The sequence below is a fragment of the Tinamus guttatus genome, unplaced genomic scaffold, assembly GCF_059628265.1.
Source record: "Tinamus guttatus ecotype Peru unplaced genomic scaffold, ASM5962826v1 Tinamus_guttatus_pri_ptg000048l, whole genome shotgun sequence".
Taxonomy (NCBI): domain Eukaryota; kingdom Metazoa; phylum Chordata; class Aves; order Tinamiformes; family Tinamidae; genus Tinamus; species Tinamus guttatus.
This window is the reverse complement of record NW_028288582.1, coordinates 8685875-8917522: the sequence shown is the minus strand read 5'-3', so window position 1 is coordinate 8917522 and position 231648 is coordinate 8685875. Positions and strand designations below refer to the sequence as shown.

The 231648-nt window shown below is 44.0% G+C and overlaps 5 protein-coding genes across 5 annotated transcripts; 3 read left to right on the top strand and 2 right to left on the bottom strand.

Annotated features, from left to right (window-relative positions):
• Positions 1 to 68233: 68233 nt before the first annotated feature.
• On the top strand, positions 68234 to 138162 carry EVL (Enah/Vasp-like). The gene is made up of 14 exons (XM_088539665.1): positions 68234 to 68356; positions 75984 to 76152; positions 80106 to 80283; positions 118161 to 118224; positions 122325 to 122386; positions 126470 to 126699; positions 127087 to 127208; positions 130090 to 130150; positions 132137 to 132203; positions 133578 to 133644; positions 133733 to 133795; positions 135988 to 136054; positions 136434 to 136491; positions 137555 to 138162. The coding sequence occupies exons 1-14, from the start codon at positions 68346 to 68348 to the stop codon at positions 137590 to 137592; spliced, it is 1257 nt and encodes a 418-aa protein (XP_088395791.1). The 5' UTR covers positions 68234 to 68345; the 3' UTR covers positions 137593 to 138162.
• A 4190-nt stretch (positions 138163 to 142352) lies between these two features.
• DEGS2 (delta 4-desaturase, sphingolipid 2) lies at positions 142353 to 148843 on the bottom strand. Its single transcript, XM_010212971.2, has 2 exons — positions 148107 to 148843; positions 142353 to 142496 (listed from the first exon to the last, which is right to left on the bottom strand). The coding sequence occupies exons 1-2, from the start codon at positions 148821 to 148823 to the stop codon at positions 142353 to 142355; spliced, it is 861 nt and encodes a 286-aa protein (XP_010211273.1). The 5' UTR covers positions 148824 to 148843.
• A 15426-nt stretch (positions 148844 to 164269) lies between these two features.
• YY1 (YY1 transcription factor) lies at positions 164270 to 187945 on the top strand. Its single transcript, XM_088539664.1, has 5 exons — positions 164270 to 165173; positions 174149 to 174311; positions 183041 to 183101; positions 185513 to 185671; positions 186759 to 187945. Exons 1-5 carry the CDS (start codon positions 164477 to 164479, stop codon positions 186939 to 186941), a joined length of 1263 nt encoding a protein of 420 aa, XP_088395790.1. The 5' UTR covers positions 164270 to 164476; the 3' UTR covers positions 186942 to 187945.
• Positions 187946 to 198167: 10222 nt separating this feature from the next.
• On the bottom strand, positions 198168 to 205862 carry SLC25A29 (solute carrier family 25 member 29). The gene is made up of 4 exons (XM_088539647.1): positions 205803 to 205862; positions 204463 to 204506; positions 199884 to 199967; positions 198168 to 199223 (listed from the first exon to the last, which is right to left on the bottom strand). The coding sequence occupies exons 1-4, from the start codon at positions 205834 to 205836 to the stop codon at positions 198480 to 198482; spliced, it is 906 nt and encodes a 301-aa protein (XP_088395773.1). The 5' UTR covers positions 205837 to 205862; the 3' UTR covers positions 198168 to 198479.
• Positions 205863 to 216036: 10174 nt separating this feature from the next.
• On the top strand, positions 216037 to 224921 carry SLC25A47 (solute carrier family 25 member 47). Its single transcript, XM_010218084.2, has 6 exons — positions 216037 to 216231; positions 221826 to 221869; positions 222172 to 222243; positions 222557 to 222739; positions 222914 to 223187; positions 224617 to 224921. The coding sequence occupies exons 1-6, from the start codon at positions 216204 to 216206 to the stop codon at positions 224901 to 224903; spliced, it is 888 nt and encodes a 295-aa protein (XP_010216386.2). The 5' UTR covers positions 216037 to 216203; the 3' UTR covers positions 224904 to 224921.
• The last annotated feature ends 6727 nt before the right edge of the window (positions 224922 to 231648 follow it).

The following is a 231648-nucleotide window of genomic DNA, read 5'->3' as shown; positions in this document are numbered from 1 at the left end:
AAACCTGACAGATATTAATAATTTCCACCTGATGAGCTCCACAAAAATCAGCCACTGTATTAAAAGAGAGTCAAGAAAGGGGATATATGGAAGAGAAAATAACTTCCAATTCTAGCAAATAAAAAAGTACATTTCAGACAAAAAAAAAACCCCTCTCATCTAGGAATTCTTTTTTATAAAATGGATTTTTTACTATTCTAAATAATAGTGGATCATATTTCCTACATGAAAAGCTTGCGTGAAATGTGTTCTTCCTTCAAAAGAACTAATTTTAGAAAATATTATTTCCCTTCAAAATTATTCATGTGACAAGAATTTGTAAAGCAAAACAGCAACTTTTTTTTTTGCAAGGCTTGGCACTTTTGATTCCTTTGGTTTCTGTTCAGAGTAGCAGGCAGTCTTTTTGTTGTGTTTTTCCTCCATCCCTGGAACTAGAACTGTTGACAGATCATAGACTGCATCCTCAGAGATTCCACAGATGGCAGGAAAATGTCACTTTAATTACTGCTGTAAGGAACAGATACTTATGAGAAGCCTAAATTGAAGTCTTTTTCTTCTGTTGCTGGCCTGAACGCATGGCTCTGCATTTCATGTCTTGCATGGGAACTGCAGGGGGCCGCACTTCAGGAGAAGACGCCCCAAGCCAGCAAATTCCATAGCCAAAGGAAACAGGGACAGGACTGAATCAAGACCTGGCCTCTTCTGGGTCAGTGCTACTTGTTACTGTAGGACTCAGTACATCAGAGCTCTGTGCTCTTGCTGACAGTGATTTATGTTTCTCCTTAGGCAGTTCTGCTGAAATTCCATTTTCCTTAGGGAGTAACTTTGGCCCTGAACTTATTAAATAAATACAGACGTATAAGAGATATTGTACATTAGGGTAAAGCTCTGCTCTAGTGCTAAATGTGGTAGAACTGGTATCATTTCATATCAGTCCAGCTACAGTTGGACTTCATGATCTTGAAGGTCTGCTCCAACTATTAATGATTCAACAATTCTGTGATCTGCATCCTTGCTGATACCAAAAGGCTAATCTGAGGAAAACACTTGCAGGAATCTTTGTCAATCATCAGGATGCTTCACGTGATGTGTGTCCTGCTCGGTATCTTGCCAACCATGGGAGTGCAGAAGTGGGTCTCCTTTCGCAGAGCACAAGTTGCAGTGAGTTGTCAGTGAGTTGCAGAGGCTGCTGGAGCTTCGCTTTCATCTTGTGCCTATGGACTTATGAAAGCAGAGCCTGCGGTCTGGTACTCTTGTGCAAAATGGTACTTCCCAACCAGTTCCACAGTCCTGCTTTAGCATAGATTCATTTCCACCACCTTTTGGCTATGTACAAGCTGTGCTAAATTAATTTACTGTTTCCATTCATTGGTGGTGGCCACGTGCCCCTTACAGGCTGCCTCTCCAGCCTTGCTCTGAGGTGCAGAGGGCGACTGGTTTTCTAGGCTTCCTGCAAGTGAGTGGGTTTATAGCAGAAGCCTTCAGGACAGGAGCATTTGGAAAACCTGGGATTACCGAGAATAAACATGCAGCCAGAAGGAGACAAATTCAGCCGCTCTGCGGAGCACAGCTATCCGGACTACGTGAGCGGCGCTGGCTCGACGGAGATTGCAGCCTGAAGAAATCCCCTTCGGGCTGTTCCATCATTATGGTTGGGCAGCAAAAATTAGCAGGATGGATCTACGTGCCAGACACGTTGGATTATTGTGATCTGTCAGTGCTCTGAATTGCCCTTGTACTGCTGGGATGTGTTGAACAGGGAACTGTGAGCTCGAGGCAGCCTGAGGAAGACACTTTTCTTTGCAGAATCAATTGCTTTGGCTGCTCATTCTCAATTCATTTTCTCCTTAAGAAGATGTCAACATTTTAGGGCTCCTTCAGTCCTGCCCAGCTGCTTCTTTTCAGCAGCTTTTGTTGACATCATAATTTTGGATTTATTATACCTGTACGTAACCACAGTGGAGGCTGTTGTGCCAGAGGGTCAAGTGCTCTGGCCTCACTACAGCCCTTGAACGAGCAGGAGCTGAGCTCTGGGAGCCCCTGTCTGCGCTCCAAGCTGGCCGCAGGCTCCGCTCCAGGGAGAACCTCCCAGCATTTCCCACACACCCGGCTCTGTTCCGCACAAACGCTGGCCATGCGCAGCCAGGCAGAGCCCAACAGTCTCCGACTGTGTGAGCAGAGCACGGGTCCGTGCTGAGGCCTTGCGCACTCGCTTCTGGTGGGGAAGTGTTTTGTTATCTCCCTATGAAAAGTCTGGTCTCTTTTAAAAGTTCGACTCCAGACAATTTTGACCTTCTGGTGCTGCTCCCAGTGGGACTTTAATAACTGTGCCACAAATGAGATGAAATGGGTCTCTGCCTGGCTCCAGATAGCCTTTGGGATAGACAGGTTGTCTGAGGGCACCGCACTGACCCCTCACATGGAATACGCCTAATAAGAAACACAGACTCAAGGAAGTCTCCAGAGGGGCTACATGGTAAGTGGGGTATTTCCTCAGAGAAAATGTATTTGTTAAAAGGAAAATTGGAATTGTCAGAGGCGCTTATGTTTGCCATGCCTTCCCTGCGGCCATTGACTTCGTATGAAAACTCCCTCTGGAAATGCTGCTGGAGCACCCGTTCCTCGGAGCCCAGCCAGAAGCCATTAACGGTTTGGTTTCCCGCACGCGTCTGTGGTTGACTGGTGTCTCCCCTCATGTCCCACGTACAGCTCCTGAAGGAAGGTCCCTGATGGCCTCGAACAGGCAATGCAGGAACAGATCCCCAGAGGCTGTGTGTGGTCTGGAGAGCTCAGGGATCCTTCCTTATCTCCCATTTTTCTCTGAGGAAGTATAATAAAAACATACAATTGAGGCACATTAAAGATGCATTTTTCTTACCTTCTCTCTGCCTTTCCCTACTCCATTCCCTCTGTCTTCTTTCCTTTTCTCCTCTCCTCACTTTTGTCCTTTTCACCTGTTTCCTTCTCTCTCCTTTTCATGTTCAGAAAAAACGCACAAGCCTCTTTATTTTCCTCATTTTTTCCTTAGTCTTTGCTCTCTTGTTCCCTTTCGTTCTTGCCAGACTCTTCCGCCATTTTGGACTCAGTTGTTCCAGTCTCCTCTTGTTCTTTCCTCTTTCTTTCTCCCCCAAGACCAAATGAAAAACAAACGTTTTCTGGGGCTCTCCTGTACCCCCCTGCTCCAGCCTCAGCCCAGTATTTGCCTGTGCAAGCCAGGGCCATCTGTGCTCTTCCACTAGCTTCTTTCTCACCAAAAGCATCTTTTGGGGTGCAGTAACAAATCAGAGTCAAGACCATTGCCACGAAATAAAACTGAAGGTAACAGTGAGCGGCCTAGCGCATGTGGGTAGTGATGGGCAGAAACCAAACATCCACGTTCTGAACTTTTTGGAGTTTTGGGAAAATCTGGATCTCACACTGTTCCTGGACTTGGTGATCATACACCCTCCGCCCCAGCAAGGTGGCTGTGAAACTCCACAGCTGAAACCCAAGCTCAGCGCTGGCAAAGCTGTGAGTCCTATTGCCTTCTCCTATCGTCATTTGTTTTTAGGAACAAATACACATGCATATTACTGGCATTTGGTATAATCTTCTAGCTTTTTGCTTGGTATAAGGGATTCTCCCAAAAGGTGGCTTTCATGAGCTTAAATCTTCCGTACTTTAACCAAGTCCTTCAAAAAACAACAAAAACAACAAAGCAGGTGAATTGAGCTGACCTGAGATATGTGCTCTCTTTGAAAAGAAGAGCTGGGGGGTTTTGTGGAGTTTCAGGAACCCAAGAATTTCAGGAGTGAGTTCTGAGACAGACAAATCCAGGGAGGACAAAGGTCACCAAGAGGCTGCTATGACACAGAGTGGCTCTGAAAGGGCCATTGGCTCAGAGAGAAAAACAGCTCCATGAGCCTGTAACATGAGGGCCTCTCCACGCTTGGAAGTACACGTGCCCAAAGCCTTAGCAGAAGATGCTTTGGCTTACTCTGGTTTTACATCTTAACCACAGCATTGATCTTCATCTACTTGATTTCTAATTGTTATAAAACTAGCTTTAGGCAATTACATAAAAAATGAAGGAGTATCAATGCATTCACATATGGATCTGCTCTTTTAATCATGATTTAAGTTCTAGTAGAATCATAATGAAACTTTCTTGTTTAATAAGCATCCTCATTGCCTTCTGTTATCTCCCATATGTTGCACTGGCTGGTCAGTGACCCACACTCTAACGGATTAGTCAGATGACTAATAAGAAGGTAGGTTTTATTCTTCCTCATTTCTACATCAGCTTGCTACCTTTCGCAGCCCCTCACAAACCATTTGGGTGAGGTTATAGAAGCAGCTGTGGCTCAGAGCGGGCTGCGGACCAGACCCACAGGCTGACACAGTTGTCTCTATGCACACAGCACATTTGGGTCTTCGAGGAAATTTAGGATAATTGCTTATGAGAAAGGACTGAAACTTTCCCACAGATGAGGAGGCCTCTTGGTAACACAGGGAGCTGCTTCTTTAGGCAAGGGCTGCACCATCAGAGGTGAGCGTATATTAAAGGCTGGGCAACTTCTGACCATAGGGTCACGAATCAGGATGTGGATACATGGAGAAGGGGGGCCTACAAGGAAGCGCTGTCCTCCGCGGAAACACCCCGAGTGGCTGGGTCAGCATGGGGAGCTGCCAGGGGTGCCTCACCGGAGAGAAGCAGAAGGACACGGAGGGGACCAGGACCATGGAGGGGGAAGGAGAGCTGGAAGGGATGAAGCGGGCAGGCCAGAGCAAGCCCAGGGCGCTGGTGGTTGGTGGGGAACCTAAGGGTGGCAGGAGGACACGGCTGACCGTTCGGATGGATGAACTTGGAGACACCTGTCTGGAGACAAGTAGGAAGGTCCGGAAACACCCCTTCCCTGCATTTTAACTGCAAACACAATTTCTGCCCTTCCATCCAGACACAAAATCTGGGTTAAGAAACCATTTCTAATGGAGCTATTTATGTTCCTTAAGCTCAGCCTGCAGAAGAGACGTCTGGAACAGCAATTCCCTGCTCCCGCTGGGAATCATCTAGGGACGCAGCACTTCCCGGGGCGAATGCCACTGCGCCTGCCAGCCCAGCCGCTTGTGGGGCGCCCGGGGGCTACCTGGCGTGGGGCTGGGGCCGGCGCGTGGCCCCCGTGCTGCCCTGTGCCCCCCTGCCCCGCGCGCTACTGAGCGCTATCCCCATTCCCTGCGCTATTCCGGCCGGGAGCGGGGGGCCGCGGGGGGGCCGGGCCGGCAGCCCCGCTCTCCGCGGTCGCGCGCGGGGCGGGGCGCGGCGGGGCGGGGGCCGCGCGTGGGAGCGGCGGCGCTTTGTCCTGCCCCCCCGCGCGCGCGGACACGCGGCCGCAGGCGGCAACATGGCCGGGCGGGCCGAGGCGCTGCCGCCCGCGCCGCTGCCCGGCTAGAGCCGCGGGGCGCTGCGAGCGGGAGGCGCCGCCGCCGCGGACAGACCCCCCGCCCCGCGCCGCCGCCCATGCCGGGCCCGCAGGGAAGATGAGGTGAGGAGGAGGTGCGGGAGGGAGGCGGCTCTGCGCGGGCGTCGGGCTGGTGACATTTGGGGCATGTTGGACCGCCGCGGCTCAGCCCCCCGCACGCACGGGTTATCCCGCGGTCGGGAGGCGGCGGGCGCTCCGCGGCGGCTTCTGTCGCGACGCTGCGCGAGTCGCGAGAGCGCCGCGAGGCTGCCGGGGCCGCCGGCGGGCGGCGCGGGGGAGCGGGAGCGCCGCGGGGCCCCCCGCGCCTGCCCGCTCGCAGGGGACACTTGGACCGGGCACTGCTGCAGGGCGGTTGGGCTGCTGTGAGTATCAGGAGCAAAAATCCCCACGGTTTCCTCTGGACAAGTGCCAGGTGGAAGGACGGGGTTTTGTTTGGGTTCGTGTTCTCCCAGGGAAAACGGCTTTCCTTGTTAATTCCAGGTTTTGGTGGAGCTGTAGATATCTCTGGGCAACACAAGCTTCTGATTCATCTTAACACTAGTGATTCTTTTCACTTTCCACCTTTCTTTAACCGTTATCTTCAGAAGGCACTTTGGGAAACCTCCAAAATGGAAATAATTTAAAGTCCAAAACCTTGCTGTTGTGTGTGTTGCATGAATGGCTGGCTCTGCGTTCCTCCTAGGTGGTGCAGAGGAATCCTAAAAACCTCTGCCTGTATTTACAGTTATACTTTCTTCTATCATGTGTGTCTAGGGCTTGAAGGTGAAGTGATTTTTAGACTAAATTTTGTCATTTGCCTAAAAACATGTTCTTGGGGGAGGCCAGAAGCACAGAAGCCTGGTGTCCTACCATGCAATTGGTATCCTATCCCTCTGGTTCCCACGTGGAAAAATACCTTTACCTGCCTCACCTGACCTCTTAGGGATGTTGCTGAGAGCCCTCCAAGGATGGAGGGCCCCGTCGATGGAGCCAGTGCCTCGTGAAGCAGGAAAGGTGACTTCTTGTCAGCCAGCGGTGGCTCCTCACAGCATTTGCCACCCCAGGGAGGCACCACTGGCCTGGCTGGAAGGTTGGGACAATTCTGAGCTATCCCTGCTTCAGGTTCCCTGCATGGCACTAGCTTCTTCAGCAGGTGGTTATGCTTTTGGTTGGAAAAGGGAGCGGGAATGGGAGAGACCCGGAGAGACGGTGAATGAGGTGCCTTCACCGTATGCACCCAGACTAATCCCCGCTGGAGGGTTCGGGCACCCTCAGAGGTGTGAGCATTGGGACAATGGGAAGGAAAAGGCTTAGGAGCCAAGCGCCCGGGCCGCCCCCATTTCCTTGTTTCGTGGCTGTGCTGGCTCGGGAGCTGCTGGGCTGGATGCTAGTGCTGGGCTAAGGCAGCAGATGGAAGTTGGGCTGTGGGTTGGTAGAGCTGCCCTGGGCTGTTTTCTCCTTTTGGACCATCAGCACCTGCAAATATAGTGTGTTTTAGAAAACTCGCTTTTACATTTATCGCTTTCACATTTTCGGGTACATGCCTGTTTTGTATTTTTAAATGCATAAATGAGTTCCTATTTTTATTACAGATTTTTCTTTCTCTTGCTTATACAGCAAGGGAAACTATAAAGGGAGAGGAATTCATTATTGAGTGCTATAGTATACTTCAATAAATATACATTTACAGAGCACCCAAAACCTGCTTCAGAAATAATTCCTGTATAATCAATATAGGTTTTGTAATTCCAAAGACCCCGGTAGGCTATAAAATCATTTAATAAAAACCTTCTTAAAACATTTGCTTAGCTCTGTGTATTTTATTTATATTGCTTTTTGTGGTGGATAGATTACAGTGCTATTCTTGTGCAATTGCTATTGTGTGATGCCTGCCATTTAGAAATAGATATTTGCATTTATATTTTGATAATTTCTTTATGTCCTCTCTTCAAAGGTATAAAACGTGTGTAGCGTGGACGTGCCACAGGTTTTAGTGATTATATTAGGTGTTCTGTCTCAAAAGTGGGTTAAGGTTCCTGGGTGGAAAATACTAGTGCAAAAGTTATTACTTCTAGTTATAAAAATATTGCTCTAATACCATAAATATTGAGGCAATAGGTATTTATTTTTGCAAGAAACAGAATTAATTCATATTTGAGAAAATGTCTCTATTACTGTAGAGAAGAGTTAAGATTTTTCTGTCAATCTAGATGTAACCTCTTGCGTTTGTTAGTCATAAATATAGTTTATGTGGCATCTGAGTGGTCTCTCCTATAAAAATGAAAACAAGGTGTAGCATTTGTGCATTCACCCCTGGGAAAGTCTTCCCTCTTTCCCAGGGTTGTGTTCCTTACAATACTTACTGCAAATGTCCTGAGAGGGAAACAAGCTAGAAAAGGGAGCATATTGGTTAAAACTATTACACTTCCCTTGCATGTAATCTTTAAAAAGATCCTAAGTTAAGGGGTTAGGCACAGAAGTTACAGGAGGAACGGGTGTAATGTTGATTAATGGTGTAATGGTGATTAATGATTAATCATCCTTATCAGCTTAATATTTGTTGAGTTTTCTAGCTTTCTTTTTCTAGAGTCAACCTCTCGTTTTGAAATTTCTGCTTAGCTGCCAATTCAAAATGCAAAAAGATGTTGTATTTAGCCATACTTTAACGGGATAAAACAAAAGCAGAAGTGAATATTCATAGTATAAGTGTGTTATAGCTACAGGAAGGGCATACATCTCTTGCTACTTAAACCTTTATTCAGACATAAACAGCAAAATCTTATACATTTGTTCCAGCAAATACAATGTAATGAAGCCTTTCTTTTATGAGATCTCAAGAGTTTTGCCACCATTCTTGATTTGCTAAGAGGATAGCGGGAGCTGTACCTACGCAGCATTACTCTGTGTCTGCTTTTCCACCCTTACTGCAAGTTTCTGTTTGCCTCTGCAGCAGGTCAGCCTCACCAGACAGCGAGTGTGTTATTTTCACGTCATTGGAGGGGTTGTCCGTGTAGCCCTGTGCACTGTCCCCTGCAGCAGATACTGTGCCACCCTCCCGTGAGGGACAGCAAGCAAAACCAAGTTGTACAGAGAGAAAGTTGCTTTACCCAAGCCACTCCATAACTGCTTTCTGAGCTGCAGCAGCGTTTGTAACCCGGCCGCTTCGTGTCTGCTCTGTGCTGTTTTGCTGCACGTGCTGTCGTTCTCCCACGGCCGCGTTTGCCCTGGCCGCAGGTACCGTGCGCCGCGTCCCCCGCAGGGCTTTTCGCCTGTGTCCTTGTTCAGACCATGCAGACGTGTTAAGTACGAGGCACCCCAATGCAGAACAGCTCCCAGTTGGAAGTACGTCGTGCTCAAGGGTGCCTGCTCGCAGCTCCTCGTGGCTGTACGATACTTCTTCCATTCCAAGTATTTAAGTCTCTGTGATAAATCATCAAAATCTTCCTAATAGCACAAAGTCAGCTTAAGATCAAATAACTTCTCGCTTCTCACAGGGCAGCAATTTTGTGATTTCTTTCCTTTTTTCTCGATGTCTGCTGTAGTTTCTGTGGACTCCGGGTGCTGTATTAGATGTGCAATAGTGAATCTCCTCTGCTTTGGCTCTAGGGTCAGTGGTGGAGAGCATTTCTAAAGCTGCTACCAAATTAAAATGAATCCTGATTAATGTTTTGTCCCAATAACCGCAGAATTAAAAGAAGATAAATTGTATGACCTATAGATTTCTTTCATATCTGAGAAGTTTACTGTAGACATTTCATGTTTCTTTGCTGAATCTGCATAAGAATCTTCATATTTTCTCCTTAATATTTTCTTCCTGTTTACATTTTTTTTTTCAGTTTTAGGCCGTGTCCCAGTATTAACACTTATCATAGCAGATAGGCAATGAAAGCTCTCTACTCCATTACACATTGGTGGCGTTCCCACAAGACGATGAGGAATTTCAGGATGCGTTTTCCTTTTACGTTGCAATCCTGTCAGAGCTTGTCATCCTCAATGCCCCCTCCTCCTTCATGTTTTTCTTCCACCCCGTGGCTAGTTCCAGTCTCTCAGGAGTGTGGAGGAGAGGGATCATATCTGTGCCACCTCCCTCCATCCTTCCGCCTCGGATAAAGATGCATTTGAACCATTCCTTGTCCCTACAGGAATACAGATCTCCCCGTCAAGGTGCAGCTCTGGCCAAGGAGGCCTCTGCGTGGGCTGTCCTGCATGTCCCACGGCAGCACGTCAAGTGTGTCATGGTCTGAGCAGAGACATCCGAAATATGAAAACAAACCATATTTGAAGACTTCTTTTTTTCACTCTGATTTTCGAAATATTTACTGGTGCAGAACTTTCCTTTGTGTGAGACTTTGCTTTTTTGCCCTGAGGCAAGTGCTCAGGGCTGTACTGACAGCACCTCCGAAACTATTCTTGACTTGAGGGATTGAAAAGCATTAAGAGCTTCTCCTTTTTTTTAATTGGAGGAGACAGGATGGGCAAATCCTTACCAAAAACTTGAGCCAGGAAAACTCTTTGACATGTCTGTCTGTTAGAAGTGTCACTCTGTACCATCACAGTGACTAATGAAGCATCACATTTCCCTGGGTGTCTGGGTGTCCTGGAGATGTGGGGTCCAGAAAGCTTTGATTTTTTTTTTTCCTCTCTTGGTACATACATTCAAGCCACACATTTGTTTCTAGTCCAGCGTTAGGCTATACGTTTCATCTGAGTTCTCACTGCTGCTTTCCTAGGCTGTACCAAGTTAGCTATTGGTGGTTTGATGGGATGAACCATATTGTGGAGTCCTTATGTGTAAAGCCAGAAGAAGAGAAAAATCTCACCTACCATCAGTGAAGGGTGTACGTAGGGTAAGAACAAGATGGCAGAAAGACATGGGGGCAACACCAGAAATGTACATGGAGCCATTTTTTCCGGGGAGCTTTATTACTGCAAATTGAAATGAGTTTCCTACTGAGATGCTAGTCCTGCTGTTCCTCCTGTCCACCACAAACCCTTCTACCTGGGCTCCACAGCCTTTGAATTACAAGCCACGTAGTCTAGCTGGCAGTATGGGTGAACATTTTCTAAATACTAACCTTGTGCCCAGTCCAAACAACATATTCTTCAACTGGGCTCGTGGTTATCTTTGGAGGCTTTGAGCAGACTGCTCTTCAGGTTAGTAATTCATTCCCCGGGCAGTAGGTGTCATTCCTGCAACTTGAGATCTCATAATTGTCTTCTTTCTTCAGTTTCACGTGGGTGCCAAGGGTAGACATGTTTTCCTGTGATTTACTGACAAAACAGCCGAGCACCTCCATGTACCATAGCTCAGGGAAAGGCAGCGTGGTCATGAGTGCCTTGTGCGAGTGCACGTGGGCACCTGGTAGGGTGAAGGTGGCTGGCGGGGTCTAGCTTTACGGTGAGGGTGCATGGAGCTGAGCGCTGGGCATCGCTGGCCGTTACCCGCACGGTGTCCATGGAGCTCCGTGGTCCGCCGGTTCACAGGCTGGTCTGTGGCTGTTGCATCTTATTCTTTTTGGTTTCCTTTCTCTATCTGCTGGAGAATAGCAATAGTTACCTGAGGGGCGGTTAAGAAGATTAAGTGGCTAGGTCTCAGTCTTGCACAGGATTTAAGAATATGCATAAGCTCGGTCCTGTTCAGCTCCTTGCATTGCTGAAATGGGGACCCCTGTTCAAAGAGCATTTTTTAAGGATGAACAGCTTATTTATACTGAGCGCTATTATAATGCTAAGCACTATTATAATGTCCCTTGTGTTCTCCATACTGCTCGCTTTCCCTTTCCTCCCTTTCCTGTCATTCCTTTCTTTTTCTTGGTCAGAGTGTGCTCTGCTTCCTTCCTGCAGTGCTTCATTTCTTTATCCCTCATCATGCATCTCTCAGTAAGCCATTCCCTCTGCAATGAGGAGATCTAGAAAATACACTGAAATGGTATTAGCAAGAAGTAGGTCTGTGGTCACTGTAATCCTTTTAATTGCATGTTATATCCTTCTTTTTCCTGTAGCTTACATCTGACCAGGATGTTGGCTGTAATAATGTTCCCTGTGTGCCCTTACACATATATTTGCATGCATTTCTCCACGTGCAGCAGCCAGAAACATTAAACAGAATTGGAACCAGTGCGACCTGATAGATAGGTTAAATCATTAAATAAAAGTGAAAAAGCTGTAACTGGAATGAAGTCTTTTCTGTTGGCATGTATTTTGAATGAGTAGGATTATGACTTCAGTGCTGAATAGACCAGAGTTACTCAGCTTGTGGTTTGTGGTCCATAGAACATCAAAAGATAGGTCAAAAATGCCTGCAAAAACAGAAATAAAGAAGTTAAAATAATCCACATATGCATATATTTTCATGCAGTTGATAGACGTGTAACCATGCACATTAACTCTTTACTGTTATTGCCTAGTTAAAATGTTTTTAAAGCCAAGAAACATCTAAGTTATACAGAGAACTATTTTGCCCATCACCCTCATTCCCTCCTGCCAAACAGCACTGGGATGTGACATAATCTATGAATTACTTTCTGAAAAGGATTTGTGATTTAATAGAGAGCTACTGGAGTAGCTTATTTTCACAGAATGAGGTAACTTTAATATTCTGACTTTATCATGTATTAGTGTGCAGTGCTGCAATGCATTTGCATGCTAATCTTTTCATTAAATAACTAAGTCATCTAGGTGGGTCCCAGTCAGTTTTTGATCCCGCAGTTGTTTTAAGAAATAAGGGTTTGAGTAATCAAAATAAAACTGTCTTGCTTCTCTCATGCAATCAATTTTTTTGACTAATCAGGTTTTAAAAAAAATGGAGCATGAAGTTATTTTTCACCTGTAGGTTTAATGAAAAGTCTTATTTTTTCTTGTTTGTTGTTTTTTCTCTGTTATTAACCATCTGTGAATAAATGGATTGAAGGTTCATGCTGTTTCATTTAGCTGCAGTGAGTCCAGTGTTTTCCATTAGAGGAGTTAACTGAAGTGCTGTTTTGTCAGCTGCTGCCAAAGTAATCAGTAACTTGCAGCACACAGTGTTTTGCGTCCGCGCGTAACCCGGCATTACGATCGCTGATCTCTCTTCGGTGTCGAGTGGCTTTTGTGAAAGAATATTATCAGCTGGGGAACTGGCTATTTTTAGCGTGATGGGCTTTTCATTTACACTAAGTGGAGGAAATGAGGGAAGTACAGTGGACTTGATTGTATCTGTCTGTGGACGCAAGGACATCAAGCATACTAAATTTTACTTTTTTGGCAAGCGCTGCTGTTTCAACTCCAAATTTCTGTTGGCAAAGAGGTGCAGGGCTGTGATGATGTAGGTGTCGTGTCAGATGTGGACTCTGCCTTTGGTAAAGCGGTCAACCTTGGTGAATTCCGGGGGGATTAAGGTAGTGAATTCAGTGGTGATGTATTGAGCTGAGAAGCCACATGGAAGAGCTTCCCGGAGCCTGACCTGTTGACTCTTGATGTTGTATTGACCAGGTTTGACCGGTGGTGTTTTCCTTGAGACACTAGTTTATGGTGTATGAAAAACACATATCTGTAACAAACATGATGGATGGTGATCCCTGAGGCTTTCTAACTCATCCCATACCTAGCACCAGTCCAAAAGCAAGCCTTGCTCTACCTGCAGTTCAGCTTGGAGACAGTCATTCCTCTCCATCCTTAGCGATTCAGCTGTCCTGGCCATGTTTAGTACTGGAGAGTGGAGAACAGCCGGCTGATGCCGTGCCATTAAGTCTTGAAAAGACTGGTATGCATTCTTGACCTCATTACTGTGACTAGCATCCTTGATGCTTGTGAACCTAATGACTGTTGTGATGTGACTACTGACTGTAATAAATTTAAGCGTGTGTGCAAGGCTTGACAGAATTGGGGTCTCACCAAGTCTGAGGTTGTCATTTGAGGACACAGCTCAGTGGAGGAAGTCTTGTAGCTTTTGGGAATAAAGTCAAAAACTGCCCTATTGCTTTCTTGTGTATGGAAGTCCTCACTCCTAACATACAAAGATAGAAACATTAACATTTCTTGCTTGAAATACTTTCCCCCAAATGAACAATTATTTTGTCTGAAGTCTCTGCAGCAGATGTAAACTTACCCCTGTCCTCCAAAAGATAATCTCTCCTCTCATTCAATCCTCTCTGCTTCTGTGCATCATCTGTTACCATACTATTGAACTTCTTTACATTCTTACACTTCTTTACAGGAACCAAATACTTTACTTTCTGGGGTTCCCTGTCTGGTGTAAAATATAACCTTCACATTTAATTTGTTCACTTGAAAAATGGAGAGAGGAAAGAGAAAAGTGAGTAGGGGAGAAGCAGTGATTTGTCACAGGAGGAGACCGCAGTTTTACATATGGCCCCTCAGGATATGTCAAGGTGAGACTGGAAAGGGGCAGCAGCAGCAGCGGAAGGCATGTGGTCCCGGAGCAGGTTAAAGTGAAGCGATGCCTGTGGCTGGTGAAGGAAGCCAAGGACAGATGTGAAGTCCTGGTGGCTGCAGGGATGGATGGCTCCTTGGTGGGCAGCCTCCTTGGTGGGGGCTGCTTGAAAGTCGCCTGTCAGATGCATTTGTCTTTTTGTCCTGTTTTGCCCTAAGCAAAAACGCTGCCAGGAGCATGTGTCTGCAACACCTCACTGGATCTCAAAAAACCTAAAGCAAGTCTGATATGAAATTTCATGGTGAGAAATCTGAGAGCATTGCAGAAGTAGCAGAGGGGAGTTGGAACCCGGCACCAAACTAGGGAAGGTGGGAGCAATTTTGTGAAAGCAATTTTCCTTTTCCGTGTCCTTTTTCCTTATCGAGGATGCTCCCCATAGTCCATCCAAAATATCCATTTTGGGTACTGTTCCCCAGGCTTTGATCTCTTTGCCCTTTGGGTCAGAGTCTATTGCTGCAGACTTGATTACCCTGAGTGCTATTTGTTCATCACTTTTGTGCTTTGGAGGTTCAGCACATTTGGTGACCCTTAAAGATGATGGTCCTGAGTAGACACAGCAAAACATCCAAAACAACTAGTGGTTCCCTTAGCAAACCTTTAGAGGTATGTTCGTGTATTAGTGGCTATAGTTAGGCCTAGTCTTGCTGATGTCCTTGTCTTCTGTCCAGATACAGTAGGTTTATAATCTAATATCAATTTCTAACTGTGATTCCTCCAACCCGTGTCTGATAGGCCTGAATCAGGCCTGAATTGCAGTTCCGCCTCACAGATGGTTCCTACATCGTAGAGAATATTACATGGCTAGTGCCCTAAATATGACAGAGTACATTTATCTGCACATCCGTGTATAAGGAAAAAAACACAGGCCTATAATAAGAGAGGGAATTTATGGGAAGACTCTGTGGTGACTCTGCAATGGTTAGATCAGGGTAATCAAAATTAGAATAAGACCTTAGTACCGTGAATTGATTTGACAAATAGCTTTAACATCTGCCTGAAGATGTTGCCTTTTATAAATCTTATTATCCTCTGCAAAGAACAACTTTGACAACTGCTTTATTCTTCTAACGTTTCAAATATTTTGGTGACCTGCTATTTAAAAAATAACCATATCAAACACCTCAGCTTCCTGAGGATTGTCTCATTTTCCTTTAGGACATGCATTTGTAATGAACCATTAAAATCTATTCAAATACTGCAATTGCAGGATGACTGAGAGGTGAAGACTTGCAGAGCCTGGTTCTCTCACTCTGTTTTCTGGATTCCAGATGAATATTTCCAAAGATGAAAAGGCAGGGAAAAGCATTCATGGCAAGGGAGCGTGTTGTCTTCTAGCATGTCCTCAACAGGATATTCAGCCTCTTGTTGCCCATTCCTTGGGAATGAATTCATTGATGGCTCAAAACTGTTGAATTTGGGAGAAGTTTTCCAATATCTCTTGTCTTTCTGTTCTAAACATGTCTGCATAAGGGGGCGAAGGAAAATGAATCCCAAACTCCTCAAATACTTATGTAAAGTGAATTATGTAAACTAAATTAAGCCATTGTATACATTGTCTAGTTCAGCATTCAAGTGACCTTAATTTGATTGAGTTTAATTCACATCAAAGTAAATCATGCTAAATATGAAAAAAGGTTGATTTAATTAATAATGAGAGTGTCTGCAGGGATCTAATGTGTTTTGATTCATTACAGAAATGTTAATTCAGATTACCTTTCTAAAGTTTCCTTGTCTAGATAAACCTACAGGGTGTTTGAGGAGTTATGCTTAATCTGCTCTATTTTTGGGTCAACCCTCTCTGGCTCTTAGAAGGACACTCCGACCCTTCCCTTTTGTGGGACTTCATAGATGTTTCCTTCAGAGATGTCTTGTTGATTTGTTAATCCTTTGACCCGGCTTGTGGCTGTGCGGTGCTCCGCAGGGTAGAGGATGGAGTGTGAATGTGCCACGGAGATGGAGCAGCAGCTTCCAGCTGAATGGGACTTGGGGCCAGAGGGGCAGAGCTTAGTACTGGGAAAAGGAGGAATATCGGCTCCTCGGGCAGCGTGGCCCATCCAGAAGCCTAAGAGCATGCAGTCCTTGGCGACTCTCGCTTTGCCCACTGCCTCAGGTCAGCTTGTTCTGCAGGAGATGTCCTGCTTCAGGCAGTATTTATAAGCTGGAACATCACTCCCCGTCATGTTACATAGCACTTGAACTAGACGAAGTCACAGGGCTTGCTGGAGTTCCCCTTGAGTGTGACTTGCTCAACATCTAGATGCAGTTTTGCTGTATTATTTGGCTCTGGCTTGCAATATTCTCCCTTGACCTTTTCTCTCCCTCTTCCTTGTGTCCAGCTATCTTTTGAGTAGCTTTTCCCAGTAGCTTGTTCTTTTAATATAAACACAAGCTCTACTGATGTACTTTGCTTTTCTTCCTTTCTGTGGCTTTTTTGTTTTATGGTTATATTTTTGGCCCTATGATTACTGCAGGAATGGACACATAATTACAAAGAGAGGACATCTGGAAGGGCTGAGACTTATGTATTTCCATACTGAAAAACTGTTTGCAAATGTTTGAGGGTTTATCCAAAAGCTTTATTCTGCTCTCCTTGCAGCATACTTGGGAATAAAATAAGTAGGAGAGCTGCTTATCATCAACAGTAAAAATGGAACTATTAGAGTGGCTCGAGGAGAAAGATGATTTATGAACATGAACTAGTTTTAGTTGGTTGAGATCCATAGCTTTTTTCTCTGAAGAGATGCAAACTATTTGAAAAATGGAAAAATATTCCCCAAACTGGTGTGAACTTTAACATGAACTGGTTTTTGATGCTGAAGCCTTTGGACCTTGGGAGACTGGAAGAGAGAAAATTTTGTGCTTCACATCTCGCTTGAAATCTATTCCCAGAGTACCAGGAAGTGGTGGTTGTCCCTGTTAGTATCTTTGTACCTTCAAGTTTCAGCTTACACAGCAGTGCCAAAGAGATGCTGTCACGCTCGAGAGCGTTCTTGGGGTTTGATTCATTCTATCTTGAAACCAGTGCTTGAGCTTTGAAACCGCTGAGTTGTGCCCATCGCACCCTATTTTAATATCAGCACACTCAGACACTTACAAACAATGTGCTGCTTCATGAGGCGACGAGAATCGGTGAGGCTTTGAAAAGACATGCTCTTTAAAGTCATGGCCTTATTTGGGAAGTTGCTAGAAGCTTGGCTGTCGCAAGAGAATATTTTGGCTCCGTGACAGTTTTCTTTATACAGTCCTCCAGTGAGGAATCCTCTGTGTCTGTGCAGTGATGACTAGTGAGTGTTGCATGCCTTTTTTTTCTCCTTCTCAGGAATATTTGCTGAAGGAGAGTCCAATACATTGATCAAAAGAGATCAAACATCCCTCCCTTTGGATCTCTGTTTGGGCCAGAATATGTCAGGAAACAGGGTTTACTAAGATAGACTAAAAAATGCCATGGTAATTTGATTCTTGAGCAGATTTTTTTTTTAATTACCTTTCTGTACCTGTTTTTCTATGTATTTATCTGTTGATTGCTACCTTCTGTTCATGTATACAGAATGTTTTAGGAATAGTTCTTCCATCATTCTCATTTTCTTTTTGCTTCTTTGGATCGTTTTCTTTACATTCTTGGTACTTTGGGAACGGTGTGGGGATAAAACAGTCTATTATGATAGAGGTAAATGACAAACTGAAGGGAAAGGTGTCAGGAAGAAGTATTTTACACACAGAGTTGCATCAGTAGGATAAGAGAAGAGATTATCATAGCAGCTTTTTGAAATAACTTGAAAAGACATAGTTGAAAGAGAAAGAGGGATTAGAGAAGTCATCATTGTAGACCAAAAATCGCTGTGCCTCTTACTGAATCACTATGAAAAACTGGTGGAATATAAAAACACTGCAGAGAATGAATCAGCATCCTTTGGGGAAGTCCTGAGGGAAGAGACCTCCAGGACACTGTGATGTTGGAGACCTGAGGCACAGCAATGAGTGATGACGTGTGGATCTATCATGGCACTTGTGGGTAGCAAGAGCGGTGCTGATACCTGTGGTTGAAAGAAACTAGATGCTTGTAAGACGATTTGAGCTATTGGCAGCAGATGCACAAAATGCAGCGAGCAATATGAGGCTGGAAACAGCAGGTATCAGGTTAGAGGCCAATCTGCAGTGCTCAGAAAGAAAGGCTGGTTCAAAATTCCTATTAGTGGCTGGTTGCGTTTTTCTCTACCTCCAGAGATGAGGGAAGTAGGATTTGGCTCAAGAAAAAATATTTAATTCTTGAAGATGTGAGTCTCTTGGCTCTGCTGAGCTCATGCCTAGCTCAGTCTCAAGGGCTCCGGAGTATCCAAATGATCCGTATATGGCTGACAGCCGGTGGGAGAGCAGAGCTTGGCTGGATGCCAGGAACTGCACCCTGGAGCATCTCGAACGGTGCTGGGCACCTGTGTTCAGACAACTGGTTCGAACCCCAGGCAGAGCACACCAGCACGTCAGGAAGGCTACGCAGCGTTCAGCATGAGCGGGGAGGAAAGCGGGCTTATCTGCTGCAGCTTGCTCTGGGTATTGCTCTGCTGAATGCAGTCAGTGGATCTATATAGCCCACACTGGTTTGAACCTGACTGCAAAACTTGCTCCTTATTTCTTCACCATCTTCCTCCCCCGCCCCCCCTTCCTGTTCATGGGAGGAATGTTTTGCCTTTTTCGTGGTATTTTAGGATGAAAATGAGTGGATCCCATTCCTTTACATCAGTGGGGAACCCAGCTGTGAGTTTGGCTAGATGTGTTAGATGTCTTCTTGCTGTTGCATTTTGAGTGATGCAAATTCCCCAGTTAGCATAGTGAGGGAGGCAGCAGGTATTGCACTGAGCTTGATTCATGGTAGCATCGCAGAAGATGAGCTGCTCCTCCTGACTTGGCTGTGAAATTGCTACTAGCAGCACCAAGGATAGCTAATCACCTTTGTATAGCCTAAGCAGGCTTTTTTAAAGATAGAGTGAGAAAATGGGATCATTCAGTTGAGAAATGCAACCTTGCAATTAGAGCTGCACTGTGATCTCAGACTCCACTCTCCCTCCTGAGCTGCTGCAGCAAACATCGCTGCCTCATGGGCAGTGCTCCTGCATGGACAGGGGCTGGGCCTGCCTCGGCAGCCTGGAATGATCTTTTGATTTGTCCAAAATCTCTCAAATTTGGACTTAAAAGTGAACACCAGTCTGGGAGCCGGTGGTGCCAAAATGAGAAATCAGGCTTTGGTAAGTTAACTTTGTTACCTGATCCTAAACCAGAGCGCATGACCTACCTGGCTTGTGCGTTTTCCTCCTGTGAAATACAGACTATATTATATAACTCACAGGAAAACTGAGAGGATAATTTTGAATGTTGGAAGCCAAGGAGGGTGCCCAAGAGGTGAAGTTCATGTTATATTTATGCTTTTTTTGAGTGTGAGTGAGTGTTTGTCCTTTTATTGGGAAACCGAATACCCTGACTATCTGGAAACTGGAGAATTGGCCACACTCAGGTGATTGGAGGTCCTGAAAGCAGGCCAGGTTGGACTGTCCAAGGCCTTTTGCTGTGAGATTTTGGAATTTACATGCATTTAACTCAAAGGTGCAACATGTAGCTTGTGTAAAAATGACATTTTTCTCTTAGTTTTGACACCTTTAATTTAACCGTCAGACCTAATAACATTTTCCTGGAGACCTCCTATTTCTGTTTTCAAGAAGTCCTACAGCAGGAACTGTTATATTTTCCAGGTTCACCAAGGCATTAAGGTGGGGGAAAAGGAAAGAAAAAAAAATTCAAACTTCAGTCCTTTGTTACGTAAAGAACAAATAAGAGATACAAGTGTGATATTTAAAACAATACTTTGCAACTTAAACTGTCTGCTCTGCTTGTGATTTGTCATGGAATATCATGCCATGTACCAACTTACTGTGTGTCTTAGAACCATGGGGTCTTGCTGATACTCTGCAAAGAAATTGGTAAAGACTGACAGAAACTCCACTCTTGGCCATGCCAACCCTTTGCAGAGTTCACCAAACCATGCGCATTTCTGAGAAGGACGTTCTGGTGTTTTAGTAAGAGTCATAGCCATCTCCTTCAGCATTACAGGGAGAAAGCCTAAAGTCTCAGATTTGTTGTCAAGACGCGTTGACACTTTGTGGCTGCTGCAGAAGGCCCTGTGCTTTGGTACTTACGGCTAAACTGTCCAAGTCTTGCCAAAGTGCTTAGGAGAGGCAAGGGCTAGTTATAGCCTTCCTCTGCTATGTGTATTTTACTTGGGCAGAATCTGTCCTCAGTAAATAGAGTTCACCTGAGATGTGTTATCATAATGGGGAGCATTGAACAGGGCCTGTAGTGCTCCACAGGGTTATTACTCCCTGGGGCAGGACTCTGTGTTTCTCTTTTGTTGTGCTTGCACCTGGTTTCTCCAGCCTATTGAGGACCCTCCAAACGGCAGCACAGCCATTTGGTATATTAACCCCATCTTATGTGATCTGAAAACTTTCTGTGGGTGCACTCCATCATCCACGTCATTAATGTATTTGTTAAGTACATTAGTACCCAGTACGGGTTGCCCGCAGTTGCCAACTGGCCTCCAGCTGGACTTTGCCACCGATCACAACGCTGTGAGCTCCGAAGTGCAGCCAACTTTAAGTCTACCTTACCACCCACTTATGTAGCCTGTACTTCATCAGCTTGTTTACAAGGATGTGATGGGAGACAGTATTGAAAGCCTTACTAAAGTCAAGATTCATCTACACAGGGTAGGCCAGAGCCTAAATAGTGTGGTGTTGCCCCAACTTTTCCTTGGATGGAAGCTCAGCTCTAGTGGTGTAACATCACTAACATCTCCCACCTGTGAGCAAGGTAACATGGGCTGCTGTGTGAAACCGCAGGTGCGAGACTATTCCAGCACCTTGGGGGAATCAAAACTTGTGCGTTTTTGGGGGAACAAATAAAATTATGAAATCGCCAAGGCTTAAACTTGATGCTGCTGTCAGAAGCTGTTTCTGAACAAAGAATTTCATGAATAATTCCTTCACACATTTACTCTAACATCTTTTGCACAGGTTATCGGGAAAAGAAAAAAAAAATTCCTGTTCCTGTTTGCTGTCTGCTCTTGCAGGCTTATTTCCAGGAATGTGCAAGTATTAGCTAAAGCGATAGAAGTTTACGGTTTTTTGGTTGAAATTTGTTGAAGCAGAGGCAATAGAGATGTGAAGGTGATAGCAATGCAGTTAAGTTTTGAAAAAGTCTGTGCTGTTAGTACCTCAGGATGGGTTATATATTCTGGGTGAAATTCTGGGCCTTGATCAGGTCGAGCTCTGTGTCTATGTAAAATATCCATGAGCTAATAGTTCCTTAGACCTTAGTGCTGTGATCTTGCATTGGAGTCTTATCGACAGCAGTGAGACTACATCTGGAAAACAGAGGCAGAAGTAAGGAGGGAGGTCATAAAAGTTGGCCTTCGTTTTCCTATTATCTAGTTCCTGTCATTTAAGTAGAGAGTGCAGTGTTACGGGAAGATGCAGTTGTTAATAGATATACTCTTCTAATCTTCACTAAAGAGGATGTCGAGCACGCTCTGTTTTCCATAGCCTGACAGTACACTTGATAATGAGCCCCAAATTTAATAGGCATTAATGTGTTCATATATGTGTGGGAAGCTGCTTAGTTCATAGTGGCTGCAAACTTCTGACTGCAAACATGTCAATATGTGATTCAAATGCTTAGATATCTGCCATCTCATTCCTTGAAAACTGCAAGAATTTCTGGTGGTACGTGATTACCTTTATTTATAGTAATGACTAAGGTACACACTTTTTTTTTGTCCATTCACCCTATTCCAAATGATGATAAAGATCCTTCCTAGTCCTTTCTTCTCCCATTTATTTCTCCCACCTCTTGGAATAAAAAGCCCATTTATCTAATTATGGCTAGCTTGAAAGAAGTTTCCTAATTGAAATTGATAGTTTTGGTTTGTTTTTTCTCAAAGGTATTATCCATGTTTTCTGCTGAAGCTTCGTACAGATTAAAATACTAATCAGCAAAGATGTAGATATAAGATGCTATAGCTGTTATGTGCATATTGAAGTAGCATAATTTTTTCTTATTGAAGCAACCCTTGTTTGCAGTATAATTCAAATTAAACTGCGCTGTATTGAAAAAGCTCTGTTTGACAATTGTTTATCTAGGAATAAAAATACATTACTACCTTTGACTTCAAATTTATGTAGCCTCATGCTTTCCCTGGAAGAGATTTTTGTATGGTGCAAATCATTTCTCAAAAGCAAGCAAAACCCAGGGCAAGGATACCCTCACCTTCCATAATCACGAGATTCAGGCAGACGGGGCTGTATTTGGGAAAATTTTCATTTCAGTACCATGAGATGCTGTATGCTTGCCTGCACCTGGTATAGAGTATCTATTAATAGAAATGGTATGTGATACTCCCAGCATGATAACAGTAAAGTCGTGGGAGCAAAACATGGGCAAGCCCCCACATGAGCCAAACTGCGGTCAGGCTGGGCCTCCGGGTTTGCAAAGCATGAAGGCCAAAATTGTGAGGGAGAAAACTGATTCTTGCTGGGAATATGTTCACGTGCTGTCACATTTAAAACCATATAAATGAGAAGGGGACATTGATAGGATTTCTTTTTTCTTTTTCTGATGAGGCTTAGTTTCCTCTTCTCCTCCCACTGCCTTTAACAGCAGAAGGTTTGAGTCCATGGTGTTATCTCCAACACTGCACATACCATTGCTCAGTAAACTATAGGGCAGCTATTTCCACCTTGTTTATTCTATATCTGAACAAACTAACGTAGACCTTCCTTTTTCTATTTCAATAAATGTCCTTAAATCTATTTTCCTAAACCCAAGAAAGACTTTTGAACTCAGTGAAAATCCTACTGAAAGGAGATTTTTTCAGCATATTCTGGAACACAGACTAGGATTGTCCCATTGTCCGCAGACTAGCATTGCTGTCCAGAAATGTTAGAGCTGCTCCGGATCTGTTGTGATCATATAGGTTCCTGTTGACTCAGGATGATAACACAGCCTTAATGACAGATGTTTGCTGCATTAGTAGCTTCTCTCTTGCTTCAGCAAAGGAATAAATGAAATATTTCATTAAAATATTTCAGTCTGTTTGTGGTCGGATAATGTCACCTAGCATCTGCTAGAGCTTTGCTGGAATCTCAGGTCAGCAGAACCAAAACCAATACACTGAGTGTCAGTAATACAAGCCATTTTTCTTGGTGAAGTTAAATTCTTGCACAACAGATCAACATAAAGCTTTTTAAACATGCTATTTAAATATTACCTAAATCTAGAAATTGCACCATTACCCTCAGCCTTGTCCTGGACTGTCATTTAAAAAATCTTTTTGTATCCTTTGCTCCTTTACCAAAACTTTTAGCAAGAGTTACCATTTCTTTTGCACAGTCTCACTTTTCAGACATGTTTGTTAGTTAAACTTAAATCTGAGAACTATTAATCAAAAGTAATCTATTGAACAGCTTCTGTGGGAGCGCTCATTGCTGCATCTATTTGACATTAGATCAGAAAGGGGGGATGTGGGTCCTTTGGTTCTCATTACCTTATGTGACCTAAGTTCATCTATGTTTAGTCATTTTTTGTTTCTATGACATAATTCTGTTCTGTGGTACGGTACAGCCCATTGTCCTCTGGCTATAAAATCAGCACAGGCTTTGATTGGGAAAAAATATTCTTTTTGTGTTGAATTTCTGTTGCCTGTTGTGGTTTCTGAAATACTTTCGGCCTGCTTTTAGATGCTGTAAATCGTTCTCAGGGCATGAGAAGTTGCAGCCTTTGCTAAAAAGTCATAAGGAGATACTTCAGTCTTGTGACCTGAATAATAACCCTCTGAGGTTACATACAGAGATGAAATTGCATCCAGTGTCAGTACTGTGTGAAAATGATCAGTAAAGTTTGGGCATTTGCTTATGTATTTTGTCATTGCGTGTGTTCATTAGACTTTTAAAAGTTTCTGCAAGGTCAGCTGGGTAATCGTATGCTGATCCTCCTGAGGAGAATATAGAGTGATGTTCTCAGATCTTGTGGTCTAATATGGGAGCCTTCACAATTAATCAACCAGAAATGATGCTGTTATCTTGTAGAATAGATGAAGTTTGATTCCACTGTCTGAAATGCTACAAACAGCTGTGAAAGTGCTGGCTAAAAAATTAAGTTAAAGTTATTCTACTAAGACGTTTTGGCAATTGACCTTTACTGAACTTGAAAGCTTTCTGGAGGTTGTTTGCCTTTCAAGTCCTTCTGCGGCCTGCACAGTGAACTATTGAGGAGGGAAGCCTTGACTTGAACAGTTGACTTTTTATTTGCATTTGGCTTTTAAGGATTTGCAGAAATTGGAACACCAGACAGTGGTTTGGGGAAGTCTGTTTCAAGGAGAATGAATACTTAGAGGAAACAGTGTGTTATAACAGCAAATAGTTGTGTAGAAGGATTTTTATTTTAGCCAGAGTAAAAATAAACACTAAGACTTCAAATAAAAAACCAGCCTCTTCCACTTGAATTCAAATTAGATTAAGATTGGGGTTAACAAGGAAACAGAAGTTCAATCTTTCTTCACTTGCCTTTAGGGGATCTTCGCTAGCTCTGACTTTGAAGGTGAAATCCTGTTTTCCCACAAAGTCAGTGGCAAAGCACTTAGCTTCCATGGGGCTGCATCATCTGTGTCTAGCTCTTTGGATGCTATATATAGTTAACATACTTCTGGCAAAGCACATGCTAAAGATGGAAGTTGACTTTTCCTGCTGATTGCATTCCTCTCCTCTCTGGTAGTTTTGATCCTCTATCAGACTGTAATCAAAAGCTTCTTATTTTCAGTCCATCTCTTTTTAAGTGCTGATGAAATATTTAATTAACATCAGATTTTATGACTGTGGATGGAACTTGTGTTCCTGCAGTACATTTATTGTCACACTATGAGATTTGTTTAAAAGGAAATAATGTGAAACCCAAAGTCATTAGTGAATTAAAAAAACACCATGGCTGAGGTAAATTAAGATTTTTCTTTGTTTCCAGTGCTAATTATTTCTCTTGAATGTTTAGCTTTTCACCCCAGCCCCTTCTGTCTCTACTTTCCAGAGCCGTGAGTTCAAATCCTGTGGCTACCACGGCCTACCACCAATCACGGTGTCCAGGACGTCCTGCTGCCTGATGTTTGACTGCTTTGCTGGTAGCAGACATGGTGGTGTTGTGGTTATGGTTGGACTTGATGATCTTGAAGGTCTTTTCCAACCATAATGACTCTACAATACCTCTGTGGGGCAGCCATAATCTTCAGAAAATGGACCTCAGTTCTTCAGGAGCTGCATGTTGGATCTGGATGATTTAGTCTCCAACTAAAATCTTCCATGTGAGAACTTTGTTTCTTTTACTGGAAAATAGCTTTAGCAATAAAAGTAGGAGATCAGCCCAGGTGAGGAACAAGCCCAGAGGTGACTTTGAATTTGCTGTTGCTCTAGAGCTATGTGCTCCCTCTGTGTCCTCATCTTATCCTCCTGGATAAGGTGTCTAAGAGGTGATTTCCCAGGATTTGAACCTCCATTATTTCTAGCAGTCCTCTCCCTTAATCCATTCACTAGCTAACAATCAAGTGCCTGGGTCCCTTCTCCTTCTGCCTGCCCTGATCTGGTATCTGTGATCCTCTCCCCTGTTAGGTGACTGTGTGCAGTTATGCCAAGACTAATTGAGTGAATATAAAATTATATGGAAAAAAAAAGTTCTTCTGTTCCTCCTGAGCATGTTGTTGAGTTCAGCTGGAGCTGTCAAGAGGCTTGGTGAGGTCTTCTGGTGGGTCAGGTGGTCCTGGTGCACAAAGTTCATGCTCCTCGCAGCAAACATCATCAAGCCTCAGGTAGCCGTTAGCTCCCATTTCTTCCCATTTTGCCCCCTGTGCTTTGGCAGTGCCCATCCGGGTGCATTTTGGTCGGCCAGGTCATTGTGACGGGGAGCTTTCCCCAGGGCTGCGGGAGCCTCCCGCCCTTTGGAAGCTGCCGGCTCCATCCTGGGCCTTTGGAAGCTGCCGTTGCCATGGAGATTGTGTGTCCCTGTTGCTAGGCAGCTGCAGCATCTTCAGTTGCAGGCTGCAATTCCCTGACATCCTCAACTTTCCTCCTTCCCGTTTTTCCTCCTTTCCTTTGGCAATGGGGCTGGTTTGGCTCCTGGCCTGCTTCATTGAGCCGCTCTGATGCGATTTGTCAGCGTTAACCCTGGGAAGCCCGGGAAACGCCCGTGGGGCTGCAAAGAGGATTTGTGGCAGCCCGTCCGGGGCTGAAGGAGTTAAGCTGGTTGGGAGCAGACTACAGAAGGGATGATTTCTAGTAGATAAACTACTTAAAATGGTCTGTCATTCATGGCAGGGGAGGTTTGTGGCTCTAATCTTTTGTTGCATCATTGACGGGTTTATATGAATAAAAACACAGGCTATAATATCACTGCAAGGTAAGAAAATTGGCCTGAATGGGCCTAATTAATCTCCTCGGTTATGATCCGTGCTTGCTTTCTTTTTGTCCTCTGCTTGTGTTTTCTGACTGCGATGCAGCATGCGAACAATAATTTACCCACTGAGCCTGTCTGGGGCTGTATTTGACTTATTTGGCTTGAATAATAAAGATATCAGCCTGTATTCTTGGAGTATACTGCATTAATCAGACTTGCTGGAGTGATCACATGGTCCTCTATCGCCTTTCCCCGGTAGCTGCTGCTTGTCAGCAGCTGGCTGAGCTGTAGGCTGCAGGCCAGTATCTGCATACCCTTTCTCTTCAGAATATTTCCAATATACTCTCTCTCCAGTATGCATTTTGCTGCAGTGTGACAAACTAAATGGTCCTCCTGCACATTAAGAAGACTATTTTAAATTTCAGAGCATTTGTCTAGTTACTAGGCCATGTATGCATTTGAAGAATTCAGGTAGGCTCTCCGTTTTATACATCAGTGTGTTCGGGTTTTGTTCTTGCAGGGTTTTTTGCTGTGTAATGTCAGTAAGCTCTACAGTTAGCTCTTCGGTGTGCTAATATTTCTTGCCTTTTAAAACCTCTACCCTGTGCATGGGGAGGGAGAAGTGCTTGAAGGATAAGATGCAGGTAGACGGCAGCTAACCGCATGATGAAGTGCAAAGCTGGGTAATTGATTATATCTCGCACAAATTTCATAGCCTTGCAGCCGGCAGCAGCAAGTACAGTGTAGTTATAAATATAAACCAGAAACCGTTCTGTTCAAAGGGGCATCTGCTATTTTTGGTTCCTGAAAATGTGACAGATGCTCTTTTAGATGGAATACCGATTATGACAGAGAAGGAAAAAAAATGATGCTTAGATATAGAATTAGATTTTCTGCTGCTGCAGAGCATACATGCCTGTTTTTCATAATCTTGTAACTGCAGGATTCCATATGAATTATTTAAAATGCCAGTATGGTTAAGTTGGTTGCCTTTGGTTTGCTGTTTGCAAACATTTGAACTCCTGAGATTGTTAGATATAAATAAAAGGTGCTAATTTTAATATTGGTTCTGCTCAGCAGTGCCTCTGCCCCTTCTCTTCCTCCACCCTCACCCCCAATATAACCCCTGCGCTCGGGCAACTGCTGAGGTCTCTTAAAACTGCAGCAGATTTTGGAAGGCATGAAACAGAATTCTGCCCTCACTAACATAGCCGATTATTTTATCTGCAATGAAACAGTGTTTGACTTTAAAATTTTCCAACCAGTACTTGGGCGGGGAGGAGAGGGAAGGGGGTGGTACCACTTTTTTTGGTGGTTGTTGTTCTGTTTAATATACTCAGTTTCTCATAACCCATGTTTTAAAATTGTCCAAATAAAATGGTGACAATGTTGTAACGAGATCACATCATCATATGATTGCCTGCTGCATATGTCTATATAAGCATTTTAAAATATCTTAAAAATACCCTTTCATTTTCTGATTCAAAAAGAGATTGCTTGAACAAGTATGCAACTACATGAGAGCGTGAATTGGTTTTGTATGCACCGTAAGCATTTTCAAATTAAACTTCAGAGCATCCGATAAAGCACCAATAACATTATTTTGGTGTTGGCTCAGAAGAGTGAATCTGTTTGCGGTTTGCTTTATGTTTTGCGGATCGATCCTATGTGGAAGTGAGCAGCTGTGTTGGAGGCAGTAGCAGCACCAGCAGAAACCCCCCCCCGGTGTCCTGATTCCAGCCTGAGCCGATGGAGAGATAGAGGCTCCGCGCGAACACTTCTCCTGCTGTGAAATGCAGTGTGCTGCTGTCTCCGGGAAAAGATTTTACTGGAGGAGCAGATAACGCTGTGTAACTGCACTTGTCGGGGGGACTGTCAGGAGATGCTCCAAATCTTGACATAGGTGATTGTTGGCAGTAAATTGAGCTGCAAATGGGCCCAAAACTTACTGTGCCACTTGCCATGCCCACACAGTGAGGTGTGTTTCACCAAGGGAGGGCGGGTGGTGTTATTAATGGAAAGAAATTCTCAGTAAATCTGCACTAGAAATAAATATGTTTTAAAAATTCTATTTTAAAAGCTTTGGCTGTCGTTCAGTGGCATTACTAGATGCCTTGGACCAGGAATACCTACGTACCTACTTTTACAGCAAGAGTGGGTGAAATGCCGATTACACCCCCATTATGCTTATTAAATTACTTGTCTTCATCTCTTAGACTTGCTTTGAAGGTAATAGTAACACTCTGTGTGCAGATGGCTAGACCTTTTGGGTTTTTTTTGAAGTCTTCCACACGGCTAGGATTGTGGTTTCCATGCAGCAGCACGGAAATGGCATTTATTTTATTAGGCATTTCCGTAGTGTTTTGTTAAGGTTGCATCTGCATGTAGATGAGTTTTTTTATGGTAGGATTATTGTGTTGCCTGTGGCTGTATTACATTTTGATGGGATCAACACATATCTTGAAAGATTGAAACAAAAAGCCACGCTCTGCCTGTGCAGCCAGGTGGGAGGCGCCGGGAGCCCGGGAAGCCTCCAGGGCCGAATGGATAATGCGCGGCTGGATCTCCTGGCCACCAACAGCCCAGCGTGCCAATAGGCTCCAGGCTTTGCATGGTGCCATCTGTACGTGCGTGTAAAATGTCATCACCCAAGTGCGACCGCAGGTGGCTGCTCTTGGTGAGGGAGCCGAGGCGCTGGCGCACGTGCACCCGAGTTGTCTTTTATGTACGTGCTGTCCTGGGATGCTCGGGACTCGGCAGGAGCCGTCCTCGTGCTCCATCCGCGCGCGTTGCCCGGATGGGTTTGAAGCCGCCGTCGTTTCCCCAGCTGAGCAGCTGGGGGTGTCTTGGTGACCTCTTGAGCAGCCGTTGGGTCTCCCTGCAGCAGCATCTCGCTTTGTGGTGGCATTTCTGAAATGCTGTTTGGCAAGGAGGCAGGATGGAAAATACACGCTGGGGTTCTGGGATGAATGAGCAGCAACTTAAGCACTGGAAGAATTCAGGGGCTGATCCTGCATCGGGCTCAGAGCACCTTGTGCTGGCCAAGCTTGGTTTATGGTCCTGTTGGGAAGAAGCTAATGTGCCTCAAACAGCTTTGGTTGCTTATAAAGTGTGGTTAAAGGAGTGAATCCCATCCTGTTTATATAAGCTGCTGGTTTATGCAAGATGTCCACTCGATCCATTTTCCTAGCAATGTTCTCTGCTGTCTTCATGAGATCCCCAGCCTTGTGTGTGTTTTGCTTCTACCTGGAGGTACGTGTTGGACAGGTACATTTTTGGGACCTCATGTTCACCCTGCTGTCACAGAGCAACCCAGCATCTTCAGGGCACCTGAAGCTACCAGGAGGGATTGTACTTTTGGCCACGAATGGTACTTCTACATTTCCTATGTTCAGTCTCAATTTTGCTCCCTAGCAGCAGAACAAAAATGCGTTTTTTTTTTTTTTTTTTTTGCTTTTCATGCCATGTTTTTTTCTTTGTGGGATATTACTTAGTCTTCTTTGCAGTGAACTAGTGTCTATTTCTGATACACCGCCCACCATGGTGTCTCAGTATTTTTAACTGCATCTTCTATCCCACATCCACTGAGCAAAACTGCGAACACTATAAAGAGGAAAATAAATCTCTCGAAGTAGCTGGTTAAGAATGGAGGAAGCAAAATCCACTGATGAAGAGAAAGTGAAGTGCCAAATGCTTTCTGGTACAGAAATCCTGGCTTGCTGTTGTGCACAGAGAACCTCTTGTATGATGGTCTCAAAACCAGCAGCAGTGGCAGCAAGGACTAGCCGTTGCCTTGCATCTCGGTGCAAGTGGAGGCACGAAGTTTACCTGATTTATGAACATTTCAAAATCGAGTTCAACTGCAGAATTGGAACCGAACCCAGGAATCCTGACTCCTGAGCCTCTCCGTTCGCTGCTGTCAAATTAAAAAGTAAATCTCATAAGGTAAAGGAGAGTTCAGTTTGCCGTGTTGTTCTGCAAAGCCGGATTCCAGCAGCAGGTACCCTGGAATGCTGCCTCCGACTGCTGCCGCAGTATTCACCACGCTTCTGCCAACAACTCGAATACATACCTCGGGGGTAGGTGGCAAGTTTATTAAAAAATAATAATAAAGGATGAGCAACATTGTTTCGTAAAGGTGGATATGATATTGGAATCTGAAGCCAAGGCAGATGACTTTTCCTCCCCCCTTCCCCAAAGAAAAAGCATCGTCTATGGAAAGGTCAACAGGCTGGTGCCCTGGAGGGATGCGTGCCAAGCTCTTGTGGCTCGTCCTGCCGGGAATTCGTAAGAAGGAGGCCTCTTAAATGGTCTTGATTTTCAAAAGTGCAACCACTGTTTAAAACTTCAGGCAGCCCTAGGTGAGGCCTTTGAAGTGATTTTGCTTGTGTTGTGAATTGCCCTGTTTAAAAAAGAAAAAAAAGTTTACTTTTTTAATACTATGAAAAATATGATCATATTGATGAGCAAGAATCATCAGAAGAGCAGCCAAAGGAGTATTTTGGCTGCCACAAGAGTGTAGAGTGTAGCTTTTGTGCAGAGAAGTAATAGGATTGCAGCACTACTGAAAAGTGGAAGTCTCTGTTGTAAATCTGAGACTTTCCACCTTCCAGGTTAGATGTGGCAGCCAGCAAAAAAAACCACACCAAATAGGATAATTAGTCTTTTCTGACAAGAGTGAGAGTCAAAAAGGAAGTGTTGCTGAAGTGAAAAAGGTGTTAAAAGGAGCAAACAAGTTTAAACTGCAGAATAACCCAACAGTAACAGGTTTGGGTTGTGTTTTGTCCAAACGTAATTGCTGGCAGCGTCTCAGCCCCTTCTCACCTGCACTGCTGAGCTGACTGCTGTCTCATGTTCAAAATATCCTCCAGCTGCAGAACGGCCAACACCAGCAGTAATTTGTGGCCCTACAAGTGTCAAGTTCAGCTCCAGCGGGCGAGTGAAGTTGCAGAGAGCCGAGTCCCTGCTTGCCTAACACTTGCTCCTCCTTGGACTATTTCTTCCAGCAAACCAGTTACATTCCTTTCTTCTGTCCTTATGTGGATACAAGGAAATTGAATGCAAATTTCGATAAAAATACATTGTCGAGACAGAAGCTTTTGATTACACTCCGGAATTGGCAATTGTCTCGTGGTTTGAGCTGCAAATGTGAATGGTCCATATGATGCATCTCATCAGAGAAGAAACATGCGCCTGGGGGGCCGAGTCGCAGTTCTTGCAAGATCCATGATACCTTTTTCGTGTTTATTCACTTAAGAGCTCACCCTTAATTTTGGACCTTAATTCTAGGGTTCACTCGTTGTGAACCAAATCTGTACTAAATCAAAAAGAAAAAAGGAGCTAGTTAGCTTTTCTTGAATGTAGTTTCCTGAAATCTGACCCTTTGCTATTTGAAATAGAGTTTTAAATAGATGATTTTTGGACAGTTGTTACTTATCCATACAAAGCATAAACCCTGAGAAACTGTTCCTTCTTTATACAGCAGATTGAATCAAATGTTTTTGCTGGCATATTTTTTCCCTGCAAGAACTGACACTGCAGTTGCTACACATTTCCTTGGTTCAGCCCTGATGTGTTTGAAGAGGAGAGCCATGCTTCCTCAGAAGTAATGCGAGCATAGAGTTGCTGGGAATGAAGATAAGCGCATACTATTCTCATAATTGCTGTGTTGTAATATTTCTCCTGGAGAGAGAAATAGCTAGAGAGTCTGCGTTAAAGATTGTGGGGTTATGTTTGGCCAGATTTAAGAGGAAAATATGCTGGCGCCCGAGGGGGATAGCTTTATCCTAGATATAAATGTGAAAGTAAATTTATCCCAGGATATTTGTTGGATTAGAAGAGCTTCAGTGTATATGTTAGGAGGTAAATTCCAGTCACATTAAAATCAATGTAAATTGTGTGTCTGTGTATTTAGTGCCTGAGATATGGAGCTGCCTATGGAAGTCTGCTGTACTTTTCCCTGCTCCAGCCGTAGGCCCTGCAGAGCAGCCGCCTCACTCGTGCCAAAGACCAGAGCTGCAACCTGCTGTGGTGCAGTTATCTATTCAAAAACAAGACTTTTCCCCTCTATCCCACTTGCCTTTTAGGTTTGGCAGGCTGATTTTTTGCATTCTTTTTCTCTCTCATCTCGTATGCCTTTTTTAAAGCCACCCTTGTAGCAATATTCGCAAATAAGAAGTACCTGCTGCTGTTTAACTAGGATCCAGACACACTTTTCAGAACTGAGGCTGGTTTTGCGTGGAAATTGATGTCAATCTTTAAAATGAAAACAAATGAACAAGTATGAATGGCATCTTTAATTAACAGAATTACCTCAATGATAATTTTTAAATATACCTATGGAGATCCTTAGAGAAAGTATCTCTGTCTAGCCTGCTTCTGCCCGGTCTTGAAGGTACAGGCTACGATGAATCCTTGATTCCTGCAGATACTTCCCTGGATGTGGGGACAGGGATGTAGGCATGGAGCTGGACAGCATGACCTAAGCCCTCTCTTTTTACACAGGAGAAAATTTAGGACCTTGCAAAACCTGCTACCACATCCTCATAAGCACGGTATTAATCAACCAGAGGTGAAGAGAAATATGATGTCTGTACTTCAGAAACAATTTTCATCCTCAAAGTACTTTTAAAGAATGAGCCTTTCATTCTCCTGTTGAAATTTTGTGTGGAAACAGGCAGAAACTTGGGGAAGTTGCTGCTTCCTGTCATTGCTATGTAGGAAACTGTGTCCAGGCATCTACCCCAACCTCTCCTTTAATTGAAAAAGTTTTTGTGAACCTGGTATCTTGTGTCTTCGGAAACTTTCTAGGCAGGTTGTGTGTTCATGCAGCTTGGGAACATAGAATCTTCTGTGTTTTAGATCACCTGTCTTTAAAATGAGGCTGAGGAAAACACACTTTAACTGTTTCGTGCAAGGCTTTTTGTTAAAGCACACCAAAACAAGGTACAAGTTGTTGATATCAGTTGAAAAATCAAAGTTTAAAACAAAATGATGAAACTTTTTCGTGTTAATATGCTGCAGAGTTCACTCACAACAGAGCACAAAATAAAATGTTTAGGGTTTCTTGCGTACGGTTTTATCCGTACTTGTAGATTGCTAGTGAGCAGCAACCCCTTTGCACCAACAGGGGACAACTTGTGTACAGAGGGACACAGGTTCTGCCAGGGACCCATCTCCCTCAAGTAATGTTGTCAGAAGAAAATTTTGTGTGTTGGGTATTTCCAGTGCTACTTCTCAAAACATCAGGAAATAGATAACAGCCCCTCAAAGCAGTTCGATAAAGTGGACATTTCATTTCTCTTTGTAGCAGCTGGTGTAGAGAAAATGAAGGTAAAGAGATTAGGAAGGCTGTGAAATACCAAATTTCTTCCCATCTAGGTGCAATGAGAGCAAAATTGTAATGTGAAGAAGAAATGGTCTTGGTGAGGGGAGCACAGAGGAAACCTTCCCGGGGAGAGCTGCGAGTAGCAAATAGTGTTTAAAAACCCAAAGTTCCATGAGGTTGGGAGTTAATGGGAGGTGATGGTTACACCTGACCTGAGGATGATGGTTCTGCTCCATGAAAGCAGACTTTAGAGTCTGAGTCTGAGAGGGGATGAGAATAACACTTTTCCGACTTTTTCTTTCATAAAAATACTTGGATACTTCTCCAGTGTTAGGAACTGCAGTATGTTTTGATTTGTTTTGGCCCTGGAGTTTGGTGTCTTGATATTGGCTCAGGGAATGAGACTTAAATTAAAATTCTGCTTTGTCAGATTCTGGATGACTTGGGAGGAAACACTATTCTTAAAATCACACAGACATGGTTTTAAGTCTGGGTCTTACCACATCTTAGCCAAGTGTCTTAGGCATTTTGCTGCAGAGCATGAGGGATTGTGCGGTCTTAACTGAAAACCACTGTATTTCCATAAAACATGCTATTGTAATACTGTTGTAACAGTCACGGTCTAAGGATATGAGAGAGGCAGTATTTGAAGGAAGAGGGAGTATCTTTTATTAAACTGGCTAGTATAATTGGAGAATACAGACAACTTCTGCTTACACAAGTCGTCTTCAGGATCTGAAGCAGGCAATCCCAACAAAGCAGCTAAGAAAAACCCAAACCACCCAGAAGAAGGATAATTTTTTGAAGTAAAAATTCTGCTTTTCTTTTAATTAAAGCAGCAGTTCTTCGCAAAGTCTTAAGGCCCAGGACTAATTTCCCATTAAATTTGTGGGAGAGAAGGACAAAGAGGAAAAAATTATGCTTGAAGGGAGTAAAAGAAAATGGCAGATAAAAGACAAACTGTTGTTTCAGACCTGAAAAGGGTCTTTATGTTTAGAAATTCATCCATGTATGAGTTGATGTGATAAAAGAAATATTCGTGCAAACCTTGCCTCTGCAGGACATCTTTGTTTGATGAGACAGCACTTTCTGCTGTTGTTTCATGCTAACTGCATTTTGTGTAGTTAAGGCTGTTCTGCCCAGCTATCACATTTTTGCTGCTGTTTGGCCAGGGGCTGTTTCTTACAAATTTGGGTCAAAATGCCAGTTGACAGATGAAGTTTCTTTTTGATATCCATTGCAAATCATTTGAGATCAGAGTCACATTATTCTTTTAATTGGGGAGGGAAGATCTAAGGATCATGTCTCAAAAATACAAGAAAATACAAACATTCATTTTACATGAATCAGATTTTCTCAAGCATTCAGTATATTTCTATTCTGCTTATGCTAGGAAGGAGGGCCTGGAAGATGCTGTTACCAAGGAACTTGGCCTTTTTATTTAAAGAGGTGAAATGTTTGAATACTTTGAAAATTTTCTCTGTTTTGAGAGCTAAACCATGTGGAAAATTTCCTTCTAAAATGAAATTTTATAATGTGGACTGCAGAATGAAGTAGACATTTCGACCCTAATATTGTAGAAGCTGCTATTTTGTTGCATCTATGATTTGTTTCAGTGTGCCAGGTTACTGGCAGAACAGTAAGCTGATGAAGGTTTCTTCCATGAGAACACACTGAAATTGGGACATGATGGCTACAACATGACTTATGTCATTTTTTTTGCATGATCAGTAAGATGTCTCAATAAATATTTGCAAATGCTGAAATGGTATAGGTAGGCAATGGTGGTCGAAAGCTGTTTCAGAGATGAGCAAACATCAGGGACAAAGTCAGTGTCATGTGTAGCCCTAGAAAAATGCTGTTAAAGCAAATGAAATATAGTTTATCTGTGACCTTGTCACCACAGAAAGAGGCTATTGCCTAGAGCCCGTGCCTTAGGTCACATGCAGACAGTTACAATACCACTTGGGCATAAATAAATGCATGTCCCAGTTACGCCAAATGATTGCAGCGTCGCTATATGTGCTTTGAAAACAGAGAATACAGCCCAAGCGTACGTGGTTTAAAGCAAGTAAAGCTGTCTGCTGAGTCAAATCTAGGACTCAGGCTTTTAGGTATTGGGACACTTTTGCTGCAAGACAAAAAATCCAATAGTTTAGGAAGGACTAGGGGAAAAACACCCCAAAAAATCTTTGGAAAAGGATCTCCCTCAAAGCATATAGATCACACTTCAAAGACTTGTTAGATGACATTACTGGCACTAGTGAGAGGCATTATACTCGTATCAGTAGTTCCATTATAGTTGTTTTTAGCTACACCAAATAACTGATGTTAATTTGAAATTCACTCCAGCAGTTTGTTCATAAAACAAAGGTACACATTTATTTAAGCTACTATAAAGCCCAGCATGAAGAGGAGGAGAAAGAAAATGCTTACAAAAAAAAAAAAGGTCACAGACAACTCATGGGGTACAGCACATGTAATATATCTAAATAACTTCACAGAAAACAGAATGCCTGATTTAGTGTTGAAATCTTGACATTGCTGACAAAGAGGAAACAATATCCTGGATTTGATCGATTTTTCTCTTGCTTTAGCCTTCTTGAAATAAGATGTGATTTCCCAGCACTGAAAGTTATTAGATGATGAGATTGTTTGGAAGGGGAAGCAGTGAACTTGTCATCGCCGCAACACTGAGTTGCTATTGCATGTCTTTATCAGATAGATTTGATCCTGTTTGCGGAGGAAATGTGATGATGGTGTGGAAGGGCTGTGGTGGCGGCCCTGCGCTCCGAGTAGCTCCATCCCTCGATCCCCACGTCCGCCTACGTCCCGTCTGAGCTGCAGACGGGCTCACGTCACCGCGGCTCTACGTCAGCATATGCTTGACCGCCAAATCCTCAATTGGCTGCTGCTGTGTATGTAGGTGAACGGAGAACGAGGGGTCAAAAAAAGATTATTTTTTTTCCCTCCATGTAGACATGTAATTTGGCTTCCAAGGTTTGGAATTTGTTGTGTTTTGCTTTTTTAGTTTCCTCACTGAGAAACATCTGAGGTTGTTCTTGCCGACCAGTATTTTTATTACTTGTTTTCTGCCATGAACAGAAACTGGATTGTCAAGAATGCATTTTGAGTAGAAAAGCTGTTAAGAAAAAAGAGTGCAAGGAGCTTAAAACCTTGCCCCTACTATAGTTAAAATGTACAGTGTACCTGCAGTCTTGGTTAAAAATTGTGATGCAGAGCTGTTTGTGCTGAGCAGATTGCTTGAACCAGAGATTCCTTCAGATGTTTGAGTTCAGCCATGGATGCCTAAGTAAAAAATTAGAAACTTGACGAAGACTGCTCAGTGAAACCACTATTAAACTTTAAAGGAGGCAGTGAAGCAAAGATGAGATGTAGCTGGGTGTGGAAAATAGCTGTGGAAACAGGTGTTACTGTCACTTTGAGTTTTACTTCTGCATTGGAGTGAACTTGCATAGGGGACACTGCCACAGAGAGAGCTCTGGGTCTGTGCTAGAAATTGTGCATCCAGGAAGGCAGGGTGAATAGTCACCTCTTTGCATTTGGTGGTTAGACTCTAGTCTTCAGTGCAAAATCTCTGTAACCTTGAGAGAGGATCAAATCTGACAGGGATGGCTGAGCCACAGAACCGAGGATTTGTTTCTAATGCTGAGATTTAAGGCAGATGCTGCCAGAAATGATGCGTGTGTGACTCTGTGGACACAAGGGACTCTGTGTGTCAAACAAGAAGCAGCACAGCACGGTACCTGCCCCTTTCTTGTTGCTGTTATTAGAAGGTGACTGCAGTGGCGTGCTCAGTCCCACCACAGGTGAAGCCTTGCGAGGCATCAGGGTCCTACTTAAACAAAAAGGGGAGCAGCGACACAGTGTGATTACAGCTTTGTGGGGACATGAGAGCGTTCAGGTCTAACAGCTGGTGAGTAAATGCCTTGAAATTGGCCAAATAGAGTGAAAGCTGCACGTATTAAAGCTGGAGAAGCGGAGGGACTGGGTGTCCTAAATCTCTGTCAGAGCTGGGAGTAGGACTGATGATCCTGACTCCAGCAGCCCTTGTTATCCTGCACTGCTCCGGGTCAAGGATGGCTTCCCTCTAAACTGTGGCTCTGTGTATGTGTATGCATTCACACGCATACGCGCACATATGTTTATTTGCGTGTATGTGTGTTTCTGCATCATACTGTAAATGCAAGCCATTTTTATGAATTAAAATATCTTCCCTTGTATCATGGGAGCATTTTCCTTGAGATTTTCTTGTGAGATTTTAAGAATGGAAGATGGAGACAGTGGCGCTTTGCTTTTTTTAACCTTTTTTCAGTCCAACTTGTTGTGTACAGCGATTCAAGTGTTTCTAGGCAGGAATTATTCATTTTTGTCCATTAAACTGGGCAAAAGCCTGAAGATGTGCTTGCATTGCTGAAATCCTTATCTATTTGTCTTGTACGCTCCATGGCAGGGTGGGTTTATATGTGTACATGTAAAAGTATATGTATAGTTATATAGACAGAAAATAAAAGTGATTGTTCTGTATTAGTCCATAATTCAGACAGGTGAGTGACAAGGGAGCAGTTTGATAAATTTGCAAAGTGTCAGAACAGAAGATATAAATCCCAGGAAAAAAGGGATATGAATACCACTCAGAAGGGCTATCCAAAAAAATGCCATGTGCATGTTTGTTTAATCTATTTTAAAGATAAGTATCTGATAAATACTGTCTTTGCAATGATAATTAAGATGGTCTACAGGTAACAGATATTAGTACCTTTGTTTTGATGAGGACCACTGGAATCCCAAACCACTCTAAAGTTGTTAATGGATTAAGACTCTTAACATTCCTGTGAGATTCTTAAAATTATTCTTGCTTTGCAGTTGGTAGAAGAAGTGAGGTTAAATGACGTGCCAAAGGTCAGATTGCAGATTAGCTGCAGTCCTGCAAATAGAAATCATGACTCAGAGTCCTGCAATCCCTGGTCTTAATTCAAATGTTAAAAAGAGTTGGTGGGAATTCAAATTTGAGGTCAGTATCTGGAAAGCTTGGTTGCCTTGTACTTCTAGCCTCTTTCTACAGTGGATTTTATCCCCAGTCTTAACCATGAGAGAATTAGCAATGCTGTGGATGCACACGTGCAGGTGTCCGAGATGGGCTTCATTCCACCTACTCAGGATGACTACATTGGCCCAGGTCCCTGTTGACTTTTGTGTAATCACTGTGGAGAAAAAGCCGCTGCTGAAGTGATTCATCTGACCTGTTTTAGCTGGCTGCTTTGCAAGCAGATAAACTTCTATTTCTCACAGTTTTAAGAGAGTTAAGATGAAGAACTGAAAAGTAGAGGTTGTCTGTGGTGGGTGAGAAGCAGAACTCTAAACAAGAAAACAACAAGAAACTCCTCTCAGCTGGTCTTGGTACTGGCTTGCAGCAGTCTACCATGTCTGCAGCAGGGTTTTAGCATTGGGCTGACTCCCAGCACTTGCTACCTGGCCTGGGGCAATTAGCGTTTATTGTATCCTTGCAGGTTGCAGAGTAGAAGGGAGCAGGTTATCAAAAGAAGAAAGCAGGTGCAAAAAGCCATGCATATCCCCCCGCTGCTGACAGGTGAAGGCTGGTATCGCTATTGCCAAGTAGACCTAGATGTGTTGTTCTAGGTTTGATGGGTTTTATACATAGCCACGCTAGAGCATCTCAGTCTGTGAACTTTAAAAAAAGGGAACATTTAAGTTGAGATCTTCAGTTAAATCAACTATTGATGGATGGTTGGGTGCGCGTATAATCTGGTATCACTGCCTGTACACTGCTTGTATCACTTCCACTTTCTGATTTTGTCCTCTTTACTCCAGTTTTAGCCTTTGTATTTTAACATTTTTAAGATTTAATTTCAGTCCTGGAATACAGACATTAGTGGCCACAGTCCTGTCTGACCGAATTGGGTGAGATCACAGATTTTAAATTTGGTTTATTGCTTGACGTCTTTATTTTTAGTTCCGGAAATGGAGTAAATAAGCTCCTTTGTAAAACGTGGTGTTAGTCAAGACTAACTTGTGACTGTCAAGAAAAATATTGAATGTCCTCAGTGTTACATGGGATGCTTCACACAGTGCTGACTGTACCTCACCAGAAAACATAAATATTACATGTTCCTGTGTATTCCTATGTTTATAAAAGCCCTGACTGTGTGCTGAGCTGCATGACGTGCCTTGTGGTTTGCCAGCAGTCTTTGTACTTAGCTGAACTCTCTATTCTGGACACGTAATACCGGCTGAACTCTAAAATCCCTGTACTGCAGTGTCACGAAGCTGGTTCCAAGGGAAAGGGGTATTAAAAAAGAACTGCTTGTGCATGACTAGAAAACTATCCAAACCAGGAAGACTCTGAGAATGCCTTCATCATTATCTACCTTCCTACCACTTGGGATGCCAAATAAGTCATTGGAGAAACTTCCAGAGGAAATCCAGTAAATTCCAGATGTTGTGACACATAAATATGGACCTGCCAAGACGTATTCTGTGCTTCTCCTCTGTGCTTTATATTAATAATTTGTACCTGTTGTCATCTTGATTGTTTGTGGTGTGTATGGTTTGAATCAACTTACTAATGAAGCTGGGATAGCTGATGTTGTCTGAAACAACAGAGTTTTCACAAGCACTTTATTTTGATTGCTGTTGTAGACCAGCCTCATTTCCCTTGTGCAGTAGTTCCTAAACACTAAAAAGTGAAGTTGCTTTAAGAAAATAATCCCCTGTGCTCCTTGTGTTCCTTGAAAGCCTACCAATAGTTGTGGTTTGTTTAGAGTAGCTGGATCTTCTCAGCGTGGTGTTGCTTTCTTAAATGTTTCAAAAAGCAGTGAGATAACTGGTGACAGTGAAAGCAAACAGCTTAGCATGGAGCTTGAGTACCGTTCGTTCTTCCTGAAAACTTGGGCAGATGGTGCCCATACAATTTACATTTTAAGTCTCTGCTCACTCGGATCAGATAGATGTAATAACTTTTTGTTTTGAAAGTTAAACGTGGGGAAGAGAATTCCCTTTTTATACCTGCTTAAGCTTTTTTATCTCACTGCTGAGAGATGGCACCATGCTTTGGAAAGGGTACACTAAACCAATAGTTAAAACAACGAAACCTACATTGAACTGAAGGCTCAGATTCCCTCTAGGACCGTGATCAGGTCTCCTCTTCCCTTGCTCTTGCCAGTTGCCACATAACAGAACTTGGCTGTTTATGAGGGCATGTTTCCAATTCCGTTATCAAATATTAAGTGGATGAGTATGTAAATAATTTTAATGTTATGGTGCTAACATCTTTACCACAGTAATAAAACACTATTTGCTGTTTCTTTAGAGAGAGTTTTTTTTTAAAAAAATTTGGAAAATGAATTGATAGTTCACTTCTTGCCAACTAAGGCAAGAGAGAGAATGAATTTCACAGGGAAATTTGGCTATAATAAAGCACATCATCTGTTTGACTTGGTTTTAAAGGAGGCAGTTGTTTAAAGCAGCTGGTTAAGTACACAGATGTTCTGATTGAGGGCAATCCAATGTTAAAATGGCATAATGTCGCAACAAATTCTCATTTAAAATGAATAGCTGACAAAAGAAATATTTAGTTAAGCAATATATCCTTAATTTCTGTAGCTGATATTTTGCTTCTAGAAGCAGTATTCAAAAGGTGCTGAACAACAAAGCCTTCTTTCTAGCAGGAAACTCTATGTTGTGCTTCCTTATGAGAGAAGGATGCATTTACTGACCTGCTGGACTCTGTCCCTGTTGCAGACTTCTGCAGCACTCTTGCAAGAGAAATGATGGAGGTTGTGCAGAGTAGTTCAATTTCTCTACAGAAATAAGAACGGTGGTGAAATGATGTAAGAAAATAAAGATGAAGGTAACGTGTGATGTGGTCCTGCTCTTAGGGCTTACCTACCTGGGGTAGGTCCTACGGCTTGTACAGTTGAATCCTTAAGCTAGGATGGAGGCCAGCTGGCCTCGCTGAACTTCCTGGTGAAGAGTGGGATTTTTTGACTATAGGTTTTTAGCCATCTCCATATCTGTCTGCCTTGTGAGGCACAGAAATGTTGGACTTTCCATCCCCACTACAGAAGTTGACTTGGACTCATGGAATTTCCGTGCACTTCATTTCTTTGTAGTGACATGGTTGCCCCCTTGGGGCTGCAAAGCCCTTGGCTGTAGGTAGGGCCTGCTGACTTTGTGAGCTTCTTAATGTCAAATCTAATCTCAACTTTCATTTTTTTAAAATAGGAAGTCCCTTGACTGTTTGCTTGTAGAGAAAATGGAGTTGTTCCAGGAAATGAAATGTTGGTGCTGCCATGATTCTGGCATGAAGGCAAGGCAGTGCATGGCATGGTGTGTCTACAGTTGCACCAGCTGAACAGTAGCTTTCCTTCTTCTTACCATAGTTCCTTTGCTTTATACAGGCCAGTTCTTGCTGCAGCCTCCAGTATTATAGCACTTTATAGCCTAGGAGGAGCCCTCATGCTGTGTGTCCCCAAGGCCAGGGCTCCTCACAGGAGGAGTTTGAGGACCAGCAGGAAGAGGGCGATCAACTAGGGACACCTGAGCAGTCAAAGCTGCAGTAGGAGAATAAGGAGTGTATGGCAGTATAATGAGGAACTACAGGAAATTTCTCATCTCTGTTTTGGCTGTCCAGCCATCTACCATGACCAATTTTGCAGCCGTTGCTGGAAAAAAAACACAAGAGCAGGAGAGAGATGGGTGAAATGGCATAAAAAGTTTAGCCTAGTACATCCAAATATTTCTGAGAGGAGGAAAAAAAACTCCGTCTTCTTCCATGGCCTCCCCTATCTCTATTTTTCCTTGCCAGGGATCACTTCTACTTCTCCCAGAAATATGTCAGCTCTTTCTTCAATACTCCAAGCCCCAGGGCTCCTTTTTTGCCTCCTTTCCTTTAGCAGGACAGCTAAGCTGAATGCAGTGGCTGCACTGGCATCATCACAGCTTTATTGGGGTGACTAATCTTAGTGAGGTGTATTGCATACAGCTTGAAGTTGCATTTCTTGCTTGCAGAGGAGTTGCAACGCTAATTTTTCTGACTCCCTTGTCTGTAGAACAATTGTCTTTTCTACCGAGATGGGGAATCTCTCAAGGTGGTTGTTTTGATTAGTTGGTCAAATCTTCTAAAATGTATCATCAGAAAAAGAAAAAATCCCTGTTTTTGAGATTCTTCTCTTATTTTTCCCTGCTGATATGATCCTGGAGGCACTGACAGGAAAAAGCCTTGTTCTAGTGGTGCTGTGTCTTGGCCCAGACTTTGGAGAGTGTGAACCAGGTACGGCTTGTAGGAACAACTGGTAAAAACATGCTTAGGTTGAGACATTATTCTTTAGAAAACAGCTTCTATTTGGACATCTTTCTTCTGGATTGCACCTCCTGGACCAAGTTAACATGTCATAATTCTTCATACTGTGACTTTCCAGCAAAGTCCACCTGTGGCAGGCAGTGAGGATATATGGAGTTTAACACATTCATTTGGGTTTAACTACCTTTCCAGGAAAATATTTAAAAGTACTTTCCCCACATAAAAGGTTTTCTATTGCTAGATGTCTTGAAAATGAATGTGCTACCTCAGGGCAAACGCAATATCTCTTTATTCCTCGTAGCACAGTTGCTTTAAATCTTCTGCCTTTATTGAGAAAATGATTATCCTTGTTGAGGATTCCATTAGTCTATCAGGGAGGCTCTTAGCGAAGTACATGAGTCATGTAAAGCCTTGTGTCTCTTAGTGCATGTTTGCAAACCTAATTTTAGTCAGTCTACTGTATTCTGCACTGCCAGAATTAGATAACATTGTTAAAGCTATATGACTGCTTAAATAATAATAATAAAAAAGATTTCCCAGATAAATATAATTAGGAAAGCCAGTTCCCTCTATCCCTACTCAGTCATGGATCACAAATTCACCCATCTATTTTAATTATTTATTTGTGACAAGGTACCTTAAATTGTGTTTCTAAGACCCACTGACATCTGCAGGCCTTGTATCCAGTCCTTAACTGTGCACACATCTGAATGAGTGGCTGACATTTCCTGGGGCTGTTGCTTCTGGATTCCAACTGCGAATGTCCTTATGAGAGCCAGCACATAGTTTTGCTAACGATTTCTTGACTTGCCAGAAAATCGTGTTTACTGTTTATTTGTGAGGTTTCATATTGCCTGCAAATAGGTACTGTTTGTATTTGAGCACCTCCTGTGCTGATGACTTTATCCACTGTGTCTTTATGAAGCAGGGGAGCTCCCTCGGCGTGCAGAGCGTGCTTGCCTTGCTGCTCTCCAGCTGATTGGGTTGAGCATGATGAACTCAAAGGTTTGGGACAGGCTGGACATGAAACACATCTTCAGCGTTCTATCAAATGGGGTTTAGCGAGTGCCTAAAGTTTGGCTGTGTTAGACAGTTTTGTTAACAGAGGGTCCTGCACCACGAAGCAGGTTTGAATTTTGATTGTGCAACCCGGAAGATTTGTGAAGCTCAGTGTGATTGAGATGAGGTACTAGGTGTTGGATATCACATTTGACTGTGCAGAGGCTAGTGGTATTTTGCGTTTACTGTCACTGCTGTGTGTCTGGCAGTCCAACATGGAGTAAAGAAACACCCTGGAGACTTTGCTGCTGTGGAGTCAAAGGGCTAGGGTGGTGGGAGGCAGAAAGGTGTCTGATCAGAAGCTGAGGTGGACGTCCGTGTCTTGGGACAGGAATAGGGCCTGAGTACAGTTTCAGCTGAACACATCCAAAAAGGAAGGAAGAAACTGATACTCCTTGCAAATTGACTATTAAATGCTACCCCTGATGCATTTGCAAGCTTTTTGCAGTATTAGTTCTGATTGGATTTGTGAGATGTACTGGATGACAACAGTTTATTTAAACGTCTCTTGATATTGCTCTAAAGTATCTTAGAGCTCTGTGCAGATTATAGAGTACTTGAGGACACACTCGCACGGTCTCCCTTACTGTTCCTTCTTCTGGATTTCGTCACCTTCGTGGACGTTTCAAGCAGCATTTGCACTTGGCCAGCATCGTGTGCTCTTACTCTTTGTAAATAATTTGCCAGCTGCAGCATTCTGCTCCCAGGACCTTTCCGTCTTTGTGTGGGAGTTGGACCATACTTGGAGCCTCTGGACCCGCCTCCCTCCAGATGCTCATGGTGGAGCTGTGAACTTAACCTGCAATATCTCCTCTTCAGGATGAGTTTTCTCACCTTTTGTTTTCTCCTGAATGAATCATCTGCCTGGGCTGCTCTCGCAAGGTGTACAGTGGAGGAGGTAGATGACTCCAAATAATGGGGTGAGCACAGCAGTCAAAAGACTGGAGTCAGAAGGCCCCAGCCAGGCTGGAGCGTTGCCCGTGTTTGCTGGCTGTACGTGCCTGTGGAATCTCATCGCTGGGACAGCAGGGAGCTGGGGCAGGGTGGTTCAGATCGCTTTACTCCCTCACGGCCACCTTGCTGGTCTCATCTTGGGCACCTTTTCCCTGTCCTTCTTCTAAACAGCCTGTCACAGGGCCGTTGCATTCATTGCACCCATTCTGTGAAGACCGAGTCTGGCTGTTGTTGATACCGGTGCTGCACCCAAGCCTCGCAGCCTCTGCAAACTTTCCTTTACATAAACAAAGCATATTTGGAGCTGTGCGCAATGCTTGGCCGTGCTAGCAGAGGGCTTTAGCAGGTGTCTTCAAGGCCTCCAGAAATGCAGCAGCAATCCCCAGGCAGGATGCGCAGCGGCCTCGAGGCTGAGCTCATGGAAGCTGGCCAGTCTCCACCGGGTCTGACCCGAGGCAGCCTGATTCAAAACACAGCGCAAAGCAACGCTTGTTTTCTAGTGTTTTCAACACAAGCAGTGCTAGCAGGACTTCTTTTCCTTGCCTCAGCAAGCTGCGCTGCACCTTCATGCTGCATCTCTGCCTGCTTCTCATCTTCCCCCGTCTTACATGGTTTAAACATTTTATATATTTGTGCAGTTTATATAGCAGCAAGAGTATCCCTTGGGTGACAGGGCATCTTGTGAGAGCCAGGAGAGAAGACTCAGATGGGACAGCGTCAACAATCTGATATCATCAGAAGTAAGAAATGAAAGTAAATATTCACGTGTTTTATTTTCTGGAATTTTCAAATTGGATTAAAAGGGAAAGAAAATGGATGCAAATCTCAGCTTCAATTCACAGCATCTAAAAGTGAGCTTACAAAACTACCTGAAGTTAACTTCAAAAATATTATAAAATGGAGATTAAGCATAATCTATTAGCACATAGGACAGACTCTGAGCACAGTCTCTTCCACAACTTTAGGACTAGCAGATCTCCTTGATTACACTTTTATTCATTAAAAAAAAACTTTCTGCTTTTTCTATTACATTTCCAATGTTATGCTTTTGACTTATCACAAAAAAACTAAGCTAAATCCATCCAAAAGGCTGCCTACTTCTACTATAATTCCACCCTAGATGAATTTTCATATTATATAATTTTAACGCTCTCACTTCTTTCAGAATGGGAACTACACGCTCATTGCCTTTCCATAATTCACATTTACAGAGTTACTGCTTTCCACTTTCGCTCATGATTTACCACCCGATGCTGCTGCTAACCAAGTACCAAGAAAAGAACCTTTCCCCAGTCTCTGAAGCTGCTCAGCCATGTACTGACTTGTGGATGAAGAATTATTTCAGCGTCCATAGCAAGACTTCAAGGAGAAAGTGAACGTCTTACATCTCCCACCTTTTCCAAGCAGCATCCAGAATAATGACCAGGTAAAGCAAGGACAGGAAGCAAGTCAAGGATCTTGGCAACCACAGGCAACCACTGCTAGCAGTTTCTTTTTTCATATGGAGGCATTGCAGGTGCTCAGCCGCCTTCTGGGTCTTCCCCTCTGCCGCTGAGTGGAGCAAGAACAACCTACTTCTGGCATACACAGCCTCAATGTTTCTATGTTATTTAACTGTCTGTGTCAGTATGACAGTCCCATAGCATCTTCCAGAAGCAGAGGAAGGAACAGAGCAGAGTTTCTCACACGCTCCACCAACATCAATCAAATAGGATTCTGCTCCACTGTCGTCTTCAGCAGACATGCTATGGCAGTGCTTTGAGTTATTTGTTTCTTGGCTGATACAGACTTTGCTAGGGAAAAGCAGGTCAAAGAAGCATGGGAGGACACGTGTGGTTTGTGGTAGGTCTTAGCACATCGGTTTTGCTCTTCTGTTTATATGAGTCTCCCTTGCTCTGCAGCAAGTCTTCCTGCACAAGAAGCCTGAACTTTCCATTGCGCAGAGATGCTACGTTGCAGCACCCAGCACTATGTGGAGTCATTTCCTATTAGTGACTCCTAATTTAAGACCTCTAAGCAATAGTCAATACAATTCCTTACTAAAAGAAGGCTACTTTAAATAATATTACTTTGTTTTTTTAGGTAGCGTTTGCAGCACAAAAGTGTTCAGATACCCTGTTCTACATAGTGTATAAACAGATAACAAGCAACATCCCTTTCCTTAAAGATTTAACAGCATCTACATGGAACACCCAGTAGGACCTGAAAGGAAACAGGAGGCAACCTCAGGTGAAATAACTCCCCAGAGCCACCACGGAGGTGAGCAGCAAAGCCAGGAGCTCCCCGGACAACCCTTAAACCCAGCTACAGCCCTGGTCCTTCTTCCAGAGAAGCCACAGAGCTTATATGAGACACTTGAGTAGCCAGCTGTTCAAACTACACAGGGCAAAAAGAGAAGGAGAAAGACCAGTAATAAATAAATAAATTAAAACACATAAATAAATAAAAAGACAACTACGATCTGGAAGTTACTCAGAGTGCAAATTTTCTGCATCTATACAGTGTACTTCCAAACAGTACAACCCACAAACAGAAAAAAGGAAACTTTAAAACAAGGCCGAGGGTTAAGCTCCACTCAAATCTGACAAATAAAAACTAATTCAGGAGCTCCAATTTATTTGTCAAGGATTGACAATACTTGAATGTGAAGCAAACCAGCAAACTACACTAAATAACTCTACGGATAAACGGATGCATGACAGTGATTTACCTCTCTGGCTGAAGAACAACAGAAAAATTGTACCGTTTTGGATCAACACAACCAAACCCATCACTTTGGGCTATAACAAACATTTCTTTGGAATCAAAATAAAAATTAAATGTGATAATTTAAAACTCGTTTTCTAATAAAAGCAGACTAATTTCCTAAGGGGACTTTCACAACTGCTGTGAAAGCTGTCTGGAGCTCACCGTGCAAACCTCTATCCTGGCGCTGCATCCCAGCCAGCGCTGCTCTGCAGTGAGTGCAAAATATACATGAATTGATTTGTACCCTGATTTTAATTATGATTTTAATCTATAAGATTAATTAAAACAGGATTTCCTGCTCTTTCAATTTCATTTTGCATTTGTGTTTTTTTAAGGTATTTTCCCAAAGGAAAATTCTCTGCTGAGAAGAAATTTGGTGCTTTCTTAGGAAAATATGCTATTCCCTATTTCTTAGGGAATTATGCTATTCAGTATGTGCACATACTCAGCCATTACAGAGATTAAACATACCTTTATCCCGAATTTTATCTCTGCATTAATTCAGACAATAGTGGGTGATGGCGTGTTAACCTAGATGATTCTTTTTCTACCTTTATTTACCTGGCTGATTTCATCACAAGCAACAAAAAGCAAAATATTTTATTCTCTGGAATTTTCTAATTGGATTTTTTTTAAAAAAAGTATATTTTAACATTAAAAAGTAAAGAAAAAAGGTAATCTAGTTAACTGAGAATTGAAACTGATACTGAATAATGGTTGTGATTATTTGTATTTATCCTGGTGTCGCTGTCAGCTTGGCTTTATCAGTGACATACTCAGCAGGCTCAGTTAAAAGGAGAACTTTAAGCAAATACTACTGTTATCTTTTATTTAAAAAGGGCTTTGAAATATGAAACACAGCAGGAAATGCAGGTGCTAGCATAACTGTAGGCAGAGAAAGCCACTATTAGATTATTTTCTCCTTTTAATGGATCCACAAGTAGAGTCTCTGCCCCTTAGGTATTCCAGGGATTGTTTCCAATGGAATTAGTATTGAAATATGAGGGAGTTTTCTGTATAGGAAATTGCTCTTGATACAAAAATGGATGGCACAAAGAGCTGACAGTTCGCAGCTGCTCTTATCTAGCACAGAGAAACTTCCTTGCTTGTAATCATCTCTCAGAGCATCCTTGTGAGCAACCATCTCATTGCAGAGACCATGAGACTGCCGGGATCAAAGGCAGAAACAGCAGTCTTCTGCCTGCAGCTCTGAAGACACAACTTTCAGTGTGTCTACAGTCTTGTTACTCCTTTTTTTTTTTTTAAATAAAACGATTATATGCTGTTTATACTGTGGTTGCCCGTGTCTGAGGTGGGGGTAAAGCCCCCAACAAAGCTGCCCGTGGAGGCAGGGAGGGCAGCAAACTTCTACAATAACCTGACTCCCTGAAGAGAAAATAAGATTTCGCAGGGAAGTGATTCTCTGTGGAGCAGTAAAATTTTACTTTCTTTTTTTCTGCACACCTTACAGTGATGCCTCACTGTTGTGTTTTTCTTTCTTGCCTTCATAATTAAAATTTCTACTTAAATTTAGATGGATTAAAACTGTCAACATCCATTGGTTTAGGGAGAGGTGAAGAGCTTTTTTGTTGACTTTAAGTGGGGTGCACACTCAGGCACTGGATTTGGCATGGGTGTATGATGTGGCTGCAAAACTGAATGCTTGAGATGAGCGAAAGGGTCTCTGTTTGCATACCAGAGAAGTGAGTATAGAAAAGACATAGCTAGGGAAACTGTCCAGAATCCACAGAGATGCCTCAGAAAGGTTGTTGTTGCTAGAGAGTTTGCCATCGTATTTGAAGAACGGCTATTTGCTCTTTGAGATATCTACTAGAGATCAAAAACCATGCACCTGCTTTTGTGCAAAAAGAGAAGAAAAAGTAAAAAGCGGATCCCAGGGTCCCTGCCTCTGGCTAAGCTTATCATTTTACTGGAAAATCAGGGGCCAGGGCTGCTGCAGAAAGAGCACCCGGCGGCGCATCCTCTGGGTGCTGGCTGGGAGGGCAGAGCAGCCAAGCGCCCTGCGGAGGCCGTGGGAGCCGGCAACGTGCCCAGGGCTGCGGGCGCAGAGCTGCTACGGAGCAGGGAGCCAAACGTACAGGAGGGCATCCGAGCCCGATACGGGGAGTGCTTGTGTGTGCGTACATGGGTGTGCATGTCCCACCGCCCACCCATCACTGCTGTGTTCCTAAAAACAGGAAAATGCAGCACTGCGAATTTCAGTGTTTTGTACTTTGGTAGAATTCCCCAGTGGTGCAGTCATATGTCTTCAAAGTAGGTATAAAATTATCGTCTACATGCTGTATTTTTCAGATTGTGTTGAATGTTTTATTATAGTCTCTACTGTGCTTAAAATACGGCTTAAAAACTGCAGAAAATGTGCTATAAATAGACATATGATTCCTAAGCAATAATGTGTGCTGCACAACCTTTGTACTTTAGTAAACTGCCAAAGCTGCAGTGAAACCTGGTAACTGAATCCTGTATTGGGGTTGACATTGCAGCTGCTGTAAAAATGGAAAGCAAAACCCTGCAACCCGGTCATGGGGAATGCTCTGGGCATAAAGAAAGGGGGACGTTGAGGGGATCTGACCTCTGCATCTTGCTGGAATTGGAGGGTGGATTTTCTCTATAAAGCAGTGCTCGTGACAAGCCAGTTTGGCCTTTTCTAGTCCCTTCATATTTCTTTTTAAGTCAAAGCAACCTTTCAGGACGATCTATTAAAGGCATAACGTGCCACCGCTGCTGGGCTGGGTGGAAGACACAAAATAAGCCCTATCACGGAAGGAGCAAAGCACTGTAGCTACTGCAGCCAGTGCCAAGACGAAAGAACACAAACATAACTGTGTGTCTTATTATGTGCTTCTGAGTGGGTTTGTTTCCCCTTCTGATTTAAAAATTGCATATTACAGCTATGGCATGAATGTGTGTTGCAAAAGTAGCTCATACTCTAATAAGAGTGTCATATAAATCTCATTCTAAGTGGTTTAGTACATACATGTGCCATTTTGATATCACTTTGAATATCATCCCAGCTGTTTTCAGATCATTTTTTTTTCAGCTATATCTGCCACAATGGATATTAAAAATAAAAAACCTTTCTTATTATACTATGTTGTATGTAAACTATGTTATACTCTGTTGCTCAAACAAGGAAAATTATAAGGCTAGCTTTCAAACTGATGCATGCTTTATCTGCCTCAAGGAAATCAATATGCAAGTCCCCATCTGCCCTGGCCTGGGGTTGTCTTTGTGAAATACATAAGAAAAGAACAGTTTTATCTTTTAGCATTTGGAAAATTATTTTCTAAAATCAATATTCTGTTTTTTCTTAAATTTGAATTTACTGAATTATTTTCAGTATTTCCTTGCTCTGAGAGAATCAGTAGTTCCTAATTGAGAGAATTGCATCTGGAATATCTTTCCCTAATGACGACACAGTTTGCGTTCCAGCATGTCTGTTCCTGCCACCGTGACATTCCCGATGTTACGCTAAAGGTAGGTTTACCTTGATGCGTGCCAGCTTACTTATCCATGGAAACAGAGAGGGGCAAAATGCGACTTCTGCAGTGACTGGTCACATGCTAGAAAATCTGCTGGCAGCGAACGCGGCACATGGCGACGAGTTGCTTGCCCCGATTCTGTCCTTTCTGGAAAGTCAGAGCGGGCCGCGCAGCCCCTGAAAGCGGCGGTGCCGGGCGCGGGGCACGCGGCTGCGTCGTGCCCGCTCGTGCGGCTGCATGAGACACGCAGCGATCCCTGCGGAGCGCCGGGCCCAGCGCGCCTGCAGCGTCACCGAGTTTCCATTGAGCCAAACAGGATTTCTGTGAAAATGTCGCTCTTCAAAATACGCCCTTGATTCTCCATATGTCCTCTCTGCTATAGTAATTCCTCCTTTATGTAGCGCAGCTACAAGAATTGAGCTACGTTGATGCTGAGACCTGCCAAGCAGAGCGCCAAACCTGTGTGCAGGTAGACACAGAAATGCAAACGTGCCCCTTCAGTAACCAGGCATTGACTTCAGAGCCACTCAAGGGTCATTCCTTCATCTCACAAGCTGTCAAAAATTGCCGTCTTCTCTCTGCACTTGCTCGCTGTGGATTGTTTTTTTTCTCCAGCAATGGTCTGCAACCTTGAGTCGGTCTAATAACCTGTGTGAGATTGATGACGCGCAGCCGGCATCCTGCTCGTGGAGATTGCAGCCATCAGTCCCCGTCTGCTGGGAGCACCTACAATGTGATTCCTAGGGATGGGCTTATTAGGTGGTTCCTGTTGTTGCCCGAGTTTGATCGGGCAACTTTCCCCCCCACCCCAAGCATCAGTACTGTAAAGGGGTTATCAGTAGGAAACTTGATTAGGCACCATATATTTAAGCCTAAAATTATATATTCTGTTTTACAGCATTAGGTCAGTACCCATCCAGACATGGTAGCTCTTGAGCATAGATGTTTTATTTTTTCAGTCTAAAAGCTTAGTCTTCTCTTTTGTTGGCTAATTAGAAGTATTATAATTCTGTATTGCTTTTCGGAAACAAAACAAATGAAAAAACACCCTTGAATCTTAATTAAACTTGGTTTGAGCCAAGCCTGGGATTTGGGGAGGACACTGCAAGAAGAAGAGCCATTTGCAGAATAGCAGACCTGCAGCCTCAGCGGCTGTGAAGCAACATCCTTTCTTGGCATGGGAGGCTCAACACATGCAAAATTATTGTCTGACTTTGGAGGCCTCTTGAACACTTAGGCTGTACATTTTTTCTCACCCTTCTCCTCCCAGCCCACTGCCCTGTGTCCTGTTCTGCAGTCCTAGTCCTTTCCCCCAGCCCCGTTTGCTCATGGTTCTGCTCAGGCAGACAGCGTACTGGCCTTACCCTGGTACTGGGTTATCGTTGTGTGATTCTGCCAAAAGGCTGCTTTCCGGTTATGCTTTTTTGTAACCCCATTTACACAGCAGCCCTCGTCTCTGCTGGGACAGTTTCCTTATGAACATTTACAGTCTCTCAGCTCATAGTTTTTCGAGTGGAAATCCTGACACATGTGAATGCTACTGCCTCGTACATGTGCCTGCTGTTAGGAGGGTGGCTGAGGTCTGCTCTGTCTTCCCTAGACAAAAATTTTCAGCAGAAACGCTGAAAGTAGGTTCTCCTGCATCCTTCAGCTATTTCCACCTCCAGTGTAGGTCCGTGCACATGTGGTCCCTTATTTCATAGTTGATCCAGCCTGAAGATAATTACAGTAGGGATTGCTAACCTGATATAGCAAGTGGAATTTTAATGTTAAACTTTATTAAAGAGGACCTATTGCCTAGAGAAAGCAGGAGGCTGGGGAACTTGCAGGGAAAGAAGATGCTTTGGATGAAGCCACTGGGCGCTGCGGAGTTGAGCGCGATTCGTCTGCCAAGCGCTGGGCACAGTGGGCTGCGTGTTTATCCTGGTGCAGCTGGTAAACCCCTCTGCTCAGCAGCTTTGAGGTTGAACCTTGCAAGGGTTTTTCAAGCACTCATTCCCAGGGTGTTTCTAAACAGTGCCTGTGATTGCTCCAGAAACCGCAACTGTAACACTTGGAGGAAATAAAAAAGGCTTAATAAAAGCAAATGTGTTTGTTAACATTAATTCACAGCAGTCTTTGTGGCTGAGAGCGCCAGCTGCCATCGTCGTCAGCCGCTGCATTTAGCCAAGCTTAAAAGCAGCAGTAGTGTTGACTCTGGAGGAAGCTACTGCTCTACCCTGTTGTCTGGAGAAAAAAAATGCTTTACAGTAATGCCTGGAGAGGATGTGCCAGTAAAATGCTGAGCGGATAGAAAGGACACAGGATACAAATGCACGCAATGAATTTGCAAGACATTTTGGCTCTGATGTTGCATTCTTATGGGCCCAATTCCTCCCTGATCTTCACCCAATGGTGGTTTATCTACACGGGGATGATGTAAAGCACCATTACATCAGTTGCTGTCTTATAATACCTAGCTTGTGCAAGTGCCAGCAGAAATACAAGCTGGAAAATAGCTTTTTTTTTTCTTTTTTTTACCATGAGATGTTATAGATTCATCAGGAGATGCAAACGTTCAAGGATAAATATGAGTAGTTCTGAGGCTGGCTCTAAGCCGACTGCTGCTCTCCTCCTGATGCTTTCACTGCAGGATGTGAAGGAGAGGAAGAGGCATCCCATGTGGTAGGATAAATCCAAGCAGTGAAGTACACGGGGTGGGTCTTGGCTTCTGGAGGCCATAATAACACAGTCTAAATGTCCTAACCAAACTGTGTGTGATTCGTTCTGCATGGGCCGATCCTGTGTGCTCATGTCACCAAAACAGTCTCTCATTGGAGCCATAATGCTTGTTGCTTTGGGCTCTGTTGGCAAAGGCATGTTGCCAGCTCCTTTCTCCAAGGAAAGCAGTATGACCTTCGTAATTCTGAGCAAGGGCACTCATCCTTCTTGTGTTATTTCTTATGCAGGACAAGTTTGCCTTGACTGCGCTTCTAAGTGCCCCACTGTCCTTTCTGGAAGCCCTTCTCTTGCATGTGCTAACTGGAAGCTATCTGCTGTGATCACGAGTCCTTTGGGGGTTTGTTGCATCTGTTGTGCCCCCAGTTCATACATAAACTCTAATTTTGGGCATGGGAAGTTTCAAGGACTGGAAGGGTCTGTCCTTGCAACGTCCTGATGGAGATGAGGAAAATAAGTCCTCCAAGATCAATGGATTTCTGTCAATATAAAACGATTTGAGGGAGAAGAACCACCTTCCTTCCTCCCTACTTCTCCAGCGGTTTTTCTCTTAGGTATTGTAACCATCATAACTGTTTCTGGAAAGCACTGTTCTGATCATGGAAATAGCTTTCTGTGGCTACTTACAATTATTTTGGAGATCAATGGGAAATAACAGCACATAGGAAATAACAGCACCTGTGCAGCCAAGAGTGAATGGCATGAACTGACTTCCCCTCCCCTGCCATGATGTGTGCTGTACTGTGGCCCTGTTTTCTTATCTTCTTTATGTGAAAGTGTAATTTCAGGCTTGATTTCTCTTGGTTATAAATGAACAATCTACAGATCTTACTGTACTGAAGCAACCTAAACCTCTGCCTCCGTTCTCATGAGCTGCCTCCTCGTGCTTTGCTGTACCGGCATGTTTAGCAGGTGCACAGATCTCTTCCTCATGCGTGTCATAAAATCATCTTGTTGCGTCTTGTGTTTATACATTTGCTGGTTTTGGAGCTGCATGTGGATGGCAGATGACCTTCCAGTTTCTTCCCTTAGCAGTCTTAGCAGGGCAGTACTGGCCATGTGGGATGGTATATGCATGTGGAAGTAAAGGAGTGTGAGGAGCTTGGTGCTGAGTGTCAACAAAGTCCAGGTCCCCATAAAGGTCCTTACAACTGCACTGTGATTATTTATTTTGAAGGCTGGACTAAGCAGTGAGTAGTAAGAGTCACATTTCTGGTCTGTGCTTTGCTCTAATTCAACTTAATAATTCAATTATCTTGTTAAAGAAACTAAGACTAAAAATGTCAGGGATGGCTTGTGCTGAGCAGAAGTATGTCATGGTGTGTGGCGAGAGGGACAGTGCCTCCCTTTAGTCTTATAGGACCCTTGTTTGCTGTGGATGCAAGGAGTGAGAATGGAGAACTCTGGTCTTGGACCACAGCACAAGACCTGCCCTGGGTCTGTCATCCTGAGCATTCAGCTTCACCTTAGGGAGGAGCGGGCTTGAGAAAATCATATTTGGGAGAAAAAAGATCTGAGAGCGGAGCTAATTGAAGTGCTGAAGGCTCTCAGCAGTTCTTGCGTGCTTTACAGCCGGAAGAGAGGAGACACGGCAGCAGTTTTGGTCTGAAAAATGTGAGGTGCCCAACAGTGCAGCTCTCGTCCAGGAAACGCAATGAAATGTATCAGAGTAAAATTAAAACCCGCCTCTTGCATTTCGAAATGAGGAGAGGTATCTGCTTTCATGCTTAGGTGAACTTGACACATACAAATATGTGAACCACAGTCTCTGGTGATGATAATTATTCTAATAGTAAACAAAAACCCAGGGAGAGTATAAATAGCTCGTGTTTCGTCATGGCCAGACTGGATTACACACAATCCAGCAGGCAGCCTAGAACCAGTCCACACGCTGCCGGTCAGTCTGTCAGCATCGGCACTGACGGAAGCTGGGAGGGCAAGTTATTTGTTTGCTGGTCTGGAGGTTGTTTCTGGTTATCAGTAAAATAAATTAAGCCTTGAATTGATTGACTATTTGAATATCTAAGGGCTGCAGTGTGTAATGCCATGAACGCTGTGATCTTTAGAGGCACTGACAGCTTTCCCTCCGGCTATTAACATGTCTGCTTTGTGCAGCACAAATGTCAGCATCGCTGCTGCGCTAATTAGAGCAGTGGGTCAAACAGTGTCTTTGTAGCGGAGCCTGAGCCATTGGCCACGTGAAGAAGCAGTCCCTTTGTTAAACCTAATTTATTTCTTTAAGATTTGTTTTGTCTGGTGACAGCCTACAAATGCTATATTTCAGAGTGGGCCTTTTTTGTTTACTGTAAAAAGGGAAGAGATTTCTCCCCATTTCACTGACCTGTTGGAGCTATGAATACAGCTCTACTCAGCACTTGCAGGCTGTTGGTCTGAGGATCTGACTTACCTGAGGGGTGCGCTTGTCCTGTTTGTTTTTCTTTCGATTGCTTCTCTTTTAATGCAGTGTGCATCTTGCTAGCTGAAATTGCATGTAACGTTATGGAAATAGATGGAAAAATATTTTAAACTAGACATTTCAGCATGTGGATATCCTCGATTTCTGTGGGATTTTTTTAAGGGATAGGTAAGTGGTGAATCTCAAGTGGGAATTCTCAGATTTAAGAATTGCAGGATTATCTCTCGAAGTAAGTAATAGCCAGATGGACTAATGCTGCCATGGTGTGCTGTATACTCTTTATTCCTACTAAATGTTTCTCATTTAATGACACTCTCAGGAGTGTCAGGTATAGCCTGGAGATCACCACTATTTTTTTTATCCTTAAAGGAAAACATGTTGAAGAATCGTGTCTGGGACTGTCTTGACAATGGATGGTGCTTCCTAGAGCTCACAGTGGTTTTATCTTCTCATTATCATGTAGCACTCCCACTTTCTCCTGGCCTTTTGCCCCTTCCCTAGGATGATATGTGGCCTGAAATGGATCAGGTTGTGCTCTTGGATCTTCTTGCAGGTCATATGCCACTTTGCCTGTCAAATCAAGCAAACCTGAAGTAAGGTAATAAAGGTAATCTTAAGGTAATAATCCGTCACCCGGCCCTATGCTGTGCCACACAACTCAGGGACTTTACCTCTTCAGGTTTGTCCTGGGAAAGAAACAAGGTCCTGAACCTTCTTGCAAGGTGTTGAAACACACTTTTTACTGGTGAGGGAAAAGCTCATCACATCTTAACTTAGTAGATGAAAACCTGAAATAGTTAAAATTGCTGGCAGTGTCATGGTGCAAAAAAAGTCTAGCTTTTCAACCCTGGCACTTTGCTAGATGGCTCTTTAGGAACTGAAAACCCTCCATCAGGTGGAAGGTTACTACCGTGTTTTGCTGTTTGGCTTGTTTTGTTCAGTGACTGTCATTCTACAGAAAATTAAAGCTGTTTATTTGCCCAGACAGAGCTGTATTTGTAGATTTATGCTGCCCTTTGCTAAAGAGGCAGTGTTGTTCCTGCCAAATTAGCTGCAGCAGATCTTTGACTTGGAGGGTGCTCTTCAGCAAGCCTGGAATTAAACCATCATTGGATTTTTCCAAGTGATTTTCCATCATTTCCAAGGAGAACTGCTGCTAAATGTTGCTTCTGCAAAAATAGCTCAGACTTCAGAGAATATCGGATGCCAGGTCTCCCTTGAATTTCACTGGGAATGGATGTCTCACTGCCTTACGTATCTTTTAAAGTTCCAGCAAGAACCAGATGGAACTGGAATAACTGAATTGGGTCTATTTCATTTTATTACTGCAGGACAAGCCTATCAATTGATGTTTTTCATTTTTTTTACTTCTTATTGAATATTAAGTTGAAGAACTAAGTGATACTATTTTCGTTTATTCAGAATAAGAATATCCTTGCATAGACACCAAAATACTATAACTGGAAATGATATAAGAACTTTTTGGCTGTTGTTCATCTGTGAAACAGCCTTTACATGGAGCATACACAAGAGTATAAGCAGTTTCTTAGGTTGTATGGTTAGCTGAGCTCTTCTTGGCACTGTGTGGGTGTGAAGATCTCGCCCAACTTGCAGAGGGTGTTTGTATCATAACCCCTGGAGTTCCTTGACAGGGGAAATTTGTTCCCCTTTACCCAATGGGCTTCTGGGCTACTCTGCTTGCTGGTCAAGTGATGCTCTCTGAGCCCCTACCTAGGTGAGACCCAAGAAAACGGGACAAGAATGGCTCCCACGTTGCCCTCTGCGCGTGGGAATGAACTGGGGAGCTCTGCGGTTTTAGAAACATGAGGCTCTGCTGCTCATGCCAAAAATACAGGTATTGCACATACCCCCTCCCTCTGCTATTTGCCCCATGCCTGGGTATCCCTGCTGTGCAGGAGGTATTTCCTTCTCCTTTCTCGCACTGATTGCTCAAGCTGATCCATGCAGCTTCTCAAAGATGCACTTCATTATACATGGTGTTACCCTTTATCATAGTGAGCTGGGTGCTCATTAGAGCATCACAGTTACAGGCAGAGCCACAGTTTTGCTATAATACTTGCCTAAGTACCTGGAAATTAATCTTATCTCTACTTGGGCTGTGGCAGAGTGCAGATTGTAGTACTTGTTTGTAACATCTAAAGAGGATGGTAAAATTGGAAATGTGTTATGTGTACAGATGGGGAAAAAATGAAGAAAAATTAAATCTAAAAAGTCCTGCTTTACTGTCTTAATATTCAGACAGTCCTGTGTGTTATGACTGTCTGGTGTCTTCATCCATCTGAGATGGGCTTCTTTGCCCTCCCAGCATTGTTTTGGAGAGCCCTTGCTGGCAATACACTCGCATCCCTCCAAGGGTTTCCCTCAGACCCCTTTTTTTTCTCTCCTAAAGTTTATACAATTAATGAGTTGTATAAACAAAAGGACGAGGTCAAAGCTGTGGGGTCCCTCCCTGCTGTAGGAACGTGAGAGCGGATGCAGAGACTCCTGCTGAATGATGTGTTGCCTGGAAATCTCTCATCTCATACAGACACAGGAGGGAAAGATGACGTGCAAGTCTTGGTTTTGGTATGTGATGGAGTTTGACACTTGGATCATCGCTTTGGAGTGATACAAGGTTTGAAGAGACTGATCCCAACAGGTTGTCTTGAAGAGATCCTAGAAACACCAGGTCAATGGATTTTTTGGATTTCTATCTTTTGGGGAAATTATGCTTATCCAAGGGTTTTTATTTCACCCAGTACCAGCCAGCCAAGCAAGCCTGGTGCTGATGTAGGAGGGGAGCAGTAGCTCCTGCAGGTGCCATGGACCTAAAGCCACCGAGCGGCTGAGTTGGCAGCGTGTCCCCGTATGGAGTGCTGAGCATGCGGTATTCCTGTGCGTCCTTGGGGGTTCCTATGAAATGCTTCAGCGTCTCGAGACTGCAGAATCAGGTGTGCAGTGTGCAGGTGTGCAGTGGGCATGATGCAGCACAGACTACAGCACAGGTAATGGCTGATGCTGCCTGCCTGAGACATGGTGCAGACCCACAAAGAGCTCAACACGCTAGGACAAGGCATTACACACCTTGTGTATCGGCAGGTTTTGTTCTTATTGTCGTTTTTAAAACAGTGTGAACTTAACTCCAAGTGGCAATGACAGTGCGAGGTTGGGAGCAATGAGACACACGGCACACCGATTAATAGCTTTCTATTTTTTACATTTTTCTTTTCTTCTGGAAAGAGGTGGAGAATGAAGGAGGAACGGGGTTTGTGAAGAGGTCTCGGAACGGGGTTTGTCAGAGGTCTCGGAGGTTTTACTTGTTCAGTAGTAACTGCGCAAAGCAAGTGTGCTGCCCAGGAGATGCGGGTTGGTCTGCTGGGTGCTCTGCATGCAGTTGGTTTGAACAGACCAAACAATGCTGAAAAGCTACTTGGCTGATACCAGAGCAGTTGGAAAGTTCACTGTGTGCCATTCTGCTGGGAGCTGGCTCACATTTTCCACCAAGCTCTTGGGGGTGTCGAGAGAACTCACCTTGGAGCTAGGGGCAAGGGTTGGGGGTTATGTCAATTTATTAAATACTACAGAAGTCCATTTGAATTTTTTTTTTTGGTTAACAGATTAATGTTAATACAACTTTGGATGCTGGTTTCCATATTTCATTGAGGTCTGAGAAATAATGGTGGCAGCACCTGAAAGAGGAATTTGCCTGTGATCTCACCTGGAGTGGAGGTGTGTGTTAGCCTTAGGTTAAAAGCATCTGGGCTGCCTGAGTGTGGCAGAAATGGCAGATGTGCTACCAGTGACATCTTGCTCCCTCCTCAGGTCTCTGAGCCCTCCTGAACCCAGGATGGGAGGAGATGGTGAGTTCTGGAAAGCAGTCGCTCTGGAAAAGTCATTTGCAGCAAAGAAAGGTCGAGGTACTTGTAAAACTTAACCCGTTCTCTGCATTCACTGCTCCTTTCAGTAGTTTCTTAAACTACTGAGTGATTTTCAGTTCTCTTTTTTTCCCAAAAACATCTGCTATGCAGGGCAACAGTACTAAATATTTCAGTGCTGTTGCACTAAAACCAGGGTGCTGTTATGAAAAGCAGATCTTAACATCGTGAGCTGATAATGCTCTGGCTTTGTATAATTGCTTAAGGGCTAAACTTTTATGTTAAACTTTGGATGGGAGAGGTTATCTTTGGGCTGTCCGAAGTTTGGCAAGAAAGCTACATGTACCATATACCTATAAAGAAGTTATATTAAAAAAAAATGTAACTTCTGACGCAGAAGACCGAACAAGACAGGAATTGCTGCTTCACAAAATCTCAACGTTTCAGTAGACCCGGGTGCTTTTGGAGCTCAGAGAAAGGATCTGTGTTATCAATCAGTTGTTTCCTAAAGTCTTTTTAGCACATCTGGAGGAACTGCGGAAGAATCTTTGACAGATTTGTCAAAATCTTCACAAACCACAGGGACTTTCTGCTCCATGTTGAGGGCACAGGTGAACAGAGGTTGTGAACATGGCAATTCACCAGGCCTGGAAGCAGTCTTGGTTGTCTTCTCCAGTGTCTTGTACTCTACAAGCAGTGCATGGCTTTGATTTAGAAAAAAAAAAGGTAGTCATCTTGAAAATCCCAAACACTGCATGCAAACAAGCCTGGTGCACACGTGTTTCCATTCTGGCATTTGCTGATTTTTTTTTCCTGCCAAGCAATGGAGATAAATCTTTGCCAAGAAGGCCTGGAGAGAGGGAAGGAGGGGCAGCGAGGCCACCAGGATCATTTTTGTTTTGTCAAGCATTGGCAATAGTTTTGGACCATCAAAGTTCTTCTCTGCTAGCTTTACTAATCATCTAAATGAATCTCCATTCCCTAGCTCTCTGTACTTGCACTGATAGAATCTAGAAGTGAAATGATTCTTCTTGTGAAATTCAGGAAAAGCACATGATTACAGCATAGAATATATTTCTTTTAGCACAGTTAATTAAGTATAAATATTCCATGCTTTGACTCACTGAATTTATTTATACTGGATATTGTTTTATGTCCACCTTGAAAAAGGCTGTACCATTTCCAGTATGGAAGAAAGCAAACAATCACGCCTGCAATGCTCACTTTTATCAGAATGAAGTTACTTCACTAAATGCATAGCATGGCTGAGTTTCACAGACTGTTGTTTGTGCCAGGAGTAATTTCTTATTCTTCCTTTTTGCAAACACTGAGGCTGCAATTGTAGCCCATCACTATCAGTGTATAGACTGGATTTAAGATAAGGCTCCAGTAATACAGTATTGTTTATCGGGTGCCACCATGCGACCCATGATACACATAATATAAAAGATACGCTCTGCTGCAGCTGAAATTGCTAATGGAAGGTTTTTTGTCAACTTCAGCAAGAATGGGAGCAGATATCAAGTCATATAAAGTTCGTCCAGCATCCTGTTAAGTGTTATGAGGGATTATTTTAAAAGTTGTTATAAGAAAAAGGTTAAATGAAAATGGATGCGCTGCCAGCAGAGTTACAATGAAGAGTTTTGCGGTGTGTCTGCTCTGCAATGAAAGATGTGGTGAGTTGACATGAACACCTGCCCAGTGCAGCCCTTTCTGCCTTCAGAGCTGCTTCAGCAAGGTGAAGTTTCCTTGCCTCCAGAAGCAAACTATTATTTCTAACCTGCCCTATTCTGAAAGTGTAAATATTAGGAACAAGAGTGGAAACAGATAATGCACTAATGGCACTGTTTAGCTTTCCAAGGCTAGATGTTGTTCAGTGTGGCATTAGCCTCATTGGTATCCCTTTTAAAACCATGGCAAATTCCTGTCTATACACTAGAGATTGCCAGCTTTTGCAGCCTGCCTGCCATACGTGGCATTCATTTAATGCTAATGCTTAGCACCCTGATTTTTGAGGGATGGTGCTGCTGTTTGAAAAGTGCTTTCTCAATGAATATCAAACGTTCTTAGCCTGGCAACCTGAGCGTTGGGCATGGCCCATGCCTTTAGAGGAAGGAGAACAAGGACTGCAAGCAATAAAAATCCAGTTAAATGTTATTTCTTCCAGTTTCTTCCAGCGCAGTCTCTTAACTGGAAGTCTGCTGGTTTTTCCCATGCCTGCTCTTTGTTCCAATTTCCCTTATACCGGAAAACCTCTCCTTATCTTCACACCTGCTAAGCTGTACCTCACCCATCCATATATTCCTAAAACAGTTATGATAGAAGCACTTCATTGTGTTGTGGTGCCCCTAGCATACTAACTACAGAGGTGTTTTACTGGGCAGATATTTGTGTCATAAAACACATTGTTCAAATACCTTACTTGGAGGTGGATAGCAGTAAATAGTACAAGAGGCGAGTAATGGGCATGAGTAGATGCAGCCTTCGTGTGAGAAGCTCCTTGCCCCTTTTTTTAGGCTACTGTAAAGCTGGCAATTGCATTTCAAATCCCAAACCCAGAAATTGTTACACCTTTGCCATCAGTTAGGAGATAACCTGAAATAATTCATGCAGTTTGCATGGCCACAGCCTGCAGCTGTTGAAACTGCTTGTGATAACCTGTTTACATAAGTAAAAAGAAATAGGCAAAATGAAAGTGAAAACACATCTGCTGTGCAAGTTCTCGCTGATGCTCAGACCATTGCAAATGGCTCTTCAGATCAAGGTTATTGCTTTGCTTTAACATGAAAGTGTTATATGGAGAAATTCAGGATGCCTTTTAAAAAGCGCAGAGCCGAACTGGGTTTAAAGGAGTCTCCAATCTTTAATTCTTGGTCCCTGGAACGGCACGCAGCCGCCGATGGGAGCGGGTCCCTGTGGGCTGGGCACATGCAGGCGGTGGCACCGCTAGCCCGGGGCAGGAGGACGCCCGGGCTGGGCTGCGGGCGGCGGAATTTGGCACCCGGCTCCTTTCGCCTCCGACTGCCGCGAACAACAGGGAAGTGTCTGTGCAATAGGGGCTGCAAAATGTCCCCGGCACTCAAAACGCTTAAGTACTTTCCTATTTAAGGGGAACTTTTTTTCTGGCAAACGTTCATATTGAATTTCCCATGATATCATAACGCTCCATTTGTTATAAATGTGCTGATTTGCGGGTGTGCAATTAGCTGACTCGAGCAAAATAGCATTATAGATGTCCCATGTATGAAGTGGCAGTTTATTTCTCCCCATATGGTCTATAACTTGTTCCATGGCTGCTTAACGTGGGGTCTGGGCTTACTGCCCATTGCACATCGCAGCCTATAGAGAATAAAATTGAAAATTAAAGGCAGCCATAATTGTATTGTGTTGTATTGCAGCCTGCTCTCGTGGGGAGCAAGGGGGGAAGACAAAATCATCTTGGCACTGTGTGAATGAAAGAACGGCAAGGTCTTCCCAGGAAAAAAATCTCCCCAAATCTTGCCCAACTCAGATCCTTTGAAAGACTGGTTATGTTTGGCCATCTTGCATCTTAAATTAATAGCCTGAAGAAGACTCTCATTTGTAAAAGATCTTCAGTGCAGAGTGCTCAGTTGTTTTGCTGTCACAATGTTAGCATCTTAACTCACATGTTTTTAATCACCCTTAAATGCTAAATATATATTACCTTCTGCTCTCTCGCATCTCTCCTTCTTGCTTAAAATGAATGAAACGCACTAGAAGAAATAGAGATTTAGGAGAGCCATAGTGCATTTTAACATATAGGGTTAAACTTTTGAAGGACAAGGAAATTTTTTTTGGTCTCCTCAGCATGTTTAGTGGCTGCAAATCTCAACGTATGAGGAAATGTCTTACATAGAAAGACTATTAACAGCTGTGAAATTAGTTTTGCAAATCTGGTTATATATCTGTGCATATTTATACATGCTGTTATGTAGCATTTGTGCATATTTATTCATGCAATTTTCCTGCAGTTCTAAAATTTGTGTGGCTTGTGTGCACTATCAGATTTCTTAAGGATGAACTCATAAAATGAAAGATCCTGCCACATGCAAATTTTGTATATTATACATTGTAATAAGCTGCCTTTTTAGAGTAACAGTGAACTGAAAACAGTAGATACACACTTATTTGGAAGGTGTGAAATAAATGTTTATTCAGAAAAAAATATTGTGTCTGCATTCAAATAGCTCTTAGACAGCTGTAGTTTTATTTTGGGGTTATCTGCTGTAATAGTCATTTTAATTTAAACCCAAGCACAATTTTAAACTGCATCAGCTTTTAATTCTTTTTATTTTAATTTTTTTTGTATGTTGTTTGATGGTCACCTCTGGGTTCAATCCATAGCTCCAAGAACTGGAAATACACACTGTCATTGCCCTTGTGCTTCGTGTGCTGGTGCAGCTGTCTCCAAAGGGAGGTGAATACGGTGCTTGGAGTATCGCAGCGCAGCGTATACGGTCATCAGGCGCATTGCCAGGAAAGTAGGGGGACTATTTATGTGACTGCAGCTAAACCTCCCGTCCATGCTCAGGAATTCTGATCTTGCACAGATCTCGACACATGACCGAAATAATCTTCTTATCCGGCATCCAGTCCTTTGCAAGGACCGAAGAGAAACCAGCCGCCGGGTCTTATTTGTAATTTGTCCCCGGGTGCTTTTTCCTTCTAAGCACTCCCTTTCTAGCGCAGGCCCGCTGAGGCATTTTAGCAATGCAAATGAGTGATTAGAGGCACTTGTGCTGGCACGGATGCTGCGGTGCTTAATGAAGTTAATTTGGCTGCTGGCAGGGCTCTGGGCTTCGTCCCGCTCGCCAGCCCCGTTCCGCAGCGTGACTTGGGACGTGCCAGAGGGGACCAGCACTTGGGGCTGCTCGGGTCTAGCCCAAGCTGCTGGGAGGACAGAGGGGTTGCAGATGTCCTCAGTGGCGCTTGTGATCAGGAGAACCACATTTACAAGAGCAAATCGTGCTAGCTCGGATAATTTTAGTTGATCTTCATGTGTAAGGAGAATCATACCTGCTTGGTTTGGCAGGAAGACAGTGTGGTAACTAAGTACTGTCATCTTGCCCCCACATCATGCCTATCCAAGACACTTCAAATCAAGGAAATTTAAAGGCTGCTCAGAGCTCTCCCAGCCCCATCATCCGTCACCCTTATGCCAACAGCAGTGGAGCCAGTGTGGCCAACGTGAGCAACTGCATTAGTGATTTGAGGACATAATTGCTTGGAGATGCGTGTTCCAGCTTATGCTATTCTTTGCTAATACACACAGTAAAGTAGTGTTTACACAGGCGACTGTCTAATGATAGGGTAAGCACTGTGTGAACTATAGAGAAGAGCTCCCATTTAACTCCAAATGAAGCCAAATTTTAAATTTATGAGAATCAGGAATTTCGATGTAGACAGAGTAGCTCTCATAAACCAGCCAGCTCTCAGAGCAGCAAGGAATAGTACCAGGTAAATGGCAGCCAAATTTAAACCTCGATATAAGTCTCGGTGCTAGGAAAAAGGAATATGACCACAAAGAGAGTTTTGTTTAGATGCCAGTGAAAGCATTTTTGGGAAGCAGCATCCCCCCCATCCTGACACCACAGCTGGCCTGTGAGTGTCTGGCATCTGCCTGTGCCATGTGCAGCAGACGGGCAACAAGCGATCAAAATAGGCGAGAGAGAGAGATCTTATCTGTGGTTTCGAGAAGGGAGATGGTTCATTGGAGCTGTAGGGAACTGGGTTCTGGTTGGTTATGCAATCTGTGCGTGGTTTGTGTAATGCTGGGGGAGGTTCAATGTAGTTCAGCAAATGCTAGTGACCCACAGCCGGGTGAGACCCTTCCTTCCCTCTTCCCACGCACTCTGCATATATAGTCTGCCTTAATTTACTGTGGTCACATCATGGGGCAGTTCAGATGTTGTCATGGGCAAATGTCATTTTAAGCAATGTAGGTTTAAAAAGTGATACTAAAGGACAATGTTAGTTCCCATATAAGCTTTAATCAATCAGATTTTATTATAGCGAAGAATCATTCTTGTATTTTGGCCCCTTTGCATTTTCTTTCTCTGCTTTTCTGTCTAAATCCTGAGGGAGGGAGAGCTTCTGATGACCTGGACTAAGGAAAGGCAGTTAGGAGCTCTGCAAAAACAGTTTTATTCTGTGGTCGTTTTCATTTTATATTTGCACTGTACATCACACATAACAGGTGACGCATTTAGATACATAAAGAGAACTGGTAAACACCCATAGAAAAATACAGATATAATTTCAAGTGGAAATGGCAAGAAAATCCCAACCCTTTCTACTTAAAATCACAACACATATGAGTCTTTTGAGTTTTCTCTATCATCTTAACCTTGCATTAGGTTTTCCCTCTGCTATTAATCTGTTCATACCACGATGAACCCTTAGGCTAAGCTAAAGTTGGCCAGACTGTGCTAACTTTGCCATGTGTCTGCATTTACAAGTTTAGCAAGCCAAGGAATGGGGAGAAAAAGGAACCCAAGAAAAATGAACGTCAGAAAGGCTCACCGCTCACACTTAGCCCGTCAAAAGTGCTGTTTTACCCTAGGAGAGGTAGCACTGAAATATTAAATTGGTATTCTGCACTCCATAACCTCTGCTGTGTTGCTTTTGCTGCATGTTTTTTTCAGTTATTTTTCATAAGTTTTCAAAATTCCAATTGCTGTTAATAGACCGCCTAGCTGTCATGCCCAAATGTCATTGCCCAGTTTGCAGAGCAGCCGTGCAGGTAAACCAGAGACTGGAGGTGGCCAGAAGGGGAGAGCATTGCTGCAGGGCAGACCCGACCTTCTCCCCACTACCAGCACGTGCCTGCAGCTCGCGGCGGGATGGAGATGAAGCCTTGGAGCCTCAGAGGTCTCCTGCAGGCAGGGCATGGTCAAGGAGGCTTAGTTTTAGTAAACGTGCTAATTAACAAATAGACAAGAGAGTATATAGAACAAAGTGTATGAAAGCAATAGCAGGTGGCAAATTTTCTACAGCAGAAGCTGTGAAATAAGGTTATCCCGGTGCTTCTGACTGAGATCTCGACTGCATTTGCTGCAAGCCAAATCCTGCGCTGCAGTTTTTGGGAGATTTAGCGCAGGGCATGCAGGAACCCAGGGAACAAGTGCCTGCATCTCATCTCTGCACTCTCCACGTTGCTGCCTGGCTGTTTACCCAGGCTAGAGCTCGCTCACGTTGCCCATGGCACTGCTTACGTACAACCCACAGAGCAAATAGTTTGTAAAATGCCCCTCTCTAGGCCTGACCTGATTGATCACCTCCTTTGGAGCAAATGAGGATTTCTCAGTTACTGTATTGCTAGTGATGCCCTGAATAGGACTAAAGGGTCAGAAACAGACTGGAAAAAGATATACACATGTATTTGCTCTGTCTGGACCCTGAGTTAAGCGGGTACCAGCTGGAGCCCCAAGCTCTATTGCCACGTTAGCCGAGGGGCAGCGTGTAGCAGTTTGGCCACGGGGCCGCTCTCGTTCAGCTTCTGGGGGTGCAAGACCTGCCACGAGGCGGGAGAGGAGCCCTCGGGGTGCACGGGGCCTCTGGGCTTGGTTATGCACCGTGCTCACTTGTTTCCCTGCAGTGAATGACTAATGGTGATTTTTCTGGGTCTTAGGTTTGTTTGCTTTTGCTTTTTCTTGGAGAGTGAGCCTGTGCCTTGGAAAAATAAGTGAGAGGATTTTAATATCCACACTGCCAATGAGGAAAAGGCCACCCATCTAATCTTAATCCATATCGTTTGGACTTTTGTTCAGTAAATCAGCTGAAAGAAATAATACATTACTTCTTCACAGTCCCTTTCCCTGCCCCTCCCATGCAAGTGTTGCTTCCTGCCCTTTTGCTCTCTTCATAAAGCTTCCTTTTCCTGTTTTGGTTATAAGCCTTCGTATAGACTCCAGTTGTCTCGCTGCCAAATTTGTGTTCTTCTCTGTAATCTGGTGAAATAGGCTATTCATCTTCCAGCGCATGTGCCGGATTTGAACCTAAGCTATTCTGGGATTACCTGACCAGCTATTCCTCAATGGCAGGCGTGTAAGTACCTGAGGACTTAATGTCAGTAATCTGGTTGAACGGAGTTTATGGGAGAGAACAGAAAGGAAATGTCATGCACATCATACAATAATGTATAATTTTATAAAATGTTAGTTAAGTTTTTATGTCAATAATATATTAATATGCTGCTTCTGATAGTGAGGGAACAACTGACTTGATTCTTTGAGCTGCGTTTATTCCCAGTGTGACTCCAGTGAAACCCGAGGAATTGTCCCACATTTGTTTGCATTTCTTTGGTCTCTAGTAAAAGATCTTCATGTTGATTTGTTGTAACCTCTCTGGTTATTAGTTATGACTATGACCTTTACAACTGTTGTTTAAAATTGTTCTATTGAAGTGTGCTTCTGACTGGTTCATGACTGAGAGCACTCCGTCATGTATCATTTGACACTTCTGTGTCAGGTTTTGCATGCAGTGTTTTTTACAAGAGGAGTTACTTCTTGTTTTTATTTCTGTAATTTAATGGTGAAGAGAAATAGTTTATATTAATAGCAGCTTGGTTGAGTAAAGTTGATTTTTACTGTTTTGTCTTAATGTGTGTTTATACACTAACTGAGTTCACAGTGTCTCCCCAGGGCACTTAATGTTTACTTTTAGGAACTTGTGAATATTTATATTTGTTTTGATGAACTTCTGAAGAGTATCTTGAAGACAGTGGGCAAACCCAACCTCTCTTCACTGTAGAAAGAAACGTTGCATAATTTAGAGCATTGAGGGAGCAGCAGAGCTTCTCCGTTAGGAGACAGGAGGCACCATGCCTTGTTAGAACAGGTCCAAGTTCAAGGGAAAGTTTCTTTCTTCTCCTGCCCTGTTTCTGATAGTGGGGCTCCGTGGCCCTGATGGTGTTTCTCACTATGAATCACTGTACTTGCACTGCAAAGCAGTTCTGCTAAAGTGTTTTAAAGGTGTTGAGTTGAGATAATGATGAGTGGTGTTTCCCTGAGGACAGTTTAGCTACTTTTGCTTTAATTTGCAAAACATACCAGACAGTGGTGAGTTAAAATTAACTCCACCAAGTAGTATGGAATTCTCAGGAATATAAGTTTAACAGATGTGCTGGCTTACAAAGGCGTAAATCTGCGGCAGCTCTGCAGCTCTAGATGTGCACCAACAGGCAGATGGGGTATTTTGGTGTCACATTGGACGTGGAGAAGGCCGGACTCTCCGCTGGCTTTTGCCGGGGGCACTGCAGGACTGAACGACTCTGCAGTGACAATCGGGGTGATGTGAAACTGCGCTTTTCCTGCACTGGGTTTTTGTATGCGTTATTTATTCTTTGTATTTCTGCCTACTTGCATCTCCCCTGCTCAAGAGCACTGAGGTGTGACAGAAAGATATATAAGTTTCTTTGATTGTGCCAGGCCTGCATGATTTTCCCCACATTTAGCAGCTAATCTCCCAGAGTCCTGGCTCTGTGTGAGCTGGGTGCCTCTTGGGGTGTCTCTTTTTTGGTTTCCATCTGAAATATCTGAAATGGATGTCTGCAACGAGCAGCTACTGGATGTGGCACTTCCCAGTGGGTAGGCCAGTAAAATAGGGATATCTCAAATGAATGTCTCATTGCTAGCAGAAAGAAGAATAATCCTTAAATACTCCTTCTTATGGAGGGGAACTGCTGCTTGTCTTATGCTCATTCCTGCTGTAGGTACCTGGTATTTCCATTTGCCATTCTGTAGAATATGCCTTTGTTTTGCAGGCGTGTCTTGGCTTTTGATTTATTTAACACTGCCCATCTTTCTGAGAGCTACTTATGAAGGAGGAATTGTAGATGAACTATTTTCTTGTAATTATTAATATCAAACTGTTTAGATGCTGGAGTTCAGCAGTGGAGAAGATGCCCGGGCCAGGTGCCTGCAGGCAGATGCTCAGTACCAAGGGCTCCGCTCCCAGTGGTGACATGTCCGGAGCCGTGCTCCGATGGCATCTCTCCATACGCATCCTGGCGAGGAGCACAGGAGACCGAGTATAGCAGCTCTCCTGCAAACCGGTCTCCTTGTGGGGACAACAGAGGCATCATGGGTGGTGGTGCAAACCCATGTAGGTTTGCACTGTCCCAGTGCTGTAGTTTGAGGATGCAGTTTTGTGGCTTTGTTGAGCTTGGCACTGCCCAGGGAAGGACTGTGGCATGGGCACTCCTGACTGCTGGCAGCACAGGGAGCTGGGTTCGAAGCAGCCGGGGTCACAAGGCTGATGTGGTGTTGCAGAAATGGGGCTCCCAGCCAGCAGCGGGTCCTGAGCAGAGCCGGCAGCGAATCTCGGGTGCAGAGGCTTGTGGAGCATGGCAAGAGGTCACTGCTTGCGCAAGTTGTATCAGTAATGAGCTAAGATTTCAGATATATGAGCCTGAATGGCCTGTTTCCTCTCCAGAGGGCCCCCGGGATTTTTCTTCTGTAGATTCAGTATCCAGATGGAAACAAACATCGCTGCTTCTCAAAGGGGGCAATTGAAATTCTTTCCCTGCACCCCAGTTTGTGGTAATGAAACCACATAAATTCTGATCAGCCTATCAGTCCTTCAGAGCTTGCAGGTCGCTTTAAATGCTGCAGGAGGATGACCGCTGGCTTGCTGGTTTTGAGGTTAACTCTGATGCACGTCACACAGACCACACATCTCAGTATACAGGATTCTGTATTTATGCTGGCTATTTCAGAGCCAACGGGGAGAATTCTGTCAGCTTCTTAGTTCAGCATCAACATATAAGTTTTGCATGTCAGGTTTAACCACACGACTGTGACTTTTTGCAGTCAGGCTCAGTGGACAGTTATAGAGTGAGCTGCACTAAATGGCTGCAGAGTTATCTCGCCCATCTCTGACTGTATCCAAATGCAGTAGTCTCTGTGCTTTTAAATGTATGTTCAGGAATGTACCTCTAAGCTTGAAGTGAGTCACTTGGGGATGGAAATGCTGTTGGTACTGGAGCTAGCAATATAAGGATGCAGCAAGTGTTTATTGCTGGACCAAGCATCCCATATAGCCCAAGTTCCCTTTTGCCCTCCTGCTCTCCCTGAAGTGAGGCCACTTCAGGAAGGGTTGACTGCAAGTTCGGTAACTCACACTGCAGTAAAGACAAATGCAAAAAAAGGCAAGTCAAAACAGAGTTGGTAGAAATGGGCCACACAAAGTAAAGCAAGCAGTATCAGCAACAAGTTTGTTTGTTTCTTTGTTTTTAACAAAAAGTATTACAAGGCTAAGAACTTCATCGGATTTGGAGACCAACTTAAGACAGAACTGCTCAGATTTTTAGGATAAGCATCGAATTTGCTGGACTGAAGCAGTCTAAATCTCAATGATGGATGCTGGATATTAGGAACCAGCTGTCAAGGATTTCCTAGTCTTCTTCTGTCTATGCAGATATGTGCTTATCTATGCAGTTAAGCACAATTGTTCTACCCTCAAAGTCCTGTTGCGGAGGTTCACCATCCCACAGATGAGGAGCACTCAGGAGAAAATGCTTTCAGATGGGATAAAGAAGGGCATTAGGATTCAGATGTCCAGGGGTACCTAAGCAGATTCCTGCTTTCCCCCGCAATGTAAATAAGATGCCTCAAATCATCCTTACAGCATGTTGCAGCTCATTGGTTTTAATCTTAAGGGTGTATGCATGGCAGTGCTCTTGTGGAGCCTGAACTACTTTGTAATAAGACCTGTCCATGATGGAATTTTTATCTTTCCTATAGTGGTCTATGGTGGAAACCCAGTCAGATAAAAGAAGTCTGACAGCTTGCATGTTAACGTAACTTAAAATATGAGTGGGGAAATTACTAATGTTTGGAATGATGTGTGAAACTTGATGAATCTACTCCAACATATATCTATTTTCAATAACTTATGTATATTCTTAGGAAAACAGACAAGTTCTTGAAGCTACAATCCTACAATCTTGACTTGGGTATAAATAATACTTACCAGACATTTATTATGAAAAAGGAATACTGAGTATGCACAACAGTGTGACTAAAACCTCTTTTATTGCCTGATATGTGTAGTTGACATAAGTATCAATGATGCATGTTCTACAAAAAAAGAGAAAAATTTGCTGGAGCTTTCTGAAACCAATTTTATTTGATTTATATTTAAAACAATGTAATCCACAGAGTGTAGCAGAAAGATCCTCATTGACCTCTATAAGAGCTGGATCAAATGTTTTCTGAACCATTTGCAGGGAAGGCCCATAATGTGGTGCTGAGATAGTTGTCGTTTTTGGGGGGAGGATGAGGACAGAATCTTCAGGCATAAAGAGCTGCACCTCCGTGTAGGGTGAGATAGTCAGCGAGAAAAGGGTCCCTGGAGGCCTTTTAGGCTTTGAAAGATTGATGAAGTGCTTTGCAGGAAAGGATACCCCTTGTGCTTGGTTTATGTTCCTTTCTGTTGTTTCACTGGAGGCCAGATAACAGGCTTAATCCTGTTTCCATTTAAATGAATGATGAAAAACTTCCATTGACTGCAGGGAGGGCAGGAATTGAGCTTGATGTGTTGCTTTATGTTACGGTGACAATTGGATGTCATGCATTAAATATTGCTCCGGGGACCTACATCTATATTTCCATCAAGGGATTGTAGTGTTTTATTTTTTCCTCCCTGTGGCTCTTGACAGCCAAGTTGTCATATACATTGGAATCCAGATGTGGTATTAAAAATAATGCCAAGATTTGACCCTTATTCGATACAGTTAGGTGCACTGTCTTTGTTGTAAGTAAAGATAACTGAATTACTTTTAACTAACTAAGGAGCCCTGCATAACCGTGGGTTCCCGGGCTCAGCAGGGTAGGGGCTGCTGTGGCCCTGGGCAGCCTTTCACTTTCCAGCAGCTCTAGACCTGCAGCTGGGACTAGATGCAGGTAGGTGAGCAGCACCCAGCTACACAACTGTAGACTGTTTTCAGCCTTTCCACATCCACATGCCAAAGAAAATCCAGTGTTAATTTTTTTTTCTGGTGTATTTTTTTTCCCTTTCTCCCTGTTCTTAAAACCAGGTAGGATGAGTGTTGTCCCCATCATCTGGAGAACTTACTCCGGCCTGTCTGGTGTGGCTCTTGCTCTCACAAGTGGTTTAGGCACAGGCACGATGGAGGGAATTCAAATCTCAGACTACAGACATAGGAGATATGCCACAAGATACCAGTTTGCTTCAGAATCAGTAATGCACAGGTATTTCCTGGGTAAATATGTCAGTAAAAGTGCATACCCTCATCTGGTACCTTGGAGAAGTTATTAACGCTTGTCTGCTGGGAACAGATGCATTGTGCTTTGGTGTCTGTTCTTGACGTGCTGGTGCTGAGTTGCTACAGAACAAACCCCAGGTGTTTGCAGGCTCTGAGCTTTTGCCTGGTTTGGCCAGATATGGGTATCCACTGGTGCTTCTACATGCAATCATATGCTGGAAAACAGAAGGAAAGGGAGGAGAGGAGGTGGAGAGCAAAAGGAGAACGGAGAAGGGAAAAAGAGGGAGACCATCTCCCTGTCTCCAGTCTTTGTTCTACTTTGTCAGGAATGAAGATCTTACCAGGGATGAGATTTTCAGAAGAAATTCTTCAGCAGTGGAAGTTTTATGGTTGCTTCATATGCGCCCAATGGTTTAACAAGCTGCTAAACAACAAGAATGTCATTCTTAAATGCGCTGACTGAAGATTTCTAACTCTTTGTGGTACAACAAAAAAATCATAAGACAGTCTCTGTCTTGCAGAACAAAACAACAGCAACTGGCAGAAGACTTGTTTTTATAAATCCTGAAATATATAAATAAAATGATGTTTAGTCTTTCAGGCTGCTCCAAATATATTTCCCATATGCTCTAGTAATGGTTTCCATGATATGTAATAAAAATATAGCTTGTTCTGAATTTTCTTGCTTTGTTCTTACAGAAATGTATGCTAAGTGTCACTGTTCCCTCTGCAAACCCTAGCGCCTTCAGGCTGTTGCCTGAGGCCTAGAGCAAGTCTGTAGACTCTTGGAGGGCTCTGTGCAGTGACTGATGAAGCACGCCAAGCATCAGTAGGCTTTAATTTAAAATGTGGTATGCGTCTGCCTCGGAAATCATCTTTTTGAGATCCAAGAATCGGGAAAGATTGAAAATTTCTGCTGTAAGCTATCAGGATCCTCTCAATACTTGCAGTAATGTGCTGCCTTTTCATTAAAAGGATGACAATGATGGGATTGAGCAGCTTTAGTTTCTCAACAGTTTGTATAATTTACAAGTGGTGCAATTTGGCTGCGGTGGCAATGCAGTGATATGGTTTAGCTCCACTGAGGAGCTTCTCATGTATTGGTGTGAAAGTGAGGCATTACTGAGACAAAACCAAAGCACAGGACTTGATGCGACAAGGAGGAGAAAAGGAGCAGTTTTGCTTGATACTGCACTTTTGAAAATTATTTAATATAGTGTAGACTAAGAAAAAGAGGTATGCATAAAAGCATATGAGCTTATGAGCATATGAGCATATGAGCATATGATAACAGGATGGTCATGAATTTAAGGTTTATGGAACATGCAAACCATAACAGTTTTATTTAGCTGTGGCCTGGACGATTTTGTTCGCAGGAAGTCACTAATATGTTCAAAGATCAAATCTCTGAAGTTTGAAAGATCTATTTTTCCTCCTAGAAGAGTTCTTATCTCCTTTAGTATAAGTTCTTATTTCCTTTAGTATAAGAATGCTGCTGTGAATTTAGAATAGAAAGGATTAAAATCCTGACAGGCATTCTAAAAATACCAAAGGGTGTCAGAACCATGATCTATATTGACCTGTAATGTATTTGCCTTTTTTTTCTGCACATAAAAGGTGCCAATTAGTGTGAATCCGAATGTGCACAATTTGTCTAGTATACTAATACAGTGGTCACTAACATGCAAACAAGATGTAAAGAAATCACAAATTTCTGTGGCTCTGCACGATAAAAAATAGTTATATATGAATACTATATAAAAAATGGCTAATATAACAGAACTTGAAAATACAGAAACGAATGAATTTATGGTTTTCCATTTTCTTTGCTCTGAAGATGTAAGAAAAAAGAGTTCTTGTGTGTTTTGTATGAGTATTCTTGGACTTCTAAGTGCGTCACCAGGTCTGGGTATTAGACGTTAGTTGGATTAGTGTAATTGATTTCTTCAGTTTACCCAGCATGGCTTTTGGTTCAAGGTCTGCTTGCCTCCAGTTTTAAATGTGTGACTGAACTTTTTGTGTCATGTTTATTTTGTGAGTAAGCTATAAAGTATTACTAAGTTTTCATACAAGTGTGAAAGGCTTTTCTTGCCAATAGATACATAAAATAAATGGAGCATTCATACTGTTGGACAGTTCTCATAAAATGTGTGTGATACAAGTTATTCCTTGGGGCCTAATAATATTCATATATAAAATAGATTATCGACTCAAAACAACAGCATGATGGAGATTATTTAAGTGTATGAACACGTAAGTACCGGCTTTAATTTAACAAGCAGACTGTTAAGTGTCTTGTGTTGAAAGGATTAGTAGACGTTTTATAAGATACACATTTTAGATGGCTTTGACAATTTCTGCTGTTGCCTTTTCCTGTTTTTGCCTTGTCTGGCAGCAGACAGCAAATTCAATGTTTCTTCTGCTTGTGTTGTGTTTGTTTTCCAGTGAACAGAGTATTTGCCAAGCCCGGGCTTCAGTCATGGTCTATGACGATACCAGTAAGAAATGGGTGCCAATCAAACCTGGACAGCAGGGATTCAGCAGAATCAACATATACCACAATATTGCCACTAACACCTTCAGAGTAGTTGGAGTTAAACTGCAAGATCAACAAGTGAGTAACCGTGTTAAGTTTCCCGTGAATTAACCTTTGATCTCTTTGATACCATCAGTTATATCGTTAAGGTAGTCTAGCAACATTTCCTGTTCTCTGCAACCTGCCTGTTAGTTTCTGTTTACTCCATTCATTCTGATTTTGTATGTTCTTTTGGGCACAGATTGTAGCACCATTTCTTAATGTTTCTTTGTTCTTTAGTTGCATAAAGAATTTTTGGTAATTACCAAGGGTGAATTTAATACAGTCTTTTCCCCCCTTTTTCGCTTGTGAAATGAATCTTCCTTTGTACTGCAGATTTACTCTTAGCTTTCCTTAATCTACCTCTTGTTCATTTTTACTATTATATGGAATAAAAAAAACCCTCCCTCTCCATTTCCCATCCCATGAAGTGTGATAGTCACCTTGCAGTGATAAGTAACTAGTTCCTCATAATGCATTTTAAAACCCTAGGTGCATGCTCTGATCTGATTTATTCTGGCCTAAGTCCATGGGCCCTCTGGCATTAGCAGAGCTAGGTGGGGATTTGTGTAATCGGGGCCAGGATCTGGCTCAACCGTGCGGCTGCTCCCGCCAGCGACGAGTTCTGGGCGTCTGTGCGCAGAGCCTTGTGGAGCCACTTTCAAAACTGTGGAGATTTTAATGTGCCTTTTATGCACTGTCCACGTGGCTGTTACGAGTTTGAAAAAAAGGAAAATCCAAATAGAGAAAGGTTTCTTTAGCACATTGGCTTTCAGCTGTGTGCAGTGCACTTCTGAACCACCTGCATTATCTTTTGCCTTTCTTTTTATCTTTCTCAGTAGAGAGCAGAGGCAATATATGAATTAATTTAGTGCTTTTTAAAATTACAAGATATTAGTAAAGTAATTAAAGTACAGTAGGTGCTTAGCTAGCTGTTGAAATCACAGAGAAAATTTCTAGAGTCTTAAGACTAAAAATCCTCCCATAAAAAGAAATTGCAAATTACCTTAGTTGCTTAGAACTGTCTAAAAGAAAATACTGTTTTTAAATATGATTACAAAAAAAATCTCATATTATGAATGAAGCAAATTCAAGACAGTAGAGTATTTTAGTATATCTAAAAAAATGTTCTGAAAGTTGCAGATTTGGTTTTTAGTATACCTTTTATCATTCTCATGTGGAGTCTTAAACTTTTTAGACTTGCTGAGTATTTGCATTTAACAAGAACAAAGATAAATTTCAGTAAAAATGCCTTTTTTTACTAAAAAGGACTGATTTTCAGCTAGTATGTGATATTAGTATATAATGAGGTAGATAATACTACACAAATTTCGAGGGGCTGAGAAACTAGCTGAAAATATGTAACCTGACAATACCGCATAGAAATGTTTTAACTTTTATTACATGCTTTTTGGCAAGATGCAGGCTAGAGTAATCTTCATGACTTCACCCTTGTGGCCTTTTATGTTTTCCTTTCAATTTTTGTTGCTTTGTATGACAGCTCTAATCTCTACTGCTTTCATTTTTTCTTTTTTTCTTGTGTCTCCTTCTGTAGGCTCCTTGCATTGTCTTTTTCTCCCTACTTTTCTGTTTTCTAGCCCGTTATTGCTGCATGCATTTCAGTTTTATGGTAATGTCTTCCTAGGCCTCTTAACTCATCGATGTTTATTTTGCAGTCAACTGACTGAAACTAAAAAGAGAGGAATGGGGTTTGTGGGAGGGCTTCGCCACCACACTCAGCACTGGAGCGTGGTCCTCAGACTCCGGTCCCCTTCGTGAGCCTAGGGGACATGCTCTTCATGTGCAGCAGGGTTAAGTGAAAGGCTGGCGCTGAATAAACAGCTCTGCAGAGACGTGCACGTTAGCCTGGACTTGTGCTGGCTTGATCAGTAATCCTCAGACGCACTCGAGTCGCTTTTTGCAGCTTTGAAGTAGCCACAGAGGCCAGGGTGGTTTTAGAGCTCTGCCCCAGATCAGTGTTTAATCACTTGACGTCATTAGTGTTAATGTTTCCGTGCAGCCTTCCTTTTCTTTTAGTGCCTTGCCAGCGAGTGGCAAGCAGGTACTTTTACTCCCCGTGGCAAGCAGGTACTTTTACTCGCTGTTGCAGCTTGTCAGCTCAGCTGCAGCCCAGCCTCTCACGAAGGTGAACGTGTGAAGCCTGCTGCAAAGGTGAAGCAAAACGTGTTAGTTCAGACCGCACGCGAGAGGTTCACAGAGGCAGAAAGGGGCCTTGGATCAGCCTCTGCGGTGGCTCAGCTGGCAGGGAGCAGCTTCCCCACTTCCCCATCAGCAGCTTCCCCGCTGATGGTCATCATCAGCTGAGGGCTTAAAGTGATGATTTTGAGTGATTTCACTCTGCATGATCTCAGACATGCATGCGTGGAGCAGATTTGTGTGTCCCTGTGGTGACAACCCAGTCTGGGAAGAGGGAACTTTGCAAGTCTAAGCCCAAGCCAGAAGTGAAAATAGCTACAACACCCCTGTGACGCAAACCCAACGTTTCTTTTAAAGTCAGAGGACTGTAATTTATTACTGCTGTAACATACTCAGTTCATTCAGGTTTGGGTCCTAAGGGAACGGAAAATCTGGCCTGAAATGTGGCAGTTTAGGGCAGCTGCGCCATAACCACCATGTTTTGGAGGAGTGCCGGCCACTAGCAGTGCTGAGGCCTTGGCGCTGGCAGGCCCAAGTCATTTTCTCTCAGCTCTGCTGGGACTGGTGGAGATAAGCAACATCTCAGCTCTCTGTTCCCTTCCTGTTGTCGCTGCTGCCATCCCTCCAAGGCCAAGCAAGGGCCTCTCAGGTTTCCGAGTGCTGGTGGCCATCAGGCTGCTCTCATGAAGGACTTGAGCAAGCTGCTATGGTGGAAGGTTGCCCTCAGTGGGCTCACAGACTGAAAACAGAGCAGTGGTTCCTGCTCTTGGTAAAACTATGGCCAAAATAACTCTGTAAGTCAAGGAGACTCGGAACCTTGCTGTACCTGTCTGGTGAATTTCAGTCTTACCCTGCTCATAATATTGGGCTTCTCTCTCCCGGTTCCCTCCTGCCGCCGGCTCTGCCAGCTGATGGCAAGGGCACCTCCACTTCCTAGTCTCCCTCTTCTTTCAGCTGCACTATGCCTCTTTATGAGGAAAGAGGATTTTGTTTTGCCTCTTAAATTTACATCGCAACTCCCTACCATGGTCACCCCAAAGCTGGATATCTTGGGGTGCACTCCCTGTGACCTGCCCATCCAACTTGCCAGTGCTGTGGCCAACAGGTCCTGCCTCTCCGGTTCGGGCTAGAGACGCTTACACTTCAGCGTTGGAGGTTTCTGGTTTGCTCCCAGGTGTACTGTGTGCTTTGGTATGCAGCGTGCCCTGCCAAGGGTAAACACTGTGCTTAGCAGATTAAATCAAATTGCATAGAAACACCCTTCTGCTACAGACACCCATTGACTGGAAATTATAACATGTACAGCAAGGGAGGTGGTGGGAGAGGAAGCGCTTTGTCGTCCCTGTCTGATTTTAGATGAGAACTTTCTCAGCAGGTAAAGATGATGGTGATCAGGTGCAAGGAAAGAGGAAAAAGGAAAAGCCGATGCAATGAGTCACACATTTATCTCCTCGAGGGGAAGGGCAGTGCCAACAACTCTGTCTTTTCTGACAACTGTGTGTGATCCTCCATCGAAAGATGGCAACAGCTGCTGGCACCGACTCATGACATCTGCCCGCAATATGTGCGCAGCTGTATCGTGCAGAGGTACTGTGGAAAACGTGGGCAGGTCATAGATTTTGCAAAACTAGCTTGCAAGTTCCCGAGGCTGAATTTGAACTGTTGTAAATCCCCCCATCCCGATCGGTGTCTTCCGTCATCAAAACTCAAATTGCTTCACGGTGCAACCGTCTATGGATTCACGGTGTGAACTGCATTGCCAGATTAATTGGGCTTCTTTTCCCAATGAAGAGAGAGCTATTTTTAACCTTCTCTCTCTGTCTTTCAAATCACAGGTAGTGATTAATTATTCAATTGTGAAAGGACTGAAATACAATCAAGCAACACCTACCTTTCATCAATGGCGCGATGCACGGCAGGTCTACGGCTTGAATTTTGCAAGCAAAGAAGAGGCTACCACATTCTCCAATGCAATGCTGTTTGCACTGAATATCATGAATTCCCAGGATGGAGGTAATCTAGAAGCCACTGTGCTCTATGTTAATCCCTACCGTTTTATGATGTTTGTATCACCAGGTGCAGTTGTGCTGGATCATACATCTGTCTAAAACACATTATGATAAAGAAAAGTTGGTCTCTGGTAGACAATCTTCTGATCAAAGTCTGTAGTGATAAGAAGCATCCATGTTTTCAGGCTTTATTTTCCTTCCTTCCAATTTTTCATGGTGTCTTAGATCATGATAGAAAATCAATATTTACATATTAGAGAATGCCCAGGCAGGCAGGTGGCCCCAGTGATTTATGTGGATGTACCTATGTGCTTTATTGCATGTAAAATGATAGTTTATAGCCTTAAATAAACAGAAGAAAGCAACATTTCATAGAAATTCTGGAGGTGGAATTCAGATCTCGTTTTTCCATCACATTAGATCTCAGCTATGACCATAGAAAGCTTCGAGCTTTCTAAAAGAAAAGTGTGTGGCTTCTTGGTTGTAAGATGCAAAGGCTTAAATTCTGGACATTAGTAGTACTGGTAAGTGTTGTTTGTAAATACTATGGTGAGTGCAGTTGAAGTTGGTGGTAAAAGCTACTGTTTTGTGAAAGTGTGTTGCAATAGCTCGACAGAGGCCAAAATAAAGTTTCTGATCTACGATGTCTGGATTAAGCACTGCCCTCAGTTACATGTCTCTGGGCTCTCTGCAGCTGTTGGGCAGGGGGAACAGAAAGCAAGACTCACATTCTGTGGTGTGTTTTCTTTTCCCGATAAAAATAACCCACAGCCTGATTTTCCTCTGAAAACAGTGATTCAAGATTTACATCACTTGCTGCCCTCCAAGTTTCAGCACAGTGCTCACTGATATTTTACAGCAGCCCTCTAAAGGATAGCTCTAGGTGTCCATACGATAACGGCTTGGAAACGCACAAATATCCTTTAAATGGCTATCAGATATATCTCCTTCAAAACACAAACGTGTCTTATTAAAATGTTTGTAGTATAATTTTTTTTCTTTTGAAATTTCCATTCATGCTACTAAGTTAATAAAAGTAAAAGTCATCAAAGAGCAAGAGCTGCCCTGCGTTCTTTGCTGCGTGCAGAAATACTGAGGCCTGAATCCTGGCTTTTTCAGCCTGAACCTTTTCAGCCGCAGTTGTGCTACAGCAGGAGACTTCCGGAGGGAATCAGGCCGATGGTCCCCATTCCTGCCCATACCTGAAGGGTGCAGAGCTCTGTGGCAGCTGAAGATCTCTAATAGTTGCTCGGCCCTTTTAGGCAACCTAGTGAGACCTCAAAATTCAATTGCAGGGAGTATAACTATAGGCCTGATGTAGTAGCTTAACCTCTGTGATGAGTTGGGCTTTCTTCCAAAAATCCCCGAGCGTTTTGCCTTACAAGATCAGGCCCATGCTGAAGAGCTTCCTTTTTAAGTTTATAACTGTCACGTAAACAGGCATGATCTGAGTCATTCAAATGCCAAAATTTCTTTCATTTTTAGGAAAAAAAAGTCGTCTTCTGGCATACTGTCAATTTTCAGCAACCCATTTTCTCTTATACATGAAGAGTTAAAAGAAGTTTGAAAGATTGCCAGCTTTGCCATCTCTGTGAAGGGGTTATCAGAAGTTGAAATCTAGTTTTAAGAGTATTTCAACTTACTTTTTTTTTTTTTCTCTTGGATTTCCTGAAGCAAACTCCCAAATTAATCATTTTTGCAAAATTCAGTTTCGGGAATTTTTTGCCTTTATATTTATGCTCAAAATTATGGATCTGATAGTAGATTGCAAGAAGGCATTTGGCAAGAGTAGTCATGTTTAACACTGCTTATGTTTTAATAGAATAATATGATAATTGAAATAGATTTTTTTTCTTAATTGTTCTGGATGGGGACAATTTAGAAGTGACTGACAGTAATTATATTTATTAGTAATAAAAAATAATATTAAAAGCAAAATTACATTTCACAGTTTTCTCAATTCTAAATGTCAAGAATTTCATCTCAAAGCTTCTTTTTGCAGGAAATTTAACTGAAGTTTAATAAGCTGATTTTAACATGTTAAATATTTTGACAATTAATTTTGACCTGCTAAATTCACAGCTTCTGTTTATGTGGGCTGCTTGCCCTCGCCCCCCTTTTCACCGCATAGTGCACGCGGCAGGTAAGCAAAGTCAGCAGATGCGGAGCAAAAACGAGGGAGGCAGGAGGTGCAAACATCAGAATGGATGGACAGCGCTCGTCCCCGAACCGTTGTCGTGCCAGTGCTTCCGTGCGATGGTAGCGCATGACAGATATGTGTTCTCCCTCAGGGCTTTTTTGTCATCATAAGATTCCCAGGCATTGCTGTGCTCTCACCATGAAAGTTGACAGCAAAAGTGCATAGCGAGCATAAGGCAGAAAACATTTGCTGAAATCTGTCCCTGAACTTGCTCTTCTGGGCTCAGACTGTACAAATGCTTTTGTGAGCATGACTTAATGCAGATAGAAATTCACCCAAACACACATTTCTGTGTATTTTTTTTCAAGCACAGCCTCTGCTTGCACACTCCGTTCATTCTGATGTCTGCATGTTGCGCTAGGATTTGATTTTGCTTGTGCAGAAGCCATCAGAAAAAAAAAAGCATTAATGTCTATTCCTTGATGTATTGAAGTTGCTCTGCTGCTTTTGCAGGAGGAGGCTGGCTTTAAGGACTGAATTTCTACACACAGTTGTTCTCATGGTAAATAAATTCTCAGCTCAAAATTAGGAGTTAAATAAATGGTTCCCTCTGGAACATTCATCCATAGTACAACATATCATAGATATCTAACTCTACAATTCAGGATATGCTATTTCTTGGGATGTGCAATTTCTGCTGCTTACTTGCTTCATATATCCCTGTTATGCCACTATCGTGTTTAGCTACTGTTAATCTCCCAGTAGTTGCATAAAGTTTCTGGCTTTCCTGACTGCTTCTCCCTTCATGGTACCTCCTACTTGCACAGACTAAAATTAATCATGTTAGACTGGAACAGAAAATCTGCGAATGCCTCATGTCTTCAGCAGACGCAGAGTCAGTGGCTCTGCCTAGACTGACATTTGGGGAAATAACTCACTCTGCTCGCAAAGCCGTGCTGTGGGTTTTGAATGGTGCGTTAAACTGGGGAGTTAGAAAAGTGGCAGCAATCCATGTAATTTCTAGGCATTGCTGGCTTTCTGAATCACTGAGTCACACCAGCTTAATATACAGTTATGAAGCAGCATTGAGAAATATTCCTGTACTGCCCTGCTTCTTTACTGCGTTTCTTTGGGATTGCTGCATTCCGGGCAATGCCAGCCCATGCTTCAGGGCAGCCCTGCACGTCATGAGGTCCCTCTGCACTGGGGAGAGAGGCATTTGCAGAGCACATTTTGGACCCCCCTGCTATACTTGGTCATGTCTTGAGATCAGTCTTGGGTAGGGATCCTGTCCAGCGGTCTGGTATCGCAGAATTTGGGAAAGGTGAAATAAAAGCCATAGTCTGGACTTGCAGTGGTTGAATAGACTAGACTGAATTGGCCCAGTCTAGTGTTTTGGAAGGATGCTGATGATCATGTTGGGAACAAACTAACATCAGTTAAGATATGAATAAAAATAAAATAACAATCCAGATTAGTGCAATGCTTCCTTTAGAGTGTGACTCTTGTCTGACCGAATCACAGTTGTTTACCTGCCAGCTTGTTTATATGCCTCATTACTTTGATTTCCTTATATGTCTCTCTAATCTCTTCTCCTGTGTAATAGAAAATGAAGAGCGTGTTCTGCCCCAACCTGCAAAATGAGAGAAATAATAACACTGGCTTGCTCGTGACCAAAATCTTGCTTAGACTTGTTTAAGGTGTCCTTTAGCAAGACCATGAGTATGACAAATGATTTCGCGTTACGGTTGTTCCTTTGATGAGAGTGGAGTCCGTGAATCAAAGTCAGGCTTCATTGCTGGCATCAGTTACCTGGGGAAGGGGATGTCCCTGGCCAGTCCTGGCATTGCCAGGGGGTGGTTAGTGGCAGAGCAGCCCCCCTCCTTGCCATGCCAACTGCTGCAGGAACCACATTTTGTGCTGATCCTGTCCCCAGGCTGATCCATGTGCAAGGTGTCACGGGTCTGGCTGGGATGTGCACAAGGGTCGTGTCCCTTAGGGCTGCCATCCTCTTAGATTTAACAAACTCAGTGACTGGTGACAGGAAGGTGGGAATATCACTATGCTGAAATGGGCAGGTTCTTCCCTGGCATCATTTTGTAGGAACTTCAATGATGAAGGTAACTGTCGCTGCAGGGCTTAATAGAGCCAGTAAGTGGTTCCTCCAGGGAGTGGTTACCTTTCCTGAGAAAGGGAATCAGCCTGTTTTCCCTCCTGCCTTGCTCTGCAGAGCTAGCCGAATCTCTGGAGATAGGAGGAGGCAAAGGGGCACCTTGCTTGCAGGCTGTAGGCAATGTCTTTGCTTCCCTGTAGCAAGGGGCAGGAGCTGGGCTCTGGACATTGGCCTGACCAACTCTGAGGGTTTCTTGGACTTCCAGGGTGCAAAGATTTGGTACCGCTTGGATTAAAATGCAGAATCTGAAATATGCAGCCTGCTGGTAAATGTTGTCTTGTTGTTCAGTAAATTACAGGGCTCTCTTTTGCTTTCCTTTTGATGCCCTTGTCTTGGAAACTTGGTTAGCCAATGCTGACTTACAATGCAAGAAAATTGTTTATGTTCCTGAACGCATCACGTGCCAGACAGCTTGCACAGAGGGTTATGTTAAAGAGCTAGCTGTAGTTAGAGGGTAGGTGCCTTATCTGACTAAGCAGGTAGATAATATTGGAAAGCATTAAAAAGGCTTGGAGAGGAGTTTGAAGAAATGAAAGGAGCGGTATTTTTGCTTGCAAGAAAACCCTGGACTAGTTCTGAGTGTGTCTGGCTTGCTGAGCACACAGTGATGACCAGGGGACAGGGCAGAGCCCTCTGCCCTTTGCTGTGCGTCGGCACCTGCCCGACTTTGCCCTTGCAGGAGGGATGGGCGCTGGCAGCAAGGAGGCCTGCTCCTCCTGTCTTCTCTTCTGATGAGGATATTCAGCTTTGCTTTGCGGTCTTCTCTTTGACTTTTCATTGTGGGTTTTATTACACACATTTCTCCAGCCCCCTCACCCAAGGGTTTGATTTGGTAAAGGTTTTTAGAGTCAGAGATCTTTTTCTTTTCCTTCAGTTCCGCAGCTTTTGTCATAGTCTAGAAGTGACTGTTTTTCCATATTGCTAGAAGGAAGTTGCTTGCAAAGCACTTTGAGTTCTCGAAGATGAGGGGAGAAACAGAAGAAAGCATTGATTCATGAAACAGCAGGTACACTGACAAAAATTTTCTCTCCTAGTTTGATGCCTTAAGTATTTGCAGTATTTCTATTATAACAGGATATGTGTGAAGGTTACAGTGCATCAGGTTTCAGATCAAAAGCTATGCAGGTTTGGGGAGTATAATTTTGTAATGTGATATTCATTTTTCATTAGACTTCAAGTAGCTCCGCATCCTTCTTCATATTTTGGTAGCAGTAAAATCTAACTGGTGGGAGGGTCAGTCAGCTGCGTCCATCTTCTGCATTGCGATGATTGTGTTATTTGATGATATTGCCTCAAAACTTCACAGCACCACAGAGGACACAGTGTGGGAAGACAAAAGACAGCATCTTCATCACAGTACTGCATAACGCATAGAATAACTCCTCGGTTAAGGAGGGGACCTACCACAGGACACAGAGCAAGTCTGCTGCTGATTAGGTCCCAAGCTGGTCTGGTGTAAAGAGCCCCAAGCAAGGCAGGTCACATAGTGGTTTCTCACACTGTCAGGTGCAGCAGTGTAGGTGATAAACCCCTAAAATAGTATTTCCTGTGCATGTTGTACCTTTAAGTGGACTAATAACATCTAAAGACGGATGTAACATCTCGTTTAAGCATTGCTGAACTATAAACGTGCCATTATCCTGCAGGTCTTATAACGAAATAATCTCAGAAGTTGCTACTGCTTACAGTGCAAATACAAAGAACTTTTAACTAATAGTTTTTTAAGCTAACTACTGTAAATTTGATCCTTATAGTCAGAGACCTCATGATAGCCAAAATAATAAGCCACAGGCTTAATTGGGTATATGTTAAAAATACAAAAATCTTCTACTTCTTTATTGAAAAAGAAAGGCTTTCTCAATGGAATAAATCTTGGCTGACTGACATCTTCCAAAAACACTCAGAGAAGGGTCTGGAGAAACAGTTTATCCAGCCTCATGCTTAACTCTGGTTTCAGTTTAAACTTTAGTCTCCCAGAACTGAACTGCTGGTGATGCAATTTCTAATCTAGTTTGCTGTTCCTTTTAAGTCAATGAAGAGGGAGGGAAAAATTCAGGTAAGATAATGACCTTTTTCCTTTCATCTGCTGCAATGCTTCATCATTGGCACTCTTTCAGAAAAGGCCATTTGAGTGATCAATAAATAATCCTTTAGTAACTTGCTTACCATAGGAGTAAATTCCTTCAGATGTTCATTTGTTAAGTGGGCTGTAAGGCTGCTGCAGCAACGTGTGAATTCACAGGTACCCAATCCTGTGTACTCCCTCCCTGCAGGTCTAGGGAACAAAATGCTTCCTCCTGCACGTATCCAGATGTCTTAAATTGGCGCTTTCTCCTGAGGATCTGAATCTCAGTATGTGTATGCTTATCAACATGGAGCAGCTGATGCAAACCTGTAGTGATGTAACTTGCTGCTGCCTCCCTGGAGAGGGCTGGCTCTAGAGTGGTCTGCCATGTGTAGGGTGGTTCTTGCTTCTGCCTGACCATTTGAGTCTGCTTTGACCCCAGCTATGAGTCTGTGCTCAGGCTGCAGAAGCTCTAGCTGTGCCTTGCTTTGAAGGCTTTTCCTTACTCTACTGATGGATATGGACCTCATGTGAGCCCACTGCCCGTGTTTCCAAAATAGCCAATGCTGCTTCTCTTGGAACTATGGGCACTCACATTAAAAGCTTCTTCTGCCTGCAAATCTGCTGATGTGCCCTTATCCTCAGGTTAACATGAGTTTTCTAAGAGGAGTATATGGAATTTCTCAGAACCTTGGTACACTGCACAATCTAAGTTAAGGGAAGAAAAACACATTAAGAGAAGTGTGCTTAAAAGTTAATAAAACCAATTCAAGAAAAATGAAAAAGAAGTAGAGCCTCAAACACCCCCCACACACAGCCAGAAGTAAAACTGGCTGTATAGCAGAAGTAGCAGAGTAAAACTGGTTCATCTACCATATTAGCTTGGCTCGAGCTAAGTGGAGCACGGGAGGTGAACTGCCTCACTCGTGAGTAAATAAACTGAGCTTAGAGACTCCTTTCAGCATTGTAACTGTGAACATCACTGCTATTATTGATCTGTCAGTAAGTATCCAAATGTTCTTTGATTATTCTGCTGTTAAAAACATGTAGGCATCGTTTTTTCAATTCTTATCTTCAGTTCCCCCTGTTGAAGGAGTGCATGTCAGAAGTTCTTCCCCTGCATACTTGCCAGCTTCTCTTTCCAGGGCAATGACGTGCTTTCCCAGTGTTGTGCTCATGGAAACTCATGCATGTTCCTTGTGTCCATCCCTGCCAGGCTCTGCTGACCCCATGCAGAAGAGCGACAGAGCTGCTGTCGCGTGTCTGGAAGAATTCGGTGTTCGTTGAAGAACATAGTAAATCCAAATGCTCCTGAGTCTCTCGCTGATCTTTGTGCTAAATTCAAATCACTTCAGGAAGGAAAATGTGGGGGCAGAACATTGATGAAAGAGTTAAGAGAGACTTAGGTATGTTGAGATAAAAGAATCCTGCAAGTGGTAAAAAATGCTGTGTGGCTTTTTCGCTAAAATCTGCTAAATAGCAAGAGACTATATTAAGTTAGAAAAAAAGTTTTATCTGAATACAAGAAGTCCAGTAATTTATGTGTAAGCAATTTAGGCCTTAGAGAAGAAGGAGTGACTTTTGACTCCTCTCGTGTAGGCATGGAGGCTGAACGCAAGCTCCAGCCATCTTTGGTGATGGGATCTGTCACGTTTTGTTCAGAGTATCTGTATGTTCAGGTGTCACACGTGTGTGGTCTGACTCTGCCCCTCCGTCTCAGTGAGCTGAAGAGCCTCCAGGCTAACCTGCTCACTGGGCTTTCATACAAGGCCCAAAGAAGTTAAGTGCTGGGCACCAAGTTCATGTCGTTGTGAATCATAGTGGTTTTCTTGATATCTCCCATCTCCAGTCATTTCTAAATTGTTTTCAGGGTCCATAGCACTTTATACATGTGATGCTTATGAGCACTAGTGTTTTTGTGATGAGACTAGTACTTTTCTCTTTACCTTTTCCATTGCCATACTTTGGCATGTTGAATGTCAGTGGATCTTGTTTTGCTTGATAGTAATGGACTATGGAACATTCATCTATTTATTGGATATCTAATTTCTTTCAGTGAAATACAAATTGCTTACTGTAGATTTGACTTTTTTTTAGAAAATTCCTTTCAATTAGTGTTCATTTTCTGTCATCAGTATTGTAAATGCCTTGATATTTGGTATCCTGAAGTAGTCCCTAAAATAACATGACTGTCCGAACAAGAATTGGTTTTGTAGGGCAGTTTGTCATCTTCTTCAGACCAGAATGAAAGAGATGGGCTGTAGTTACAAGACTGCTGCTCTTTTTAACTCTGTACATGTACATCTCACTCCACTCTTTAGATTGATTTATGTTATCTTGAAATCAAAACGCTGACAACATCCTTGAAATTGCTCTCACTAGGAGGAGGGAGAAAACAATGTTGAAAGTAAATAAAATATTTTAGATACTGTAGGGAATGCCCTAATCCATAAAAGAAAAAAAAAATGTCTAGTCGGTGTGCCGTGCTGGTAGTTACACAGATCTAGATTTGCAAAGGCTGATAACTACTGATAGACATGCCTAGCTCTAATCACCAAAAATAAGATTGTGTTTAAGATTATCCTGTGCTCTGTCAAATGCTGTCTATGTTTGTAAAACCAGGCTGTATAAACTTCCAAGAGATCGTATAGGAAGTGGCATCGGCAGCTTTCTACATTGAAGAAATGGTGAGAAATGTGGCCAGTCTGGGCAGTAAATACATGCGTAGCACTGACTTTCATACATGAGCGAGGCAGTCTTTGCAGTCAGAAAAGAGAAACAGAAACTCTTAGGGCATTTGATTACCTCTTCTAGATGTGCCTATCAGGGATCTCCAGGCAAAATTCTGCCTATTTTTCCCTTTTTTTTTCAATGACAGTAAAGAATTGCTACTAAGCACCTTTGTACGACAATTTTACTACTGTCCTCTCCCAAACTTTCTAATGAATAATTATTTCTAATTATAACTATAATTAATTAGTAACTACAACAATTTATTATTATTAAGCCAGGGGTTTAATTATTGAGAACCAGAAGAATACTGCGTGTAAGCCCTGTGCTTAGCAATGCTGCACGGATTTCCCTGGAACAGTTAGTGGGAGCGCGCAGGAACACGTGTGTGTTGGGTGTGTTCGCACGAGCGGTGCCCGCCAGGCATCACCTCTGTGACTGCCACAGCTCTGCAAACAGATGGTCTTTGCACATGCAAATTTTTGGATTTTACACCAGAAATGAACCCAGGAAGAAATTCACAAGTATATAGACAGAAGCTAGGAATAAGTTGCTAGTTTGAAAGCGACTTTTTTTTTTTCTTTTTCACATATAATCAAGATAAAATTGATACTGTTTTGTTTTTCTGTCTCTGCTTTTGTTGTGTACTCTGGTTAGCTGCGTGCGGGATGTTTGCTGCTCCAAGGGGATAGCGCTTAGGACCGCAGCAGTGAGCAGGGACGCGCCACGGTGCGGGAAGGGGTTCAGGGCCAGCTCTGCAGCCCTCCCTGCAGTGGCCTCGGCAGAGAGGGGAGCCCTGTCCTGCATCGCAGCCACCGAGCAAAGTGCCATATGCTGCTTGTAGAGCAGCTTCTGCTCTGCCGGCTAATCCCTCGGGAGCTCACACCAATTCTATTAATTGCCTTCTTAAGTGACTCTGGGCAACATCTTGTTTTTGCACAAAGTCAGAGATGCAAAACTCATAAGTTGTCTGACATTCTGGAAACAGAATCTCAGATGTTTATGGGAACGATTTGTATTTTCCCCAGTTAATCCCAGTGAGGAAGTGCAACTGAAAGGCAAGTCATTTAAGCACACTTTAGCCTTGAAAGTGTTAAGCAGCTGCAGTAATTGAATAAGCTTCCTCTGTACCTCATGGAGAAAGGATGGCTCACCTGGGGGTGCCTGGTGTGCAATCACATGCTGCTCAATGAGGGCTCGACAGGCTCACACAGAGCTGGGGACACAGCAGGGAATGAACCACAACCATGATAAACTGAAACAGTCCCTGGCCCTCCCCTTAGCTCAGGAAGGAAGTAATCTACTGATAGGTGCTTTTAGTTCACAGAGTGCAGAGCCCTTGCATTTGTACGTGCTCTGCTGCACAGTCGAAGAGGGGAAGAGAAATCAATGTGCTACAAGCGTTGGAAATGGATTTAAAAATCTGCACCCTTTAGAATGGTGGAAAAGTTGAGCCCTGCGAAGCAGTCACCGTCAATCTGATTTACGCAAATCACTTTATCTATTGACCTTGACTGGGATTCCAGCGTGCTGCGTGTAAAGCATCAATTTTAATTCAGTTTCCTTCATTCTGATTTCCAGGTGCTCCCTCTGGTGGCTAGTGCAGCAGCTGGAAATTGCTGGGCACATGTCCCCGTCAGTGCAATACAGCATGGTGCTGGGGGAGGTAACGTGGGCACAGCAGTGAGGGAGAAACATAACCCGCTTCCTTCCCTGCGTGGGGAGGAAATAACAGTCGTTAATTATTGTGCTGTTTCTGCTCAATTTGGGTGCCAGCCTATTCTCTCTGCTAAGGGAGGGACTCAAGCGGTTAAGGGGCCTGGTGTTCCACTACTGGCCAAGTCTTACATGATGGCCCCCCCTTGTGCTCTTCCTAATCTCCTCAAGTGCTCACTGAGAGGACACTTTGGTGCCCAGGAAATGTGGGAATGGTCCCGTAGCCAGGATCCATCCTGGCTGAGGGTTGTAGGTGTGCGGCAAGTGCAGTCTGATGCCGGCCGAAAGCTCCCGAGTGCCCAAAGTGACTCCGCTTCAGCACTTGCTTTAGCAGAGAGGACACGTTCTGTGGGTGCAGGCAGAGCTCAGCCGCTGCACAAGCAAAAAGAGCAGCTAAACAGAAGGAGGCAAGTGGTGAAGCTTAACTGCACGTGGACACCGTGTGCTGCCGAGCAGGAGACGGGGCAACAGATGCAACCCGGGTGTGCTTTACACGAGTACCGGAATTGGTTAGTTGTAGTAGGTGACAATGAGCCACAGTTTATGAACTGAAAGCCTTTCAGTACAATGCTGAACATTAGTCAGTGCTGACTGAAGAATATCTTGTGGGGTTGTGCCTTTAAAATAACACACATGGCCACAGACATTGAGATCACCATCTCTGCTGATCGACTGAACTTGCTAGATGTGAATTCCTGGTTTCTGTGGAGTAATGCTGCGTGTTCAGCAGCAAGGCCAAGGGGAGCAGAAGGGCTGCACGTGCCAGGTCTCTTGCTCTATGGCTGCTGTACAGGAGGAGGATGTTGAGATTATCAAATATTGTCAGAAATGGGCCGATTGTGCATGGAAAGCCCTGAAATTTGGAGGACATTCTGCTCAGGGATTCCATTCAAAGATTTTTTTTTTTAAATGCTTGTCCTAAAAATGGATTTCAGAGTTCTGGATTTGGAGGAAGTATATTTATTTATTCATTCACTAAATTGTCTTCTTTCTCTTCTTTTTTTTTTTTTCTTTTTGCAATAATGGCCACAGCAAGTAGGCAATTTATCTTACAGTCTGTTTTTCTTGGTAGTGGTTTGCTGTTTGTTTTGTTGTGCTTTTTCTGCATACTGTAGGCAACCAGTATTGGCCTCGGCAGCAGGAATGGTTCTGGGCTTTTGGCTCCTGTAGCTTAGGAAGCTTCCCATGCATCATTTACAGCTACAAACATTTCCCTTCCAAGGGGCTCTGCCAGCAAATCCTATTGCAAAATAAAACAAGAAAACCACTTGACTCCACAATACGGTGAGACTAACTGGACTTTGAAGAAAAGAAATGAGGGGTTTTGTGCACTGGAGCCTCCCACATCACTGGTGATGATGATGAGTGAGATATGGTGGGCAGCACTCACGAACCACTTGCAAGGCCAAAGCACAGAGCAGATTTCCAGATCTGCATGGAGCAGCAGACACGACGTTAAATCTGGGTCCCCTTAAAGGCAGCTGCAAAACTCTGGGCCCCTGGAGATAAGGGAAGAGTTCTCTAGATATTGAAAGTAGGAAGACTTTCCAAAGGGTCTTTCAAAAATGGGTGAGGGTCTGAAGGAAAGACCCTTCAGACTTCAGGGGGAAAGACCCTTGTGCTTTCTGATGATGATTTCCTTCCTCGGCTTTCTGGCCTATCTCATCACTCTAAATTTAGCGTTTAGACTTCAGGGCTAAATATTGAGTAATAAATATAGATAAATCAACCTTTAGGCTATTTGGCCTTTGATTTCTTTCCTGCTATGTGCTGTTCCTGTAAGCCTGAAGGAGCTGCTTACTTTTGGCTCTTATTGCAGGATTTTCTTACTGACGAGCTTGCCCGTGGATTGGCTCCTCAGTATCTCATCAGGGCCCCCTCCTCGCCTGCCCGAGTTTGCTGGTATGCCCAGAGATTGCCCAGCTGGAGCTGCGCTGCGTACATTTCTTGCCTCAGATCACATTATTTTGCAGTTAAATCTTTCAACACTGCTCTGTTTTTAAATGATGCTTTCCCTAGCACTGCGAATTGTGCAGAACGGCCACATGGCCGCTGAACTGGGTTGTGGCGAGCTGGCCAGTGAGCTTTAATACTAATAATAAAGCTGGGTTTTCATGATGAAGTGTTGAGAAACCCTTGCAAAAACCTCAGCTGTGCTGAAATATGTCCTTGCTAATGCTGCAAAGGTCACTGTCAGCTCATCGGGCCACCCTGTGTATGCAGGGCCTGCTCAGGACTATCTGATATGTACAGGCAGCTTTTTCCCACATTGTGCGCAATGCGTGCTGCCTTTTGGGTTTCTCTTCAGCTTCTAAAATTAAGTGACAGATACAGCAGCAAACAAGTTGTGTGTCTCTTTCCACACATTTTGAGGTGCATCAGACCTGGGAAGCTGTCATGGGAGGTATGCGCATGTGGGACTGCTGATTGCTCTTTTATCAACCCCATACAAATGTTTTGAAGGTTCTTTTAACAAGAACTCAAACTTTTATTCATAGAAAGGCATTAATTCTGATAATACATTTGATTTTTTTAATGCAAATGTGTTTTGATGAAATAAAACTTGAACGTTGAATAGAATTCAGCCTCCAAATTTTACCTGCAAATTCTTTTTTCACCGCTGCGCTAGAAGCAGTGTAATGCAGGGATGATTGCTGGTCTGTAGTTTCTTCATTTATTGGATTTCATGTTGTTTTTATTATGGATTATTTTCAGCGCTACAATTCATTTAGGGCCATCACAAGGACAGTAAATATATAAACAAATTCTGCAAAACAGGCATATTGTCAACTTTCACACTACATAATTTAAAGCAGTGTTTACATTAAAAAGGGATGTAGCGGGGATTTTTTTGATCATATAAAATGAATCTGAGTGTGGCCTCTTTTTGCATTTGCCATGTTGTGCTTTTGGGGAGAAACATTTAAGATTTGGTGATGTAAATCTGTTGTTTAAGTAAAATCAGTAGGGATGTGAACAGGAAAAAGCCGTGGAAGGCGACAGCCCCTGCGGGTGCCTCGCGCCTCCGCAGGGCTCCTGGCCTCCGCGCTCGCAGGTGCAACCGCAGCCGCGCTGGGCGCTGCGCGTTGTTTTCCTCGCTGTCTTTGCAAGGGGTTGTGCTAATCCACTCATCTGGGTTTCGGTTTCCTCCTTCTGCAACCGTGTGAATGGGTGGCGATGCCTCTGTTCTCTCTGCTCTATGTGCTTTACAAATAGGGGATGTTTTTGCCAGTTTATTGTTGATTTGAGATTTGGAAAATGGCTTTTCCTGGGCTTTCCTCTCACCCCAGTCAAAACAATTAATTTTAGCCTTCCCACTAAACTCAATATATGTTTAACAGTTGTAATAAGACTTAATTTCCTTCTCGTTTTCCACTGAAGCTTATTTTATACTCTCATGCAAGCTCCTGTTAGTACTAGAGAGCTTCAGGAGTAACTGCAAGCTGTGACTCATGTCATGACGGGCCAGCTTATTCAAGTTTGTCAACAAAGCTGCTTGTCATGAGTAAATTAAATTTATTTATTTATTTATTAAAAGAGAAAACTCAAAATTCATTTCATTCCCCCTGGTACAGTCATGAGTCATCCTGTTGATAGGGAGAAGTTAGGGCAAAGTGCAGCATCTGAGCACTCACAGGCTTCAGTGCCTACCAGAATGGCTTCTTCCTGCACAGCATTACAAAAAAATGGAACTGTTGTGTTTGTGAGTGGTTGTTTTTATTTTTTATTTATTTACTTACTGACAGCATATACCATTTTCCTAAAAGGAGATGCTTCAGGAACCACTAGGAATCCAATCGCTTTTTTTACTGGGATCAGCCTATAGGGCTATGGGAAAAATGAAGTCCCCTAAGCCATAGTCATATGGTACCCTTCCTGGCTAGTGGACTTGAAACATCTTGTGTAGGTTAGGCAAAGAAGCCCCTTTGTCATGTGGTTGTTTTTCATTAAATTATTTCGTTATCTGACTTTCCAAAGTTACTGGCAGAGCTTTGTCTTGCCAGAATAGACCTTTATTTGGGAGTAATAGAGATGAACTACATGTGCAATGAAGAGTATGAAGAGGGAGTTATATTTGAGGATTTATATTCATTTGCATATCAGAGTAAGATCCTATGCTGTTCCCCATGTGAAATAGAAGCGGATAGCAGTTCTGATTGATAGTTGTGAGCTTTCCTAATGGATTTCTATGCTGAGTTTCAGTGAAATATTTTCATATGAAAGTACCCCTCCTATGCATTAATATTCTTTTGCATTTGGAACAGATATAAAAATAGATTTCACATTGTATGTGAAAAGCCATGTGCCATGTTCGTGCAGATTTCTGTTTCCAAAGAGCTAAAGGTCATGTTAGCTAAAAAGGAAATCAAGTTTGCAGTTGTTAAGCCCTGTCTCCCACAGGGAGAGTTTCCCGAGGAAGTATTTCAAAGGGAACTTTTAATGCATTCTTGTGCAAAGGTTCATTAAGGAAGCAAAATTTCAGTAGAGGAAGTGAATTTTCAGCTCTTGCATTTCACACTATAAAGAATGATTAAATCGTGACAATAACTTCCAGCTGGAAGGTAATGGAGTGTGCAGCTGATGATAGAAGAAAAAGGCTTCACATCATTTCAAGTTCAGCTTTCACTGGTAAAAAATTGCTAGTTAGAAAAGAAAACAAATATTCCCAGATCTCCAGATGCAAGTGACTGTGGAGGGCATAAACGTGGCCTTTTTTTTTTTTTTTTGATCATGAACTGATGATAGAGATTATTGTGACCCTGCTACTTAACAAGATCCAGATTTAAATCATCACTATATCACTTTCTCACAATATTACCAGTCTGTTCCTCAAAACTTCCTTGATGTGTTATTAATATCTGTTTTGACAGTTTTTCATCTCAGCTAAGGTTATTGATTAAAAGTAGAAGAAATGTCTTAAAGCTATCTCATGAGTCAATTATTTTTTCTGAATTGATCTTGCCTGGCTGGGTAACTTTTTGTTTCGATGCTATATATTATCTCAGGAGGAGGCATGCTAGAATGACTGCTTCGAAGAGGAGTGTGTCAAGTGAGCCGTCACCAAATATTGAGGCTAAATGAGTGCTGAGCTGGTAAATCCAAACATACCGAGCAGAAGCCTCACTGCAGTTACTGTCTACCAGTGTAGTAGAGCACATACCTAGGATGAAAAGGGATTTTTTGGGATTGTTCTTGCCAAGATAGCAAAAGATGGTTTATTTTTTAAATTCTCTGGGAGGACAGAGGAATTGAAAAGCAAGGGCGTTTTAACAAAAAATATTCAGCAGATGTTTATAAATTTCTGTTTTGGAAAAGTTGAAATTTTTATACTAATTAGAAAGCCTTCTCTCATCTCTAAGAGTGTGTTATAAAATTAGAGCATTTTATTACAGAAGATGTAAATATCTGGTGACCATGATCACCAGGGAACTAGGTATTGCTGGAGAGACCATCTGATTCCAACCAGAGATTTTGCTAAAGAGCTTCTCTCTGCTATTGGTCTTGTGATACTAAACACCTTCATAGCTATTCTATGCTCCTAAGTTTACTTACAGCCTAACAGATACTTTTTTAACTTTCAAAAGCTAATAACTCTTGCAAAGTAGTATTTAATGCGGTTTTGGTAATTGAAACTGATAAGCATTATCGATCATATTGCAGTTTTACATTTTGCTTAACAGATGCCAGATACCAAGTAGCTGCTCAGCGAGGGCTGACGGAGGCCACAGGATTTCAGGCAGACGAGTGCTGTGGGTGAGGGCTGGTGCCCATCTTGCCCCATCTCCTTGGGCAGCTTCTCCAGAGCCTCCTGATCCGATTCCTCCCTCTTTCCTCCCGGATCTCGCGTCCCATGGGGTGTCCCTGGTTGCACTGGTGTTCACCTGGCCGCTGCTTAGCTGCCGTCTTCTTCCCAGCGTCTGACCTGGATGCTGTGTCTCCTGCAGAAATCGAGCCACAGAATTGATCCTCTCTCTCCACACTGCTACTTGGAAGATGTTTTTCTTAAAACCAATTTGTCTTGCTCAGCAAGATCAAGACAGATAGGAAAATGTAGGTCTTTTAAATTTATTTTCCAGCTGTAAATTTTGATATTTTTGCTTGTTTCTTTTTTTCTGGAAAGTTCCGAACACGAGGAACAGCGTATTTCAGCAATGAGAATTGCGTGATAATTTGATGTGCCAGCTTAGAAGTGTGTATTCCAAGTTTAGCAGGATAAAGTTTTGCTTAATAACTGTATTTTTGTATTTTGATATTTTTGCAGCAACCACACAGCAGATCTCCTATAGGAGATCTCCTGTTTTCTCTCCTCATGTTTTCTTTAGACCTATGGAAGGATATGTTTGCTTCTGTGGGATCATTTAAAGTGAGTATGGCAGTGTATTGGTCATGTACTTGGGATGTGTTATGGGATGGGGCTGCCAGCAGCTCAGGGGGTGAGTGCCCTTCTTGTGTGCTCGATGTGGTACTCTGCTTGCTTGGATTTTTTTTATTATTTTTCTTCTCTTTATTTCCGCATGAAAATTTCGTTTCAGGCAAAAGTTCAGCTCAAGAATGAGCATGTTCCTCCTGCGGAGCTGGTTTCAGGAGCACTGAGCAGTTCAGCTCTTGATGCTACCTCCAGTAGTTAAAAGCACTTGGTTATTTTCAAAACCCAGCCCTGTCTGCCTTGCCAAGAGCCTACGAGTAACACTGCCCATCTCGTCTCACTGTACCTATGTGCAGGTCTCAAACGCTGTCTCTGATGGTCTAAGGAGAGGTGCCAAAGTCTGTCTGCCTTGTGGATGGTCTTAATTTCTCAATGTTCTACCTGTTGGTTTTATATATATACATATCTATTTACTTATTTATCTTTATGGAAAACATGGTTAAGGCACATTGGCCAGTCAGGGAATGAAAATGTTTGCAGCCTTTACAAACTCAAATTTTTCCAATGAGAAAGAATGGGCTTTGGTTTCCAGGCTGCCAGTTCAGTCGTCCTGCAAGAACTAGATGTTCTGGAGCAAAATAGAATATTTTAAAAGCCATATTAACCTGCCAATATTTATGTGAATGCAAATGCTCTATTTGAGGGAAAAGAAGTATGAGTTCATTTGTCGTGTACTTGATATGGAATGATCCCTGAACTGAAAGAAACCAAGGAACAGAAGAAAATCTTTTCATTTGCTCCCTCTTTAGGACAGTAAGGAACTGCAGATAGAAAATGTCTCACAAAACACTTCCTAAAGCTACACAGAAACAACAAAAAGTCTTTAAAACATCCATAATCTGAAAATTAAAAACTTTCATCTCTATGAAGAGGAAAAACAATATAACGATGCTTCCAGGTCACTGCAAAGGATTTCACCCCTGCCCAAGTTTGCCCTCCCTGTGTTGCCAGCTTCTTCACGAGTTTCCTGAAACCCAGGAGGCAGGAAGGACATGGCCTGGGAAGCCTCGTCTCCAGCAAGCCCATACAGCACCTTCTCACCACAGCTCAGTGCACAGTTCACACGGAAGTATTTTCCGTATTTTATGAAAGTGCTTCATTTAGGGGGAAATTGTAGGCTCAGCAGCAGACATGCAGCATTATTGAAGAGCGTGTGATCTGTGGCAGAGGGAGAACTTCATCATCAACCTTTCATTTGGTGTTTCCTTGACATTCATTATTTCTTGTCGGTCCCATCTTCAGAAGGATGTACAAAAAATAGGCTTTTTATTCTCCAAGACCACAAATGCCAGCTTGACAGCTGTGTGCAGAGTATTTATCCATCTGGCAGAAAGACAGCAAGGAAAGAGACCCTTTCGGTAACACGCCGAGATCCCTCTCCCCGAGTGCAATGTTTGTGTCCATTTCCCATCAGTTTTGTCTGGTGCGATCCCTGAAACGAGGATGGTGAGGGGAGAAGGAGCAGCCTGTGTTGTATCCACTCGTGCCTTTCACAGAGAGGAGTTTGCTGCACGGCGTTTGGACATAGAGCGGAGGTATGGAGCACCCAGCCCTCTGGCCATGCAGGATAAAGCTCCCCACTGAGCATCCTCGTCTAGGAACCGTTATTCAGCGCCGAGCCAGCCCCGGGGGAATTACACGTGGGAATAACGTCCATGTGAACAACCTCTCGCTGATACCCATGTGAGACTCTTGTTCCTACCCCATCCTATTCTTTCAGTTGGGAGTTAGCTGGGAAAGAGCTGCAAGATGTGTGTGATTTGTGACTGGATGTAAATCACCATGGTAACCACCACATTTCTCAGGCTCAGGGTTTTTCCATGAATTCCTCAAGAAGCTCTATCTGTGCTTGTGCAGTCCAAAGTGAAGTTCCGTTAAGCCAGTAGCTTTTTTGTCTTTTCATCATGTCATTTCTTTTTCTTTCCAATATCCATTTGAGGTCTGCATTTATTTTCCTTTCCAGATATGACTGTAGTTTTGCAGTGTGGGCCCTGTCAGTAACTAAAGCCCCTTTTTAATCACAACAGCAATCATACCCTTTCCATTACAATGACTCTTCCTTGACACAGAAAGAGTAAAGAAACACTAAAATAATTGTCATCCTTTAGCTTATTTCCTTGGATAATTCAGAAGTTTATAGTGTTCCACGTCCAAGTTCCCTCACTCTCATGAAATAATTTATTATTAAACGAATCTTTCTTTGGGCTTGGACCAACTAGCTGTAGTTTGCGGGGTAGCATTATGTCTTTTGGGGAGATGATGCTGCTGGGGATTTTTATGCTAAGTCAGCATCCTTCTACTCTTTAGTCCCTGACTTAGTTTCATCCATGATCAACCATAATGCTGGAGCTCAAACTACAGAATGCGTTTAGGAGAATATTAAGGATTCCTGCATATTAGATACTGAAGTATCTGAAGAGACTGTCTTAATTAAAATCCAGAAGCTGCTAAGTGGGCCTTAGGGAATCAGCAGCTAACATATTTTATTGTGAAAACTGTGGTCAGATAAATTTTCTTTATTTGCTCTCTAGATTTTTTTGGAGACCAGTAATGCTTGGTGCCTTAATGTCTGCAGTGTCTTCAGACAGAATTGCTCTGGGGCCCCTGGAGACCACCCAGTCCAGACACCTGCTTCAAGGAAGGCTTCCTTCAGAATACAGTCAGAGGGAGAATGGAAAAACATGAATGTTCCTACATTACGTTTCACCTTTTAAAAAGACGGGGGAAATCAAAGAAATATTTTGCAAGGACACGTCTGCCATTGTGCAAAAGTCTCTGTGGGAATCACAGTGCTCTTGGTGGGTTCGTGCTCTTGTTCTGCATTAGGGACTGAGCTGGTGTGCTTGGGGTGTCATCCCCGCACAGCCCTGGCTGTGTGCTGTAGGCAAGTCCTGAGGAGGAGGAAGGGAAATAAATAAGTGGCATTCCTGCCCCAGGAATGAGAAGTAGTTTTTTTAGACTATGCATAGCCGCTCCAAATCCCAGATGTGCTTCCTGGAAGTAGGAGTGAAAATTCCACTGTCTTTATTAAAGAACACTTTCCATGTTAGGAAAAGTACACTTATTTTTCAAGGAACCTAGAAAGTAAAGAGCCTTTAGTTTTCCCTAGCCTGTATGTTCAGTGGTCACTGTTGAAGTGTTGATAATTATTTGTTCAAAGTAATGAAATTCACAGTATTATGGGGACCACAGATTAAATTCAATGGCAAACTATTTTAGTGATGATGATCCTAGGTATTTTTCTAATTTCTCTGTAAGTCAAGAGAAGGATTTTCATTAACTTCCCTTGAGGGTTTTATGATGAGTGTCTTTTATTACTGTATTCACTTGACGGTTATTTTTTATGTATTAACAAAGTTTTAGCTAAGAAATGCCAGATGCCTTTTTATCCTTTCATCAGTGACACTTAGTGTGCATTAGTCATAAGTCTGAAGTAGAGAAATAGAAAAGAAAGCGAAAAGGATTGTTAAACAAAAGTTGTTTTAGCTGTTTTGTGCTATCAGAAGTATGCAGCCATGTCTGCGAAACTCCACTGAAATTCAACAAGTAATTAAGCTTATCTGCTCAGCTATAGGGTGCTATTATTAGCAAAGCATTTAATTAGCTGTCCATTGCAATAGAGCTGAAAAATAAGTACCTTGTCTAGCATTTCCCAAGCAGTCCGCCTGTAGTTCACAAAGCAACACTTCATCATGTGCCCCATAAACACTGAACAAGGTTTTGATGCAAAAAAAAGACTATGCTAAGTTTAACTGTTTATTATTATTATTATTGTTATTATTGACTTCTAATAGTGCAAGCTAAAAAAACACACAGCTTTTTAAAAAAGAGAGTCAAACAAACACCATGAGGAGATGCAAAAATAGTATAAACCAATCCATAATTCATGATGCTTTAAATTGTCCATGCGTAAATAGCAGTGTTGCTGCTCCTGCTCCAACACAGCCATTGTATCAAAGAAGAGCTTCATCGATGTCTGCTGTGCCACATCTCCAGGAGATTAGGACAATCCAGGATTGAAATACCACACGTGGCAAGGTTTGGTGGAGGGATTGGTGCAGCAGGTTGCTGCCCTCAGCCCCTCTCAGGGCTGTGCTCCTGCCCCGCGGCACGTGGAGATGTCCAGTTCCTCACACAGGCCTCGGTGCTGGGCACAACTGGGTCCTCACCCACCACCTGAAGCGTCTTGCCCCAGCTCAGGCAAGCACACGAGTTTAGAATAAGACATCCTCAGCATTGCCTTGGCAATGGGATTAAAAGATAGGAACCAACAGCTCTATCTGCTCCAGGCACCACGGCAGCAATCCCCGCTAAAGGAAGGATCCTTCCTGTGGGGTTTCACTGCACCAGCCACGGTATATCCAGTTTCACTACGTCCAGTTTCACCCTGTCTGCTTTGCCTATCGAGGGGGAGATCGCTGCTGATGAGTTGGGCTGCAGGGTGTCCCAGCCCAGCAGGCAGGAACCCCATTGTTAGGTGGTCAGAAATTACTGTCCTAGATTACGATCTCTCCAGGACAGGGAGTGTATGTTTGTATTTGTCAGCTTGCAAAAAGCAACCAAAAATAAAACCAAAGTATCAGCAGAACAGTATCCCTTTTAAATACGGATAAAAGCCCAAATAAATTACTTGATATAAATTACACATATATTAATAGTATTCTTTTATTCTGTAACATGCTAATATTATTTGCAGGAGAAAATATGAAAACCGAATCATTAGACAAAACATTTTGCAGTGCACTTGTTCCTGATGTTGCTTACTGTGGAGCTTAGATTTGTTTAATTCATGTAGATGTGTAGACAACTCACAAGAATACAAGAAAAAAATGTGAGTGTACATTAATATTAGTTGCACTGCTTGTTCATGCATACTTTCACCAACTCTTGATACCACAAGACTTCAGATTCTTTTTTGTGCGCCCGATCAAATAAATATTCATGGTTATATTCTCACATACCTTATGTTCCTCTGGAAAAGAAGTGATGCTAAACCTTGAGGTAAGCATGGAGAATAAGGCAATGTTCATCTCAAGCTTTGGTCTGTTTATGCCCAAATGGACCCTGTAGCAACAGCGACAACCAGATACATATATATATGAAAATCAAAGGACAGGTTCTGCTTAGGCAAAACATGAGCAAAGTATAGACTATATAGACTACTGACTTTCCAGTACTGAGGCACAAAATTAAGAACATGCATAATCCTCTCTTCTCATTTCAGATAGGGAAAGGGAAAACACCAGTTTTCAGTAGGGCAGCTAGAAGAAAACATGCCAGTTCAGCTGCGAGTTACGTGCATGGGGTTCAAAAGAGCAGCACTCAGTGCCCAGCTGAAGAGCTGACCTTAAGTAAGATGCGACCTAAGTGTCATTCCTCATCCTATTTGGGGCTGGCTGAAGTGCAATAGCAGCTGCCTCAAGACAAAATCCAAACTTTAGTTCTGCTTCTTTCATTATTAAGATGTAATAAATATCACTAATGTTACTAATACTTTTTGCAGTAAACTGTGCAAGGTTATGAACATATGCATATATATTTTTGAATGGAATAGGAAAGTATACTTTGGTGTACTTCAACTTCAGAAAGTATTTCTATGTTTGAGTGTCAGCCATTATTAGGAGAAAATTTCATAGAATCTGTCAACTTAATATAGTCCCCTAGCTTTGAGCGTGCTGGGTGCTTCACTCTTAAATCATTGCAGTGTTTCATACGGTGCTCGTATATAGGTTGCCTCTGTAAAAGACGGGGAATTTTTGACAGTTGCTCATTATTTATCCAAGAGCAGCAAGGAGCAAAACCGCCAGGAGTCAACCTCAACTTGCTTTTAATTTGTAGGGGAGGATGGTTCATTACGGCCCCCCGCCCCTTGGGAGCGTCAGGTTGCTGAAATCCCTTTTGAATGACGCAGGTGGGCAGAGAAGCAAGTGGCGGGCAGGGCTGCAGGGGAAGGGGAGCCGCTGGCCCGGGTCAGCAGCGGGGCAGCGGCCGCGCTCCTCGCCGGGGCGCCAGCTGCCGCGGCAGATGAGCGGGCTGCATTTCAGGTCATTTGATAACTAGGCCAGGCAGCCGCGCGGGGCGGTTCAGCCCGGGTGACGCGCGGCCCCGGCGCTTCGTCAGCACGGAGCCGCCGCGCTCGGTGCCCCGCGGCGCGGTGCCTGTTACGGCTGTGTGTTTAGGAGCAGCCCTTCCCGCTGGGAGAGGCTGCTGGTTGTCTGCAGGCCTGGCAGGATCTGCTTTGGCACACTGGCTGCTTCCCAAAGGAAGTGCTTCCCAAAGGTCTGCAGTGTCGCAGGGAAACGCGGCCTTGTTGGGCAGCAACAGCGAGTCTCATTCCATACCCAGGATTAGGGGAGAGGGGCCACAGCAGCAGCGGGAGCTCCCCTTGGCCTCCCTGTAAGCGTCGTGACAGAGAGGAGCAGCAGGACGTGCTCTTGGCCTGGGCTGTTCAGCAGCCTCACTGGGGCTCACGGGGAAGGAGGAGTCGACAGTTGTGGGGAAAGCAGCTGGGAATATCATGGTAATTTTCACAGGTGGGCAGGCTTGTTAGTTTTAGTGGATTCCCATAAGAGCCAAGCTTATCTTTGGAGTAAAAAAAAGTGACAACGAACCATGCTAGATTGATTCCTAGATTTTTGCAGCCAGAAGGGATCATCTCCTCTCACCTTTCCATGTAACACAGACCTAAGACATTTTGCCCGCAAATTCTTGGCTAAGTGCAAAATGCCTGTGCTAGATCCCACGCTTGAGAAAGCCATCTGTGGTCATGATTTAAAAACTGTGTGTGATAAAGAATATACCATTTCCCCAGCAAAGTTTTTCCAACATCTTACTGTCGCTGGTAAAACCTACTTGAAAGGTCAGGAACTCGCCCCGTCTCAGCTCCCGGCCCCTCGATCTAGCTGTGCCGGCAGCTGCAGCGTAAAATCCCCTTCATGCCCTTGCTGGTTGCCCGCCGTAATGCAGCCAGGCGAGGCCGTCTCTGCCCAGGCGCTGAGCTGGTGCCGCCTGGAACCAGGCTGGGCGATAGCTGTGATATCCCATCCAAAACGGTGCTCCTCGCCTCCGAGGGCAGCTGTCTGGCTGATGCTGATACACGGTCCCCAGACTGGGCTGTGTGGTTTTATCAAAGCAGGAAGCGGCCAATCCGCCCCCCTGGCACGCAGGTTTGCTCAGAGCAGGGCTAGAGGAGCAAACTTGGGAGCTGGAACAATGCTGGCACAAGAAAGGTTGGAATAAAGGCAGCACTGCAGTAGATTTCAGGAAATGGCCTTGAGGAGCCATTGTGGAGTGAATAAAGCTGGGTTTACTGTCTGTCCCTTCCCTTCGTAATGTGGTGAAACACATCCACAATTTCAAACAGTAAAATCCTAAGCAAAAGAAGAAAAAACAGGGCAGTAGTTATTTGCACAGAGAATAGCCTGCTAAAGATGCCCATCAAATGTGACATGACAGCTAAAGCCTGTTCGCTAAGTTTCAGAGTGAATACATCCTTTAAGGCTAAAGACCTTTTTTTAGCTCTTGTTCTGGGAAGGCCTTTTTGCCTGTACTGTTGGGGAAGATATGTACACTTTGTCACAGTTATGTTTCACAAGTGTTTACCTGACTGCTTCCCATAAGGAAAGCCAGGCAACAACAGGACGGGAAGTTGGTCCCCAAAGCCAAATGATTCTTAAGCCTCTGCTCATCCTTCCAGTGTGACTAATGGGGGCAGGGAGAGGGGGAAGCAGGACAATCATGCTTGATTCAGGAGAGGTCCTCCTTGCAGAAGGCAATGCAAAGCCAAAAGAGTACTTACCTTTTGTTTGAATTAATTGTTTGTTCATGGTGGGTCCTACAAGGCCACCCAAGCATGGCACAGCCAGTCGTGAGTCATGAGCAGGGAGAATGATAAGCCAAGATGCAGAAAATACTCAGGTTTCTAAACCCTCCCTGCATCTGTGCTCCTTCGGTAGAGCTTGTGGCATAATCTCCTAGGATAAGATTCAGCATAATTAAATGTACAGGACAAAAAGATAAGCTAGCATGTATCCAGGCCTCTCCTGCCAGCCAGGGAATGCAGCACCACCACAGAAAGAGTCACCTCCTTCATGAAAGCTGTTGTTCACTGAGCAAATTTCAGGAAACCAGTGACCAAGCCAGTAAGAACCAGGCAAAACTGAAGTGTTTTTGGATTGCGCTCGCTAGCTTCACTGCAGGAGTTAGGAACACTTGAGGTTTTCCCTTGTACCCAAACGGAGGTTCACGCTTTCTGTGTCATATGAAATATACATCAGTCTAGCGCAGAATGCCTGTTTTTATCTTGCAGTGCAGAACACGCTTTCTCAACATTTTCATATGAATCATGATCAGTTTAAAGGTTTAAATTAATTAAAGTTGGGCCCTCTGAGAAATAGCAAATTCATGCCAGCACTTCCTTTGTACCACTTTATCTTAATAGCTGTGTAGCATAGGCTTCAAATTTTTCAATCAGTTAAATTAATTGAAATTTTTGTGCAGAAGAAGCTTTAGAAAACAATACATCATAAGCAAGGTATGCTACTATTAACTCTTTTATTTAATGTTACTTTACTGTTGACTACAGACAGGTAGCAGCTTCCGTAACTTGTAAGTGGGGCCACTCTGTCTTCAGAAATGATTTGCCAAGCCTCATCTTTCCCATTCAGCTATTTCAACACTATCAGTGCCACACAAGGAAAAGAGAGTGGAGATCTTCACAGAATGCGGCTGGATAGCGACACTTCTAAAGTTATAAACCCAAGCACTCAGTTCATTTGAAAGTTTCATTTCAGTTTTGGCCTCTGTACTCTTAGCTAATTCACTTTTAAGTGACTCACAAAACATGGACATGGTTAAGACAAAACATGGTTAAGAATAAAATGGAAAGTAATGTTATAATTTGAGGGCAAAATATACAGAAATTTAAATGACACAAATTAGATCACCTGCATATTGGCTCCTATACACACAGTCTATAGATAAAATCGGTAGATGCACAGACAGATAATTGCAGTCTTCCTGCAATGGACTTCATGTAGGACAGCCACCTGCCCGCCTGCTACTGCTTGCAGGATCAGAGCTTCATTTCTTGAATTGTGGGAGTGCATTTTTCCAGCTTCTGTTCAAAATAGAGGGACTTTTCTAGAGTGTCTGCTTACAGAAGACTTCTGCATCAAGTAAGCAATGGGCATCATAAGTGATTTGTGAGCCTTTTTTTTTGTAGACTGACCAGTAATTTATATTTGTCAAAATGCAGTTTGCACAATTGATTCACTCTTGCAAGGATTACAAGACCAGTTAGCTGAGGGCAGGTTTACCTTCTGGCCAGCTTCCGTTGGTTCACTCTCTTCATATAGCAGCCAGAGATGGTCAATTGAATTGTTATTTAAAATCATTTTAGGTGCACTGCATCTGCAAGCAGTGCTGGTGTGGGAATCATCTTTCTGACCACAGGCAGAGCGGAGTGAGAGCTCTGTGGATACGTCTGTCAAGCAGCAGTAGTGAGAGAAGTGGTGAGGCCGCCCGTGCTTCCACGGCTAGTACTGCGTGCTGTGTGGCAGACCATGTCTTGCAAGTGGCTTGCATGCAGCTGGTGGCACATGCAGCTTAGGAACCCTTGCTGTAGATGTTATAAAAACATCTGGCCACTAGGTTTTTGGTCACACGTAAAAACTAAAGCTAGTTTTCTCCCCAGATTCAAACCAGTGCTGATAGTGTCTAGCATCATAGGAATTAAATGCATTCTTATAGCTGAATGCCTTTATACATCTCTGTATTTACAGATTGCCTCATTAGTTTGGTAAATTCTTTTCAATTGCCTCACTTGTATAGCAGTGTTTTCTTTTCAAAGGGCAGGTGGGTTCCAGTGGTGATGCAGAGTAAGTCAGGGCTTTCGAGATCAGAGCTGGTAGTTCACATCAGGTGGGTGCTAACCTTCAGTTTGATATTCAGGATATGGAAAGCCTTCAAAAAATTGGAAGGAGAATGCAATAGTTTGAATATACTTTGTTCCTTGGAAAAACACTTGGAGTCTTTGTGATAAAATGTAGTAGATGTAGATAAAATGTTGTTATTTTATGTTAATGTTATTATTTTACTAACATTATTTTAATAAGAATTTATTTAATAACAGTTTTGTAAATTTGTATGTATGACCTTGGCATTTAGGACTGTGGGAACCTAAATTTACAGCAGAGTTCCTGGGAGTAGTACTCCAGTTTGCTTATGTGCCTCTTAGGACTTCAGAAGCCAACAAGCAGAAAAGAAGGGACACATGCAGGTAGAATTCACACCATGTATTTGTTACAGTACAAACATAGTTTGCTGTTTAACAGAGTTTTGCTTTCTCAAATATTAACTAGACAATGCTTGTTTTGCTGTGTCTGATGGTGGAGCATACTTGAGAGGTATCAATACTGTACATTTAAAATGGGGCATAAATAATTCATAGCAACAAGCATTAGCAAATATATGATAAGCACCTTGGCTATTAGAATATCTACATATCACTCATGCTCTGAGAATACTTTAAAGATGTAGGAGGTAGGTACAGACAGAGTTCCTGCTCGATTATGCTGATCATGCACCATCTACAAAGAATAGGAGTGATTCTGTTTGCTATATTGCATGGTAGGTATGAACTTGCCTCCACCTGAGGTTTCGCTGCACTAGCCATACCAAGAGCCTTATGGTTTCTGTTCAGCAGCTTCCAAAAAATTAGATAAAAGTTATATATGCTAACTTCAGTAGATCCGAACATTAAGCAATCTAAATAAAAGGAGTTTCACTGAAGCTCTGGAGAAATATCCCTTGAACTAGCTATGAATTTGCTTAAGGAGTACAGGACTGGGCTGTGTGAGACAGACTAATGCAACATCAAGACAGGAAAGAAACAGATCAAAGAAAATTAAGGAAGAGATGACAGAGAATAAATATTCTACATCGTCTCCTCATACTAAGTGTCCATTAACTTCAACTGGATTTGCTTCTTGGAGATCTGACGTACTTAAATATAGAAAAAGCAGGTGATTAGCAGACAAAGTAGAGAGGTAGGAAAGTGTTGGGATCAGAGGAGATCGAGAATGATGGGATGATGAAAAGGACTGCGAGAAAGTAGGTGGGGATTTTAAACCATACATATTTAATTCTGAATCCAGCATGTTAGCGCTTATGTATTAAAACTAGTGCTCAAAAGTCATCCGTGGTGTAACCCCTTTGTCTTCAGCACCTACACCACCAGTAAATTTGATCCCACATGCTCATCTGTGGTCATTTTCCCCCTTTTCCCCAACAAAAAACAATTCTCTTTTTTCTCATTCACACATCTGCGTTCATTTTAATTACTTGCACGCAGGGAAATGTTTTGGGGTGGATTTGGCGGGGAGAGCAGGGCAGCGAGTGCAATTTCCTTCCATGGGGAAGGAGTGTTTCTCCTCATGCGGGCAGCGCTCGGCCGCGGCTCTGCCACGGGGGCACCCGCCGCGCTCCGGCCGGCGAGGAAGAGCTGGCGATTAAATATTGAAGCGCCGGGGCCGCCGCAGCGGGTGGATCGGTTACAGCCCGTGAAACCCAGCCCGCCGCGGGACGGCCGGCGAGCGCGGGGCATGCGAGAGGTGCTGCGCAGAGGGCTCCGGCGCGGGGGCTGCCCTACTATGGTCAGCAGGGAGTGGATCTGGCACTGCTTCTGCCTCTGCCACTGTGACTGCGTGGTCCTCTGCAGGATGTCCTGTAGGTGACGGGAGCGCCCCGCTGCCTCGCGCCGGCCCTCGCGGGCGGCCGGGGCGGCGTGTGGGGAGGAAACGTGCTCGGCCGGTGGTTTGGCTTGTTTTGGACTCCCGCAGGGGTGCTGGGTTGGTGATGTTTGAAGGAAATGGGCCAGGAGTTCAGGGGATGCTGGCATTAGGGCTGAATCGATGTGTCGGGTCCTTTCTGTCTTTGCTTGCTAATGGGTAACATTAATTCTTGGGCAGCAGCCGAGGGTGTTCAGAAAAATAGGTATGAACAAGAGCAGCTTTTTATACCTCCCATAGTCATATGGATATTTACCTGCTTTGTGCTCTGTGAAGACTTGCCTGAGCCTCTCAACTCCTGGTAGCTTTTCTTGTAATAGAAGGTGTTGGGCGTTAGGCTGTGGAGGATGAGGAATTTACTGTGAATATTCTTAGTAGTTAGTGGGATTGCGCTTTAGCAAGGAGGATGGCTTGTGGTGTTAAATGTGAACAGGATCAGATCCTGTATTTGAATCCCTTCACGTTTATTGGGAAGACTTGTGCATGTATTATGTAGGAATGCTACCCATTACTGTTGTTGCTTTTTTACATTTTCCATGAATCCCTAAATGTTTTGTCATTTCATTGCCTTTTTCCATACTGTGTTTTGTAGAAGAGACCTTTGCCGTCTAGTGCTCTGTCCCGGTTCTGATGTCTATATTAGCTGACTTTACAGCGGTGTTGGTGTTTCCATCTTGATGAAATACAGCTTGTCTGGATCTTACCTATTAATTACATGCAACGTGTATCCATATTATGGTATTTTCTGTTAACCTTGTTTACATGCTGTCTCAGTGTAAGCCTGGGGCTCTGTTTTTCTTCAAACAGTGAAACTGCAAGCTAAAAAGCTGTCTTGAGAAGCTTACTGTCTCACCAAGGAGGGAAGAAGGAGGGTGACACTTGGAAAAGAGAGAGACTTGCCTTGCATGGGTGTGCTAGGATTAGGCCCAGAATTCAGCCCTGGACTCCAGGCCTCTTGGGTGATGCCCACTCTGCTGGGCTACACTGAGGATATGTATTTTTCTAATTTAATGTGTCGTAAATCTTACTGTTAAACAAAACTTAAGATGATGTTTGAGAAGTTGGGTGTGTAAATACCAGTTGTGTGAATTCCCATACATGCTGGTAGCTGAATTATTTCTTCCTGTGGCTTCAGAGATTATCAGAAATTTATTTGGTCCAAAAAAAAAGATTGAATCTCTACTTTTAACTTAATGTGAGGAATTGTAAATGGGAAGTGCATGTAAAAATGTAAATGGTGAGCCAAGCACACACAGTTGCACTTGTGCAACTAAAGGAAGATTTTAGGGTTGTAATTTAAGAGATGGATGCATGAGGCTTGAGATGTTGCCTCTTGAAGTTGGTGGGAAGGTGCTTTGTGAGTCCAGTGATGCTCTTTCTGCAGATTCTTCTTTTCTTAACCACGCCAGGCTGCTCTGTGCCTGCTGCCCTTGCCTCTGACAGCGTCTGGCACATTCTTACTGGGGCAAAACAATTCACATCCCCATTAACATCAAATTCAGGAAAATACCTTTGAAACATAAGCTATATGCTTAGATGAAGGTTACTGATATACCCCCCTCAGCTTCTTTGGAGCATCTGCTGGCTGGGCTCTGCAGTGGCTGTGAGGCGGCAGCCTCTCGGTGATGTTCATATGTTACTTGGTGTTTTTATTACAATTCAGTTAGTACCTAGGGACATGAAACTGTGGTCTAATGAAATGGGTATAAAATACTTTCAAACCTGGGTGTGCAAGATAATAGGCTTGATACACATTCTAAAAACAAACCATAAAAAAAAAGGAAAATCAGGAAACAATTCAAGTGTTTGCAAGCTTGTTTAAATATGGTTTTAATTTCATACTATTTTGTGAGCTAGTCTTGTGGAACTTTACAGCTGGCTTTTTCAGTCCCAGCACTGACTGGCATCTTGTCCCATGATCATCATCCCCATGCGTGTTTACAAAGCCCTTTTCCTCCAGGAAAAAAAATCAAGTTATTCCCCACGGGCTCTGTGTGCACACCCTGCGTTTCACTGCCCACCCGTGTGTTTCCCGTGGCGGGCTGCATCCCAGCACAGCCGCTGGGAAGGAAGGGACCATGGCAGTGGTCGTGGCAGTGATGGTGGCATTGGTGGTGGCAGGTGGCAGGCTGGCTGGTCCCCATGGCATTAGCACGTAACTGAGCGGTCGCTGAATTATTTGTTTCTTGCTCAAGACAGTCACCGCGCCTCGAGCTGCTTCATTGTGGAATGTTTATCCCTGCCAATTCTGGAGGCACAGTCTCCTATTTGTATTCCAAACCTGCCTGGATGCCACCCTGTGCCACGTGCTCTAGGTGTCCCTGCTGGAGCAGAGTGGATTAGATGATCTCTAGAGGTCCCTTCCAGCCTCAACCATTCTGTGATTCTATGTGTGTGTGTGTGTGTGATTTTTACTATTTTAGTTGCTGTCTGACCCTTATGTGGGAGGCAGCCCAGGCTGCTGCTGGGCTACGACGCTGAGTAGTGACCCCTCCTGGTGCCGCGTGTCAGGGGCCATGTAGTCTCTGCAGGAGCTGCTTTTGCACAGGAGCATCTTTGCTGCATTCAGAACAATAGCAAAAAAAAAAAAAAAAAGAGGCAAAAAGAAAAAGAATGTTTTTTTTCACTATCTAGACCAAGCTAATAACATGAAAAAGCATGAAATAATGTGACAGTGCCGTGACTGACAGACCAGCAGGATCAAGCAATAATCAATCATAATTTATGTGAAACGGCTGAGTTAAGAGCCTTAGTGACTGAGTCTAAGACCACAGGTTATATGTTAGTATGTTCTCTGGTGGCATTCAAGGGCATCAAAAAGGGTTTTACTCTAATCATCTTGCAGTGCTGAATCTTTCCAAGGCCTTTTTTTCTTGTTACTGTCCTCTGAATTTCATCCCCTTTGTGCTTACCGAGCATGCACACCTGTAGGAATGGAGAGGCCATGAAATGCTATTCATCAGTCTTTACTGTATTTTATTTTTTAAGAGTTAATGCACACATGGGTTAGCGAGGCAGCTACATTTGTACTTGCAGGAGGTGTGAATTAATATTAGGGCTAGGGCACTCATTTAAATTCCAGGCTTGTTTTTCCAGCTCTGTCAATGTCCTTAAACTATATCTATATCAGAAGGTTTCCCCAGACGTTGTTAAATCGTTTTTTGTTCTAAATGATCAGACTTTATACAGGTCCCCTGTATTAACACTACTGCGTTGATTTAAGGACATCTGTTTCATGTTAGCATAAAGTGATATTAAAGGTACGACAAGTAAAGCAGCTTTCAACAGCTTCCAGGTTGGAGCTGCTACAGTTCAGCTGAGAGGTGGCAGCTGGAAACACACTGTCCCTTGTCCCGTTAAATTGGAGGTAAATGGAAGTTGTGTCAAGCATTGTCAAGGATGGTTTTGGGAGAACCTCTTCTACTTTTCACAGCCACAGACTTGCCACGGTCTCAGCAGCCAAGGGACAAGGGGATGTAGAGGAGGGACAGTTTCTGGCTCAAAATCAGAAAAGCTCCTTTCACTGCAATCTCACAGTGAAAACTCTGCCCTAACGTGAAAGCCCAAGTTAATTTGGTCTCCATCAGAGTAAGAGAGCTTTACATCATCTTTTGCATGGGTAGTAAATCTCACCTGTAGGTAAATTGATGCAAACAATTTTTACTTGTGCAGACATGGCCTGGGTATAATCAAGTCATTTAACAGCTGCCTCACAGGACTGGTGGAGCTTAATTACAGCTTGTGGAGTCCCTCGCAGTTCTCAGAGGAAACGTTCAGCAGATGCGTAAATTATATTACCAAAAGTGTTTAATGTGCTCAGTTAGAAATGCTGTGATGCAGCCAGCCTGTGAATAACCCTCCCTGAAACTGCTTCCGCTCCAGGTTAATGTTTAACAGGAATGAGGAAAGCACCACACAAACGCAGACTTTGTGGGGCTGCAGGGAAATGCTCTGTGGGTGCCCCTTCTCCTGCCCAGGCACTTCTGCTTACTGAGATTCGAATGACCAGACAGGGCCCTTACAGGGGATTGTCTGCTGCGTGTTTGCAACAAAACCCTTAAAAAAAAGGCACTAAAAAGTGTTTAACATGAGGCACCAAAATGCTCTCTTCCATGGGGCTGAATGCTCGTGGACACTCTTCACCGTGTACCTGGCGCTTGAGTGGTGTTGCCGCCGGTCGGGCCCAAGGCCCTGGCCCCTGTGGGGACCTTGTGGGTGCGTGGGGCAGCCAGGCCCGGCGAGCCCGGCCCTCCCTCTGCGCGCGGGAGACAGCACAGACACTTAGTGCCACCGTGTCATTCAACGCTGCGTGGCCCGGCTCGGCTCCTGCTAGCCATGTAGACACACTGCTTTATCGACACGCATTATCTAGGCTAATTAACTCGGCGCTTTGTCTGGGCTAATCATCTCTGCTAATGAGTTTGAGCGCAGCGTGGCAGCCCTGGGCTGGCTCTGCCATGGCAGGGCAGGTCGCCTCTGGCATCTCTGGGCCGTTTCCGGACTGCCCGGATGGGTCTCGCCTGGGCTCGTGGCTGGGTCGTGGATCCTGGCCCTGGTGTCACCCTGACACTGTGGGCTCCAGATGCGGGAAGTGCTGACAGACTCACAGCAGCAGCGATTGCCCAACAGTAGCTAAAATTACACCCAGGCCAGAGCACCAGGAACGAATGGCACAAGGAAAAGCAGAGATGTTCCTTGGTCCTGCTGTTGCGGAGCCACAGCCCCCTCACTTTCATGTCCATATGGGCACCCAGGGGCCATTCAAGCACGGCCTGCAGATATTACACAGAATCACAGAATGGTTGAGATTGAAAGGAACCTCTAGAGATCATCCCTCAAACAGAGACACCTAAAGCACTTAGCACAGAGTCCCATCCAGGCAGGTTTTGAAGATCTCCAGAGAAAGAGACTCCGCAGCCTGTCTGGGCAGCCTGTTCCAGTGCTCTGTCACCCCCACAGTAAAGAAGTTCTTCCTCATATGGAGATGGAACTTCCTCATGGAGAAGGAGTCACTCGTCTCAGATCTTGTATGGGTGAAGGGAGAGGTTATGGTGAAGAAAGCAGGGCTGACCGTAGGGTCCTGCCATATTTTACTGTGGGTTTTTCCCTCTTGCTCATGCCTTCCCAATGCCGCTAAGCCCAAGCAGGAGCAGGAGCCTGAGTTTTCCCTCAGTGACAGATAGGGTCTCGTTTACAGACTGGCAGTGAGGCCAAGGGAAGATATCTGCAGGAAGCAGCAACATGCAGTGGGGAAGGCACCACAGAGCGGGTGCTGGGACGTCGAGCACATGGAGGTGGCACTCAGCTTGCCCATGGCTGTGCTGCTGGCAGAGCTGCTGCTTCTCGGCCTCATCAAGGGCCGTGGCCACCGAGTGGGAGCAGCCAGCACAGGGAAGTGCTGAGAGGGCAGCAGATGATTTACTGATCTAGGCACCTCCCAACTGTATCCGGTAAGAGAGAGGAGGAAAAGCAAACATGAAAACCTCCATGTGGTCCCAAAATATGCCTCGAGCTGAATCACAAGATGCTTATATAAAATGCAATTAATTACTGCAAAGCAACACAGACATTCACAGTATATCTCTCGCATTAATTAGTTGCTAAAAATGTAGATTGCAACAGCCAAGAAATTGCAGGCAGGTCAGTGGTAAAGATGTCTCTGCTGGTTATTATATTCAGTAGCTCTGTTCTCTATATGTCTGTTCCCAAAAGCTGTCATGTTAGGAGGCAAGGCACAGTGCAACTTGAGAAGCATGTTTAAATGAGGATGCCATTACCAAGGGCACTTACTGTTCATGTCTGCTCATGTTTGAGAAATATCTAAAAATGCACAGAGAAGTTAAATCTAGAAAGCTCCAGTTTAATTTAGAAAAGCCTCAATCAAGCGGGTGTATGTCTGTCTGTAGTGCAGTATCTCTGTCTGTAGTGCAGTACGTGCACTACAGAACATACAGGTACGAAATCATGCTCAAAAGTAGTTCCTGCACTCAGTATTCATCTGAGCTTTTGCTGAGCATGCTAAAAGCAAGTTCAGAGGCAAGAGAAGCATGAAACTCCACAATTATGGAGCTTAAAGTTGTTTGTGGGCTTTTCATCAGATAGCTGTGGGCCTTGGTTTACAAATATGCCCTGTCTGAAAGGGAGGAAAGATCTAGGAGGATTTGTGCTTCATATAATAAACAAGCTGTACTCTCTGGAGGCTTGGACTGGGCTTCCAAGTTGGCCAGGCAATATCTTGGCTGACAAAACATGGTGCACCTAGCCTTCTTCCTTGGGGTGTGCAAAGAAAGATTTCATGTTATTGTAGGAAAAAAAAATGTTTTGAATAAAATTACAGGCAAAATGTAAGAAGGAATTATTTCTTATGGTCATGGGGAACTTAGGAAAAAAAAGTAGAAAAAGGAATTGGTGTTTTTCCCACTGTAGCCAAGAAAAGTGAAGGCATAGGTAAGGAAAAGCTGTTACTACCTAGAACAATCCGATTGTCTTATGCCAGCTCTACATATGACTCCCCTCAGACTCTGCAGTTGTCTATGTGTGTGGATTCGCTGCTTTTCCTCAGGCAACATTTTACTACACTACTACTGCGGTCGTCTCATTTTAGAGAGGAGAAAGGGCAAGGACCTATTCAACAATAAATGAACAATTTCATCCTCCTCTCCTCCTGTTCTCTTCATGCTTCCCTTTTTTTTTTTTTTTTTTTGTCTCCCAACTATATTTTTAGAGTAATTCACTTCTAAAGCACTTTGAAAAGGAAATTGTGCTGCACAAAGGAAATGCACGGAAGAGAAGCAACCGATAAATGGACTGAAGAAGAAATGTTTTGGAAAAGATTTAAAGGAATGAATGGTGATTTTCTGTCTGAAGTTTTGTGTGCATCCTGGTTGGTGATTTACATAAAAAATCTAAACATGTAAAAGAAAAGATCTAGGCATTGCACACAAAAGACTAATTGCCAAGATCTCCAAGAAAGTTAAGGATTTTGGAGGGCCATGCAATAATGTTCTTTGTGCATCCGAAAAATTGTCTGGCTTTTTAAATGAGTGTGAAAAAAGTTGCAAATTTGTCACTACTGCAAAGAGGTTTTGAATATGGAGTATTTACTCATTCAAGTCTAAGGTATTTTCTTTCCTTTTGATCTTATTTCTCTTGCTTTTCTGTGTCAAAAGAGAAAAGCATTTCTATAGAAACTATGGCAAATTTTGCAATTTCAAAACATAATTAGGAGTTTAATGTGCTTCATTTTAAGGATATTTCACACTATGAGCAAATAATAAGAACAACAAAATAACTGCAAACTAGAACAGTTGGCTAAAATTCTTAATGTGAAAAAAGGGGGACTATTAATGCATGGAGCTCATCACAGAATAAGGGAGTGAAATCAAGTTACTTGAATGCAGTGGGGGAAAAAAATTCAAGCAGCCTTGTCTGAATTGATTTGTGGCCTGCCCTAGGAATATATCGGATATTTGCTGAACCACAGGATTTTTTAAACCATATTTTGCAACCAAAAAAAAAAGAGTTATGCTTCAATGTGGTCTTATCCTGCCAGCATATACTTAACAGAAAATATAAGTAAATTCATTTACTTTATTGGGCATTCTTGGTACTGAAAATTTGCCTAGTATTGTTTAGGGATTAATATCCTTATTCTCATTACATGCCTGCTATGCAGGTGTGAGATCAACTTGAAAAGGCTCCAGATGATAAAAAGCAGCTTGCAGATATTCTGAAACCTTGCCCCAAAAAAGCATTTCTTCAGGCGGCTTTCCAAATTGATTGATTTTGATCTGCTTTATTTTAAACCTGTTACCAGCTCATAACAGTGTGTACAAGAAAACAGTCTGGTTTTAGTGTGGTGTTGGTAGTTGCTGATTCTAGCTTCCTTCTGCATTTCTAGCATCAGTCAGATTGACCCCACCACTGTGTTTTTCCAGGTGTTTCACCACAAGAAAAGGTTCACACCAAAGTACCAGGTGAAGATGGAGCCACTAGAGCCTCCATTAGACTTTGACATGAATTATTGTCAAAGGAGAATTGCTGTTTCTGTTGCCTCATCCTCTGGCTTTGTTGTGCTGGTGCACACTTTTATTTGTCTTTCCAAGGAGCATGCAGACTTCTGTAGGATATTCTGAAGCATTATACAAGGGAAGTTTTCATGTAGTCAAATCATAGGCAGGAGTGAATGTTGCTAAAGTTTATTATGATGACATTTGTTAGCGTAAGAGGGAAGAGTAAGTCCCTAATTCCTAAAATTATTTCATTCAGAAGACTGTTCACTGTGATATGTAACAAGTAGATGTAGAGACACAAGAGAACACGTGTTACTTGCAGATACGTCTGCAATATATGGCGGGGCTGGCAGGGCTTGACAGGGAGGCAGAGGGAGATGTGCTTCCTTCCTCGCCCCCTACATGGTTTTCCAGAACAGCCCCAGTGAGCTGTGGTTGTGTCCTAATGTGGCAGCCCCTTCTCCCACAGGACAGCCCTTGAGATGCTCCGGGATTGCACCCTTGCCAAGGGATGATTACATGGTCTATGGCTACCTCAGTGCCTCTGAGTTTCCTGGAGAGATCTGCTCTGCCATTGGTTTCTCTCAATGAGATTAAATGAGATTAAAAAATTTCCTGAGGTGGTAGGTTGACCAATAGGAAATAATAAATGGGAAAAAAAAAGCAAAATGAAAACAATAATGCTTCCGTTTTTTTTTTCTCATAGTAAACGGAGAAGCAATTAGTTTGAATGGGAGCAATTAGTTTGAATGAGAGTGTTTCTGGGAAAACTCAGCAATGCTGATGTTAGACTTGCTTTCCTAAATTGTGTTCTGTTGGTTTTCTCTAGGTCCAGCTGCCCAGCGCCAGGTTCAGAATGGTCCCTCCCCAGATGAGATGGAAGCACAGAGAAGGTAAGTGGAGTTAATGGGTTAGGGCACATTTCTGATTTCTAACTTGGGTGTACGTGCAGTCCTTGCTTGCTGATAAGAACTGTTCTTTTTAATCTTATCTATTTTATGCTGATACTGAGTTTTCTATAATTAGTTAATGATTCTGTAATGACTTTTCAAAAGGTGAAATGAACTGCAGCCCTAGGTAAACTCTTTCCTCAAAGGCAAGCGTGAGCTGTGCTGATGCTCAGAGATAAACGTAATAGTTGTTTAAAAGCAATTTGTAGAATGTGTTTCTCAAGCGTCTAAGGAAGCCCAATCTTATCTTATTCTGGATCACTTGCTAGCAGTTGACAGTCATGTTGTCCAGGAAGCATCCTAGGGACTACACTCCTGGTACTAACTCTGGCCCGTTTTGTGAATAGCAACCTCCTGCATTGTGCACATTTCCTTTTGTGAATGTTTTACACTAAACCAGGATAGTAAATGAAAACTGTAAATTTAAGTTGGATTTCAGGGAAGCATCCATCATACCCCCTTCATCTTCCCATGAATGTCTAGGCTTTTCTCTAGCCATATGGGTGGTTTCTTTGACATCAAAGAGCAGGTGGGCAGAGTTGTGAACAGCCTTCACTGTACACTTATCTCCATAATCAAACTACAATGCCCATCTTCTCATTTCAGCTTTGCTGATGCAGTCAATGCTCCTTTAACAGCTGTAGGAATTATTTTAGCAGCAGTAGAAATCCCTGTTGCAGCAGTATTTTTTGCCTTTCTTTGCCAACCGTAAGACCAATCTATCAAGTTCTGGACCAGGTCTTCTAGTCTGACCAGTCTGCCGACGCTGCATCAGCTGTCTCATGGCTAACACAGCCTAGCTATGCCTGTGCCTCCTCGTGGAGATTTAGACTAGTGCATGGAAAAGGGCCCTTGTTCCCCATCTTCCTGCTCTATACAAGTGCATTTCTCCAGCTGTACAAGAGATGCTGCAGAGTATTCTGCCACAAAATGTGCAGCCAAGACTTAGAGCATCTCACCTCCTCAGGAGGATGTTGGAGCAGAGTAGAGATAAGTAATGCAACATGTAATTTGGGTTGATGCTCCACAGCTACCAATCTGACCAGTCCTTATACAAAACCATATATAGGCCAGTTAAGACATGACCCTTATGTAAGCTGCGATAGATACTTTAACTGCTGTTAGAAATTGCCCTCTGTAAGATTCTGTCTTTCCTCTTCCAGAAAGTATGGGGAGGAATGTTGCCTCTGCTTTTATGAGTAATGGCCTGAGATTTAATGGGGATTTATATGAGGCTATTAAATGGGCCAGAGGATAAGAATATTTCACTCAGGATTTGTAAGGTTGGGTAGGTAAATTGTCATAAAGATCAGAAGAGAAATGCTGCTATGCACCTGTATGCTACATGGAGACATAAAGGGTGCAGTCTGTCCCTGCAGTGGGATTGAAAGTCCTGGTTCAGCTCTTGGTGTAGCCTGTGGACAGTAATGAATGTTAAAACCATCTGAACCTCAAACCTCAAATTTAGATACCTGCATCTTGTATTTAAAGTGCAACCAACCTAACTGTGTTAGAAAAAAAAAAAAAGAATGATTTTATTTATTCTTTTTCTTTAGTTACAGTAAAAGCCCTGCCAATGGGTAGGTATTAATTCCACAGCTATGAGGCACGTGGTCCTGGGAAAGCCTATTTTACTCCACTGGACTGGAATGAGCTATGCCAGTAGATGCACTTAGATGTTGCTGCATCTGCACTAAGGGATTTTCAGCCTTAATTATGCTAATGCAGTCTTTAAGCATATAGCAGACCTAATTTTAGGCCTAGCTTTTTTTGAATATATTAGATGCAGGCAAGGAAACCAAATTCTGACAACTGCCCTGAAAATCTGTCCTTTTAAAAGGCTTTTCTAAATACCTCTATACAAACGTGTGAGGATTATATGTTTGAAGTAAGAGGCTTCAGTTTGTCCCCTCTCCCACTTTACTCTTTGTATGCTCTTTAAGCAGTCTTGTGCAAATCTGGGTCTTTATTTAGTTCCACTGGAATAGATGTGACTTCCTAGGAGTGCAAGGACTTCTCGTTTTAGCGTGTGTGGGAGGCCGTGCTTGGCACATACAAACGGCATCTGCCAGGGGCAGGCAGGACGAGCATGACCCCAAAAGACTTCCCAGTGCCCGAGGTTAACCCTCCTTCCGAGGAGCAGCTGCTCCGCAGCGCCCTTGGCGGCCAGGGGACATCGATCCCATGTTGCTCTCCGGGTCTCTCAGGGCAGAGCTTTCCAAGTCTGTCCTCCAGATGGAACTAGGACTTTCCCCAGCTTTAAAGAGGAGAATGTGCGTGGCAGGGTGTTCTTCATCTGCACAGCTTGTTAATAAGGGCCAAGCTCGTGTAGAGGGCGGTGTGTTAAGGAATTTCTTGATGTGTGTTTGTACAATGGAAATCTTAGCAGGGTGGCTGATGCTGCTGTCTAGGTGAGCCAGGAGGTGTGTTCAAGGAAAGATTTCTTAGGTCGAAATGTTGTCACTCTAGGGCAGCCAGGGTAATCAGTACATCATAGTTTCAGCCTGCTAAAACTGTTCCTCAAAACTATTTCCCCTTTGCACATGTAGTAATCTTCTCACACACACACACACATATATATAATGTTTTTCCAGAAATTGCTGGTATTCTGTAGCTTGCATGTTTTGAACATTAAATCAGTTAGGATTGATCTCTTCATAATTATAATCATTGATTTTCCTGATTCTTCTATTGAATTAAGATTGAAATGTCGGAAATTTGTTTTGCAAACCAAGACATTGTTTTTTTCCTGCATAACATGGGATTTATTCTTTGGCCTTTTTTACATCAAAACATTTATTTATAAATAAACAAAATAAAATTATTTAAAATTTGTTCAAAAGTACAAGTAAACAAAAATGCAACAGGGAGACCTTTCTAAAATGCTGTATTACCTAGAGAATAATAGAAGTGTTGTCTGTAGTTAAGCTGGCTATAGTGTTCAGAATATGAAATAAGTTTTTTGCAGGAAAAAAAGAAGTCATTGTGAAGTCAGTTAAGGCTAGCCCGAAATCGTGGAAGAACATTAGAACAGATCTTATTACCAAGAGCTCCAGGAAGATAATTTCAGAATTGTGTATTAGTATCCTTGAAATCTGTAGTGCATATCCATGTGTGTGGCAAAAACTCTGGCAAGTAAGTGCACTGGTTTCAAGCTATCAATCTTTTTAACTAAGTGTCAGGGAGAGTTTATCATCGGGGTAGCAGGGAAAGCGATTCCTGCTGGAGCGCTACAGCGGGAGAGAGAAGACCTCTGGTGAGAGATACTGGAATTGCACATCTCAGGGAAGCAGAGCCTGAGAAAACGCCTTTCCGTGGTGGTTCAGTGCCTGGCAGAGCGTGTTTCCTGCACGAAGCCAGTCTGGTTAACCATGGCACTAGAACCCATGATGGGAAGGATGCAGCAAAGCAGCGAGGTAGTTTTGTGGTGAGCATTTATCAAGGAAACGCAGGAGCCCTGCTTCTCATGGCTCTGCTGCCCTTGAGCAGATACAGCTGGTTTGGGGTGTTACATGAGCAGGCTTCCAGCCAGGCTACCCAAGAATTTGCTCACCTGCAGAGTGTTGCTGAATGAACAAAGGGTTTTGTTGTGCAGCTCCGTGTTGTGGAGTGAGTAGCTAAGCACAGATCACACGTGCAGGGACAGGTCCTTTGGCTGCAGAGCAGTAAAAGCATCAGTAATGTGTTGTTTTGTGCAAGGCGTCCATTACTCTTCACTGGAAGTCCTTGCAGTTAACTCCCTGCCTAATTTCCATCCTCTTGGGACCTGAGATGCTTCAGTACTTTCTTAGTGACTATTCCACATGTAAATTATCTCACATGGATTAACCAGCCCTTACAACAAGCATTTGCTGTATCCTGCAGGTACAGGACCTTGTCCCAGTTTCATGGCTCCAGGTCCATCTTTCAGAAACGGGATTTCTGCAAGGGACTGACTCACACCACTCAAAACTTACAGCTTGAGGGCTTCCCAATGTATAAAGCTCCTACTAAAAAAATATAAAAAATACATAGTGATTGAGGGTTTTTCATTGTTGTTCCAGACAAGTGATGGAACAGCAGCAGCAGCGCCAAGAATCTCTGGAAAGAAGAACCTCTACCACAGGCAAGTATCAAATACATGGAAACAAGGCACATATGTTCCTTTCCCTGCCTGCATCCTCTAGCTGTGGTTGGAGAGGGGGGAGTTATAGAAGACGTGGTTATAGTTTAAGGCATTATCAGAAAGGGACTTAAATGTGTTTGGAGAGTGTGTTGTTTCCAGAGGCTTGAGTGCTGGGTGCACAGGTGGAGCTGGGCAGATTTTGCACCTAGCAAGACTGGTGTGGCCGAGGGGCATTTTTGGTGTGCAGTGGGAGCTGGAGGGGCTGCTTCCCCACCCCGAGGGAGAACAGGGAGCACAGCCCGTGGCACATCATTGACTGGGGCTGTCTGTGTGGGCCAGGGCTCTGCATCGCTCTGCAACATGAAGCCAAACACAGCACAGTAGAAAATCTAGCCCAGGATTTTCATCAGTTGGGATTTTGCAATAATGAAGTGAGGAGCCATGTATGAGCGTAATGGAAATATATATATATATTTAATGAGCTTACGAAAATCTTCTATGGCATATTAAGTTGCATGAAGCTGAGAGATGACAGGAGTAGTTCATAGCCACAAAGCGTGGCTTTGCCTGTGTGAAAGAAGGCAGAAGTCAAACCACGACAGTTTTCTTTGGACTTTTTTGGGGGCGTTAGAGTTTTTTTTTTTTTAAATCTGGCAAAACGCTTCAATTTTTTTCCCAGATGTTGTAATTTTTTAGTTGTTTTTGCCCTGAGTCCAGCTCAGAGTTACGCACGGATGGCCTAGTTACCTACATTGCTGCACTCCTTGGGCTGACCCTCGGGCGTCCGGTGCTGGGTGGGTGACACCGAGATGCCCCTGGGCTCCTGCCAGGCGAGCGGCTCCGCGTCGCGGGCGTCACGGTGCTCCACACTCGCTGCTGTTGGTGGAGCAGCAGGAGTGCCCGTTGTCCAGACTCAGCCTTGTGTAGGCCTCAGAAAAGTGTTAAAGCACAAAGTGTGGCTTTTGCTGCAAGGATTTGCACAGCTCTCGGTTTCTGGAGTTCATTGGAAACCGCTAGAACTGGTGGTTTTCTGCACCATCTTCTCCTTGCTTTGACTTTCTGTTTGCATTTACTTTGCAGTTCCGCAGTTCCTTTTTTTCTTTTTTTTTTCCATGCCACTTTGCCTTGTTTTCATTCCTTGCTGCATGTCCATTTGATTCTTTTCATTTTTCTGTTCTTTTAGTTTCTACCCTTCAGCTAAGCGAGTGCTCTCCCCCCTCTCACCACCAGTCTCCTCCTCCTGGCTACAGTAACTGCAGTGCTCCTGCCTCGGCCAGTGCTGCCCCTTCTCCACCACCCTATGCCAAAGTTGTCTCTTCAGCATCTGCTGCCCCCACTAGTAAAACCTCTTTCAGATGCCCCAGGGTAGCCAAAGAGCCCCCACAGCTTCTGCACAGACATTCAGCCTCTGAGCTGACTCCATCCCCAAGTTCCTCCTCTCCAGCCTGGCCGAACCATAGGACTGTAACGCAAAACATCAAGCAAATCTCGCTGTCTCCACCACCACCCCCTCCTTCCCACTTTCCCTTCATCTCTCGCCAGCCTCTCAGGCGCTCTTCTCTTCCATACCCTCCTCAGTCTTCTGCTTCTCCCATCCCAAATGCACCTTCTGCCCAGAAGGGCTTTGTCCTGCAGCCACATATTCCTGTCATCCTGCCTGTGATACCTGTCCTGAGTGACAGGCTCAGAGGATCCACAGGTAAAACCAGTCAGGAAGCCTCAGCAAACCTTCCTGTAAATGGCTATCCTGAAGCAGCACTTCCAGGACAAATTCCTTTAGGCTCCTCTAGGACCCAGGTACAAAGTGTGGATGGATCCTTCTTGTGGCACCCAGAAGCCCTGCCCAGATCCCTGGTAGCCAGCCCTCCTGGGTGCTTTAGCCAGGCTTCCTCGCAGCCCTCCCACCCACCCTGTCATTCCCCGCAGCCCGTGAGCCAGCCCATGTCACACTCTCTTCCATTACCTCCCCCGTACGCTGCTGTATCGGAGGTGACCATGTCCAAGAGGACCCCTCCTTACATGACTTCATCAGCCATTTCCCACTTGAGTAAGTACTTTCTTTGACTGGGTAGCAACCTGCATAAAGCATTAGCTTCAAACTATTTTAAAAGCCCCATTCCTGCTGGAAAAAGGCCTGACAGATCCAAGACGAATCCTGCTGTCCTTGACATCTGGAACCAAGGTGGAGTGGTGTAGTACACACTCAAGACTAGTCCAAGAGCCTTCAGAGCTAAAAGCAGGGCAAAAAGCAGAAGTTTCTAGGCCAGGGCTCTGACAGGGCTCTGGCCAGGGCTCTGGCCTAGAAACTTGTGGTAAGGCATAGTCTTAGCCTATTAGCCCAGGCAGAGATTTATATCATTCACCAGACTCAAACTGCATTTGGCAGTGAGCTTGGTTCAAAACCTGCACTCAGTTGGTCCAAACTTAGCTTCTGAAGTTGGATGCCACATCTGCAGTAGAATGATTGTCTATTTAGCAATATTGGTCCAGGTTATAGGTTTTATTCTTTTTTAAGTGAGCAAAGGATATAATGTAAATGTTATAGTTATCCATAATCCCCCATGCTTATATAATTTATTTCATTCTAGGAATTCTCTTCCTCGTATAAATTGCACATTTATAGCTGAGGGCTTGCTGCCCTAGCTATTCCAGCAAATCTGTCTAATGCAGGCAGTTCATGCTGCTTTGAATATGGTCTTGGTTTCTAGTGCTCATCTAAAACCTGCTGAATTAGAACAATTAATTACTGTTTGCCTGTTTGCAATTCAGATCACACTTTCTGTGAGTTGGATCCATTCCCATTTACAACCCCATAAAATACTTAAATGATATGCCTAGAAAAGGTAGAAAGAAGAGATATTTCCTTCCACTTTCTGCTAAAAGTATTATTACTTACCACAGTAGGTTCAGTCTGTAGGCTGATACAAATCCTGGAAATCCATTCAGTTCAATAAAGTTAGTTTAAATTTACATCAGACCATTATTTCGATTCAGTTCAAATCTTGCCTCAGGCTGGCCTCTAATTAGGTGGGTATAGTTTTGCAATTACAATTAAACATACCCACAATGTATTGCTAGCTATTATTTTTTTGAACTAAATAGGATTTGAGATGTTTAAAGTATTTCTAATAGCAGCCACAGTTCATTTCAAGAATGGAACTGGGAGTGTGAAATAATGGGCAAAGTAACCACAGAAATAAGGCAGTGTTATAAGAAACCCTTATAAGAAGTAAATCAGGCTGCTAATGTTAAGTATAATTCCCAAATGTTCCTCAATCAAATCCATCCCCTTTTTCAAAATAGTGCTTACCAAGCAATCAAACCCGTGATTATATATCAAGAGAAGCCTATTCTGAGAGAACATAATGTAGGGAAATTCCCTTGGGGTGGCATATTCATTCAACTGACCCGTTATAAATAGGAAAAATATTGCCACTTCTGATCAGCCCCTCAAAGAGGCTGCTGCTGTGAGCGACTCTGCTGAACCATGGCGTGGTGGGAGCTGGGCTCTCACCCTGCTCCTTTCCAGGGCTGGCCGAGGCAGTACTGCTTCCTTGAACAGAAAGGCAGATGTGTAGATCAGTCCGTGGTTGTGATGAAACCTGTTGTGGATGAGGTCCTGTGAGGTTCATGGTGCAACTTGTACACATCTGCATGTGGGAAGATCACAGAATCACAGAATGGTTGAGGTTGGAAGGGACCTCTAGAGATCATCTAGTCCAACCCCCCTGCTCCAGCAGGGACACCTAGAGCACGTGGCACAGGGTGGCATCCAGGCGGGCTTTGAAGATCTCCAGAGAAGGAGACTCCACAACCTCTCTGGGCAGCCTGTTCCAAGATATAGCAGGGGCATCTCTCTCCTGTTGATTTTGACACAGAATAAAAAAATGGCCTGGCCTGGGAGAGAGGGAGGCAGCTTGCTCGGTGGTTGCAGGTAGGAGGAGCTATCGCAGATCTGCCGTGGATGTGTTCACCGTTCATCATCCCTCTGGTCTCACAGTCACTCCATGGCCCTGGGAGAGCGAACATGCCGTTGCCTGCAAACCAGTTGCTCACGAGTCACCCGTATTCTCTGCGTTTCAGGCCCACCACTGCCACCGGGGCATCCCGGTGCTGCTGCCGCCATCCCGGCCTCGTCCGGAGGGCCCCCGCCACCGCCGCCGCCGCCGGTCCCGCCGCCGCCCACGGGCGCTGCGCCCCCGCCACCACCGCCGCTGCCGGCCGGCGCCGCCCAGGCGGCCGCCATCGAGGACGGGTCGGTGTCGGGGCTGGCCGCGGCCCTCGCGGGTGCCAAACTAAGGAGGGTTCAACGGGTAAGGACATGGCTTGGGCACTCCCGCGTCTGCTGGGGTTTTACAGTCATCATGAGCAGGTTACACGGACTGCACTGAAAAACAGTTTAGACTGTTGAGGCCTCATGTGTAGACAGCTGCTTAGGTAAGGGTTGCAAAACGTAATCGTGGACAAGGAGCAGTCTGTTTTTCTTCAGCACCTGCTCCTGTATTTGCCTCATCCTTGTGGTCTGGTTTGGAGATTTGGATGGGCTGTGTGGGTCTCCTTTCCAGCACAGAATACAGCCAACTTCTCGTTTTATTCTGTGCTGTGATCACTGCTCCTAATAAGTATAAAAAATAATCATTAAGGGCACAGTCTGAAATTAAATTCTCTTTATGACCTGCAATGTTGGTTTCTGTCTTAAGCCAGAAGATGGTTCAGGAGGGTCCAGTCCCAGTGGGGTTTCCAAGAGCGATGCCAATCGAACAAGTAGCGGAGGAGGCGGAGGAGGACTCATGGAAGAAATGAATAAATTACTGGCAAAAAGGTTTGTATTTAGCCTTCAAGTAAGCACTAACATGAGATCAGCAGCAAATTGTTGAACAAGTTATTGTCTTTTGCAATGAACAACGGTCACTTCGGTGCCTCTGCAATTCGGCAGGTCTTGTATACGTGTTGGTTGCCAGAGCCCCCTGGCATTTAATGCAAATGCATGGGTGACACAGCCATGATCCTGCACAGAGTTTAGCTGCTGTCACAATTCCTGCAGAGCGGTAATCTTCCATGACACTGATAAATGTATCCTGTATGATTTTGCTAATTTACCAAATCTATTTCAAAGTTACTGTCTTCTGTAAGAATAAAATATGAAAGGAATTTAGACTAGTAATTTTTTATGCAGCCCTTCCAGGATGTTGGGCCCAGAAATGTATTCAGAAGTGCAATAATAGGACAGCATCTTGGCGGAGAAATTATTATTGATCTTTAGTGTGCTCAATATGGTCTGAACAAGTTATTCTCCACCAAGGCTGTGATTTATCAAGCTATGAGATATGTAAAGCCACTCCATTTCAATTATTTTTGCTTTCTTTTTCCCCCCCAGCTTCCATCTATAATGTTGTATCAGATTGTAACTCATAAGTTGCTGGTGTTATGTCTTCTAGTTTTACCTCTGAAGACTTTTTTACATGAGTAGTGAAAGAAAAGGATGAGTAAGGCGATGAGGTGTAGTTACAGTTGTCTAGTGCGCAGTAGTAAAGTTCTTAAATAATGCTGTCTACGATAAAAAAAATAGTGTCTTCAGTGGGTCTGATTCCAGCTTTCCTCCTGGTCACTTCAGAAGGAAATCTGAAGATCGTTCATGGATTTAATCCTTTGGAAAGCATTAAGTAAAGACACAGAGCTGCAGAAACAGTAACCAGCAGTGTAAAACATCAAGCGTATAATTTTCTGTCTTCTTAAAATTAAAATAGTTTTAATAGCTTTTAATTAAAGTAGTTATTTACTGGTTCGACTTCTGATCTATTTTGTGCTGCTACATGTCAAGACTGACCTTGCAGAACTGGCAGAAGCCTATAAGCCAAGTCAGGTTTGATGACTAGATTTTGGGGTAACTAACTGTTCAAACATGCAGCCTAAATTGATATTTCTTATGCTGGGGTACCGAAATCGCTACAAATAGCCATGTCTTTGTCTGTGGTTCTAGTCTAAAATATACACAAGTCTGGCTTTCAGCAGTGGCATCCAGATTCTTCTGTTGTTCAGGGTCAAATCCCTTTGGTATTTTAACAAAAATGCATCTACTTGAGTGACCTCTGTGCAGCCAAGTAGTGAGAAATCAACTGAGCTGCAAATCCCTTCTCCAGGTTTCTGCCATCGGCAGAATTGTCTGCTAAGTAAGTTCTGCTTCACAAAACCATGGACGTTACTGAAAATACGCAAGTGTCAATCTGGACATGCTGTTAAACTGGTATTCGGAGAGCATCTTGGCTGCAAAACCTTCGACCCTGTGTCTCAGGTTACTTTTACGGAGCTGGCAGTTGGGGGAAAATGGTGTTTTCAAATCGAGTGTGTTCAATACAAAGATCACTGAGCAATGATCTCAGAGATCCTTTTTGGAGCAACAAAACCTGTGCTCAGAAGCAAAGGATGTTTCTAACTCTGAGTAAGTAATAGAGAGAAGTGACTCTGAGATCTCTGGTGATATAAAATATTGTGCTCTACAAACATTGTGCCCCACGAGAGTGGCTGTTTGTTTCAGAACCAAACTGCAAGAGAGTAATGAACTACCTCACAAACCACTGTCATTTTTAACCCTGTTAAGTTTGTTGTAAGACAAAAACAAAGACATAATCTAACATTGATCTCTCTCCCTGGCTAATATATTTTCATGGCTCAGGCTTATAACTGTTATAACCTTTGTTCCTCAGAAATAGCAACTAAAGATAAAAACTATTCTTTATCTGCTACAAAAAATATTAATTCATTTGAATGTCTATAAATAATTCCCAAAGCACACCATGTCCTATAAAAACATGCATGTTTTTTATTCCTCTGTTTTTTTGTTGAATTTATGTCAAAACCTCCAATTTGACAATCCAGTGAGACATTCCTTTTGTCAATGATATGTTAAAAAACAAATCCTTTGACATGTTGGGAGGTCTTTTTAGCTAAGAAGTTTTCTAAAATCAGTTTGAGATCTATTGTTATTTTTCCTATGGGATAAATTTTGTCCACTTAGAATCAAGACTAAATAAGAAATCTGTCATACTGGTGTTAAGAAAAAAAAATCTACAAAAGGTGGTGTTTGCAGGTGGATTTGATCATCACAAGCAAAATGCATGGGGAGGCAGAGGAGCAGCTCCACTATAGTCTTGAGTGGGAAATTGGATGTCCAGAGGATCAGTACATGGCACATTTCTTTAGTGCTTGAAAACAAAGAATTTGCCTCTAGGTTGGATAGGGGGATATAAAACAACCATAAAAATGATATTGCACGTGCCTGAGAAGGCAGTTTGGCCCTCACTCAAATACCTGCCTGACCAGCCTGGGGGTGTTTTTGTTTCTTCCAGAAGCAGCTGGTTCCTGAGCCCTAGAAAGAAGTTTTCCCTTTCTTTCCATTTTCATGCCCAAATGCACTTCTCCGTCTGCTTTGACATGTTTTTTATGCTGTGCACCCTGTATCATATTAAACACTGCCTCAACATATTGCCCTTCTCCCTGATTCATAACACTAAATTTTGGCTTCCTCACTGTCATCCAAATCCTAGACAAACTTACTCAATCTGTGTCAAATTCCCTAAGATGAACTGAGTAAATAGTGACTCCCACCAAAGCATGAATCAGCCTTCAGGTGGAGACAGGTGCCTGCTGCAGAGGGTGTTTCTAGAGGGCTGACTCTGTGTCCTATTTCATATTCCTTTGCAAAGGAGGAAAGCAGCATCGCAGTCAGACAAGCCAGCTGACAAAAAGGAAGAGGAAAGCCAAAATGTAAGTGAAGGATTCTTTGCTGTTGTGCTCTTGCAAATATGCTGCCTTGCAAGCGAAAGGCCTGCATGCGTTCACGTGTGTGTCAGGAGATCGCTGCTGATCCGGTAATGTGTTTGTGTGTGGAATCAGCAGTGAAATTAGCTGCTCTAGTAAGAGCACACTGGAAACAAGAATTGTCGTCTTATTCATAGGAGAGATACTGAGATATTGAGATATTGGATAGATCCAAACCACATCACTAGGTGCTTTTTCATGGTCTGCTCTGAATATTTTAGGGTACTGTAGGCTCTTGCCCCTCAAGAAGATGTCACAAACCTTATTGCAAGTCACCTGAGATCAGGTCCATGGTGTGTGCTTTGTACTTGTGGCCTCAGCTGGGCTGAGCAGGATTGTTGGCCACGGCGGGTAGCTCTGTGTTGCCATGCTCCATGCAAAGCAAAATCAGCTCGCTTTGGAGCCCAGGCTGCATTTAAACATGCCACTGAGGTGGGAAGGGGAGCAGTAGATTAACCACTAGACCGTTCAAAAGTTAAAATGCATGTTCATAACACTCACTGTAAAACAACATGGAAGTTGGACAAATGGAGGGGAATTTCGATGCATTTCTGTGTGTATGTTGCCCACAGAAGCAATTGCACAGGAGTTTGGGTTTGATGCAGCTTTTAAGGTGAACTTGCTGCTTGTAAAAGATGCTGCAATTTCAAATTCAACCTGCGGTTTAAAGAACTTCTCTCTATGGGCTGAACCAGGACAGCATGGGAGATCTTTCCCATGCCAGGAGAGGCTTGGAGCTGTGTCCCTTCCCACCGTGCTTGCTGGGGCTGCTGATCATAACTAACTCATCCAGGTGGCTCCGGGAGGCTCGCTGCTGTGGCTGGAGCATCTTCCACCCAACACATCACCCACACAGAGATATTCCCACCAGGGACGAGATCACTGCTGCTCAGGGAAAAGCCGTTCAGGAAACAGAGGCTGCCCCCATTCAGAGAGACCTGTAGCCTGAAAAGGAATAAGCATTTGCGCTGTTTAAGGAGGAAAGTGGCTATTTTGGGAGTGTTCCTGGAGGGATGCTTCAGGCTTGGAATTTGCCTGTTCAATCCTTGATTCTGCTGTGCAAGTATTAATCCTTAATCTTGCCCCAAAACTGATTTTGATCCATTCATTCAGGGATGAAAGGTGCTGTTTAGCTTCAGGGCCCCTGCCGTGTTTCTGCCATTTACTTTCGCCTTGAAGCTCTGTCTCGTTTGCATCTCCCAACTTTTAGTAGCACCAAACAGTCCAGGAAGATGTTTTTCAAGGGCACCTGCTTGTTTTGGGTGGCAGATCACACTGTGGTGGGGGGATCTTCTGTCCTCTTCTGTGCAGGTTCATTTTACCACGCGCAAATAACGTTTTGCCTGAGTGTGCTTTGAGGGCTGGTAAATAATACTGACATGTCGAGTATATGGGTCAGTGTTCAATGTTCTGTCACGCTTATTTAAGTCCCAGATAGCAGAGGCCAAATCCCTGATGTGGTATTTAATCTTCTAGTTAGTAGGAGTATCAATAGATTAAGTTACCCTGTGTCCTGTTAGTAACTGGATTGCTCACTGAGGTCAGTGGCTGTGCTGGGCTAAAAGGCCAGGATCTGACCTAGCATTTCTTGAGATGGCTCGATTTCTGTATTGCAGAGAGCTTCTAGATTTGGGAAATGGATGGTTTGTATTTATACATCAGCAGCCAGGATTTGTCAGGGGAAATTCAGTCTAGGTTTGTTACAGGGATGAAAGCAATTCAGTTCTTTAGTGGAAAAGCATCCATGAAAATAGAGAGAGAGATTTTCTTATATTTAAGACAGAGACATGTCAAAGTTTAAACGTGCCTAAGTCTATATGCTAGGAAGAAACTTGTTTCTGCCCGGCTCGTGCTCTGCCTGGTCTCCAAAGTAGAAGAGGCGTCTGTGGTTCATCTCCAAAATCAAGAAACATCTTGTTTTTTCCTTCCTAGGACGATGCTAGCACCTCTCCTTCCCCCGTTACACGAGGTCCCACCCAGCAACAGCAGAATTCTTCAGGTATTAAATTTAACTACTACTGTTTCAGGTGTCGTCTTAAGCTAGTTGAGAGTCTCACTGCAGGAATCTGGGTGCAGTGTCCTACTCCGGAATGCCAGAGTGGTAACGAACAGAACATTTCCAAATAGCTGGTGTTTCCATAACTGTATTCAGCGTGAAGTGGTGTCTTCATACTCTTCATAGCCAAGAGAAAAACAAAGCAACTAAAAAAAATATCTAGTTATACAGGCCCAGATACGTAACTGAGCATCTGAATCTTCTCTGCACCTGATTCCTCTATGAGCAAATCCCCCCATTCTTTCCCTTTGGCTGATGGAGCTGTCCTGCTTTGTACAGCTAAAATTTTCATGCTAGACTATGATCCTTCCTTAAGCTAGTAGCTTGTTGCAGGAGGCCTGATCCTGAGAGTTACAAGAATAGATTAAATTAAGGCAGTGTTGAGTTATAAGAGTAGATGAAATTAAAGTAGTGCTTAAAATATGTTTTTCCTATGCTGATTTGAAATTATTGTACCTCTGATAAACTGCAAGCCAGTCAGATTCATTCTTGCCTCAGCCCTGGATTTCATACACAAAAAAGGAAATCTCTCCCGAGGGAAGGAGCATTTAACCATTCCAGTTTCCTTTTGGAATAAAGTCATTATTTGCCTGCTCTGCAAGGAAGGGAAAGAAGCCAAGAGAAAGGTGCATATAAGTGAGGAACAAGATCTGGAGATTTCCTAGGAATGGCCATAATTCTTCTAAAGAACTTTTCAGGACCTCACAGAGGAGCCAAACCTTGTGCTTGTGCACCAGCTGGGTGCTGTTGAAGTATCTGTAATAGAACACTTAATTTTGAACAATTTTCTTGAGGGAAGATTGGGATGAGAGTACACCTTTGCAATAGCAAGATGTGGTGCAGCTTTTGAAAAGTAGAAATGAAAATAAAACTAAATAAATTCCCTGAAGATTTACATAGCAGGGGTTGCACCTGTCTTTTCTCAGTTACACCCACTTTTTCTACCAACTATGCAGACAAGAAACAGAAGACTTCTTAAATTAAAATATAAATAAATATTATACTGAACAAAATAAGCCTTGAAGCAATTAGTCTGCATGTCTTAATACAAATTATTTGTGCTCTTCCTCTTGCTTTTCCAGTTTCATCTGCTTTTGGTATCATTTAACTACTGGGTCCCTGTTTAAAGGGATTGCTACACAGATTTTGGCCAGTGCTTTCTCTGTGAAGCAGGCATCCCTGCTCATCCAGCACTCCAGCTTTCCTGGGTCTTTTTAAGTCCCTCATCCTCATTGAATAAAAGCAGTAAGACAATCAATTTCAGGAGTTTTATTGTTAAGAAAAAAAAAAGAATGTTTTGTTGTTGTTGTTTTCTAGACTCTGGAAAGAAGCCATGGGAAAGGAGCAATTCTGTTGAAAAGCCTGTGTCCTCGCTGCTCTCGAGGTGAGCTGCGTGGGCTGGCAGCCTGGCTAGCCCTGCTGTCCCCATGGCATGTGCACAACTCACGTCTCCTTTCATTCCATTGCTGTAGAAACCCATCAGTGGTGAAGAGCTGTGAAGCCAAGAGCCCCACACAATCCCACGTGTCTTCTAGGTACTGGCTAACAGCCTGGCTCCTTTCCCGTCTTGGCTTGTCCTGTGGGAAGTCACATCATGCGGCACCGCTCTGCGGCTCTGTCTTTGCTCATTCTGTTGCAATCCACTTTGTCTGTCGCTGCGCAAGGTTGGCCTGAGAACAGCTGAAACAATGTGCAAGCAAAATGCGTTGCAGCAAAGGCTCTGCTCTGGAAACAGCCCCTGTTCGGGAAGGCACAGGCGTCGCAGAAGTTAATTAAACTTAAGCAAGTGCTTGAGTAGAGGCACAGGCTTGGCGGGGTGCTGTGCCACGTGGAAGACACGTCTTAGAGCATCTTTTTGTTGCTCCCAAACCACAGCAGTTTGAGGAAAACCCTGCATATAGGAGATCAATGGTTTTCATTGTCCAACCTCTGCCGAGATTTGAAAGCAGAGCCAGAAATAACCTGAAAACTCTGCCATTTGGCAAAGGGAAGTTACCGCTCCGTGGAGCTGCCGTGGGTGCATGAGAAAAGAGAGCAAAGCTTAGTGAAAAGGAAGGGTTTTGAGGTCCGCAGAACAGTAAAAAGGCCCAGACACCAGACAGGGCGCTCAGAAACACCGGGGGCAAAAGGTGGCAACTGTTAAGAGCAGAGAATAGCAGAGAAGCCTAAAGCAGGAATGCGGCAGTTCTGTCAGTCAGAACAGTGCAACGGCAGCATCGCCCCATTCTTACCCATAGATTCATGTTTGATATTGGACAGCTAAAAAGAGGGTTCCTGGTCCAGGTCCACCCTGTGTCCCTGTAGTACTGAACACTGAGAGGGAAGGACGGGCTGCAATAGGAGGTAAACCACAGGCTTGCATGTTTAGCACTTAGGGCAGAGAAATATTCTTTATTTAACGCTATTGCTTGTACTACAGTGCCCATACAGTGCAGACAGAAAGTTGCCAGTGTCAGATACCCATGTCACAGGTTTACTGCTGCTGGGGTATTCCCTGCCCTAACACTTAAGGGGATGCATTGGTGTTAGTAAAGCAAAATGTAGTCTCTGCAACTCTCCTAAAAGCAATAAGACTCCATGGTTCTAGGAAACATGTGATAGTTTCCAATAGACACAGAAAAGATCTTTATTTATCCTTGCAAGTGGGAATGAAACATGCTATTTAAACATGCTATTTAAAACAGCAGTCAGCTATAGCTATCAGCTATAATGCCATTCGTTCTGGGAGGAGTTCAGTGGGAAAGCTCCATTCATAGTTTCACACACAGAGCAGTGCTGAATGTTTGCCTGCTCGTACGGTTTGGCGGGGACGAGCAGCAGGGTTTGAAAGCTGTGGCCTGTTTCTGTTCCTGCTCAATTTGATAGTATCCATGTCTGTTCTTACTTCCAACTTAACTGTGAAAATGTACGAAACACAAAAGATTTTCCCAAGAAAGGACTGGAAGACCCAAGCAGGACCATAGCACCAGTGAAATCTTGATCAGCCCTCAGTTTGAGACCACAGATGATGGCAAAGTTTCTTGAAACATTTTCTACAAACTGTATAGTATGATTCACTTCTATAGTTACTGATTAAAAAAAAAAAGAAACCACACAGGTCTGAGCTCACTCACTAATGTACTCCTGTGAGCAGAGAGACTGATAGCACCCAAGTGTATCAGACATTAAGGGCAGGTCGTTTATACTTCTTAGTCAAGGAGAAGTGCCTCTCCTATATAGTGATATCTATAGGCTCTGCTCAGGTCAGGCCTTCCAAAGAAACAATTACTGGATTATTGTTTTACTAGTAATCTTTGCTAAAATGAATTGCACTGTTATTTAAGTAACAGATTAAAGCCTGTTTGGCCAAGACTGGTTTGTTGTACAGAAAACAGAGTGGGGAAGAGAGAAAACTAGACACTCATCTTGCAAACTGCCAATGTTGTGATAAAATGCCTTCTTAGTAGTCTTTACACCCTAAAGACATCTTGTTGTTATTAGGTTAAAATTCTTGAGAAGAAAAGGTAGCGGTTTCATTGCAGAGCCTGCAGTGCATGTTCGGTGCGGGAAGGCAGGGGAGGCCGAGGGTGGGAGGGCTTCCTTGGGCAGCACGAGAGGGAGCAGTGCAGGGGGAGAGCCCACGCTTTCTGCCTGGATTTCATCTCCTCCAGCTGGGTGGACAGAGCGTAGCAGCTACTGCGAGGCCCTGACCCACTTGTTTTTTTATCCTCTGTTTCCATTTCTCAAGGATGAAGCCAGTGAGCAGCAGCAATGATGTGGCTATGGATGCCTTAGATTTCGATCGCATGAAACAGGTGAGCAAAAAGGTCTTTCACGTTTGGAGATTTTGATGAGCTACCCATTTTCCCCCATGCATGCGCTGTACAAGCAAAACAGCTGTTCAGTCCTCTGATTTCCTCTATAACCAGGTGCTAATAGGAGGGATAGTTGATGAGCAGCAGGAGGGCACAATCTCAATGCTGTTGGATCAAAATGTCTGTACAGAAACATGCGAGTAAATAACGCCAGCATCTTCTGTGTCCTTTTCCTGGGACTGCAGACAAACCTGTCAGTAGTGCTAGGATTTAACCATGAGTGGAGGTGGGGGACACAGCACAAGTGTGTTAAACTTGCATTTTCTTCCACCAGTTAGAAGGAAATTCTGAGCAGCTGACTTGTGTTTTGTCTCATCAGGAAATATTGGAGGAAGTTGTAAGAGAGTTACACAAAGTGAAAGAGGAGATAATTGATGGTAAGAAAGAGAAAAATTATTATTTTTCTCATATTTATGACTAATTTCCTGTAGATAAGACGACAGGAACTGCAGAGTTCCGTGGTGTTCCCAGAATTTTTTGAGCAGCTCTGGTTTATATACACATTTGAAGAACAAGTGTCTACCTTGACACTGTGAGCTGTGATCACTGCCTTGCATTTGCATCTTTTATTTGTGTGCTGTTGAGATCATTTTCACTTCCAAACTGTGAGAAATGCACTGTCCTGTGTGTCTCAGAGGTGGGAGTGTATGAAAGGGCCTGCTGGTAGCCCGGTTGTGTGTCACTTTATCACAAAAATCACTTGTAACCAGCCTGACGTTCAGGTACCAAACTGTCAGTCTGGCAAAGGTCCCAAACTGAAAAAAAGTCTTTCCTGAGCATCTTCTGCAGGTAACCTCAAACCTTCACTCTATCCACTGGGTAGGACCTTCCAAGTCGCCACATAGTTTTTCTAACTCAATGAAAGTGCAAGAGCAGTGCTAAATGGATCCATGTTTTTTAAGAAATTGCTCTGTGTTATATGAGTATATATATTTTTCTGGGCCAACATAACGGAGCGCAAGGCCGCATAAAACTGCTTTCACTGAAACACACAGCAAAATACCTATTTGAAGCCCACATTAAAGCACATGAAGAGGCTTGTCCATAGATTTCACTCCTATCTTAGATTCATACAAGAGGGGAAAAAAAGAGGAAACGGTAAAACAGCTAAAATCCATTCCCCATCCCTGTGCCCTAGGCCTCACAGAGCAGCCGGGCAGTAGCAGCTGAGCAGCCCCTCGCCTGCACGTTACCGTCCTCGCAGCTTGGCCTTCAGAGCCTTCCTAGTCCATTCCAGTGCAAAATAAGACATTTGTGTAAATCACAGGTGCAAATTCTTAAACCAATACTGCAGTTTGCAAGCAAACAGCTTTCCCTTGTTCATCCTTTGCCCTCCACTCATCCTTTTAGCCGCCTGTACTTTCTGCAACCTCTTTACTTAGCGTTGTCCGCCACACGGGGTGTAACTTTTTGCATTAACTTTTTGGTTTGGTTTTCTAGCCATACGGCAGGAGTTGAGTAGAATCAGTACAACATAATGATTGCAAAGCATTTGGACGGTACTAAGAATGCTAGGAAGATCGGATCATTTCTAAGTGTACCAAGGTCATGCAAGATGGTGAGAGAGGACACCGGCACTGTCTTTGTTCTTATACCCTTTTTATTAGCAGACTCAGCACACTTTGAAGCTTGCTGCTGCCTTGGATTCGCTTCATTTTAAAAGTCTTAATCTAAAGAATATTAAATTTTAAATTTCTGGATTTTTTAGATTTCATCTGACACTGCACATTGGATTTGTCAGCCTTTTTTGTATTTTGTATTTGCTTATTTAAATGTATTACCTTTCTTTTTAGTAGTAGATAAGAACACACGTGAACCATTTGCTTTTAATAGATTACTTCAAAGTAATTTTATTAGTAGTCTGCAATGTAAATGAAGATCCTTTGCCAATGGAAATGTATTGTGGCATCACCAGAAGAAACAGAGACATGTTAGTTGTCGGCCAACAAGTTCTTTGTCTCAGAGTTATCACAATATAAAAAAAAATGGTACGTCGGTGCATCACAGTATCTGTGTTCATATTGCTAATAAACTGTTTATTGTCCACATGGCCCTGCTTTTCTTTGATTTATTAGTCCCCTAAGGTTTAGCACTTCCAGTTCACTTTGGTTTGTTTTCCTGCCAGTGCTACAGGCCCTGGAGAGGATGAGGGGAAGGTAACTCACATTTCACATTCCATGTGGGCACATCACATTCATTGCACTTACCTCCTGTCATCCCAAAAAAAAGCAGTCCCATCACCTGCTCTTCTGAGAGTTTCTAGTAAATAAAAGGCAGATGTTTATTCAGAACAAGACTACTCACGGCAGTCAGGCATTGCAGCCACAGCAAGCTGGAGTCACTAGCACAGCATGGGTGCACTAGAAGCTTAAGGGGAGTCATTGGTTAGTATTTCATATTTTGCAGTTCTTGGAGAGCTTTGTTTCAATCAAACTGAAGCCTGAGACAGTCGTACAGGACACGGCACCAGGGTGGCTGAGCGTGCGCCGCTTGCATCTCGCTGGTTGTACAATCTGTAGAGAGAGCCATTCTCTCTACCAAACATAACCCTGGGGCTTTCTGCTTGACGTGGTTCAGTGCTTTACAAGGCAACGCTCCTGATACCATATTGATAACTTTGTGTGAAAGGTAAGTGATTGGAGCTCAGCTATTGAAGTCCTTCAAACAATTTCCAAAAGGCCTCACTTTACTTCAAGCCTTCCTGAAGATAAAGGGCAAAAACAGGTACAACATGGGGAGGACTGAGTCTGAGCAAGAAGCTAGACGAGAGGCTGGGAGAAGGTAGTGCACGCGTTGCACTTGGTTATGTTATGTATTTAGCTCGGACCATGGATGTCTCTCCTTCAGAACAACCCCTGTCTGACTTTTTTTTATCAGTATGGTTATACTGCAAATTAAATACAAGAATAGTTTTTCTATGGGAGAAATGTAAGTTTAATAATTCAGCTACGAGCTATGGAGCCTGGTTTCTGTTAGCGATCTAATGCTAACTAGCCAGATCCCAGCTTGGAAGGTTAGATAGTGGGGCAAGATTTCCACATCAGAAATGAGGCCAAAAGACACAGATAGATGTGCAACACAGTACTGCAAAGTTCAGACCAAGACAAAGGGCCTTTGCAGCTAGGAAGAGCAAACATTTCGTCAGTACTTCAGTTCAACTTTCAACAGCTCATGGGTCAGGCATCACTAACAAGATTGTAAAGGTCTAATGCATAAATCCCATACAATAGCTCGAGTGTTTCTTAATTATAAACTCATTTAATGGGATACCTGACACGTGCAAGCACTTCTCGAAACTCTTGCCTCCCAGATGATCACAACCATTCTGTGAAACACTCCCATAATCTTAATCCTTAAATTGCAGGCAGTTTGAGCCTGGCACAGTTCATGTTGCCTTGGAATGTGGCATTATGCCTAGGGTCACTAATAACAGTGTCTGTAATGCAGGCTAAGCTCCTGTGTGCTGTGGCCCTCTGTTAACATTAACAACCTGTTGTAAATGAGTTGTTCTTCCTCTCTTACCTCCGCGGGCCCCATGTAATTCAGATACAATGACCTGACGCTTGCACAGCGTCAGTTAGTAGCTGTGGGAGTAGAGGCCCAAGACTTGGGGGTGGAGGCCATGGCTGACTAGGAGAAGCAGTGACACCTCGTGTAAATGCTGGCCGCTCCCCCAGCGCTACGTGTCACCAACGGGTAAATCCACCTCTGAAGACTGAGGCTGTAACTACACTAGTTAAGTAACAGGGCCAGAGATGAGTGGCTTTGCTATGAACCTGCTGGCCTGGCCCTGGCTAGCTGTGGTGGAAGCCACACACCACATCCCAGCACAGCTCAGGCCCAGTTCAGGATCAGCAGGAGCCGGAGGTCCCTTTTCTTGCCAGGGACAAGCTCTGAGCTGGATGAGCCAAGTCAGCATTAACAAGAAGGGACCTTAACCTCCCCTCCCACCATCATGTGGTGGTTTGTCCCCACCCGTGGCTCACCTGCTTCCTCTTGCCAGAGCATTTGCGTGGCAGCATAATGAAGGGGAAGCCAGGTTATTTTTTAAGCTAGGACAATAAAATTCTCATGTTCTTTCAACCCACTCACAATCGCCATGTGTTAAGCAAATAAGCAAACCCTCTGTCAGCATCATTGGTGGTGACAAGGACAAGTGCCCAAGGAGAAGACAGGATCACAGCTCTGCCCAGCGGCATCAACATAAAGCACTCATTAAAACTCACACTGCACATCCGCAAGCACCAGAAGTTCCAGCAACTTGAAATTCTCACTTTGTTGGAGAGACAGGACCAGGGAGGCTGTGGTGCTGTCCAGGCATGGGAAGTTGGGGCAGGGACTGAAACGCCGATGGGAGGCAGGCCGAGGAAGCAGTGGCCGAGCAGAGTTATCCCCAGTCTACCTGTAGCCTCTGTGTCAGGCTAGGCTATGAGTCTACCCAGTGCACATCATTGGTGACTGCATTGGAGCAGCTGAGTAAGGGAAATTCAAGGCAGAAGGTCACTACATAAAGGAAAACTACAATAGTCAGAATGAGGAAGACAACATAAGCTTTATTATGGCTTTTATATTAACTTGCTAAAGTTGGCCAAGGAAATTGAAGAACAGCTTGCTAAGGGCACAGGTAGTTCATCGTGGAGACCCAGCAGCTCTGGGGGAAAGTAATAGATAAGTGAAGCTCCCTGAGATTAGTATTGATACAAAGATGTTACTGTATGTTCCCATACCAAACGTTTCTTTGGGGAAAAGTCATCTGAAGAGCCAGGGAAGTCTGACATTCAGCAGAAGTCCTGTTCTTCTTCTCTTTTTCCAGAAACTGAACATTCAGAGCACAACAGTATCTATAAATGAGCCGGTATCCAGCCCGAGTCACAAGGGATCTTGCACCAAGCCTGCGTATTTACCCTACTGTCATAATCAAACAGACAAGGAGACTGGAGAAAGGTTTTTGACAGTAGAGAGTTGCTGAGGATAGCCAGAAGGCAGTGGTTGGAGAAGAGGTGCAGGAAGGTTTAAGCCCAATTAGTACAAAACGACAGATGAAGGTCAGTGCCAATAGTATGGAGTCAGACACTTGGGTAGTTGCATCCCCCTAAGGCTAACAGTGAGGGACTATCACATGCTCCCCCCAAAAAGAAGTCAGTGCCCCTCCCATCAGGGAGCAAAGAACAATTACAATTATTCTGAAAGCAATTAGGAACAAACCTCACCATAATGGATCCTTGTATTCCTGCTTGCTCTTTGCAGAAAGGGAGATAGAATGCAGGGGATGTAGACAGAAAAGAAAGCATATAGAGAAGAGTATAGAGAAAAGAATAAAAAACATAGAGAAAAGCGAGAAAGATTATCAGAAATATCAACACCCTTTGCAGGCAGGAATTAAAATTAGAATCTTTCCATGCTGCAAAGGGCCTCCAGTGGTGAAAAGTATGAGAAACATGAAGGTAGGGATATTGTCGAAAAGGTGACTAGGAAAGAACTACTCGTGATGCCTCACAACCAAAGTTATGGCACATCCGATTAGCTGATGAGGCACTGCAAACAGAAGAAAGTTTTTCTCCACATCACTATTTAGCTGTGCCAGCAAGTTACAGTGAACACTGTATCCCAAGAATAAAACAGGATTCATGACAGGTTTAGAAAACTCCTGGAGTAAAGGTCAAACAATAGCTACTAAAATAATGACAAAATATCCATATGTTATCTTTCTTATACTGAATCTGAACTACCAGCCATGGTCAGATGCAAGATACTGGATTAGTAAAGACTTCAAGCTAAAAGTACCCTTGGGTTCTTACAGAAGGCATAATTTACCACTGCATGCCAGGCCCCCGCTTCTTGCATGGGGCTAGGCATCTAAGCTGGCCTGAAGAGAAACCAGCCCCAAAACACACACACACAGACAGCACTCTCCTTTGCAGAACAGGCCTGCAAACACACTTAGACACAGTCCTGGATGAGGAAGTTAATTTTAAATCTAGACTAGAGGTTCACATAAGCATAGCTTTCTCTAATCTAGATTATCAGTATTACATAAACATATATCCTTTATTTAAAAGTATCAATATACTAAAATAGTGCCTGCAATTGCATTATTCTTCCAGGGAGACATGAAGCACAGACGGGTGGTATTTCAGCACACACACACACACACGGAACCAGCCATCTACCATTGCTGACAACTCAACTCATTCAAACAAACAAGCAAAACACCAGGGCAGTCACTGGAGCTTCTCTATTACTGCGCTTTTGCCAGCTTGCAGAGTCTTTTAACCCTTGAATAAGGACCTATAGTGTCATCAAAGACAAATGCCCAAAGAACCTGAATCCAGGACAGGTGGTATGGGAGGTTATCATAGTATTCTGCTGCGATCTTCTTCACCTGGAAGAACAAGAGAGACAGAACAAGGTAGTTAGCTGTGCAGTGCCAGGTGCATTGAGTAGCCTGCTCAGATCAGGTAGCCCAGCCACCAAGTAAAGTTACTTGGTAGTGCATGTGGGCTTCTGGAGCTCAGCCAAACCAGGATATGCTTAAACGCATCTGGATACTTCTAAGCAGAGCTCTGCAGTGAGTTTTGCTTCACAGCATTTGCAAGATGATGGATCTCTGCATCTGGATTAGTCAGAACTTTTCTCTTACGCGTGAGGTGGAGGAATCTCCACATGAGATAACTATCTTATACATTGCAAGACTCCCAATACACAGCATTGAAATCGCTGTTTTCCACGTGCAGCACTAGCTGCTGAAAGCAGCAGAGCCCTGGTGACAGCTGCGGGTTTAGCCCTGCTCTGCTACTAAGATGCACAACGGAAAAGCAGGTTCCTCCACCAGCCAGAGGAGGTTGAAGGCGGGGGGGCTGCTCTCCTCCATCCAGTGTTAAAAGTGCTATGATATTTGTTAGTAGATCATGAGTCTAATACAGTGTTATCCCTATTAAAATCCACGGGTTTAAAAGCTGTTCCCACCACAGCAGCCCTGTGTATTGGAGATGGTGGTGTTTTTAGGAGAAGCAAAGACTCAACCCGGAAGACATAAGAGTTTCAGACGTGCAGGTTACGGGACTATTAGGATTCCGGAGTTACCAGTTGTCCCTGTTCCTACTTCCTTCCCAACGCTCTGTTCCGGAGCACGCGCGATGGGAGCAGCTCGGCGGAGCCTGGCAGCTGCTGCACGTTTGCACAAACCCTCCCAGGCACCGTTTTACTGGCACCCCACCTCCTGAGCAAACAGCGTGCTCCCCGGGACGCTCCAGCCCAGAGGACCGGCCTTGCCAAGCAGCATGACTTGCTGCCTTGAAAACCCTGCCAAATTCTAGCAGCAGCTGCGTGGAGCACAGCAGAGCTTTGGGTGAAGGTCAGAAGAGCCACATACAAATGGTTACCTGCGTGGAGGGTGCTAGGCAGAACCTGAGGCTTCATGGGCTAACCTCACCCAGCACTGGGCCTGTTTGTGGCAAGGTAAGGGTTGCCACTGAAGTTAAACTGTAAGCCGGCCCTCCTCGCTGCTGGCTCCACGGCCAGCGCCACCGCCTGCAGACACTGCCTGTGACACAGCCTGTGTAACCTACACCGGCTTCAAGAGCTTTTGCTTTTGTACCCAGGAACAAGGTCTCAGGTAATAGTTGTGCCTCCTGGCACATGAGGCTAATTGAAAATGACCCTGGGGAGGAAGTAGGGAAAAAAAGGCTTAGCAGAGAGGCCAGTGTGTGCAATCTGCCTATGCCAGACCCAGCGGTTTTGGCACATTGAGCAAACTTGGTTAGCAGACTGGTCTGGGTGTAGCGCTGAAGAGCCGGTGTGTGCTCAACCTGCAAGTTCAGAAATTGCACTTGAACATACTCCATACCCATATTTTGCAGTAGCGCAACAGATTTAAAGGTGCCATCCCAAATACATTTATTATTTAATAATTAAGATAATCAACATACCCAGCACTGAATTTTGAAGATCACCTATACCATATTTTGGAAGCAGGTAGCCTTAGCCAAGACTAGCACACTGCTTGGCCAGCATCGAGTGACTGAGGACTTGCTTCCCCATGGAATGCAAGATTTCAGCAACTCAGCAGGGCAGCAGGTCTTTCTGAATGAGATGGTCAATATGACCAAGGTCTCATATAAGTCTCATATAAGACTAGGTTACCCTATATCAGCTGCTGAACCGTAACTCACACCTAAAGCAGCTTTTTGCTCCTTCCCCTGTTTTGCTTTGCGCCCAGCAGCAAGTTGTGCAGGAATTCAAGCGGTGTTTGCACCATATGCAACTTCCTGGTGCCCTGAGCAAGAAAACTACATCAGATGTGCAGAAACAAGGAAGGGGAGAAAAGAAACCACAAGAACGTGTTTTTGGCAAAGGAATGGGGAAGAGGAAAAATTTAATGGATGCCGTTAGGAGGTAGGAGTGACAGCTGAAAGGTTTTCTTATGAAATTTACAAGAAGTTTGCTGGGTGTTTGTTTATATCTATTGTGTTACCATGCAGGTTAAAAAAAAAAAAAAAAAGTGCTTTCTTCTTGTCAAATGGTGACACAGAAAAAAGGTACCTGGCAAAAACAACTCTGGTGGTGTCATTTTTTTGGGCATCTCTCTGTGCAAAAGAAAATTACTGCAAAGATCTCAGAAAGTTGGGGGTAAGTCACCTTCATCTTGTATTCTGGGCACTGTACAAAAGCTGTGGATGAGTTTGCAGATAGCAAATTTTGGAGTTGGTGTTACTGTCACCTCAAGGAAGGCAGTATTAGAACAAAGTAGTCCGGGATCCTCCTACTCCTGACTTCACCCTCAGGCTCTCCATGTTGATTGGAAAGTGTCCATTTGCTTCAGTGGACCCTCTGGGAAGCTGGACCTTCCATACACACGGAAATCTTAAGTCTTAATTCATCACTAGTTTTTGATGAGAAGATGTCGCGGATGGATAATGCAAGCATAGTGTCTGCAAATAACTGATTTAGGTACTTGGCAACTGGTAATTTGAGGCTTTGCTACAGGTAAGTCAAGGTGAAAGTAGAAAATAACAACTTTTTGGACTGAAACTTTGCTTCTGATTTTTATCTTACACAGTAGCAACAGGACCCTGCTTCTACTAGGACCCCCTCCTATTATCAGAAAGGCACAGAGGTTATAAGCCACCTAGGCATTTGACCGTAGCTTTTACACCGTTTGTCCTGAGGTTATACAGGAACAAAATCCTTATAACAGGAAGCTGAAGGATGCTGTTTACAATCCTGGAAAGCGCATTGCAGGAGTTCCCTAAACGCTCCCTGACTTGGAGTCAGATGAAGTAGGGAAGCACCCAAGCTAGTCCTCCTGGACATCACAGGGTTAATGAAATCTCTATTTCAAAAAGTGCAGAGCTACCATGTTTTCTTGTCTGTATAAGAAATCTCTGCTCATACCTTGCCTTTTCCTTTTCCCACAAGCTTAATGAATAACTAGTTTGCCTCTGGTAACAGTCCAGCTTTCATTGGAGCTTGCAGAGAGAGTGGCACTTTCCTCTTCATTCTCCCTTCCTCTCTCACCATAAGGACAACCCATCCTTCAGAAAGAAGAATGGCTCTTTATTCATTCAGTAAAGAATGCAATATTTTATTGTTATAAAGCTTCATGCAAAGACAAGCCTAGTCCTAAGTCTACCGGTATTTTTTAGAGCAAACCCTTCACTCCACTGTTGAATTTCATGCTCTCTCGCATGAACTGTTATTGTACTAGTAGGACAAGTTCTTACTGCACATTCATGTCACTCATCTCTAATATCTAAAAGCTTATGGCACAGCCTAATTATTCCTGCTTCAAATCTGCCACAGAGCTAGGGCATAGGTCTTTTCAGTGGCAAACGTATTACTTGGTACATTTTGAATGAGCCACCTATAACACAGGACGAAGATGAGTTTATCTTTCTGATAAGCAGGTGGAAGATCCATTTACTTTCCAAGGTCAAGACCCACTTATTTTTCTAAGCCTATATCCCCTCTGGCCCCAAATATGCAGTAGCTGAGGAAGCACCTTGTTTTCACCTTATGCTCACCAATACCTACAAGTAAAAAGAGCTAAACTTTGGTCATCCCCAAATCAACTATTGGAAATCTGAGTGCTTAAGACACCAAAAATATGAGTAGCTTAAGAGACTGAAAATTCTAAACTTTCACTCCTTTACATTGAAGGATTTGATGGGAGAAGAGCAAGGGGATGTTTCTGCCTCTACTTGTTATGAAAAAAAGTTGTCCCCACAACCCCTTCCACCAAAAAGTTAGATAATTTTTGTTCTTGATTTGTGAAAAAGGATAGTCTGTTTGCTTTAACAGAATAAGGACTTTCTACAGCGGATGTTTGCCTAAGGTTTTCCACTTCATAACAGATTTTCACTTGTAACTGAACGCGTGTCAAGACTCAGAGTGTTCCATGTGCATCTCCATCAGTAGGGCAGGTCTCAGCTGCCCTACAGCTAGAAACATATGAAGACAAGTCCTCGAAATTCGACTAATAGCTTCATCCAATTCACAAAGCAGGGTGAACACTTTTAGGGCTGCACTGCCTGGAGGGATTAGGCTAAACTGTTTGTGATGTGGGTGGGGAAGAGCATTTCAGATCTCATTCAGGTCTGGAGCAACAGTCCCAGCAGGTTCAATTAGTCACTTATTTCCCTTGTGTAAGATAAAGTGCTAACCTCCTCCTCTTCTTGTATTTACATTTCAGTAATCTAAGCATCTCGACACCTCTCAAGTTTGAACACTTGAAACTAAAGCTATGCTCATAGACTTGCTAGCTGAGCTACCAGCTCTAGGAGCAACGGGAGTGCCTGTCATGAGACCTTCACTTGTAAACACTGGCTGCCTTATGGGGTGTTTTGTCTCCCACCAGGAATAGTCAAGTTCTCCAGGAGCCATCTCCAGAAGTGGGATATATTAAGAAATAATTGGAGGCTATATAAGGCTCCCGGTGCTCTACTACATCACAAGGTGATCTCTTCTTGCATTGACTTTCCTCTCAAACAGTGTTTTTGCAATGAAGAATATTAATCCACTGAAGCAAGGTTCCCAAACTGAATTTGCCTGGATATGTTCTCTGTTATACAGTAGTAGGGAGGTCACAGTTCCTGAACTGTCCCGAACTGTCTCTTCAGCAATACCTCCTCCTCATGAGGATGTTGCAGTAGTAGCTCCCAACCTTGCATTACACCAGAGACAGAAGATGTTTGCTGCCTACTTCTGTGCCAGCAGATTGGTGTGTAGGAGTAATGCTTCGACGTCACGTACCTCTAACCCTGTGAGAACTGCTATTAAAGAATTCCCTCACGTATGAACACCCGAAAGAGCATCTGTATACCTGGAGGTAAGTACAGAACCGTGCCTACAGCTGGGCTCTGCAAGTTTGATTCCCACAACTGATAAAATGCAAAGGGCTTGACTTCGAAAGGAGGAAAGCCACAGAGCTTTCTCAATGGCACACCAGGTGTCTTCAGTATCTGCGGTGGGGCAGCAGAGCTAAAGCAAATCACACACGGTGGGCTCTTGTTTTCCAGGGGTGTTATTTGTGTCAGATTGGAACATGCCCCAGTACTTGCATCACCTTAAAAAATAGACTGTTGCTTGATGCTTTGTATATAGCTAATACATTGTTCATCAGACAAAATTCAAGCAATGATTGCCTCCTATCTTAGCTCAGACGAGCCTTTAAAATTTCAAAGAGACCAAACTGCAGATAGTGGAAAGAAATGGAGAAATTTAGACCATTGTTGACTCCAACAACAGTCTTATGAGCAAGGTATTACTCAAGCTCCTCAAGACAATGAAGCTCCCATTTCCTTCCAATAAACTAAATACTAAAGCAGTTTGACAGCCATTTCTTTCAATCTTCTGTTAAAAAAAAAAATCAAAACTAATCCAAAAAGTTTTCTTTTTTAAGAATGGATCCATATCTATGACTTGGAGTGATTTTTCGGAAACAATTCAACAGTTTTTATAAAAACCAATTCACTTTTGCTCATGCTGTACTTACCATTGGCAGCTTGCACCCGGGAATGCTGGGGAAGTCATGGTGCTCCATGTGATAGCCTACATTAAAGGTGAGCCAGTTCAGAGGTCCATAATAAGAGTATGTTTCATACCCTTTTAAAAACATGTAGTGTTCTGCTATGAAGTGCCCAGAAATGGGATGCAAGCCCATGCAAAGAATTGTACCTGCTATTAAGTAAATAATAGGTTTGAGCCCCCAAAAGTAGTAGATCACAAGGTCTACAGAAAACTGCACAATAGCATTAAAAATTTCCATTTGGGTAATTATTTTGGGGTTCACATACAGTGGTCTCAGACTGTAGAACAGAGGTTGGAGGAAGAGCCACAGCAGCTTCCGAAGCGGCGTGCAGAAGAACCAGCCTTCAAAGTCAGTGGGAATGTCAACATCCAGGTTGTCCCCACCAAGGTATCGATGATGGTCAATGTGGTATTTCTTGAAAGAGGCAGAGTAAGGAATTCCAATAGGCAAATTGGCAAAGACCGCAAACCATCGGTTCCACTTGGTCTGCTTGTTCCCAAAGGCGACGTTGTGTGAAATATCATGGATGGCTAAGGTCATGGAATGGTTGATGCATCCCCCAAAAGCATAAGCCCAGAAGAAAACCCATTTCCAGGATAGGTCTTTCACCAAGTAGCATGCTAGAAGCTGCACAAAAACCATTCCGGATACTATCCACTTTAAATGTGGATCTGGTCCCATCAGAGCCTTGATCTCTGGATACTTGGCTAAGGAGAAAAAGAAACACAGAATATCTCATTAGCTCTCATTTAGGCGAACACATCACTACTGGTGCACTCTAGTCTTATCACTCTGTGTTAGAGGCCCTAGTTTTATGAGTGGCAGGGAAGGTTTTACTGATGTGCAGGTCCCAACTGTACATCCAGCACCATGTCCTGTTGAGTTTCCTATATTCTGGCCATGATGGTGCCACACGTCTATAGAGGACTAGCTTACTGACCTTTGGTTTTGTTGGCTATTTAGTTGTTCTTTTAAGAAAAAAACAAACAACAACAACCAAAAAAAAAAAACCCCAAAAAACCAGAAGCTTATCTTCTGGGTGTATTTCATTATTTCATTGCTTCAGGTCTCTTTACAAACTCACACTTCTCACTTCCCACTTTACTCTCATATGAGTTTTCCTGCATTTCTATGGCCTCTACCTATCTACAGGTCTCCTTTTATTCATGCTCTACATTCCCCAATTAATATAGCTCACACAAACAAGACTGTGGGACAAGTCACTCATTCTGGAGCCTGTAGTTACACAGCGTGCTCCCAGAAGTTTGGTAAGTCCATTTAATGAATGTAAATGTCATCTGTCCACCACCCTATGGTGTGCAAACTACTGCATTAAAATTAGATCAGGATGATTTGCATGCACACAGCTGTGGATACTGTAAACATTAGAGACAATATACGTAACTTCATGTGACCTTGCCAGCAGTGGTGCAGGCTGGTACTGGGTGCAAGATGCAGGGTTTTCATAAAAATGACCCCAGAGAAGTTTACAGCAGGCCAGACAGACGCAGCGCTGTTTAGGGAAGCAGCCTGCTGCGGTCACGCTCTGCAGCTATGCCAGCAACTTCTGAGCTTGTTGGCCCAGTTCAGCCAAGCTTGGCAGGGACCATGAAGATTAAGTGCTGTGGAAGACGATGAGGAAAGGGAAGTCTCAGTTGTTCCCCTTGCAAGAATAAATGGGGGAAAAAAAATCACTGCCAGGAGCACTAGGGCGGGAGAGAGATTTTGTGGGTGATAGAAAAGCTCTAGGAAACACCCATGCGTTTGTAAAGTCAGCCAAACTTTAAACAAACAAACAAAAAATCCTGAGCAAATGTAAGTTTCTTTGGTTTTGATGCTTCTGAAATTATAGAAATGCTAATTAGAAATAGTAGCATGATACAAATTGTTCTCTGATGCTTGAAGAAGCACCAAAAGGTTTTAGAAAAGGTCCCAGATGTTGGATATCCATTGCAAAAGACAACTTGATACAGTGACCTCATTAGAAAGTCTGTTACAGAAATATCTTGTATGCACCTTTCTTTTCTGCTTAGGTACATCCATCTGAAAAGCAGAAATCTCTAAAAAGAAAAAGAATAAAAGGAAAAAAAATGCCCTCAAATTTTCAGTCATGGTAGAGGCAAGTTCCTGCAGGTACCAGAGCAGCCACTGAAGAGACGCATGGCAACCAGATCTGCTCACATTTCAGTCACTTTGACAAAAAAAAAAAAAAAAAAAAAAAAAAAAAAAGGTCATTTTTTCCCTTTTAAGTGGAAGCAGAAACTAAGCAAGGGATGCTTTATCCTGTAGCTTGAGAACACTGACAGATTTGTGTGTATTTCTCTTTCTTAGGGCTAACAAGGATTGCAGATTAAATTAAAGAGATTTCAGAACAGTAATTGCTAGTCAGCAGCAGGAATATCTGGAAGCATTGCTGGTAGTGGAAGCAATGCAGGAATGTTGCCTTTATCAGAAGTGACAGCTATTAAGTTACTTGTTAGAGTCTAATATTAAATTCTACATGAATTTTACTCTCCAGCAGTAAAATTTCGTATAATAGTTAAGACAAAATGCTGTGTCTTGTATCATTAATACCGATACACATTTTCTGTTTCCATTACATAGAGAAACCTCAGGAAAGCTGAAGGTCGTTCAGCAAACTGGATCCTGAAAACCTCACTGCTGGGATAGGCTGCCAGAGACCTCCGCTCTGCTCTCTGCTCTCGAGATCATTAAAGTTCCAGATTAAAAGGCACCTGAGCAGAGTGTTTTATTGTCCTGCCTGCCTGTCACTGTGTATTGAGCCACTTTCCTTCTGACCTTCCTGAGCCCTTTTTCATTAGGAAGATGACCAGCTTCTATGTGGTCAGGTCCATGGCTTCCAGACGAAGGCCAGTACGTGATGATGGTCACACAGTGGCGTTTATAGCAAGCTCTTTAGTATCCACCTTGGAGAGGGATAAGGAACAGGAGAAAAAAGGGAATAGCCAAAACTCTTCAGCCATTATAGATAAAGAGAGTGGGGGAAAAAAAAATAAAAGGGTATATGGACTCTTATGGACCAGAATTTGTCCATCAGGGCACAATGGGACCAGCAGAACCCCAGCTGCTCTGGTGCCTTGGCAGCCAGTTCTCCAGCCCCTTTTCTAGAGGCAGGCCTCCTTCTCGCCTTCTCAAACTCTCTTGACAAATTACTCTTTGTCTGCACTTTTTTTTTTTTTTTTTTTTTTTTTTTATCCACTGTGGCTGCTTTCTGGAGATTTGACACATGGTGCCATATCCTTAGCACTGGAGCTGTCCAGAAACATAAAAGTCATGGAGTTTCAAATGAGCAGCAGTGGCCAAATCCATGAGAAGCTAGTAGCAACAAAAAAGGGTTTCATTTCTGCGTTTCCTTTATTTTAACCACAACTGCAGCATACACGTATAGTCGGCCTGGGAACACCACTCAGTGCAAGACTATCAAAGGGAAAAGGAAAAATATCTCTGCGATGACACTGTCCTGGACTATGTTCTATTAATCACGAGTCCCTGCCAAAGCAAACAAGAGGCACCAGGCACAGACAGGACAGGAGCTTCCAGACCCTACGCCCTGTGTTGGAGCTCGGGTTTGAACCAAAAACCCACAACACGCAGTAGCCGAAGCCTTCAGTTGCACTTAGTTTTAGTGCATGGTCGGTAGGAGATGACTTTCTGCACAAGTAATGTATTTTATAGGCAATTCCCACGGTGGACTGGCAGGACGCAGGCAGCAGCTCCTCCAGCCACCCTTGGTGGCAACAGGTGCCCACGTGCTGCAGCACAAAGGGGACAAGGACTCTGCTTCCTCGCCAGAAGCACACGCATTTCCGAGCTTTCATTTAAGCGAAGGAAATACACATCTTGCATGCTTCTGTATGTGCATTTTATTGTAATTTCCATAAACATGAGTTTTAAATAGGCTGCAGAAGAGGCAGCTGTAAGAACGAGTAATCTCTAAATAAATGAGCAGAGCTCCCATTGGCTGAAACCTGTTATACTCCAAATTCAGCTAGATGGAATAAATACAATGAGTTTTGGCTTTTTGGTTTGATGCCCCAAGCTAGAAGGTAAACAGATCAGTCTTTCTACACAGAAACCACTTATACCATTTCCCCTCCAAAATAGGTTGCCAAAGAACCAGTTATGCCTTGGTGTTATTCCTATACAATTATTCCTTGGTGTTCAATCACATTCAGATATTTAGAGCCTACCATGAGCAGCAGGCATTCAGCTGTCATCCTCAATGGCACACGAGTCTTTTCTACAGATCTTATGAAGCAAGACATTTTCCAACCCATCTCCAGTAATTTTATAGAATTAGATTCAAGCCACATCAGAAACAAGACATCATTCCTCTGTGCTGCAACTCATTGCTCATTGTTTGTGTTTGGAAACCTGTTTGCAAATGCAACTCTTTGTGTGCTTATGGTATTACCAGCCTCTGAGAAGAAATGAAGTTTTCATCTTCCCTCAAGACTGCAACAAACAGCACCTCCCTCTGTGTGCAAGTCCTGCAAGTGCTTTAATCGAGCAGATCCTTTCTGCTACTAGGAGCAGGAATTCTACTTTTATGAGAGGTACAAATGCCGTCTGCCTTATTCCCAGGCACTCACTGCCTCCACCGAGCAGCAGTGACACTGGTGCAGCCACGCTGTTAGGCTGAGCAGCCACGGGTGAAGACCTTCCCTCTGGCAGGGGAGCTTTCTGCCAGGTCACTTCTCCAACCCATCTCACTGCAGAGTTACACAAGTCCTGGTTCTGACACAAAGCAGGAACAGACTTTTCTTTTAAACAAGAAGGCACGATAATACCAACAGAATAATTATATTTCAAAACCAGAAAAGCACAGATAACATGATCAAGAACTTGGGACTGGGGTCAAAGTATCATCTTCGCAAGAAAGCCTCTGTGTATCATACCTGGCACCTAGATAGCGCCAAGCACAAGATAAATTTTAGTACCTAAGGTTCAAGAGCAAGGTACTACAAAGCAAAGAGATAAGAGACAGGGAATTATTACCTCTTCCTTGTGCAAAAACAGATGTTGATCTACTTGTTGGCTTTAACTGCATCTGTTTAGGAATCACACCCCTAGCAAGCTCACCTACCGCAACAAAATCCTGGCGTCAGCTTGCTACCAGAGCGCTCGATGCACACGCCGGGCAGCTCTGCTGCGGGGACAGCTCGTGGGGACAAACACCGACAGCCAAGAACCAGCACAACAGCCAGAGAGCTGCTTTGAACCACTTGTGCTTGCCAAGATTCCCCGACCAGCGCAGGCCGCCGTCGCTGCTGCAGAGGTCACAGACCCCAGGGCAATCAGCTCTCCAGCAAGGCTATGCAGCTCGCTGACCGGCTGTTCCCAGTGCTCAATTACCCTTAGAAGCCTCCTGGGACAACAGGTGAGGGAAACACATCTACAAAAGAGTTGCCTTATGCACTTGACAACTTGTCCATATTTTTATATATTTACATATATACACATTTTTTTTTCCTGATGGATAATTTCCAGTTTGCATTAAATCATTTAATCTGTTTTTGCATGTTCAAATGCACACGCGATGCATGCAGTGCCCTCCGCCCAAACAAAGACTAGACACTCTGGTAAGGACATGCTCAAGGTTTGCTGACTGACCCTCACACTTCGAATGTTACAGGGACAGTGACTATACCAATGCCAGAAAGGAATGCTATGATACTCTTAATAACTTTTGCTTTGTTTTCTTCTCTCTCTCTATCTTTTTTTTTCCCTGCCCCCTCTCTGGATATTATAATCCCTGGGTTAATCTGTTAATCATGGAGCAGATGAAGAACTAAACTTGAGCATCACAGCCCCTGCACAGCAGCTCAGCCACAAGCCTCATTTTCTCTTATAATAGACCTTCAAAAATTCTACCCTACTATTTAAAGGGAAGAAAAGCAGCATTAACAACAACAACAACAACAACAAACTTCTTTATTAGTGAGGTGTTGAAAAGATAATTCCATGAGATTAGTAACCACATGCTGAAGCAATTCTGAGTTGTTAGTTCTTCTCATTAACTAGCCTCAAAAGTCAACAAACAAAATGACTCCAAACATCCTCAGAACTTCAAAAAACAGAAGCAAAAGCCTCTCCATGCACCATATTCATGTGCAAAGTCAAGCACTGCCGGAACAGCACGAAAATAAGGAACTCTACCTTGCCAAAGACCTTTGCCTTGTCACTAAGGCAAGGCAAAGGAAGCAGACTATTCTATTAAATTCTTGCGACTTTGTGTTGCTCTTTAGCAATGAGCAATGAGCACCCACATGCTCATTTGCCTTTTTTTTTTTTCTCCCTACCACTAGACTCGGAAAACTTGCATTTAGGAGGATTCCCCGTGAACATCCTCTAGGCTGAGTCGACAAGCAGAGTATTCCCACTCTTCTTATTGAATGAAGAAATAACCCGAAAGCAATCAACTCCAAAGATCATCTCAACGTGCAATTTAGTTGAGAGGAGGTGAAATTCCATATTATTAAAAAAAAAAAAAAAAAAAAAAAACTTTTCCGAACAAGCTCTTCACCATCGCGCGTGCTGAGCTGCGCAGACCTGGCAGGAGACGCTCTGCCGCGGGAACGCGCTGGGCTCCGCGCTCGCTCACAGAGCTGCGGGCTCCGCCGCAGCCCCGACGGCGCCGCCGGTCCCTAACTCCGCTCCGCCCGGGGCGCTTCGGGGACGTTTCAGCCCCCCCGGGCAGCGGCGCCAACGGGATGGAGCCACCTGCGGCCCGCAGGTCCCGTCGGGGGGAGCCGCCCGGCCCGGCGGAGCCCCGAGGGGTCCCGGGGGGAGCCCCGCTGCCTCCCCCGGCCTCGGCCCCGCCGCCCCCGCGCCCGCCCGCGACGCACCCAGGATCTCCTTCCTGCGCTGCGTGTGGGGCTGCTCCGTGTAGACCCACTCGAAGTCGCCGCGGGTGACGCGGTTGCCCATGGCTCGCGCCGGCCGCGCGCCTCGCCCCGCGCCGCCCTTATAGCCGCGCGCCCGGCGCGGGGCGGCGCCGCCGCCTCCCTCCGCCCCGACGGCTGCCCCGGGCCCGCGGCGGCGCCCGCGACGGCCGCTCCGCGCGTGGGGACGGCACGAGGGCCGCCAGCGCGTGGCACGTGCCACCTCCCGCGCCTCCTCCCGGGCTCCAGCACAGCCCCCCGAGCCGCCCAGGAGCAGCTGGCCCCTGGCCAGGCCACGCTCGACGTCCGGGAGCGCATGGCCCACTGGTACCCCTCGTGTCTGCTCCCTGGTAATGAAGACAAGTGAAGGCCTTGCTGAGCTCAAACTCCTCTCTAGCCTCTCTGATTCACACAGCGAGGAGCTCCGGATGTCACAGGTTGGTGTTTCTCCATATAAAAACGAAAATTAAAGCCTTGCTCTGCATTCCAGGATGCTCTTTCACAAGCTTCTACCTGTCCTGACACCTGTCTCCAACGCTTCCTGCCCTTCTGCATCACTCCTGCCTCTGCCCCGTCTGGGTGAGCTCCGCACGTGGACACGAGCTGAACTTCACTGATGCCCTGTTGCTTTCTCAGGCCCTCTCCTTCCCTCCCTGCCCTGCTTGCCCTAAAATTGCTCAGTGTAGCAGGAAGTTACAAACGGCAAAACAAGCAGCCCTGCAAATGGAAACAAATATTTTTCAGCGGTAACTGTTGCCTGTTGGCACTGGTGATTCTGTTTGCACTTACTTAGTCTGCTTTAATGCTTTAAGATTGCCTAGTAGCACAGCAGTTGGAAATGATATAGCTTAAAAAATACCACGAACCCAACCCCCTCCCACCTGCCTGCTAGAAAGCTGTTGGAGGCTCTCTGGTGTTTTCCTGAAGCGATCCAGGGTTAAACCGTCAGGTAGCTAAGGGTCCAAAGCGGGTGGAGCAGAGGGAGTCTGGTGCGGAGGGTGCAGCTCCGCCTGGAGATGTGGCAGGAATTAACCATTTTCTTCTCATGCATCTGTTTTTGGCATGTGCAATGGTTCCTTCATCTACCACGAAGCTGCAGAGCCCCAGCTAACCCTGGGCTCAAGCCAGGTGAGGTTACTGCCCTTGTCCCCACTACGGTGCTGCGGACGGCAGCAGCTCTGCCCACACCTCTAATGGGCACCCAGGCTTGAGGGACTGGGAAGGGAACAGGGAAGCCAAAGACTCTGGGGAGGTGGCGATCTCCTGCTGTCACTCCCTGCCCAGTCACTCTCCATATGACTAAACCAGCAGGGTGGCTGTGTAATCCAAGAGCTGCTAAGGACCTAAATAGGACTTCACTCTCTGAAGCTTATTGAATAGGCTGGTGTTACTGCATGTGGAGTTTCACCTGCAAAACATCTGTGCAGGCAATGGCATCATCTTCACGCAGCGTATTACTGTCCTTAATCCTACAGGAAGGTTTTCTGTCTCCACTGAGCTGGCATCTGTCTCTGAGGACAGTATTTCCTCCTTCTGCAGCAAACTCAACAAATTATACTAACTAAAGAGTAACTGTGGATGCCAGACTAACAGGAAAAAACTCACATGGCTCCTCACATGGGCAGAAGTGCAACCTGCTGTTTTTCCTGCCATAATGTTACATTATCCCTGCCTAAATGTTATAGCGCTAGTAAAACTGTTCACCCGGGGAAGGGAGATGGCACTAGCATCTCACGCAGGAAATGCAGGGAGTATTTCAGCATCACCCAGGGATAATAGCCCCTTCAACGAAGATTACAGTGTTTGTGTCCCGAGCTGTGCAAACCCGCACACACATGTATGATCCTTCGTGGCAACCCCCGCAGCTGCTCCCCGCTGGAGCCTCCACCTGCAGTTTTCTCCCCTTGCTCGGGACTTGCAGCTCTCCAGAGCACTGTCTGCAAGGAGCCGCCTTTAGCACATGCGGGAGTGCCGCGGGCCACCAAGTAACTTGCATTTCTGCACCTTTACATTTGTTAAACGTGATGCTCTGCTAGGGCATATGGTAATGTTGCCTGGTAATTTTATCTCAAAGTAAGGTGTTTTAAGGTGTTTTCTCTTATGAAGAGTGGCCTATGGCAGAATTGGTTTCAGTCCCTAATTTGCCTAGTTTCTTCTCTTGGCACTGGAATTTCCTTCTGGGTTATGTTGATTACCTGAAGAAAACACAGCTCTATTAGCTGGTTTAGGGAGCAGTCTGCACCCATTTTGAAGCGGGTGTCACGCACGGAACTGCTGCGCCTAGGGACAACTATTGACAAGGTTCATGGACCTCAGTGAGCAATTCAGCCTCCCACAGGCGGCGGCGTGTGCAGGTGAGTCACGTCCTCGGCACACAGCCCCCGAGGTCACCTCCGAGGAGGTGCCTGGTTCACCAGCCCTTCCTTCTGCCGCGCGCGGCCTGCGCTGCTCCTTCCCTGGCCTGTTCTGCTGCCGTCGCTCCCTGGCGTCGCCGCTGTTGTCAGAGCAGCGGGTGGAGCTGGGGAAACAACAGGGGAGGCCGGAGGTGCGGGAGGGCGGGCGGCCCCTTCCGCGCGGGGCGGCCGCGGCCCCCAGCCCCGCCGCCCCCGGCCCGGCCCGCGCTCCCCTCGGGACTCACCCCGCTGCGGCCCGGCCCTGCCGCACCCCCTGGCGGCGCCCGCGGGGCCCCGGGACGGCCGCGCCCGCCGCGCGCGCGTCTGCAGCGCCCCCCAGCGGCCCCGCTCCTTCCCTGCCCCGGCAGCGGGCGGGAGGCGGCGGAGCCCCGAGCGCCGCTGCCACCCCCGGCCGCGACGGCGCTGCCGCGGCTGGCCGCGCTCCTGGCCTGTCCCCGCGGCGCGGCCAGGGCGCTGTGACACAAAACCCGCCATTTCTTTGCTTAACGACATTGCACTTTATTTATTTTTAGCTTTATTTTTTTTTATTCCAGGAAGCCTAGTTTCTCCTAGTAGTGCATTTGGAAAGAACGGAAATGAAAATCGTTAACTCCAGAACACGTTTCATGTTTGCAATGGGAATTCTTTTGTTACGCTCATTAATGCCCCTGGCTCCTTCAGGAACAGGCGCTTGAGGAATTTTAAAGAGCCCTGATATGATCGCTAGCTGGGAGCGTAAGTAATGCAGCCTTACTGTAATTAACGGCATCACCGTGATCAAGCACAGATTGTTTATGCAGACTTTGGATGAAAGTAACTTCTTCTATACAGATGCCTTTTCTTGTTTTATGTTCTCCCTCTTCTTTGCTTTGTACAACAATCTTTGGTGAAAATGGTGCTTCCACGCTACGTTTTATATCGCTCAGAGGATTTGCATTTATTTTCTAGACGTATTTGCTCCTCTGCACCATAAGTACTTATCCCACAACGGTTAAGCTACCATTAATGTCGCCTTGGGATTTCAGGAGCATTTGCTAACATTTCACTATAAACACTCAAATGGAATTTATTCTTTCCACAGGAAAAATATGATATGCAAAAGGTAGCAACATTTCCCAGCTACAAACAGCACGTATGGTTGTGTTGCTGCCGGCTGGTTGCTTTAAGTCTGCTCCGCCTGTAGATGAAATATTTGCATTTGAGTAGGCAACGTGCAAGTCCATGAACATGGAAAACACAGTAAATAGGAGGAGAGGCAATTTGTGTGTGTAAAAGAGTGAAGAACAAATTGCTCATGAAACATCTCCCTCTTGCGCGCTGTGTTTGCACTTTCCTGCTGGGTGCTAGGCCCGCGCTGTGCTGACGCAACACCCCATGTTCCCTGTGGGACAGGAGCCACGTTCCTGGTCACCGTGTGAGCATCCGCTTGCGATGCTTCCTCCACAGTAATATTTTCCATGGAGCTGCTGGAGCCAGCGCCTCTCCCTGGCACAATCCTCACCAGCATGGCCTGGCCGTTAGCTCTGCTGGAAACCACCAGCATCTGCAACAGCGTCGCAAACGTGAGGATCTACGGGGTGCTCTGGAGGTCCCAAGGGTTTCAGGGTTACGAGGAAACTCCCTTCTAGTGCTGGGAAAGGCACCAGATTGAGCCGATTTCTCTGCTCCCACCTTAGGCACTGCTGGGTCCCTGCGCTCTGGCTGCAGCCCACCCGCGTGACGGCACCTTCTGGAGCATCTGCTCCTTCGGACACACTTCCCGCCACGCGGCTCTCCACCCGCCGCGCTTGGGAGCTGTTTGTTTTCTCAGTGCTGCCGCACACTGCTGACACCAGGGTGGGCACGGGGTTAAGAGGGGCACTTTGTGCAGCCGCAGAGTCAGAGATGGAGCTCTGAGGAAAGCGAAAGCCACTTGAAATGGATAACTGTTTGTGTCTGTATAGGAAGGATTCCCTCTGCAGGGAACTATTGAAGGGCAACCCTGATAACAAACTGTGTCAAATCCCAAGATTGTTATACAATGTCATTTTCTTTTTTTCTTTTTTTTTTTTTTCCTTTGCAAAAAGTATCTTTACTCAGTGTTTCCATTGCAGCAGCACACACATTCCCACCACAATGGACTCGGACTCCACTACAAAAATACAAAGTCAACTGACAATCTTTTCCTCAGTGAGACCCACCAGAAGAAGCACTGCACAACCATGCTTATGCCTGAGGAATGAGCTTTTGTACTCTTATTTTATATTATTTTATCAGAGATGGAAGAAACATGCTATATACTCCAGAATATTGCAGTTTTGTAGAATACTGTGGAATCTTAGTGCTGCAGAATATTGTAGAAATCCAGGTAGGTTTGTTCAAGAAAACGAATTGCTGCCCACAGGCCTTCTTTGAGACTGCAGAAATTGATACATCCTATTTAATTTTAATTATTTACTCAGTTCAACCTGTGATGATTTTTTCTTTTATAATGTATTAACTTCAGGGCTGTTCCTGAGTGCTACCAGGACCTACTGGTATCCAGGGAGTTCAGGGGGAGCTGAGAGCTCAGCACGTCGTAGCAACAGCTCTGGAGTGTGCAAATCCAAACAAATTCATGCACACGGAGAGCACTGGGAAGTCCTGCTATTTGTAACAGGAATCAGGCGTGAGCAGCAGTCATAGATTTACTTGTTGGTCCTCAGGTCCAGCATGAGCTGTTAAGACTTGTGTTCACACAAATATTCATAGTTGATGGTCATCTTAACAGCTCAGTAATACTTATTTATATTTTACATGCACAATTAAAAGGATAAATATTCCTGAAGCAAGGACTCCCATTGATTTATGAATAACCCTTTCATTGAGGAAGAACAAGAAATTATGTGATCTTGTCCTAGCACCAACACTTGTTTAATGAGCCTGGGGTGATTAGTGACTGTAACTTGGAAATTAGTTTGCAGTGGTAGCAGCGCAAACCCTCTCCCTCCTCTGCAGATGCAGACATGAGAAAATCCTTCCCCCTCAGTGCTTGCTCTCAAAGACATGAGCAGATGACAACTGGATGGGGAGAGCTATAAATCTGGGAAAATTAATTGCTGCAGCTTTGTTGGCTGCTCATTTTGTTTTTAAGCATGGATCTGAAGTAGGATATGACAGAGCAAGGAAAACTTATGGTACTTACTTTTTAAATGGTACTTATGGTACTTTACTTTTTGAATGGTACTTATTAAAAGTACCATAAAAAAAATGAAGAAAAGAGGTGCACAGAGTTCCCCACTCGTGGCATGGTCAGCAGGCAGAACCTTAGAGCCATAACGAGCCCTTGAACAGGTTTTGTAGGAGACTACATAGAAATTAGATCAGGGATTTCCCCCATGTTTAATTAGCAGTCTGAGAGGAGATGACAAAGCTGTTTATGAGAGAAGCCAGCGGAGGGGCCATAAAGGATGGTGGAAGTGAAATCCCATCAGCTGGGAGGATGAGTCTAAATTACAAAGGATCTTACAGTTGAAGAAAAGCATTTCCTCTGCAGAGCAGGAAGGAGTCAGGAGGAGGATTCCAGAAAGAGGGTGCCACAACCAATTGCTAATTCCACACTTTTCTTAATGGATTATTTTAACAGCTCTGAATCCCAGCTTAAATTTGTTTCTAAGGTTGCTTTTTCTTTCTTTCTTTCTTTCTCTCCTGTTTTAATCAATTAGTAAGCCACTTCAAAAGAAAATAATGCGTAAAACCTGGTGCATAGAATCAGCAGAACCTATTCATTAGTCCTAGTTACAGGCATTAACAACCTAGTGAAAGAGAACCCTGTGTTACCAACATTGATTTTCTTTTCCTCTGGTAAGTGCTTCTGATCTTCTTCACGCAAAAAGCATGAGAGTGAAAATATTTTAAGAATTATTACATCACACAGTCACAAAACTAGATATGGAAGCATTACCAGTGTAACAATCAGTGTTGATTAACACTGGAAGGACTAAACTTTCCTCTCTCAAACATCCAACAAAATAGTTTGGGAAAAAAGAAAAGGCTGTCAGTAGGACTAAAATAAGTAAATAAATAATTTGAAGAAAGAGCATTTTTTGGTTCATGCTTTCTTACTTTGTGCAAGAATAACATGTGTGACTTCTCTTTAAAGACTTTATACGTACCAAGTAACTCTTGCTTAGAAGAACAGTTACCTAGTTTTGGCTTGATGCAACTAAGATAAGGGCTAAGAGAGTTATTTGCGATGCATGAAACATACCTTAGTTTTCGCAACAAACATCAGCATCAGAATACTACACACGCAAGTCTGGGTTAGTACAGCAGTGGCAACTAGGATTTCTGGATGCTCTGAAGTAATAGTTTACTACAGGGGTACCAGAAGCACAAGATAGGAAAAAGCAGAGTATTGATGGAGTGGCTAATGGCGCTGAGTGTTGCCTGCAGCTGCTGTTGTGGGTCTGTCCACAAGAGCTGTGAAAGTCCTTCTAGAGCTGGACACGTCAGCACCTTGAGCGCAGCGACCTCCCTGTTCCGTGCACAGCCCCAGTGTAAACAACTGGTTGAGCCTAATCAGAGCAGGGCTCTCAGCAGAACTGCTGCAGCTTTGTTTTGCTTATGGTACAAAATTACAAATGAAAAATAAGACTGATGCTTCTGAGAGCGCCTTCTTGGTACTGTCTGACAAAAGGCCAAGAAGCAGTGGGCACAAATGGAAATACAGGAAATACCATTTAAGCATTAAAAAAAAAAAAAAAACCTTTTCACTGTGATGGTGGTCAAACGCTGGAACAGGCTGCCCAGAGAGGTTGCTCTCCTGAGGTCCCTCCCGACATCAACCACTCTGTGACTCTGCAAAACTAAAAAGACCAGCTATTCTTGTTTAAAGCACAAGCTCAGTATCTTTCATGGAAAACTTAAAATATAATTTTTCAAATTATCCATATTTCATTTGTGTGTAAAGAATGAGTGGCAGGTATCTGTCCTCATAATTCTTAAAGAAATATAAAGTACTCTAAAATGAGACTCCAACATATCTGAACTTCTGTAACACTTGGTGTCAATGCAAAAAAAAAAAAAAAAAAAAAAAAAAAAGGAGAGTTCGAAAGAGTAGGATATCTCTTAAAGAGCAGAAACCAAAGCCCTCAGGCATGTGTTTTTTCTACCTCTTCCTTTCCTTTTTTAAATGTAGCAGATACTGCTGGTAGCTGAGATATATGTCCATGGCACTATTTCTTTACGGAATTGAGTACCAAAATTAAAATGAAGAAATCTCACTAACCTACAGCTTTCCTCTCCAAATGCTGACCGTATAGAACTACTCACTAGTTTTGAGCTTGGTTTGCAACACAGCTCTTTGAATCTCCTCATTAGGCCCTGCCCACATGGCTGTTGAAGAAAGGCAGAGAAGGGAAGTAGGCCTTGTGAAGTGAAAAAATGATTCAGTTTTGCACTCTCACTTAGAAATGCTCAGGACTTGAAATTATTAGCAGGAAATCTGCAGTGCCAAAGGAGAAGAACAGATAAAAACACTGCTAAGAATGGGGGGTGTGCATGAAAAGTTAAAAATTGGTTCCTGCAGGCTGATGGGCAGACTTAAAGGAACCAGAAAAGAAACTAGACAGCTAAATCTGAGACATCAATAGCTTGTAAAAAGATGTTTTTCATTTGAAAAAAAAAATAGATGCTATGAAGTCCTTGAAATAACTTTTATCTCCAAAGAAAGGTGTTCAGATGCACAGACAGAGTGGACAAGCTTAAAGGCAAATCCTGCCTTAGACTCCCCTGCTCTCAAGTTATACAAAGCTGTTAAAATATTGTGACTGATGTGAACTGGACTAAAAAAATACATTCACAAACATGACACTGTGAATCTGTTAGTTGACAGAGCTAATTTACACACACACACACACACACTAAAACTTCACCTAAAACAACAGTTCCCACACAACTAACACATTCAGTCATGTGCATCCTATGAGTTAGTAATTAATTAGCAATCAGTTAATTCATTAAAAAAACGAGTAACTGCTGGCTTTTCGCATTAACAGCGGTAAGAGCTTAGGATAAACAGATGATAAAATTAATTTCTTCGCAATTAAGCATAATGTGGGGAAATACAGTGTTAAAATAGAACTTTAACCTCCTTTATGACTTTATTCTTTTCCCCTGTTTAAAGCTTAAGCGCAGCTCCTGTCTACATCTACCTCGAAGCTTGCTAAAAGACAGCGCTGAGCACCGCCGAAGGAAGGGATCCCTAGACTTCCACACGCCCGTTACTGCTCCCTGCCCGCCCGCGCGATACTGCCGACGGGCCCGGCCCCTCATGGTGAAGCGCGGCCCGCTCCGCGGGGGCAGGGGGCCGGGCGGAGATCGGCTGCGAAGCGCCCACCGCGGCCCAGCAGGACCCCTGGTGCCAGCAGGGCCGCAGCCTCACACGGGGAGGCTCTGCACGGGGCTGCCGGTTACCTGCGCGGGCCCCAAGCAGCTGCGAGGAGGCGGTGGGAAGGGGCAGCGGCCGCGCGGCCCCGGGCGAGCGGGCAAAGGCAGCGCCCAGGCGGGCGGCCCCAGCTCATGGCGCCCGCGCTCCCCAACGGCCGCGGGGCGGCGCTTCCGTGCTGGGTGGGGCGAGCGTGGAGGAGGGCGGGGCTTCCTCGCCACTGCCCCATTGGCCGCTCACTGGCGGGCGGCGGGGCGCGAGGGCGGGCTCCCGGGGCACGGCGCCTCGCCATTGGCCGCGGCGCTCGCCTGGGCGGGGCGCGACTTGCGGAGCGCGGCGCGATTGGTCGCTGCACGGCGGGGGGAAGGGGGCGCGGCAGCAGCGCCTCCCGGGGCTGGGGTCCGTCTCGGCGGAAGTCTCGCGAGGGCGCGTAGCCGGGATTTGGCGGCTGCCTCCCTCCCTCCTTCCCTCCCTCCCTCCTCCCCGGCTGGCTGCGAGGAGCTGGTGTTTGTGTGGAAGGGGGAGGAGGAGGCGCAGGAAGGGGAGCGAGAGGAGCCCGAGCCCCGCCATCCGCGGAGGGCAGCGCCGCGGAGCCCCCGCCGCAGCGCCGCGCCTGCCCCGCGCCCCGCCATGGCCTCGGGAGACACGCTCTACATCGCCACGGACGGCTCGGAGATGCCCGCCGAGATCGTGGAGCTGCACGAGATCGAGGTGGAGACCATCCCGGTGGAGACCATCGAGACCACCGTGGTGGGCGGCGAGGAGGACGAGGAGGAGGAGGAGGAGGACGAGTGCTGCGAGGAGTGCGGCCCGCACCACCCGCCGCACCACTACCACCACCACCAGCCCATGATCGCGCTCCAGCCGCTCGTCTCGGACGGGGACCCGAGCGGCGCGGGCGGCGGCGCGGGAGGCGGCGGCGGGGGGCAGCTCCACCTGCACCACCACCACCAGGAGGTGATCCTGGTGCAGACCCGCGAGGAGGTGGTGGGGGGAGACGACTCGGACGGGCTCCGCGCCGACGACGGCTTCGAGGACCAGATCCTCATCCCGGTGCCGGCGCCCGCCGGCGAGGACGAGTACATCGAGCAGACCCTCGTCACCGTGGCCGCCGCCGGCAGCAAGAGCGGCGGCGGCGGCTCCTCCTCGGCCGGCGGCGGTGGCCGCGTGAAGAAGGGCGGCAGCGGCAAGAAGAGCAGCAAGAAGAGTTACCTGAGCGGGGGAGGCGGCGGCGGCGCCGAGGGCGGCGGCGGCAGGAAATGGGAGCAGAAGCAGGTGCAGATCAAGACCCTGGAGGGGGAGTTCTCGGTCACCATGTGGGCCTCGGGTAAGTGCGCGCCAGAGCCCGCCCTGCCCGCGCCGCGGGCCCCGCCGGCGGCTCCCGAGCGCGGCCGGACGGTTTTGTTTTGAAGGGAGGCCATGTTTTGATGTGTGTGATGGGCGCCGCCATGTTCATCGCCAGCGCAAGTATGGCGGCTCCCCGAAAAGATGGCGGGGTCTGCGCTGCTGCCGCCGCTGCTCCTGCCCGGCGCCGGCGGGGGGAAGCAAAGATGGCGGCGGCCGCCAAGATGGCGGCGGCCGCGGGGGTGCGGGCGGGCGCGCGGGCGCCGCTGGCTCCGGCGCTAGGCCGCAATGGCGCAGTTTCTGCAGCAGGGGGAGGCGCGGCGCGGCGCGCGGGCGGGCGCGCGGTGCGGGACGAAGCCGGCCCCCCCGCCGCCGCTCCCCGCCCCGCCGCCCGCTCCCTTCCCTTCCCTTCCCCCGCGCGCGGCGGGCGCTCGCTCGCTCGCTGCCGCCCTGCCCGCTGCTCCCCAGCCCGCCGCTCCCCGCCCCCTCCCGCCGCGCCCGCGGGAGGCGGCAGCCGCGACCGTTATGCGCGGGGTGTGGGTGGGGGCGCCCGCCTCACCGGCTCTCCCCGGGCACCGGCGTCTTTTCTTTCTCGCGCAAACGTGACCGGGGAGGGATGCGGGGGGGTCCGGGGCTGCCGCCGTGGCCGTGGCGGTGGGTGGCGCCTGTTGGCCCCAACCGAGCGGCGCCGGCGGGAGGGACGGAGCCAGCGACGCCGCGCGGGGCCCCGCGGCCGGAGGCGGCTGTGGCGGCAGCGCGGAGGGCCCGCGGCGGCGCCTGCCTGCGCGGGCTGCTGAAGTAGGTGCCGGGGGTACGGGGAGAACCCCGAGGCGCCGCTGATTTATTTCTTTTTGTGGAGCGATCTCAAAAGGAATAAAATCTTGGTGCTATGAAGGTGTGTAGTATCTGCTAGATCTGGAGTAAGCCTGCTTCCGCCACCCCATATTTTATCTACTATTATTTTCTTACCTTTAAGGGTGGAGGAGAGTTTTCTGTCAGTGGGAGAGTGTAACTTGCAATACGTTGGGGTTTCTCTCCCCACACTTTCCAAAATTACCCAGCAATTATTTTACGGGATGTGAGGCTCTACACAAAAGTTACGTAATAGTCAAACAGTATCAGCTCATGTAATATTTAAACTGCCGTGCGATCGCTAGGTAATCGGTCAGTGATCCATCTTGCATATTGTAATTCTTGTGCTGTTTTTTTTTAAGCTTGTAATGTGGCTAACACGGTTCAGGTTAGAAGATGCTGTTTAACTTCCTGATGCTCCCTAAGATGTTCGCTTCTGTCTTCCCTAGGAATGATCAGTTAGCAGTAGTCCTGAAGCAAAAGCATATTAAATGGCTGAATTCTCATGCCTCATAATTGCAAAGAATGGTTATTATGACTTTTTTTTGATGTAAGTGGTTATTTAAAAAGTTTTAATGAAAAATGTAATACTTAGGGTATTTTTTGTGTGTGTATATGATGTAGCTGCTGTAAAATGTTCTCAGAAATATTTTCTTTTTAGGAGTCTAATACTTTGTTGACAGCAAATCAGGTCTGCTTGTTAGTGAGCTGAGAACTTTCCATTTGAGTTTCTGAAATACAATTTGGTAGAATGGGATTTCTGTACTACTTTATGTATCAATACATGTAAATTGAATTCAATTCACTAGCTTTTTTTTCTTAAGAAGGCCATCCAGGAAAGACCGAAAAAAAAAAAAACTATAGTTTTATGGTGTGAGGAAGCCATCTGAGATAACTGAACGCAAGTGGCTGCGTGACTCATGAGTGAGCATGTTGCAGGAGCCAACTGATCTCAGTCACCAATCGCTAACATGCATTTGCACTCTGAAATCATAGGGCCCCGTCAGATGCTTCCATAGAGCTTCTTTGTACAGGTTATTACTCGACTGAAATGAAATGCATGTATAATCAGAGCACTTGTGAGAAACTCGCTCTTGATTTTAGTGGATTTGCTTTTTATGATCATAAATATGCAAGGACAGTCTGGACAGTATCAACCATGTGTTTGTTGGGGATTGAACTGCACTGATATATTCAACTTGATTTTAGTCTAACCACGATACAGAAGGATGCAGAATACCTGTCCAAGTTAACTAGTAATAAATCTCATCATAAATGAATTCAAAACCCCAAACCTCAAAGTTTGTGTATAAAAGAAAAGTATTAAAGTTGACCTTCTCCCGCAACACAGGCAGTTCAAGCAGCCTGTAGTGATATGCTGCTCGATTAAGTGTTGTGACATTTACTGAGCCTATTGGATAGGCTTTTGTACCTCTCTCACAGCTCAGTGAATGCTGTAAAAGTGGTCCGAGTAGTTTGTGGTCAAGTGGAAGTTCCGGGACTTCATTTTCTGTTTTTGGAAGCTTGAGGGGGAGTGAATGCCAGAAAAATTTCAACAGAAGCGAAATTAAAAAAAAACAAAACAAATGACCTGCTTGCAAAAGGGTAGTTGTCCTGTGTGTGTAGTGTTTTTTTTTTTCCCCCCCTGCCGAAACAAGGACACTTTATTTTGAACAAAGATAGCAGTTTTGCATCTGTATGTTGACATAATTAAAGATGCGCTTGCACCCTGATGTAATTGACTATTTAAGTATTTAGCAAAAAGTTTATCAAAAGACGAGGGGTAAACAAGGCCATGTGTCAAGATAAAACAATGAGTGCTCTCGCTGCTTCTGGATATTTGAATGGGGAACAAGAGCACTTTGCTTACTGCAGTGTGCAAAGACAATGTGAATTAGTTTCTTATTACTGTGTTCTGGAGCTACTGTATTAACTTGTCTGTGGCTCATACTAAACATAGGCAATCACAAATCTTTATCCATAAATGAGTATAACATAATGAATCTTTCAACACATCTTGAAATGTGCACTGTAGTCCATAAGAAATATATACTAATGCAGTTAAGGGAGTACTCAATCCTTGCCTTGTTATGTGGTTACTTAGTTGCAGTACTGTTGTTGACAACCCTTTAACCTTACAATGACTGCTCTTATCACCTTGGTATCTATGGTGATATCAAACTTCTGACCCACAATTACTTTAATTAAACTGTTTCGTTTGAGACAGGAATGCTTTGTTCTCATTCAGATTAGCTTTCTAGATGAAGAATGGAATTATTTGACTTTCTTCATATGTGAAAATATAGGTTCGTGTTCTATTCCTTGAGAAGTTTAAATAAGCGTTTATTGTAGAGTTTCAGTCCTGTTCTTGAATTACCTTTTGTCAGTAGTGTCTAGCATCTTTCCTTGTTACTCTAATTAGAGTTTCCTACCTTGGATTTAAAAAACTGTGTGTAGTTAAGGGCCCTCTTATGTGTGAGAGACCTCAGTTTGTAAAACTGGGAAACTGGGAAAACTGGTTTTTACAAAATTGAATTTGATTGCCTTGACAGGATTCAATTTGAACCTCCTTCTTAATCCAGAATATATCCGGATTATGTGCACAATTGTAGTGGGGAGGGGAAGGCTTGTTAGAAATCACTTGGTTGGGTGCATTTGCAAAACAAACACTTACGAACATTTTATGGAGGTGATACTGAAGTACCGGCTTCAGTAAATGTTGGAATTTCAAATAACTTGGTCTTAATTTTGGGAAAAAAAAAAAGGTGTTGGTGTAACCACATCTGCTTCTGAGTAATGACTACTTCTGTAAAGCCTTTGGATCTGAAAAAAGACTTTTGTCTTTTATTTATTTTGGCTTTATTTATTATCATTAGCAGAGATACTCGGCAAGTTTAGGGCTGAAATAACATAACCGAACTAAACCTGGACATTAAACTGCTGAAGTCTCCCCTTCCTCGGTAGGGAAGACAGTGATGCAGAGGTTAACGTGATTTGCAAAGGATGCTTGGTAATCCAGGAAGCATGTGTAGCAGAGCCATATTTCAGAATTTGGGAGTTTATGCTGGCTTTTGGTTTCCATTCCATCTGCCCTAAAATTTTCGACAGTGAACACTAGACAATAAGCATAAACTTTATATATTTTCCTACATCTGTTTTAAATGTCTTTTTAGTTTTTAAAGCAAGTTATTTTGATGTGGTTCATCACTTAATTTCTCAGTTAAGTTGCCTCCCAGCCAGTCCTTGAACTGGTGTTCTCTAACTTTTGATTCTTTCCTTGGGAGATAACTCGTCACTTGTATGGTGACGATTCACAAGGTCATAGTGCTTCTGCACAGTGTCTCGCAAATGTTGAAGTCAGATGGTGACTATTGATATATGTCGTGTTTTTGTCAGTTCTTGTTTCCTTCAGTGATGTGACATAGGAGATAGGTGACAAGGGGAAAGAAGAACCTGTTTTCCATCTGTTCAAGGCACATTATATAGAAAGTAGCCTAGCAGCCAGTTAGGTTAAGAATCGTCAGACCATGCAGAATGGCATTTATCACTTTGAAATTTCAACTAATAACTGGATTATTTAACAAGCTAGCTATGGTCCTTTGCTTCCAAACATGATCAATAAACTATTTTGGCTGAGGGAATAACATTTTGGTGGCAATAGCCAAGCTTTTGCCACTTTGCCTTGGTACTGCACAGTTGCCAAATACATCCTTTATCATATAACTACATTTCAGCTGATCCAAGAAGCAAATGCTTTTAACTGTGCAATCATATAAACAACATGTAAGCTTAAATGCTCATCTTCTCAGCTGATAAACCTTTGTTAACTTGGTACCTTGGGGAGGAAGATGCAGTCTCATTGCTGTAGTAGCAAGTGCATGTTCTGAGTTCCCTTTTGCACTCCCTATTTTCCACAAGGGAGATTTGATTGAATAACAGTGTGTTCTCCCTGCTCTGTAACAAAGTAGGAGTTCAGAGAGCTGGAGATCCAGAGATAGTCCCAAGGTTACATCTGAGCATAACAGAGGCAAAATACTGATAGGCCTTTTTGGGTTGAAAGTTGAGGGTCTTTACTTAAAGAGGCAGCACATTCCAGGGATGTCAGCTGAGATTGGCTGCTATTCCAGACATGTGTGAAATTACAAGGTTCTGAGATGGATGGTTTTTCTGTGCAGCAAGAGGTGGTGAAGTGGGATAATAAGAGTAAAAGGATTTTCAACAAAAGGCTTGGGAAACAGATTCTAGAACATTTTATTATTGATCTGTTACATGGAATCTGCATTTCTAGTTTTATCCCAGTAACTGGGATAATGTGAATTGGTACTTGAGGTTGGTACTCTGATTAGTTAATTCTGATTTAAGCAGTAGCCAAAAGGCATTTGGCTTAAAATGCAGGACCTGCACTTATCTTAGGACAAAAATGTTCCTTTGAGTTACTTGCTTTGAATGCTGAAGTGTCCAGTTCAAAATGTATGTCGTTTATTTAGGTGGCATGAGATAAACACAAAAGGAAGGATATTAACATTTATTTGTGTAACTCTCTAATATGTCTTTAACAGATACATAGAATACTCCATTTCAGGGTAAAAGACTGGGGTTTTTTTGTTTGTTTTTGTAATTGTATAGAAGGGGATTGTGGATATCTCTGTGATTTTTTTTTTCTTTTTTAGCAAATCAGTCTCTATATTCAGGATGAATATTGGAAATAATAGGAGAGTATCTGGTAATGCATATTTTTGTGATAAGGTGGTTAGCTAATGAATATGCCTTCAAGTGATTGCAAATTTCAGAAGACTACTGAAATCGTGTTACAGCTTTCTGTTAGAAACTATCATAGGTCTATGGGAACAGTGATAAATGTACATTTAAGCAGAGTGTTTTATATTTTAAAACTAAAGTCTGCTGCACTCTCAAGGGGTCTTAAGTTCAAGAGGGGGAACAAAATAAAGCAAGTTAGATAGTACATAGCTATTCATTTTTTTTTTCTTTCACTGGGTCTGTGAATCTGTCTGTATTTAGCTTGCATGGGTGTCATCCAGATTAGCCTGGCATGGACTTAAGCCGCATGGAATTACTGCACCTTATTTGTACCGTACTTTTCCAGAGGTGTGCTCAGAATTTGAGGGTTGACTCTGTGTGTGTTGCTTTGCTTTTGCTGCAATACATTTGACCTTTCCGTTACTTCATGGGAGAAATGGGGGAATTAATATGTTCTTTTGGACTTAATGGGTGCCAAGACTTTCTGTGAAGGCAGAAAATGTCAAGCATCTAACTTGTCTTATTTGCAATGATAATATTGGTTAACTTGTCAGCCTGAGTGAAAGTTTGCTTGGACTTTAGCCTCCAAACTTTGAGCTGTTCAGTCCAGCTTGGTAGGACATCACAAATAAACTTGTGATAGATTTGTATACAGACGTTGGTAAACTTTCAAAGAAGCATAGTTTTTATTTGTTGTTGTTTGATTTTCTTTTTTTCCTTTTTTCTTTTTCTTGAAAGAGTTTGATAGTATCATAGGATGGTCTCTAACTAGGACATTCTGGGTGCTAAAGAGCTATCCAGGCTGCTGCCACTTTTGATAAAATATTTTACTTTTCGTATGAACCAGATCTTGACCTTAAAAGCCTGACACAACACTTTAAGGTAATTTTTTTTTATGTTGTTGTTTTGGTGTAAAGTCAATTCTAAACCTGCATGTATGTGCTGCTGTAGAGATATGATTTTTGGTATAGGAAAGCTTGAGCAAGTGTGTCTTATTTTCGCATAACTGTCAGGAATGTCCAAATGGATACCTTCTCTTATTTTCTTCTCTATCAAGGCAACGTGTTTGTAGTCTTCATTTTTTACTCCCATAGCTTATTTTAAGACATAGCTGTGGAATTAATTTCTGTTGGCAGCCTTTTTGGAAGGAAAGGCACCAAGAGCTGATTTTTCTGTTTTGCCTGTAAAATAGCAGGAAAACGTTGTCGAATAGTGGGCCTTTATGCTAGGGAAAGAAGGAAGATCTTAAGGAATGTGTGCAAAATTTCCCCGTTGACTCATGCATTTGATATAAGACAGGAAATGAAAACTGGTTTTTGCTGTAAATGTCATCAAATAGTCAAACTGGAAGTTTTGTGTAGCTGTGGAAATGGCTAAATTGAAGGCAGCTGATCTCATTCTAGTCTGCAGTGTGCAGAAGTCTTCACATTGGCTCTCCAGAAGCTCTGCACTTTTGAGTCACTGCTTCATACTCTGTGTTGTGTTTTTTGTTGTTGGTGGTTGGTTGGTTTTTGGGTTTCTTTTTTTTTTCTCCTTTTCTTTTTGGTCTTCCTTTGTATGCACTGGTAAATATCTTTTTTTTCAAGTTTCCAACTGTTTGGAAGAACAAGCTATTGCTAAACCTGAAGCTTTTACCTGAATTGAATTTGTAACTCCTGCAGATACTGTAAAACTTACGGAAAACCTTTGCTTATGATAACTGTCACTGGTAAAGCCTGTAAGGTTGAAGGAAAGCAAGATGTAAAATGAGAAATGGTCCAAAGTCCTTTTTTGTTGTTGTTGTTGGTTTTTTTTTTTTTTTTGTAGTTTAATACTGAAGATGATATTTTCTTATTAACACTTCTGTGTTATAGTCTGTGAGTTGAACTCCTCTTTCACCATGGAACATATAAGTGAACTGCTATTTGATCTGCTAGATCAGATAAACCCAAACTGGCAGTAACATTTCTAGAAATAGCTCAGTGGTGAAGATTAAAAGCAGGCATTACAAATTGAATAGAAATGTGTCCTTAGTATATTCCTTTTACTCACTTCAGTTAGGGAAGAGGACAAGAAAACATAAGCTACTGAGTAATGGATAATGTAATTTCCCGTGTTTCTCAGCACGGTGAGGAGAAGCTTGCCTCATTTCTTCTCTGGCTTATGTTTTCTTTTGGAGGAGAGAATTAGTGTTTCTATCCTGTTACCTTCTGTTTCCATTCCTTAAATACTAGCTGTAAAACTTAAATTTATGTGTTTATATACATTTGACTTTGCAGCCCTTTTATGTAGAAACTGCTTTGCAGAATTCACCTCAAATAAGCAAGGCAAGGGAAGTAATGTAGTGGCAAGTTCACTAGCCTTTAGCTGAGTAGTTGCAGCTATATTCTGCACATGGCTGTGAAACAACCATCGATTGTCCTAGTGCACTCTGTCAGGTGAGAGTGGAGGGTACGACTGGTGCGGGGTCTTTCTAGCTTCCCTTGTTCTAACATACCTGGAGGAGAGAGACACCAGTGTCCTGATGCTTTGTAAAGTCTGAAGCTGAGCAGACAGCATCAGGGCTTCCACCTGACTTCATTGCAGCGATGAGGCACAAATCCATAGGAGGATCTCCAGGGTGGTAGGCAGCACCGTTCTCTTGCTGGCTCGGAGATCAAAGGTCTTAATGGTCTCTATCTGTTGTTTACATAGCAGAGTAGAAAGGTGCTTAGGCTCTAGCACAGGCAGAAGAAGCCTCTCTGGGAGGCCAAACAGACTGTTTAGTTTTTTTGTTTCAGAAACTTTCTGCAACTGCTGAAAAACTTCAATTTTATGAGCAAGTGCTGAAGCCCATTAAGCAGTTGTTTTTAAAGCCTAATGTCTGTCTTGGACCCTTCTCTTGGGTGTTAGGGTAGTCTAAAGAGCGTGGATGTGAAGACCAGAGTTTATAGTATCTGCCACTCCATTGATAGGCTTATTTGGTTATTGACTGTTTTTGTGATCCAAAGTGGATATTGAAACTTGAAGATGTGTGAAGAGAGATAAGTGTCTTTGCACTGGTTCAGGAGAAGTGCATTGTAATCTTTAAAATGCAGCCAGCATTCTCGTAGGATGTCTCCACTTATTTCCATATTTGCCTGTGTTAAATTAGATAGTAACTTCTGCTTTTTTCCTCTTCCACTGTGTTCTTTCTGTATTCCTTATGCTGTAACTGTAACTGTATGGATGCTTTTTTGCTGTTTACAAGTAGCATAGAAATCTAGAATTTCACTGTATCCTTTAAGAATGTGCAGCAATAAAGAATTTGTATTTGTAGGGGTAGTCTAATAACTTACATACTGTTTTAATCTTCAGTATGTACTGAGTTCAGTATTTTATGTATTTCAGATGATAAAAAAGATATTGACCATGAAACAGTGGTGGAAGAGCAGATCATTGGAGAGAATTCTCCTCCAGATTACTCGGAATACATGACAGGAAAGAAACTTCCTCCTGGTGGAATACCCGGCATTGACCTCTCGGACCCCAAACAGCTGGCTGAATTTGCTAGGTAAGTAGGAAGAAGGATGTTTTAATTAAGATCATTTTAATTACATTAATTAAGAAATTGTTAGGCAAATAAATAATAAATTTAGTATGGCTCATATTGTTTAATGTTGTTATCTTTTAAACCAACGGATTTCCTCCAGAGTGAAAGTGAGTACAGTGTTAATAATCGGGTTTTATCTTGAGCAGACTTCTTCTGCTCTTTGGTTATTGTTAAGTAGGGAGGGGCCTAAATGCACTGACAGACTCCATCTCTGACAGGACAATGTCACGTTTCCTGTGAGCAAGGTCTTTAAGTTCTTTAGTGACAAAGAATCAGTCAAATGAAATGCTGTATTCTGATTGTTCAGTACAAGAAAGTTAAACTACAGTATTTATTTTATAAAGCCAGTTGCTGTATGTAATCCTCTCCCTGTTTTTCAGTTCTTAACTTCTAACTTACTATTTTTTATTAGTGGAGTCATGTCTTGCTCTTATGTGCCACTTCTTGGTTTTGCTTTTCCTTCCAGTTTTACAGTAAATAACTATATATCTGTGTGGATTTTTCTTTTCCTCGTGGAACAGAATAGTCAGTCTTCTGCCTGTTGCTATATTGACCTTAATTGCAAGGTGATTTTCACTTCAAATAGAAGCAAATGAAAGTGTGAAGTGGCTTTTCTCCCTTTCCTTCCCAAAGCTGGTGGCTGCTCAGGGCCTGCGTGTCGGGTGACCTGTGGCCACAAGAGGGCAATCCTGAGGTTGCTGGAGATCAGCCTGGCTTTTGGGAGTTCTGAAGCGAAGGTGCCAATGCAGCCGTTCACAGTCTGTTGCTTTCTGTGCACACTGTGGTTGTAATTATCCAAGCCTACTGCCCAATGCTGTATGGGCTCTAGGGATGCTGGTGTCCTCCAAAACTTGAGCACAATTGTGCATTCTGCAGCTAGTTGTGCTAACCAGTTTTTGTAATGTTAGAAGCAAAGCATGTGCATGAAACTGCATTCATTTGCATTTTGCCAGCTGGGGGTTCTTCGCAGCCCCAGGGCAGTATTCGGACACGTAGAGAGCAGGTAGATGGTCAGGTGTTGTTATTACTCCTTGTGTCAGTTAGCAGAGGGACAAGTATTTTTTTCTTCCTCTCAGTAACATGCTGGATGGAGGCTAGTTGCTTCCCAGCTTCTTGGTTAGATTCTGGTATTCGGTGCGCTCTTATTTCTACTCTTACATCTACTCTTAGATCTCACTGCTTTTAACCACATTCTTCTGTTACCCTTTGTTCTGCTGCCTTTGTTTGTAGGGGAAGTAATTGTAAATTGTAAGGGAGTAAAACTCTTCCCACAATTACTTTCAGTAAAACCCTATAGATTTATGCACAAAATCTGGGGATTTTGAAGATTTCTAATAAGATACTATAAAGATATTCTATGCAAGCACTGCAAAATTATTAAATCTGGAAGCATATAAAAAATTATGAACAACTGAAAAGAAGGGCTTATCTGAGGTGGCGGGAGGTAGTGTTAATACTGCTGTTACTTGCTTTACTAGTGCTGATCTTAAAGAACGTTTTTTTTCTCTGTGAACCCCCTCAAGGGCTGATCTAGCTTTTATTTGCAAAAGCAAACGTTCAAGGGGTGCTCTGTTCTGATTCTAAATTTTTGCTTAGGCACTCCTGCCATAGCCAAGTGTCTAGATTTAGTATTCTCGCTTATTTTAAAGCATGTCAAAACGTTTGGTTCTATTAAAGATTTGAGTACTGAATAGCTATGTTTTGCTGTGAAGCTTCAATAGTTTCTCATGAGGTATTTTGCATGCAAACACTGAATGTTATTCTCCAGATTGGTTTAAATACTTGAAATGATTGCCAGAATTTGAGCTTCTTGAAATGACCAGATTGCTACTGTCAGATCTGTCTGCACGTTCCTTAATGCTATAAAATGTACTGCATCTTTGGATTACAGTTATATTTCTGTTAAGAAAATAGTTGCAGCTGGCAGTACTATCAAATTAATCACTTTTTAAATTCATGGTAGAATATTCTAGAAAATTCTAGAGCCAATATTTGTAACATGGTGGCAAGATTTGTGTTTTGTGTGCACAGTCTCTTACTATTTCTCACTGCGGCAGATAGAATGAGACCCACTGTATTTGAAGACAAATATACGATGGTAGGGTAAACAACTGGGGGCATGTCACCTTTTACAAAAGTCTCAAGATATGCCAAAGCCACCAAAAAAAAAAAAAGTTATAGGAACTTCATTGCAGATGTATGAAAATCCCAAATGTGCGCTGTTTTAAGAAATCTTTGATTCTTTGGTCACCATTGATGACTGTCAAATTTCTACTCTTGCATTTTAAAACACAAAAGGGCTGAGGCAGTAGGGAAGACATCTTTCCCATTAGTTGCATGTTGAATCCTCAAGGATTGTATACAGCTGAGATTGATAAATATGGATGAATTAGCAGATTGCTCATAAAAATCTTGATTCTGTCGAAGTGTGTCCAAGGGACTGGCTAGGAAGATTGGCTAGGAAGATTGCATGCTAAGTGTATTCTGTGTAGTTGAGAGCAAGTTGTTTTGGGGTGCCTTCCTATTTGCATTAAGTTGCTTGGAAGAGCTTCACTTTTTTGTTTTACTGAATAAAAATTAGCTACTAAAAACCAAGATATTTTGACTCTTTGTAACTATGCAGCTTCTTTTTTTAAGGTTAAATTGGCTGGGACATTTGTATTGATTCACGGGAACAAAGCTTTTAGCTTAAGCAAAGCTAGTACACTTGAATAACTGGAAACCTTTTTGGCCCAGCACTTCAAAAGCATTTTTATGTTAGAATTGAAATTTTTGGTGATCATCCATTTTGGGTAAGATTCTGAATTTAGAGTGTTCCTGTTACCGAATTGGTTTAGGTAATGGCAGTGTAGTGGGTGGACTCGAACTCTTGCGTCTGTCAGTCTATCTATCTATCCATCTATCTAAACTGCTTACTGTTCAGCATATGAAGTAGGCATCACTGCTGCTCAGTATCTAGATGGCACTAGTGCAGTGAACAATTAGGGTGTTCATTGACATCCAGTTGTTCTCTGGAGTCTTTTTTGGTGCACGTGCCACTGAGTCATGGAGCAGGAATTCTGGACCCTTTGACTAGAACTGGAACTATTGCAGTCATTCCTGGAAGGGCTTTTATACATCCTAAAATTGCTGGAAACACTTTGAATAAACAACTATGTCAGAGCACTAAGTTACATTCAGTAGTGAGTGGGTGCATGACCATTATTTATACCTGGCTGGGCAGCTTAAAGCCTTTTACAAATTATTTCATTCCCTTTCATGACTCCTGCATTTTCCATAACTCACTTGAAAATGTAATATAATGAAAGGAAAATACAGAACTTAGGCAGTTCTCTTAAGCAAACTTGTGTCAAAATGTGCAACAATAGTTGCAAATGATCTGCTTAAGGAAGAACTAAAGCCTAACAAATTACCGTCTGTGGTGATGGATATGTCTGACCAGGGTAGTGGCAAATCCTTCAGGTGAAATAATCTACTTTACTCCAGGCAGAATTGGTCACAAGTGATTTTAGGGACAGAGAAGGCTTAGCAGCATGGTACTGAAAGCTTGGGGCATAGGAGGTGTATTTTCTAGTAGGGGCACATGACAAATACTACTTCAACATTCCCTCTAATGAAACCATTAAGAAAAGATATGCTTGATTTCTGCCCTCCAGCACCCTCTTAACAGATTCATAACCAAACTGACTAAAGATGGCAGAATACAGACATGAGTAGAATACCAAAAAATAAAAGGAGAAGATGCTATAGTTGGGAAAATAGCGCAGTTCTGGGTCCTGGTGGTAAATGCTTTCCACATCTTCTACTCTTAGTAGCCTTTCAGCAAGAGTGACAGTGTGAGGGCTGCCCTTCCGGGCAGGACCTTCCGAAATGGATAGGAGACAAAGAGGAGGAAACCGCATTAGAGTTTGAAATTGGACACCCACCTTAAAAGTGACAGAGCATTCTGGTTTATGACTTAGCTCTCTTTCTAGGCTGTAGGATTGCCTGCTGTTTGTGTTCTCCTTGCAGGAAAGCTTAAAGGGCAGTAAAGTGACAATTGCTCTGCTCAAAGCGGCCTTCTTGGGTCTCAGCGGGGAGGGGAAGGCTCCTGCACTGCTCTGCACTGCAAAGGTCACTTTCTCTGTGCAGTAGATGTGATGGCAACTAGAACAAAAGCAGTAGTTGTCTTTCCCAGAACCCTGGGGGCGAAGGAGAACTTTTCCATTTTATGACAGCTTTTTGCCCTGCTGTCACCAAAGCATGGTGACACTAGCTGTGGACTGCTTGTAGATCCGTTCCTAGAACGCTTTGCACCACTCCCCTTGTGCGTATTTATCCAAAAGCCAGTCGAGCCAGTTTCAGCAGTCCTTTGACGTAGGTGAACTCCTGCAGTGGGATAGGGCCCCGACCCTCAGGATATTTCAGCTTCAGCAAAGATGTTCAAGGGGGACAGAGCAGAAATGGGAACGACACCACTGACAGAGAGAAGGAAATTATTCTCTGTTCTTGGAGATGAGATCATCTACAGAGGCAAACATCTCTGCTAGTTACCAGATACCTTCAGGAGGTGTGAAAGGAGTCACTGGGGAGTAAGATGAACACAGTTTAGGTTTTATTTATGTATAGAAGGAATAGGAAAGATGTAAAACTGGCAGAAATTTATCAGGGACAAAAAAGGGAGGTACCATAACAAGGGGCAAATTTTATACTGTTCACTGTTGTTGCCATATGGTTTTCCTTTGTTCCTAGCCTTAACATTTAGTCTGTGTATTACTGTCATAATAATTTATTATACCCAAGCTGACCAATTTTGGAAACTGACAGAGGTTTGAGGCTGGGGGCTTGTTTTTGTCAGTTTCCGAGTGGGTGAAGGTATGTAGTTAGCTCTTAGATACTTTCTTTGCAGTGAATAAGTACAACTTTGAATATTTGTGTGTGTGTGTGTCTTTTCTTTTCACCTGTAATTTCACTTGCTTCTAATCTCTATACACGGATAAGAGAGTTTCCATTTAGAGGGCCAGTGCTGTGAAGCTCTCTGGTTGCTGGTTGTGCCATACTGTGTCCCACCTTGCCCCCTTCCATTGCAAAGATGACGTTTCAAATTTGAATCAACAGATTTAGCCCTCAGTTGTACCAGGACCTTGGTCCAAAAGTACGCTCCCTTGTTTTTTGCAGAAAGCAATTTTTATTGCTCACTGAAGAAATAAAAATTCTGGTCTTGCCATGTAAATTGACTTTCTGCAGTCAGAATGGCAAAGCTGCCATTTTGAAAGTTCCACCCAGGTTATTAATGTGTGTGTCTACATTTGTTTTAAATAGTGGCATGTGTTAGAGTTCTGTTTTTGATTACTGTTTCAGGCTAATAAAACCTGGATGGAACTGGTAGAAATGCTCTACCAGGTGGGAGTCAAAAGTCTCACCACCAGCAAGAAGGGGGAGCTACCTGCAACAGTGTAATTAACATCAACAGCCCAGATTCTAGTCTGGTCTCCTTTTGCAAAAAGTTAATTTTAAAGTAAGACCAAATTATTTTTTTCCTAATACTTTTGAATATATAAATTCTTTCAGTTCTTCTTTGAGTGATTGTACACATGCATTCCACTCCCCTGGGAGCAGGATTAGACTTCTGACCAACTGATCAGTTGGAATTGTGCCTGTGTTGTACATGGCCTGGTCTCTTTAGTGTGCAAAGGGCCCAGCTGTTTCTCTGCTGCTTTTTGCTGCATTGAGATATATCCTGGGCAGTGTTTAGTGCCTCATCTTTCTAAAGTGTGTGCTTCTGCTTGCTGACTAGCTTGGTTGTCCACGGAATAGTGAGTTTCACTGAGTTCTAGGTTTTAGACTTAAGTTGCTCATTCCATATACTTTCAGATGAATTTAAGATTTAAAACCTACCCTTCTTCTAGCAGAACTTTGTCGTAATTTTGTAGTCAATAGGAACACTAACTGTGTGCTGAAGTAGGCTGCCTCTAGAAACAAAGCTGAAATACTAGAAAATCAGCTTATTACAGAAGGAACATTCATAAGGCCAAGGGTCTGTTCAGACACTGAACTGGAAAATGCAGGTAAGCTTTGAGTGAAACCGCAGTCAGTCCCATCTCTGACCATTCAGTTCAACTGAGATTTGTACCCCTTCCTGCCCAACTGCACATAAATCCTCCTGACTGCGCTGACCAGGTTCTCTCACTCCACTTCAGCAGCCTATTATGGAGGACTGTGTCCATAGCATTTCTTTCTCAGAGGTTGCTTCAAAACCAGAGGTGAGATGCAACAATTAGGGACAGGACTTGCCACAGTGGTGACTGGTGGTGTCCTATGCCAAGGGGAAAAACTGTAAGCACTACCCACTGAAGCTGTTTGCCATCTCTCTCAGTACTGTTTCCTCTTTATCTAATCCACCTCTTTAAAGACGGTCACCTATAATCTCAGAACACTGTGTTTTTGAGATTCTGATGATGCTGTGAGCGTAGGTTTCGAGCTTAATATTAATTTTTATTTATTTATTTTTTCTTCTCCTTGAAGAGTGACTCAAACATTATAAAGCAAGTTGGTAGCATTGGAAGTAGAGGAGGTATTTTGGGGACCATCTTTGTCCTCTGAGAACATTTGTTTTCCAGTGTGATTGACCATGGCACTGTTAAAGAATCACAGAAGGGATGAGGTTGGAAGGGACCTCTGGAGAGCATCTAGTCCAACTCCCTGCTCAACAAGGTCACCTAGAGTGTGTTTCCAAGGGTTTTGTCCAGATGACTTGAATCTCTCCATAAAGGAGACTCTACAACCTCTGTGGGCAACATGTTCCAGTGCTCTGTTACCCTCCCACTAAAGAAGTTTTTTTTGCCTGATTAGATAGCACTTGTGTTTCAGTTTGTGCCTGTTGCCCCTCTGATGCCATAAGTCCCTGTGTTCTCAAAGCTTTCTGCTGTGTGCCCATTCTCTAGGGCAGTTTATAAGAACAGAAACAATTTCCTGTGTTTAGGATATCAGCTGTCTCCCTTAATTCATGGAATTTTTAGGTGTGCCCCTCATGATCCCCCAGGAGGGAGCTTTAGGATGCATGCTTTGCACCCATCCTATAGGAGTCACTAGTACCTGTAGATGGGAGGATTGCTGAAGCCTGTGAAAGGCAATATGATAACTCTCCAGTTTCCTTATTTTTAGTCGCATCCATACATTAACCCTTGCGGGTTGCAGTGTTCTTCAGCTAGCACTGTGCGTAGTTGTTGTAGCCTGGAAATGCTGAGTAGAAGTTATTTTTAAATGTCCAAAGGCAAAACAAAATGAACAAAAGCCAAACAATGAACAAAAAATGAACAAAAGCCAAAAAATCCAACCCAGCCCCAGAATTCTGTCAAGTGTTCTGCCCATATGTTATCACTTGAACTGTGCTTAACCTGCGACATAGAGAGGAACTATGGATTATTTCTGAAATGCACGTGATAACCCAGCACAATGGGTAACTTCTCCCTCATGTGTAGCTCCATTGGCAAAGGAGATCTTCCTGGATCTGCTCCTCAGGAATTCTCAGGGATGCCTTTCACTGCCCTGCCTTCAGTCACAGGGCCCCCCATTCCTGTTCTGTCTGTTCAATGCACATGAAGACGACAGGTGAAACCACAGACTTCAGCCATAGCCACAGGAATGCAGCAGCATCAAGGAACACTGGAGCTGTCTGCAGAGAAACATGTTCTTCCCCAGTTCTTCCATACGTCTTTTCAGGAACTCTCCATATGGTAGCTACCACTGCTTAAGATAGCTACAGTCATTTCTTTATAATGCTAAAAATGGTGATGCTGATTATTTTAATTATTTTGTTAAATTCAAGAGACTCATCTGTTTAACTTAGATCAAAAAAAAAATACCAGAAGGCTTTTAATTTAGAAGGAGATAACCTAGTCCCTCAACTACAGGTGAGAGAAGTAACATTAGGTAAATGTTACTTAGGTGTCCATGTATATGACGTTCTTCAGGCATCCAGACTGGTAAGTGTTAAAGCAGGACTCTTCTGAAAAGGTTGCTTACAGTGAGTCTCGGAAATATATTTGAAACACCTAATTTAAATACAGACTTTAGTTTGCTGTGTTTTCTGTATAGTCAATGGGACCCGCTAGTGGGGGTCCACGAAGTAGTAGTGAATATCCTTGCCAGTCAATAAAGGTAAATAGGTGATTGCTTCTCAGCTGCTAAGTGTGGAATCTGTGCAGTGTGTACAGTGATTTAGAGCAAGAATGACTACTACATTTCCGTGGTTTTAACCTTGTCTGTGTAGATTCCACAGCTTGCCTGCCCGCCTTGCCTGTGCAGTGGTGTTTTCTGGACTCTGGCATGGGGAGCTGCTGCTGAACAACTGAGCTCTGCTGCTTCCAAGTCCTGGGGCGGGGATGGGAGGGCAAGTAAAGATGCACAGGCCACATGGATACGGGCATAACAAAAATGGAGTCTTCAACATAGTTAGGGAAAGCCAGCAAAAACCTCTCTTCCCATATATTCAGAGAACTAGGAAGGTAGGATTTTTTATTTGAGAGGTGCTTCTGGAAAAGCTGAGCTTTCAAATTGCCAAAGTACACTGTTAATATTATTGTGAGGGATGAAAAATATTAAACTCTGAATACTGCCAGCACATGTAATACTACTGAATAATCTTTGCATATGCAAACAGCTGTGAGAGAAGAGCTATCTACTAATATTTTCCCTTTTTTATCTTTAAGAATGAAGCCAAGAAAAATTAAAGAAGATGATGCTCCAAGAACGATAGCTTGTCCTCACAAAGTAAGTGAAGCCCTCAGCATTCTGAGTGGGTAGTAATTATCAGAACAGAGTTTTGTTTTGCTGTTTTCTTTTGAGAATGATCAAGTAAAATATCTTATTATAAATAGATTATACTCAGTTAACTGTATTTGAATTATCACTCTTTAGAGGCTTCCTTAAAAACCTTTCACTGAATAATATATTATTCCCATTCCTTGTCTTAAGGTTAGTGCATCCCTAATCTTCTGGTAACCATGATGCACAGTCCCTAACATGCTGGTTTTACTGTTGTGATTTCCTGCCACTCAAGAATACATACTTGAAAGAATGTTCTGAAAGCTGTTCAAAGTACGTTCCTAAGATATCTCTATATCCTCTGCTTGGAAGTTATGACACACTGGGAATCTAGATCAGGAATCAGCAATCTATGGTGTAGATGACAAAGTTGGCTTATTGGAAGACTTCGAATTGTGTTCTGCAGAGCTAGAAGATGCATCATCTTGAGAGGCATCTGGGAGATACTGATTCTGAGCCAGCTGGGAAGCTTCTGTGGTGGATTGATGTTGCTAGTCACTTAGATTGGTAGCATCCAGATTTACTGCATCCCCTGGCTTCTGAATAGCTTCTGTTAGCTGTGATTTAGCCTGTAATGGGAAAAGACGATTATAATCTTGCTGACTTCTGGTCTAGATATTGTGAGTCTAAGCACATATTCAGCCTTAATAAAAGGCTTCTTTCTGCCAGCTATAGTCTGATCAGTTGTCATTTTGGGCTGAGAAGTTTTCTTTGTGTTTAAATTGTTTTTCAATCCTTCATATTCTACATGTGTCATTAATTTACTATATTGTAGTATGTGAAGCTACAGCACCAGCTTATTTGAGAAGGAATGCTTATGCCTTGCACTACTGAGGATTGTTGCTTTTCATTTCTTTGATTCCATAGCCTTGACTTCATCTAAATAGGGAGGCGAAAAAAGAATATTCCTATCCTTCCATCTCTTCTCTATTAGAATTCCTGTGCTTGTGTATATTTGACTTTGACTTAAAAAAATTGTTGCAGAAAACATCACTGCTTCTCTCAGAGGCAAGCAGGGACTTAAAATGAATGTAAACAGGTTCATTGTGTGTTCTAGTGCTTTTTTACCTCACTCAGTTCTCTAATGTGCAGTGAAGAGTGACATGGCACTTTTCAAATTAGCCGAAGAAATTTTAGTGCCTGGAGAAACTCTTCTTGAAAGTGGTAATTCTCCCCTTCTCAAGAAATAAGACATGTTTAAATATGTTTATTAGTTTTGAGAAAAGTGTATTCCAAAGAAGCAGTCTGCAGAATTGAAGTATAGCAGTCAATAGCCCCTTTATGTTCTGCTGTTGAACTTTATTCGTCATACCACTCTGGTAAGCTAGTTTTAAGTTTTACGCTTAAACTACACATAGCAGTTAAAATTTTTAGTAAGATCTCATGAAGCATTTTATATCTAGAAAAGGATCTATTTAAAAAAAAAAAAAAGTGATAGATATCTATTGCCTGTGATTAAAATGCAGTCTGGTGATAGTTGGTGGGAGTTTTTTTATTTTTTTATTTTTAATTTCAAGTGGTGTTGTAAAGAGTTCTAGGCTGCAACTATTTTAAGTTCTGGAGTCAAAAGGACTGTTCTGCATCAATACAGGATGTTCCAGAGGTGCCAGATTAAGACTCCTGGCTCTGTACCTGAGCTAATCGAGTGTCTGCTTTTAGGCTGAGTTGGCCCTACCTCAGAGGTGCTCCTGTCTTACTCTCTTCCCCAGTATGTTGTAGATTTAAACCGTAGAAGCAGCAGCAGTAGTAGTTTCTTCTGTCTTCTCCTGTCTACCACCTTCCAGGTGGTAGTTGTTGATCTGCTGCCACAGAAGGAAGTGCTTCGAATACGGACTGAGTAATCTCTGTAACTGTCATCTGCTGAAAACTCTCTGGCCTTTTTTTGGTCAGAAGTGAGGAGGACAGAGAGGGAAAGTGTGGAGTGTTAGGAGATAGTGGTGCAGATGGATCTTGGAACCTTGAAAATACTCCGTAGTGTATTAGAGGACGTAAGAGGAGAAAATATACCCTAAATAGCCATGAACTCTATCATTCTATCTTTTGGGGTTTTTTTCAGACCGTAAGGGCTTTTCTTCAGTTCATTTGCTTCTATTACACTGCATCTTCTCCATGAGACTGTCCTATTATATGGTTCATAATATTAAGTGAGGAGAGGGTGGTTGTTTTTTGTTTTATTTTAACAGCTTCTCAAATGAGTAGTTTTAATGGGAGTGATCTTTTAAATCAGGGTATAGGACTAACTTTTCAGGGCCAACTTTTAAGATTTTCAGAATATAAAAGCATTTTTGCTGTAGCAGATAAAACTTTGTGTATCAGAACTATTTATCTACTAATTGAGTATCACCCTTCTTTTTAAGGGCTGCACAAAGATGTTCAGGGACAACTCTGCGATGAGGAAGCATCTTCACACCCATGGTCCTCGAGTACACGTATGTGCAGAATGTGGCAAGGCCTTTGTGGAGAGCTCCAAATTAAAGCGACATCAGCTAGTTCATACTGGAGAGAAGCCCTTTCAGGTATGGGTAACTTCCAGGCACAATTGCTCCAGTTTATTAATTATAGCTTCTGTAGACTGTAACTCTGACCTAGCTTTTTGCTTGATTTGGGGGATAATGGTTTTCTTCTAAATGAGATGAGACACTGGATCATCATCTTAAATTATTTGAAAGGCCCTTTACGCTAATTAGGCGACCCTTTGTCTGATTCTATGGTCTTTTGATAGAAATCAGAAAAAGATTTGTGTGAGGTATCTTATATATTTATTATATAAAGTAAGCCATTTTAAAAATGAAGGTCCTCCTCCTCCCCCTTTTCAGCTTTGAGACACCTGGCTTCCAGGGCTCTTAGCTCTGACTCCTCATACTAATCTTTAGTGTTGATTATTAATCAGCTTCTAACAAAATGACCTTCCATACTGAATCTGTCTCCATTCATACCAAGTCACATGAGCTTCTGCCACCAGAGGTCCCCAGGCTACTTTGTATGGTGTGTTTTGTGTAATGTTCTTCAAGTGCTCCAGAGTCTTGAGTGTAAGACATGCCTGTTATATCTATACATTGTTTAGTCTCTTGGAGAAATGAATGTTTCCAGAAATTTGATTTGCAGTCCTCAGATAGTTGCTTTTGCTGGAGCTGTTCAGTATAAATACTGGCTGCAAAACATGCTGTCCTTGGTGTTAGGAGCCCGTCTTGAATCTGAAGCTGGTAAAAGGAGCAGAGCTATCACTGTAATTCTGATGTGAAACATTGTATATACATTTCTGGAAGAGTGTAGCAAAATAATGTTTGGGGCACAGAGGGATTTTTGGTTGCAAAAAGCTTGCAAGCTTGAAGTTGTTTTTCTCTTTAATTTAAAAATTGGTATACTACTGTGATGAAACAGCCTGAAGTATCGATTTTCTTTTTTAAAGCCCACTGCCTTATTTTATAGCATAAGGTTAGCTACATATGTTATTTTTATTGGCTCTCTTTTTTGTGAGAATGATCTTCAACATCTGGCCTCAAGGTTGTGCAGCCTAGTGATTGAAAGGGGAATAGTTTAATAGATGATTAAAATGGCAACTATTTTTGTTAGCTAATGGCATTATCTTTTTCCTTTCAACAGTGCACATTTGAAGGATGTGGAAAGCGTTTTTCACTGGACTTCAATTTACGCACACATGTGCGAATTCATACTGGCGACAGGCCCTATGTTTGCCCATTTGACGGCTGCAATAAGAAGTTTGCGCAATCAACTAACCTGAAATCTCACATCTTAACACACGCTAAGGCCAAAAACAACCAGTGAAAATAGGAGGAGAAAGTTCTTGAACTCAAAGCATCTTGCAGGAGAATGATCGGGAATAAATATGCCTCCCCTTTGTATATTGTTTCTAGGAAAGAATTTTAAAAAAAAGAACCCTACAAAGCTAAAGGACGTGTTTTGATAAGTAGTAAATAAAAAGCAAAAAAACGCAAAACAAAACTTTAAGGTGACGTTGCTAAGATGCTCTACCTTGCTCTGTAATCCCGTTTCAAGAACACGGTGTTTTGTAAAGTGCGACTCCGACTGGAGGGGTCAGTTCATGAACTTGCGTCAAAAAAGACAATTCTTTATACAACAGTGCTAAAATTGGACTTCTTTTCACATTCTTATAAATATGAAGCTCACCTGTTGCTTACAATTTTTTTAATTTTGTATTTTCCAAGTGTGCATATTGTACACTTTTTGGGGATATGCGTAGTAATGCTATGTGTGATTTTTCCGGAGGTTGATAACTTTGCTTGCAGTAGATTTTCTTTAAAAGAATGGGCAGTTACATGCATACTTCAAAAGTATTTTCCTGTAAAGAAAAAAGTTATATAGGTTTTGTTTGCTATCTTAATTTTGGTTGTATTCTTTGATGTTAACACATTTTGTATAATTGTATCGTATAGCTGTAATGAAATCATGTAGTATCAAATATTAGATGTGATTTAATAGTGTTAATCAATTTAAACCCATTTTAGTCACTTTTTTTGGAAAAATACTGCCAGATGCTGATGTTCAGTGTAATTTCTTTGCCTGTTCAGTTACGGAAAGTGGTGCTCAGTTGTAGAATGTATTGTACAGGCACTGACCTTTTATTAACACCTGATAATATGTACATCCCATGTAATAGAAGGGGCAACAATAAAACAGTGGTCCTAAAGAAAGAATATGGCAGAAAATGATCTGTAAGCACAGTCTATTTTCTTTTGTTGTCCAGAGCAATTCCAGTTCCTCTTGAACCTCCCAGAATTTGAAAGTTAAATAAACGCAAGTTTCCTTTATTTTACAAATCATTGTAATTGAATGCAATGAAATTGGGTGATGCCCCATGAGTTGGTGTGCCAGGCAGAATTGGTGCCTGTACCTCTGGGTTTGCTGAGTGACCTAGACTTCCCCGGACTGGAATGGGGGGTTTGGAGACGTGGCGGTGTCGTAAAGGAGCTGTCAGTGCGCCTGGACAGCAGGTAGGCGGGAGCGTACAGTATGTATAGCTATATGGGCACCTCAGGGTAAGGAACCCGGGAGGTTCAAATTCAATGGCAGTATAAAGCGTGGGAACAGTAGGGCTTGAGTGGTAATACCAGGGGGGGGAAAAAAAAAAAGCCTTCTTTTGGCTAACTTGTTTGCCTGGATATAATAATGAAAAATCCTGGAACCTCCTTGGTCACCTTTTACTTCAAAATAAGAGCTTAAAAGTTCTCTAAAATAATTTGATGGAGTTTTGATGGTCTAACTCAAAGTGGTTGCTACTTGTTTGTTCAAGTGTTCAAAGTAAGAAATTTGCAGATACTATAGTAAAATGTGACAGACTAATAAACACAAGAATATGCACAGAAATGCATAAGTATTATTTTTTTTAGAGGAATGTGAGATCTATATTATTGTAAAACTGTTGTCAGTCTTTTCTGAATTCTGTTCTTACAAAGTTCATCAAACTTTTCACGGTTATTACAGTAAAATTTACTTTTGAGTCCAATTCTGGTGGTAGTGAAAAACATGAGTAACACGAAGGTAAACCTGAGAAGAGCGGGAGATTTCTCATCCATATATGAGTTATTGTGGACACCACAGCACTAGCCTGAGGTTATTCGGGGTGGAAAGCAAGATGGGACATTTCACTATAAAGTGTGCATTAGAATTTTGGCAGTATTTTTCATAAGCGGTTCTTGAACAGGGCAATATATGAAATGTGTATAGTTAACTTTAACTTAAATTCTGTATGCAGTTAAATTAGTGTCTATTCTTTTTGGAAGGAAATAAAATCAGTTCAGTCTAGTTCTAATTGACCTTACATTTCTTTAAACACTGTATGAGATGATGCTAGTCTTATTCTGCTTTCTAGTGAGACAAATCATTAACCAGTTTTATTGAGCTGCAAGATAAAAGGATTCCTTGGTTGTCTCTGTACTTCATCCTTGAACCTGCCTTTGAGAAGTTATATGTGTTCAATGCTAATTTGAAGATTAAGCAGGAGCTAAAACTTGTGTTATCTCTCTTTATACAGCATCTATTAAGGGGAGATCATCAGGGCTTCAGACTGCTCTTTGGGTTGCTAACATCCAGCATGCTCCTGAGTCAAAGTGAACTCGGTTGCAGGAGAGTGGTGCGCATGGTTTTGTTTTTGCCTTTGTTTTTGTGTGTGTTTTAGATTTTTGTTTGTTTGTAACTGGTGATTTCCATACTGGGAATGAATAAATCCTTACATTGAGCAGCTTCTGTAAATTATTTAAGCTTTTAAAGTACAGTTGGCACGTCTTGTCCTTTAAATTTTCACACATAGTTGCTTCCAGAGTTCTCCTTACAGAGTTTGTGTGAAGAAGTTGCAAGCTTTGGGAATAGCAACAGAGTGGACTTTGAAAGCTCTCCGCAGCAGCCTGCACTTGCACCACCGTCTTAGGAGCAAGTTCAGGTAAGGGGAGCAGAGTCTAATGGATGGGGGAAATGTAGCTAGCAGTTTTATAACTGGTGAAAGATTTCAGAACTTATACGTCAGGCTCTTTTATTGCTTGTGTTATCTTAACTTTTCATATTATCTAGTTCTCCTGCAGCCAAAATAGGAGAAAATTTCTGCAGCTGTACTTGTGGCTTTGTATCTCTTGGGCTCAGAGCCTTTTAAAAGGAAGAACTAACTATAGACTTTTCGAGCTCTCTGTGGTGTGCCAGTAGCAACAACTTTATGCCTTAAATGCAAGAAAAACTGGATTTAAACACCCCTTATTTTTAGAGATTCTATTTTTGAACAGTGAGCAGGAGGAGCTCAGATTCAGCTTCGAAGTGGTAAGTGAATAAATTCATAGTGAAACAGAACTAAAGTTTAATTACTCTTGTTTACTAGGGCCTCAGCTACACTTGTACTTGATTCTAGTTATCTTTTTGGACCGAGAGGCTTGCTCTTGGATTGAGGTAGCACAGTCTGGTAATTCACACTTCATTCTGGCCACAATTTGTCTTTCCAAGGAGCCATATACTAAATACAGTGGAATAGCGTAGCTGCCAGCAGTATCCTGGTTTTAATGGTAGAGATCCTTTTTCCTCTGCTAGTTCAATGGTAAATTAAGGGCAAAAGAAGCAGTAGTTAATGGAATCGGCAAACTTAGTAGGCTTTAAAATGTCTGAAGGAAACAAGTTTAGCGTGCTAAATTCTAAGGCTTTGGCAATGAGATATAAAAGATGTTTCCATTTCGTTATCCCATGCCATAAGATGCATGCAACACAGGTATCATCAGTGCCTGTCCTGGAAAGACTGGAAATTATATATGTCTTTCCATTCAAATGAGATGGACAAACTTGGGGGTACTATTCAATGAATAGGCTCCCTGAGCTCCATTGAAAAATGGAGTTCATTGGTGCCTTGAAAAAATGTGTCAGTATTTTGTCAGTGCTGCTAAACAAATGAAGTTCAGATCAAGCCTGTGGAAATTGTTACTGGCTTTGATCCAGCCAAGCCATAAGAACTGTCTTCTGGAATAACTGATAACCTTGTCAACTGGGCTGCATCTTCTTAAGTCTGCATTATCATAGCTTGAGAGAGCAAAGGGAGTAGATTTCTGTATCAGCGATAAGCTATGGGTTCTTAATAACTTTATTGCTCCTGTACTACTTAAAGCTGTGGAGAAATGAACAAGTCTTTCAAAAGCAGTAGAGGTTGCAGTGGATTTCAAAATTGAATGTTGGGTGTGAAACTGGCAGGCATGAGTAAATAAAAGTTGGGCTTGGAAGCAGTACCATTCTTTATAGCTGTGTAAATGGTGTAGTTAATAAGTACCATTTCCTTGGGAAGAGTGAAAAATACTTTTCTTAAGTAAATTTGTTTTGGCAATCCCAGGGCAAAAAAAGTGGGAGAATGATAGGAAGAGGGCGTGAGAAGCAACAGCAAGTTGAAAGATCAAAGTAATGATCTGGAAAGGTACAAATAAACTGAAGAATGTATGTGTTTGTCTTAGTCGTCTTGATTATGTGAGCTGATCTAGTATCACGTTGTAGAAAACCAAGAGTGTGAAGATGACCTTACGGCAATGCTGAAATTTCACCTGGATAGCAATGGGCCTTGATTTACAAGATAATTTAACTGGTGATCCCAGTTTCATTCTCCTTTTCCTAAACCAAACTAACTTAGGCAAGTTTATGTATACTTCCAATTATCCTATGTTAAGGCAACTATGCAATTTTTTGCAGTTCCCTCATTTCTCTGAGCATAGTTTGGAATATACTAAATTTAATTTTGGAGAAGGTCCATTAAGTCCTACATTCACATAGAGCAGCAGCAAAACCACATTTTTGCTTTAGACAAATGAATAAGAGATTACCCCTAGCAATTACTGTTCGCACAACTCAGTTTTTAGGTTTTCTTTGAAAGTCCTCTCTTATGTCAGAAAGGCTTTGATATCAGATACCGTTATTTCTCATGGACTATCCTTTTTATTCTGTGTTAAGATGGACATAACAATTCTTGTGAGCTACTCTTCTCACTGGGTTCCTATGTAACCTGGAAGCTGCCTTCAGAAGTAGGCCTTAACTTCTGTAAAAATGTCAAATTTTGGAAGGGAGAGGGAGAGAAGGAAGCTCCGTGGGATCCTTGCAGGATGTCTGGATCTTTTTCTCACTACAACTGAACGTTTACCTGTTCTCGTAAGTGTAAGTAAAGTTTCACTCTAGTGGGCAGAATATTCGGTAGTATCCATGACAAGGCTTTATTTCAGCCTATGTAGAAGTTCTTGGTGGATAATTTTCCACGAGATGGCCGTGTATTACCAGCTTGTGTAATGAATAGTAGCCAGAAGAGCAGTGTCAGGCAGCCTTGATGGGAACAAGCTCACGAGGAGAGGAACTTCTCCGTGGTTAGGTAAGCAGGCCTAAGTAGGCCGTGACAGACTTGGAACATGTCAGTGTCAAAGAGCAGTTTTCCCCTACACCAGCATGAAAGTGAGAAATTCAACCGTGCCGACCTCTGACGGTCCTGTGCGTACCGCGTGTTCGTTAAAAGAACCACCAGAGCAACGGTGAAAGGGGAATCAAAAACCCCTTCAGTGTGACATGGACCTCCCTGTGTTGTGCGGGGAATCTCCCCACAAAACGGAATGCAGATTCAAGACTAGTATCAAGTATCTTTAAAGAGAAAAGTAGAAATCTAGTAGTGTGCTGTTAATATATGATACCATGTTAATGAATGATATAAAATACCCCAGTGTTTTACAGCAGCAGCGATTGTAGAGATGGCTGCAGAACCGCTAGGGTGGATTCCCTTGAGGCAGTTACAGCCTCCGAGTTTGGCTTCTAGGGTGTTGCTTTTCCTGATGTTTGCAAAGCCAGTGCACAGGCTTTCAGAGCAGATGCTGTATCGGATCCTCCAGCACTGCTGCTTGTAAGAGAACCGAAACCTCCCCCCCAGTAAACTGCTTCTCCCACAAAAACTGTGCCTTTAAAAGGGATGCTATTTGTGGAAAAAAAAACTAAATTTTGAGAGAAAATATAGAGCAGAGAAAGACTGAGGCGTAAGCTAGACTCTTTATTAAATAGTGTAAAATCCATACAGAGGAAAGCCGCTTGAATAGGTATGTTCTTCAGTCAAAGCTTGTCCCATCGATCAGTTGTGAGACAAATCCATAGGAATTTTTATTAGTTACAGCATTTATGAAATGAGTTATTGATTCATAGTCAGTTGTCCTTCAGAGCTGCAAGGTATTTGCCAAGGACCTCACTAGTATTGCCAATAGCGATTTGGGCTTGCTAAATTTGGTGTGTGGTTGATTACCTAATGTGTGGTGTGATGCAACTTGTGTGTCAATAAAATAAAAGTTTCTTTTTCCTCTGCAAAACAAAAGATTTGCCCTTTGGGCAGGGAATCCTTCACTCTTTGTTCCTAAACAGACTAAGGATCATAGCTTGCATGATTAGAAGAGGTAAATTTTGCTAATCTAGAATAAAGACAGCAATTAGATCCTAGAAAAAGAACATTAGTGCTCTTTCCTACAAACCTCAGTCTAGCCAGGCCAACTTAGTGTAGCAACAATTTTTCCTGTTTATTTAATAATGGTAGCAAGCAGTGCATTAGCAGACCATGAGGTCCATTTTCGTTATTAGTATTTTTATTGATAGAAACAAGGATATGGTTAAAGTGGTACAACCCATTTTTACTACTGTAGTAGAAAAGTAGAGGTGGTCCTTTAAGTGAGGGAAAAAAAAAGAAGTTGAACTGCTTCTTGGTAGCATTCATTATTTATTATAAATGAACTGCAAACGTAAATTTTTATAGGCCTGAAAATGGTTTATGCACTTTAAAACTTGCCTCTCTCCCAATAATATCAGTTACTGTTTTAGGGTATTGGTTTTTTGCTGTAGATTTTGCCCTGATTGCTTAGAATTTATTTTCTGATCAAATTATCTAGTTTAAAATCACATTCTAGTTCAAATCACTTCATATTGTATATATTAACTCTATTTTTAGAGTTAATATCATTGTTAATGATAAGTTAGTAGTAGCAGTATCATTAGTAATGTAGTATCATTAGTAATTAAAAGTATTATCCTAACCAATAGGGCCAGCACTGGGACAAAAATTATGAAATGGTTGCAATGAGTTGCATTATTTTCTTCTGCCTTCCTCCACCACCCATAAACATACATAAATTCCTATTGACTTGAACACTGAAAGAAATAGTTTTCAACACCTATATGCAGTAGGTTTGACCCTCTGGTTCTTTACTGACTTGCTGCTGTGCTTCCCAGAGTCGCGTGGCCCCTTATATCCTTCATCTCTCTTCATGGTTGTAGTGCTTGATATGGCATATTGCCTTGGATAACTTGGATATTATCTCTGGCACTTCGCTATGTAGAAAAAGTATTTAAGTGCACCTTCTGCTAATCTAATGGTGTTTGGCACACTTCTGGCCTCTAAGTTGTTCTTTAACTATGTAAATCAAATGTCTGACTAACAGCAGCTGCTAGCGCTTGTTTTCCAGTGTAACAGTAAATTTATTTAATTTCACAGAATAAACACGTTTCTTCTCTGTAAGGTCAACTTTTCTATTTTAAGTTCTAGCTTTCTCAGTATGTTCCCTGTCCTGCACCCAAAATGTGCATATATGAAATATTAGTTTTTCATCATACTGTCTATTTAAAAAACAAACAAACAAACAAACAAAAAACAAGACACACACATGCAAAAAAATTCATTTAAGAGAAAACAAATAATCCAGGAATTCTGTCACGTTGTCATGACAGACGTAATAAATGCATGGAATTTCAGCCCAGCAGATTTTCTACAGTGACCTCCTTAAAACCTTGAGCTCAACAGGATCTAGATTTGAATAGTGTTATTTGTCATGGAAATGTTTTTATAGCGTGAGAATCATTCATCTCCAAACTTCCTTACAAATTTCCTCAACTTTGCTGGGACATCAGATCAAAGCCTCTCGTTTTCAGTGCCGGGGTGGGTTGCATACATGTTCACTTCTTTCTTCTGTGCTGTTTTTCTGGCTGCACCTTGTAATTCAGTAACAGAGTGAGAAAAGATTAGAGCAGTGGGTCTTGATTACACAGATGTTACTGGCTGCTATTTCTCCTGAGCTCTACTGAGCCCTCCATGCAGCTCTTGGAAGAATAATTGCAAGGCTGGTTTTGGGCTCAAGTGCAGCGTATGGAGCTCTCTTGATCTGCAGAGAGAGCTGCTCGAGTGTTGTCCGTATGAGGCCTACCTGCTCTGTGGGGTTTTTGTCACAGATTACTGACCTTAATCTTGAGATTCCCGTTTGACTCATCCAGAGCACAAAGCTCATAGCTGGCTTTACAAGCAAAGGCTTCAATACTTAATCTCTGTGTCCTGGAGAGAAAAAAAAGAACTAAGGAAATGTGATCCCTAATGTTTTTGTGAGCTGTATCGATTTGTTTTCTGTACTTTCTTTGGCGACGTATCTTCTGTTTGACCTCCTGTTCCAACCTGTGTCTGCTAACTCCCCTTGTGCCTCCTTACCTCCCCGCTAGTCTGCAAGCTGAGGGATACACATGTAATACATATGTAATGGTTTGGAGCTTGTGCTTGCTGAAGGCACAGGCCCAATGGCTGATGGTGGCTGCATTTTTACCTTCTGATTCCCTTCAGTTGTTGAGATATTAATGGAGCTTCTCCTAGCCAGCCATAATGCCAATGGAAATGAGCATCTGTGGAGGCAGAACACAGTTCTCAGAATCACAAAGTGGTTGAGGTTGGAAGGGACCTCTAGAGATCTAGTCCAACCCCCTGCTCCAGCAGGGACACCCAGAGCACGTGGCACAGGGTGGCATCCAGGTGGGTTTGGAAGATCTCCAGAGAAGGAGACTCCACAACCTCTCTGGGCAGCCTGTTCCAGGGCTCTGTCACCCTCACAGTAAAGTTCTTCCTCATATGGGGGTGGAACTTCCTGTATTTCAACTTGTACCCATTACCCCTTCTGTCACTGGCTGCCATCGAGAACAGTTTGGCCCCATCCTCCCTACATTCTCTCTCAGGTATTCATACATATTGATCAGATCTCCTCTCAGTCTTCTCTTCTCCAAACTAAAGAAGCCTGGCTCGCTTAGTCTTTCCTCATACAACAGATGCTCCAGTCCCTTAATCATCTTTGTGGCTCTCTGCTGGGCCCTCTCTAGAAGCTCCACATCCCTCTTGTACAGGGGAGCCCAGAACTCCACCCAGTACTCCAAGTGCAGCCTCGCCAGAGCTGAGTAGAGGGGCAGGATCCCCTCCCTCGGCCTTCTGGCAACGCTCCTCCTGATGCAGGCCAGGATCCCATTGGCCTTCTTGGGCACAAGGGCACGTTGCTGTCTCATGGTTAACCTGTTGTCAACCAGGACTCCCACATCCCTCTCGAAGGAGCTGCTTTCCAGCAGGTCAACCCCTCATCTGCACTGGTGTCTGGGGTTATTCCTCTCCAGTTCTGTCTGATGTAGTTGGACTGACTGATTTATCAGAAGTAGGGGGGAACGGCTAGAGTGGAGGCTAATCAGCCTGATTAGCAGCAGTATTCTTCTTGTGATACAACTTAAAATTATCTAAGCTAGTGCTGACCACTTGACGTGGTAGTGCCCTGTCTTCTGTTCCAGTTGTTCAAAGGGAACAGGCAAATCAGTGTAGCAGTACCGTAGGATAGAGCATTTGAAAAAATGTTTTTATTTCTTCTCTGTGTGGACCTGGAGCCTTCCTCAGATAGGTCGAGCCCTGCTGCAGCCAACTGAACTTCACTGAACTTTGTTGCCTTTTACAGAGCCCCAGGACAGAGCTCTCAGCACGCGCTTGAACTGGAGGAAGGCAGAACGTGAGCTGGTTTGTGCAATAGTAGTGCTGCTCCCTGGAAGGTAAAGCAATTTCAAACACCGAGCACAACAAAAAGAACGAGGTTATTGGTATGGCTTGATTTATCAGCTGGACAAAGCGCAGGTTTCAAGCACCTGACATCAGGACAGGGTGGAGGCTGGCTTTTATCTTCTCATTAAACTTCTTTATTATGTTGTAGCAGTAGTTTTAACAGCCTGCTAGTGATTATTTTAAGATCTATATGTCCGGAAGGACTGTTTTAGCAAGTATTGAGTAAAATACTGTGTAGCCCTTTCTGTTTTATTGGCGCTACTCTCTTCTAGGGATTGTCTTCCCAAAGAAGCTGTTCACTTGCTCCAAGTCTTTGTTTTTGTGCCAGAGTTCAAAGTTTGTGCTCTCTCAGTGGGAGCAACAAGTGCTTGAATAGCACTGGCCCTTGTAATGGCTAGTGGGAGAAGTGATGGCCTTTCCCTTTTCTAGCAAACTGATCCTTGCAAGATTTATTTCAGTTAAGTATATTCTACCCTTTAAAAAGATGAATTAACAGAATTAAGTCACAATTAAAAAAAATTTATTCCTTCGGTTTTATGTACAATAATTACAGACTACTGTACAAAAGTGTAAATTGTCTTTGCTTTGAATCGTTGTGCATATGCAGCTTAGTAGACATGTTTAACATTCAATTTGAATCTCAGTGCAAGTAGGCACTAAAACATCCAACATACCTCCAAGGTATAAAAAGTTTTACCAGTTTTACAGGTTTATCCAGCATACTTTGTTACAGTGCAAAATGCTATGAATTAAGGTTTCTTTAGAAAATCCATATAAATTAAACACATATTGCACATGTCCCAAGCAAAAGTGTAACAAGTTTTTACTTACTGAGCAAACTTGATGCTTTTGTAAATATTCCCCACCACTTGCACTGCTTTCTCATGGCTGTTTGTGCCAAATATGCATGGTTCCTATTCCAAGTATTAATAACTGTTTATAGCTCTTACTCTAAAGTAATTCATCTTGAACAGACTGCTTCCTTCCAGTAGCACTGTAACTAAACACTTAAAAGCCAGTATTGTTTAAATTCATAATGCAAGCGTATTGAACGTTAACCATTTCAGACGTATCCCTGTTTTCAGGAAAGGTATGAAACCTCCACTACTAAAGATGTATGTACATCTTTAGTACTTAAAGCTGCTAAGCTAACATTGCACCCACATTTTGAACAGTAACATAGGTAACAAAGTTACAAAATTCAGAGAACAAAATCTAGTTGGGCTGAAGCTGGCTGATACATGCTGTGCGCTCTGCAAGTAAGAAACAGAGATGAAGGTAAAAAGACATCAATCTTGGTAGCTTTGAGTTACCTTAAATCCTTACTAGCCTTGAAGTTTAAAAGAACAAGCACACATGAATGTAGATGCTAACTCTTGTTTGCGTTTAAGATATCTATGCAAAGCAGAAAGGTGAGAGAGTAGCTTAGGAACAAATCAGTTCTTAACCAGTGTGAACAAAGATGCTACTAAAACTGCTGACGTAAAAACAGAGGAAAAGTGAAGCACACAGCTTGCAGAATGTCTTAAACAGTTTAGGGTTACCTGCAAAATGGTCTCAGTGTTTAACTTCTCACCCTCTCTCTGCTTCCCCATATAGGACTGTCTATGTCATATACAAAAAATATATTTCTCTTCTGAAAACACTTCTGCATTTGATTCAACTCAGTCACTCAGAACATGGGTGGAATTATAACTGACTTCTGTACTACAGCATCCTCCAGATCCTGCTCTGGAGACATAGCAATATCTGTACAGTACTTCTAAAGGCAGGTCCCATCTTACATGGATACATTTGGATATTAAGTCCTTAGCAAGGCCATATGTTGATTGTACAAGTGATGAGATGAAACACTAATTTTGACACATTTTTGACTTTTTATACAGAGAGAATATATTTACAACACTTTAAGTCAAGTGTCTACATTAAAAAAAAAAGGTGGGGAGGGCTTTGGGTCAAGGGGAAAAATGTAACGTTCACAGACTCGAAGGCTGCTGGATTGCTGGGCCTGGCTCACACCCACGAAGGTCGTCTTCTGACCTCATGTACATTAGGAACACGGTGACAGTAGCAAAAGTAGCTGCATTAACGGGAAAAGCGCGGAGAAGGGTAGAGGTCAGCCCTCTTGTGAACACCCTCCAGCCTTCATCGTGGTAACTCTTCCTGACACAGTCTAGAATGCCCTTGTACTGGGTGACTCCACCAACTCCATCTGCCTGAAGCCGGGATTTGATCACATCCACAGGGTAGGTTGAGAGCCAGGATACGATTCCTGATATCCCTCCAGAAAACAGCAGTTTGGGAATTACAAAACTGTCTTCAGCTTCGCAGCCTAAGTATCTGGTCATGCAGTCATAGGTCAGGAAGTAGAAGCCAAAGCTTGGTGTCTCTCTTATGAATGTAGAGACCATACCCCTGTTGATACCCCTCAGCCCCTCCTTTCGATAGATTTTGATCAAGCAGTCCAGAGAATTTTTGTAGTTCTTTGTCTTCAATTTGTATTCACCTGTTCCTTGAAGCTGCATTCTTGTCTTGGCTAACTCCATGGGACAGCAGATGACACATTGAATAGCCCCTGCTGCTGACCCGGCAATAAACTGGTTTAGAGGAGTGTCTTTTCCAAGAGCACGAAGTGTATTTCCTTGTACACCAAATACAAGTGCGTTAATGAAGGTAAGTCCCATCATTGGCGACCCAATGCCTTTATAGAGTCCAAAAGCCTGGGGGAAGGAGGAAGAAAAAACTTTTTTTAATAATAATATAATAATCTGATAATCTTCCAAAACAGCCCAGAAAAGGTACTTTCTGGTTTTCACATATGCTTTAACATCCTAAAAGTATCCAGTAGATAAGTACAACCTTGCTTTGCAGTAATAATTTGATTGTTGCCTAAGACACAAACATCTTAAAATAACATTTCTAGGAGTATGAATATATACTTGCATGCTTTCCAAGGGAGGAAAATGAAAACTTATTTTCTTAATAGCTAAAAGCCTAAGGCCATCCCTATAGTCTTATGGGTTTGGCAGAAATATAATTCATTCACTCCTTGCTTAGATGGCTTGTGTTTTCTGAAAATTATTTACTCAAGGAACTAGTTATCCTATTTTAAAAGTTAAGTATTTCAAGTCAAAATTTAAACTTTCAGCCTAGTGGTTTTTTTAGGAAGTTTTTGCAAACTTCTGAACCCAAACCTGAGACCACGTGTGTAAAATACTTAGTTGTGTGCCAAAACTACAATATCTGTTCCACTGTTATGAAAGGTTCATAATATCATTTTCTTCTGCAGTATTTGCAGGGTTTTTCTGAACAGCTTTCCCACCCTTGTAACACAAAATATATAGATATAACATTTAAAAGGGCATTAATTTTGTACTTACAGATTCTTGCTTTATGATAGACTGAAAGCAATGGAAGGTCCCACGATAGAGAGGTTTTTCTACATTTTGAACTTGTAGACGAACCTGTAAAAAGTTGCATGAGATGTTGATTTGTATGTCAAAAGCAATGCAATTGGTAATCTAGTATCTTGTGCATATATAGAGACTTGCTATAGCAATGTATGCATATGTAAAAGCATAGACTGGACATTAGAATGCCATATGTGCAAAATTGCTTAAAATATTCTGTAAGGGTTTTGAATGATTTTTTTGGGGAAAATATATGAAGGGAGGAGGATTATTAACTCAACTTTTAGTAAAAAAACTAGAAAAACAGAATGTGGAAGTACAACGGGGTATACAAAGTTTCTGATAGTTCAAAAGTTTCTGATAGAAATTCTCCAGTGCTGGCTAAAACAAGCACTTTTCTTCTCTAGCTGCCCATGCTTCTGTCTGTGGTAAAGAATATTGGTACAAACCTGACAGTGCATTGAATTTTATAAAATTTTATTTACAATTTTATCATGAAATAGGGATTGGGTTGGAAGAATGTAGACTTTCAACAGCAATGTGTCTGACTGCCAGTCTTGGGCCACTTAATAGGGATCTTATTTTTCAGAAAGCAGATTTAAAGAGGCTCTTAAGATGTCTTGTATTAAAAGGAATCAAACACATACTTGTCCCTTTAAATCTGAGTCTTTTTAAGCCTGTTTTTTAACCTGCTGAAAGCAAAGGATTCATGAGGTTGTGGCTGTTTTGGGCCTTCATTAGGTGTTCCATTGACCATGCACAATATATAATTCCTATTTAATTTACGGTTCACATAATCGATTTGCTTCTCCAAAACTGAAATAGTGTGTTCTGCTGAACAAATTGATGCTACTGTAACTGGTGACATAGATATGGGCCCCTTTGCTAGCTTTTAACCTTAATGAAGTCGAGCAATTCACTGTTTCCTATTAATTTGTCTTTCACACATTACAAAAAGGCTGGATGGGTAAAGTTAAAAATCTGTTTTTGATTTCCAGCATGGAAAGCTTTATTATTTTTCAGAGATGATCTTTATCAACCCTTCAATGCTGCTGCAACTCCAGGGCAAAAAAAGAAACAAACAAAAAAGTTTTAAAAGTCTAAAGTGAGCAGCAATACCACCACAATGATGAAAGATCCTTAAAGTGACATAGGTTCTAAATGGATATGGGGCCATGGTTTGTCCGAATTCCATGCTGAGGTTAGTGTTCTTAAAGGAAAAAAAGTCTGTTCTGTATTAGTGTTTTTAACATACCTACAGCATGTCATTTTGTGTAAATCAAAACTAATTTTTAGCTTCTCTTTAGGATGCAGGGTATACCAGCCACGTGCAATGCCTCACCTCAAGCCTTGCAAATTTTCCTTTGGATTAAAAGCAGGCTTGCAGCAGGGGTCAGAGAGACTCAAAGGGAGGCTTCAGTAGAGGGATTGGCTTTTTCAGTGTGGGAGTATTAAAACCCCAGCAACAGCCCTATAAGCTCTAAAGGAGTGTTCATTTTTGCCCCAAACCAAGGCATATTTACTGTTTTACTGTTATTGTTCAAAGTTCAAGCTGTCTAATGTTAAGGACTTGGTACAGTTTAGGAACCTTGTTACTTTAACTCTGTTATTTGCTTTTTTTTAGTAGTGTCAAATTAATGATATTCTGTATCTAAGTGTCCTACTAACATAAAGCTACCCTTGTTTGTCTGAAAAATTTGTGAAATATTAAGCAATTAAGCCATGTTTAAAATGTTCAGAAAGCTAAAGTTCAAGTTTAACAACAATAAAATAAATCTTAGATGTGAGCAGGGACGATGGATTGGCAGAATGCCAGAGAAGGTGGGGAAATGTGTATGAAACTATTTGTCATGGCTATTTCTTCCATAGTCAAGGAGCTCTTAGGTATCACATACAAGTATAAAAGGTGGATTATTTACCAAGTTAAGACCTCTCTTTTATTCATTGCCTAATGAGCAGTGTCTCCCTTCATTTTGCCTCCTTGAAATCTTTGTTACTAAGGCTGTAAGTCCAATAGTAGCATGTTGCAATTTATCACTAAAGACTCATACAGAGGGATCCAAGACTAAACAAACAAACAAAAAAACCCAAAATATTTAATAGCATGTGAAGCAACTCAGAAGTTTGAGCAATGAAGTTTTGAGCATATGTAATGGATAAGAGCTCAGCAGCATCATGCCTGATACTCAGAGCCACAGTATGTGGGAGGAATGCATACCAGAAAGAAGGCCCAGAATAAGACTTTACATTAAAAACAGGGATATTTAAACCCCACTCCCTCCATGTCATATCTGTGAGGGACATATCAGTTTAAAAATAAAGAAGGAAAAGCTTCATACGTCTTTTAGATTTTTATTTGAACTATTACATTTTGGAATAAATTAAGACTGAGAGAAACAGAAGTGTTCACCTGGGCTATACTTACTAGGTAACTCTCCCGTGATGAGGCTTATCTGTCATCTACAACAAAGTAACACTTTTGCTGTTAATGAAGACAGCCCCTAGCTCAGAAAGTAAAGGCAGTTAAAAGCAAAAAAGCAATTTTAAACATTACATCAACAAACCAGGGATAGGGAGCTTGCCCTTTCTGAGGTCAGCTCAGTTGTGGGTTTCTCAGTGCAATTTTAAAGATTTCATCTCCTTGCATGTCCCACCAACCCCCTCCCCCCTCACTTCTGGGGCCTGTGAAACATGATCACTGGCAAAAAAAAAAAAAAAAAAATTCACTTTGAGGGGGAATTCTTGCTTGATCTATGCAGCTTTCCCAATGTTCACTTAGACACATTAGATTTTAAGGTTAAAACCTTATCAACTAGTCCTTTAAATACTGCAGAACTATATAAAAAAAAGGTTAATCTTAACACATATGTACATACACAACAACTTATACAATGTCTTTATTTTTTAAGAGACTGGTTTTAGTGTTACTTCTCCCATATACAGTAGTGACTATGCCAGCCAGCTAATAATACAAACAATATTTTCTCTATCAGGAGGTGGATAATGCTGTCCCTTCTAAGGGTAAGAAAAGAGAGTGCTACCCTGGATTTCATAAAGGGATTAAAATCATCTGGAAACAATCTGTTCTGCTCTACTGTACATCAAGATTTTTTTCCCTGAAGCCAACATGGTTCTTATTTTGCATTGATACAGCTGCTAGGACTACTAGCACTGGAGTCCCATATTTGCAGACACTTAAGTGTTTAGTTTCATGCACTCTACGCTATTCCACTTTAAAAAGAAACACACATGCTTAACTTTAGTCTGAGCAGGGAATTTTAGTAGTTTTGCTGGCTTCAGTGTAATGACCTGTCACCAAGAGTTAAGCACGTAAGACTTGTCAGGAGAAGGGAAGAGTAAGTAAAAGTCTTTTCTGTATTGTCTTAAGAAGTACAAGTCTGGATAACAGAATCTCTAAGAATATTTACTAGAACTTAAATTTCTCATAGGGTGAGAAACATATATGCAGTATTTACTTTTAGAACAGCTTGCATTTGACAGACAAGAACTACATTTCCTAGCTGATGGATATTTCTGCATTGATTTAACCATGTGGCTAGAATATACAATATGGGGATGACTTCTGTAATACCACCAGCCCTTTGCACAGCTGAATGCAGCAGGGCAGGGCCCTCTTCCAAATATAGCTATGGCAAGTGGCATTGCTGTCTGCTGCAGTCAAGTGATCTGGTGTATTAACTTAGTAGTGAATATCCTGGAGTCCCTATTCTATTCTTCCAGTGAGAGACTTTGGAGAAGACTGCCAAAAAGTGACTCAAGTCATCAACCCATTTTGAAAAATGGGCTTGAACACTAGGGATCCTGGTTGAAGGGCCTTCCATAAGACCTTAAATCTTTCCAGAAAAAAAATCTTCTCTTTGAAGAATGTAGCTACTCTTAGTATAACCATGCATAATGCATACTGCTACAGCATTGTCAGAATAAATAAACTCAGGTTTTGACTTGGAAAGTTAAAAAAAAATATTTAAAAAAATTCCTAAAGGGAGGAAAAAGGCTCCAAACAAGCTTCATGCTACAAGTATTTGTACACTTGCACCCAGTGGCTAGTGTCACAAATTAATGTTTGAAGAGCTAATAGCAGAGCTTGGGGGGAGGGGGAAAACCACAAACAAAAAACCCCCAAGAGCAAATATTTCAACTTAGTAATAGAGGTTTGTGTTACAAGTGCAGGTACAGGCCATTTTAGCAGTTAGTGATAAACAGCTGCAGAGAGACAAGCTTAGAACAAAATCAGGTTAAATGCAGGATCATGTGTCTAAATAAACTGATGCTATTATACTGCTGAGCTTGTGGTTTAGGCCAGCTTGTGTCATGTTACTGGGCTGAGTTAGACTCGCACAAAAGAAAAAAAAAAATCACTTCTGAAGATCTGGAGACTCCGCAAGTCTATAAACAATAGCTCAAGAGACTCATTCCAAGCTTTCCGTCATAGCTTCTACAGTGTCTGGGGATTTAAATTCCTCCCCCGTTCCTTGGAATAACTTCAAGTTTCCTACATAGAGGCCGAGGTATTTCATAATCAACCCACCTTAACGGTATCAAACGGGTGTCCCACGAGCACTCCGGCAGCACCTGAAACGACACAAACGGCAGTTTATGACTCCTCTTCCCAGAACCGGGGCTGCAGTTGTCCTAGCGCAGTATTAATCTCAAGCAGCAGTACGCAGTGTTACTGGCGGGCCAGCTAAGGAGCGTCCTAGAAACCAGGAGCGAGTGATCCTCGCCGAGGCCCTCGGGCGATGCCGGGTGCCTTTATGCCTTAGTCACGCTGCTGCGCCGCACGCACGGACGAGGTGCGGGATTCCCGCGCTCCATCACACGGGAGCGGGTCCTGGCCTCGAACAAATGCAATCCAGGGGAGCAGAAATCAGTGATTCCCTTGGAAGCAGGATACTTCAGGTACATGCCACCTTCACTCTGTGGAAGTTCCCGTTTCCAGATGGGATGGTGGCATCTGCAGAAGGGGCGTGCATTGCTGAAAACAGGTTGATTCCAGTATCATAGGAATTTTTGGAAGCCACATGCTGACGCATTAGTTACCTTTGAATCCATGCATTTTGCATCAAAAGACACAAGTCTCAAAACAAGCTCTCTCCTGTTCCAGGACAAGAGTTAAATCCACCTATGTCCTTGGCTCACAGCAAGGAGTACAAACAGTGCTTGGATGTACCCACACACACACACGGAATGAGATGACGCTGCCCTCCCCCTCTGACCCAGGGGCTGTGCCCGTTCTGCGCCCGTGCACAGCGATGAAGCACTCCAGGCTGCTCAAGGACAGCAGATGAGCAGGACGGTCCAAATCAGAGACGGCTGCACACGCTGCCCCCATTCAGCGAGGAAAGACCAACGGGGCGACTGACCGACCGCACTGTGAGTCGGTCCTGGAGAGAGCATTGGGGTAAAGCGAGACAGAAAATGCACTGCCCTCTCCTCGGCAGGATGGCAAGGGGAATGACACAAGAAAAATAACTGAGATGGATGAATAAACAGCCTTCTCTTGGGGCGAATCCCACAATGGCGAAAATTACAAATAAATAAAATAAAAAGGTCGATACCTAGGATAAGAGCAAGATAAGATAAGCCACATATACAGAGATATATGCACACTCCGCTCGCGATGTCACCGCAGGCTGGAAGCGGCTCCAGCCCGGAGGGCTCCCGCTGCTGCCGCCTCCCCGGCGGCGCCCGCCCTGCCGCGCGGCCCCGGGTACCGGGCAGCGGCCCCGAGCGCGGGCTGCCCCCGGCCCCGGGCTGCGGCTCCGGGCAGCCCCCGGCCCCGCGCTCCGAGCCGCGGCCCGCGCCGCAGCGCAGCCCCCGCAGGCCGCACCGCGGCCGCCCCCCGCGCTGCTCCGCTCCGCTGCTCACCGCCGACGCATCCAGCGAGGAAATCCAGCGCCATGGCGGCCCCTCGCTCCCGGCGGGCCCGGCCTCGCCCGCCGCCCGCACCGCTGGTGCTGCTGGTGCTGCCGCTACCGCTGCTGCCGCCGCCTCCGCCGCGCCGCCCTTTCTAGCGCCCCCGGCGCGGCGAGGGGCCGGGCCGCGCGCTCCGCCCGCCGCGCCCGGCAACTCCCCCCCGCCGCCCGCCGCCACTGGCGGCCGCCCCGGGGCGGCTCCGGCCAAAGGGCGGGGGGCCGGGCCCGACCCGCGGCCCTCCGTGTGCCCGGCCGCTCCGCCGGGCTGGCCCCGCTTCCCTGGGCCCCCCCAGCCCCGCCGCGGCGGGGGCCCTGCTGGCTACGCGGGGACGGGCGCCGAGAGCCGCGTGGTGCTTCTGCAGGCCGTGCCCGGGAACGGGCAGCGCGGGCGGCCTAGCGCGGTGACCGGGCAGCAGCGTGAGGGTAACGGGAGCGCTGCAGAGTCGGCTTCTAGGGAGCAAGTACCAGAAGCAGAACAGCAAGGAGGGGAGATGATTTTTGCATTTCTTTCTGCCACATGGCAGTGCCTTTCTGGGTGCAGTAGCTGGACCCAGAGCCTGCTAACACCAACTGAGAAGTAGCTATGGAAAATCAAGCCAGATTTACTTTTTTCCCTCCTGTGCAAAGAACACACACAAAATAAATGAGGAGATTTACAAGAAGGCCTCAAAGCACATTAAAACAGACCAAAGCCTGAGAACATATCCATCTTGATCCATCTTGATCCATCATTACAACCAGTAAGCAGGTAGATGGAAAGGCAAAGCATTTGATGAGTCCCTGACCTTCCCCATGTCTTTTTTTCCACCCCTCAGGTGGGACACTGTCTCAGTTGGCTTCCTTCTCGCCTGTAGACCCTGTTAAATCAAATTAATCACCCATATGCCCTCAGGACCACTTGGATTCAGGGGTGGATGTATACACAGGATGCCCACATAGGGTCCCCACATAGGATAACCAGATGCTGCACAAGAGAGCACATGAGGGAGCTGGTCATGGCCTTTGCTAGAGCACAAGTGGCTTTGGCAGCTGCCTGATTCCTAGCCCAGACCTGTATCCTTCCAAGTCCTACCTTGTGATGGAGACCTTCAGCCTCTCTGATCCCACACACCTAAAATTAGCACTTGAAATAAGATAAGTAGTCCTGGGCATGAAATATTCACACAAACTCAGATATTTCCCCTAAATAATTTCTCCAAGTAGAGGTGCAGATGACTTACTGGAACCATGTCCACTCCGGAGAGCCCAGAGCTGCTGTGTGCACCACGCTGAGTCCAGCAGTTGCCTGGGTCTTCCTCGTGGCTCGAACCTTAGCAGGATCAGTCTAAAACATTCCTCAGCAAAGTGGTTTTGGTCTCTTCTTCAAAGTCTCTGGTCTCTGAGGCAATCTGCCTTGGAGGAGCTGCTCTTACCACCAGAAGCTTTCCGTAATTTAATGTTCACCTGCAGTGAACATGAAAAACCATTCATTTCCTCTATTGTTGTAGGCACTCTTAAAGTTATCTTTAAACAGTCATCAAGTCCTAGTCTTTTCTTCTCTGTGTTATATTGATGATTGATTATTTTTAGACCTTTGATTCTTGTTACTCCCCTCTAGACTTTCTTCAGCTGATCTGGACTTCCTTGAACTGACCTGAAACCTTGCTGAGCAAATAAGGGGGGAGGACAAATTTGTGTATTTGCAGACAACACTCTTGTTCAGGTATCAGAATATGAAATTTAGTCTTCCCTTTCTTTTCTCTTTGTCCAATAACACAATACTTTTTGGCTTGTACTCAGCCTGTGACTCATTATAGACCGAAATCCTTCTCTGCAGAGCAGCTGCCTACAGCATTATCTTTTACTGGCCCAGTGTTTTTTTTTTTTCTCATGTTTTTTTCCTGGTGGTCCATGCCCAACTGCTTTTTCCAGATTGCTTTTCCAGTTTGTCAACATAACTCGAATGCTCACGGTGTTGTCCATGTTTGTGCTGCCCCTCCCAGGTTGCTGTAATCTCCCAAGGTCTGTCGTGTCCCTGCATGCTCAAGCTGTTCCTAATAAGCTTCATCTAATGCTACTGAGCTCTGCTGTAATAGGCATGTGCTTCAGATGGGGATTAAAATTAGCAGGGAGAAAAGTGAGGGTTAATTGGTAGAAAGTTTGCTAGTTCAAGGGAGACCTCCCCCTAGAAAATGTAGATGCAAATATAAGTCACTAAGGGCTGACTATGTGTTGTGTTTGGGTGTGAGCTCTGTGATAAAAGAAAGGAAGTCATATAGAGTTTGGTAGCATTACTTGTATCAACTGTTTTGTGTATTGATGCAGAGCTATGTGTATGCGCAAAAATATGCAGTTTGGGAGAGGAGAGCTAACCTGTTGCTCAAGGAAATCGAGACCTAATTATTCTCCTCTTAGCTCATGCTGTTCTGGATAGTTCAAAGGCTTTGTCTGATCTTGCATCCGCTCTGCTGACATGTAACGCCTCCGACTCGCAGCATGAATCAGGCATCATCTGCAAGTTCTTGTGCCCTTGGGGCTCCTGAGGGTTAGATCAGCCGTGGTGGCCTTTCTCCAAACATTGCTTACAACTAGCAGGAATGCATTCCTAGAGAACTGCAGTGAGGGCTTGTGTTTTTCCTGCAATTTTTTTTTTTCTTTTCTCTCTTGTTTGGGAGTATTTAGCTTCTCTTTTGGATGGCACCATGGCCAGCTCTGGGATTACCTGGAAGAAGAAGAATTTCCTTTCCTACAGTCTTCTGGCCCTAGTCCTTCTTCATCTTCCACAGCAATACAATGCTGCGGCATCACAACACCAGTACTTGCTGTGTCATCCAGAAAACCACACCAGTTTCTATCTTTATGTTGATCTGGATTTGGGTCTAGGCTTGTCCATCTTGGCACAGGCTCTCTGAATCCCTCTTCAAGGACTCTCATGGGTGCCAACTCTTTGTGCCCAGCTTACGCGTGCCCAAGGTGGCATTTAGACCACATGCACGCAGCCCTGTGAATGGTGCAAACTGGCTAGCAAGGAAAATCTTGCACTTTGCAGAGACTGCAATTCCAGTGCATCTAGAAATGAAGGCCATTTAGCGTTTCACTGCATGGCTGACAATCTAAAGCAACGGCATATACATCAAAACAATGAAATGGTAGAACAACTGGGACACAATTTTAAGTATGAAAGAAAAATGTACAAGCTGAGTTGTTCTGTGGAAGTGCCCAGTGTCTGAAAAAGATTCTTCTACAAACAAAATCACTTGGTATCTTTGGGTGGATTCATATCCATTTCCCCGGTTTCCCTAAACTGTTGTATTTTCCCTTCTCAGTGTTATGCTGTTGGCTCAGATCTTAGTTGACTCCATTTCCTCAAGATGCAGCTGGCCTTGAAGACAGAGCTGCTATGGTTTTATTGATAGCAGAGTAAATGGTTTTATTATCCTTTAACTTTATTATCTTGAGTGGCTTTAGGGTATTCACTGGTGTAATTATCCCACTGTCTTCAAAGGTGCTATATATCAAATGTTGAAGCTTCATGGCCTGATTAAATGCTTTGATAAGGCTGGTGTTTAAAAACCTGGTAAAACATGTCTAATACACATGTTAAAGTCCTGTTGAAACAGCTGCTTTGATTTCAGATCCACAGAGATAGGGGCTCTGGGGTCCCCCGAAGAGTCCTGCTCAGGAGCTCGGGCTGCGAGACCCCTCAGTTCCAGGAGAAAGCATGGCTGTGAGGGCTGAATAATTGTTCAAGCTAATACGTGGGGTCTGAGCGTAGGAGCTGTGGAGACCAAGAGCTGCTTCAGGAAGGAAGCAGCTCAGTATGCTCCGGCCAGAGCTGTGAAGTGCCCTGATAAAGCTGAGATAGGTCCAACTTTTCATGGTTTATCCCAATGAAGTGGAATGTTTTTATTATTAGGCATGCATATCATGTGGAAATCCTACCTTTGTCAGTTTAATGGAGGAGGCCAAATTCTGGCATGTGCTTTCCGTTCTTTGTTTTGGATTCTACTCCATAACACTATTGTGTACACGGAGGAACGTTTTTAGTTTGAGCTATTGGTTTTAAATGTACTGGTCTATTGCAAAAGGCAAATGGAAGAAGTGCAGCTTGCATTTAAAATACTCATCATCTATAATGATTTGCTGCAAGAATGCATCCATATTCATATTAATCTGTTTTATGCTTTGTTTAAAATGTAAATCCATGCCCAAAATCCCTGTGTGCTTCCCTGCAATAAGTGACAAACTCAAAGACACAAAGCAGGAAAAAAAGTGTTTACAGGAGTTAGTCCAAAGTCCTTTTCTCAGCAATACTTTTAATTTCAAACAAGAATGTTACTCAGTCACCCACCAAATATACTTGGGACTTGAGCAAAAAAACAGTCTCTTGGGAAATTGTTTAGAAAGGAAGATAAAAAAGTATTTGGCATTTCTGTAACATTTTCCAGTATGGAAAATAATATTTTACGATATAGATTAAATGTCAAGTTGTTTCTGTGAAGTAAAAACACGCAGTTATTTGTAATTCACAGATAAGAAGAATGGTCCTTGTCCTTCATTCCTAAGGGAAGAGGAAGCAGAGCTAAGAGGAGAACAACTTCTGCCCAGCTCCCAGCTTTGTTTTTAAGCCACTATGTTTGTTTTTATAGTGACATTCCTGTAAGGCAAATAATTTCTCTACTAACAGCTACATAAATATACTTTCAACACTGTACTTGAAATCCTTTGGCACAGTTTGTATTCACAAAAAGTTGATGATTGAGAGCCCAGGTCTCCCGCAGGACCAAAATGCTCAGCTATTTCACAGTGTAGAGGCACGGTGCAGCGAGCCAGGGAGAAGCGCTGTGACGGAGCGAGGAGACAGAGCCAGAGAAGGCGGGAATGTGTCGGGAGGCAAAGCCACCAAGGTTTATGGGCAGGGATATTTGCAGTATCTTGGCCTGTCTTCGCGATAGCTTCCTGCTGGTCATACACGGCCTTCCAGCAGCCATAGGCGGTATGGCTGTTACTGTGTTACACAAAATGGCATGGGTTTGTCAGGATTTCAGAGATTCCAAGAAAAGCTTCAGAGGCCTCTGAGAGAGCGGCAGAGCAGAGTGACAAACGTGTCCCCAGGGAGGCGTCCTGAGTGCTCATTGAGATGGGCGCTCATGGCTCCTGAGCAGGGAAGCACAAATCGGGGAGGATCAGTGAGGCTGTGCACGGCGCGCGACGGTGGGAAGCCAGTGCTGTTTGTACTGGGCACAGGGCGCTCTTTGCTGCAGCTGCTGAGAAAACAGCTGTGGCAACCCCTGGCTTGGAGATGAGTCTTCTCCAGCCTGACCCTATGGAAAAGGTCCTCAAGGCACGGATTTGAACACTTCTGCCTGAAACGGGGCTGTGTACGTCGCTTACGCGGGGCTGCAGCAAGCACTGCTGAGTCTGCACGGAGCAGGCCAGCCTGGCTGCTGGCAGCTGTTTGCCCGCAGCAGGGCTGGGGTCTGCACGGACATTAAATGTGCTGGGTAGCACAAGTTTTTAGGGGAAATGATTCATTTTTGCTTCAGTGTGTTAGCTAATGCTATATGCTTTCATTTGTTCTTCACTCCCACAAGATAAAAATCTTCTTAAATTCTTTTGTTTGTATCCCCTTTTAGCATAAACTCATAATAACACTGGTATTTAGAAATCTTTTTTCTTTTTTTTTTCTGAATTTGTTAGTGCTGTTTTTGCCAGCTAAGTACCTTTATAACAATCTATCCCATGTGATTTTAGCAGCTGATATCAAATTCATAAATAACAATGTTTTACAATCCTAGAGTCCGATTTCTTCTAAATTTCCAGGTAACTGATGTTGTTAAATCACTTGGGTAGTTCCAGTGGGCAGAAAGACAGTGAGCTAGTCAAAATGCTGGCATTTTGGACATAGCACCTCATACATTTTTCACTGGGCTAAAGCACCTGAGGGGGACATCCTGAGAATATTGGGACAAAAGACATAGGGACACAGGCCCTGGAGACAGAGCTGGTTCTGTAATGGCACCGTAAATGTGCTCTGTGGTTGTTGCTGCTCCTGTGTCTCTAGGCTTCCCCACCAGAGCAGCTGTGTTTTAGAGCTACAAACACCTGAACTGTCCCTGCTGCTAACAGGAGGCTCGAGGGCAGTACATTAATATTGTTATGACAAATAGATACTCCCCTCCTGCCAGGCAGAGGCAGGTGAACGCCTGCCCTGCGGGAGCAGGATAAAGAACTTGCCATCTCTCCAAGCCTGCTGCCAGCTCAGATCTCCTGTCAGTTAGAGAGCGGGAAAACGTGCAAGGTGTGGGACAGGCGCTCAGGATGCAGTTAGGAAGCCAACAGCAGTCCTGACAACCCCTCCCTGCAGCAGGGCCGGCAGCTCCTTCCAAAATCCAGTTGTTTAGACTGGCATAAAGTCATTCACAGGAGTTGGTAGATACAGCTGTCATGCTCCCTCTTTCTTGTTGGAAATATTAGCATCTGGGGAGAAGATTTAAATAACATTTAAAAAGAACCTGGAGAACAATGCAGTTTTGAATGCATATTTTCTTAGGGGTGTTTTTGTAGGGTGGGGGCTAGCACTGCTATTTCCCCTTTTCCTATGAATCACTCCGGAGCTGAGACGTTCGGGTGTCTCACCAGTGCCTGAACCCCTCGTGGTGACCCTGTGGCAGGGGGCACGCATATGTCTGTAGCACTGATGAGCAGATTACGTGCAGAGAGGTTACTTTCTTTGGAAATGTGTGTGGAAACAGCCCAAGTTACATCAGCTTTCCAGTGGCGAAATCACTGACCATTTATACCCGTCCAGAAGTGATGCAGTTGGCAGCGCTCAGAGTGGTTTCCTTATGGGTTTTGTTTGTTTTGCTGTGAAACACCTGCCATGAACCTCTGAGTCCTTGGTATTATTGGCTTTTATCTCTTACCTGAGATAAAGGACAATGAGGCAGTTTGATCGGAAAGTCTGCGCCAGAACCGTGGCCAGCCGGGTCCACCCCTTTTTCCACCCACCGACTCGCAAGCCAAGTTCCAGGCTCCGCGGCTCAATACCGCCCTTGTCGCTCTCGCCTCTTCTGCAATTTGCAAATAGCCCCGTGACGTAGCAAGGGCTAATGCTGTTTGAACAGTCTCTTCAGTCAAGGATTTTCTAAAATAATCTGTCCAGAAATTAATGGGTCTACATGTGAGTCTGATGTAGAACAGTGCGGAGGGAATAGAAAATGCAGCCCGTAATGCCATGAAGTGAGGTTCCTCAGCAAACCTGGCCTGATGACCTGGCAGGGGGTTGCAGAGGCTGAAGAGGATGGGCTTTTCTTTCGCTCTGCAGGATGGACAGGCTAATGCCCTGGGGATGACTCCAGAGGGAGAGGGGTAAAGGGACACTTCTGTCCTTATATCTCACCTGAAAGGTCCCATTTAACCCGGATTACCTACCCTACCCACCTATCTCCTGTTACTTGCCCCATCCAGCTCTGTCTTTGGTTCACACACTTGTACCAGTCCTTTAGCCTTGCTGCCCCTTTAGCCATTACCCTGTTCTCTCAGTTTGAGTGGGCAGATGGATGTCTCCACCCATGAAGCAAAAGCACAAAGACCTTTAAGGGCTCCAAATCTCTATGAGGACTCCTGAGAAGGGAAGCTGGATCATTAGGATCTTTTTCTTTAGCACAGAGATGGTCCATACCAGGAATTTGCAAGGACAAGCTGTCAAGTTGCCAGCCCCAGGCCCGCTAGCTCAGCATCCCTTGGGAAGCAAAGGACTCTTGCCCCACTAATTCTGTTGGGTATTCAACCCAGTGGACCACTATGTGTGTTAAACCATCTTCAAATCAAGAGGGAAACAAGCAGTGAGCTGGTTTCTTGCAGTTCTGGGAGTGTTAACAGATAACAGCAAATGCAGTAACATGTGTTTCATTTCTGAGATGAGATTTCCTTTAGGAATCACACCTTTCTTAGCACTTGCTCACATATGAGCCCTTCTACACCCACCTAATGCTTCACTTCGAGCAGTCTCTGCTCTCGTCTCCATCACGTGGCAGCTCAGCCAAGTGAGTCACACAGCTAAAATCACACACCCCGGCAGCAGATAGTGCTTTCCTCTAAACCCTGGCCAGACACCTAAGGAGAAGGGCTGGGGGCTGCTACAGAGATGACTGGATCCCGACACGATGCTGCTTTGGGCCTGCATTGCTACCACTGCCCTCCTAAGTCCCCAGCCAGGCGAGTGCCTGTGAAGGAGCTGGGCACTCACACTCACCCTGGGCAGCCTGTCCCTGCGCTGCAGCTTCATGGGACAAGGCTGCAAGTGCCAAAGTATTCACATTTCAGATGCCCTTCTGAACTGCTTCTAGTTACGGAACGATTCCAGTCATAGAGAAAATGTGATTTATCATGGTCTACTTCATCAATATGACCAAAGTTATAATCAAAAGACTATCAGAATGCTAAAATCTAGAAGAAGTTTTTTACTGTATACAACAAACTACCATTTTGATTGAAGTGTTTTAGTGAATGCATGCAAAAGATCATAAAAGTGCGTTAATTTTATCTTGCAGAAAGGAAGTCCCACACCAGCTGCCACTGCTGGCTGGGGCACACAAGGACAGCACCAGGGAAGGGCTTGTAGAAGAAATGGAAATGAAGGCACCTTTCCCCACACTTGGCACACATGGACTCTTGATGAACCGTTAATAATTCCTGTGTGGTTACCAGATGTAACAGGCAGGGTATTGAATAACTCAGTGCGTTTCAGCAGCCACACTACTGTCTGTCTAGGTAATATTTTACTTCTGTTTTTAAGTTCTTGCTGTCTTTGCATAATGTTACACTATGGAATAAAATGCTCTCTTCAGCTCAGACCATGTTCAGTGAAGGGGTTGTAAGAAGTTGTGCAAAGTAGGTTGACAGGAATCCTTTAATATTCAGTTCCCAGAGACTCCCAGTTCTGACATGTGCTGTGTGTCACTGACACAACTGGCCCACCAGAACATGCACTTCAGAGAGAAATGGCTTCTTGTGAAATGTGCTGGAGGCTTCGCACTGGGGCTAAGGTCCTCAGCTTCTGCCAGCGGCCGTGAAATATCTTCTCACTTTCCTGCCAATGTGGCCGGGCTGTGACCCGGGGAAACCTCTTCAGGAGCTGTGCATTCAGATTATGACTTGGCAAGTCTTTACCGCATTGGGACTTCAGTTTCCAGGTCTGTTCTGGGCAAAACACAGCCGCTCGTGCGCAGAGGTGGCTGCCCTCCAGTGCTGTTGTGCAAAAATAGGCAGCGCAGCACAGCCAAGAGCCCTTCTCTTAGCAGCACTTTTCTCTTTCCCCTACTGGGATCAGTCCCCGATACACTGTGCAGAGCAGGAAAACTCTGAGGGGTCTCTCCTCTGCCCCCAGCGAATCTTCCTTAGTTCCAAGGAGAAGATTTTGGTGCTTTTCTTCTATGTCCCTTGGATTTTTTCTAGGTGAACCAAAATTCTCCAGAAAACCATGTTTGGCTTCTAGCAGTGGGGGTGGATCAGGAATCAAAAATGAGGTTCTGACATCAGTCTCCTGGCCAAATCTCATCCTTCACCTTTCCCAGCTGGGGCTGGGTGCAGGTGGGTGATATGCTCCAGCAGCAACGATTCCTGCTCCCCTGCTGAACTGGTGATTGGGAGATATTGGAAAGGGGGCCAGGAGGCTGAGCTCCTCGGGGCTGGGGTAACCACTCTGCAGCCTGGCAGGGAAGCAGTTGGGTTTATTTCTGGATTTCACCATGTGAGTAGGCAGTGAGTAGGTAAAGATTCATGGGGATCTGAGTTGGGCTTTAGGGCTCACCAGGAAAGCCAAGGCAGGGAGATCCCTGGGGAGCATGGGAAGAGCACAAGCTCTGTCCTTGGCAAGAAGGGGTCTGCTCCAACAGGACTGTGCTGGGGGGGAAAGGAGGTGTCACTCACCTGTGACACAGGGTGAACACCCTTCAGCAAATGAGGGTGCAAAGCCATCTGCCAGGATTAATAAATTTGATAGAGAATGTCCTCTTCCTAGCCCACGTAACCTGGCCAGGCACCTCCCCTTGTGATTTTCCAGGCAACGAGGCACGGGGTCCGGCGGCTCTGGCGCAGCATTGCAGGGCTTCGCGGGATTACTTATTTACTGTGTTCCTGGAACCAATCCAAGCTGCCTGTCTCTGCCTCCCGTGCAGGCTCATCGGGAATGCAGCAGGCTCGCAGCCCCCAGAGGCAAGCAAAGGCGGTAGGAAGGTGGTTCATGCTGCAGATCACGCTGCCTCTGACAGACCTGCGGGGCTGTGTTTCTTAAACGACTGAATTGCAGCCCTCCCTTCTTCTGCTTCCCTTACCCCTAATCCGGGTAACTAAGGCAGCAGACTCGGTCCGGATGGATTTCATTGCCGGGGCCATTGGAGGTAAATAAATCAAGTAGTGCTTGTTGATGAAAGCAGATAGCTGTGTTTCCTTGTTATTAAGCTGATGGGCAGGTCCTAGTGGCAACGATAGAGCTGGGTGTCTTTTGGTGGGGGCTGCTTGTTAAAAATGTATTGTTTAATAAGCGGGAAATGTCAGCAGGTTCACAGAGCTACGGAGGAAATAGCCCTGCAGAGCGTTGGCTGAGGTCATTACCCTGCAATCTCCTCCAGTCTAGTGATGGAGTGAAGCTCTGATAGGAAGAGACTGCGTGGAAAATGCTGCATGCAGATACAAACCGGCAAACATTGCCCGGGCAGCAGATCCTCTCCTGTCTGGTGCCTGGGGGTCCTGGCTGGGGGTCAGTCACAGGTCTGGAGGGCTGAGGGAGCATCTCATGAAACTGGGAAGGGGGGGCACAGCTCTGTGTCAGTAAAGCAGATCTGGAGGAGTGACATTTATGTAATTCTAGGCTGAGACGTATTTGCAGCTCTGATGGTAATTTCACTGCAGGCTGCTGCATAGCAGGCTTTGATCTAGTGAATGCTAGCTATATTTAAACAAAAAAAAAGTGTGTGGTTTAATTTGAGACATTTTGAGGGCACTGCTCAAAACCCAGTTTTGTTTTAAATGACAAAATGTAGCTGCTGGTCTCATTTCTTCTCTGAAATCTCCTTGTCAGATTTAGCACAGTCTCGAATAGCAAGACAAGAGACTTGGGGCCGCCACCGCCAGGGAGGCCAGGTAAACCTGCCAGATGGCTGAGACGCAGCCCAAGCCCTGCATGTCAAAGCTTACTAGGCTCCCGGAGCTGCTGAAATTTGGCAGATTTTTTCTAACCAGGAGTGACCTGTGGCCTTGTCACAAATGGCCATTCACCAGGAGGGCAAATTTTACCCTTTGTGCCCGCTGCACGTCCTGCAGACGCCGGCCAGGTTTGGCTGCTCAGGGATACCCGGAGGTGGCCATTGCTCGAGTATGTCTCGGGATGGATTCTTGATAAGAGAGGGGCCTACAAGCCCTCCATGACATCTCTCCTTTCTGCTACTCCTACTTTGTTGACTGCTAGAACCCACAGCGGAGTTTTGAGCCCAGTGTTGTGGCTGTTTGCAGTAGCCAGTCCAGCTCTGAAGGAGACTCTAAGCCTCGTCTTCAATGTCCTGGTTAATGCTGTCGCTGATGTTGATGAGCTCGGCTCAGCTGGGCAGCAATGCTTGTGCTCTCTGGTGGGACTCCCCAAAGTGGGACAAAATTGCTTTTGTTGGCACTGCTATAACTGAACTACTTAACGATGAACTTTTTTTTGCTAGGGAGTGTGAAGAGTCAAAAACATGGGTCAAGACAGTCCATCAAGGCAGCAAACATCTTGGGAGGTGCCTATGGGCCTGGGAAGTGGGCAGGGGAGGAATCAGCCTGGGAGGGGGCAGGTGGGAAATCTTCCATCTGGAAAGAGAAATGTACTTCCTTATTTTAATGCACTTCATTCCCCTGAGTGCATCAATATTTTAAGAGGGCTGCTGCAATCTTTCAGTGGCAGACAGGGGTGTTTTCTGGCATGTTGTCCCCTCCTGGGAGCTTGCACATAGAGCTTGCACCTGCAAGGTTTTGAGCCCGGGTCCCAACCCTGATGCGGGACAGCTTTCCTATGAGAACAGGGATGTTTTTGGCACTGTGAGGTTGTTTCGCAGCTGTACTTGGTAGACCTGAAGCAGATTTCATGTTCTCAAAGAAGCTGCAAACCCAGCTGAACTGCTTCAAGCAACCCAAGTGGCAAAAGAGATAACAACAGAGCCCGTGTTTAGTAAACGATGTTCTCGTGACCTTGTTGTGTTTTCTGGATGTTTTGGAGAAAACACAGCTTGGGCACCTCAGAAAAACAGCAGAGGTGTAGCCCCTTTGAAACCCATGTAAAGATTCGGCCTGGCACAGGAGCAGACATGAATACTGTTGTGCTTCTCTCTGAGCTCCTGTGTCTGTGCACAGGGTATAAACTGAGCACCTTCGGCCTGCGAAAACAGTGACCTGCTGTGATTCCAGATGAAACCAACAGGAGGGAAACTTGTTTAGCAAGTAAATTTGGAGTTTTTCAGTAATGACAAAATGAGGCTGGAGGTGCAGGAAAACAGCTCATCTCTAAGGATGTCCTTGATGGCCAATACAGCTGACCCTGCTCTGAGCAGGAGGTTGCGCTAGAGGCCTCCTTAGGTCCCTCCCAACCTCCCTTTGAGTGTGTGTCCGTTTCGAGCCCTGCTATTGCAGCAACCCAGGCTACAGCAAGGCCTGAGCAGTGATGACTAAGGATGACTTGACTCTTGAGCCTAAGCCAGAGATCTGGGAAAGGGAAGCTGAGGTTTAGCCAATACTGCCCCAGTCTGTGGTATGTCCAGGCTTCTCTGCATCCTGCTGCAAGTTACACACCAGTCACACTTGACCCACAGAGAAATACGCTGTTTCCTTGTCGCTTCACTTGAAACAGCTACTGCTGCCCACTGCCTGGGAAATGTTACTGTATGGAACTCAGATTGTTTGGGGCTTGGGGCAGTTTTAAGGTCCACAGCTCCTTGAAAAGTACAGGTCTTTGGAACTCGCTCTCCATCCATTGCATAGGCCATGATCTCTGCTTCTCCCTGTGTCTCCAGGCCAGGATTTTGCCTGCAGCGCAGAGCTGTGACATCTGGTGGCCTCCGCAGAGCTACTGGCTGTCTATTGATTTGCCATTCTAGTGGTAGGGTCCCTCATTATGTTAATTGCCATTAACTGCAATTAATTATAAATGGCCTGACTAGTGAAGAGATGATGAGTTATCAGGTTTTGTGCCTACTCTGTGGGTGTGTATAGGGACTGCTGTAGCCTCCACACAGTATCTGAGGATATCTCAGATAAAGCAAGCAGGAAAACTGGCTGGCTAAACCCCATCACTTATCATTTTGCCAGTATTTTCTTCACATTGGTACAGTGTTACTGAATGGGAGCCCCATACGATCACATTCCCATAGGCATCCTATACATAGCTGGCCTTTGTTGCTTCTGCTGTGCAGTGCATGTACGGGTGAGGCTATCTTTGTCCCAGGCTATTTATATCACTTGACCTTGGACAGAGTCCTTCTTCCTTGCTCTTGACGGACTTGGCTTGGCTTCTCAGCCAAAAGTCTTGACTGCCTTGAGTGCTCTGGTTCTTTAGGAGCTCAATTCATGGCAGACTGTGGTTGCTGGGAGGATCTGGGGGCTCACCTCTCTCCTTTAATGGGAACAGTGAAAAGTTTATCTTTATGGTCTTTTGCCAGGCAGGGATATTTTGTTCCCATGGAAACAAAGGTGAATAGGAGCCCTTTGGATGAAAAGTGATGGGGAACAAGATGGTTTGGGGCAACCTGCTTTTTTTTTGTCAGTGTTGCTGTTTCCCTTCATCTTAACATGTGAACAGAGCGAATGCTCCACAAGGGAAGCACTTTTTGTTCAGTTCTGACCCAGATCAGCCCTGGTACCTGAAATCCATGAGCCAGTGAAAAGTTGTGAGGCTCCGACCTCCCTGAGCATGGTGGAGCAAAGTGGGTGTCACCTGCATAACACACTGTGCCCTTGCGTGGCCAGCGTCTGGGCCGCCCCGGCTGCTGCTTTTAGGATTGGGAAGTTTGGAGCTGATGTACTGCCAAATCCTGGGTGCCTGGGCCAGTGCACAGCACAGTCATGTTGGCACTGACTTATCTGCTGCTCTGCCCAGCTGGAGAGGTCGCTGGGTTGAGGCCGGGCAATCTGGGGCAGCGCGGGTGGCCAGAGGTCACTTGGTGCGTTGTCACCGTCCGCTCAGCTGGATGCCTTGCTCCTCCTGGCTGTTTTATTCTGCTGTTACTTCCTTCTGTCCTGAGCTTGCTTTATCCCTCCCTCCCTCTTTCTTCCTCTCTCTCTCTTTCAACCTTATCTCATTTTGGCTTTGAAACACAAAAGGCAGCTCCTTGGCCCATTCAATGTCTCAGCTGCTATTGATCTGTCCTGCTGGCAGATCCGATAGAGTTTTTGCAGAATGAACCTCATTTTTCCTTCTGCAATAGGCCTCTGCCCGTTGTTTTCTCATGAGTAAAGCCCTGCAGGCTTTGGCAGCTGATGACTCACGCCAGCAGCTGCTGCTCTTCTCCAAAATCAGTAGAGCTGCTCTGAGTTCCCGAGGAGCAATGTAATCGCAGGTGAACCCGCCGCCTGAAATGATGGCAGTGACAGATACATTTCCAAGTAGCTTCCTTATTTCTTAAAAAAGGAAAAAAGGAAGGAATAAAAAACGTCAGTTTCTAATTCACAGGCCACCTGAAGCACAGTGTTTTTATGACTTCCTAGCTCCCTGAAGAGCTCATATAAGCTGTTTTATGAACTTGATCTCTGTATAAACAACCCACATGGATCCAGCTGCATTGTTGCCCAGCTGCTTTCCTTGTGGGTCACTTGGCAGTTTATATCCGCAGAGGAACTTGCCTCATGGGCCCTGTTGCTGCCTGTGTGAGCAGACATGTGTAGATGGGGCCGAGGGGGGCAGCGGAGGTGAGGGCAGCCCTGCTGTGCTGAGCTATTCCCGACTCCTTCCCTATCTGCAGTTAAGGCAGTAACTTCGTCTCACGGGATCAGCATGTTTCCTGCCCCGGCAGCTATTTTAAGGCCTCAGAATGAGCCTGGGTGCTGGCGGAGGGTTGACAAATCCCCCGAGACTGCTGAAAATGCCGTTGCTGTCAGCAGAGGGGACTAGGGGTCAGCTGTGCGCGGGGCCGGGCTGCCTGTCGCTAATCCAGAGCTTGATCCCGCGGATCCTGAAGCGGGGGGCCGGGCTGGCGTGGGCTCTGCCCTGCCCAGGCCTGATTTGCCATCGCTCCCTGAGCTGGCTTTGCAGCATACGGAGATGCCCGACGCAGGCAGGGAAGGCTCTACAGGGGCTTGGACCAGCAAGGGGCTGTGACCCTCCCGCTCAGGGAATTTTTTACTCTTTCTGTGCCTTGCAAAGGGTGGCCAGGCCACATGCACCTGTGGCAGGCAGGAGGCCCTCTCCTGTCACCAGGGTGGAAGACAGCTTGGGGAAAACGTGCCACCTCTGAGAACCCCTGTCTTTGGAAAGGTCCCTGTACTTTTAGTGCTAAATCTCCCCGAGTCGAGCGTGCGGCGCCAGAATCGCTCAGCAGTACTCGCAGACCCTCCTGTGAGCAGAGGTGCTTTGCTGCTCCTCTGAGCGTGGCTTGGCCATGGTCCAGAGATGCTTCACTGCCTAAACCGAGAGGGGGACAGGAAGGGTCCAGATGGGCAGTGCATGTTATCCCGTCCACCTTCCCGACGAGCCCCTTCCCTAGGGGCTGCTCCGAGCCCCGGAGCTGGTGGCACCCATGGTCCCCTCCTGCAGTGGTGGCTTCTGCGCCTCTGTCACAGCGCTTGGATCCCTACTCCAAAGGTGCTTCAGAGAAATCTGCCCATTTCGCTCTGTCATCGTTGGCTTAAACGTCCCAGCTGGAGCTCAAGGGAGATTTGGGGAGCTAAGGAGCCTGGAGCTGTGTTTCTCTGTGGTCCCCCCTTGCACTGGCCCAGGAAAGTGCTGCTAATCATGTGCCTACGATGTCTGTTGCAGGTGGTCTAAGCACAGCAGTGGGGTATCCGCTGGATACAGTGAAGGTACCTGTTGGAACTTTATTTCTTGGCTGCGGACTGAAGGCAAACAGACCATTTTGCCTTTTTTCCCCCCCTTTAAGAAAATCAGTCTGGTAACTGAATGCTTTAATCTTTGTTCCATTCAATTCTCTTCATTTTACTCTCTTCATTTGGTTGTGTGATTTTTGCTCTTTTTAAAAAACTTAACTTACTCAGGAATGCTGTTTTATGATTAACTAACTGCTTTGATGGTAAAGCATTACTGGATTGAAAAATATGTTTTTACATCTGCTGTCCATGTTTCAAAGTTGCCCCTGTGTTCCTAGGTGAGGATTCAGACCGAAAGGCGTTACAGAGGAATCTGGCACTGCATTCAAGAAACCTACAGGACAGAAAAGGTAGGTGGTCACACGAGCTGCTTGTCCAAGCTACAGAGGCCTTCAGGCTTCTGCTCGGGGTAGCAGCGCGAGAGGCCTCCTAAGAAGCAGAGTCGCAGAACTCCTTTGGGGAGGACAGACCACAGTTACATATAACCATTTTATAACCATTTTTCTGGGAGAAGGGTTAGCATCAAACTCAGCTTTGCCTCTATAAAAATAGAAATAAGTTTGACTCAGCAATATCAGGGCAGTGTTTTAGAGTGGATACCTTTCCATGCTGTTCTCTCTTCTTAAAACTCTTTTTTTTTTTCCTTTCTCTATCTCCAACCAGGTCTGGGGCTTTTACAAAGGCATATCTGCCTCCGTCTTCTCGGTGTCACTGATTTCCTCTGTTTCGTTTGGCACCTACAGAAACTTCCTCCGCAGCATCTGCAAATGGCGATATGGCACTGCTGACGCAAAGCCCTCCAAGCTGGATATTGTCCTTGCTGGAAGTGCTACGGGTGCTGTCCGGGTAGGTAAACAGCGGGAAGGACATTGGAGGGAGAGTGAGATCCCGGGGGTCACGCTCCGCCTTAGGGCTTGGTCTGCAGACAGGTCACATAAGGATGTTAGGTGGCAAGGCTGAACTCTGGTTGTTTCCTGCAGGCGCTGCGAAGGTTTAAAATCGTGTCCTCTCCCTTCGCAGGTTATGCTGATGACACCCAGCGAGGTAGCTAAAGTTCGAATGCAAACGCAGAAGCCACCACATCCGTCTGCAGCATCTCCCCATCCTGCCTCCAAGCCCAAGTACCAAGGATCTCTGCACTGCCTGAGGGTGATAGCGAAGGAGGAAGGTTTCGGGGGTCTCTACAAAGGCTGCTCTGCATTACTCTGCAGGGACTGCTCCTCCTCTGCGATATATTTCCTTACCTATTCTGTTCTGTGCAACTGGCTTACACCAGAGGGGAAGAATAAACCAGGTAGGTACGAGAGAGTCTTGCACTATCTGCAGAAAATGGCTTACGTGGTTTCGTACTCAGAGGAAAGTATATTCTCAGCAAGCATTGCCCAGGACCTAGGAGGCCTTGCTCCAACTGTCCCTTGTGAGAAGCAGGTTTTATTATTTCCCTGGCATGTGGAAGGGGTTCCCCTGCCTCCAGCAGTGGGGAGGGTGATCAGGGTAACAGCTTTCTCCCTCCTGGCACATTCCTTGCTGGAACAGTGCAGGCCAGGGGAGTGTTTACACATTTTGGGTTCATTCTTGCCTGTAGCTATAGTACTGAGAGCAGCATTTCCCAGCTGCGTCTGCCCTGAGCCAGTATGAAACCGTCTCTGTGTGGACACGGGGCATGCAGCTGGAAACAAAACACGGGCAAACAACCTGAGCTCCTCCGCAGGGTCAGTCTGCAGCCTCAACATAGAGTCCAGGTGCAGAACCGAGACTGAGGTCAGTCTCAGACAGAACTGAGGTTTTCCAGTGGGTGATTTGGCCCTAAAAAGCAACCATTTATTTCCACCTTTGAGAAAATACGAGAGAGGCAAACCGAGTTTTTCTTCTATTCAGCAAAGGGAGTCTTCCTGAGGAACATGAAAGCAGTGCCGAGCGCTGCCAGGCTGTGGCGGCTCAGAGCAACCGGCTCCTCACTGCGCTCTGCCTGCGTGGGGTTCAAAGGGCTGCTGCCTCCGCACGAAGCAGCATCATGTGTGCAAACCGAGCGCGTGGTGAAATCAAGAGGCCACATGTTTTGCATGAGAGCACCGCGAATACACAAATTAGCTGCTGAAAAGAAACGCAGGTTAAAAAGGTAGCATTTGCTAAGCAGCTTGTGGAAAAAGCTCCTCCTCCTCTTCCCCTTTGCAAGGAGCAAAGTTTGCTGTTTGACTTAGGAGAACGCCCCTGTTCAGCATTTGCATGACTCGCTAAGTGTTTTCCAGCTCTTTTTCACTTTATTCTGCAGCGCAGGTCAAGCTGTGGTCACTGCTCAGGCACTGCACGCCGGGCGCTCATCTCTGGAGCCTGCTGTTTAGATTGCTCTGTGGTGAAAGGGGCAGGAGAGACAAGGGGCCTGGGAAGGCAAATTCCTTGACAGAGACCACACAGGCTGGCTGAATCCAAGGAGAGGATTGGAATTCCAGCAAAATTTGATTGAAAAGCATTTAAAAAATATTAGAGAGCCTACAGGAGTGCAGTCATGTTAATGAATGCAGTCATCCTAGCTTGGCACTGCTAACCATGCCAGACAGTAAAATTTCAGTTTAGTGCTTTCTGTTCTCTTTTCTGTTCCTAAAATTATTTGTGTAACTAGATCAGGAGAGACTTTAAATAGGCAGCTGCAGAAAATACATTGGACATTCTTGAAGCTTTAGCAACTCAAGGCTGAAGTCAACCCCCTTCCTCTTCGCTTGCAGGTTTCCTCGTTGTGCTGCTTTCTGGTGGCTTTGCTGGGGTCCTGGCCTGGGGATTAGCTACTCCTATGGATGTCCTCAAATCCCGGCTGCAGACGGACGAGTCGGGACTGCACAAGTACAAAGGCCTCGTCCACTGCGCCCGGGAAAGCGTGAGGCAGGAGGGAGTCAAAGTGCTTTTCAAAGGACTGGGTTTAAACTGCATGCGGGCCTTTCCTGTCAACATGGTTGTATTTGTAACCTATGAGGCTGTGCTGAGGTTTACGAATCATCTCACAGATGAAAAATAGCTTATGTCACTCTGTTCAGAGGTGTATTTTTTAATTCATTTTTTTGGTAACAACATACACAAAAACTGCTGAACTCCGCTCTCGCTGATGGTCAGGGTAAGAGGTAGGGGCATCGCAGCACAAAACTGGTAACTGATCTTCTCATTGGACTCTTACAGGATCACAAACTCATGAGGAAGCCTTGTACTTTCAGTCAATTTTCCTTTTATCCTGTTAATGAACATAGACTCTAGCTACTATGGAAGCCATTGAAACTTTTGCAAATATTTATGTCCTAAAAAGCTGTCAGTCTGGCTAGAGATTTTTGACAACAGATTCACCTTTTCTACCAGGACAAAAACCGATCTTTACTACCAAGGCAAGAGTTGAGGGCAGTTTGTGTGTGTTAGATTTAACACTATACAATGCGTGCTGTTTATATGTAATACATTGTATGGCATTCAGTTAATACCATACCTATTTGTACTTCAAGCCACAGCTGGCAGCCCTTTCATGCCTCTTTGTAATTTTGTCCAAGCATTCCACAGTTATATCCCTTTGGTAGCAGCTGGAATATGAATTGCATTGCTTTTTCCTGTGGTCTCTAAATGACTGGCAGACCTAGTCTGTTTACATAACCTCTCTAATGGCCTCATTGAAAATGAGAACAGGCTTCACTTCAAGTAAATCATGTGATTTACTCCAAGCACAAGCATTAGCTGTAAAGCTTCAGTCCCCTTCTGGTGGTGGAAGGTACCGCGTTCCTGCATGGTGATAAAGCTTTTTGTACAGGCTGTTCTCGTACTGGAAGGAGGGCAGAAAGAAGAGTGAAAGCCTTTGCCTCTCAAAGGAAAAACTGCCCTAAGCTCTGCACACTAGCTAAATTAAAGGAGAAGTGCAGAACTGCACAGCATAATCCAGTTTAATTACTTTTGAGAAGTGTTTCTTTTTCTGTCTTGAAGAGAAAATTTGGAATATACTGGATCTCACACCAAAACTGTGTTGAAAATGTGCTTTTTTAAGGAAAAGGGGAAAACTATGTTTTAAAGAAGTTGTCTTATGGTCCACATCTGCTTTTATTGGTTGATTGCATGGCCTTGACTACACTAACAATTTTGAAACAGGCAGAACTCAACAGCTATTCTGGAAATGGAAGAAACAATCCTGTACTAGAAAGACAGGCTTAAAAATTTCAATTGATATTAGCAAAGAATAAAGGAGGCTGTTTCCATTACAGAAAGACTAGCAAAAAGCTTCTCGTGCTAACAAACAGAGAGGGACTTGTAGGAGATGTGAAGGTTGGGGGTAGCCTCGGCTGCAGTGACCATGAGTTGGTGGAGTTCAGGATCCATCGAGGAGGAGGCAGGGCTGTAAGTAGCCTTGCGACGATGGACTTCAGGAGGGCCAACTTTAGCCTCTTCAGAGACCTCCTCGGTAGAATCCCATGGGCTAGAGCTCTAGAAGGAAGGGGGGCCCAAGAGAACTGGTTAGTTTTCAAGCAGCACTTCCTCCACGCCCAGCAACAGAGCATCCCTGTGTGTAGGAAGGCAGGCAGAGGGGGCAGGAGACCTGCATGGATGAGCAAGGAGCTTGTGGCAATGCTCAAGCAGAAGGCAGCGGTATACAGAGTGTGGAAAAAAGGACAGGCCCCCTGGGAGAAATACAGGAACGTAGTTAGGGAGTGCAGAGATGCGACAAGGAAAGCTAAGGCACTGCTGGAAGGCAATCTGGCAAGGGATGTTAAAAAAAAAAAAAAACTTATTCAAATACATTAACAGCAAAAGGAAGATCAGGGAAAACGTGGGTCCGCTGGTGAACGAGGTGGGTACCCTGGTTACTAAAAACACAGAAAAAGCAGAGTTGCTGAATGCCTTCTTTGCTTCGGTGTTTACCAAGGGCAGCCCTTTGGAGCCCCAGGCCCTAGGGACAAGAGAAGAAGCCTCGGGAGAGGAAGACTTGCCCTGGGTAGAGGAAGATTGGGTCAGAGAGCACCTAAGGAACCTCGATACCCACAAATCCATGGGCCCTGATGGGATGCACCCCAGAGTGCTGCGGGAGCTGGCAGATGCCATAGCTAAGCCGCTCTCCATCATCTTTGAAAGATCCTGGAGAACGGGGGAGGTGCCGGAAGACTGGAAGAAGGCCAATGTCACGCCAGTCTTCAAAAAGGGCAAGAAGGAGGACCCAGGCAACTACAGGCCAGTCAGCCTCACCTCCGTCCCCGGAAAAGTGATGGAACGGCTCATACTGGCTGTTGTCTCCAAGCACATGGAGGACAAGAAGGTGCTCAAGAGTAGTCAGCATGGATTCACCAAGGGGAAATCTTGCCTGACTAACCTGATAACCTTCTATGATGGAATGACCAGCTGGATAGACGAGGGGAGAGCGGTGCGTGTCATCTATTGTGACTTCACTAAGGCTTTTGACACCGTCCCTCACAACATCCTCCTGGGCAAGCTCCGGAAGTGTGGGATAGATGAGTGGACAGTGAGGTGGATTAGGAACTGGCTGGATGGCAGGGCCCAGAGAGTGGTGATCAGCGGTGCAGAGTCTAGTTGGAGGCCTGTAGCTAGCGGGGTCCCCCAGGGGTCAGTCCTTGGTCCAGTCCTGTTCAATTTATTCATCAATGACCTGGATGAAGGCACAGAGTGCTCCCTCAGCAAGTTTGCTGATGACACGAAACTGGGAGGAGTAGCCGATACCCCAGAGGGCTGCGCTGCCATCCAGAGGGACCTGGACAGACTGGACAACTGGGCGGTGAGAAACCTCATGAAATCTAGCAAGGCCAAGTGCAAAGTCCTGCACCTGGGGAGAAATAACCCCAGACACCAGTACAGGCTGGGGACCGACCTTCTGGAGAGCAGCTCTGCAGAGAAAGACCTGGGTGTCATGGTGGACAACAAGTTGACCATGAGGCAGCAGTGTGCCCTCGTGGCCAAGAAGGCCAATGGGATCCTGGGGTGCGTTAAGAAGAGCGTCTCCAGCAGGTCGAGGGAGGTGATCCTGCCCCTCTACTCAGCCCTGGTGAGGCCGCATCTGGAGTATTGTGTCCAGTTCTGGGCTCCACAGTACAAGAGGGATGTGGAGCTGCTGGAGAGAGTCCAGCGCAGGGCTACAAGGATGATCAGGGGCCTGGAACATCTGCCCTATGAGGAGAGGCTGAGGGAGCTGGGCCTGTTCAGCCTGGAGAAGAGAAGGCTGAGAGGGGATCTGATCAGTGTATGTAAGTACCTCAAGGGAGGCAGCGAGGAGAATGGTGCTGGTCTCTTTTCACTGGTGGCCACTGATAGGACTAGAGGTAATGGCCACAAACTGAAGCATCAAAAGTTCCCCAGGAACTTAAGGAAAAATTTCTTAACAGTGAGGGTGACAGAGCACTGGAACAGGCTGCCCAGAGAGGTTGTGGAGTCTCCTTCTCTGGAGATCTTCCAAACCCGCTAGGACGCAGTCCTGTGCCACGTGCTCTAGGTGACCCTGCGTGTGCAGGAGGGTTGGACTAGATGATCTCTAGAGGTCCCTTCCAACCTTAAGCATTCTATGAACCATCCTCCTGAAATCTAAGCCTTCAACTTTTTATATTTATTCCTATTTGATAGCCATGCTATCAGATGAATCATGAATATTTCTCTCCAGAGTTTACCAGCTCCTGCAGCCAACCCAAGAGCAGGCTTAAAAAACCACAGGCGGGTTCAGAGTAAGTCACTTTAAAATGCCATGAAATGAAAGGCCAAGCATGGAGTCCAATTCTATCCCAAGGCACCAAGGGACTCAGCAAACTAGTACCCTGGGTTGCACCTTGGGGATATAAGCAGCAAAGTTCCTATAGTCTGGAAGTCTTTGCAACAGGGATCTATTTAAGCCAGCAAGCCATGAAGTTCCTCTTAAGATGGCTCTTAAGAGAAAACGTCCCCTCACCTCTGTCTACAAGGGACGCAATAGGCTGAGTGCTTTCCCAGTAGGGTGGTGATTTATCCTAGCTTTGCCTATTTCCCGGAATCGAGCTCCTTTACATTGTATTATTCTCTGTCTAACCCAGTTCTTGGACATTAAGTCCTCTAAACAGCCAGACAGGAAAAAATATCTGTAACTAAGACAAAACAATCATTTATCACTAAACACAATTATAATCTCCGGTAAGCCTAAGCTTTGAAAACAAGATCTAATCAGAAGTGGCCCATCATTCCCAACGGGCTCAAACATTCAAACGGCTTAAAATGTCTCCTCCTGGAGGTGTAATCCAAATACAGGTGGTTTCAAGAAACAGGAACTATAGGTGGATTATAAAACTGAGCGGGGAAAACTGTGGAACCAGGTGAGAGGGACTGTGCTCTGTAAGCCCCTGTGTATTCATCATCATATAAAAGCAGGTTCCCATGTGGCCTGAACAAGTGCTATTTGAGAGGACAGTCATTTCTTTAGGCAGCTAATTTTGGGAAGCTAAAGACTTAGCAATGCATTCAGTCTGCAAGCATTTACTGGGAAAATATAGATATGCAGTGTCTTGGTGACAGCCTGTCTTCAAGCAAACACCTGAGGCTATTTCACATTGAGCTAAATGGCCCACAGCTAAAGGAATCAACTGTGCGAGTACTGTAAATCCAGGCATCTAAAGGAATAAAAATTGTTTAACAATGTATTATACAGGTTTTTCTTCTGTTTAAAAATGTATTACACAGCTTATCCTTAACTCCATGTACCTAAGCTGGGTATTTGGCTTGTGGATTTCAGAACCTGGCTGCTAATTTTCTCATTTCTTTGCATTACCTTGACCTTCAGCTTCTCTGTTTGCTAACTCCAATAATCACATAACTTTCTTCTGATAAATTACCTAGCTGAAGGCCAGCCAGCAGAAGGAAGACACCACATTTGATGGGTTAGCTTTGCTAGGGACCACAGCTTTCTGTATAGACAATTTCTTTCAGGAATAAACTTCCTGGTCTTGAAAACGGGGAAACTTTTGAAGGAACATTGTACTTCATGTTTTCATGTTGCTGTTGGTTCCTGTTTTGTGGCAATGCTCACAAATATTTGGTTTCAGTATGCCTGTTAGTAAGGAAGAGCCAAGGGAAGCTACTCGGGACCTGTGCTCCTCTGACAACTGCAGTCACACGGTACCAGCTTTCCTTTAAGTACCAGTCTATGCCAAACCTACCAAGGTACCGAGGAAAAGGTCACACTGACCTCCCCATATTTCTGAGCTGGTCACGGTACACGCATAAATTTAACTTCCAGTCTTGCAACCAGCCCCTCTTTGGATTTTCAGCAATCTGAAATCCACCAAATCCAAAACTAAGAGCAACTCCATTGAAAGACTCGATATCCAAAAGGGCAGGAAGAATGATTAAAAATATAGTAACTGTAAATCAAGCCCTTTAAAAGTTAAAAAAACAACAACAAAAAACAAAAACCCAATGAAGTTGGATACAGACTTTGTGCTACATTTTTATTACAGCAAGATGAACAACATATCAACAAATTGAGGAAAATGTAATGAACATTACCTGATAGCATTCTCAGACATTTCACCCATGCTTTTCAAGACTGCTCTGTCATGATCTTTAATTACCTCTGGAACATGAATAATAATTACAAAAGATTTAGGAATTTTCCAAGCTTCCTTTAAGAAACTGTATCATTCCTATAGGACTGAGAAGCACAACACTTGGTAAGCATTTATTTGAGTCTTGGAGTAAAGTGCTTTCTTAGTAAACAAATGATAACTTATTTTGTTGCCACGTGCCCTCCTAGAACTTTCCACTCAGATTTTAATTACTGTGTTATAAAATTAATCTGTAAATTTAGTTAGATTAGAATATGTTATGAGTTTGTCCCATACCCATCTCTTCCCCTGAATAAGTGAAATAACTCTTAGCTAAGGAAACAAATCTTACAAGACTGATGGAAAATTTTCATGAAGAAATTTGTACTAGGGGTTTGTAAAAGCCCTTTAGGATCAGTGTAAGAGCTATGTACTATGTATAGCTCAAAGATGGCAAACACTGGATTGTGAGAACAGAAAGGTTACCGGGGAAAACTCCAGAGCAACAATTAGTTTATTTACTGCTGTATTGCTTTCCTAGGAAGTGCTCTATGATTTTAAAAAGAAATAAAGGTATTTACTGATTGTTAAGCACTTGCTAGCACTATGATACTACGACCGTGGGTGACAGAGAGGTAGGCTATTGGTAAACATGTACTTTAATGCATCAGTCAGTGGTGTTAGATTAACGATGGCAGGTCATGTAAACTGAGAGGATAAAAGAAGAAAGGAAAGCATTCCTAGTTATAACCGAAGTTTGAAACACATAATAAGACTAAATTTGTTGCACACTTCAGTCTTTCCTTGGTCCCTTGCACAAACATAACTCTAACACTAACACAAGCCACTTACAGCCTGGCAGCCAAATGTTTGCTTCTCAGAGAGACAAGGTCGCTGCTGGACAGGACACGTCTGCGCTGCTACCGAGCCAGTGCAGGTGGGAAGGGAGGAATTTTGCAGTGGCTCCCAGCTCCAGGCAGAACAGAGAGTGCAACAAACTCTAATGTGCTTAACAGCCTGAGCCAAGGTCTACTTAAGTCATTCAGAAACCCCAGCCTTGAAAATTCTCCCTCAGTTCAAGTGTAAAAATTAGCTGCCTTCAAAGGCTTAACAACAAATTAAAAATACTTTTCTTAAGAAAAAAAAAAAAAAAAAAAAAAAAAAAAAAGACTACATACATCTATTAGGTTCCACAGCACAGTTTGTTAAAGCTTAAATCTTTCACGC

What these genes read in the sequence shown, in the direction of transcription:
- YY1 (XM_088539664.1), top strand. Translation starts at nt 164,477, where the DNA reads ATGGCCTCGGGAGACACGCTCTACATCGCCACGGACGGCTCGGAGATG. An exon ending in CAGCTGGCTGAATTTGCTAG is followed by an intron (nt 174,312 to 183,040) that starts GTAAGTAGGAAG and finishes TTTATCTTTAAG; the next exon opens with AATGAAGCCAAGAAAAATTA. An exon ending in CTGGAGAGAAGCCCTTTCAG is followed by an intron (nt 185,672 to 186,758) that starts GTATGGGTAACT and finishes TCCTTTCAACAG; the next exon opens with TGCACATTTGAAGGATGTGG.
- EVL (XM_088539665.1), top strand. An exon ending in AGGAAGAGGAAAGCCAAAAT is followed by an intron (nt 130,151 to 132,136) that starts GTAAGTGAAGGA and finishes TTTCCTTCCTAG; the next exon opens with GACGATGCTAGCACCTCTCC. An exon ending in GCAACAGCAGAATTCTTCAG is followed by an intron (nt 132,204 to 133,577) that starts GTATTAAATTTA and finishes GTTGTTTTCTAG; the next exon opens with ACTCTGGAAAGAAGCCATGG.
- DEGS2 (XM_010212971.2), bottom strand. Translation starts at nt 148,823, where the DNA reads ATGGGACCAGATCCACATTTAAAGTGGATAGTATCCGGAATGGTTTTT. An exon ending in CCGGGTGCAAGCTGCCAATG is followed by an intron (nt 142,497 to 148,106) that starts GTAAGTACAGCA and finishes TTGTTCTTCCAG; the next exon opens with GTGAAGAAGATCGCAGCAGA.
- SLC25A29 (XM_088539647.1), bottom strand. Translation starts at nt 205,836, where the DNA reads ATGGCGCTGGATTTCCTCGCTGGATGCGTCGGCG. An exon ending in CCTCGCTGGATGCGTCGGCG is followed by an intron (nt 204,507 to 205,802) that starts GTGAGCAGCGGA and finishes GTGTCGTTTCAG; the next exon opens with GTGCTGCCGGAGTGCTCGTG. An exon ending in ACCCGTTTGATACCGTTAAG is followed by an intron (nt 199,968 to 204,462) that starts GTGGGTTGATTA and finishes AACTTTTTACAG; the next exon opens with GTTCGTCTACAAGTTCAAAA.
- SLC25A47 (XM_010218084.2), top strand. Translation starts at nt 216,204, where the DNA reads ATGGATTTCATTGCCGGGGCCATTGGAG. An exon ending in CATTGCCGGGGCCATTGGAG is followed by an intron (nt 216,232 to 221,825) that starts GTAAATAAATCA and finishes TGTCTGTTGCAG; the next exon opens with GTGGTCTAAGCACAGCAGTG. An exon ending in ATCCGCTGGATACAGTGAAG is followed by an intron (nt 221,870 to 222,171) that starts GTACCTGTTGGA and finishes CTGTGTTCCTAG; the next exon opens with GTGAGGATTCAGACCGAAAG.